This window comes from Rutidosis leptorrhynchoides, chromosome 1 (genome assembly GCF_046630445.1).
Source record: "Rutidosis leptorrhynchoides isolate AG116_Rl617_1_P2 chromosome 1, CSIRO_AGI_Rlap_v1, whole genome shotgun sequence".
In the NCBI taxonomy this organism is placed as follows: Eukaryota; Viridiplantae; Streptophyta; class Magnoliopsida; order Asterales; family Asteraceae; genus Rutidosis; species Rutidosis leptorrhynchoides.
The window spans coordinates 276,294,305-276,582,662 of NC_092333.1; the positions used below are offsets into that span (position 1 = coordinate 276,294,305).

Here is a 288,358-nt window from a genome sequence, read left to right on the forward strand (position 1 = left end):
CTCTAATTTCGGAGGTTCTTCTATCGATGATTTATATCGATATCTGTCTTCTTCTTTTAGCATTTGAATTTCTTCTGTTGTTGGTTCATATCCATTAGCTATAAGTGTAGCTAACATTTCAGCTTCATCAATTGGTTCATTACTTTCTCCTAAAGAACATTCTCCTGTTCCTTGTAATTCTGGAAATTCTTCTAATAATTCTGCATGTGCATCTATAGTTTGAATATAATAACATGTATCATCGGCAGATTGTGGTTGTTGCATTGCTCTATCAACTGAAAAGGTAACACTCTCATCCTCTATACTTAGGGTCAGTTTCTTACCGAACACGTCTATCATTGCTTTAGCCGTGTTTAAGAATGGTCTTCCTAATATGAGAGGAACTTGAGAATCTTCTTCCATGTCCAAAACAACAAAATCTACTGGAAATACTAAAGTACCAACTTTAACTAGCATGTTCTCCATTATCCCTCTAGGATATTTTATTGATCTATCGGCTAGTTGTATGCTTATTCTGGTTGGTTTTAATTCTCCAAGGTCTAGTTTAGCGTATAGTGAATACGGCATTAGATTTATACTAGCACCTAAATCTGCTAATGCTTCTATTGAACTAAGACTACCCAGAAAACATGGAATTGTGAAACTTCCTGGATCAGATAGTTTTTCTGGTATCTTATTCAACAGCACTGCTGAACAATTTGCATTCATAGTAACAGCCGAGAGTTCTTCCATTTTCTTTCTATTCGTGATTAGATCTTTCAAGAATTTAGCATACCTAGGCATTCCTGAAATCACATCAATGAAAGGAAGATTTACATTTATCTGTTTAAACATATCCAAGAATTTGGATTGCTCGGCTTCTAGTTTTTCTTTCTTCATTTTACTCGGATAAGGAAGAGGTGGTTGGTATGGTTTAACATAAGGTTTATCCTTAACTGTGTTATCTTCATTAACCTTTTCAACTACCGGTTCTTTTTCCTTATCTTGATCAGGTTGTGGTTCTTGTGGAGTAGGAATAGTTTCATCAGAAGTTACAGGTATTTCAGGTGGTTTAAGTGTTGTACCACTTCTTGTGGTAATAGCTTTAGCTGTTTCATTCCGGGGGTTAGCATTTGTATCACTAGGTAAACTTCCCGGTTTTCTTTCACCTATTAACCTTGCTAGGTTACTTACTTCTTGTTCCAGATTTTGAATAGAAGCTTGTTGATTTCTAAATGCTTGAGCATTTTGTTCATTTGTTTGTTTTTGAGATGTGAAAAACTGCGTTTGAGTTTCAACTAGCTTCGTCATCATATCTTCTAAATTCGGCTTTTTATCATCGGTTTGTTGTGGTGGTTTGTTTTGAAAATTCGGTCTTTGCTGATTGTAAGTATTGTTGGATACTTGTTGATTGCTAGGACCTTGTTGGTTGTTGTATGGGATATTTCGGTTATAATTCTGGTTTTGATTGTAAATCGGTCTTGGCGGTTGATAATTATTTTGATAATTATTTCCAGGCCTTTGGTTTATGTATGAAATATTCTCTCTTTGTTCCATTGTTAATTCAATGCTGAGACAATCTTTTGTCAAATGTGGTCCTCCACACTGCTCACAACTAATTCGTATTGAGTGAATATCCTTAGTCATCTTTTCCATTCGTCTCTCGAAAGCATCTATCTTTGCTGAAATGGAATCTAAGTCATGGCTAGAATCGGCTCTAGCTGCTTTAGATGATCTAATGATATCTTTTTCTTGGTGCCACTCATGTGTGTGGGAAGCAGTGTTATCAATAATTTTGTAAGCATCAGTTTCGGTTTTCTTCATAATCGAACCACCAGCTGCTATATCTATGTCTTTTCTTGTAGTGATGTCGCATCCTTGGTAAAATATTTGTACTATTTGACAGGTGTCTAAACCATGTTGCGGACATCCTCTTAGTAACTTTCCATATCTTGTCCACGCCTCATATAGAGTTTCATTTGGCTTCTGTATGAACGTAACAATTTCTGCTTGAAGTCTTACTGCTTTAGATGCAGGAAAAAATTGTTTAAGAAATTTATCAATTAAAACGTCCCATGTATCGATCGCCCCTTCAGGTAACGATTCCAACCAATCTTTGGCTTCTCCCTTTAAAGTCCAGGGAAATAACATGAGATATATCTGTTCATCCTCCACTTCTCGGATTTTAAATAGTGTGCAGATCCTATTAAAGGTACGTAGATGTTCATTTGGATCTTCCTTCGGCGCACCACTAAATTGGCATTGATTAGTCACCATGTGTAGAATTTGTCCTTTGATTTCATAATCTGGCGCATTAATGTCTGGATGAGTAATTGCGTGACCTTGGCCAGTGCGTTTAGCTCTCATTCGGTCTTCCATACTTAAAGGTTCCAGATTCTCCATAATTGAATTTGTTGACTCGGTATCACTAGATGATTCTGATTTAATAGTTCGTTCCTCAACAATCTCTGTTTGAATGATTGGTGGTTCCGGAGGAAAGTTTAATGGTTCAGGATCTACGAACCGTTCCTGAATATTTTCTGGATTCTCAATTGTGAGGTTTGTTTCAAAAACTGGATTATCGGAAATTTGAACTGAAGTACTTGGTCGACTGGATGACGATTCTAAAGAAAAATCAACGGCGGTTATATTTGTTAAACGATGTCTTGATCGAGTTACAGGTGGTGAACGTACAAAAGGTGATGAACGTCTTGCTCGGTGCATTCACTGAATATCCTATTAGTTTTAAAAAGGAAAGAAAAATTATAATAAGTTATCCAATCAATAGACTTTTCTGATTTTGCCCACGTTTCGAATAGCCAAAAGATGCAGCAGAGGGGCAGGATTCGTTTGGTCTCAATATAATTGAGGACTGTTTGGCTCCAATAACCCGGTCCACGTACAAATCCAACTATTACTACGAACCAGAAAATTTTGATGTCTATCAATTTAACCACTTAAAATAAATTTTCGTAATTTTAAGAAATTTAGATAAGAAGTAGAAAAAAAATTCTAAGTCCTAAAAACTAGAATGGCGAGAAATAAGAAAGACAAAGAGTTCGTCGCAAAATGTCGAAAAAGAAAAAAAAAAAAAATGGTTGAAAAATAAAAGGTGACGGAAAAATAAAAGAAACTTATAAAAACTTAAAAATACTTAACTAATTTAACCTTATTACTACAACTAACTTAAAATTATAATCGCAAATTGAAATTACTAATTGGAATGATAATTGGTACATAGTAAAAGGTCTCTAAAAATATTAAAGCTTACAGGAAAAACTAAATCCCAAATGGAAATAACTTAAAAAGAAACTAAAACTTAAAAAGGCGTCGCAAAATTCTAAAGCACCTAAATCTTAGTCTAAAGAAAAAGCACTTAAGGAATTCTACGGCAAAGCCTAAAAATATAGGAGTAAAAATAACTATAGCTAAAACTAAGTTTAAAATTAATTATGAGCAAAAAAAAATACAAATATTACGCTACAACGATTAAAAAGGGACAAAATATAAAAGTTATAAAAAGTGATAAAAAAAAATACAATTTTTATTAAAATATTATTTTTATATTAATTATATTAAAGTATTAAGTTTTAAATATAATAAAACTAATTAAAAGTAATTAATTAAACTAAAAACTTAATTAATAATAATAAATCAAATTAGGGTTTAATATAATAATAATATATTATACTCCGTAATTAATGCGTTTTTAGGGTTCAGATGTGGTCCTGTCAGACCCCTCATGCGAGTCGCATGATTTAAGGGGTTGGGTCATGCGAGTCGCATGACTAACTGGACCGGTTCAACTGGACAGGTTCAATTTGACAGGTCACGTATATTTAATATTTATTTTTTTTTTTTTTTTTTTTTTTTCTGTTTTTCTATTTAAATATAAATATATATATAATTAAAATAAAACTTAATCTTAAAACTAAAAATAAACTTAAAATACTTTATAATTTTGTAAAAATAAAAGAAAAACTTAAAAAATATATTTAAAATACTTTTTTTTTTTTTTTTTTTCGATTTTAAAAGCTCTCTTTTTTTTTTTTTATATATTTAAACAAAAATATAAATTTTACAAAAACTAATTATAACTTAAAAATTAAAAATATGGCGTTTCGCTTCGGTGGATGATTCCCCGGCAGCGGCGCCAAAAATACTTGATGTCGTGCGAGGTGTATATAAAATAGTTATTATTTTACTAGGAAAAACTATTAAATACGATACGATTTTACACAAGATATTTATTTATTTATAGAATGGATATACTTAAACCTTGCTACAACACTTATAGGCAGTGTACCTAATCGTACAGTAGTGTAGTTTTTAGTAAGTCCGGTTCGTTCCACAGGGAAATCTTTAAACAAAGCTCAACGCTATATTAATTTACTTTTATAAAAATACAAATATATATATATAAGTAATATTATTATTATAAAGGGGGGTTTTTACCGTTTAATGACCGGTTTGTCGATTTTAAAACTTTAGTCGCAGTTAAAACCTAATGTAAAATATAAAATAAATACAAGACTTTAAATTAAAGCGTAAAGTAAATAACGATAATGAAATTGCGAATAATAAAAATGCGATAAAATTAAATTGCGATAATTAAAAAGTACGATAATTAAAAGTGCGATAAAATAAAATAACAATAAATAAAAGTGCGATAATTAGAAGTGCAATTAAATATAAAATAAAGGAAATTAAATATGAAATAAAAGAATTATGCTTATTTAAACTTCCGTAATCATGATGTTTGACGTGTTGATTTTAGTTTTATGCCCATGGGTTAATTGTCCTTTGTCCTGGATTATTCAATATGTCCGTCTGGTTTTTGTCCATAACAGTCCATCAGTCATAAATATAAATTGCAAGTGTCCTTGTCAAATTATTATTATACCCGAAGATAAATATTCCAACTAATTGGGGATTCGAATTGTAACAAGGTTTTAATACTTTGTTTAATGAATACACCAGGTTATCGACTGCGTGTAAACCAAGGTTTTACTACTTTGTTAACAATTACACCAATTACCCTTGAATGTAATTTCACCCCTGTTTTAATTATTCTAGTGGCTATTAATCCATTCCCGTGTCCGGTTAAATGAACGATTATTCGTACATATAAATACCCCGCCCATCGTGTCCGATCGAGTGTATATGGTAATTTATAGGGACGCCCAATTGTAAATCTTTATATTAACATTAACAAACTTTCATTTAGTTAAACAAATATAAAGCCCATTAATAGCCCATAGCCTAGTTTCCACAAGTGTCGTTCTTTTATCCAAACCCCAATTATGGTACAAAGCCCAATTACCCAATTTTAGTAATTAGCCCAACATCATGATTACTTCGTTTTAAATAAGCATAATAATAACTTAGCTACGAGACATTAATATAAAAAGGTTGAACATAACTTACAATGATTAAAAATAGCGTAGCGTTACACGGACAGAATTTCGACTTACACCCTTACAACATTCGCTAACATACCCTTATTATTAGAATTATAATTAAAATTAAAATATAAATTATAAATATAAATATATTTACGTTGAAGAGGAAGAGAAAAAGGATGTTTAAAACTCGGCACAAAACTGGCTTTTTATAGGACCTGACCAGCAATCTCACACCATGCGACTCGCATGGTTTTGTGCCTCTGGCCATGCGAGTCGCATGGCCACCCTGGATTCAGCCAACTACTTTTGTTTTCTTCTTGCCGACGTAATATAATAATAATAATATATATAATATATAATTATATATAATTATATATATATTATATTATATTCTTGTGCATAGTAGACTAGATATTTTTGGTCCGTTGCGTCGGGCGTTTCTTCTTGGCTCAGGTCCCGGTTCCGGATTTTCGGACGTCCTCGCGTATTATTTTAAATCGCGTACTTTGCGTTCCGCAACTTGTACTCTTGTCATTTTGAGACGTTCCTCATCAATATTTTGAACCTTTTTAGTTGTATCTTGTACTTTATAGCTCTTTGGACCTTTTTGTCTACAATTTGTCGAATCTGCCTTTTGTCTTCACTTTTAATATTTAAACGAATATCTCTTGTAAATAGAACAATTGCAACTAAAAGCTTGTCTTTCTTGAGGAATAATGCTATGAAATATATGTTCGTTTTTAGCATTATCAATGATGCAAACACATCAACGAGTTTTACACTTGAAGCTATATGCATCAAGGATGAGAACCATGATAAGCATCGAGCACCAAGAACCACCGAAACCTACTGACCCTACTGTTCTACTGTTTCTGTGTCTGACCTGTATGACCTGGGCTACTGTAATTATGATTTTCAGATAGCTTTATTCGAGTAGATAACTTTTCATATAGGACTCGTCTTAATCCGAGTTACGGTTTAGGATTTATGGCCCTTCGATCGTCACTATGTCCATTTAACGTTGTGCTGAAAATTCTGACCTACTCGCACTTAGACCGTTGCCACGGTCAAACGAAGACGAGTTTGCTTCTGTAATTTTTTTCCACAAATAAAGGACTCATATATGGAGCCATGGACACTGGTCTCACCTTATTTTAGTAGGTATAGACGCCGTGGTGACTGACCGAACTCAGCCTTTCATGAACGAAACTTATTTTACACCTTTTGTTTGATGATGAATGATGATGACCCTTAAGACCTTATTTACATACTTTTAAACCTATTCTTATGATTTACTGACTTAGTACTATTTAACTTAGGTTGAGGACCCATTTGGACAACCTTCATTACTTGCTTACTTTCCGAGTCATACTTTACCGCTACTTTATCATTGTGAGTTATAGCATTCCCTTTTTACTTTAACTTATTTTGGGAACTGAGAATACATGCGGAATTTATGTTTTACATACTAGGCACGAGTACTTAAACTTATATATGTGTGGGTTATACAACGGCATAAACATTCCCTTTAGCTCGGTAACGTTTAATCATTGGTTTTTGAACCGTGAACGAGAATCTTAGATATGGATCCACTCGGGCTAGTCGTGCTAGGATTTAACGAGTGTTTAATACTTCGTAGACATACGCACTTGCCAAATGTACTTTCAGGGGGTATAAACGTTAAGTTAGTTACCAAGTGCCCACGGTTAACATATACTTTATCATACTGTTTTGAAACGCTCTTTGTAGCACTGAAATCTCGTGGCCTACCTTACATACTGTTATACTTAAACTATAGCTCACCAATCTTTGTGTTGACATTTTTAAGCATGTATTTCTCAGGTACTTAAGGTTGCTTCCGCTGTGTACTAGTCTTGCCGTAGACACCCGCTGCTCTAGTGTTATCACCGCATGAAATGTTTATCTTGCATTCAAACTTAATTACATTTGAAACTATGTTTTGTAACGACCTAAGGGTCATATACATTTATTCATGCTTGCTATTCGTAGAAGCATACTGTTGGTGTAAAACAATTGACGTCGGTTATGACGTCATCTTTCTATCGTGAATGCAACTTCTTTTATTACATCATATAGTACTTAACCTTGTAATGATTCTGTTGTTGATGATTCGTACACGATGGTTTTGTACAGGGCATCACAATTATAAAGGTGATTTATAAACTATTTCATGTTATACATTTTAGCTATAAAGCAATCAAAATCGAAAATCAAAATTCTTTTTTTTATGTGCTCGACGAACAGCACAGGATGTTTATTTTCTTGTATATTTTTTTTTTGTAATTCAATTCACTATCAAGGCACTTTTGTATCGTTTATAAATAATAAAATTAAATAAGAAACGTTTTTTTTTTATATTTGGTATCAACCCTTGGTCGATTTATGTTTGAGAGGAAGAAGATGAAGAACAACAGGAGCTGATTAAATAAAAATGGGTTATGGGTTATAACAGAAAAGTATAAGCAGCGTGATGGTTTGGGAACATGTTGGGGTAGCGGGAGGTCTCGGGTTCGATCCTTGCTTGGTGTAACTTTTTTTTAAAAGGGCTTCAAAGGTAGATTTAAATACCAAAAATTATTATTATTATTATTCTTATCATTTTCATTATTGTTATTAATAATATCATAATTAATGTTGTGAATATTATCATTGTTATTATTAGATATTATTAATACTACTAGTATTATAATTAGTATTGATAACATAGTTGAAATGTCCCGTTCTTATTGATTAAAAACGTTCCATATTAATTGATTTCGTTACGAGGTTTTGACCTCTATATGAGACGTTTTTCAAAGACTGCATTCATTTTTAAAACAAACCATAACCTTTATTTCATAAATAAAGGTTTAAAAAGCTTTACGTAGATTATCAAATAATGATAATCTAAAATATCCTGTTTACACATGACCATTACATAATGGTTTACAATACAAATATGTTACATCGAAATCAGTTTCTTGAATGCAGTTTTTACACAATATCATACAAACATGGACTCCAAATCTTGTCCTTATTTTAGTATTCAACATCGGAAGCTCTTAGTATTCACCTGAGAATAAACATGCTTTAAACGTCAACAAAAATGTTGGTGAGTTATAGGTTTAACCTATATATATCAAATCGTAACAATAGATCACAAGATTTCATATTTCAATACACATCCCATACATAGAGATAAAAATCATTCATATGGTGAACACCTGGTAACCGACATTAACAAGATGCATATATAAGAATATCCCCATCATTCCGGGACACCCTTAGGATATGATATAAATTTCGAAGTACTAAAGCATCCGGTACTTTGGATGGGGTTTGTTAGGCCCAATAGATCTATCTTTAGGATTCGCGTCAATTAGGGTGTATGTTCCCTAATTCTTAGATTACCAGACTTAATAAAAAGGGGCATATTCGATTTTGATAATTCAACCATAGAATGTAGTTTCACGTACTTGTGTCTATTTTGTAAATCATTTATAAAACCTGCATGTATTCTTATCCCAAAAATATTAGATTTTAAAAGTGGGACTATAACTCACTTTCAAAGATTTTTACTTCGTCGGGAAGTAAGACTTGGCCACTGGTTGATTCACGAACCTATAACAATATATACATATATATCAAAGTATGTTCAAAATATATTTACAACACTTTTAATATATTTTGATGTTTTAAGTTTATTAAGTCAGCTGTCCTCGTTAGTAACCTACAACTAGTTGTCCACAGTTAGATGTACATAAATAAATCGATAAATATTATCTTGAATCAATCCACGACCCAGTGTATACGTATCTCAGTATTGATCACAACTTAAACTATATATATTTTGAAATCAACCTCAACCCTGTATAGCTAACTCCAACATTCACATATAGAGTGTCTATGGTTGTTCCGAAATATATATAGATGTGTCAACATGATAGGTCGAAACATTGTATACGTGTCTATGGTATCTCAAGATTACATAATATACAATACAAGTTGATTAAGTTATGGTTGGAATAGATTTGTTACCAATTTTCACGTAGCTAAAATGAGAAAAATTATCCAATCTTGTTTTACCCATAACTTCTTCATTTTAAATCCGTTTTGAGTGAATCAAATTGCTATGGTTTTATATTGAACTCTATTTTATGAATATAAACAGAAAAAGTATAGGTTTATAGTCAGGAAAATAAGTTACAAGTCGTTTTTGTAAAGGTAGTAATTTCAGTCGAAAGAACGACGTCTAGATGACCATTTTAGAAAACATACTTCCACTTTGAGTTTAACCATAATTTTTGGATATAGTTTCATGTTCATAATAAAAATAATTTTCTCAGAATAACAACTTTTAAATCAAAGTTTATCATAGTTTTTAATTAACTAACCCAAAACAGCCCGCGGTGTTACTACGACGGCGTAAATCTGGTTTTACGGTGTTTTTCGTGTTTTCAGGTTTTAAATCATTAAGTTAGCATATCATATAGATATAGAAAATGTGTTTAGTTGATTTTAAAAGTCAAGTTAGAAGGATTAACTTTTGTTTGCGAACAAGTTTAGAATTAACTAAACTATGTTCTAGTGATTACAAGTTTAAACCTTCGAATAAGATAGCTTTATATGTATGAATCGAATGATGTTATGAACATCATTACTACCTCAAGTTCCTTGGATAAACCTACTGGAAATTAAAAAAATAGATCTAGCTTCAAAGGATCCTTGGATGGCTTGAAAGTTCTTGAAGCAGAATCATGACACGAAAACAATTTCAAGTAAGATCTCCACTCGAAATAAGATTGTTATAGTTATAGAAATTGAATTAAAGTTTCAATATGATTATTACCTTGTATTAGAAAGATAACCTACTGTAAGTAACAAAGGTTTCTTGATCTTGGATGATTACTTGGAATGGATTTAGAAAACTTGGAAGTAAACTTGCAATCTTGGAAGTATTCTTGATTTTATGAAACTAGAACTTTTGGAATTTATGAAGAACACTTAGAACTTGAAGATAGAACTTGAGAGAGATCAATTAGATGAAGAAAATTGAAGAATGAAAGTGTTTGTAGGTGTTTTTGGTCGTTGGTGTATGGATTAGATTTAAAGGATATGTAATTTTATTTTCATGTAAATAAGTCATGAATGATTACTCATATTTTTATAATTTTATGAGATATTTCATGCTAGTTTCCAAATGATGGTTCCCACATGTGTTAGGTGACTCACATGGGCTGCTAAGAGCTGATCATTGGAGTGTATATACCAATAGTACATACATCTAAAAGCTGTGTATTGTACGAGTACGAATACGGGTGCATACGAGTAGAATTGTTGATGAAACTGAACGAGGATGTAATTGTAAGCATTTTTGTTAAGTAGAAGTATTTTGATAAGTGTCTTGAAGTCTTTCAAAAGTGTATGAATACATATTAAAACACTACATGTATATACATTTTAACTGAGTCGTTAAGTCATCGTTAGTCGTTACATGTAAATGTTGTTTTGAAACCTTTAGGTTAACGATCTTGTTGAATGTTGTTAACCCATTGTTTATTATAACAAATGAGATGTTAAATTGTTATATTATCATGATATTATGATATATAATATATCTTAGTATGATATATATACAGTTAAATGTCGTTACAACGATAATCGTTACATATATGTCTCGTTTCGAAATCATTAAGTTAGTAGTCTTATTTTTACATATGTATTTCATTGTTAATACACTTAATAATATTTTTACTTATAATTTCACATAATTAACCAAGTGTATCAATATCTTAATATGATTCATATGTACCTAGTAAGACGTTGTTATAACGATAATCGTTATATATATCGTTTTCGAGTTTCTTAAATTAATAGTCTCATTTTTATGTATATAACTCATTGTTAAAATACCTAATGAGATACATACTTATAATAAAATCATGTTAACTATATATATAACCATATATATGTCATCGTATAGTTTTTACAAGTTTTAACGTTCGTGAATCACCGGTCAACTTGGGTGGTCAATTGTCTATATGAAACCTATTTCAATTAATCAAGTCTTAACAAGTTTGATTGCTTAACATGTTGGAAACACTTAATCATGTAAATAATAATTTCATTTAATATATATATAAACATGGAAAAGTTCGGGTCACTACAGTACCTACCCGTTAAATAAATTTCGTCCCGAAATTTTAAGCAGTTGGAGGTGTTGACGTATCTTCTGGAAATAAATGCGGGTATTTCTTCTTCATCTGATCTTCACGCTCCCAGGTGAACTCGGGTCCTCTACGAGCATTCCATCGAACCTTAACAATCGGTATCTTGTTTTGTTTAAGTCTCTTAACCTCACCATCCATTATTTCGACGGGTTCTTCAATGAATTGAAGTTTTTCATTGATTTGGATTTCGTCCAACGGAATAGTGAGATCTCCTTTAGCAAAACATTTCTTCAAATTTGAGACGTGGAAAGTGTTATGTACAGCCGCGAGTTGTTGAGGTAGCTCTAGTTGGTAAGCTACTGGTCCGACACGATCTATAATCTTGAATGGTCCAATGTACCTTGGATTTAGTTTCCCCCGTTTACCAAATCGAACAACGCCTTTCCAAGGTGAAACCTTAAGCATGACCATTTCTCCAATTTCAAACTCTATATCTTTTCTTTTACTGTCCGCGTAGCTCTTTTGTCGACTCTGTGCGGTTTTCAATCTTTGTTGAATTTGGATGATTTTCCCGGTAGTTTCTTGTATTATCTCCGGACCCGTAATCTGTCTATCCCCCACTTCACTCCAACAAATCGGAGACCTGTACTTTCTACCATAAAGTGCTTCAAACGGCGCCATCTCAATGCTTGAATGGTAGCTGTTGTTGTAGGAAAATTCTGCTAACGGTAGATTTCGATCCCAACTGTTTCCGAAATCAATAACACAAGCTCGTAGCATGTCTTCAAGCGTTTGTATCGTCCTTTCGCTCTGCCCATCAGTTTGTGGATGATAGGCAGTACTCATGTCTAGACGAGTTCCCAATGCTTGCTGTAATGTCTGCCAGAATCTTGAAATAAATCTGCCATCCCTATCAGAGATAATAGAGATTGGTATTCCATGTCTGGAGACGACTTCCTTCAAATACAGTCGTGCTAACTTCTCCATCTTGTCATCTTCTCTTATCGGCAGGAAGTGTGCTGATTTGGTGAGACGATCAACTATTACCCAAATAGTATCAAAACCACTTGCAGTCCTTGGCAATTTAGTAATGAAATCCATGGTAATGTTTTCCCATTTCCATTCCGGGATTTCAGGTTGTTGTAGTAGACCTGATGGTTTCTGATGTTCAGCTTTGACCTTAGAACACGTCAAACATTCTCCTACATATTTAGCAATATCGACTTTCATACCTGGCCACCAAAAATGTTTCTTAAGATCCTTGTACATCTTCCCCGTTCCAGGATGTATTGAGTATCTGGTTTTATGAGCTTCTCTAAGTACCATTTCTCTCATATCTCCAAATTTTGGTACCCAAATTCTTTCAGCCCTATACCGAGTTCCGTCTTCCCGAATATTAAGATGCTTCTCCGATCCTTTGGGTATTTCATCCTTTAAATTTCCCTCTTTTAAAACTCCTTGTTGCGCCTCCTTTATTTGAGTAGTAAGGTTAGTGTGAATCATTATATTCATAGATTTTACTCGAATGGGTTCTCTGTCCTTTCTGCTCAAGGCGTCGGCTACCATATTTGCCTTCCCCGGGTGGTAACGAATCTCAAAGTCGTAATCATTCAACAATTCAATCCACCTACGCTGCCTCATATTCAGTTGTTTCTGATTAAATATGTGTTGAAGACTTTTGTGGTCGGTATATATAATACTTTTGACCCCATATAAGTAGTGCCTCCAAGTCTTTAATGCAAAAACAATCGCGCCTAATTCCAAATCATGCGTCGTATAATTTTGCTTGTGAATCTTCAATTGTCTAGATGCATAAGCAATCACCTTCATCCATTGCACTAATACACAACCGAGACCTTGCTTTGATGCGTCACAATAAATCACAAAATCATCATTCCCTTCAGGCAATGACAATATAGGTGCCGTAGTTAGATTTTTCTTCAATAATTGAAACGCCTTCTCTTGTTCATCCTTCCATTCAAATTTCTTCCCTTTATGCGTTAATGCAGTCAAGGGTTTTGCTATTTTGGAGAAATCTTGGATGAATCTTCTGTAGTAACCAGCTAATCCTAAAAATTGACGTATATGCTTCGGAGTTTTTGGGGTTTCCCACTTTTCAACGGTTTCGATCTTTGCCGGGTCCACCTAGATACCTTTTTTGTTCACTATGTGACAGAGGAATTGAACTTCTTCCAACCAAAATGCACACTTTGAAAACTTAGCGTACAGTTTTTCTTTCCTCAATACTTCTAGCACTTTTGTTAAATGTTCTTCGTGCTCTTGATCATTCTTTGAGTAAATAAGTATGTCATCGATGAAAACAATGACAAACTTATCAAGATATGGCCCACACACTCGGTTCATAAGGTCCATGAACACAGCTGGTGCGTTAGTCAATTCAAACGGCATAACCATAAACTCGTAATGACCATAACGCGTCCTAAAAGCAGTTTTTGGAATATCATCCTCCTTTACTCGCATTTGATGATATCCAGAAAATAAATCGATCTTTGAATAAACCGACGAGCCTTGTAGTTGATCAAATAAGTCGTCAATTCTCGGCAGTGGATAACGGTTTTTGATGGTAAGTTTGTTCAACTCTCTGTAGTCAATACACAACCTAAATGTACCATCCTTCTTCTTGACAAACAAAACAGGAGCTCCCCATGGTGATGTGCTTGGTCGAATGAAACCACGTTCTAATAGTTCTTGTAGTTGGCTTTGCAGTTCTTTCATCTCGCTGGGTGCGAGTCTATAAGGAGCACGAGCTATTGGTGCAGCTCCTGGTACAAGATCTATTTGAAATTCAACAGATCGATGTGGAGGTAGTCCCGGTAATTCTTTCGGAAATACATCGGGAAATTCTTTTGCGACGGGAACATCATTGATGCTCTTTTCTTCAGTTTGTACTTTCTCGACGTGTGCTAGAACAGCATAGCAACCTTTTCTTATTAGTTTTTGTGCCTTTAAATTACTAATAAGATGTAGCTTCATGTTGCGCTTTTCTCCGTACACCATTAAGGGTTCTCCTTCTTCTCGTACAATGCGAATTGCATTTTTATAACATACGATCTCTGCTTTCACCTTCTTCAGCCAGTCCATGCCAACTATTACATCAAAACTCCCTAACTCTACTGGTATCAAATCAATCTTAAATATTTCGCTACCCAGTTTAATTTCTCGATTCCGGCATATATTATCTGCTGAAATTAATTTACCGTTTGCTAATTCGAGTAAAAATTTACTATCCAACGGCGTCAATGGACAACTTAATTTAGCACAAAATCTCTACTCATATAGCTTCTATCCGCACCCGAATCAAATAAAACGTAAGCAGATTTATTGTCAATAAGAAACGCACCCGTAACAAGCTCCGGGGCTTCCTGTGTTTCTGCCGCATTAATATTGAAAACTCTTCCGCGGCCTTGTCCATTCGTGTTCTCCTGGTTCGGGTAATTTCTAATAATGTGGCCCAGTTTTCCACATTTATAACAAACTACATTGGCATAACTTGCTCCGACACTACTTGCTCCGCCATTACTCGTTCCGACACCATTTATTCCTTTCGTTCTGTTAACCCCTGGTCCGTAGACCTCACACTTCACCGCGCTATGACCATTTCTTTTACACTTGTTGCAAAATTTGGTGCAGAACCCCGAGTGATACTTTTCACACCTTTGGCATAGCTGCTTCTGATTATTGTTGTTGTTGTGGTTGTTATTGTTGTTGGGATGATTGTTGTTGTTGTTGTTGTTGTTGTTGTTGTTGTTGTTGTTGTTGTTGTTGTTGTTGTTGTTGTTGTTGTTGTTGTTGTTGTTGTTGTTGTTGTTGTTGTTGTTGTTGTTGTTGTTGTTGTTGTTGTTGTTGTTGTTGTTGTTGTTGTTGTTGTTGTTGTTGTTGTTGTTGTTGTTGTTGTTGGGCCGTTTGTTATAGTTGCGATTGATGTTGCGATTGTTGAGATAATTGTTGCGATTATTATTGTAATTGCTGCTGTTGTTGTATTGGTGATTCTTATCACCGTTTTCCTCCCACTTTATTTTGACTTGCTTCACATTGGCCTATTCAGTCGCCTGTTCTTTAATTCTTTCCTCAATCTGGTTCAATAGTTTGTGAGCCATTCTACATGCCTGTTGTATGGAGGTGGGCTCGTGTGAACTTATATCTTCTTGGATTCTTTTCGGTAATCCTTTCACAAACGCGTCAATCTTCTCTTCCTCATCTTCGAACGCTCCCGGACACAATAGGCACAATTCTATGAATCGTCTTTCGTACGTGGTAATATCAAATCCTTGGGTTCGTAACCCTCTAAGTTCTGTCTTGAGCTTATTGACCTCGGTTCTGGGACGGTACTTCTCGTTCATCAAGTGCTTGAATGCTGACCACGGTAGTGCGTACGCATCATCTTGTCCCACTTGCTCTAGATAGGTATTCCACCATGTTAACGCAGAACCTGTGAAGGTATGCGTAGCGTACTTCACTTTGTCCTCTTCAGTACACTTACTTATGGCAAACACCGATTCGACCTTCTCGGTCCACCGTTTCAATCCGATCGGTCCTTCGGTTCCATCAAATTCCAAAGGTTTGCAGGCAGTGAATTCTTTGTAGGTGCATCCTACACGATTTCCTGTACTGCTAGATCCAAGGTTATTGTTGGTATGTAGCGCAGCCTGTACTGCGGCTATGTTTGAAGCTAGAAAAGTACGGAATTCCTCTTCATTCATATTCACGGTGTGTCGAGTAGTCGGTGCCATTTCCTTCAAAATAGTCAAATGGAACAAGTTAATCATACAGAATATTAAGAGTAGTTAATAGTATCTCGTAGCATAATATGAACTCATTTATAAAAGCTTTTTCTTCATATTAGCGTTTTATAAGTTTAAATTCGGGTAGTACCTACCCATTAAGTTCATACTTAGTAGCTAATATACAATTCAACTACTACAATTCTATATGAAAAACTGATTATAATAATATTTCGCGTTCAAACTTTTATCCAATATTTTACAAACTTACAATACCGCTTATTTTACATAAAGCATGAAATATAGCACACAATAACTTTGATACAAGATAGTTGTGAAGATAATTCTAGCCAGTACACAATTCGTTCAGCAAAGGCAATAAAGACACGTAATTCATACGTTCAGAAACAAGTCATGCATTCTGGTTTTACTAGGACTACTTCCCATCCTTGGTCTTGTGGAACATAACCGTTATGGCCGTTAATAAGACAGCGTGTTGTAACATCGTCAAAGGGAAGAGGGTTACTTAATGACCAACAGTCTCGTAATAACCTAAAAACCTCATTTCTTACCCCAATTACCGACTCCGTCACTTGTGGGAATGTTTTTTTTAATAGTTGTAGCCCGATGTTCTTTTTCTCACTTTGGTGAGAAGCGAACATTACTAACCCGTAAGCATAGCATGCTTCTTTATGTTGCATGTTAGCCGCTTTTTCTAAATCATGAAGTCCTATATTCGGATACATTGAGTCAAAATAATTTCTTAACCCGTTGCGTAAAATAGCATTTGGGTTCCCCGCAATATATGCGTCAAAGTAAACACAGCGTAACTTATGGGTTTCCCAATGTGATATCCCCCATCTTTCAAACGAAAGTCTCTTATAAACTAAGACATTCTTGGAACGTTCTTCGAATGTCTTACAAACTGATTTTGCCGTAAATAGTTGTGCCGAAGAATTCTGACCGACTCTAGACAAGATTTCATCAATCATGTCTCCGGGTAGGTCTCTTAAAATATTGGGTTGTCTATCCATTTTGTGTTTTTATACTGTAAAATAGACAAGAGTTAGATTCATAAAAAAAAATACTTATTAATACAAGCAATTTTTACATATATCATAAAGCATAAGCACACTATATTACATATATTACACCACACGAATACAACTATCTTATTCCGAATCGATCATTTCTTCTTCTTCGGTTTTTGTTCGTTTTGCCAAGTTTCTAGGGATATATGATGTTCCCCTAATACGAGCTGTCGTTTTTCACAACGGTTTAGAAAAATCTGGTGGTTTAGAGGTTCCCGGGTCATTGTTACAACTTAAGGGCTTCGGGGGTTGACGATACATATAAAGTTCTTCGGGGTTGGAATTAGATTTCTCTATTTTTATGCCCTTTCCCTTATTATTTTCTTTTGCCTTTTTAAATTCAGTTGGGGTAATTTCTATAACATCATCAGAATTCTCGTCGGAATCCGATTCATCGGAGAATTGGTAATCCTCCCAATATTTTTCTTCCTTGGCGGAAACACCATTGACCATAATTAACCTTGGTCGGTTGGTTGAGGATTTTCTTTTACTTAACCGTTTTATTATTTCCCCCACCGGTTCTATTTCCTCCTCCGGTTCCTCCTCTTCCGGTTCTGATTCTTCTTCCGGTTCTGATTCTTCTTCCGGTTCTTCTTCGGGAACTTGTGAATCAGTCCAATATATATTCGACTCTTCGTTATTATTAGGTGAGTCAATGGGATTTGTGCTAGAGGTAGACATCTATCACACAATATCAAACATGTTAAGAGATTAATATATCACATAATATATACATGTTAATAATATATAGTTTCCAACAAAAATGTTAAGCAATCATTTTAAAAGAAAACAGGTCGAAGTCCAGACTCACTAATGCATCCTAACAAACTCGATAAGACACATTAATGCAAATTTTCTGGTTCTCTAAGACCAACGCTCGGATACCAACTGAAATGTCCCGTTCTTATTGATTAAAAACGTTCCATATTAATTGATTTCGTTGCGAGGTTTTGACCTCTATATGAGACATTTTTCAAAGACTGCATTCATTTTTAAAACAAACCATAACCTTTATTTCATAAATAAAGGTTTAAAAAGCTTTACGTAGATTATCAAATAATGATAATCTAAAATATCCTGTTTACACACGACCATTACATAATGGTTTACAATACAAATATGTTACATCGAAATTAGTTTCTTGAATGCAGTTTTTACCCAATATCATACAAACATGGACTCCAAATCTTGTCCTTATTTTAGTATGCAACAGCGGAAGCTCTTAGTATTCACCTGAGAATAAACATGCTTTAAACGTCAACAAAAATGTTGGTGAGTTATAGGTTTAACCTATATATATCAAATCGTAACAATAGACCACAAGATTTCATATTTCAATACACATCCCATACATAGAGATAAAAATCATTCATATGGTGAACACCTGGTAACCGACATTAACAAGATGCATATATAAGAATATCCCCATCATTCCGGGACACCCTTCGGATATGATATAAATTTCGAAGTACTAAAGCATCTGGTACTTTGGATGGGGTTTGTTAGGCCCAATAGATCTTTCTTTAGGATTCGCGTTAATTAGGGTGTCTGTTCCCTAATTCTTAGATTACCAGACTTAATAAAAAGGGGCATATTCGATTTTGATAATTCAACCATAGAATGTAGTTTCACGTACTTGTGTCTATTTTGTAAATCATTTATAAAACCTGCATGTATTCTCATCCCAAAAATATTAGATTTTAAAAGTGGGACTATAACTCACTTTCGCAGATTTTTACTTCGTCGGGAAGTAAGACTTGACCACTGGTTGATTCACGAACCTATAATAATATATACATATATATCAAAGTATGTTCAAAATATATTTACAACACTTTTAATATATTTTGATGTTTTAAGTTTATTAAGTCAGCTGTCCTCGTTAGTAACCTACAACTAGTTGTCCACAGTTAGTTGCACAGAAATAAATCGATAAATATTATCTTAAATCAATCCACGACCCAGTGTATATGTATCTCAGTATTGATCACAACTCAAACTATATATATTTTGGAATCAACCTCAACCCTGTATAGCTAACTCCAACATTCACATATAGAGTGTCTATGGTTGTTCCGAAATATATATAGATGTGTCGACATGATAGGTCAAAACATTGTATACGTGTCTATGGTATCTCAAGATTACATAATATATAATACAAGTTGATTAAGTTATGGTTGGAATAGATTTGTTACCAATTTTCACGTAGCTAAAATGAGAAAAATTATCCAATCTTGTTTTACCCATAACTTCTTCATTTTAAATCCGTTTTGAGTGAATCAAATTGCTATGGTTTCATATTGAACTCTATTTTATGAATCTAAACAGAAAAAGTATAGGTTCATAGTCGGAAAAATAAGTTACAATTCGTTTTTGTAAAGGTAGTCATTTCAGTCGAAAGAACGACGTCTAGATGACCATTTTAGAAAACATACTTTCACTTTGAGTTTAACCATAATTTTTGGATATAGTTTCATGTTCATAATAAAAATCATTTTTCCAGAATAATAACTTTTAAATCAAAGTTTATCATAGTTTTTAATTAACTAACCCAAAACAGCCCGCGGTGTTACTACGACGGCGTAAATCCGATTTTACGGTGTTTTTCGTGTTTCCAGGGTTTAAATCATTAAGTTAGCATATTATATAGATATAGAATATGTGTTTAGTTGATTTTAAAAGTCAAGTTAGAAGGATTAACTTTTATTTGCGAACAAGTTTAGAATTAACTAAACTATGTTCTAGTGATTACAAGTTTAAACCTTCGAATAAGATAGCTTTATATGTATGAATCTAATGATGTTATGAACATCATTACTACCTCAAGTTCCTTGGATAAACCTACTGGAAATGAGAAAAATAATTCTAGCTTCAAAGGATCCTTGGATGGCTTGAAAGTTCTTGAAGCAGAATCATGACACAAAAACAATTTCAAGTAAGATTTTCACTCGAAATAAGATTGTTATAGTTATAGAAATTGAATTAAAGTTTGAATATGATTATTACCTTGTATTAGAAAGATAACCTACTGTAAGTAACAAAGGTTTCTTGATCTTGGATGATTACTTGGAATGGATTTAGAAAACTTGGAAGTAAACTTGCAATCTTGGAAGTATTCTTGATTTTATGAAACTAGAACTTTTGGAATTTATGAAGAACACTTAGAACTTGAAGATAGAACTTGAGAGAGATCAATTAGATGAAGAAAATTGAAGAATTAAAGTGTTTGTAGGTGTTTTTGGTCGTTGGTGTATGGATTAGATATAAAGGATATGTAATTTTGTTTTCATGTAAATAAGTCATGAATGATTACTCATATTTTTGTAATTTTATGAGATATTTCATGCTAGTTGCCAAATGATGGTTCCCACATATGTTACGTGACTCACATGGGCTGCTAAGAGCTGATCATTGGAGTGTATATACCAATAGTACATACATCTAAAAGCTGTGTATTGTACGAGTACGAATACGGGTGCATACGAGTAGAATTGTTGATGAAACTGAACGAGGATGTAATTGTAAGCATTTTTGTTAAGTAGAAGTATTTTGATAATTGTATTGAAGTATTTAAAAAGTGTATGAATACATATTAAAACACTACATGTATATACATTTTAACTGAGTCGTTAAGTCATCGTTAGTCGTTACATGTAAATGTTGTTTTGAAACCTTTAGGTTAACGATCTTGTTGAACGTTGTTAACCCATTGTTTATTATAACAAATGAGATGTTAAATTTTTATATTATCATGATATTATGATATATAATATATCTTAGTATGATATATATACAGTTAAATGTCGTTACAACGATAATCGTTACATATATGTCTCGTTTCGAAATCATTAAGTTAGTAGTCTTATTTTTACATATGTATTTCATTGTTAATACACTTAATAATATATTTACTTATCATTTAACATAATTAACCAAGTGTATCAATATCTTAATATGATTCATATGTACCTAGTAAGACGTTTTTATAACGATAATCGTTATATATATCGTTTTCGAGTTTCTTAAATTAATAGTCTCATTTTTATGTATATAACTCATTGTTAAAATACCTAATGAGATACATACTTATAATAAAATCATGTTAACTATATATATAACCATATATATGTCATTGTATAGTTTTTACAAGTTTTAACGTTCGTGAATCACCGGTCAACTTGGGTGGTCAATTGTCTATATGAAACCTTTTTCAATTAATCAAGTCTTAACAAGTTTGATTGCTTAACATATTGGAAACACTTAATCATGTAAATAACAATTTTATTTAATATATATATAAACATGGAAAAGTTCGGGTCACTACAATAGTTACAAGTATTAGAACTATTATTGCTAATATTACTACTAATATATGTATTATTATTAATAACATGTTTAGGATTATTAATATTATTAACATTATTAATGTATCTATTATTATGAATTTTGTCATTTAAGTATTAGTTATCATTATCATTATTATTATTATATTTATTAACAACTAATATAAGTATTATCATTATTGTTATGTAAACATAAATACTATGATTAACTATCATTTTGTTATTAAGTAACATCTTTATGTATTATTAATGTTATTATAGTATTATTAATGTTGATATAAGTATTATTACGATTAGGATTATTATTATTATTGTTATTACGAAAATAATACAAACTATTATTTATACTGTTAATATTAGTATTAGTATCATTTTAGACTTATTATTATTATTATTATTATTATTATTAACAAAAGTATTATTATTAAGATTATCATTATTAATAAGATTGTTATAATAATTATTATTATTAAGTATTATGTATTATTATCAAAATTATTATTTTCATTATCATTATTATTAAACTGACCAGTTTACTAAAAACTACTGATAATATCATTATTATGAGATTTATTATTAAGAATTATTATTAATATTATTATTAATAGAATTATAATTAATATCATCATATTTATTAATATTAGTATTATCACTAGTAATATTTCAAATATTATCTTAGTATTACTAAATTACTGTTTTAATAAACAAATAATATATATATAAAAATATATTTAGTACATATAATATAATAAAAATTTAATATTTTTATATACAAAACGAATATAAGAAACATATATATATTATGAATATAAAAATGATAAACTAATAAATTTATATATATATTTGTTCGATTACAACTATGTATATTAATAAATATACAAATGATATAGGTTCGTGAATCCAAGGACAACCCTGCATTGTTCAATGTCGTCATATGTATTTTTACTACAAAATACAGTATTGTGAGTTTCATTACTCCCTTTTTAAATGCTTTTGCAATATATATTTTTGGGACTGAGAATACATGCGCTTTTATAAATGTTTTACGAAATAGACACAAGCAATCGAAACAACCTTATATGGTTGAATGATCGAAGCCGAATATGCCCCTTTTTGCTTGGTAGCCTAAGAATTAGTAAACCAGTCTGCTAATTGACGCGAATCCTAAAGATAGATCTATTGGGCCCAACAAACCCCATCCGTTGTAGCGGATGATTTAGTACTTCGATGTAGTTTTTATCATGTCCGATGGATGTCTGATAGTGCTCCAAACGAACATATATTTAGTCGCAATATCATACCAATATGTAAAGTTTTTAGTTGTAATTATTCTATTTTTAAGTTGTAATCGTTTAAATAAATAAATGCGAAGACGAAGCACGAAGATTAAAGAATTGAAGAAAAAGTGCCACTAAAACTGGAAAAGGGTCCTTAAAGCCATAGTGCACTCAAAAGCGTCCTAAAACTGGAAAAGGGTCTTTAAAGACATAGTGCACTCAAAAGCGTCCCAAAAATTGAGTTAAAAGACTTGCGCGGATTTTGGGAGTTAAGGAAAAATAATTTTTTGTGCAAATTAAAAATTGCGAAACGCAAAGTACAAGATATTAAATAGTATGAAAGGACGTTCGAAAATTCGGAACCAGGACCTGAGCCAACTATCAACGCGCGACGCAACGGGCCGAAAATTATAAGTCAACTATGCACAAGAATGTAATATAATATATATATAATTATATAAAATTATATATATTATATTATATAATAAATAAATAAGATACGCCCACGTTTCAAATGAAGAATGTGTCCTGGACAGGCTGGCCATGCGATCGCATGGCCTGGCCTCTTTAATCCCATGCGATCGCATGGCAGGGAAAGGCTGGCCACATATATAAAAGGCGACGAATTTTGCAGTTTATGTACACCAATTCAATCTCTTTACTCCCTCTGTATAATAAATATATATATATATATATATATATATATATATATATATATATATATATATATATATATATATATATATATATATATATATATATATATATATATATATATATATATATAATATAGTGTAGTTTTATATTAGTTAGTTTTGGGTTATGCAAAGGTTAATTTACGGGTTCTAAAGTCGAAATTCTGTCCGTGTAACACTACGCGATAAATAATCAATGTAAGTTATGTTCTCCTTTTTAAATTAATGTCTCGTAACTAAGTTATTATTATGCTTATTTAAATTGAAGTAATCTTGATGTTGGGCTAAAAATATTAAAGATGGGGTAATTGGGCTTTGTACCATAATTGGGGTTTAGATAAAAGAATGACACTTGTGGAAATTAGACTATGGGCTATTAATGGGCTTTATATTAAATTAATGATACCTCGTTAATTTAATATAAAGGTTACAATTTGACGTATCTATATATAACCACATACGCTTAATCGGATACGATGGGCGGGATATTTATAAATACAAATTATTGTTCATTTGACCGGACACGGGGATGGATTAATAGTCACTGGACTCATTAAAGAATGGGTGGATTACATTCAAGGGTAATTGGTGTAATTGTTAACAAAGTATTAAAACCTTGGATTACACACAGTCGATAACCTGGTGTATTCATTAAATAAAGTATTAAGACCTTGTTACAGTTCGAATCCCCAATTAGTTGGAATATTTGACTTTGGGTATAAGGTTAAATTTTCCGAGCATTTTATAATTATTACCGATGAACTATTATGGGCAAAACCCAAATAGGTTTCAAATACTTTCAGGACAAAGGACAATTAACCCAGGATATTAAATTAAAATCAAAACGTCAAACATCATGGTTACGGAAGTTTAAATAAGCATAATTATTTTATTTTATATTTCATCACACTTAAATTATCGTCATTTATATTTTTCATTAGGTTTTAACTGTGACTTAAAATATAAAATCGACAAACCGGTCATTAAACGATAAACCCCCTTTTATATTATTATAATATATATAAATTTATATTTTGTACAAATATAGTTGTTTAAAAATATAGTGTAAAATAAGTCGTCTCCCTGTGGAACGAACCGGACTTACTAAAAACTATACTACTCTACGATTAGGTACACTGCCTATAATGTTGTAGCAAGGTTTAGGTATATCCCATCTATATAAATAAATAAAACTTGTGTAAACTTGTATCGTATTTAATAGTATTTCGTAGTAAAAATATAACTATTTCGTATACACCTCGCAACACATCAAGTTTTTGGCCCCGCTACTGGGGAGTCGGCAAAACGCAATATTTTTAATTTATTTTTGTATAAATATATTTATTATATATTTTTAGAAAAATAATAAAAAAAAACTGGACTTACAGGCCCATGCGATCTCATGAGCCAGAAGCCTCAACACCATGCGATCGCATGGCCTGCCCTGACAGGTCTGACTCGAGCATTAAATACGTTTAGGGTTTATAAATAATTATTATTATTAATTAGGGTTATTTATTTTAATATTTAGTTTTAGTTTTATTTAAAATTAGTAATATTAAGTTTTAATTAGTTTTATTAATATATAAAATTAATACTTTTATAAATAATTATATAAAAATAATATTTTTATAAAAATAGGTAATTTTATCATTTTTTGTTTCTTTTTATAATTTGTATATTTTAAATATTTGTATATTTATCGTTCGTAATTAGTTTTAAACTTAGTTTTTGCCGTAGAATTTTTATATTTCTATATTTTTAGGCATTGCCGTAAAATCCCTTAAGTGCTTTTTCTTTAGATTAAGATTTAGGAGCTTTAGAATTTTGCGCCGCCGTTTATAGATTTTAGTGCCAATTTAAGTAATTGTCGTTTTCCGAATAAAATTGCATTTACCTTTAGTCCTTTAGGCGCAACTTTTTAGATTTAGTTTTTAGACTTTTAAGTTTCGACGTTTTTCTTTCTTATTTTTATTTTTCGACGTTTTTCGACGCGCTCTTTTTCTTTCTTATTTCTCGACGCTCTAGTTTTTAGGACTTAGAATTTTTTCTATTTCTCCTCTAAAATTTCAAAACGAAAAATTATTTTAAGCGGTTAAAGTGATAGACATCCAAATTTTCTGCCTCGTAGTAATAGTTGGATTTGTTAGTGGCTGAGTTGTGAGCTTCCGATTTAAAGGGTTCTGGCTTCCTGCTGCATCTATTGGCTATTCGAAACGTGGGCAAAAGCAGAAAAGTCTATTAATTTGATAACTTATATAATTTTTATTTTTATAACTAATAGGATAATTAAGTAAATGCACCACATTGTAGCTAAAATTTGGAAATAAGCGCATTATGGAAAATCTCGAAAATATTTTGGAAACTCTTTATGACATATGAAATCAATACTCTCAAACGGGTGTTGATGAAAATTCGTTCGGTCAATCTTGGCTCACGAATGACGAAACAATAACTGGTTGTGAAATCTGTGGAGATTATCACTCAACATGAGAATGTTTTTATTACGTTCCTATGGAAAATTATGCACCCATAGAACCTGAATGGAATGATTATGAAGAATACAATTCAAATTGGGATTATTCCCAAGAATATATCCAAACTCAATAACCAGAAGACGAGGAACATTATGTGTCTGAAAATCTTTTAGACAATATGAAAATCAAACTCGAAGAACTCGATGCTCAAAATGAACAAATGAGAGAGTTTGTAAATAGGCAAGCTGAAACTCTATGAGACTACACACCTGTTAACCTAAGGAGTATTGTGCAAGAAAATCTCATATCATTGAATTTTGATGAATTCGAGAGCTCCGAAATCACCAACCGATGATACTTTGTATTCAGCTTTACCAATTTCACAACATATCGACACATTAGCCTCAACCGACAAAATCATCGATCCATCAATGGATGAAGAAAAAGTAAGGGTGACAAATTGGTACTCTTGGGAAAATGATAACGTTGAAAATTTTACCCCCGAGACCAAAATAGTGGGACCAATAAGTACCGTTAATGAAGAAGAATCTACTTCGATCCTGAAATTCACCATTCCACAACCTTCCAACCCAATATTCTTAATACACGAGTCATCTACCGAAGATGAACTACGAGCTGTAATAGATATTGACACCTCGAATTTCACCCAATTGGGTAATAGAGGTGAAAACTTTGATCCCAAGAATAAACGGAAGGACTTGTTAGGAATTGTCCACCCTATAGTATGTATGTCGGTGTATATTGATCCATTTGATCAAGAACCAGAAAAGAGACATATCCTTTTACTAAAAGCTACACATACAAAAGAATTAAGTAGTGATGATCGGGTGGGTCTAAACTTTAAACCCATTGATATATTATATACCACCCGAGATGTAAATAACTGGCTCACTATTCTAATTCATGGAACTTATTCTACCGACTTCACATGTCGTCAGCTAAGTGTGGGAAGTTTAACCCCACTTAACGTTAAATTAGGGGTTCGGGTTAGTGCATAACTCGTTAATAAACATGCATGATGAGTAACGGTAAAAGACGCATTTTCAAAAATTAGCAAACAGTTCAGAAAAGCAACAGTTTTTGAAGAAAAACATGTGTGATAAAACAAGAAGGAATGAACGATGAGGTGCACCATCTATCATTCGACGAGCTTTGTGATTACAAACTGAGTATTTTTTTTCACTTTTCTACACTAATCACCCTCATGAATTTATAATTAGAGTCTGATTTCATGCAAATGAGGGCATTGCATGATCTCAAGTGTGGGGAAGGGTTATAAATTCTCTCGGGTTTATACTTGGCTTATTTTCTAAATTTTATGAAAATTTGAAAAATTTTCAACTAAATGAATTCAAAATCATGTTTATACAAATTTATGAACGATAAAACTAGGTGTTAATGCCAAAATTATCGTTACCTCGGAAAGGACATAAATTGAGAAACAACTAAAATGATTGAATTTATTTATTAAGATAAAAAAGACGCATGAAAAAAAGCCAAGTGTGGGGAGAATGTACCAAGTTATTCAATTAAAAACTATCTATCACATGTTTCTGTAAAGTTTATTGCAGGTGCTTTTGTTTTGGACTAAATTAACTGTTTTACCCGATTTACTGTAATATATTTGAAAGAAAGATGGATCTACACGATGAATCAATTCCATCATTAAAAGGAAGTAAAGTCTTTCAAAAAGATACGCGCTTCTTGATTTAGGTCAAGAAGTTGTCGTCCAGACCAGCTGTAGGTTGATGAAAAATCTAAAAAAGTCATCTCTAAAATCAGCAGGAAATCCACGGACCTCAGCATTAAACAGGGTTGCCAAGTGGTCAGACTTATCCTAACCATGAGAGGATCTGTCTCGTAAAATGGGGAGGGTGCCGTGAAAATTAGCTTGATAAGACTAATGAATCAGACCCCCAGAAAGGATAATCTCCTTAAAGATTAAAAATCAGCTTTTAAGCCTGATATTACTCAATCCTTAAGATTGACCTTAAAGATTGAGAGTTACAAACTCATGGAATTCGATGATATCTAAATTCGAGCTTGAACGAGAAAATATTTTGATCAAATTACAAACTGATTTGTTTTCTAAAAACCCATTTTCAATGCGTTCATTACCATTGAACGTAAAATTCTGAGAATTCATTAGAAATTCATTAGGTCACCTGAACCAAATCGGGTGTCAACTGTAAGAACAGTGGTTGCATAACATGGTCGAAGACAGGACCTTGTGCCAGACCGAAAAATCATAGGGTGATCTTTACTATTGCTCCTACAAAGGATAGTAACTGCATCCGACACGTTTTAGACCATGAACAAATGCATGTCATTAGACATTGCCTTAACAGTTTCTTGTTCATCACTTTCCTTTACAACCGGACGGTAGTTTGCCGAAAGGTAATATACAGAACAAGTAAACTGGATGTGTGCTTTCCGATACAGGGATAGCAGTGGATTACACGAACCTAAAAGTTTTAGCCAAAATATTGATCCACAAATATATTTTGCAACACCGATGGTGGGTCAAATCAAAAAACTTATCTAGGGTAAAAACTAGATTGAATTTTCAAAAGATCAAATGTTTTCATAAAGATCCAATTTCCTAAAGGATCTAAATTTTCATAGTCATGTGGGACTGTAAACCACATTGTTACTATCATTGTTTATACCGCCGTATCAAAATAACTAATGTATAAAGTGTGAAGAATAAAGAATTGATTCGTGTGATTTAATTTCAAGTTCTGTATTGCTTGAGGACAAGCAACGCTCGAGTGTGGGGATATTTGACAGTGCTCCAAATGAACATATATTTAGTCGCAATATCATCCCAATATGTAAAGTTTTTAGTTGTAATTATTCTATTTTTAAGTTGTAATCGTTTAAATAAATAAATGCGAAGATGAAGCACGAAGATTAAAGAATTGAAGAAAAAGTGCCACTAAAACTGGAAAAGGGTCCTTAAAGCCATAGTGCACTCAAAAGCATCCTAAAACTAGAAAAGGGTCCTTAAAGCCATAGTGCACTCAAAAGCATCCTAAAACTAGAAAAGGGTCCTTAAAGCCATAGTGCACTCAAAAGCGTCCCAAAAATTGAGTTAGAAGACTTGCGCGGATTTTGGGAGTTAAGGAAAATAATTTTTTGTGCAAATTACAAATTACGAAATGCAAAGTACAAGATATTAAATAGTACGAAAGGACGTTCGAAAATTCAGAACCAGGACCTGAGCCAACTATCAACGCGCGACGCAACGGGCCGAAAATTATAAGTCAACTATGCACAAGAATATAATATAATATATATATAATTATATAAAATTATATATATTATATTATAGAATAAATAAATAAGAGCCGCCCACGTTTCAAATGAAGAATGTGTCCTGGACAGGCTGGCCATGCGATCGCATGGCCTGTCCTCCTTAATCCCATGCGATCGTATGGCAGGGAAAGGCTGGTCACATCTATAAAAGGCGACGAATTTTGCAGTTTATGTACACCAATTCAATCTCTTTACTCCCTCTATATAATAATATATATATATATATATATATATATATATATATATATATATATATATATATATATATATAATATATAATATATATAATATAGTGTAGTTTTATATTAGTTAGTTTTGGGTTATGCAAAGGTTAATTTACGGGTTCTAAAGTCGAAATTATGTCCGTGTAATACTACGCGATAAATAATCAATGTAAGTTATGTTCTCCTTTTTAAATTAATGTCTCGTAACTAAGTTATTATTATGATTATTTAAATTGAAGTAATCGTGATGTTGGGCTAAAAATATTAAAGATGGGGTAATTGGGCTTTGTACCATAATTGGGGTTTGGATAAAAGAACGACACTTGTGGAAATTAGACTATGGGCTATTAATGAGATTTATATTAAATTAATGATATCTCGTTAATTTAATATAAAGGTTACAATTTGACGTATCTATATATGACCACATACGCTTAATCGGATACGATGGGCGGGATATTTATAAATACAAATTATTGTTCATTTGACCGGACACGGGGATGGATTAATAGTCACTGGACTCATTAAAACAGGGGTGGATTACATTCAAGGGTAATTGGTGTAATTGTTAACAAAGTATTAAAACCTTGGATTACACACAGTCGATAACCTGGTGTATTCATTAAACAAAGTATTAAGACCTTGTTACAGTTCGAATCCCCAATTAGTTGGAATATTTGACTTTGGGTATAAGGTTAAATTTGCCGAGCATTTTATAATTATTACCGATGAACTATTATGGGCAAAACCCAAATAGGTTTCAAATACATTCAGGACAAAGGACAATTAACCCAGGATATTAAATTAAAATCAAAACGTCAAACATCATGGTTACGGAAGTTTAAATAAGCATAATTATTTTATTTTATATTTCATCACACTTAAATTATCGTTATTTATATTTTTCATTAGGTTTTAATTGTAACTTAAAATATAAAATCGACAAACCGGTCATTAAACGGTAAACCTCCTTTTATATTATTATAATATATATAAATATATATTTTGTACAAATATAGTTGTTTAAAAATATAGTGTAAAATAAGTCGTCTCCCTGTGAAACGAACCGGACTTACTAAAAACTATACTACTCTACGATTAGGTACATTGCCTATAGTGTTGTAGCAAGGTTTAGGTATATCCCATTTATATAAATAAATAAAACTTGTGTAAACTTGTATCGTATTTAATAGTATTTCGTAGTAAAAATATAACTATTTCGTATACACCTCGCAACATATCAATGTCCCGAAATGATAGGGGATATTCTTATATGCATCTTGTTAATGTCGGTTACCAGGTGTTCAATCCATATGAATGATTTTTGTCTCTATGCATGGGACGTATATTTATGAGAACTGGAAATGAAATTATTGTGGTCTATTAAAATGATGGAAATGATTATTTATGTTAAACTAATGAACTCACCAACCTTTTGGTTGACACTTTAAAGCATGTTTATTCTCAAGTATGATAGAAATCTTCCGCTGTGCATTTGCTCATTAGAGATATTACTTGGATTCACTCATGACATATTTCAAAAGACGTTGCATTCGAGTCGTCGAGTTCATCAAGATTATTATTAAGTCATTTATAGTTGAATATATTAGAAAATGGTATGCATGACGTCAACTTTCGATGTAATGAAAGTTGTCTTTTAAAAACGAATGCAATATTTGTAAAATATATCATATAGAGGTCAAGTACCTCACGATGTAACCAAATGTAATGTATTCGTCCGGATGGATTAGGACGGGTCCTTTCATGTAGGAATACGGGTCGGATTGAGATTTGTTAGTGCCTTATAGTAGGTGACTAACTAGGACCTGTGTCTGTCCAAAGTGTAATTATGTGGGGCCTTATTTCGTGTGTAAATTAGTGCCTTAGATAGATAGTGCCTAATGTAAGTAGGCGAACTTGAACGTTGTTTTAGTGATAGTCATCTAGGTTATAGGTTGACTTGTTGTTGCGGTGTACGTGTGTATACTTATTATTATATGGTATATAGGTGTATATACATGCATCTATTGGTGCGGTATCCTAGAGATGAATCTGAAGGTTTTTCGTATGCCCTAGAGACATATTTAATTAATGTGGCTAATATGTTATGATCTAAGTCGGGTCATACCCAATAACAAGCTTACCGACACTTTATATGTATTTAATCTCAACGGTTGGATCGTTAAGTAAATACGCGACACTTGGATTTTAGAAAATCGGTTTTCTAAAATGTTATCACTTGAGATAAATTATTTGGATAATTTATATATAATTGTTTATAAGTTTAAATGATTATATTGTGTTATATTTTATAAAAGGTTTATAAAATGTGAAAGTAACATAATAAATGCATGTTTTATATATATATATATAACAAGTTTATATATATGTTAATACATTGTTATAAAAATATATAGTGAGCAGTTTTTAGGACTCCAAGACACTCCCATGCTTGGATTTATTTGTTACTTTTAAGACTACACAAGTCCTAAGGTGCATGTACAACTCTTGGACCAAAGTTTGAATTATTCTCTCAAGTGAAACTAGATATTCCAAGCTTGTAAAAACTGCAGAATTTCAGCTACTGCTGCTGTCCAAAACCGTGGCCTTTTGGCACTCTAAAGGAGGTTCTAAATTTGTTTTGCAAGCTCAATTCAAGTGTCATTCAATTCCTAACTAAAGGCAAGGGTGTTGGGGTTATTGCTTGGGGTATTACTTGCTTGAGGCTTCAAGTTAGAGGCTTACTTTCCATCCTCTTTTTCCATCATCTTGCTCACTTGATAACAACCCTCAACTAGCTTGAGGAGGTATGAATCTTCTCTTCTTGTTATATGTAAGCATAATTTCAAGACTTGATATTAACATGGGATTCAATTTAAATGGTTAAACACATTAACTTGTTTTCTTAATAATCATGCTTCCGCTTTGTTTAACTATCATAAAATGGCTTTGTGATTATGTTGACATATAAACTTGTTGTTATGTTGAATTTCATCAATGGTATCTAGAGCCGAAGTCTATGAAATATGCTTCTTTAATATGGTCTTTAAACCCACTATATTTGCATTCCAAATACATGCATGAATATGGAATGCAAAAATTTTCGGGTTTGGGAGGGTCTATGGTTTTGGCCGAATTTGTAGGGGTTCCAAAAGTGGTTTTAGACTTGCCATTTGGTTCATATTTGTTGATAAATTAATGTTCACAATCATAGCCATTACCTTGTGTTTGAATGAATATTTGTTTGGTTGATTTTTTAATCTTTCAATTTGGTTGTAATATTCATTCAATTTGGTTTGTAATATTAATTATTCATTTGGTATGTAATATTCATTTTGGTTATGTAATTTATTTTATATTTGGTATGTAAAATAGATTAGGTTGTATTTTATTTTTTAGAAGAAATGTATTAGGATATATTTTTTGTAAAAGATGAAGATGCAAGATGAAGACAAGGAAGATACAAGATTAAGTGGGAGATTTTGAAATCTCCTACTTTGTGTTACAACCCCTTAACCGGTGGCATTTGTTTTCGGCTAAATAAATGTCTACCAAATTGGCTTGATTGTGAACATATTTGTTTTGCATGCATGGTTGTTTATTGTGTTTGTATGTTTGGTTGCTACAAGTAAATCACAAGTTAACAACAAGAAAAATGACAATTTAATTGGTTAAATTAGACATTATTAACGACATGCAAAACGACAATTTAAATGGTTAAATTGAAATGGCAAAAGGACATTAATAAACGGTTATTAAGAACATGAAAATAATCACATATATAAAATGGTTTATATCATGTAATTGGCTTAATTACAAGACATGACAATGGTTTTTCATATGTACCATACACTAAATGCATGTTGGTGTATGGCATAAAAGTTTTCTTAAACTAGAAATAATGAAAACTTAAAATCCCTTAATCAACAAGACAAACAAAATAAACGCCATCCTTTGGTGTGACACTTAAAAATATTAGGGAACTCATAATGGGATAGAGGTCACCTAACCGTTATGAGAAAACTAATATGATTAAGGTGAATTTCTCACACTTGTGGGATAAAGGTCACCTAACCACTTGTATGTTAAATTCACACGTTTACATAAGTAGGACAACTTGATTTGGGAATCATGAACTTAGGGTCACCGAAGCATGAGGAACAAATAGGCGTTGATGGGATAAATATGCCATGCAAAAGGATTGCAAGATCCCATAACTTAGAAGTTGCAAAAGGATTGCAATTGTCATATAATGACTACCTAGTTAAATCAAATGACGGGATAAAGGTCACCTAACCGAAATTTGGTTTACCGTTGGATTCTAAAATTTAATAAATATCAATTGGATTTAAAGGGTATTGATTGTTAAATTAAAATAGATACTTAAACAACTTTGTTAAATTTTGTAGATGGCTGCCAATAACAACACCATTCCAAACACACCAATCAACTTTAACAACCTATCGTTGAGGTCAATCCTCGAAAAGGAAAAACTCAACCATACGAACTTCATGGATTGGTTTCGCAATCTAAGAATTGTCCTCAAACTAGAGGATAGGGCGTATGTGTTGGAAGACCCCATTCCCGATCAATCGGATGAGGATGATACGGAAGGCATGGCTTATTGGGAGAAATATTGCACCGATTCGGTGCAAGTTTCTTGCCTCATGCTTGGGACTATGATACCCGAACTCCAAAAGGACTTTGAGCATCATAGTGCATATGACATGATCACATAGTTGAAGGAGATGTTCCTTCAACAAGCTCATGTCGAGCGCTTCAAAACGGTTCGAGCGCTTCATGCATGTCGGATGGACGACTCCTAATCCATTTCATCTTATGTCCTTAAGATAAAAAGCCTAATTGATCGAGTGAACCGTCTAAATTGCAACGTGTCTAATGAATTAGCCACGGACCTTATCCTTAATTCTTTGTCAAAGAGGTTTCACACATTCGTAATGAATTACAATATGAATGGTTGGGATAAGAGCATTGGCGAATTACATGCCATGCTTAAGACGGCCGAAGCAAGCATGGGTAAAAGAGCTTCACCCGTGCTTATGATCAATGAAATCGGGTCCAAAAACCATAACACTTCTAAGCCGAAGGCGGCTAAGAGGAAAGGACCCGCCTACCAAGGCAAGGGTAAGGGAAAGGGGAAGATGGTTACCCCAACCAACAATAACAATTGGTTGACACTAGCACTCAACATGAAAATGTTGAGAATGATCAAATGGATGATCAAAGTATACAAGACGTTCGCAGATCCGGTAGGAGTAGTAATCCTCATGAGAGATATGGGTTTCTCATGGATGGTTGCTATGTGGTTGATTTGGATGAACCAACAAACTACCAAGATGCTTTATCAAGGATTTATAAAGATAAATGGCAGGAAGCCATGAACGCTGAGATGCAATCCATGTATGACAACCAAGTTTGGGAACTTGTTGCACAACCTGCTGGCTCTAGGCTAGTTGATTGTAAATGGCTTTTCAAAATGAAAACCGACATACATGAAAACTTGGATACATATAAAGCTAGACTTGTAGCAAAAGGTTTCACTCAAACTCAAGGGGCTGACTATGATGAAACTTTTTCGCCTATGGCAATGCTAAAGTCTATTAGGATATTACTTGCCATTGCTGCTCATTATGATTATGAAATATGGCAAATGGATGTCAAGACCGCTTTCCTACATGGACATCTTGAGGAAGATGTCTATATGGTTCAGCCTGAAGGTTTTGTTGATCCAAAATATCCTAAAAAGATATGCAAGTTAAAGAAGTCAATCTACGGATTGAAACAAGCATCTAGAATGTGGAATCATTGTTTTAATGAGGAGGTCAAGAAATTTGGCTTCATTAAAAATGGTGATGAAGCTTGTGCATACAAGAAAGCTAGTGGGAGCACTATCATGTTCCTTGTACTATATGTGGATGATATATTATTATTTGGAAATGATATTCTGGCAATGCAAGGTGTTAAAACTTGGCTAAGTAAATGCTTCTCCATTAAGGATCTTGGAGAAGCACAATACATTTTGGGGTTTGGGATCTACAGGGATAGATCCAAGAAACTGATAGGTTTGAATCAAAGTGCATACATTGAAAAGATCTTGAAAAGGTTCAAGATGGAGAACTCTGAGAAAGGTTTGGTACCTATTCAAAGAGGAACGCTTCTTAGTTCATCTCAGTGCCCTACCACGAAAGATGAACAATAGAGAATGAAGAAAGTCCCGTACGCATATGCTATTGGGTCAATCATGTATGCAATGATATGTACTAGACCGGATGTGTCATGCGCTCTTAGCTTGACAAGTAGATACCAGAATAACCCAGGAAACAGTCATTGGATTGCTGTCAAAAGTATATTGAAATACCTTAGGAGGACTAAGGATATGTTTCTAATATATGGGTCTGGTGAGGAGGAACTCGCAGTAAAGGGTTACGTGGATGCGAGTTTCCAAACTGATCGAGATGATTCTCGATCACAATCCGGTTATGTCTTCACATTAAATGGAGGTGCGGTCTCTTGGAAGAGTTCAAAACAGGATGTTGTTGCCTTATCCACTACAGAGTCAGAGTACATTGCCGCTTCAGTGGCAGCTCAAGAAGCTGCATAGATGAAGAAATTCATTGACGACTTAGGAGTTGTCACTTCCATTCAGGACCCTCTTGAGATCTTTTGTGACAACGAGGGTGCGATTGCTCAAATCAAGGAACCTCGTGCTCACCAAAAGACCCGTCACATTGAGCGGAGATTCAACTACATAAGAGATGAAGTTGAAAAGGGAAAGATATGTATTTGTAAAGTTCACACAGATATTAATATAGCGGATCCACTCACGAAGCTCTTACATGGTGCAAAACATCAAGGGCATGTTAGTGCATTAGGGCTTCGATATTCTAGTGATTAGTTGTGATCTGTTTTATGTATTGTAACGGAACGAAGTGGTTCAAACTCATTAATATAATTATGGTATTAATTTATTAATCTTGAGTCAGGTTCCTATTTTGCATATTTTATCCATGAATAAGTAATTATTCTAAATTTCGTAGTCGATCACATTTGTGGGAGCAAGTGTGAGGTTTAGACTATTATGAACTTGGATTGGTATACATTCACGGGATGAATGTGGGGCAAGGTTGCAACCAAGGTTCATAGATATTTATGGGATACAAATATTGGAAGACCCACCCTCAAGACTTACTAAATGGAGCCTTTGTGGTTGATCACATGTAATCTTGAGTAAAGGCGAATATCATTGTATCCTCTGACCTGAGATACATATTGGGTTCGGATATTTACCAAGTATCATGCCTTGATTCTTTCCTTCGCTATTCTGAAATATGGTAGTTCATAAGGAAGAGCTCAGGTATAATGCAAGGTATATATTTAGGACGTATGTAATCAAGATGGAATTTGACCATCTTATTCGTTGAGAGTCAAATGTCTAAGGCCTGATAAAGTTAAATCTAGAAGAGAGTGATCACTCTGTGTCTCTTGGATTTAACATGACATATAGGACGAAAGGATATAATGAAAAGATACATGACATCTAGGACAAAAGGATATAATGAAAAGATTCACCTATTCATATTCGAGATGGGAACTCGAAAGGGATGATGTTATTGAATGGCACATAGTCACAACATATTGGAGGTGATGGACAGTCGTTAGGTGGTATCCGTCACTTGCATTAATTTTTTATGTTTCTCGTGCACGTGGGAGATTGAAGGTTTTTCGTATGCCCGAGAGACATATTTAATTAATGTGGCTAATATGTTATGATCCAAGTCGGGTCATACCCAATAACAAGCTTACCAATACTTTATATGTATTTAATCTCAACGGTTGGATCGTTAAGTAAATACGCGACACTTGGATTTTAGAAAATCGGTTTTCTAAAATGTTATCACTTGAGATAAATTATTTGGATAATTTATATATAATTGGTTATAAGTTTAAATGATTATATTGTGTTATATTTTATAAAAGGTTTATAAAATGTGAAAGTAACATAATAAATGCATGTTTTATATATATATATATATATAACAAGTTTATATATATGTTAATACATTGTTATAAAAATATATAGTGGGCAGTTTTTGGGACTCCAAGACACTCCCATGCTTGGATTTATTTGTTACTTTTAAGACTACACAAGTCCTAAGGTGCATGTACAACTCTTGGACCAAAGTTTGAATTATTCTCTCAAGTGAAACTAGATATTCCAAGCTTGTAAAAACTGTAGAATTTCAGCTACTGCTGCTGTCCAAAACCGTGGCCTTTTGGCACTCTAAAGGAGGTTCTAAATTTGTTTTGCAAGCTCAATTAAAGTGTCATTCAATTCCTAACTAAAGTCAAGGGTGTTGGGGTTATTGCTTGGGTTATTACTTTCTTGAGGCTTCAAGTTAGAGGCTTACTTTCCATCATCTTTTTCCATCATCTTGCTCACTTGATAACAACCCTCAACTAGCTTGAGGAGGTATGAATCTTCTCTTCTTGTTATATGTAAGCATAATTTCAAGACTTGATATTAACATGGGATTCAATTTAAATGGTTAAACACATTAACTTGTTTTCTTAATAATCATGGTTCCACTTTGTTTAACTATCATAAAATGACTTTGTGATTATGTTGACATATAAACTTGTTGTTATGTTGAATTCCATCAGAATCTATTGGAGGGATTCAGATGTTTAATGGTTTTGAGTGATCAAGTTCACCGTAAGGACTTTAGTCATTCGGGTACTAGGAGTTATCGCATGTTATTTTGTGTGAATGTTACATCAGTCCAGGTAAAGTTCTTTGAATGACCATGTGGAAATGGTAAGGTACACAATTGTAATTGTGACTGATCACCATTATTACAAAAGTGCATCTTGACACGAAGCATGACATGACGAGTACCGAACGGAGGAAACGTGGCATGGTTGGTATTTTTGGGACGAAATAGGATTCTTTTATTGGTTCCTAGGATATAGTGGTCTCGGGTGATGTGCTTGTTATCACATCGGATTCGTTATGAATCGGAAATTGTTACTGTGGTTCCGGTTAGTCAAGGTGAGTGAGCGAAACTCACGAGTTTGGTGAATGTTTAGTCACCCTATGTAGTGAGTGCACTATTGAGATTGTCATTGGTTGTAGTTACCCATCGTAACTAGGATGGCCGACTTATCTATGTGTGTGTGTGTCGAGGACTTGAATTCCAGAATGGGATGCAACAAGTCCAATGATTGTGGTATTGGGTTACCCTCGGTAGAGTGTGTGTGGTTAGGGAATCGTGTAAGGATTCTAGTTGTGAGTCGCCTTGGAATTGACAAATCGGGGAGTCTTCGGGTCATCAAACTCAGGGGAGTGGGACCCATATGTCAATGGTTGCATTAGTGTGTTGTGGATTATAGGGTAACATTCCTAACGGAATATCCCATGTAGTTGTGGTTACACCGATATGTAGAAGGGTGTAAGACTTGGTGTTTTCGAGCATCTCCTTAGTGTTAGATGAAGGACCTCATTAGGATAGATCGTTTGGCCTTGTGAAATTGTGGGTAGCGTGTGATCGCTAGGAGCTTTCGATAAGATAATAAACCGTAAGGTTTGTTGGGTAGGTATGACTTCGGGTCATTATTGTGGAGAGACGGGTGACATCGGGTGTATGGAACCCAAAGATCGAGTTTCTAAATCTTAGTAGATTGTGGTGGGAGTCTGCATGACACTACGTCAGGTGTCCCTTTATGCCTGCAAAGTGTGATGTTCAACTCCTGTGATGGTGTAATCACTTAGTGATTAGGGTGACCGTGAGATACCCTTAGAAGCAGCGGGGATTATAATAGTGATCGACATGTGATAGTAATTCGACAGTTGTAAAAGTCGAAGTTTAAGAGCATTGTGGTAAATAATTCTTATGAAGTGATGGATGAGCGAATCTTGTTGCTCTTAAGTGATAGACAGGTAAGGATGACCGGTGAGCTTGTGATGGACTTAATGGTCAATTAGGTCGAAGGTTATGATGAAGTGTTGATATTGTGGTCGATGAAATTACTGTGTCGTATTGGTCACTCTTCTCTATGAGAGTGAGCAATTGTTGATAAAGGTTCGTTGTGTGGAAGGTCGGGTGATCTCGACTGAGAAGCACGACTAATAAAGCGGAGTGGCATATGCCTAGGCTTAGAGGCATATGTAGGACTTTGGTGGAGTTCGCTTTGTGAACGATTAAGGTAGTTGATTGTGATTTATGGTATGAAGGTGCCGTGTCGTCGCGTATACGACATCTCAAGTGATTGTGTATGACGGTGCTGAGAGCCTAAGGTGAATTTGTGGTGATTTGGTGTGTATGACCAATGATGAGAATGGTCATGTGTGTCATGGAATGACAATTCCATGGGATGTTAACATCTTGGCGATGAGAATGTGAAGCTGAATCCTAAGTGGGGGAGTTTTTACTGCCACCCGAGGAATCTCCGGTGGTTGTAGATCAAGTGAAGCATAAGTCTTCTTGTGTAAGGTGGTCGTGCAATACCAAGTGCGGTATGAGACCAAGTGTGAAGTTTGAGATCACGGACGTGAGAGAATGTAACTGTCATTGCGGGTGCTCTCGTGATATAAACTTGGGTTGGTGCGAAACATGGATAGTACTGTTGAGTGGGTACGAGTTCGACATTGTGGTGGATACTGTATTTTCCCTGTCGGAAAACGTGATCGTGGAAATTGTCAGTGGATTATTCCACTTTATGGAGGATTGTGAGGCAGGGAGTGCCGGTTCTGATTGTCTCACATAGAGACACGCGTTTGTTGTTTGTTTGCGAGAGTGTGTTCCCTAGTGATGTAACCCGTTGGTTGCATTGAAATGTCGAGTTCATTCTTAACGGATGTTCGAGGCAAGAGGACTCACCAGGCATTGGTGGATATTTTGTGGGTCGCGTGACGAATTGCGAAATTTTGTGATGATAATTCGTTGTTGACGGGATTCTAGTGCATGAATAGTTTCCATGCTAGTACTAGGAAGCCGTAATTGTAAGGATGCGTCGGAGGGTTTAGGCGAGAAACCTTGTGTTGAGTAATATTTATTGTCTAGCTCGTGGTGTATTGTTGTCGTCCTGGATTAATCCAGAGACTGATGGTCTTATGCGGATCGATTGATGGGGAAGTTGTGTTCCCAGTGTGATTATTTGGAGATACCGAAATTTCTTCGTTGGAGGGAATAGCCCGATGGTGGTGACAAGGGGAAGTTGGTTCTTGATTCGGAGAACATTCGTGATTGACCGGTTGAGTGATGTGTTTATGAACCGTCAAAGTACGGAGTTTTAATGAGGCATGGATCCTTCTCGATTTGGATTAATGCAAGACTTGGTTCACGGCATAGTGGACCTAGTAGATCGCGTTGGGTGATATAGTTATGGATGTAGCTTGTTACGAGTTTTAGTCGAGAGAACTTAAAGGGATAATGGTGTTTTCTGTATTTTAACGTTGAGTGTATGAGATACTGCTGGTTGCAGTAATGCACGCTAGTGATTATTAGCGTGTGGTGAAATCTTCGGATTAATGGAAGATATTATGTGTGATGACCCGGAGATTTCCGACCAAATTTAAACTTAATCTTTATATAATTTCGACACGATAAGCGAAGTCTGTAATGTTGAGTCTCAAAAATTTTGAACTGTTTCAATTACCCTTCGACTGTTCTTGATGATTCACGAACCACTAATTGTAAATAGATACATATATATATATATATATATATATATATATATATATATATATATATATATATATATATATATATATATATATATATATATATATATATATAAGTAATTTATAAATATTACGAGCATATATTTAGAAATTGTAATATTTCATTTTGTGTAAATAATTATGTATCAATGTTAATTTGTTATATTTAATAACATTATTACTATCAATAATTAATATTAATATTAATATTATTATTATTATTAATTATTAATATTAAATATAATAAAATACGAATAAGTTGTTAACCATCAAATTCAACTTTTAATCTTTTTCCTGATTACTGTATTCTGGGATTCCATATCAAAACACTAGAAGTTAAATGGGAACAAGGACATGTCGGTTCCAATCATGGGTAATAAATCAAACAATTATCAAGTGTAATGCAATTGTATTCCTTATATGCATACAAATATGCAGAGAGATCAAATAACAACCTCACTTCCAAAAATATTCTACTATCTCATATCATCACTCCAAACCCGAATAATTCTTGCTATGGTTCGATGAAGCTGATTGACTGCCCGAATATCCAACCAACAAACCACTTCTTGATTGTCTTGTTGATTCTACTTCAAATGAAAATCCCCCAACAAAACTAACATATACGATTGTGTACTATTCGAGCACAATAAACCACCACTTAAAACACCCACCAACAAAAACCCATTTGCTAGATTACTACTACTGTTATTATTCGATGAACAATCATCAATCACCACCATTTAAATCTAACATTCTCATCAACCTATACTACTCAATCCACTACTATAATCTACTCGTCATTACTACTGTTGCCTTGTTAACTAAACGAGAGCCATCATCAACCATCATGTTCTCTCTCTCTCTAACTATCTCTCTTTCTTCTACCTTCTTTCTTGAACTCACCATAACAACCAACAAAGAGAACCTCCTGCAATCATCCACAACCACTACTAGGACGACCAAAACCAAAGCAAACAACCAACCTTTAGGTGCGTTATTGAACTGTTGCTATACCTACTGTATTTACAGCCTTAAAACACTCAAACCTGCCCCAATTACAGTTGATTACTACTGCTACTCGTTTATAATTTTCTTTTACGATAACATGAGTCTTCTTTGTTATTGCTACTCGCTAGTCTCACAAAACTTTGTACTATTCGATGAGTATCGTAACCACAACCATTGGACTGCATGATTAATTACTATTTTCTGTTGTTCTTGTTAAACATCCATCGAAGGACACCCTTATCAACCACCACCACCGAAACTCTAACACCATCATTAGACCACCATGTCACCACCTCAACCCACCATCACCATGGAAGGTGAAATAATTGAAAACCAACACTATCTTCCATCTTCTTCAATTTAACCATCACCATCAACAACAAACACCATTACATCCATTTTTTTGTTTCCATTTCTGTGTACCGAATATCATTCACCACCCATCAAAGCCGTCACCATCTATCTCTCCTTTCCTTTCCCTTTCACTCCAAACCAAAACCCATTTCATCTTTTGTTGCTTTCTGCTCTATTGCCGAGATCAAAGGCTATAGTAAAACCTCTATCAAAACTAATAAATATTATAGAATCAAGTAGGAACCGATGCAAGTGATGTTAATTCTATTATATATTCCCTTGTTGGCAGACAAAGACAACCCATGATCCACTTGATTTAATTAAAGTAGTAGGTAATGGTGAGGTAATGATGAAGACATCATGAGGCATGCATGTGTGTATATTTGCTTTAACAGACTGAAAATTCTACTAAATCATTTTACGGAATAGTAATGCTGGTCCACAAAAAAAAATCCGTTTTATACTTGGGTCGTGAATGTGTTTACATAGTTGGGCTTCTTGTAAATATAAATGAGTCGAAATCTTGATTGGGCCAAGAAGTGACGAGATCCATTTTAATTTTCTACATGGACCAAAAAGAATAAATTTGAAGAAAAGAAAAACAGAAAAATGGGTTAAAAGATAACATATGTCTATTAAAACGGAAAAGTAATAGCAGGTCAATGGTCTAGAAGGGTGTTTGTGGGTTAGCGAGAGGTCAGAGGTTCGAGCCCTATCTGAGGCACTCTTTTAGGGAAAAAGCTTTTGAAGGTAGTTTCAAGTATTACTATTTTTGTTGTTATTATTATTATTAATTGTTGTTGTTATTAAGTTAATTATTATTATTACTAATATTATCATTAAGTATTATTATTATTATTATTATTATTATTATTATTATTATTGTTATTATTATTATTATTATTATTATTATTATTATTATTATTATTATTATTATTATTATTATCATCAAAATTGTTATTTCCTTTATCACTATTAAGATTACTATTATTAATTTACTCAATGAATATTATATATATATATAAAAAAAATATATATATATTTATTACATATAATATAACTATACTGATAATTGTATAATAAATACTAATTATTTATCTAAAGTATAGATATAGTTAATTAAGTCATTAACGAAACATATAAGTTATTAAAATAACAATTAATATTAATATATTTGTTCGATTACAACTACGTGTGTTAATATATATATACAATTGATATAGGTTCGTGAATCCGAGGTCAACCCTGCATTGTTCAGTTTTGTAATATGTATTTTTACTACAAAATACAGTACGGTGAGTTCATTTGCTCCCTATTTACTCATTACGTTTTTGAGCTGAGAATACATGCAAATGCTTTATTAACTATTTTACAATATTTATATGCGTGAGTTTCATTTGCCCTTTTTCTCTCTTTACATTTTTGGGCTGAGAATACATGCAAATGCTTTATTAAATGTTTTACCATATTTACATGCGTGAGTTTCATTACTCTTTTTTTTTAAATGCTTTTACAATATATATATTTTTGGGACTGAGAATACATGCACTGCTTTTATAAATGCTTTACAAAATAGACACAAGTGATCGAAACTACATTCTATGGTTGGATTATCTAATCGAATATGCCCCTTTTTATTAAGTCTGGTAATCTAAGAATTAGGGAACAGACACCCTAATTGACGCGAATCCTAAAGATAGATCTATCGAGCCCAACAAGCTCCATCCAAAGTACCGGATGCTTTAGTACTTCGAAATTTATATCATGTCCGAAGGAGGATCCCGGAATGATGGGGATATTCTTATATATGCATATTGTTAATGTCGGTTACCAGGTGTTCAATCCATATGAATGATATTTTTGTCTCTATGCATGGGACGTATGTTTATGAGAAATGGAAATCTGAAATCTTGTGGTCTATTAAAATGATGGAAACGATTGTTTAAGTTAAACTAATGAACTCACCAACCTTTTGATTGACACTTTAAAGCATGTTTATTCTCAGGTACGAAAGAAATCTTCCGCTGTGTATTTGCTCATTTTATAGATATTACTTGGAGTCATTCATGGCATATTTCAAAAGACGTTGCATTCGAGTCGTCGAGTTCATCAAGATTATTATCAAGTCAATTATAGTTGGATATATTATGAAATGGTATGCATGCCTGTCAACTTTCGATGTAATGAAAGTTTGTCTTTTCAAAAACGAATGCAATGTTTGTAAAATGTATCATATAGAGGTCAAGTATCTCGCGATGTAATCAACTGTTGTGAATCGTTTATAATCGATATGGACTTCGTCCGGATGGATTAGGACGGGTCTCTACAGTTGGTATCAGAGCGGTGGTCTTAGTGAACCAGGTCTTGCATTAGCGTGCCTAACTGATAGTCGTTAGGATGCATTAGTGAGTCTGGACTTCGACCGTGTCTGCATGTCAAAAGTTTTGCTTATCATTTTTATCGGAAAACATCTGCTTATCATCCTTAGGAAATTACCTACTCATTATTCTTAGTCTAGACACATTCTACTGCATTGACGGCATGAATAGTGTATAGACAAAATTCATATCTTAGCGTATCTGACAATTCATATCTTAGTGTATCTGTTACTGTAGACCTTGCCTGATATCTCTCGTAAATTTCTCCTTAATTTAAGGGATCCTGGTACTATATATATCTATGCAAATTATGCATTGAGAATACCATCTAACTATCAATTGATGCCACTAAACTCTTCATACCAAAAATCTTTCCTGAGATCGTTTAAGATGGCCTCTACGAATCGACCAAGTTCCTCTGACTCAGAAGACAGCGTGACAGGAGCACACCAACCAATCAACTACCGTGATTACTGGAGAAAATGGGGATGGGTTCGTGACATACTCACCCTATGGAGAAAGGAAGAAGGTACTCCATATCATGAATCAAATCTACCACCTAACCTTGGAGTACTTGACCCGCTCACCGGCGAACCCGTTCGCAATACCGTTTATACCCTATTTGCAAGAATTTTTCGTCTTGAAACTACCATTAATGGAACTAGAGAAGATATCCAACCTCTACCTCACATTTATAAACAACTCGGGTTAGTAGAAGAAGTTAGAGAACTCCGAGCTCGAGTATTAACTTTAGAGAGCACGGTATACAATTTACAATCATCAACAATATCACCAACACCAGTAACATCACCAGCCTTAGCACCAATGGCACCAGTACCACCAACAACCCAAGTTTCAACAATCCATGCCTCAACATCTCATTCTGTACCTCGAGTATAATTATCGTTCCACAAATCATTCTACATCATTTATCTTCGTTCGACATGACGATTATGTAAACTCTAATGTTTTAGAGATTATGTATCATAGTTCTAATCGTAAATCTGATGAGTTTAATATCACATTGACTCATTAAATCCATAATTACATCTGAAGAAAATATATATGTAAATATATTTTCATAAAGATTATGATAAAAAAAAAAAAATCTTTCGTACAAACTGTTAATGGTAAAAATATTTTAACGGGTAGGTAGTACCCGAGAAATATTTAAGATTTCACATTAATAAGTTACATTGTACAGTCTTCGAATCTGATTCAACGGTCGATTACCATCCTACCTACATCTATCGATATACGAATCCGTTCACCACAGAATAACCATTTTCATTCAAATTCAATTTCATATTTGGATTTTTACTTACCAGAATCCAACAAGTGGCATAATGAAGAAATAATGGACACAATAAAAATTGATTAGAAACAGACTAATTAATAATATGGAATTTTGTTAAGAAACCATGCTAACTGTTCCAGCTAACTGTTCCTAGCTAACTGATTACATTCTATTTATCGCATTTTATTTATTGCAATTTAATTATCGCAATTTACATTCCCGCAATTTTATTTATTGTCATCTAATTTCTGTTATTTACTTTACGCACTTTAGTTATCGTTATTTAATTGCTGTTATTTATTTTACGCACTTTAAATATCGGGACACGTATACAAGGTTTTGACATATCATATCGATGCATCTATATATATTATTTGGAATCACCATAGACACTCTATATGCAGTAATGATCGAGTTCTCTATACAGGGTTGAGGTTGATTCTATAATAATATATATACTTTGAGTTGTGATCGAGTCTGAGACATGTACACGGGTCCCGATACGTATTAATTAATTCGGATATTATATATTAAGCTATATATGTATTATCGGACTGTTAATTGTGGACTATCAAATATGGACTGTTGACATTGGATAATTAAAATGAATTAAAATATTGATTATAACATATGAAACTAAACAATTCTTCAAGTTTGCCACTTGATTTCATCTTAAACGCCATTTGTATCGTGACAATTCTAATCTGCGTTCAAACCTTTCATAATTCTTGAAAACACCTCAATCGAGAGGATGAATCAACCGCACTTTATCTGCGGAAGGAAAGATTTATGCATACAGTTATGCACCTGAGAAACTCTCGACAACTGAGTAAAAGTTTAACACGTAGCCGCGTTAGATCCTTTGGCATTTATTAGCAAAAATAATTTTGCGATCCCTTTTCAAAGTAGCAAATTTTGTCACAACTCCAGCAAGTCAACTTCGACTTTTTGTTCTAAACAACCTTATTATAACCTTGATATATATGCGTGCTCTTTTATTGTTACCAGGGAATCTTTTATATTCCACTATATTACCAGCAGACATACTAGCAACCTCGTTGCTCTTTGACATAAAACTCTCCGACAAATCACTATACTTATCTAGCGAAGTCTTATCATGAACTCATCAGCACCTTGTGACGATAATTGCCATACCAATTACCGAGAATCAGCAACCAGTATTTCGAATCTCGTAGTATTTCTACATTAATAGTTATATGTATACATATAACAATTATCTCCTAGAAATACGACCTTCAATTCTGAAATTTTGAAAAGCACCCTGCCTACGAATCAATACATTGAACATTGAAAAAAAGCTGGATGAAGCAGCAGAAACTGTGGACAACCATAAACGCCCTTAATCATCGGAAGTTTGATGATACATAATAGTATGTTGGAAAAGCTCAGAAAAGTTAGAACTGGAAAACCGATTGAGCAAACTACGAAGGAGGCTTTGAACAAATCACAAGAACTAAGCTTGTACATTAAGAATCCCGATGATTCTGTTTCTGATGAAATCTTTAGCGAATACCTTGCTTATGACTCCAAACTCTTGCGGATAAATTTTCTACACCACCCTCCGATATTAGAAATTCCAAGATATCATCGTATCTTTCATTATAAATATCCTCTATATTTCTGAATATATTTTCATAACTATTCTTATCTGAAATCATTAATCTCTTCGTGCTATCAGTGTTACATCATATAGAAACTGTTAGTTTCTATATTCTGTAAACTTTCGAGCTTAAAATATGAATGTTATTGAAGTAGTGTTGGAAACTGATGCATGAACTAGTATAATATAATGACACTTGATCAACGTGATTATATTACAGTAGGTCATGCTGAGTTTCTAAATGGAATGTGATGATTCACAGGTCATAACGTCATCATGTGCCATGTTACACGACTCTTACGTTCTGTCTAATCTATAAACATATCAAGAACATATTTTTTCTTGATAGTCCTATCTTTCCTTGAATTCTGGTAATTTGACAAATCAAATTGTGCTATTATCGTTTCTTTCTTAGGACACTAACAATGTTCATTCTGAAACTTATATCTGCGAATTCTGGACCATTACAAGAGATGCACAATCACAAAAAGAAGAGGAAACGAAGGGACAAAGCTCCGAAATATAAATTGAAGTATAAATCGCAGCAAATAAGGGGGGAAGTATTAACTGGGGATGACAATGATTATAGAAAACAGATGCAAGGACTTCGAGGTATAAGGGAAGATATAAAGCCGATAACAACACATAAATTACAAACCGTGTATATCAATATTTATAGCAACATAAAGACACGGGAGGATTAAAAGCACTATCACCCCAAGGTAATAGTAGAAGTAAATAGATTCTTCTGGTGGAAGATTGAAAAGAAGGATGACAGAAATGATAATTAGGAAAATATCAAGGATTAGAACTAGACTAAACATTTTCACAATCTTTTGGATGTATGAACTAAGAAAGAAAGTATAGGAATGGTGAGAATAATGGAACGGAAGAGTTAAATTTAAAATGGAAATATCAGACGGAGTAATCAAAGCAGATCACCGTATTTAATTATAGAGATCTTAATGTCCTTATTCACCTAAGAATCAAATCTTTTAGATTTCGAAGATTTTTTTTTAAAATCCCTTGAATTCCGGAATTCAACCCTCTACGTCAAAAGTTAAGACGCACCTTATTTTCTAAATTCCACCGTGACTACGTCAAAAGTTAAATCTCTATCTCAATCTGTTGTGACAGCTTCATTCGTACGCTTCACCTAATTGAATCGTTTTATCTATATTAGTCAATGATGATAAAACTCAATTTATCAACTCATATTCATCATAAAAACATCTTTATTGTTAGCCATGACCACCTCACTCAAATTTCGGGACGAAATTTCTTTAACGGGTAGGTACTGTGATGACCCGGAGATTTCCGACCAAATTTAAACTTAATCTTTATATAATTTCGACACGATAAGCGAAGTCTGTAATGTTGAGTCTCAAAAATTTTGAACTGTTTCAATTACCCTTCGACTGTTCTTGATGATTCACGAACCACTAATTGTAAATAGATACATATATATATATATATATATATATATATATATATATATATATATATATATATATATATATATATATATATATATATATAAGTAATTTATAAATATTACGAGCATATATTTAGAAATTGTAATATTTCATTTTGTGTAAATAATTATGTATCAATGTTAATTTGTTATATTTAATAACATTATTACTATCAATAATTAATATTAATATTAATATTATTATTATTATTAATTATTAATATTAAATATAATAAAATACGAATAAGTTGTTAACCATCAAATTCAACTTTTAATCTTTTTCCTGATTACTGTATTCTGGGATTCCATATCAAAACACTAGAAGTTAAATGGGAACAAGGACATGTCGGTTCCAATCATGGGTAATAAATCAAACAATTATCAAGTGTAATGCAATTGTATTCCTTATATGCATACAAATATGCAGAGAGATCAAATAACAACCTCACTTCCAAAAATATTCTACTATCTCATATCATCACTCCAAACCCGAATAATTCTTGCTATGGTTCGATGAAGCTGATTGACTGCCCGAATATCCAACCAACAAACCACTTCTTGATTGTCTTGTTGATTCTACTTCAAATGAAAATCCCCCAACAAAACTAACATATACGATTGTGTACTATTCGAGCACAATAAACCACCACTTAAAACACCCACCAACAAAAACCCATTTGCTAGATTACTACTACTGTTATTATTCGATGAACAATCATCAATCACCACCATTTAAATCTAACATTCTCATCAACCTATACTACTCAATCCACTACTATAATCTACTCGTCATTACTACTGTTGCCTTGTTAACTAAACGAGAGCCATCATCAACCATCATGTTCTCTCTCTCTCTAACTATCTCTCTTTCTTCTACCTTCTTTCTTGAACTCACCATAACAACCAACAAAGAGAACCTCCTGCAATCATCCACAACCACTACTAGGACGACCAAAACCAAAGCAAACAACCAACCTTTAGGTGCGTTATTGAACTGTTGCTATACCTACTGTATTTACAGCCTTAAAACACTCAAACCTGCCCCAATTACAGTTGATTACTACTGCTACTCGTTTATAATTTTCTTTTACGATAACATGAGTCTTCTTTGTTATTGCTACTCGCTAGTCTCACAAAACTTTGTACTATTCGATGAGTATCGTAACCACAACCATTGGACTGCATGATTAATTACTATTTTCTGTTGTTCTTGTTAAACATCCATCGAAGGACACCCTTATCAACCACCACCACCGAAACTCTAACACCATCATTAGACCACCATGTCACCACCTCAACCCACCATCACCATGGAAGGTGAAATAATCGAAAACCAACACTATCTTCCATCTTCTTCAATTTAACCATCACCATCAACAACAAACACCATTACATCCATTTTTTTGTTTCCATTTCTGTGTACCGAATATCATTCACCACCCATCAAAGCCGTCACCATCTATCTCTCCTTTCCTTTCCCTTTCACTCCAAACCAAAACCCATTTCATCTTTTGTTGCTTTCTGCTCTATTGCCGAGATCAAAGGCTATAGTAAAACCTCTATCAAAACTAATAAATATTATAGAATCAAGTAGGAACCGATGCAAGTGATGTTAATTCTATTATATATTCCCTTGTTGGCAGACAAAGACAACCCATGATCCACTTGATTTAATTAAAGTAGTAGGTAATGGTGAGGTAATGATGAAGACATCATGAGGCATGCATGTGTGTATATTTGCTTTAACAGACTGAAAATTCTACTAAATCATTTTACGGAATAGTAATGCTGGTCCACAAAAAAAAATCCGTTTTATACTTGGGTCGTGAATGTGTTTACATAGTTGGGCTTCTTGTAAATATAAATGAGTCGAAATCTTGATTGGGCCAAGAAGTGACGAGATCCATTTTAATTTTCTACATGGACCAAAAAGAATAAATTTGAAGAAAAGAAAAACAGAAAAATGGGTTAAAAGATAACATATGTCTATTAAAACGGAAAAGTAATAGCAGGTCAATGGTCTAGAAGGGTGTTTGTGGGTTAGCGAGAGGTCAGAGGTTCGAGCCCTATCTGAGGCACTCTTTTAGGGAAAAAGCTTTTGAAGGTAGTTTCAAGTATTAATATTTTTGTTGTTATTATTATTATTAATTGTTGTTGTTATTAAGTTAATTATTATTATTACTAATATTATCATTAAGTATTATTATTATTATTATTATTATTATTATTATTATTGTTATTATTATTATTATTATTATTATTATTATTATTATTATTATTATTATTATCATCAAAATTGTTATTTCCTTTATCACTATTAAGATTACTATTATTAATTTACTCAATGAATATTATATATATATATAAAAAAAATATATATATATTTATTACATATAATATAACTATACTGATAATTGTATAATAAATACTAATTATTTATCTAAAGTATAGATATAGTTAATTAAGTCATTAACGAAACATATAAGTTATTAAAATAACAATTAATATTAATATATTTGTTCGATTACAACTACGTGTGTTAATATATATATACAATTGATATAGGTTCGTGAATCCGAGGTCAACCCTGCATTGTTCAGTTTTGTAATATGTATTTTTACTACAAAATACAGTACGGTGAGTTCATTTGCTCCCTATTTACTCATTACGTTTTTGAGCTGAGAATACATGCAAATGCTTTATTAACTATTTTACAATATTTATATGCGTGAGTTTCATTTGCCCTTTTTCTCTCTTTACATTTTTGGGCTGAGAATACATGCAAATGCTTTATTAAATGTTTTACCATATTTACATACGTGAGTTTCATTACTCTTTTTTTTTAAATGCTTTTACAATATATATATTTTTGGGACTGAGAATACATGCACTGCTTTTATAAATGCTTTACAAAATAGACACAAGTGATCGAAACTACATTCTATGGTTGGATTATCTAATCGAATATGCCCCTTTTTATTAAGTCTGGTAATCTAAGAATTAGGGAACAGACACCCTAATTGACGCGAATCCTAAAGATAGATCTATCGAGCCCAACAAGCTCCATCCAAAGTACCGGATGCTTTAGTACTTCGAAATTTATATCATGTCCGAAGGAGGATCCCGGAATGATGGGGATATTCTTATATATGCATATTGTTAATGTCGGTTACCAGGTGTTCAATCCATATGAATGATATTTTTGTCTCTATGCATGGGACGTATGTTTATGAGAAATGGAAATCTGAAATCTTGTGGTCTATTAAAATGATGGAAACGATTGTTTAAGTTAAACTAATGAACTCACCAACCTTTTGGTTGACACTTTAAAGCATGTTTATTCTCAGGTACGAAAGAAATCTTCCGCTGTGTATTTGCTCATTTTATAGATATTACTTGGAGTCATTCATGGCATATTTCAAAAGACGTTGCATTCGAGTCGTCGAGTTCATCAAGATTATTATCAAGTCAATTATAGTTGGATATATTATGAAATGGTATGCATGCCTGTCAACTTTCGATGTAATGAAAGTTTGTCTTTTCAAAAACGAATGCAATGTTTGTAAAATGTATCATATAGAGGTCAAGTATCTCGCGATGTAATCAACTGTTGTGAATCGTTTATAATCGATATGGACTTCGTCCGGATGGATTAGGACGGGTCTCTACATTATGGGTGTCGAGCTTGGCTGTGTTTCGTAGGATCGTAGGGCGTGGTCCCTATCGTATGTAAGGGTTAAGGCAATGTGGTACTTACCTTTGGAAAATGATGAGGATCACTGGGACATGATCCAATTTAAGTGGGGGAGAGTTATAACACCCTGAATTCTGTGCATCAGAAAATATTTCTGAAAGTGTCAGTAAATGTGTGCATCAGAAAGTGCCACTGAAAGTCAACCTAACACTTATGCATTTTCAGAATTTACATCAGAATCAGAATCTGTCAACCTCAGTCCCTGAACTTTTAAATTGAAGCTGGAAACTGAAATGCAGTTGAAGAGCTGCAGATATCGCGTTTAAACTTAGTTTATCGCATTTCAGTTCATCGCGTAACGCGATGGAGTGGTCCAAAATGCGACGGCTTGAAAATATTTGTCCTGGTCACTTTGTCGCGATTTGGTCTGATGTATCGCATTTGGGGTGTCGCGAAACGCGACATGTAGTCGCGAAACACGACAGATGTGCAGAATGACCATTTTAAACTCGTTTTTGGGGTTTAATTTGGGGGCATTTGAGTCTTTTCACTTGTGGACGGGTTTTAAGCCCCAAAACTGATCCAAACCTTATCTCTATCTCACTCTTCACATAGACAAACACTCCCATCTTATTTTAGAGAGAGAGAGAGGGTGACTTTTAGAGTGAGAAAGCTTGATTTGGAGAAGAAGAAGTGTAAATCTCACCAAAGTGCAAGTGTTAAAGTTGTTCATCTCGTTCCTAGCTACATTTTGGTAGTGGTGGTAAGTTCTAACTCCGATTTTCATTGTTTGATTCTTGTTTGGGTTAGGGTATGTGTTAGTGAAGAGTTGTAGAACCCACTTCTTGTGATTTTGGGGATTTTTGGGTAAGACTCATGTAAGTAAACCCAAATTGGTGACTTAGGTTTTGATTGATGAAATTGTAAGTTTGGGTCTTGCATGTGGTGGTTTAAACCTTAGAACACTTGTGTACCAGCGATTTTGGTGTTGTGTTGACTTGATTTTGGGTGTAAACTCTAATTTAGATCAAAATGGGTTTTGTGTTGAATTAGGTCAAGTGTTCTTGATTTTTAGTGAATCAAGTATGTAAATACTTGGTTTAGGTGTTAATTAGTGTTTTGGAAATATACTCACTAGTCGTTAGTGATTTTGGGCATTTTTGGGACTTATGTCAAAATGGGTTGATTTTGATTCGGTCAAATTTGGTAATGACACTAGTTTTGGCCAAATGGATGTTTAAACTTTTGTATTAAGCGTTAAATGATGTTTTGGGATGTAATTACTCGAGAGAAGTAATTTTGGGTTAAAATGATATTTTAACATAAGTCAAAGGTAGTCAAAAGCAATATGGGTCAATATTGCACGTGTTATGGTTTTGGTGTACATGGCATTTGAAATGATTACTACCTAAGTAGTAATTTAGTGTTAAGGCCTAGGTTGGTATAATTGGCGTAAAGTATAATTTGGGGTAAATTGTACTTTGTAGAATGGGTTTGAATTACCACCCAAAGAGGTAATTGGCTTGTGTCCATTAATGGACGGGTTTTGGCGTGCAAGGTGTGATCCCTCGGCTAAGGGATGTTTGTGTCGGGTTCTCTTTTAGAGAATTGCTATTTATGTGTATATTGTACCTATGTTGATATTGACCGAGAGACATATTAAAGTAATGTGGCTAGTATGTTATGATCCAAGTCGGGTCATACCCAATAACAAGCTTACTGACACCTTAAACGTATTTAATCTTATTGATTGGATCATTAAATGAATACGCGACACTTGGATTTTAGAAAATCGGTTTTCTAAAATATTATTACTTGAGATAAATTATTTGGATAATTTATATATATTAAGGATTTAATTATTTATTGGTTTAAATAATTATGTTGTGTTATGTTTTATAAATTGGTTTATAAAAATGCAAGTAACAAAAATATATGGCAAATACATGGTCTTTTATTACAAGTTTTTTTTAAAACAAATCTTGTTAAAACCATGTTGGGGGGGGGGGGGGGGGACGGTTTTGGCAGCCCCAAGGCCTCACCCCATGCCTTCTTTTGGTACTTTTAAGATCACAACTCCTAATGTATGCATGCTTAACACTTATACCAAGTATTGACTCAAGATACACATGTTACAAGTTTGAAAAACACTCTTATTTCCTTTGTTGTGCTGCTGGCCAAATTATACATGGGAGAAAGAGAGGTTCTTTGCTTGCTAATTAATTCCATCAAGTGTCCTAAAATCCTAACCAAATAATAGAAGGTGTTGGTGATTGAAAGCTTGGGGTATTACTTGCTTGAGGCTTCAAGTTAGAAGCTTATTTTCATATTTTTCCATCATCTTGCTCATCAAATTCAGCCCTCAATTTATCATTGAGGAGGTATAATCTTCTTTCTTTGTTGTTATATGTAAGCATATGTTCATGATTTGATATTTACATGGAATTCAATTTAAATGGTTAAACATATAAACTTGTTTTCTTGACATTCATGCTTCTGCTTTCTTTAATTATCATAAAATGGTTTTGTGATTATGTAAACATTAAAAACTTGTTGTTATGTTGAATTCCATCAATGGTATCTAGAGCCGAAGTCTATGAAATATGCTTCTTATATATGGTCTTTAAAACCCACCAACTTTGCATTCTATGTACATGCATGAAAGTAGAATGTAAAAATATTCGGGTTTGGGTGGGTTCATGAGTTTGGCCGAATTCAAAGGGGTACTAAAAGTGGTTTTGGGTTTGCCATTTGGTTCATATTTGTTCATATATTGATGTTCACAATCATAGGCAAGACCTTGTGTTTATATGAATGCTTGTTTGGTTGATTAATTATTCATTTGGTATGTAATATTAATTCATTCATTTGGTTTGTAATATTTATTCATTTGGTCATGTAATTTATGTAATTTATTTTATATTTGGTATGTAAAATAGATTAGGTTGTATTTCATTTTCTAGACAAAATGTATTAGGATATATTTTGTAACAAGATAAAGATACAAGAAGAAAAGGAAGAACACAAGAAGATTGTATTTGGATGCAAGATTTAGTGGGAGATGTAAAATCTCCTACTTTGTGATTTGACCCTTTCATCGGTAGCATTTTGTTTTCGGCTAAACAAAATGCCTACCAAAAGGCTTGATTGTGAACATATTGTTTTGCATGCTTGGTTGTTTATTGTATGATTGTGGATTGTATGTTCGTATGCTACAAGTTAATCATACAAGTCAACAACAAATCAAAACTTTAATTTAATTGGTTAAATTAGAAATTATTAACAACATGTAAAAGGCAAAATGAAAATTTAAATGGTTAAATTGAAATGGCAAAAGGACGTTAATAAATGGTTATTAAGAACAAAAGGATCACATATATAAAATGGTTTATATCAAGTAATTGGTTTAATTACAAGACATGAAAATGGTTTTCATAAGTACCATACACTAAATGCATGTTGGTGTATGGCATAAAAGTTTTCTTAAACTAGAAATAATGAAAACTTAAAATACCTTATTAACAAGGCAAACAAGTTAAACGCCATCCTTTTGTGTGACACTTAAGAATATTAGGGAACACATAATGGGATAAAGGTCACCTAACCGTTATGAGCAAACTAATGTGATTGAGGTGAATTTCGCACAATTGTGGGATAAAGGTCACCTAACCACTTGTATGTTAAATTTACACGTTTACACAAGTAGGACGACTTGATTTGGGAATCATGAACTTAGGGTCACCGAAGCATGAGGAACAAATAGGCGTTGATGGGATAAATATACCATGCAAAAGGATTGCATGATCCCATAACTTAGAAGTTGCAAGAGGATTGCAATTGTTATATAATGACTACCTAGATAAATCAAATGTCGGGATAAAGGTCACCTAACCGAAATTTGGTTTACCGTTGGATTCTAAAATTTAATAAATATCAATTGGATTTAAAGGGTATTGATTGTTAAATTAAAATTAATACTTAAACGACTTTGTTAAATTTTGTAGATGGCCGCCAATAACAACAACATTCCAAACGCACCAATCAACTTTTTCAACCTATCGTTGAGGTCAATCCTCGAAAAGGAAAAACTCAACCATACGAACTTCATGGATTGGTTTCGCAATCTAAGAATTGTCCTCAAACTAGAGGACAGGGCGTATGTGTTGGAAGACCCAATTCCCGATCAACCGGACGAGGATGATACGGAAGGCATGGCTTATTGGGAGAAATATTGCACCGATTCGGTGCAAGTTTCTTGCCTCATGCTTGGGACTATGATACCAGAACTCCAAAAGGATTTCGAGCATCATAGTACATATGACATGATCACACAATTGAAGGAGATGTTCCTTCAACAAGCTCATGTCGAGCGCTTCGAAACGGTTCGAGCGCTTCATGCATGTCAGATCGACGACTCCTAATCCGTTTCATCTTATGTCCTTAAGATGAAAAGCCTAATTGATCGAGCGAACCATCTAACTGCAACGTGTCTAATGAATTAGCCACGGACCTTATCCTTAATTGCTTGTCAAAGAGGTTTGACACATTTGTAATGAATTACAATATGAATGGATGGGATAAGAGCATTGGCGAATTACATGCCATGCTTAAGACGGCTGAAGCGAGCATGGGTAAAAGGGCTTCACCCATGTTTATGATCAATGAAGGCGGGTCCAAAAGCAATAACACTTCTAAGCCGAAGGCGACTAAGAGGAAAGGACCCGCTGTGATGACTCGGGAATTTTCGATCAAATTTAAACTTTATCTTTAAATGATTTTGATACGATAAGCAAAGTCTGTAGTGTTGAGTCTTAAAAATTTTGAATTGTATCACATATCCATTTGACCTTCGACTGTTGTAACAACCCAACCCGTATTAAAACCGGCCCATAAAAATTTTTCCTTTTAATACGCGTTAAATAATACTTTGGGCCCCAATTGTGTTTCCATAAACATCTTTAATACAATAGAAGGTTTAATAAACCTTAAAACATTTAACACATTGATTAATTGTCCAAACAGACATACACGACCCGACTAGTTTAGTTTCCAACCAAAACCGAGCATGGTGATTTGGGACTACGCTACCCAAATCCTAATCGAATACAAAAACAAGATCTTCTAAGCAACCTAGCCAAGATCTCTAATCCCCAAGCTTACCCGAGCCGCCAAGCATGCGAACCTATAAAAATATCAACAACGAGAGGGTAAGCTAACGTTTAGTGAATGATAATATACTACATACATATATATGCATAAGATGGCCACGCCACAAAAATAATCAAATACCGCATACCGAAACATCCAAGAGTAAAGGCAAGCTAGTCTAAGCATACCGTACGATCACTAAGCAACAAGCTAAATATGCATCAACAAACATAAGTTCACCAACGACGATGTGAACAACGCCAAGAAGCCACACCCGGAGGGTTAGCTACATCACGACAATACAAGAATATATATGTATATATATATATATATATATATATATATATATATATATATATATATATATATATATATATATAACAATATATATACGAATAAGGTTAACCCCTTAACCCAATACCGAAAACCAATTACCACAATGAAGATTGGCCGAACTACACGAGCCTAAGTAAATTCGCATCCACACGAGACTACTATCTTCAATAACACAACAACATCGAGGTTGGCCAAACTACACGAGCCTTAGTGAATCCGAACTACACGAGATCACTACCTCAACAAGATGACCGAACTACACGCGTCATCGTGAATCCGAACTACACGCGATTCACTTCTCAACATCAAAACCCACGGTCACGGGATTATAAAATCCACCACATCGGGGTCATTGTAGTGACCCGAACTTTTCCATGTTTATATATATTAATTGAGATTGATATTTACATGATTAAATGTTTCCAACATGTTAAGCAATCAAACTTGTTAAGACTTGATTAATTGAAATAGGTTTCATATAGACAATTGACCACCCAAGTTGACCGGTGATTCACGAACGTTAAAACTTGTAAAAAACTATATGATGACATATATATGGTTATATATATAGTTAACATGATATTATGATAAGTAAACATATCATTAATTATATTAACAATGAACTACATATGTAAAAACAAGACTACTAACTTAATGATTTTGAAACGAGACATATATGTAACGTTTATCGTTGTAACGACATTTAATGTATATATATCATATTAAGAGATATTCGTACATCATAATATCATGATAATATAATAATTTAAAATCTCTTTTGATATTATAAACATTGGGTTAACAACATTTAACAAGATCGTTAACCTAAAGGTTTCAAAACAACACTTACATGTAACGACTAACGATGACTTAACGACTCAGTTAAAATGTATATACATGTAGTGTTTTAATATGTATTTATACACTTTTGAAAGACTTCAATACACTTATCAAAATACTTCTACTTAACAAAAATGCTTACAATTACATTCTCGTTCAGTTTCATCAACAATTCTACTCGTATGCACCCGTATTCGTACTCGTACAATACACAGCTTTTAGATGTATGTACTATTGGTATATACACTCCAATGATTAGCTCTTAGCAGCCCATGTGAGTCACCTAACACATGTGGGAACCATCATTTGGCAACTAGCATGAAATATCTCATAAGATTACAAAAATATGAGTAATCATTCATGACTTATTTACATGAAAACAAAATTACATATCCTTTATATCTAATCCATACACCAACGACCAAAAACACCTACAAACACTTTCATTCTTCAATTTTCTTCATCTAATTGAACTCTCTCAAGTTCTATCTTCAAGTTCTAAGTGTTCTTCATAAATTCCAAAAGTTCTAGTTTCATAAAATCAAGAATACTTTCAAGTTTGCTAGCTCACTTCCAATCTTGTAAGGTGATCATCCAACCTCAAGAAATCTTTGTTTCTTACAGTAGGTTATCATTCTAATACAAGGTAATAATCATATTCAAACTTTGGTTCAATTTCTATAACTATAACAATCTTATTTCAAGTGATGATCTTACTTGAACTTGTTTTCGTGTCATGATTTTGCTTCAAGAACTTTGAGCCATCCAAGGATCCATTGAAGCTAGATCCATTTTTCTCTTTTCCAGTAGGTTCATCCAAGGAACTTAAGGTAGTAATGATGTTCATAACATCATTCGATTCATACATATAAAGCTATCTTATTCGAAGGTTTAAACTTGTAATCACTAGAACATAGTTTAGTTAATTCTAAACTTGTTCGCAAACAAAAGTTAATCCTTCTAACTTGACTTTTAAAATCAACTAAACACATGTTCTATATCTATATGATATGCTAACTTAATGATTTAAAACCTGGAAACACGAAAAACACCGTAAAACCGGATTTACGCCGTCGTAGTAACACCGCGGGCTGTTTTGGGTTAGTTAATTAAAAACTATGATAAACTTTGATTTAAAAGTTGTTATTCTGAGAAAATGATTTTTATTATGAACATGAAACTATATCCAAAAATTATGGTTAAACTCAAAGTGGAAGTATGTTTTCTAAAATGGTCATCTAGACGTCGTTATTTCGACTGAAATGACTACCTTTACAAAAATGACTTGTAACTTATTTTTCCGACTAGAAACCTATACTTTTTTTGTTTATATTCATAAAATAGAGTTCAATTTGAAACCATAGCAATTTGATTCACTCAAAACGGATTTAAAATGAAGAAGTTATGGGTAAAACAAGATTGGATAATTTTTCTCATTTTAGCTACGTGAAAATTGGTAACAAATCTATTCCAACCATAACTTAATCAACTTGTATTATATATTATGTAATCTTGAGATACCATAGACACGTATACAATGTTTCGACCTATCATGTCGACACATCTATATATATTTCGGAACAACCATAGACACTCTATATGTGAATGTTGAAGTTAGCTATACAGGGTTGAGGTTGATTCCAAAATATATATAGTTTGAGTTGTGATCAATACTGAGATACGTATACACTGGGTCATGGATTGATTCAAGATAATATTTATCGATTTATTTCTGTACATCTAACTGTGGACAACTAGTTGTAGGTTACTAACGAGGACAGCTGACTTAATAAACTTAAAACATCAAAATATATTAAAAGTGTTGTAAATATATTTTGAACATACTTTGATATATATGTATATATTGTTATAGGTTCGTGAATCAACCAGTGGCCAAGTCTTACTTCCCGACGAAGTAAAAATCTGTGAAAGTGAGTTATAGTCCCACTTTTAAAATCTAATATTTTTGGGATGAGAATACATGCAGGTTTTATAAATGATTTACAAAATAGACACAAGTACGTGAAACTACATTCTATGGTTGAATTATCGAAATCGAATATGCCCCTTTTTATTAAGTCTGGTAATCTAAGAATTAGGGAACAGACACCCTAATTGACGCGAATCCTAAAGATAGATCTATTGGGCCTAACAAACCCCATCCAAAGTACCGGATGCTTTAGTACTTCAAAATTTATATCATATCCGAAGGGTGTCCCGGAATGATGGGGATATTCTTATATATATGCATCTTGTTATTGTCGGTTACCAGGTGTTCACCATATGAATGATTTTTATCTCTATGTATGGGATGTGTATTGAAATATGAAATCTTGTGGTCTATTGTTACGATTTGATATATATAGGTTAAACCTATAACTCACCAACATTTTTGTTGACGTTTAAAGCATGTTTATTCTCAGGTGAATATTAAGAGCTTCCGCTGTTGCATACTAAAATAAGGACAAGATTTGGAGTCCATGTTTGTATGATATTGTGTAAAAACTGCATTCAAGAAACTGATTTCGATGTAACATATTTGTATTGTAAACCATTATGTAATGGTCGTGTGTAAACAGGATATTTTAGATTATCATTATTTGATAATCTACGTAAAGCTTTTTAAACCTTTATTTATGAAATAAAGGTTATGGTTTGTTTTAAAAATGAATTCAGTCTTTGAAAAACGTCTCATATAGAGGTCAAAACCTCGCAACGAAATCAATTAATATGGAACGTTTTTAATCAATAAGAACGGGACATTTCAGTCATCCGCTTCACAACAATATCAACCATTCGCCATTGGGGTTATAACATCCAAATCACAATCATATGTGATAACGTACACACAAGCGTGTACCTCGCCAAAGGTGGTCAACCAAAATGCACAAACGTGCCAATTGGATCTATACACAAGTTCCATCAATCCACCTATATGTGAAGTGAGCTCTATGACCGAGAACCACTTCACCCGACCCGCACCCATCCTATACATACATATGCATATAGGATATTAACACTCACCGTGTCTCCTTGAAGAAAAGCTTCCAAGTAATCCGCAACTCGTCAATGGAAAGTACCTATTCCATTATTACAAATTCAACAACACACTTAGATTGTATCTACAAACCAACCCAATTCGACACTTAGTGCAATTTCGACCCAAATGCACTTCCAAGGACACACCGCGCCCAAATTAACCAATAATCACTAACACAAGTGATAATGGTCCTAATATGCCAATTAAACCCGAACATAAGTGTTAAACACCTATCGTTCTCAAAATCGCCATTAAACCCTAATTTTGACCCATAAGGTCAAAATCTCACCATTTACAAGTTTTGACACCAAAACATGTTTAACTCGGTTTTATACTTCAACTTAATCTATTTTAAGTTTACAAACCTTATTAAATCAACAATCGGGTCATAATCCTCAACAAACCCTAATTTTGACTCTAGTCAAAATTAGTCAACCACGAAAACCCTAAAAGTCTCCAAAACACCAATAATCACTAACACTAGTGATTATACACCATTCTCAAGTCTTAAACATGGTTAAATCATTAACCAACCCAAAACCCGCCTTTAACACTTATAAACCCGAATCTTGGTGTTAATCTCCAATTAACAACTAAATGGGTTCCATCTATGAATCATACAATCAAAAGCCCCTAATTTGAATGATGAACACGAAAATGAAATTCGGAGTTAGAGCTTACCACTAGTATCACCGTGTAGCTAAGAACGAGGAGAACAAACTTGTCAACTACGCCAAAGATCAAATCCCGCTTCTTCCTTTCCAAAAACCCCGTTGAAATCAAATGGGTGTTTGAGTTTTGAGAGAAAAATGAAAAGAAAAGGAAAATGAAATTAGGAAAATGAATGAGTGGATGAGGTTAAAGCCTCAAATCTGGCTTAATTGTGAAATGACCAAATTGCCCTTGAACTTCATTTAATATTACAAGAATCTGGTGCCAGTTCGTGCAGTTTGTCGCGCCGCGGCCTTAAATGTCGCGCCGCGACATTTGACTAAGTCTGGGATCATCTTAAACCTAACTTCTGATCTTTGTTTCAGTAGAACGCCGCACCGCGGCCTCGTTTGTCACACCGCGACCCAAAGCTCGACCTGAGCCCTTCTCCCGCGTACAAGACTTTAATACCCGAACATGTCCCGAACCCTTCATACGCCTATCGTACGTACACAATACACTTATAAATCATGTACGGAGAAAAACGGGGTGTTACAACTCTCCCCCATTTAGATTCGATCACGTCCTCGTGATCCTTATCACTTAACCAAACGGACCACACTTCACTGTCCTCAAACATAAGTCCCAACCGACTTTCCTAAGCAATTCTTCCCACTGAATTGCCTTTAACAACTAAATCGTCACCCGTGATTTATCAAATCCACAATCCGAGCACTAAAACCATGCTCATTCCCTAACATCAGGAAAACTCAACCAATCTCGTACCGAGATATCAACCCCTTAGCGTACCCTTACCGAGTACAAACGCTAAAAGCAACCAAGTCTCAACCTAAGGTCAACAATCCGAGACGATGAAGACTGAACCAAACGAATCCTGACGGATAACACCAATCACTAAACATCCCTTGTAGTGTGCAATACGACCAATACGCAACTACCGTAAAATCATAATCCAACAGCTAAAACAGATAGCGCCCAAAACGACTATGGAAACGCAAATCTCAAGGTGTACCAAATCGACTATTGTCACACCCGTAACAACATGTGAGCGAAACACGGCTATCGTATCACTAATCAGACAACACGGTCCTCACGACCCCATCATTGGTGTATAAAACAACCAATAGATCACACAACCCAAAGGTTGGCCGAAAACACACGCGCCTTAGTGAATCCGAACTACACGCGACTCACTACCTTCACCACAACAACAATCGGGATTGGCCGAACTACACGCGCCTTAGTGAATTCGAACTACACGAGAGTCACTATCCCAGAGGAATGCCCGAACTACACGAGTCATTTGTGAGTCCGAACTACACGATACTCACTCCTCAATACAATGACCGAAACCACACAAGTCATTTGTGAATCCGAACTACACGCGACTCACTTCCACAATAAGATGACCGAAACCACACGCGTCATCGTGAATCTAAAACCACACGCGATCCACTACCATGATGAAGTCAGCGGACCCGAAGATCATGCTTCACCAATCTCAACACCGGATGAAGTCAGCAGACCCTGTCAATGGTCATGCTTCACCGATATAACACCTCGCTCATGATGAAGTCAGCGGACCCCGAAGGTCATGCTCCACCAATCGCATACTCCCATGATGAAGTCAGCGGACCCTAAAGGTCATGCTTCATCAATCACCAATACCATGATGAAGTCAGCGGACTCCGAAAGTCATGCTCCATCAATCAACGCCCTTTTGGCCTCGAACGACGAGTAGCGTAACATCGCGCTCTGCTACGCCATAGTGAATCCTAACGGATGCCACCAACCATTCACACACTTGAGCAAGAACCACCTATATCAAACATAGACACAAAACAATAATTCTCTAGAAGAGAATCCGACACACACCTCCCTTAACCGAAGGATTTCACCTTGCTCACCATACACGTCCATTATCTCTCAACGAGATTTATCGCATTACCACCTCGGTGATAATTCAAATCCAAACCATAGGTACAATTTATCCGAAATTGTAATCTACCACAAATCGACCAAAACCAGGTCTCTACAACATTTTCCGGATCTACCAAAAGCATCATCCGAAATCTCACACTAAAACTTCCTCGTGCGGGAGTGTAACTCCCCCACTTGGAACTACGTCCCATATCCACAACTCGTACAACCGTACAATGCTACCAAAGGTAGACTTTACAAACGATTGGGCTCACACGACCCATCACCATATCTTGCTCCAGCCTTGAGCACACGAAGGATTTCAACCAATCCCTAAACACTTCGAACGAAGAGTTCATCACCACTACGCAAACATTACTCTCGCAATCATCCAATTGCTATTGTTTGTCAAATTCCACCCGTTCACTCATGTACCTAGGGGTTTCACTTCGGTACTGTAGTGACCCGAACTTTTCCATGTTTATATATATTAATTGAGATTGATGTTTACATGATTAAATGTTTCCAACATGTTAAGCAATCAAACTTGTTAAGACTTGATTAATTGAAATAGGTTTCATATAGACAATTGACCACCCAAGTTGACCGGTGATTCACGAACGTTAAAACTTGTAAAAAAACTATATGATGACATATATATGGTTATATATATAGTTAACATGATATTATGATAAGTAAACATATCATTAATTATATTAACAATGAACTACATATGTAAAAACAAGACTACTAACTTAATGATTTTGAAACGAGACATATATGTAACGTTTATCGTTGTAACGACATTTAATGTATATATATCATATTAAGAGATATTCGTACATCATAATATCATGATAATATAATAATTTAAAATCTCTTTTGTTATTATAAACATTGGGTTAACAACATTTAACAAGATCGTTAACCTAAAGGTTTCAAAACAACATTTACATGTAACGACTAACGATGACTTAACGACTCAGTTAAAATGTATATACATGTAGTGTTTTAATATGTATTCATACACTTTTGAAAGATTTCAAGACACTTATCAAAATACTTCTACTTAACAAAAATGCTTACAATTACATTCTCGTTCAGTTTCATCAACAATTCTACTCGTATGCACCCGTAATCGTACTCGTACAATACACAGCTTTTAGATGTATGTACTATTGGTATATACACTCCAATGATCAGCTCTTAGCAGCCCATGTGAGTCACCTAACACATGTGGGAACCATCATTTGGCAACTAGCATGAAATATCTCATAAGATTACAAAAATATGAGTAATCATTCATGACTTATTTACATGAAAACAAAATTACATATCCTTTATATCTAATCCATACACCAACGACCAAAAACACCTACAAACACTTTCATTCTTCAATTTTCTTCATCTAATTGATCTCTCTCAAGTTCTATCTTCAAGTTCTAAGTGTTCTTCATAAATTCCAAAAGTTCTAGTTTCATAAAATCAAGAATACTTTCAAGTTTGCTAGCTCACTTCCAATCTTGTAAGGTGATCATCCAACCTCAAGAAATCTTTGTTTCTTACAGTAGGTTATCATTCTAATACAAGGTAATAATCATATTCAAACTTTGGTTCAATTTCTATAACTATAACAATCTTATTTCAAGTGATGATCTTACTTGAACTTGTTTTCGTGTCATGATTCTGCTTCAAGAACTTCGAGCCATCCAAGGATCCGTTGAAGCTAGATCCATTTTTCTCTTTTCCAGTAGGTTTATCCAAGGAACTTAAGGTAGTAATGATGTTCATAACATCATTCGATTCATACATATAAAGCTATCTTATTCGAAGGTTTAAACTTGTAATCACTAGAACATAGTTTAGTTAATTCTAAACTTGTTCGCAAACAAAAGTTAATCCTTCTAACTTGACTTTTAAAATCAACTAAACACATGTTCTATATCTATATGATATGCTAACTTAATGATTTAAAACCTGGAAACACGAAAAACACCATAAAACCGGATTTACGCCGTCGTAGTAACACCGCGGGCTGTTTTGGGTTAGTTAATTAAAAACTATGATAAACTTTGATTTAAAAGTTGTTATTCTGAGAAAATGATTTTTATTATGAACATGAAACTATATCCAAAAATTATGGTTAAACTCAAAGTGGAAGTATGTTTTCTAAAATGGTCATCTAGACGTCGTTCTTTCGACTGAAATGACTACCTTTACAAAAACGACTTGTAACTTATTTTTCCGACTAGAAACCTATACTTTTTTTGTTTAGATTCATAAAATAGAGTTCAATATGAAACCATAGCAATTTGATTCACTCAAAACGGATTTAAAATGAAGAAGTTATGGGTAAAACAAGATTGGATAATTTTTCTCATTTTAGCTACGTGAAAATTGGTAACAAATCTATTCCAACCATAACTTAATCAACTTGTATTATATATTATGTAATCTTGAGATACCATAGACACGTATACAATGTTTCGACCTATCATGTCGACACATCTATATATATTTCGGAACAACCATAGACACTCTATATGTGAATGTTGGAGTTAGCTATACAGGGTTGAGGTTGATTCCAAAATATATATAGTTTGAGTTGTGATCAATACTGAGATACGTATACACTGGGTCGTGGATTGATTCAAGATAATATTTATCGATTTATTTTTGTACATCTAACTGTGGACAACTAGTTGTAGGTTACTAACGAGGACAGCTGACTTAATAAACTTAAAACATCAAAATATATTAAAAGTGTTGTAAATATATTTTGAACATACTTTGATATATATGTATATATTGTTATAGGTTCGTGAATCAACCAGTGGCCAAGTCTTACTTCCCGACGAAGTAAATATCTGTGAAAGTGAGTTATAGTCCCACTTTTAAAATCTAATATTTTTGGGATGAGAATACATGCAGGTTTTATAAATGATTTACAAAATAGACACAAGTAAGTGAAACTACATTCTATGGTTGAATTATCGAAATCGAATATGCCCCTTTTTATTAAGTCTGGTAATCTAAGAATTAGGGAACAGACACCCTAATTGACGCGAATCCTAAAGATAGATCTATTGGGCCTAACAAACCCCATCCAAAGTACCGGATGCTTTAGTACTTCGAAATTTATGTCATATCCGAAGGGTGTCCCGGAATGATGGGGATATTCTTATATATGCATCTTGTTATTGTCGGTTACCAGGTGTTCACCATATGAATGATTTTTATCTCTATGTATGGGATGTGTATTGAAATATGAAATCTTGTGGTCTATTGTTACGATTTGATATATATAGGTTAAACCTATAACTCACCAACATTCTTGTTGACGTTTAAAGCATGTTTATTCTCAGGTGAATATTAAGAGATTCCGCTGTTGCGTACTAAAATAAGGACAAGATTTGGAGTCCATGTTTGTATGATATTGTGTAAAAACTGCATTCAAGAAACTGATTTCGATGTAACATATTTGTATTGTAAACCATTATGTAATGGTCGTGTGTAAACAGGATATTTTAGATTATCATTATTTGATAATCTACATAAAGCTTTTTAAACCTTTATTTATGAAATAAAGGTTATGGTTTGTTTTAAAATGAATGCAGTCTTTGAAAAACGTCTCATATAGAGGTCAAAACCTCGCAACGAAATCAATTAATATGGAACGTTTTTAATCAATAAGAACGGGACATTTCAGTTGGTATCCGAGCGTTGGTCTTAGAGAACCAGAAAATTTGCATTAGTGTGTCTTATCGAGTTTGTTAGGATGCATTAGTGAGTCTGGACTTCGACCGTGTTTTCTTTAAAAATGATTGCTTAACATTTTTGTTGGAAACTATATATTTTTAACATATGAATATTATGTGATATATTAATCTCTTAACGTGTTTGATATTATGTGATAGATGTCTACCTCTAGAACAAGTCCCATTGACTCACCTAATAATAATGAAGAGTCAAATGTAAATTGGAATGATTTGTGGACTGATTCACAAGTTCCCGAAGAGGAACCGGAAGAAGAGTCGGAACCGGAAGAAGAATCGGAACCAGAAGAAGAATCGGAACCGGATGAAGAAATAGAACCGGTGGGGGAAATAATAAAACGGTTAAGTAAAAGAAAATCCTCAACCAACCGACCAAAGTTAATTATGGTCAATGGTGTTTCCGCCAAGAAAGCAAAATATTGGGAGGATTACCAATTCTCCGATGAATCGGATTCCGACGAGAATTCCGATGATGTTATAGAAATTACCCCAACTGAATTTAAAAAGGCAAAAGAAAATAATAAGGGAAAGGGCATAAAAATAGAGAAATCTAATTCCAACCCCGATGAACTTTATATGTATCGTCAACCCCCGAAGTCCTTAAGTTGTAACAATGACCCAAGAGCCTCTAAACCACCAGGTTTTTCTAAACCAATGTGGATAACGACGGCTCATATTAGGGGAAAATCATATATCCCTAGAAACTTGGCAAAACGAACCAAAACCGAAGAAGAAGAAACAAGCGAGTCGGAATAAGATAGTTGTATTCATGTGGTGTAATATATGTAATATAGTGTGCTTATGCTTTATGATATATGTAAAAATTGCTTGTATTAATAAGTATTTTTTTTATGAATCTAACTCTTGTCTATTTTACAGTATAAAAACGCAAAATGGATAGACAACCCAATATTTTAAGAGACCTACCCGGAGACATGATTGATGAAATCTTGTCTAGAGTCGGTCAGAATTCCTCGGCACAACTATTTAAGGCGAGATCAGTTTGTAAGACATTCGAAGAACGTTCCAAGAATGTCTTGGTTTATAAGAGACTTTCGTTTGAAAGATGGGGGATATCACATTGGGAAACCCATAAGTTACGATGTGTTTACTTTGACGCATATATTGCGGGGAACCCAAATGCTATTTTACGCAACGGGTTAAGAAATTATTTTGACTCAATATATCCGAATATTGGACTTCGTGATTTAGAAAAAGCGGCTAACATGCAACATAAAGAAGCATGTTATGCTTACGGATTAGTAATGTTCGCTTCTCACCAAAGTGAGAACAAGAACATCGGGCTACAACTATTAAACAAAACGTTTCCACAAGTGACGGAGTCGGTAATTGGGGTAAGAAATGAGGTTTTTAGATTATTACGGGACTGTTGGACATTACGTAACCCTCGTCCCTTTGATGACGTTACAACACGCTGTCTTATCAACGGCCATAACGGTTATGTTGCACAAGACCAAGGATGGGAAGTAGTCCTAGTAAAACCAGAATGCATGACTTGTTTCTGGACGTATGAATTACGTGTCTTTATTGCCTTTGCTGAACGACTTGTGTACTAGCTAGAATTGTCTTCACAACTATCTTGTATCAAAGTTATTGTGTGCTATATTTCATGCTTTATGTAAAATAAGCGGTATTGTAAGTTTGTAAAATATTGTATAAAAGTTTGAACGCGAAATATTATTATAATCAGTTTTTCATATAGAATTGTAGTAGTTGAATTGTATATTAGCTACTAAGTATGAACTTAACGGGTAGGTACTACCCGAATTTAAACTTATAAAACGCTAATATGAAGAAAAAGCTTTTATAAATGAGTTCATATTATGCTACGAAATACTATTAACTACTCTTAATATTCTGTATGATTAACTTGTTCCATTTAACTATTTTGAAGGAAATGGCACCGACTACTCGACACACCGTGAATATGAATGAAGAGGAATTCCGTACTTTTCTAGCTTCAAACATAGCCGCAGTACAGGCTGCGCTACATACCAACAATAACCTTGGATCTAGCAGTACAGGAAATCGTGTAGGATGCACCTACAAAGAATTCACTGCCTGCAAACCTTTGGAATTTGATGGAACCGAAGGACCGATCGGATTGAAACGGTGGACCGAGAAGGTTGAATCGGTGTTTGCCATAAGTAAGTGTACTGAAGAGGACAAAGTGAAGTACGCTACGCATACCTTCACAGGTTCTGCGTTAACATGGTGGAATACCTATCTAGAGCAAGTGGGACAAGATGATGCGTACGCACTACCGTGGTCAGCATTCAAGCACTTGATGAACGAGAAGTACCGTCCCAGAACCGAGGTCAATAAGCTCAAGACAGAACTTAGAGGGTTACGAACCCAAGGATTTGATATTACCACGTACGAAAGACGATTCACAGAATTGTGCCTATTGTGTCCGGGAGCATTCGAAGATGAGGAAGAGAAGATCGACGCGTTTGTGAAAGGATTACCGGAAAGAATCCAAGAAGATATAAGTTCACACGAGCCCGCCTCCATACAACAGGCATGTAGAATGGCTCACAAACTAGTGAACCAGATTGAAGAAAGAATTAAAGAACAGACTGCTGAAGAGGCCAATGTGAAGCAAGTCAAAAGAAAGTGGGAGGAAAACGGTGATAAGAATCACCAATACAACAACAACAGCAATTACAACAATAATCGCAACAATTATCCCAACAATCGCAACATCAATCGCAACTACAACAAACGGCCCAACAACAACAACAACAACAACAACAACAGCAACTACAACAATCATCCCAACAACAATAATAACCGCAACAACAACAACAATCAGAAGCAACTATGCCAAAGGTGTGAAAAGAATCACTCGGGGTTCTGCACCAAATTTTGCAACAAGTGTAAAAGAAATGGTCATAGCGCGGCGAAGTGTGAGGTCTACGGACCAGGGGTTAATAGAACGAAAGGAACAAATAGTGTCGGAACGAGTAATGGCGGAGCAAGTAGTGTCGGAGCAAGTTATGCCAATGTAGTTTGTTATAAATGTGGAAAACCAGGCCACATTATTAGAAATTGCCCGAACCAGGAGAACACGAATGGACAAGGCCGTGGAAGAGTTTTCAATATTAATGCGGTAGAGGCACAGGAAGACCCGGAGCTTGTTACGGGTACGTTTCTTATTGACAATAAATCTGCTTACGTTTTATTTGATTCGGGTGCGGATAGAAGCTATATGAGTAGAGATTTTTGTGCTAAATTAAGTTGTCCATTGACGCCTTTGGATAGTAAATTTTTACTCGAATTAGCAAATGGTAAATTAATTTCAGCAGATAATATATGTCGGAATCGAGAAATTAAACTGGTTAGCGAAACATTTAAGATTGATTTGATACCAGTAGAGTTAGGGAGTTTTGATGTGATAATCGGTATGGACTGGTTGAAAGAAGTGAAAGCGGAGATCGTTTGTTACAAAAATGCAATTCGCATTATACGAGAAAAAGGAAAACCCTTAATGGTGTACGGAGAAAAGGGCAACACGAAGCTACATCTTATTAGTAATTTGAAGGCACAAAAACTAATAAGAAAAGGTTGCTATGCTGTTCTAGCACACGTCGAGAAAGTACAAACTGAAGAAAAGAGCATCAATGATGTTCCCATTGCAAAAGAATTTCCCGATGTATTTCCGAAAGAATTACCGGGATTACCCCCACATCGATCCGTTGAATTTCAAATAGATCTTGTACCAGGAGCTGCACCAATAGCTCGTGCTCCTTACAGACTCGCACCCAGCGAGATGAAAGAACTACAAAGCCAATTACAAGAACTTTTAGAGCGTGGTTTCATTCGACCGAGCACATCACCGTGGGGAGCTCCTGTTTTGTTTGTCAAGAAGAAAGATGGTACATTCAGGTTGTGTATCGACTACCGAGAGTTGAACAAACTTACCATCAAGAACCGCTACCCACTACCGAGAATCGACGACTTATTTGATCAACTACAAGGCTCGTCTGTTTATTCAAAGATTGACTTACGTTCCGGGTATCATCAAATGCGGGTGAAAGAAGATGATATTCCAAAGACTGCTTTCAGAACACGTTACGGTCATTACGAGTTTATGGTCATGCCGTTTGGTTTAACTAATGCACCAGCTGTGTTCATGGACCTTATGAACCGAGTGTGTGGACCATACCTTGACAAGTTTGTCATTGTTTTCATTGATGACATACTTATTTACTCAAAGAATGACCAAGAACACGGTGAACATTTGAGAAAGGTGTTAGAAGTATTGAGGAAGGAAGAATTGTACGCTAAGTTTTCAAAGTGTGCATTTTGGTTGGAAGAAGTTCAATTCCTCGGTCACATAGTGAACAAAGAAGGTATTAAGGTGGATCCGGCAAAGATAGAAACTGTTGAAAAGTGGGAAATCCCGAAAACTCCGAAACACATACGCCAGTTTTTAGGACTAGCTGGTTACTATAGAAGGTTCATCCAAGACTTTTCCAGAATAGCAAAACCCTTGACTGCATTAACGCATAAAGGGAAGAAATTTGAATGGAATGATGAACAAGAGAAAGCGTTTCAGTTATTGAAGAAAAAGCTAACTACGGCACCTATATTGTCATTGCCTGAAGGGAATGATGATTTTGTGATTTATTGTGACGCATCAAAGCAAGGTCTCGGTTGTGTATTAATGCAACGAACGAAGGTGATTGCTTATGCGTCTAGACAATTGAAGATTCACGAACAAAATTATACGACGCATGATTTGGAATTAGGCGCAGTTGTTTTTGCATTAAAGACTTGGAGGCACTACTTATATGGGGTCAAAAGTATTATATATACCGACCACAAAAGTCTTCAACACATATTTAATCAGAAACAACTGAATATGAGGCAGCGTAGGTGGATTGAATTGTTGAATGATTACGATTTTGAGATTCGTTACCACCCGGGGAAGGCAAATGTGGTAGCCGATGCCTTGAGCAGGAAGGATAGAGAACCCATTCGAGTAAAATCTATGAATATAATGATTCATAATAACATTACTACTCAAATAAAGGAGGCGCAACAAGGAGTTTTAAAAGAGGGAAATTTAAAGGATGAAATACCCAAAGGATCGGAGAAGCATCTTAATATTCGGGAAGACGGAACCCTGTATAGGGCTGAAAGGATTTGGGTACCAAAATTTGGAGATATGAGAGAAATGGTACTTAGAGAAGCTCATAAAACCAGATACTCAATACATCCTGGAACGGGGAAGATGTACAAGGATCTCAAGAAACATTTTTGGTGGCCGGGTATGAAAGCCGATGTTGCTAAATACGTAGGAGAATGTTTGACGTGTTCTAAGGTCAAAGCTGAGCATCAGAAACCATCAGGTCTACTTCAACAACCCGAAATCCCGGAATGGAAATGGGAAAACATTACCATGGATTTCATCACTAAATTGCCAAGGACTGCAAGTGGTTTTGATACTATTTGGGTAATAGTTGATCGTCTCACCAAATCAGCACACTTCCTACCAATAAGAGAAGATGACAAGATGGAGAAGTTAGCACGACTGTATTTGAAGGAAGTCGTCTCCAGACATGGAATACCAATCTCTATTATCTCTGATAGGGATGGCAGATTTATTTCAAGATTCTGGCAGACATTACAGCAAGCATTAGGAACTCGTCTAGACATGAGTACTGCCTATCATCCACAAACTGATGGGCAGAGCGAAAGGACGATACAAACGCTTGAAGACATGCTACGAGCATGTGTTATTGATTTCGGAAACAGTTGGGATCGACATCTACCGTTAGCAGAATTTTCCTACAACAACAGCTACCATTCAAGCATTGAGATGGCACCGTTTGAAGCACTTTATGGTAGAAAGTGCAGGTCTCCGATTTGTTGGAGTGAAGTGGGGGATAGACAGATTACGGGTCCGGAGATTATACAAGAAACTACCGAGAAGATCATCCAAATTCAACAACGGTTGAAAACTGCCCAAAGTCGACAAAAGAGCTACGCTGACATTAAAAGAAAAGATATAGAATTTGAAATTGGAGAGATGGTCATGCTTAAAGTTGCACCTTGGAAAGGCGTTGTTCGATTTGGTAAACGAGGGAAATTAAATCCAAGGTATATTGGACCATTCAAGATTATTGATCGTGTCGGACCAGTAGCTTACCGACTAGAGTTACCTCAACAACTCGCGGCTGTACATAACACTTTCCACGTCTCGAATTTGAAGAAATGTTTTGCTAAAGAAGATCTCACTATTCCGTTAGATGAAATCCAAATCAACGAAAAACTCCAATTCATCGAAGAACCCGTCGAAATAATGGATCGTGAGGTTAAAAGACTTAAGCAAAACAAGATACCAATTGTTAAGGTTCGATGGAATGCTCGTAGAGGACCCGAGTTCACCTGGGAGCGTGAAGATCAGATGAAGAAGAAATATCCGCATCTATTTCCAGAAGATTCGTCAACACCTTCAACAGCTTAAAATTTCGGGACGAAATTTATTTAACGGGTAGGTACTGTAGTGACCCGAACTTTTCCATGTTTATATATATTAATTGAGATTGATGTTTACATGATTAAATGTTTCCAACATGTTAAGCAATCAAACTTGTTAAGACTTGATTAATTGAAATAGGTTTCATATAGACAATTGACCACCCAAGTTGACCGGTGATTCACGAACGTTAAAACTTGTAAAAAAACTATATGATGACATATATATGGTTATATATATAGTTAACATGATATTATGATAAGTAAACATATCATTAATTATATTAACAATGAACTACATATGTAAAAACAAGACTACTAACTTAATGATTTTGAAACGAGACATATATGTAACGTTTATCGTTGTAACGACATTTAATGTATATATATCATATTAAGAGATATTCGTACATCATAATATCATGATAATATAATAATTTAAAATCTCTTTTGTTATTATAAACATTGGGTTAACAACATTTAACAAGATCGTTAACCTAAAGGTTTCAAAACAACATTTACATGTAACGACTAACGATGACTTAACGACTCAGTTAAAATGTATATACATGTAGTGTTTTAATATGTATTCATACACTTTTGAAAGATTTCAAGACACTTATCAAAATACTTCTACTTAACAAAAATGCTTACAATTACATTCTCGTTCAGTTTCATCAACAATTCTACTCGTATGCACCCGTAATCGTACTCGTACAATACACAGCTTTTAGATGTATGTACTATTGGTATATACACTCCAATGATCAGCTCTTAGCAGCCCATGTGAGTCACCTAACACATGTGGGAACCATCATTTGGCAACTAGCATGAAATATCTCATAAGATTACAAAAATATGAGTAATCATTCATGACTTATTTACATGAAAACAAAATTACATATCCTTTATATCTAATCCATACACCAACGACCAAAAACACCTACAAACACTTTCATTCTTCAATTTTCTTCATCTAATTGATCTCTCTCAAGTTCTATCTTCAAGTTCTAAGTGTTCTTCATAAATTCCAAAAGTTCTAGTTTCATAAAATCAAGAATACTTTCAAGTTTGCTAGCTCACTTCCAATCTTGTAAGGTGATCATCCAACCTCAAGAAATCTTTGTTTCTTACAGTAGGTTATCATTCTAATACAAGGTAATAATCATATTCAAACTTTGGTTCAATTTCTATAACTATAACAATCTTATTTCAAGTGATGATCTTACTTGAACTTGTTTTCGTGTCATGATTCTGCTTCAAGAACTTCGAGCCATCCAAGGATCCGTTGAAGCTAGATCCATTTTTCTCTTTTCCAGTAGGTTTATCCAAGGAACTTAAGGTAGTAATGATGTTCATAACATCATTCGATTCATACATATAAAGCTATCTTATTCGAAGGTTTAAACTTGTAATCACTAGAACATAGTTTAGTTAATTCTAAACTTGTTCGCAAACAAAAGTTAATCCTTCTAACTTGACTTTTAAAATCAACTAAACACATGTTCTATATCTATATGATATGCTAACTTAATGATTTAAAACCTGGAAACACGAAAAACACCATAAAACCGGATTTACGCCGTCGTAGTAACACCGCGGGCTGTTTTGGGTTAGTTAATTAAAAACTATGATAAACTTTGATTTAAAAGTTGTTATTCTGAGAAAATGATTTTTATTATGAACATGAAACTATATCCAAAAATTATGGTTAAACTCAAAGTGGAAGTATGTTTTCTAAAATGGTCATCTAGACGTCGTTCTTTCGACTGAAATGACTACCTTTACAAAAACGACTTGTAACTTATTTTTCCGACTAGAAACCTATACTTTTTTTGTTTAGATTCATAAAATAGAGTTCAATATGAAACCATAGCAATTTGATTCACTCAAAACGGATTTAAAATGAAGAAGTTATGGGTAAAACAAGATTGGATAATTTTTCTCATTTTAGCTACGTGAAAATTGGTAACAAATCTATTCCAACCATAACTTAATCAACTTGTATTATATATTATGTAATCTTGAGATACCATAGACACGTATACAATGTTTCGACCTATCATGTCGACACATCTATATATATTTCGGAACAACCATAGACACTCTATATGTGAATGTTGGAGTTAGCTATACAGGGTTGAGGTTGATTCCAAAATATATATAGTTTGAGTTGTGATCAATACTGAGATACGTATACACTGGGTCGTGGATTGATTCAAGATAATATTTATCGATTTATTTTTGTACATCTAACTGTGGACAACTAGTTGTAGGTTACTAACGAGGACAGCTGACTTAATAAACTTAAAACATCAAAATATATTAAAAGTGTTGTAAATATATTTTGAACATACTTTGATATATATGTATATATTGTTATAGGTTCGTGAATCAACCAGTGGCCAAGTCTTACTTCCCGACGAAGTAAATATCTGTGAAAGTGAGTTATAGTCCCACTTTTAAAATCTAATATTTTTGGGATGAGAATACATGCAGGTTTTATAAATGATTTACAAAATAGACACAAGTAAGTGAAACTACATTCTATGGTTGAATTATCGAAATCGAATATGCCCCTTTTTATTAAGTCTGGTAATCTAAGAATTAGGGAACAGACACCCTAATTGACGCGAATCCTAAAGATAGATCTATTGGGCCTAACAAACCCCATCCAAAGTACCGGATGCTTTAGTACTTCGAAATTTATGTCATATCCGAAGGGTGTCCCGGAATGATGGGGATATTCTTATATATGCATCTTGTTATTGTCGGTTACCAGGTGTTCACCATATGAATGATTTTTATCTCTATGTATGGGATGTGTATTGAAATATGAAATCTTGTGGTCTATTGTTACGATTTGATATATATAGGTTAAACCTATAACTCACCAACATTCTTGTTGACGTTTAAAGCATGTTTATTCTCAGGTGAATATTAAGAGATTCCGCTGTTGCGTACTAAAATAAGGACAAGATTTGGAGTCCATGTTTGTATGATATTGTGTAAAAACTGCATTCAAGAAACTGATTTCGATGTAACATATTTGTATTGTAAACCATTATGTAATGGTCGTGTGTAAACAGGATATTTTAGATTATCATTATTTGATAATCTACATAAAGCTTTTTAAACCTTTATTTATGAAATAAAGGTTATGGTTTGTTTTAAAATGAATGCAGTCTTTGAAAAACGTCTCATATAGAGGTCAAAACCTCGCAACGAAATCAATTAATATGGAACGTTTTTAATCAATAAGAACGGGACATTTCAGGTACCCCAAGTACAATGTAACCGCAACACAATCGGAGTAGAACATCACGTTAGTAGGTATAAAAGAGGCACCTAATGTTGCATCACGTAGACTCCTTTACCAACATACATCGAGATCAAACACTCGATCTTTTTCGGGTTTCAATCCACCCGACGAACCTCATGGTTCATCAACTTCAACACGAAAGCGAACACGCGCTTAACAATCGAACACCAAAACCCATTTCCATGGCTTGGTAGAAACATTTCCCAAATACTAAGGAATGCTTGGTTACTCCAAATCTTACGCCCTTCGCCCAACAATCAAAACGTCACCATAGGGTACTTCCATTAGGAACGTCACCCATGACGATAACATGCACAACACGATGCATTTAACATACTCCAATTCAAACGGCACTTAATAAATGATCAAATGGCATATTTACTAAAATGAAATGTACCTTAACATCTCCTTGCCGCACCCATCCCCGCTAACTTGGGACATTCCGACTTACGATGTCCTTCTTCTTGGCAATTGAAACACACCATACCATCACCCTTTGGTACCGAACATTCCCAAGACTTGTGACCCCTCACGCCACAATTGTAACATCTAGATGCACTAGAATCCGGTATACCCATCCACGTACCACCCGTGCTCACACTCGGTCCCTTAGTCCTCTTACTCGGAGCACCATACGAAACAACCCTTCTCTCACTTGAAGGTTCACCAATCTTTGATCACGTATACGACTCGAAACCTCTAGCCACTGCGAATAATTCCGCAAACGATTTCGAGTGACCCCGGCTAATCTTATTCTTCAAGTCATCATTCAAGGTTCGATAGAAATCTTGCATCAACAAATTATCATTCCCCAAATACTCCGGGTAAAAACGAGCCTTTGCCATAAAGGTCGTCTTGAGAGTATTCAAATCCATAGAACCCTGTTGCAAATTTCGCAACTCATTACACATTTCTGACAAATCGGCTGAAGTCCGGAACTCCTTGAAGAATTCGTTCTTAAACCCGTCCCACGATAACGCCATAAACGGTTCACCACCGACAAGATCAATCTTACCATCCAACCAATCCTTTGCCCTACCTCGCAACAAACTAGTAGCGAGTCTCGTCTTCTTCTCAGGAGGGCATTCAATAGTACGAAAACACCCTTCGACATCCGAGATCCAAGTTGTGCTTACCAAAGGATCCGGTTTCCCGTCATACATCAGGGGTTTAGTCCTCATAAAGCTCTTAAGGCAACGCTCAATTTCACTACTACCCCGAAATTCGGAATACTTCCTATCCATTTCTTTTTGAAACACACTCATTTGCTCCGCAACGGCGGCCGCAACTCTAGTGTTAAACTCAGCATTGTTCGTCTCGATCTCACTTCCCGTCATTAGATCATGAACGTATAAAACACACACTCTACACCGGTCCATCTTGCTAACACTCGTCGTACATCACTTGTTTGACACGATTTGCACCCGTAATAAGGTTTGCAAGTCCTTATTACGCATACATGCCGTATCAACTCGTTAGTACAACGACCGCCTTGCTCGATGATATAAACAAACACAAACAAAATTCTACGCGATATGCACATACGCGAGAATTATTATCACAACACAATTAATATATTAATAATATCCGCATTACTAATATAAACGTTAGTCCACCTACAAACAAGGTACTAACTATAACCTACTCTGACCCGTAATCCTACAAGTCCCGCAACAAATAAGCACACACAAAAGTTTAAGTCTAGGCACCTATCTCAAGTCACCTAAATCCCTTAGACCATGCTCTGATACCACTTGTAACAACCTAACCCGTATTAAAACCGGCCCATAAAATTTTTTCCTTTTAATACGCGTTAAATAATATTTAAGGCCCCAATTGTGTTTCCATAAACATCTTTAATACTATAGAAGGTTTAATAAACCTTAAAACATTTAACACATTGATTAATTGTCCAAACGGACATACACGACCCGACTAGTTTAGTTTCCAACTAAAACCGAGCATGGTGATTTGGGACTACGCTACCCAAATCCTAATCGAATACAAAAGCAAGATCTTCTAAGCAACCTAGCCAAGATCTCTAATCCCCAAGCTTACCCGAGCCGCCAAGCATGCGAACCTATAAAAATATCAACAACTAGAGGGTAAGCTAACGCTTAGTGAATGATAATATACTACATACATATATATGCATAAGATGGCCACGCCACAAAAATAATCAAATACCGCATACCGAAACATCCAAGAGTAAAGGCAAGCTAGTCTAAGCATACCGTACGATCACTAAGCAACAAGCTAAATATGCATCAACAAACATAAGTTCACAAACGACGATGTGAACAACGCCAAGAAGCCACACCCGGAGGGTTAGCTACATCACGACAATACAAGAATATATATGTATATATATATATATATAACAATATATATACGAATAAGGTTAACCCCTTAACCCAATACCGAAAACCAATTACCACAATGAAGATTGGCTGAACTACACGAGCCTTAGTAAATTCACATCCACACGAGACTACTATCTTCAATAACACAACAACATCGAGGTTGGCCGAACTACACGAGCCTTAGTGAATCCGAACTACACGAGATCACTACCTCAACAAGATGACCGAACTACACGCGTCATCGTGAATCCGAACTACACGCGATTCACTTCTCAACATCAAAACCCACGGTCACGAGATTATGAAATCCACCACATCGGGGTCATCCGCTTCACAACAATATCAACCCTTCGCCATTGGGGTAATAACATCCAAATCACAACCACGTGTGATAACGTACACACAAGCGTGTACCTCGCCAAAGGTGGTCAACCAAAATGCACAAACGTGCCAATTGGACCTATACACAAGTTCCATCAATCCACCTATATGTGAAGTGAGCTCTATGACCGAGAACCACTTCACCCGACCCGCACCCATCCTACACATACATATGCATATAGGATATTAACACTCACCGTGTCGCCTTGAAGAAAAGCTTCCAAGTAATCCGCAACTCATCAATGGAAAGTACCTATTCCATTATCACAAATTCAATAACACACTTAGATTGTATCTACAAACCAACTCAATTCGACACTTAGTGCAATTTTGACCCAAATGCACTTCCAAGGACAAACCGCGCCCAAACTAACCAATAATCACTAACACAAGTGATAATGGTCCTAATATGCCAATTAAACCCAAACACAAGTGTTAAACACCTATCGTTCTCAAAACCGCCATTAAACCCTAATTTTGACCCATAAGGTCAAAATCTCACCATTTACATGTTTTGTCACCAAAACATGTTTAACTCGGTTTTATACTTCAACTTAATCCATTTTAAGTTTACAAACCTTATTAAATCAACAATCGGGTCATAATCCTCAACAAACCCTAATGTGTTAGGTGACTCAACAAACACCAATAATCACTAACACTAGTGATTATACACCATTCTCAAGTCTTAAACATGGTTAAATCATTAACCAACCCAAAACCCACCTTTAACACTTATAAACCCGAATCTTGGTGTTAATATCCAATTAACAACTAAATGGGTTCCATCTATGAATCATACAATCAAAAGCCCCTAATTTGAATGATGAACACGAAAATGAAATTCGGAGTTAGAGCTTACCACTAGTATCACCGTGTAGCTAAGAACGAGGAGAACAAACTTGTCAACTACGCCAAAGATCAAATCCCGCTTCTTCCTTTCCAAAAATCCCTTTGAAATCAAATGGGTGTTTGAGTTTTGAGAGAAAAATGAAAAGAAAAGGAAAATGAAATTAGGAAAATGAATGAGTGGATGAGGTTAAAGCCTCAAATCTGGCTCAATCGTGAAATGACCAAATTGCCCTTGAACTTCATTTAATATTACAAGAATCTGGTGCCAGTTCGTGCAGTTTGCCGCGCCGCGGCCTTAAATGTCGCGCCGCGACATTTGACTAAGTCTGGGATCATTTTAAACCTAACTTCTGATCTTTGTTTCAGAAGAATGCCACGCCGCGACCCAAAGCTCGACCTGAGCCCTTCTTCCGCGTACAAGACTTTAACACCCGAACATGTCCCGAACCCTTCATACGCCTATCGTACGTACACAATACACTTATAAATCATGTACGGAGAAAAACGGGGTGTTACAACTGTTCTCGATGATTCACGAACAACTAATTGTAAATAGATACATATATATATTTAAATATATGCATATATATAATAATTTGAAATATTATTTAAAATAATATATGATTTAATTGTAGGAAATAGATATGTAAAATAATATGCGATATAATGAAAACTACTATTACAAATGTATATATATATATATATATATATATATATATATATATATATATATATATATATAATAAATATGAAATATTATATATTGTATTGTTAAAATTAATTATGCAAAACAACTCATGACATAATAAACTTTATTGTGTCAGTAAAACGTAATTGTATTTATATATTGTATTTAGAATATAAATAGCTTTAAAAACAAATATTGTACTTACAATATTGTATTATGAAACTTATTAGTTTCTAAAATAGTTATCGTTATAATAAGAAATTATTATTTGCTCAAACACCACGAGTAACACCTTGTCAAGAATCTGAGCACACACTTATGATTCGATTTTCATTCCTTAAGAGTAATAAATGTTATTGAGCAAATTGTTAATATTAATACTACATTTAAATGGAATCCTTAATATCATTCATACAAATATCCAATTCAAGAACTAGCTTTCATAAGGTAATATAAATGAGGATTCTCTATTAGACTCGTGAACCGTACTATTCCTGTTTGTGTTTAACAACACGTATTTTTTTTTTTACTTTACAAACAACCATTCATGCATCAAACATCTTTCCAAAATATCACCAACCATTGGCTTACTTTATTTTTACTAGACAACCACAACCTACCCACATATATTATTTTATCTTTTATATAACCTACATGATACAACTTGTTATATTTGTTACCAAGTGAGGCTGCTGATTCTTTTATATAATTGTACGAATTATCTTTCTGTTTCCTATCACAATCAGTATCATTCATGTAATTCACTTTAAGTAATAGAATGCTACTTTAAGTAATAGAATGCTACCATGTATTTGCCTAACTCAGACCTTATTTATATACATATTATAGAGTACAAAATAATATAAATATATATCCATCTTCTTATATCTTACTCTCTTTCTCTCCTAATCTTACTCAAGAGCAATCCCTTCAAACTTGCTGTATCTTGCCTTCTGTTTACATGATCAATACCAGCATTCTTTAAAACAACTCGAAACCATCGTGAACCAAACACTACACCATCACCATTTGACCACCACATCCTACACACAATTCAAATGACATCCTAAGAATTTTGGCCAAACTATTTTTTCATCTTAATTGATAATCACAACCACTACCACAAACCTATACCCATATAACTATGACTATGCTCTAATGTTACCTGCTGCTATACTTCAAAATTGTTTCTTCATCGGGAATACTCTACAAACCACCACTCCATGGCGAACCTCACCACCTACGTTTTCTTCTTACTTGCTTCATTCTGTTCTTTCTTCTTGAACCATAACCTGCCACCATCATTATATTAGAAAATCGAATCCTGGAACAATAAAAACAACATAACAGTCATCAATCATCAGAAATTATAAACAATAACAGATTTATAATTAAATGATTCATGATCATCTTTGTTTGAACATTCAGGATTATTTCGATCTTAGAAGTAAAACAATGAAGATAGTTATTTCTGTTTCGATTACCATTTAACCAAGACCCATGGTTCTTTGATTGATAAAACAACCATCATTGAAAACCTATCACCTAATGACATACTGCATACTACCCTAACTTGTTTTTTTTTTAAAGAAAAACCACACCTGCAACACCCATCTTGATCGACCCAACTCAAAATAACCCAAATTCACTTCCGATTTACAATCACACCATCACAACCAGGTTAATTATTAATAAGCACAATTAAGTTCATTAATTCCTAATTTATTCAATCAAACAAAAACCATCTTGAAATGTCCCGTTCTTATTGATTAAAAACGTTCCATATTAATTGATTTCGTTGCGAGGTTTTGACCTTTATACGAGACATTTTTCAAAGACTGCATTCTTTTGTAAAACAAACCATAACCTTTATTTCATAAATAATGGTTTAAAAAGCTTTACGTAGATTATCAAATAATGATAATCTAAAATATCCTGTTTACAGACGACCATTACATAATGGTTTACAATACAAATATGTTACATCGAAATCAGTTTCTTGAATGCAGTTTTTACACAATATCATACAAACATGGACTCCAAATCTTGTCCTTATTTTAGTATGCAACAGCGGAAGCTCTTAGTATTCACCTGAGAATAAACATGCTTTAAACGTCAACAAAAATGTTGGTGAGTTATAGGTTTAACCTATATATATCAAATCGTAACAATAGACCACAAGATTTCATATTTCAATACACATCCCATACATAGAGATAAAAATCATTCATATGGTGAACACCTGGTAACCGACATTAACAAGATGCATATATATAAGAATATCCCCATCATTCCGGGACACCCTTTGGATATGATATAAATTTCGAAGTACTAAAGCATCCGGTACTTTGGATGGGGTTTGTTAGGCCCAATAAATATATATATAGGATTCGCGTCAATTAGGGTGTCTATTCCCTAATTCTTAGATTACCAGACTTAATAAAAAGGGGCATATTCGATTTCGATAATTCAACCATAGAATGTAGTTTCACGTACTTGTGTCTATTTTGCAAATCATTTATAAAACCTGCATGTATTCTCATCCCAAAAATATTAGATTTTAAAAGTGGGACTATAACTCACTTTCACAGATTTTTACTTCGTCGGGAAGTAAGACTTGGCCACTGGTTGATTCACGAACCTATAACAATATATACATATATATCAAAGTATGTTCAAAATATATTTACAACACTTTTAATATATTTTGATGTTTTGAGTTTATTAAGTCAGCTGTCCAGTAACCTACAACTAGTTGTCCACAGTTAGATGTACAGAAATAAATCGATAAATATTATCTTGAATCAATCCACGACCCAGTGTATACGTATCTCAGTATTGATCACAACTCAAACTATATATATTTTGGAATCAACCTCAACCCTGTATAGCTAACTCCAACATTCACATATAGAGTGTCTATGGTTGTTCTGAAATATATATAGATGTGTCGACATGATAGGTCGAAACATTGTATACGTGTCTATGGTATCGCAAGATTACATAATATACAATACAAGTTGATTAAGTTATGGTTGGAATAGATTTGTTGCCAATTTTCACGTAGCTAAAATGAGAAAAATTATCCAATCTTGTTTTACCCATAACTTCTTCATTTTAAATCCGTTTTGGGTGAATCAAATTGCTATGGTTTCATATTGAACTCTATTTTATGAATCTAAACAGAAAAAGTATAGGTTTATAGTCAGAAAAATAAGTTACAAGTCGTTTTTGTAAAGGTAGTCATTTCAGTCGAAAGAACGACATCTAGATGACCATTTTAGAAATCATACTTCCACTTTGAGTTTAACCATAATTTTTAAATATAGTTTCATGTTCATAAAAAAAATCATTTTCCCAGAATAACAACTTTTAAATCAAAGTTTATCATAGTTTTTAATTAACTAACCCAAAACAGCCCGCGGTGTTACTACGACGGCGTAAATCCGGTTTTACGGTGTTTTTCGTGTTTCCAGGTTTTAAATCATTAAGTTAGCATATCATATAGATATAGAACATGTGTTTAGTTGATTTTAAAAGTCAAGTTAGAAGGATTAACTTTTATTTGCGAACAAGTTTAGAATTAACTAAACTATGTTCTAGTGATTACAAGTTTAAACCTTCGAATCAGATAGCTTTATATGTAAGAATCGAATAATGTTATGAACATCATTACTACCTCAAGTTCCTTGGATAAACCTACTGAAAATTAGAAAAATAGATTTAGCTTCAAAGGATCCTTGGATGGCTTGAAAGTTCTTGAAGCAGAATCATGACATGAAAACAATTTCAAGTAAGATTTCCACTCGAAATAAGATTGTTATAGTTATAGAAATTGAATTAAAGTTTGAATATAACTATTACCTTGTATTAGAAAGATAACCTACTGTAAGTAACAAAGGTTTCTTGATCTTGGATGATTACTTGGAATGGATTTAGAAAACTTGGAAGTAAACTTGCAATCCTGGAAGTATTCTTGATTTTATGAAACTAGAACTTTTGGAATTTATGAAGAACACTTAGAACTTGAAGATAGAACTTGAGAGATATCAATTAGATGAAGAAAATTGAAGAATGAAAGTGTTTGTAGGTATTTTTGGTCGTTGGTGTATGGATTAGATATAAAGGATATGTAATTTTGTTTTCATGTAAATAAGTCATGAATGATTACTCATATTTTTGTAATTTTATGAGATATTTCATGCTAGTTGCCAAATGATATTTCCCAAATGTGTTAGGTGACTCACATGGGCTGCTAAGAGCTGATCATTAGAGTGTATATACCAATAGTACATACATCTAAAAGCTGTGTATTGTACGAGTACGAATACGGGTGCATACGAGTAGAATTGTTGATGAAACTGAACGAGGATGTATTTGTAAGCATTTTTGTTAAGTAGAAGTATTTTGATAAGTGTCTTGAAGTCTTTAAAAAGTGTATGAATACATATTAAAACACTACATGTATATACATTTTAACTGAGTCGTTAAGTCATCGTTAGTCGTTACATGTAAATGTTGTTTTGAAACCTTTAGGTTAACGATCTTGTTGAATGTTGTTAACCCATTGTTTATTATAACAAATGAGATGTTAAATTGTTATATTATCATGATATTATGATATATAATATATCTTAGTATGATAAATATATACAGTTAAATGTCGTTACAACGATAATCGTTACATATATGTCTCGTTTCGAAATCATTAAGTTAGTAGTCTTATTTTTACATATGTATTTCATTGTTAATACACTTAATAATATATTTAATTATCATTTAACATAATTAACCAAGTGTATCAATATCTTAATATGATTCATATGTACCTAGTAAGACGTTGTTATAACGATAATCGTTATATATATCGTTTTCGAGTTTCTTAAATTAATAGTCTCATTTTTATGTATATAACTCATTGTTAAAATACCTAATGAGATATATACTTATAATAAAATCATGTTAACTATATATATAACCATATATATGTCATCGTATAGTTTTTACAAGTTTTAACGTTCGTGAATCACCGGTCAACTTGGGTGGTCAATTGTCTATATGAAACCTATTTCAATTAATCAAGTCTTAACAAGTTTGATTGCTTAACATGTTGGAAATATTTAATCATGTAAATATAGTTTTCATTAAACATATAATCATAGAAAGGTTCGGAAAAGTTCGAGTCACTACAGTACCTACCCGTTAAATAAATTTTGTCCCGAAATTTTAAGCGATTGGAGGTGTTGGCTCATCTTCTGGAAATAAGTGCCGGTACTTCTTCTTCATCTGATCTTCTCGTTCCCAGGTGAACTCGGGTCCTCTACGAGCATTCCATCGAACCTTAACAATCGGTATCTTATTTTGTTTAAGTCTCTTAACCTCACGATCCATTATTTCAACGGGTTCTTCAATGAATTGAAGTTTTTCATTGATTTGGATTTCGTCCAACGGAATAGTGAGATCTTCTTTAGCAAAACATTTCTTCAAATTTGAGACGTGGAAAGTGTTATGTACAGCCGCGAGTTGTTGAGGTAGCTCCAGTTGGTAAGCTACTGGTCCGACACGATCTATAATCTTGAAGGGTCCAATGTACCTTGGATTTAGTTTCCCCTGTTTACCAAATCGAACAACGCCTTTCCAAGGTGAAACCTTAAGCATGACCATTTCTCCAATTTCAAACTCTATATCTTTTCTTTTACTGTCCGCGTAGCTCTTTTGTCGACTCTGGGCGGGTTTCAATCTTTGTTGAATTTGGATGATTTTCTCGGTAGTTTCTTGTATTATCTCTGGACCCGTAATCTGTCTATCCCCCACTTCACTCCAACAAATCGGAGACCTGCACTTTCTACCATAAAGTGCTTCAAACGGAGCCATCTCAATGCTTGAATGGTAGCTATTGTGGTAGGAAAATTCTGCTAACGATAGATGTCGATCCCAACTGTTTCCGAAATCAATAACACATGCTCGTAGCATGTCTTCAAGCGTTTGTATCGTCCTTTCACTCTGCCCATCAGTTTGTGGATGATAGGCAGTACTCATGTCTAAACGAGTTCCTAATGCTTGCTGTAATGTCTGCCAGAATCTTGAAATAAATCTGCCATCCCTATCAGAGATAATAGAGATTGGTATTCCATGTCTTGAGACGACTTCCTTCAAATACAGTCGTGCTAACTTCTCCATCTTGTCATCTTCTCTTATCGGCAGGAAGTGTGCTGATTTGGTGAGACGATCAACTATTACCCAAATAGTATCAAAACCACTTGCAGTCCTTGGCAATTTAGTAATGAAATCCATGGTAATGTTTTCCCATTTCCATTCCGGGATTTCAGGTTGTTGTAGTAGACCTGATGGTTTCTGATGTTCAGCTTTGACCTTAGAACACGTCAAACATTCTCCTACATATTTAGCAATATCGGCTTTCATACCTGGCCACCAAAAATGTTTCTTAAGATCCTTGTACATCTTCCCCGTTCCAGGATGTATTGAGTATCTGGTTTTATGAGCTTCTCTAAGTACCATTTCTCTCATATCTCCAAATTTTGGTACCCAAATTCTTTCAGCCCTATACCGGGTTCCGTCTTCCCGAATATTAAGATGCTTCTCCGATCCTTTGGGTATTTCATCCTTTAAATTTTCCTCTTTTAAAAATCCTTGTTGCGCCTCCTTTATTTGAGTAGTAAGGTTAGTGTGAATCATTATATTCATAGATTTTACTCGATTGGGTTCTCTGTCCTTTCTGCTCAAGGCGTCGGCTACCACATTTGCCTTTCCCGGGTGGTAACGAATCACAAAGTCGTAATCATTCAACAATTCAATCCACCTACGCTGACTCATATTCAGTTGTTTCTGATTAAATATGTGTTGAAGACTTTTGTGGTCGGTATATATAATACTTTTGACCCCATATAAGTAGTGCCTCCAAGTCTTTAATGCAAAAACAACCGCGCCTAATTCTAAATCATGCGTCGTATAATTTTGCTCGTGAATCTTCAATTGACTAGACGCATAAGCAATCACCTTCGTCCGTTGCATTAATACACAACCAAGACCTTGCTTTGATGCGTCACAATAAATCACAAAATCATCATTCCCTTCAGGCAATGACAATATAGGCGCCGTAGTTAGCTTTTTCTTCAATAATTGAAATGCCTTCTCTTGTTCATCCTTCCATTCAAATTTCTTCCCTTTATGCGTTAATGCAGTCAAGAGTTTTGCTATTTTGGAGAAATCTTGGATGAATCTTCTGTAGTAACCAGCCAATCCTAAAAATTGACGTATATGCTTCGGAGTTTTTGGGGTTTCCCACTTTTCAACGGTTTCGATCTTTGTCGGGTCCACCTGGATACCTTCTTTGTTCACTATGTGATCGAGGAATTGAACTTCTTCCAACCAAAATGCACACTTTGAAAACTTAGCGTACAGTTTTTCTTTCCTCAATACTTCTAGCACTTTTCTCAAATGTTCTTCGTGCTCTTGATCATTCTTTGAGTAAATAAGTATGTCATCGACGAAAACAATGACAAACTTGTCAAGATATGGCCCACACACTCGGTTCATAAGGTCCATGAACACATCTGGTGCATTAGTCAATCCAAACGGCATAACCATAAACTCGTAATGACCATAACGCGTCCTAAAAGTAGTTTTTGAAATATCATCCTCCTTTACTCGCATTTGATGATATCCAGAACGTAAATCGATCTTCGAATAAACCGACGAGCCTTGTAGTTGATCAAATAAGTCGTCAATTCTCGGAAGTGGATAACGGTTTTTGATGGTAAGTTTGTTCAACTCTCTGTAGTCAATACACAACCTAAATGTACCATCCTTCTTCTTGACAAACAAAACAGGAGCTCCCCATGGTGATGTGCTTGGTCGAATGAAACCACGTTCTAATAGTTCTTACAGTTGGCTTTGCAGTTCTTTCATCTCGCTGGGTGCGAGTCTATAAGGAGGACGAGCTATTGGTGCAGCTCCTGGTACAAGATCTATTTGAAATTCAACAGATCGACGTGGAGGTAGTCCCGGTAATTCTTTCAGAAATACATCGGGAAATTCTTTTGCGACGGGAAAATCATTGATGCTCTTTTCTTCAGTTTGTACTTTCTCGACGTGTGCTAGAACAGCATAGCAACCTTTTCTTATTAGTTTTGTGCCTTCAAATTACTAATAAGATGTAGCTTCATGTTGCCCTTTTCTCCGTACACCATTAAGGGTTCTCCTTCTTCTCGTACAATGCAAATTGCATTTTTATAACATACGATCTCTCCTTTCACCTTCTTCAGTCAGTCCATGCCAACTATTACATCAAAACTCCCTAACTCTACTGGTATCAAATCAATCTTAAATATTTTGCTACCCAGTTTAATTTCTCGATTCCGGCATATATTATCTGCTGAAATTAATTTACCATTTGCTAATTCGAGTAAAAATTTACTTTCCAACAGCTTCAATGGATAACTTAATTTAGCACAAAAATCTCTACTCATATAGCTTCTATCCGCACCCGAATCAAATAAAACGTAAGCAGATTTATTGTCAATAAGAAACGTACCCGTAACAAGCTCCGGGTCTTCCTGTGCCTCTACCGCATTAATATTGAAAACTCTTCCGCGGCCTTGTCCATTCGTGTTCTCCTGGTTCGGGAAATTTCTAATAATGTGGCCCGGTTTTCCAAATTTATAACAAACTACATTGGCATAACTTGCTCCGACACTACTTGCTCCGCCATTACTCGTTTCGATACCATTTGTTCCTTTCGTTCTGTTAACCCCTGGTCCGTAGACCTCACACTTCACCGCGCTATGACCATTTCTTTTACACTTGTTGCAAAATTTGGTGCAGAACCCCGAGTGATACTTTTCACACCTTTGGCATAGCTGCTTCTGATTGTTATTGTTGTTGCAGTTGTTATTGTTGTTGGGATGATTGTTGTAGTTGCTGTTGTTGTTGTTGTTGTTGTTGTTGTTGTTGTTGTTGTTGTTGTTGTTGTTGTTGTTGTTGTTGTTGTTGGGCCGTTTGTTGTAGTTGCGATTGATGTTGCGATTGTTGGGATAATTGTTGCGATTATTATTGTAATTGCTGTTGTTGTTGTATTGGTGATTCTTATCACCGTTTTCCTCCCACTTTCTTTTGACTTGCTTCACATTGGCCTCTTCAGCCGTCTGTTCTTTAATTCTTTCCTCAATCTGGTTCACTAGTTTGTGAGCCATTCTACATGCCTGTTGTATGGAGGCGGGCTCTTGTGAACTTATATCTTCTTGGATTCTTTCCGGTAATCCTTTCATAAATGCGTCGATCTTCTCTTCCTCATCTTCGAACGCTCCCGGACACAATAGGCACAATTCTGTGAATCGTCTTTCGTACGTGGTAATATCAAATCCCTGGGTTCGTAACCCTCTAAGTTCTGTCTTGAGCTTATTGACCTCGATTCTGGGACGGTACTTCTCGTTCATCAAGTGCTTGAATGCTGACCACGGTAGTGCGTACGCATCATCTTGTCCCACTTGCTCTAGATAGGTATTCCACCTTGTTAACGCAGAACCTGTGAAGGTATGCGTAGCGTATTTCACTTTATCCTCTTCAGTACACTTACTTATGGCAAACACCGATTCGACCTTCTCGGTCCACCGTTTCAATCCGATCGGTCCTTCGGTTCCATCAAATTCCAAAGGTTTGTAGGCAGTGAATTCTTTGTAGGTGCATCCTACACGATTTCCTATACTACTAGATCCAAGGTTATTGTTGGTATGTAGCGCAGCCTGTACTGCAGCTATGTTTGAAGCTAGAAAAGTACGGAATTCCTCTTCATTCATATTCACGGTGTGTCGAGTAGTCGATGCCATTTCCTTCAAAATAGTCAAATGGAACAAGTTAATCATACAGAATATTAAGAGTAGTTAATAGTATTTCATAGCATAATATGAACTCATTTATAAAAGCTTTTTCTTCATATTAGCGTTTTATAAGTTTAAATTCGGGTAGTACCTACCCGTTAAGTTCATACTTAGTAGCTAATATACAATTCAACTACTACAATTCTATATGAAAAACTGATTATAATAATATTTCGCGTTCAAACTTTTATACAATATTTTACAAACTTACAATACCGCTTATTTTACATAAAGCATGAAATATAGCACACAATAACTTTGATACAAGATAGTTGTGAAGATAATTCTAGCTAGTACACAAGTCGTTCAGCAAAGGCAATAAAGACACGTAATTCATACGTCCAGAAACAAGTCATGCATTCTGGTTTTACTAGGACTACTTCCCATCCTTGGTCTTGTGGAACATAACCGTTATGGCCGTTGATAAAACAGCGTGTTGTAACGTCGTCAAAGGGATGAGGGTTACGTAATGACCAATAGTCTCGTAATAACCTAAAAACCTCATTTCTTACCCCAATTACCGACTCCGTCACTTGTGGGAACGTTTTGTTTAATAGTTGTAGCCCGATGTTCTTTTTCTCACTTTGGTGAGAAGCGAACATTACTAACCCGTAAGCATAGCATGCTTCTTTATGTTGCATGTTAGCCGCTTTTTCTAAATCATGAAGTCCTATATTCGGATACATTGAGTCAAAATAATTTCTTAACCCGTTGCGTAAAATAGCATTTGGGTTCCCTGCAATATATGCGTCAAAGTAAACACATCGTAACTTGTGGGTTTCCCAATGTGATATCCCCCATCTTTCAAACGAAAGTCTCTTATAAACCAAGACATTCTTGGAACGTTCTTCGAATGTCTTACAAACTGATTTCGCCGTAAATAGTTGTGCCGAAGAATTCTGACCGACTCTAGACAAGATTTCATCAATCATGTCTCCGGGTAGGTCTCTTAAAATATTGGGTTGTCTATCCATTTTGTGTTTTTATACTGTAAAATAGACAAGAGTTAGATTCATAAAAAAAAGTACTTATTAATACAATCAATTTTTACATATATCATAAAGCATAAGCACACTATATTACATATATTACACCAAACGAATACAACTATCTTATTCCGACTCGCTCGTTTCTTCTTCTTTGGTTTTGGTTCGTTTTGCCAAGTTTCTAGGGATATATGATGTTCCCCTAATACGAGCTGTCGTTTTCCACAACGGTTTAGAAAAACCTGGTGGTTTAGAGGTTCCCGGGTCATTGTTACAACTTAAGGGCTTCGGGGGTTGACGATACATATAAAGTTCATCGGGGTTGGAATTAGATTTCTCTATTTTTATGCCCTTTCCATTATTATTTTCTTTTGCCTTTTTAAATTCAGTTGGGGTAATTTCTATAACATCATCGGAATTCTCGTCGGAATCCGATTCATCGGAGAATTGGTAATCCTCCCAATATTTTGCTTCCTTGGCGGAAATACCATTGACCATAATTAACCTTGGTCGGTTGGTTGAAGATTTTCTTTTACTTAACCGTTTTATTATTTCCCCCACCGGTTCTATTTCCTCCTCTGGTTCCTCCTCTTCCGGTTCTGATTCTTCTTCCGGTTCTGATTCTTCTTCCGATTCGTCTTCGGGAACTTGTGAATCAGTCCAATATATATTCGACTCTTCGTTATTATTAGGTGAGTCAATAGGATTTGTGCTAGAGGTAGACATCTATCACACAATATCAAACATGTTAAGAGATTAATATATCACATAATATATACATGTTAATAATATATAGTTTCCAACAAAAATGTTAAGCAATCATTTTTAAAGAAAACACGGTCGAAGTCCAGACTCACTAATACATCCTAACAAACTCGATAAGACACACTAATGCAAATTTCTGGTTCTCTAAGACCAATGCTCGGATACCAACTGAAATGTCCCGTTCTTATTGATTTAAAACGTTCCATATTAATTGATTTTGTTGCGAGGTTTTGACCTCTATATGAGACATTTTTCAAAGACTGCATTCATTTTTAAAACAAACCATAACCTTTATTTCATAAATAAAGGTTTAAAAAGTTTTACGTAGATTATCAAATAATGATAATCTAAAATATCCTGTTTACAGACGACCATTACATAATGGTTTACAATACAAATATGTTACATCGAAATCAGTTTCTTGAATGCAGTTTTTACACAATATCATACAAACATGGACTCCAAATCTTGTCCTTATTTTAGTATGCAACAGCGGAAGCTCTTAGTATTCACCTGAGAATAAACATGCTTTAAACGTCAACAAAAATGTTGGTGAGTTATAGGTTTAACCTATATATATCAAATCGTAACAATAGACCACAAGATTTCATATTTCAATACACATCCCATACATAGAGATAAAAATCATTCATATGGTGAACACCTGGTAACCGACATTAACAAGATGCATATATATAAGAATATCCCCATCATTCTGGGACACCCTTCGGATATGATATAAATTTCGAAGTACTAAAGCACCCGGTACTTTGGATGGGGTATGTCAGGCCCAATAGATCTATCTTTAGGATTCGCGTCAATTAGGGTGTCTGTTCTCTAATTCTTAGATTACCAGACTTAATAAAAAGGGGCATATTCGATTTCGATAATTCAACCATAGAATGTAGTTTCACGTACTTGTGTCTATTTTATAAATCATTTATAAAACCTGCATGTATTCTCATCCCAAAAATATTAGATTTTAAAAGTGGGACTTTAACTCACTTTCACAGATTTTTACTTTGTCGGGAAGTAAGACTTGGCCACTGGTTGATTCACGAACCTATAACAATATATACATATATATCAAAGTATGTTCAAAATATATTTACAACACTTTTAATATATTTTGATGTTTTGAGTTTATTAAGTCAGCTATCCTCGTTAGTAACCTACAACTAGTTGTCTACAGTTAGATGTACAGAAATAAATCGATAAATATTATTTTGAATCAATCCACGACCCAGTGTATACGTATCTCAGTATTGATCACAACTCAAACTATATATATTTTGGAATCAACCTCAACCCTGTATAGCTAACTCCAACATTCACATATAGAGTGTCTATGGTTGTTCCGAAATATATATAGATGTGTCGACATGATAGGTCGAAACATTGTATACTTGTCTATCGTATCTCAAGATTACATAATATACAATACAAGTTGATTAAGTTATGGTTGGAATAGATTTGTTTCCAATTTTCACGTAGCAAAAATGAGAAAAATTATCCAATCTTGTTTTACCCATAACTTCTTCATTTTAAATCCGTTTTGAGTGAATCAAATTGCTATGGTTTCATATTGAACTCTATTTTATGAATCTAAACAGAAAAAGTATAGGTTTATAGTCAGAAAAATAAGTTACAAGTCGTTTTTGTAAAGGTAGTCATTTCAGTCGAAAGAACGACGTCTAGATGACCATTTTAGAAAACATACTTCCACTTTGAGTTTAACCATAATTTTTGGATATAGTTTCATGTTCATAATAAAAATCATTTTCCTAGAATAACAACTTTTAAATCAAAGTTTATCATAGTTTTTAATTAACTAACCCAAAACAGCCCGCGGTGTTACTACGACGACGTAAATCCGGTTTTACGGTGTTTTTCGTGTTTCCAGGTTTTAAATCATTAAGTTAGCATATCATATAGATATAGAACATGTGTTTAGTTGATTTTAAAAATCAAGTTAGAAGGATTAACTTTTATTTGCGAACAAGTTTAGAATTAACTAAACTATGTTCTAGTGATTACAAGTTTAAACCTTCGAATAAGATAGCTTTATATGTATGAATCGAATGATGTTATGAACATCATTACTACCTCAAGTTTCTTGGATAAACCTACTGGAAATGAGAAAAATAGATCTAGCTTCAAAGGATCCTTGGATGGCTTGAAAGTTCTTGAAGCAGAATCATGACACGAAAACAATTTCAAGTAAGATTTCCACTCGAAATAAGATTGTTATAGTTATAGAAATTGAATTAAAGTTTGAATATGATTATTACCTTGTATTATAAAGATAACCTACTGTAAGTAACAAAGGTTTCTTGATCTTGGATGATTACTTGGAATGGATTTAGAAAACTTGGAAGTAAACTTGCAATCTTGGAAGTATTCTTGATTTTATGAAACTAGAACTTTTGGAATTTATGAAGAACACTTAGAACTTGAAGATAGAACTTGAGAGAGATCAATTAGATGAAGAAAATTGAAGAATGAAAGTGTTTGTAGGTGTTTTTGGTCGTTGGTGTATGGATTAGATATAAAGGATAAGTAATTTTGTTTTCATGTAAATAAGTCATGAATGATTACTCATATTTTTGTAATTTTATGAGATATTTCATGCTAGTTGCCAAATGATGGTTCTCACATGTGTTAGGTGACTCACATGGGCTGCTAAGAGCTGATCATTGGAGTGTATATACCAATAGTACATACATCTAAAAGCTGTGTATTGTATGAGTACGAATACGGGTGCATACGAGTAGAATTGTTGATGAAACTGAACGAGGATGTAATTGTAAGCATTTTTGTTAAGTAGAAGTATTTTGATAAGTGTCTTGAAGTCTTTCAAAAGTGTATGAATACATATTAAAACACTACATGTATATACATTTTAACTGAGTAGTTAAGTCATCGTTAGTCGTTACATGTAAATGTTGTTTTGAAACCTTTAGGTTAATGATCTTGTTGAAAGTTGTTAACCCATTGTTTATTATCACAAATGAGATGTTAAATTGTTATATTATCATGATATTATGATATATAATATATCTTAGTATGATAAATATATACAGTTAAATGTCGTTACAACGATAATCGTTACATATATGTCTCGTTTCGAAATCATTAAGTTAGTAGTCTTATTTTTACATATGTATTTCATTGTTAATACACTTAATAATATATTTAATTATCATTTAACATAATTAACCAAGTGTATCAATATCTTAATATGATTCATATGTACCTAGTAAGACGTTGTTATAACGATAATCGTTATATATATCGTTTTCGAGTTTCTTAAATTAATAGTCTCATTTTTATGTATATAACTTATTGTTAAAATACCTAATGAGATACATACTTATAATAAAATCATGTTAACTATATATATAACCATATATATGTCATCGTATAGTTTTTACAAGTTTTAACGTTCGTGAATCACCGGTCAACTTGGGTGGTCAATTGTCTATATGAAACCTATTTCAATTAATCAAGTCTTAACAAATTTGATTGCTTAACATGTTGGAAACATTTAATCATGTAAATATAGTTTTCATTAAACATATAATCATAGAAAGGTTCAGAAAAGTTCGGGTCACTACACATCTAACCTTTGTAAATTGCTGCTGCGTTGTGTTAACTTTACAATCGAGCTTTTCCATCGATAAACCTGGAAAACTTTACAATCGATCATCAAAACCTGCTATTTATTCTCTGTTTCGAACGAACACCCCAAACACTGGAAACTAGGAACCCTTGATATTGCCATTCAAGAACCTGTAACTAATCTGTTATTGTGAGATGACGATGATGATTAATTTTTGATGAATTGATGATTATGATAACATGAAAAGGATACGGTGAAGATTGATGATGATTACCTGCTATTAGCTCGAACGATGATGATGATGAGTGGTGATCGATTTAACGATGATGACGAATTGAAGACTAGTTATACCTCAAGTTGTTGTGGGTGATCGATTAAAGAATCGAAGGTGCTGCTCATCGTGATTATATTTTTTTTCTCTGCGATCATGATTCTGACTTCTCGATATGTTGTAGCCGCCAACCAACCCCCCACGGACCCTTTTATTGGGTACGGAGTATTATAACAATTATTATAATGATAATAATAATAATTATTATTATTATTATTATTATTATTATTATTATTATTATTTTTAATGTTAATATTATTATTATCATCATGACTATAATTACTATTATTATTAAGTAATATCATTATTATTATTAAAAAAAATACAATTTTTTTATCATTAATATTATTTTACCAAATAAATATTAGTTACATAAAATCATATTTAATACAAATCACATAACAATATTAATATTTTCATAACAAATACTAATTATTTATCTAATGTATATAAAATAAAGTATAGCTAATTTGGTTATTAATGAAACATACAAGTTACTAACATAACAATTAGTAATATAACAAAAATTTGTTTTATTACAATTATATGTGTTAATATACATATAAATGATATATGTTCGTGAATCCGAGGCCAACCCTGCATTGTTCAATGTCGTCATATGTATTTTTTCTACAAAATACAGTACTGTGAGTTTCATTACTCCCTTTTTATATATATTTTTGGGACTGAGAATACATGCGCTGGTTTTATAAATGTTTTTACGAAATAGACACAAGTGATCAAAAACTACATTATATGGTTAGATTATTAAACCGAATATCGCCCTTCAAGTCTGGTAACCTAAGAATTTAGGGAAATGGCCCCTGATTGACGCGAATCCTAAAGATATATCTATGGACCTTGACAAGTCCCATTCGGGTTATGAATGGTTTAGTACTTCGAGATTATTATACAGACGAGAGGTTCTGTTTTGGGGATATTCTATGCATTAAGTTAACGTCGGTTACCAGGTGTTCAATCCATATGAATGATTTTTATCTCTATGCATTTTGCGAAATGCCTGATATGAGAATGATGTTTATGAAATATGAAAATCTTCTGGTCTATTAAAATGATGGAAATGATTATTTATGTTAAACTAATGAACTCACCAACCTTTTGGTTGACACTTTAAAGCATGTTTATTCTCAGGTATGAAAGAAATCTTCCGCTATGCATTTGCTCATTTTAGAGATATTACTTGGAGTCATTCATGACATATTTCAAAAGACGTTGCATTCAAGTCATTGAGTTCATCAAGATTATTATTAAGTCAATTATAGTTGGATATATTATGAAATGATATGCATGCCGTCAACTTTCGATGTAAAGAAAGTTTGTTTTTTAAAAATGAATACAATGTTTGTAAAATGTATCATATAGAGGTCATGTACCTCGCGATGTAATCAACTATTACGAATCGTCTATAATCAATATGGACTTCGTCCGAATGGATTAGGACGGGTCCCTTTAGTTGGTATCAGAGTGGTGATCTTAGCGAACCAAGTCTTGCATTAGTGTGTCTAACTGATAGTCGTTAGGATGCATTAGTAAGTCAGGACTTCGACCGTGTCTGCATGTCAAAAGTTTTGCTTATCATTCGTGTCGAAAATCATCTACTTATTATCCTTAGGAAATTACCTGCTTATCATTCTTAGTCTAGACACATATTACTGCAATGATTGCATGAATAGTGTATAGACAAAATTCGTATCTTAGCGTATCTGCTAATTCATATCTTAGCATATATGTTACTGTAGACTTTGTCTGACAGTTTCCGTAGATTCCTCCGTAACTTATGGAATTTTAGTATTATATATGCATATGTAAATTATGTATTGTAGGGTACTAATCTACATCCTATAATCTATTTTTTATTGAAAATCCTTCATCTGATCGTACGAGATGAATCCCTCAACTAGTTCGAGTCCCTCGGATTCTGACAACTATTCCGATAGTTATCCCGACAGTTATTCCGAATGGATAGTCATCTAAGCTCCGGAAGCAACGTCACCAGAATGAATCAACCAATCATCCATCCCCAATACATCTGATGGATTCGTAGTCAACTTAATCAATGGAGACGCGCAGAAGGCGATCCCTCACATTTCCCGAATTCACCTTTTGGCGAAGAACCTGAAGCACTTACCGGCGAACCTGTTAGTAACACCATTTTCACCCTCATTTCCCGAATATCTCGCCACAATTCATTCGCTCGTTCTGACCGACAATCATCCCGGAGTAATCGAAGAAGTCAACGAGCTTCACGCTCGAGTAATCAATTTGGAGAACATGGTGCAAAACTTACCAGCTTCAGCAACATCACCGACACCAATAGTACCATCAGTAACAGCACCTGTATCATCAACAATCCTTGCCTCAATATCACATTCTGTACCACGAGCATAATCATCGTTCTACGTATCGTTCTATCTATTTTATCTTCGTTCGACATGGCGATCATGTAATCTCTAATGTTTTATAGATTATGTATCTTAGTTCCGACGGTAAATCAAATGAGATTAATACTATATTAACTCATTAAATCTATAATTACATCTGAAGAAAATATATATTTAAGTATGTTTTCATAAAGACTGTAATTAAAAATTCTTTTGTACATACTGTTAATGGTGAAAATATTTTAACGGGTAGGTAATACTCGAGGAATATTTAGATTTCACATTAATAAGTTACACTGTATACTCTTCGAATCCGATTCAACGGTCATTTACTATTCTACTTACATCCACAGATATACGAATCTGTTCACCGCAGAATAACCATTTTCATTCAATTTCATACTTGAATTTTGACCTATCAGAATCCAACAAGTGGCATAATGAAGAAAACATTGGACAAATATAAAATTTGTTAGAAACAAACAAATTAACTATGAGAAAATTTTCTAAGAAACCACGATAACGAAATCCTAGCTAACTGTTCCTAGCTAACTGTTAATTCAGTATTACATTTTATTTATCGCAATTTAATTATCGCAAATTTAATTTTCGCAATTTTATTTATCGTCATTTAATTTCTGTTATTTATTTTTCGCACTTTATTTATCGTCATTTAATTTCTGTATTTATTTTACGCACTTTAAATATCGGGACACGTATACAAGGTTTTGACATATCATATCGACGCATATATATATATATATATATATATATATATATATATATATATATATATATATATATATATATATATATATATATATATATATATATATATTATTTGGAATAACCATAGACACTCTATATGCAGTAATGATCGAGTTCTCTATACAGGGTTGAGGTTGATTCTACAATAGTATATATACTTTGAGTTGTGATCGAGTCTGAGACATGTACACGGGTCACGATATGTATTAATTAATTCAAATATTATATATTAAACTATAAATGAATTATTAGACTGTGAACTGTGGACTATCGACTGAGGACTAATAATGTTGGACAATTAAAATGAATTAAAATATCGATTATAACATATGAAACTAAACAATTCTTCAAGTTGCCACTTGATTTCATTTTAAACCTCATTTGTATCTTGACGATTACAATCTACATTCAAACCTTTCATGATTCTTGAAAACACCTCAATCGAGAGGATGAACCAACCGCACTTCATCAACGAAAGAAAAGATTGATGCATATAGTTATGCACCTGAAAACACTCAGAACCTGAATAAACATTTAACACGTATCTGTGCTAGCTCCTTTGGCGTTGTTACTACAAAAAATAACTTTACAATTCCTTTCCCAATTAGCCAATTTTGTCATAGCTCCAGCAAATCAACTTTGGCTTTCGTTCGGATTAAACTTATTATAACTTGATTTATAAGCATGCCTTTCGTCATCGTTACCGGGGAACTGTTTATATTTCACCACATTAACAGAAACTTATCAGCAACTTCATTACTCATCGACTTAAGTTCTCCGAAGAATCATTATATTTGTTCGTTAAAACCCAATCATATACTCATCCGCATTGTGTAACAATAATTGTCGTACCAGTTACCGAGAATCTGCAATCAGTGTTTTGAAACCTCGCAGCACGTCTACATCAATAGTTATATGTATACATATAACAATTATCTCTTAGAATTATGATGTTTCATTCTGAAATTTTGAAAAGCACTCAGCCTACGAATCAACACATTGAACTTTGAAAAAGTTGAATGAAACAGCAGAAACTGTAGGCAACTGTAAACGACCTCAACAGCCAAAAGTTGATGATAAAGAATTGTATGTTGGCAAAGCTCAGAAAAAGTTTGAAACTAAAAAACTGATTGAGCAAACTACGAAGGACTCTCTGAACAAATCACAAGGACTAAATTGGTACATTAAGAATCCTGACGATTCTGTTTCTGATGAAATCATTAGCGAATACCTTGCTTCTGACTCCAAAATCTTGCGGACAAATTTTCTTCACCATCTTTCGATATTAGAAATTTCAAGATATCATCGTATGTTTCATTATAAATATCCTCCATATTTCTGAAGATATTTTTATAACTATTTTTATCTGAAATCATTAATCTCTTCGTGCTATCAGTGTTACATCATATAAAAACTGTTAGTTTCTATATTCTGTAAACTTTCGAGCTTAAAATATGAATGTTATTGAAGTAATGTTGGGAACTGATGCATGAGTTAGTATAATATAATGACACTTGATCAACGTGATTATATTACAGTAAGTCATGCTGAGTTTCTAAATGGAACATGATGATTCACAGATTATAATGTCATCATGTGTCAAGTTACATAACTTTTTCATTCTGATTAACTTCTGAACATATCAAGAAAATATATTCTTGATAGTTCTATTCTCAGTGATTCTCGTAATTTGAAAAATCAAATCGTGCTAATACATTCTTTCTTATTTAGAACATGATGTTTATCTGAAATTCCATACTTATGAATTCTGGACCGTTACTCGCTTTACTAGAGGTCGGGAGGATAATAAAAAGGCAAAGAGCTCCAAAATATAAGAGAAAATATTAAGCCCAATAACAAAACGGAGGTTACAAACCGTGGATATTAATAAGAATAGCAACATAAAGACACGGTAGAATTAAGAATAGTATCATCCAAAGGTAATAGTAGAAGTAACCAAATCTTTCTAGTAGAAGATTGAAAAGAAGGATGACAGAAATGATAATTAGAAAAATATCAAGGATTAGAATAGGATGAAGCATTTTTACGATCTTTTGGATGTATGAACTAAGAAAGAAAATATAGGAATGGTGAGAATAATGGAACGGAAGAGTTTAATTTATAATGGAAATATCAGACAGAGTAATCAAGGCAGATCATCGTATTTAATTATAGAGATCTTAATTTCCTTACTCTCCAAAGAATCAAATCTTTTAGATTTCGAAGATTTTCTTTAAATCATTTGAATTCCGAAATTCAACCCTAACTCTGTCAAAAGTTAAGACGAATCTTTACTTTTCCTATTTCAATCTTTTGCGATAGCTTCATTTATACTCTTCGCGTAATCAAATTTTTTTATCTATATTACCCAATAATGATAAAACTCTAACTCATATTCGTCATGAAAATATTTTTATTGTTAGCCATGACCACCTCACTCAAATTTCGGGACGAAATTTCTTTAACGGGTAGGTACTGTGATGACCCGGGAATTTTCGATCAAATTTAAACTTTATCTTTAAATGATTTTGATATGATAAGCAAAGTCTGTAATGTTAATTCTTAAAATTTTTGAACTGTATCACATATCCATTTGACTTTCGACTGTTCTCGATGATTCACGAACAACTAATTGTAAATAGATACATATATATATTTAAATATATGTATATATATATAATAATTTGAAATATTATTTGAAATAATATATGATTTAATTGTAGGAAATAGATATGTAAAATAATATGCGATATAATGAAAACTACTATTACAAATGTATATATATATATATATATATATATATATATATATATATATAATAAATATGAAATATTATATATTGTATTGTTAAAATTAATTATGCAAAACAACTCATGACATAATAAACTTTATTGTGTCAGTAAAACGTAATTGTATTTATATAATGTATTTAGAATATAAATAGCTTTAAAAACAAATATTGTACTTACAATATTGTATTACGAAACTTATTAGTTTCTAAAATAGTTATCGTTATAATAAGAAATAATTATTTACTCAAACACCACGAGTAACACCTTGTCAACAATCTGAGCACACACTTATGATTCGATTTTCATTCCTTAAGAGTAATAAATGTTATTGAGCAAATTGTTAATATTAATACTACATTTAAATGGAATCCTTAATATCATTCATACAAATATCCAATTCAAGAACTAGCTTTCATAAGGTAATATAAATGAGGATTCTCTATTAGACCCGTGAACCGTACTATTCCTGTTTATGTTTAACAACACGTAATTTTTTTTTACTTTACAAACACCCATTCATGCATCAAACATCTTTCCAAAATATCACCAACCATTGACTTACTTTATTTTTACTAGACAACCACAACCTACCGACATATATTATTTTATCTTTTATATGACCTACATGATACAACTTGTTATATTTGTTACCAAGTGAGGCTGCTGATTCTTTTATATAATTGTACGAATTATCTTTCTGTTTCCTATCACAATCAGTATCATTCATGTAATTCACTTTAAGTAATAGAATGCTACTTTAAGTAATAGAATGCTACCATGTATTTGCCTAACTCAGACCTTATTTATATACATATTATAGAGTACAAAATAATATAAATATATATCCATCTTATTATATCTTACTCTCTTTCTCTCCTAATCTTGCTCAAGAGCAATCCATTCAAACTTGCTGCATCTTGCCTTCTGTCTACATGATCAATACCAGCATTCTTTAAAACAACTCGAAACCATCGTGAACCAAACACTACACCATCACCATTTGACCACCACATCCTACACACAATTCAAATGACATCCTAAGATTTTTGGCCAAACTGTTTTTTCGTCTCAATTGATAATCACAACCACTACCACAAACCCATACCCATATAACTATGACTATGCTCGAATGTTACCTGCTGCTATACTTCAAAATTGTTTCTTCATCGGGAATACTCTACAAACCACCACTCCATGGTGAATCTCACCACCTGCGTTTTCTTCTTACCTGCTTCATTATGTTCTTTCTTCTTGAACCATAACCTGCCACCATCATTATATTAGGAAATCGAATCCTGGAACAATAACAACAACATAACAGTCATCAATCATCAGAAATTATAAACAATAACAGATTTATAATTAAATGATTCATGATCATCTTTGTTTGAACATTCAAGATTATTTCGATCTCAGAAGTAAAACAATGAAGATAGTTATTTCTGTTTCGATTACCATTTAACCAAAACCCATGGTTCTCTGATCGATAAAACAACCATCATTAAAAACCTATCACCTAATGACATACTGCATACTACCATAACTTTTTTTTTTAAAGAAAAACCACACCTGCAACACCCATCTTGATCGACCCAACTCAAAACAACCCAAATTCACTTTCGATTTACAATCACACCATCACAACCAGGTTAATTATTAATAAGCACAATTAAGTTCATTAATTCCTAATTTATTCAATCAAACAAAAACCATCTAACCTTTGTAAACTGCTGCTGCGTTGTGTTAACTTTACAATCGAGCTTTTCCATCGATAAACCTGCAACACTTTACAATCGATCATCAAAACCTGCTATTTATTCTCTGTTTCGAACGAACACCCCAAAAAACTGGAAACTACGAACCCTCGATATTGCCATTCAAGAACCTGCAACTAATTTGTTATTGTGAGATCACGATGATTAATTTATGATGAATTGATGATTATGATAACATGAAAAGGATACGGTGAAGATTGATGATGATTACCTGCTATTAGCTCGAACGATGATGATGATAAGTGGTGATCGATTTAACGATGATGACGAATTGAAGACTAGTTATACCTCAAGTTGTTGTGGGTGATCGATTGATCGATTAAAGAATCGAAGGTGCTGCTCATCGTGATTATATTTTTTTTCTCTGCGATCGTGATTCTGACTTCTCGATCTGTTGTAGCCGCCAACCAACCCCCCACAGACCCTTTTATTAGGTACGGAGTATTATAACAATAATAATAATAATAATAATAATAATAATAATAATAATAATAATAATAATAATAATAATAATTATTATTATTCTTATTATTATTATTATTATTATTATTATTATTATTATTATTATTATTATTATTATTTTTAATGTTAATATTATTATTATTATCATGACTATAATTACTATTATTATTAAGTAATATCATTATTATTATTATAAAAAAATACAATTTTTTTATCATTAATATTATTTTACCAAATAAATATTAGTTACATAAAAACATATTTAATACAAATCACATAACAATATTAATATTTTCATAACAAATACTAATTATTTATCTAATGTATATAAAATAAAGTATAGCTAATTTGGTTATTAATGAAACATACAAGTTACTAACATAACAGTTAGTAATATAACAAAAATTTGTTCGATTACAATTATATGTGTTAATATACATATAAATGATATAGGTTCGTGAATTCGAGGCCAACCCTGCATTGTTCAATGTCGTCATATGTATTTTTACTACAAAATACAGTACTGTGAGTTTCATTACTCCCTTTTTATATATGTTTTTGGGACTGAGAATACATGCGCTGCTTTTATAAATGTTTTTACGAAATAGACACAAGTGATCAAAAACTACATTATATGGTTGGATTATTAAACCGAATATCGCCCTTCAAGTCTGGTAACCTAAGAATTTAGGGAAATGGCCCCTGATTGACGCGAATCCTAAAGATAGATCTATGGACCTCGACAAGTCCCATTCGGGGTACGAATGCTTTAGTACTTCGAGATTATTATACAGACGAGAGGTTCTGTTTAGGGGATATTCTATGCATTAAGTTAACGTCGGTTACCAGGTGTTCAATCCATATGAATAATTTTTATCTCTATGCAGTTTGCGAAATGCCTGATATGAGAATGATGTTTATGAAATATGAAAATCTCGTGGTCTATTAAAATGTTGGAAATGATTATTTATGTTAAACTAATGAACTCACTAACCTTTTGGTTGACACTTTAAAGCATGTTTATTCTCAGGTATGAAAGAAATCTTCCGCTGTGCATTTGCTCAATTTAGAGATATTATTTGGAGTCATTCATGACATATTTCAAAAGACGTTGCATTCGAGCCATTGAGTTCATCAAGATTATTATTAAGTCAATTATAGTTGGATATATTATGAAATGATATGCATGCCGTCAACTTTCGATGTAAAGCAAGTTTGTTTTTTAAAAACGAATATAATGTTTGTAAAAGGTATCATATAGAAGTCAAGTACCTCGCGATGTAATCAACTATTACGAATCGCCTATAATCAATATGGACTTCGTCCGGATGGATTAGGACGGGTCCCTTCACCCGCCTACCAAGGCAAGTGCAAGGGAAAGGGGAAGATGGTTACCCCAACCAACAATAACAAGAAGCAAAAGGTTGCTGAAAAAGCAAACCCCAAGGAGGATCCGTGCTATGGTTGCGGTGAGATGGGTCACTGGAAACGCAACTGCCCGGCCTACCTAAAGGAGTTGAAAGAAAAGAGGGATGCAGGGCAAACCTCAGGTAATGTATATATGGTATACGTTGACCTTAGTATTACTTCTTCTAATACATGGGTATTAGACATAGGATGTGGAACTCATATTTGCATTTCTTTGCAGGGGTTCATAAGAAGTAATCAAGATGCAGGAACAACAAGTCTCTTCATGGGAAATGGTGCAAGGGTGCAAGTGAAAGCTCAAGGAGACTTTTTTTTAAAGCTTTCAAGTGGTTTGGAGCTTATTTTGAAAAATGTTTTGTATGCACCCGATTTATCTCGAAACATTATTTCTGTATCCTGTTTGAAACAATGTGGTTTTAATCTTAATTTCATTAATGATGATATCCATGTTTCTTTAAATAATGTGTTCTATTTCAAGGCTTCGCCTTCGAATGGTATTTATGAATTGGTTCATGATGACACATCATACAATAGCTCAATGTTCCATGCAAACACCGAGAAACTCAAAAGAGATTTGAGTGATTCCTACTTATGGCATTGTCGCCTTGGTCACATAAACAAGAATCGAATGCATACACTTCAAAAGAATGGACTTTTGAAATCAAATGAACTAGACTCGTTTGATGTATGTGAATCTTGTTTACAAGGCAAAATGACTAAAGCACCTTTCAAAGGAATTTATGAAAGGGCTAAGGACTTATTGGGATTAATACATTCAGATGTATGTGGACCTTTTAAGCCCATGACTAGCAAAGGTGAAAGATACTTCGTCACTTTCATTGATGACTTCAGTCGTTTCAGATATGTCTACTTGTTAAGATACAAGGACGAAACTTTTGAAGCATTCAAGGAATATCAAAACGAAGTACAAAATCAACTCAATAAGATAATCAAGGTACTTCGTACCGATAGAGGAAGTGAATACCTAAGCGATGCCTTCCAAGATCATCTTAAAAGTTGTGGGATTATCTCGCAACTCACTCCTCCTGGAACACCCCAACTTAATGGAGTTTCCGAAAGGAGGAACCGAACCCTAATGGATATGGTTCGATCTATGATGGCTAGAAGCTCGTTAACTCTATCATTTTGGGGTTATTTTCTATGCTCCATGGCTTGTATTCTAAATATGGCCCCAACCAAGAAAGTGAAACGAACTCCTCATGAGATGTGGTTTGAAAAACCTCCATCTCTGTCATACTTAAAGGTATGGGGATGTGAAGCTTATCCTAAGCATTACGTCCCTAATAAGTTGAATGTTTGATCCACGAAGTGTATCTTCATAGGATATCCCAAGGATGATATGGGATATTATTTCTATAAAGCTACACTTGTAGAAAAAGGTTTCACTCAAACTCAAGGGGTTGACTATGATGAAACTTTTTCGCCTGTGGCAATGCTAAAGTATATTAGGATACTACTTGCCATTGCTGCTCATTATGATTATGAAATATGGCAAATGGATGTCAAGACCGCTTTCCTAAATGGACATCTTGAGGAAGATGTCTATATGGTTCAGCCTGAAGGTTTTGTTGATACTAAATATCCTAAAAAGGTATGCAAGTTAAAGAAGTCAATCTACGGATTGAAACAAGCATCTAGAATGTGGAATCATCGTTTCAATGAAGAGGCCAAGAAATTTGGCTTCATTAAAAATGGTGATGAAGCTTGTGTATACAAGAAAGCTAGTGGGAGCACTATCATATTCCTTGTACTATATGTGGATGATATATTATTATTTGGAAATGATATTCCGGCAATGGAAGGTGTTAAAACTTGGCTAAGTAAATGCTTCTCCATTAAGGATCTCGGAGAAGCACAATACGTTTTGGGGATTGGGATCTACAGGGATAGATCCAAGAAACTGATAGGTTTGAATCAAAGTGCATACATTGAAAAGATCTTAAAAAGGTTCAAGATGGACAACCCTAAGAAAGGTTTGGTACCTATTCAAAGAGGAACGCTTCTCAGTTCATCTCAGTGTCCTACCACGAAAGATGAATAAGAGAGAATGAAGAAAGTCCCGTACACATCTGCTATTTGGTCAATCATGTATGCAATGATATGCACTAGACTGGATGTGTCATGCGCTCTTAGCCTGACAAGTAGATACCAGAATAACCCAGGGAACAGCCATTGGATTGCTGTCAAAAGTATATTGAAATACCTTAGGAGGACTAAGGATATGTTTCTAATATATGGGTCTGGTGAGGAGGAACTTGTAGTAAAGGGTTACGTGGATGCAAGTTTCCAAACTAATCGAGATGATTCTCGATCACAATCCGGTTATGTCTTCACGTTAAATGGAGGTGCGGTCTCTTGGAAGAGTTCAAAACAGGATGTTGTTGCTTTATCCACTACAGAGTCGGAGTACATCGCCGCCTCATTGGCAGCCCAGGAAGCTGCATGGATGAAGAAATTCATCGACAACTTAGGAGTTGTCCCTTCCATTCAGGACCCTCTTGAGATCTTTTCTGACAACGAAGGTGCGATTGCTCAAATCAAAGAACCTCGTGCTCACCAAAAGACCCGTCACATTGAGCGGAGATTCAACTACATAAGGGTTGAAGTTGAAATGGGAAAGATATGTATTCGCAAAGTTCACACAGATCTTAATATAGGGGATCCACTCACGAAACTCTTACATGGTGCAAAACATCAAGGGCATGTTAGTGCATTAGGGCTTCGATATTCTAGTGATTGGTTATGATCTGCTTTATGTATTGTAACGAAACGAAGTGGTTCAAACTCATTAATATAATTATGGTATTAAATTATTAATCTTGAGTCATGTTCCTATTTTGCATATTTTATCCATGAATAAGTAATTATTCTAAATTCCGTAGTCGATTACATTTGTGGGAACAAGTGTGAGGTTTAGACTATTATGAACTTGCATTGGTATACATTCACGGGATGAATATGGGGCAAGGTTGCAACCAAGGTTCATAGATATTTGTGGGATACAAATATTGGAAGACCCGCTCTCAAGATTTACTGAATGGAGCCTTCGTGGTTGATCACTTGTAATCTTGAGTAAAGGCGAATATCATTATATCCTCTGACCTGAGATACATATAGGTTTCAGGTATTTACCGAGTATCGTGCCTTGATTCTTTCCTTCGCTATTCTGAAATATGGTAGTTCACAAGAAAGAGCTCAGGCATAATGCAAAGTATATATCTAGGACGTATGTAGTCAAGATAGAATTTATCCCTCTTATTCGTTGAGAGTCAGATGTCTAAGGCCTGATAAAGTTAAATCTATAAGAGATTGATCACTCTGTATCTCTTGGATTTAACATGACATCTAGGATGAAAGGATAAAATGAAAAGATTCACCTATTCATATTCGAGATGGGAACTCGAAAGGGATGATGTTATTGAATGGCACATAGTCACAACATATTGGGGGTGATGGATGATCGTTAGGTGGTATCTGTCACTTGCATTAATTTCTTATGTTTCTCGTGCAAGTGGGAGATTGAAGGTATTTCGTATGCCCGAGAGACATATTAAATTAATGTGGCTAGTATGTTATGATCCAAGTCGGGTCATACCCAATAACAAGCTTACTGACACCTTAAACGTATTTAATCTTAATGATTGGATCATTAAATGAATACGCGACACTTGGATTTTAGAAAATCGGTTTTCTAAAATATTATTACTTGAGATAAATTATTTGGATAATTTATATATATTAAGGATTTAATTATTTATTGGTTTAAATAATTATGTTGTGTTATGTTTTATAAATTGGTTTATAAAAATGCAAGTAACAAAAATACATGACAAATACATGGTCTTTCATTACAAGTTTTTTTTTAAAACAAATCTTGTTAAAACCATGTGGGGGGGGGGACGGTTTTGGCAGCCCCAAGGCCTCACCCCATGCCTTCTTTTGGTACTTTTAAGATCACAACTCCTAATGTATGCATGCTTAACACTTATACCAAGTATTGACTCAAGATACACATGTTACAAGTTTGAAAAACACTCTTATTTCCTTTGTTGTGCTGCTGGCCGAATTATACAAGGGAGAAAGAGAGGTTCTTTGCTTGCTAATTAATTCCATCAAGTGTCCTAAAATCCTAACCAAATAATAGAAGGTGTTGGTGATTGAAAGCTTGGGGTATTACTTGCTTGAGGCTTCAAGTTAGAAGCTTATTTTCATCATCTTTTTCCATCATCTTGCTCATCAAATTCAGCCCTCAATTTATCATTGAGGAGGTATAATCTTCTTCCTTTGTTGTTATATGTAAGCATATGTTCATGACTTGATATTTACATGGAATTCAATTTAAATGGTTAAACATATAAACTTGTTTTCTTGACATTCATGCTTCCGCTTTCTTTAATTATTATAAAATGGTTTTGTGATTATGTAAACATTAAAAACTTGTTGTTGTGTTGAATTCCATCAGATATAGGTGGTTACTTGCTCGGATTTGAGGACGGAGGTCATGTTATACATGACTTGTGCGGGCATTCCAAGGTGAGTGGAATATTTATGTATGTATATATGTATATGATTTATTTGTTCGTATGAATTGTACACATAGCCATTTTGTGCACATGGTTGTGAGTAATAGCCGTTGTTAAGTGATACCATAGCCGTTTTGGGACACTTCGGGGTTAGCATACCATAGCGGTTTTTGGGTGCTAACCGAATAGCCGGTTCTTACTCACACGTTGATCAAGTAATGCCATAGCCGTTTTGGAAACACTTGGGGTGATACCATAGCCGTTTTAGGACACCTCGGGGTTAGCATACCATAGCCATTTTTGGGTGCTAACGGTTGTTATGAACACCGATGACTTATTCGCGAGGTCATTCCCTTGTGACTTTGGTTAACCATGGTTTATACTTGTTGATGTTTAGCATTTCATTATTATTATGATTATCCTGCTAATGATGTACTAGTTGTACGATTTGACGATACTAGCTTTTGTTATGAGATGATATGCGATTATATGCATTGTATGAGTTCGTAGATGCGAGTAGGTAAATTGTATATGCATGTACATATTTATTGCATTCACTAAGCTTTATGCTTACCCCTCTCGTTGTTTACCTTTTTACAGGTATTGTGATTCTGAAGCTTGCTAGTTGTTAGACTAGGTGCGTATGAGCGCTTGGGCTCGATGAGGTAGCTTTTGGATAATTGGACGAGGATTGGGGATTTGGTAGTCCCCGGGATTATGTTCTTGTTATCAGGTTGGGTTATTGAGTATTAACCCGTAATTTGTGTGATTGAGTCATTATTGCAAATACTTTTGTAATATGTCATTTGTGTACCAAGAGTCATATTAAAATGTTAATTGTGTCATTATGATAATGCGTATTCGGTTAAAACTATTTGGAATGGTTTATGTAAAGTAAATGTTTAATGGGACCTAACTTATAAAAAAAAATGTGGTTCATTTTTGGTAAACGGATTTAGGGTCGTTACAAGATGATCTTCCAGAAGTCTCGAAGACTGTAGTGTTCCCAAATCGACAATCTTGTTCAGCGTCCCCAAGGCCACCTCTCTACTCCGTTTCTCCACTAGTTCTGCTCCTTCTCCTTGATCCCATTCGAAAAAGTTCCCTCAATGATACAAGAAAGCTCAAGCATGCTAGGATTTCCGATACTTATCCTTCCACCTAGTCATTCATATGAAGAAATATTGACCATATACATGTTCTCGTCTTGCATCCGCGAGAAATAAAAGATTCCACTATCGATCACCAAACAAAACATGAAGCCGTTCATAATCTAACTGGCCTACAGAAATCAAACTTCTCATAAGCTTGGCAATAAAACTTACATTCTTCATGATCCACGTTGCACCTAGATATCTAATGGCAAGGTCACCGTATCCTATCATATGCTGGTTTAAACGTACCAGTATTATACATGATATTTGTCATCTTTTTCATGTACGGGGCAACATGAAACGAAGAACCCGAATCTAATACCCGGGAATCTCCAAGAATCTATTCATGGTCAACGCATCCTCGATCACCATAACCTCTGTGTTCCATGATACTTCTCATTAAGACTCTGCGACTTATAGTAACCAACCTGCTAATGATTATAAAATGACATGTGTCTAGTTTGTGACAGGTCTCTCCTCAATCTCTTCCTACTTCTCTTTCGACCCCAGCCTAAAATACTTATAGATGAATCTGAATTCCTTCTGTATACTTTCTCCCGATTTCGTCTATGAGAATTAAATCTCGAATTCCTTTCAAATATCAACTTAGTAATTCTAAATGAATCACTAATCGTTGTCATTGTGCCATACCAAAACTCTGGAAATGAAGACAAAAGAAACAATGCCTCGAGCTCATCCACAAATTTAGCCTCTACTGATTTTAACAAGGTCAAGATCGAGTTAACTTCACATGTTCTGCTTGTTAGGAATCTTTAAACTCCAATATGACCTAGTAACATTAAGTAATCAAATGTAGTGACCCGAACTTTTCCATGATTATATATATTAAATGAAAACTATATTTGCATGGTTGAATGTTTCTAACATGTTAAGCAATCAAACTTGTTAAGACTTGATTAATTGAAATAGGTTTCATGTAGACAATTGACCACCCAAATTGACCGGCAATTCACGAACGTTAAAACTTATAAAAACTATATAATGATATATATATATGGATATATATATAGTTAACATGATATTATGATAAGTAAGTTTCTCATTAGGTATATTAATAATGAGTCATATACATAAAAATGAGACTACTAAGTTAAGAAACTCGAAACGATATATATAACGATTATCGTTATAACCACGTCTTACTAAATACATATGTATCATATTAAGATATTGTTACATTATATTTATCATGATAAAATGATAATTACATATATCATTAAGCATGTTAACAATGAACTACATATGTAAAACAAGACTACTAACTTAAGAATTTCGAAACGAGACATATATGTAACGATTATCGTTGTAACGACATTTTAATGTATATAAATCATATTAAGATATATTCATACATCATAATATCATGATAATGTAATAATTTAACACCTTATTAGATATAATAAACAATGGGTTAACAACATTAAATGAGATCGTTAACTTAAAGGTTTCAAAACAACACTTATATGTAACGACTAACGATGACTTAATGACTCAGTTAAAATGTATATATATGTAGTGTATTAAGATGTATTAATATACTTTTAGAAGACTTCAAGACACATATCAAAATACTTGTACTTAACAAAATTGGTTACAATTGCATTCTCATACATTTTCATCAAGAATTCTACTCGTATTCGTTCGGTACTGGTACTCGTACAATACCCAGCTTCTAATTGTATATACTATTGGTATATACTATGTAGGAACCATTATTTAGCAACTAGCATGAAATATCTCACAAAATTACAAAAGTATTATAAATCATTCATGAATTATTTACAAGAAAACAAACTTACACATCCTTTATATCTAATCCATATACCAACGACCAAAAACACACACAAACACTTTCATTCTTCAATTTTCTTCATCTAATTAATCTCTCTCAAGTTCTATCTTCAAGTTCTAAGTGTTCTTTATAAATTCTATAAGTTCTATTTTCATAAAATCAAGAATACTTTCAAGTTTGCAAGTCTACTTCCAAGCTTTCAAATCCATTTCAAGTAAACCTTTGTTATCTATAGTAGGTTATCTTTCTTATTCAAGGTAATACTCATATTCAAACTTTGATTCAATTTCTATAACTATAAACTATCTTAATTTGAGTAAAAATCTTACTTGAACTTGTTTTCGTGTCATGATTCTACTTCAAGAACTTTCAAGACATCCAAGATCCTTTGAAGCTAGATCATTTCTTATCACTTCCAGTAGGTTTATCTACTAAACTTGAGGTAGTAATGATGTTCATAACATCATTCAATTCATATATACATAACTATCTTATTCCATGATTTAAACTTGTAATCACTAGAACATAGTTTAGTTAATTCTAAACTTATTTGCAAATAAAGTTAATCCTTCTAACTTGACTTTTAAAATTAACTAAACACATGTTCTATATCTATATGATATGCTAACTTAATGATTAAAAACCTGGAAACACGATGAACACCGTAAAAATGGACATACGCCGTCATAGTAAAACCGCGGGCTGTTTTGAGTTTAATAATTAAAAATTATGATAAACTTTGATTTAAAAGTTATTCTTCTGAGAAAATGATTTTTTATTATTAACATGAAACTATATCCAAAAATCATGGTTACTCTCAAAGTGGAAGTATGTTTTTCAAAATGGTCATCAAGACGTCGTTCTTTCGACTGAAATGACTACCTCTTACAATATTAACTTGTAACCTATATTTCGGACTATAAACTTATACTTTTTCTGCTTAGTTTCGTAAATTTCAGTTCAATATGAAACAATAGCAACTTGAATCACTCAAAACGGATTTAAAACGAAGAAGTTATGGGTAAAACAAGATTGGATAATTTTGCTTGTTGTAGCTACGTGAAATTTATAACAAATCTATACAAATCATAAATTAACTAACTTATATTGTATTATACATGTATTCTAACATATATTATGTAATTTTGGGATACCATAGACACGTATACAATGTTTTGACATATCATATCGACTCATCTATATATATTATTTGGGAACAACCATAGACACTCTATATGCAGTAATGCTTGAGTTAGCTATACAAGGTTGAGGTTAATTCCAAAATAATATATATACTTTGAGTTGTGATCTAGCCTGAGACTTGTATACACTGGGTCGTGGATTGATTCGAGGTAATTTATATTGATTTATTTCTGTACATCTAACCGTGAACAACTAGTTGTAGATTACTAATGTTGGACTGCTAACTTAACAAACCTAAACCATTAAAACGTAATAAAAATTGTTCTGAATATATTTCAATCATTCTTTGATATATATGTATATATTCGTTATAGGTTCGTGAATTGACCCGTGGCCAATTTTATTTTCTCGACGAATGAAAAATCTGTGAAAGTGAGTTATAATCCCATTTTTACTATCTAATATTTTTTGGATGAGAATACATGCAGTTTTGAAAATGAGTTACAAAATAGACACAAGTATTGAAACTACATTCTATGTTGAATCGTTATACCGGATATCGCCCTTGTTGAACTTGGTAGCCTAAGAATTGTTGTTTATTATAATTGCCACAAATTGACGCTAATCCTAAAGATAGATCTATGGGCTTTGACACGCCCCAGTCAGAGAATTTGAACTGCTTTAGTACTTCGATATTTATATATGGGGATATTCTAGATGCATTTTGTTAATGTCAGCTGCCAGGTGTTCAACCATAGGAATGATTTTTATGCAGATTGCATGTTATTGAAAGATGAAATCTTGTGGTCTATTATTACAATTTAATATATAGGTTAAACCTATAACTCACCAACATTTTTGTTAACGTTTAAATCATGTTTATTCTCAGGTGATTATTAAGAGCTTCCGCTATTGCATGCTAATTTATGGATAAGAGTTGGAGTCAGCATGCTTGTATAATATTGTTTAAAAACTGCATTCGAAGACATATATTGTTGTGTAATATGATTGTAAACCATTATGTAATGGTCGTGTGAAAACGCTATATTTTAGATTATCATTATTTGATAAGCATTGTAATATTTTAAAGGTTATGGTTTATTTTAAAAATCGAATGCAGTCTTTGAAAAACGTCTCATATAGAGGTCAAAAACCTCGCAAAGAAATCAATTAATATGAAACGTTTATAATCAATATGAACGGGACATTTCATCAAACACACCGTACAACAAACGAATATCGAAGTAAGCATTCAAAAAAAAAAAGAGCACAAGAATGTAACGTGATTATATTCAATTTATTTGACTGGTTTGATCCATGAGAAAATAGGTAGAATTCTATTAAATTTGATTTAGTTACAATTTATATGCATAAACGAAATCTTACCCAAAAATTAGCAAACTTGTAGCACTGTCTCAATCTCACGATCAAGGAGTCTAATTTTGTGATGTGGGATCTGCTCCTCGTGATCTACTCCCCCCACCGAGAGAAACCTAGGATGTCATCATGATAAATCTCTCGTTCCGCAAGGTACTCCTCCAATTCTGTGAGGCCATGGGCGGATTTACTATATATTCACTAGTAGCACATGCTTTTAGTGAAATAAGCAATGTAATGGAATTTTTTTTAAGGTTTTTGTGACAACCCAGAAATTTCCGACCAAATTTAAACTTAATCTTTATATGTTTCCGACACGATAAGCAAAGTCTGTAATGTTGAAATCTCAAAAACTTTGAACTGTATTCATGTAATCAATTACCCTTTGACTATGCTCGACGATTCACGAACATTTATGTGTATATAGATATGTATATATAATATAGTTATATTAAGTGAAAATGTTTACAAAGTATTAGATGTATAATACTTTACATAAACGTATTTGTTTCAATACATGTTTAATATATTTATCGACGGAATTAAAAGGTAATATCAAATGATTGAGTTATCAAGATTCATTATGATTACGGGTCTATGTTATGAGGTCCACTGTGATTTAAGAAATCTATTCTTTTTGACAACATTCGGAAAATGGTAAAGTGATTTATAAGTAAGAACAAATGTGTCAATTAACGGGAACTAGACAAGGATTAGTGGAAATAATGTTTAATTTCCAATTCATGTTTTATAATATTTTCCTCGTGACCTTGATAAGATAACTATGTTAACTTTCATTTTATTTAATATGAAAGTAAGAACGTGGAGTGTAAATAACTTAGATGTTGGATATCGACAAGTTAAGTAACTCGACATTTTTCATTAAGATGATTTCATACATTTATTTGACCATTACACTTTATCCCATGCTTCACCAACATACTGTAATTTAAAAACTTGAAACCTATTATGAATATATATAATTATACTTTTCTAAATCATTTTATAATATAACGATTTCCATTATTTTAACCTTTTAACAAAATGATTCTTAAATATATTTATTTTGGAAAACAAAATTATCATATTTATTTGATTTAGTTTCAAACGTACAAAAACGTTTTCAGTTTAAAAAGGACTTTATTATTAAAATGTATATAACTTTTATAAATATCTAGAACCACTTTTGGCAACTCATTACTTAACCTGTATGATAAAGATAACGATATTTATATTTTATTTTATTAAATATATATAACGATTTAAATTAATATTATATCTATTTATACGTGTATTATACGTACATAGTTTTATACTTTTACTATACTTTAACTTTACCTTTACTTTACTTTTACTTTACTTTAACTTTAATAATTCACTTTAATAATTCATACTTTGATAATTCACTTTAATAATTCATACTTTAATAATTCACTTTAATAATTCATACTTTAATAATTCACTTTAATAATTCATACTTTAATAATTCAAAAATCTATTATAAATAAAATTCAATAGGTTTCATTATTCCATAGAAACTTGAAAATATATTTCTCTAAACCCTCTCAATCGATATATATATATATATATATATATATATATATATATATATATATATATATATATATATATATATATATATATATATATATATATATATATATATATATATATATATATATATATACACTCAGTATTATTTCAAGATATTATTAGTATACATAAAATACTACAACGGAGTTATGTTCAGGCGATTTCAAAATAAGTTTTCAAACGGGATAGAGCTAAAGAAATTATGGGTTATAATTATTGAGGTTATGGGTATTGTTCGGGGGTATGTTCGTGAGGTCAATCTAGTGATTATCATTTTCATTGCGTCTACGTACTTTCCTGCAATATTGAATCTCAATATTGATACGTGAGCATTCATACTTTAACTTTTATATATTAATAGTGTATCCCTGACTAGTGCTCGAATAGATATGGTCATGCATGCTTATATATTTAGTTTCGTCGTTAAATAGTTTATGATTTAATACATATGCTACTAGGATAAGGTATATGATATGCATGTCGTTGGAAAGCTGGTGAGAAATTAATAACTTTTCATTTAGAAAGCTTATGGTTTTGATGGACGGATTAAAAGATATGGTCAACTGAATTATTATTAATTTTAGTATTATTATTATTAAAATAATTATTTTATTACTATCGTCGTTATCGTTATCGTTATCGTCGTTATTAGCGTCATTATTATTATTATCTAATAATCAATATTATTATTATTATTATTAAAATAATTAATATTTTTATCAAAACTATCATTTTTATTAAAATTATGATTTTAATAGAAATATCATTGTTATTATTAAATATCATTATTATTATCATTTTAGTATTATTATTATTAAAAATTATCACTTTGAATAGAATTATTATTATTATAAAATATTATTATTATTATAGTTAATAATAAAAAGTATCGTTATTATTAAAATTATCATGATTAGAATAATCATTTTATTATATTTAATATCATCATTGGTAAATATAAATATTGTTATTGTTATTATTAGTAGAATAATAATAATAATTATTATTATTATTACAAAATAATACAACTTTTACTCATTATTATTATTATCAATATTTTTTATCGAATAAATATGTGATACAAGGATATTTTTACCACACATAATATAATTACATTAAAAATACATACCACTATATTTTTATGATATTAAGTGAACTTAATAATTTTTATTACTTGAGATATATATATAAAAAATATTTTTATCATATATAAATTTTAATATAAATTTTTACTTATTAATAAATGACTTGTATTATTTACTTTAATAAAATCTAATAAATATATTTAAATATATAGAACGACTATATTTATGTTATATATAAACATGTATAGATTTTGGAAGTCATTTTGGGTCAAGTTGACTTTTGTTGACTTTTGCATGATAATCTCGAGCATTAGGATTGTGATACACTATGACTTGACCTAAATTGTTATACAAATATTGACCATTATATAAATATATATATACTTAATATAGATTCGTGAATCCAAGGCCAAACTTGCATTGTTCAATGTCGTCATATGTATTTTTACTACAAAATACAGTATCGTAAGTTTCATTTGCTCCCTTTTTAAATGCTTTTGCAATATATATTTTGCGACTGAGAATACATGCGCTGCTTTTATAACTGCTTTACGAAATAGACACAAGTACTTGAAACTACATTCTATGGTTGAATTATTATACCGGATATCACCCTTGTTAGCTTGGTAGCCTAAGAATTGGGGAACAGACCCCTAAATTGACGCGAATCCTGAAGATAGATCTATGGACTTTGACACGTCCTATCCGGGTTACGGATGCTTTAGTACTTCAATTTTATATACAGATGAGTGTACCTGTATATTTGGGAATATATTATAGATGCTTTCGTTAATGTCGGTTACCAGGTGTTCACCATATGAGTGATTTTTGTAAATGAGTGTTCCTGTAGTTAACTATGAAAATGAAATCTTGTGGTCTATTAAAATTATGGAAACGATTGATTATGAAAAAAAAATGAACTCACCAACCTTTTGATTGACACTTTTAAGCATGTTTATTCTCATGTATTAAAGAAACCTTCCGCTGTGCATTTGCTCATTTTAAAGATATTACTTGGAGTCATTCATGACATATTTCAAAAGACGTTACATTCGAGTCGTTGAAGTCATCAAAATTATTATTAAGTCATTTATAGTTTGGATATATTGGGAAATGGTATGCATATTGTTAACTATCGATATAATGAAAGTTGTCTTTTAAAAATGAATGCAATGTTTGTAAAATATATCATATAGAGGTCAAATACCTCGCAATGTACCATATGTTATTGTATTCGTCCTTATGGATTAGGACGGATCACTTCAGTTTTAACCGGTGACACTATTAGATAGTGTAAAACTTTTTTTGTAACACCCATTGGATATTGTAATTTTTTTAAAGTGTTTAACTAGTTACACTCGTAACTGCGATTTTCTAGATCCACGAATAGCCATATGTCACATGAATGTATTTGACTTCGATCAAGCTTTACACATCAACATCAACAATCCAAAATTGTTTAACTAGTAATTCAAAGTGTATATGGCTTTTTAAAAAACTTTAGTGAAGTAGATGACATTCTAAGACATCATGTATGTAAAACATCTATATTTCAAGATTTAAAAAATGGAAAAATCATTTAGACAGCATTGAAAGAATTTATAATATGGAAACCGGCCCATAAAGATTGGGTTAGGTTGGTTTGTGTGCATGGATACAAGTAGGCTTACCTTAATCCTCAACTCAATTAATTATATAATTTATTTAATTCAATTTCTATATTATCTATATATCTATCAGGGGTTTTTTCGTCATTTTACTTTTTTTGGGCTCCAACGATAAAAGAAGCAAATCTCATAAAAGAACTAACTCTTCAATGTTATCAAAAGATGTCGAAAAAATTCTTTTTCCCAAAAAAATAACTAACTTTTTTTTTCCTTTTCTTCCTCAACGATAAAGGAGGCAACTTACATAAAAGGAACAACCCTTCAATGCTAACAAAAGATGTCGAAAAATATTCTTTTTTACAAAATAGATCAACTAACTTTAAAATAAAACAGAAAAAGTAACTTTCACAAAAGGAACAACCCTTCAATGTTAGATGTCGATTTTTTTTTTTTTACAAAATAGATCAAGACTTTTTTTTAACTCGCATTCAAAACGGAGCCTCCGGCACGAAGCGAGGGCTCCACAACTAGTAAAACAAACAAAAGCGCTCAATATAATATCTCTACATACGCATTTATTTCGTTATAAATAAATAAATTCATATTAAACACGTATATTTCCATCTTTTATTGCATATCTCTATCTAAATCTCTACTTCTCTATCTCCATCTCTACTTTTATTTATTTTTATACTCGTATAAATTATTAATCGATAATGTTAGTATTGACACTTATTAAATGTATAATACAATTATAATAAAATAATTAATTATTACTGATAACATTTATATCAAAAATATTGGTATTGAATAATAACGCATAGATTATGAGCCCGTCCGTTGGAATCATTTTACCTTAATTGACAAATAATCGATAAAACATCAAAATGAGCCCTTAAAAGTTGTTTAAAACCGATCGTTAGAAATAATATTTTATGTAAATCTTTAATTGTATATGTATTTTAGTACAAACTCATTATATTACGATATTGACCATTGAGTATATATATATATATATATATATATATATATATATATATATATATATATATACACACTCATGAATCGAGAGAGCTCAATGGTGAGTTTGTACTAAAATACATATACAATTAAAGATGTACATAAAATATTATTTTTAATGATCGATTTTAAACAACTTTTAGGGGCTCATTTAAAATAATGAATCGTTTAAAATAATATTTTTTAAGACCATTTAAAACAATTTGATAATAATAATATAATATTTAATGTTATTAATATACTTATAACATCTATAGTTAATATTAATATATTATTATATGATAATATAATATTTTTGGTAATGAAATCTGTATATTAAATTAAATTAAAAAAATCTAATAATTCAATTAATATATGAAAATAACTGATAGACTGACACGTGGCAGGAGTAAAGGAGAAGTTGACACGTGACAGAAATTAACCAGAAGTTGACACGTAGAATTATTATCATGCGCTTTATATAATGTATGTAGTGACCCGAACTTTTCTATGTTTATATATATTAATTGAGATTGATATTTACATGTTTAATGTTTCCAACATGTTAAGCAATCAAACTTGTTAAGACTTGATTAATTGAAATATGTTTCATATAGACAATTGACCACCCAAGTTGACCGGTGATTCACGAACGTTAAAACTTGTAAAAACTATATGATGACATATATATGGATATATATATATATAGTTAACATGATACTATGATAAGTAAACATATCATTAAGTATATTAACAATGAACTACATATGTAAAAACAAGACTACTAACTTAATGATTTTTTAAACAAGACATATATGTAACGATTATCGTTGTAAAGACATTTAATGTATATATATCATATTAAGAGATATTCATACATGATAATATCAGGATAATATAATAATTTAAAATCTCATTTGATATTATAAACATTGGGTTAACAACATTTAACAAGATCGTTAACCTAAAGGTTTCAAAACAACACTTACATGTAACGACTAACGATAACTTAACGACTCAGTTAAAATGTATATACATGTAGTGTTTTAATATGTATTTATACACTTTTGAAAGACTTCAAGACACTTATCAAAATACTTCTACTTAACAAAAATTCTTACAATTACATCCTCGTTCAGTTTCATCAACAATTCTACTCGTATGCACCCGTATTCGTACTCGTACAATACACAGCTTTTAGATGTATGTACTATTGGTATATACACTCCAATGATCAGCTCTTAGCAGCCCATGTGAGTCACCTAACACATGTGGGAACCATCATTTGGCAACTAGCATGAAATATCTCATAAAATTACAAAAATATGAGTAATCATTCATGACTTATTTACATGAAAACAAAATTACATATCCTTTATATCTAATCCATACACCAACGACCAAAAACACCTACAAACACTTTTATTCTTCAATTTTATTCATCTAATTGATCTCTCTCAAGTTCTATCTTCAATTTCTGAGTGTTCTTCATAAATTTCAAAAGTTCTAGTTTCATAAAATCAAGAATACTTCCAAGATTGCAAGTTTACTTCCAAGTTTTCTAAATCCATTCCAAGTAATCATCCAAGATCAAGAAACTTTTGTTACTTACAGTAGGTTATCTTTCTAATACAAGGTAATAATCATATTCAAACTTTAATTCAATTTCTATAACTATAACAATCTTATTTCGAGTGGAAATCTTACTTGAACTTGTTTTCGTGTCATGATTCTGCTTCAAGAACTTTCAAGCCATCCAAGGATCCTTTGAAGCTAGATATATTTTTCTCATTTCGTGTCATGATTCTGTTCATAACATCATTCGATTCATGCATATAAAGCTATCTTATTCGAAGGTTTAAACTTGTAATCACTAGAACATAGTTTAGTTAATTCTAAACTTGTTCGCAAATAAAAGTTAATCCTTCTAACTTGACTTTTAAAATCAACTAAACACATGTTCTATATCTTTATTATATGCTAACTTAATGATTTAAAACCTGAAAACACGAAAAACACCGTAAAATCGGATTTACGCCGTCGTAGTAACACCGCGGGCTGTTTTGGGTTAGTTAATTAAAAACTATGATAAACTTTGATTTAAAAGTTGTTATTCTGAGAAAATGATTTTTATTATGAACATGAAACTATATCCAAAAATTATGGTTAAACTCAAAGTGGAAGTATGTTTTCTAAAATGGTCATCTAGACGTCGTTCTTTCGACTGAAATGACTACCTTTACAAAAAACGACTTGTAACTTATTTTTCCAACAATAAACCTATACTTTTTCTGTTTAGATTCATAAAATAGAGTTCAATATGAAACAATAGCAATTTGATTCACTCAAAACGGATTTAAAATGAAGAAGTTATGGGTAAAACAAGATTGGATAATTTTTCTCATTTCAGCTACGTGAAAATTGGTAACAAATCTATTCCAACCATAACTTAATCATCTTGTATTGTATATTATGTAATCTTGATATACCATAGACACGTATACAATGTTTCGACCTATCATGTCGACACATCTATATATATTTCGGAACAACCATAGACACTCTATATGTGAATGTTGGAGTTAGCTATACAGGGTTGAGGTTGATTCCAAAATATATATAGTTTGAGTTGTGATCAATACCGAGATACGTATACACTGGGTCGTGAATTGATTCAAGATAATATTTATCGATTTATTTCTGTACATCTAACTGTGGACAACTAGTTGTAGGTTACTAACGAGGACAGCTGACTTAATAAACTTAAAACATCAAAATATATTAAAAGTGTTGTAAATATATTTTGAACATACTTTGATATATATGTATATATTGTTATAGGTTCGTGAATCAACCAGTGGCCAAGTCTTACTTCCCGACGAAGTAAAAATCTGTGAAAGTGAGTTATAGTCTCACTTTTAAAATCTAATATTTTTGGGATGAGAATACATGCAGGTTTTATAAATGATTTACAAAATAGACACAAGTACGTGAAACTACATTCTATGGTTGAATTATCGAAATCGAATATGCCCCTTTTTATTAAGTCTGGTAATCTAAGAATTAGGGAACAGACACCCTAATTGACGCGAATCCTAAAGATAGATCTATCCGGCCCAACAAGCCCCATCTAAAGTACCGGATGCTTTAGTACTTCGAAATTTATATCATATCCGAAGGGTGTCCCGGAATGATGGGGATATTCTTATATATGCATCTTGTTAATGTCGGTTACCAGGTGTTCACTATATGAATGATTTTTATCTCTATGTATGGGATGTGTATTGAAATATGAAATCTTGTGGTCTATTATTATGATTTGATATATATAGGTTAAACCTATAACTCACCAACATTTTTGTTGACGTTTTAAGCATGTTTATTCTCAGGTGATTATTAAGAGCTTCCGCTGTCGCATACTTAAATAAGGACGAGATTTGGAGTCCATGCTTGTATGATATTGTGTAAAAACTGCATTCGAGAAACTTATTTTGTTGTAACATATTTGTATTGTAAACCATTATGTAATGGTCGTGTGTAAACAGGATATTTTAGATTATCATTATTTGATAATCTACGTAAAGCTTTTTAAACCTTTATTGATGAAATAAAGGTTATGGTTTGTTTTAAAATGAATGCAGTCTTTGAAAAACGTCTCATATAGAGGTCAAAACCTCGCAACGAAATCAATTAATATGGAACGTTTTTAATCAATAAGAACGGGACATTTCAGTTGGTATGGGAGCGTTGGTCTTAGAGAACCAGAATTTTGCATTAGTGTGTCTTATCGAGTTTGTTAGGATGCATTAGTGAGTCTGGACTTCGACCGTGTTTACTTGAAAAATGATTGCTTAACAAATTTTGTTGGAAACTATATATTTTTAACATGTGAATATTATGTGATATATTAATCTCTTAACGCGTTTGATATTATGTGATAGATCTCTACCTCTAGAACAAGTGCCATTGACTCACCTAATAATAATGAAGAGTCAAATGTAAATTGGAATGATTCATGAACTGATTCACAAGTTCCCGAAGAGGAACCGGAAGAAGAGTCGGAACCGGAAGAAGAATCGGAACCGGAAGAAGAATCGGAACCGGATGAAGAAATAGAACCGGTGGGGGAAATAATAAAACGGTTAAGTAAAAGAAAATCCTCAACCAACCGACCAAGGTTAATTATGGTCAATGGTGTTTCCGCCAAGGAAGCAAAATATTGGGAGGATTACCAATTCTCCGATGAATCGGATTCCGACGAGAATTCCGATGATGTTATAGAAATTACCCCAACTGAATTTAAAAAGGCAAAAGAAAATAATAAGGGAAAGGGCATAAAAATAGAGAAATCTAATTCCAACCCCGATGAACTTTATATGTATCGTCAACCCCCCGAAGTCCTTAAGTTGTAACAATGACCCGAGAACCTCTAAACCACCAGGTTTTTTCTAAACCAATGTGGAAAACGACGGCTCGTATTAGGGGAACATCATATATCTCTAGAAACTTGGCAAAACGAACCAAAACCGAAGAAGAAGAAACAAGCAAGTCGGAATAAGATAGTTGTATTCGTGTGGTGTAATATATGTAATATAGTGTGCTTATGCTTTATGATATATGTAAAAATTGCTTGTATTAATAAGTAATTTTTTTTTATGAATCTAACTCTTGTCTATTTTACAGTATAAAAACACAAAATGGATAGACAACCCAATATTTTAAGAGACCTACCCGGAGACATGATTGATGAAATCTTGTCTAGAGTCGGTCAGAATTCTTCGGCACAACTATTTAAGGCGAGATCAGTTTGTAAGACATTCGAAGAATGTTCTAAGAATGCCTTGGTTTATAAAAGGCTTTTGTTCGAAAGATGGGGGATATCACATTGGGAAATGCATAAGTTACGATGTGTTTACTTTGACGCATATATTGCAGGGAACCCAAATGCTATTTTACGCAATGGGTTAAGAAATTATTTTGACTCAATATATCTGAATATTGGACTTCGTGATTTAGAAAAAGCGGCTAACATGCAACATAAAGAAGCATGTTATGCTTACGGATTAGTAATGTTCGCTTCTCACCAAAGTGAGAACAAGAACATCGGGCTACAACTATCAAACAAAACGTTCCCACAAGTGACGGAGTCGGTAATTGGGGTAAGAAATGAGGTTTTTAGATTGTTACGGGACTGTTGGACATTACGTAACCCTCGTCCCTTTGACGACATTACAACACGCTGTCTTATCAACGGCCATAACGGTTATGTTCCACAAAACCAAGGATGGGAAGTAGTCCTAGTAAAACCAGAATGCATGACTTGTTTCTGGACGTATGAATTACGTGTCTTTATTGCCTTTGCTGAACGACTTGTGTACTAGCTAGAATTATCTTCACAACTATCTTGTATCAAAGTTATTGTGTGCTATATTTCATGCTTTATGTAAAATAAGTGTATTGTAAGTTTGTAAAATATTGTATAAAAGTTTGAACGCGAAATATTATTATAATAAGTTTTTCATATAGAATTGTAGTAGTTGAATTGTATATTAGCTACTAAGTATGAACTTAACGGGTAGGTACTACCCGAATTTAAACTTATAAAACGCTAATATGAAGAAAAAGATTTTATAAATGAGTTCATATTATGCTACGAAATACTATTAACTACTCTTAATATTCTGTATGATTAACTTGTTCCATTTGACTATTTTGAAGGAAATGGCACCGACTACTCGACACACCGTGAATATGAATGAAGAGGAATTCCGTACTTTTCTAGCTTTAAACATAGCCGCAGTACAGGCTACGGTACATACCAACAATAACCTTGGATCTAGCAGTACAGGAAATCGTGTAGGATGCACCTACAAAGAATTCACTGCCTGCAAACCTTTGGAATTTGATGGAACCGAAGGACCGATCGGATTGAAACGGTGGACCGAGAAGGTCGAATCGGTGTTTGCCATAAGTAAGTGTACTGAAGAGGACAAAGTGAAGTACGCTACGCATACCTTCACAGGTTCTGCGTTAACATGGTGGAATACCTATCTAGAGCAAGTGGGACAAGACGATGCGTACGCACTACCATGGTCAGCATTCAAGCACTTGATGAACGAGAAGTACCGTCCCAGAACCGAGGTCAATAAGCTCAAGACAGAACTTAGAGGGTTACGAACCCAAGGATTTGACATTACCACGTACGAAAGACGATTCACAGAATTGTGCCTATTGTGTCCGGGAGCATTCGAAGATGAGGAAGAAAAGATCGACGCGTTTGTGAAAGGATTACCGGAAAGAATCCAAGAAGATATAAGTTCACACGAGCCCGCCTCCATACAACAGGCATGTAGAATGGCTCACAAACTAGTGAACCAGATTGAAGAAAGAATTAAAGAACAGACTGCTGAAGAGGCCAATGTGAAGCAAGTCAAAAGAAAGTGGGAGGAAAACGGTGATAAGAATCACCAATACAACAACAACAGCAATTACAACAATAATCGCAACAATTATCCCAACAATCGCAACATCAATCGAAAGTACAACAAACGGCCCAACAACAACAACAACAACAATAGCAACTACAACAATCATCCCAACAACAATAATAACCGCAACAACAACAACAATCAGAAGCAGCTATGCCAAAGGTGTGAAAAGTATCACTCGGGGTTCTGCACCAAATTTTGCAACAAGTGTAAAAGAAATGGTCATAGCGCGGCGAAGTGTGAGGTCTACGGACCAGGGGTTAATAGAACGAAAGGAACAAATGGTGTCGGAACGAGTAATGGCGTAGCAAGTAGTTTCGGGGCAAGTTATGCCAATGTAGTTTGTTATAAATGTGGAAAACCGGGCCACATTATTAGAAATTGCCCGAACCAGGAGAACACGAATGGACAAGGTCGCGGAAGAGTTTTCAATATTAATGCGGCAGAGGCACAGGAAGACCCGGAGCTTGTTACGGGTACGTTTCTTATTGACAATAAATCTGCTTACGTTTTATTTGATTCGGGTGCGGATAGAAGCTATATGAGTAGAGATTTTTGTGCTAAATTAAGTTGTCCATTGACGCCTTTGGATAGTAAATTTTTACTCGAATTAGCAAATGGTAAATTAATTTCAGCAGATAATATATGTCGGAATCGAGAAATTAAACTGGTTAGCGAAACATTTAAGATTGATTTGATACCAGTAGAGTTAGGGAGTTTTGATGTGATAATCAGTATGGACTGCTTGAAAGAAGTGAAAGCAGAGATCGTTTGTTACAAAAATGCAATTCGCATTATACGAGAAAAAGGAAAACCCTTAATGGTGTACGGAGAAAAGGGCAACACGAAGCTACATCTTATTAGTAATTTGAAGGCACAAAAACTAATAAGAAAAGGTTGCTATGCAGTTCTAGCACACGTCGAGAAAGTACAAACTGAAGAAAAGAGCATCAATGATGTTCCCATTGCAAAAGAATTTCACGATGTATTTCCGAAAGAATTACCGGGATTACCCCCACATCGATCCGTTGAATTTCAAATAGATCTTATACCAGGAGCTGCACCAATAGCTCGTGCTCCTTACAAACTCGCACCCAGCGAGATGAAAGAACTGCAAAGCCAATTACAAGAACTTTTAGAGCGTGGTTTCATTCGACCAAGCACATCACCGTGGGGAGCTCCTGTTTTGTTTGTCAAGAAGAAAGATGGTACATTCAGGTTGTGTATTGACTACCGAGAGTTGAACAAACTTACCATCAAGAACCGTTACCCACTACCGAGAATCGACGACTTATTTGATCAACTACAAGGCTCGTCTGTTTATTCAAAGATTGACTTACGTTCCGGGTATCATCAAATGCGGGTGAAAGAAGATGATATTCCAAAGACTGTTTCAGAACACGTTACGGTCATTACGAGTTTATGGTCATGCCGTTTGGTTTAACTAATGCACCAGCTGTGTTCATGGACCTTATAAACCGAGTGTGTGGACCATACCTTGACAAGTTTGTCATTGTTTTCATTGATGACATACTTATTTACTCAAAGAATGACCAAGAACACGGTGAACATTTGAGAAAGGTGTTAGAAGTATTGAGGAAGGAAGAATTGTACGCTAAGTTTTCAAAGTGTGCATTTTGGTTGGAAGAAGTTCAATTCCTTGGTCACATAGTGAACAAAGAAGGTATTAAGGTGGATCCGGCAAAGATAGAAACTGTTGAAAAGTGGGAAACCCCGAAAACTCCGAAACACATACGCCAGTTTTTAGGACTAGCTGGTTACTACAGAAGGTTCATCCAAGACTTTTCCAGAATAGCAAAACCCTTGACTGCATTAACGCATAAAGGGAAGAAATTTGAATGGAATGATGAACAAGAGAAAGCGTTTCAGTTATTGAAGAAAAAGCTAACTACGGCACCTATATTGTCATTGCCTGAAGGGAATGATGATTTTGTGATTTATTGTGACGCATCAAAGCAAGGTCTCGGTTGTGTATTAATGCAATGAACGAAGGTGATTGCTTATGCGTCTAGACAATTGAAGATTCACGAGCAAAATTATACGACGCATGATTTGGAATTAGGCGCGGTTGTTTTTGCATTAAAGACTTGGAGGCACTACTTATATGGGGTCAAAAGTATTATATATACCGACCACAAAAGTCTTCAACACATATTTAATCAGAAACAACTGAATATGAGGCAGCGTAGGTGGATCAAATTATTGAATGATTACGACTTTGAGATTCGTTACCACCCGGGGAAGGCAAATGTGGTAGCCGATGCCTTGAGCAGGAAGGACAGAGAACCCATTCGAGTAAAATCTATGAATATAATGATTCATAATAACCTTACTACTCAAATAAAGGAGTCGCAACAAGGAGTTTTAAAAGAGGGAAATTTAAAGGATGAAATACTCAAAGGATCGGAGAAGCATCTTAATATTCGGGAAGACGGAACCCGGTATAGGGCTGAAAGGATTTGGGTACCAAAATTTGGAGATATGAGAGAAATGGTACTTAGAGAAGCTCATAAAACCAGATACTCAATACATCCTGGAACGGGGAAGATGTACAAGGATCTCAAGAAACATTTTTGGTGGCCGGGTATGAAAGTCGATGTTGCTAAATACGTAGGAGAATGTTTGACGTGTTCTAAGGTCAAAGCTGAGCATCAGAAACCATCAGGTCTACTTCAACAACCCGAAATCCCGGAATGGAAATGGGAAAACATTACCATGGATTTCATCACTAAATTGCCAAGGACTGCAAGTGGTTTTGATACTATTTGGGTAATAGTTGATCGTCTCACCAAATCAGCACACTTCCTTCTAATAAGAGAAGATGACAAGATGGAGAAGTTAGCACGACTGTATTTGAAGGAAGTCGTCTCCAGACATGGAATACCAATCTCTATTATCTCTGATAGGGATGGCAGATTTATTTCAAGATTCTGGCAGGCATTACAGCAAGCATTAGGAACTCGTCTAGACATGAGTACTGCCTATCATCCACAAACTGATGGGCAGAGTGAAAGGACAATACAAACGCTTGAAGACATGCTACGAGCATGTGTTATTGATTTCGGAAACAGTTGGGATCGACATCTACCGTTAGCAGAATTTTCCTACAACAACAGCTACCATTCAAGCATTGAGATGGCGCCGTTTGAAGCACTTTATGGTAGAAAGTGCAGGTCTCCGATTTGTTGGAGTGAAGTGGGGGATAGACAGATTACGGGTCCGGAGATTATACAAGAAACTACCGAGAAGATCATCCAAATTCAACAACGGTTGAAAACCGCCCAAAGTTGACAAAAGAGCTACGCTGACATTAAAAGAAAAGATATAGAATTTGAAATTGGAGAGATGGTCATGCTTAAAGTTGCACCTTGGAATGGCGTTGTTCGATTTGGTAAACGAGGGAAATTAAATCCAAGGTATATTGGACCATTCAAGATTATTGATCGTGTCGGACCAGTAGCTTACCGACTTGAGTTACCTCAACAACTCGCGGCTGTACATAACACTTTCCACGTCTCAAATTTGAAGAAATGTTTTGCTAAAGAAGATTTCACTATTCCGTTAGATGAAATCCAAATCAACGAAAAACTCCAATTCATCGAAGAACCCGTCGAAATAATGGATCGTGAGGTTAAAAGACTTAAGAAAAAAAAGATACCAATTGTTAGGGTTTGATGGAATGCTCGTAGAGGACCCGAGTTCACCTGGGAGCGTGAAGATCAGATGAAGAAGAAATACCCGCATCTATTTCCAGAAGATTCGTCAACACCTTCAACAGCTTAAAATTTCGGGACGAAATTTATTTAACGGGTAGGTACTGTAGTGACCCGAACTTTTCCATGTTTATATATGTTAATTGAGATTGATATTTACATGATTAAATATTTCCAACATGTTAAGCAATCAAACTTGTTAAGACTTGATTAATTGAAATATGTTTCATATAGACAATTGACCACCCAAGTTGACCGGTGATTCACGAACGTTAAAACTTGTAAAAACTATATGATGACATATATATGGATATATAAATATATATAGTTAACATGATACTATGATAAGTAAACATATCATTAAGTATATTAACAATGAACTACATATGTAAAAACAAGACTACTAACTTAATGACTTTTTAAACAAGACATATATGTAACGATTATCGTTGTAAAGACATTTAATGTATATATATCATATTAAGAGATATTCATACATGATAATATCATGATAATATAATAATTTAAAATCTCATTTGATATTATAAACATTGGGTTAACAACATTTAACAAGATCGTTAACCTAAAGGTTTCAAAACAACACTTACATGTACCGACTAACGATAACTTAACGACTCAGTTAAAATGTATATACATGTAGTGTTTTAATATGTATTTATACACTTTTGAAAGACTTCAAGACACTTATCAAAATACTTCTACTTAACAAAAATTCTTAAAATTACATCCTCGTTCAGTTTCATCAACAATTCTACTCGTATGCACCCGTATTCGTACTCGTACAATACACAGCTTTTAGATGTATGTACTATTGGTATATACACTCCAATGATCAGCTCTTAGCAGCCCATGTGAGTCACGTAACACATGTGGGAACCATTATTTGGCAACTAGCATGAAATATCTCATAAAATTACAAAAATATGAGTAATCATTCATGACTTATTTACATGAAAACAAAATTACATATCCTTTATATCTAATCCATACACCAACGACCAAAAACACCTACAAACACTTTCATTCTTCAATTTTATTCATCTAATTGATCTCTCTCAAGTTCTATCTTCAATTTCTAAGTGTTCTTCATAAATTCCAAAAGTTCTAGTTTCATAAAATCAAGAATACTTCCAAGATTGCAAGTTTACTTCCAAGTTTTCTAAATCCATTCCAAGTAATCATCCAAGATCAAGAAACTTTTGTTACTTATAGTAGGTTATCTTTCTAATACAAGGTAATAATCATATTCAAACTTTAATTCAATTTCTATAACTATAACAATCTTATTTCGAGTGGAAATCTTACTTGAACTTGTTTTCGTGTCATGATTCTGCTTCAAGAACTTTCAAGCCATCCAAGGATCCTTTGAAGTTAGATATATTTTTCTCATTTCCAGTAGGTTTATCCAAGGAACTTGAGGTAGTAATGATGTTCATAACATCATTCGATTCATACATATAAAGCTATCTTATTCGAAGGTTTAAACTTGTAATCACTAGAACATAGTTTAGTTGATTCTAAACTTGTTTGCAAATAAAAGTTAATCCTTCTAACTTGACTTTTAAAATCAACTAAACACATGTTCTATATCTGTATTATATGCTAACTTAATGATTTAAAACCTGGAAACACGAAAAATGCCGTAAAATCGGATTTACGCCGTCGTAGTAACACCGCGGGCTGTTTTGGGTTAGTTAATTAAAAACTATGATAAACTTTGATTTAAAAGTTGTTATTCTGAGAAAATGATTTTTATTATGAACATGAAACTATATCCAAAAATTATGGTTATACTCAAAGTGGAAGTATGTTTTCTAAAATGGTCATCTAGACGTCGTTCTTTCGACTGAAATGACTACCTTTACAAAAAACGACTTGTAACTTATTTTTCCAACAATAAACCTATACTTTTTCTGTTTATATTCTTAAAATAGAGTTCAATATGAAACCATAGCAATTTGATTCACTCAAAACGGATTTAAAATGAAGAAGTTATGGGTAAAACAAGATTGGATAATTTTTCTCATTTCAGCTACGTGAAAATTGGTAACAAATCTATTCCAACCATAACTTAATCAACTTGTATTGTATATTATGTAATCTTGAGATACCATAGACACGTATAAAATGTTTCGACCTATCATGTCGACACATCTATATATATTTCGGAACAACCATAGACACTCTATATGTGAATGTTGGAGTTAGCTATACAGGGTTGAGGTTGATTCCAAAATATATATAGTTTGAGTTGTGATCAATACTGAGATACTTATACATTGGGTCGTGGATTGATTCAAGATAATATTTATCAATTTATTTCTGTACATCTAACTGTGGACAACTAGTTGTAGGTTACTAACGAGGACAACTGACTTAATAAACTTAAAACATCAAAATATATTAAAAGTGTTGTAAATATATTTTGAACATACTTTGATATATATGTATATATTGTTATAGGTTCGTGAATCAACCAGTGACCAAGTCTTACTTCCCGACGAAGTAAAAATCTGTGAAAGTGAGTTATAGTCCCACTTTTAAAATCTAATATTTTTGGGATGAGAATACATGCAGGTTTTATAAATGATTTACAAAATAGACACAAGTACGTGAAACTACATTCTATGGTTGAATTATCGAAATCGAATATGCCCCTTTTTATTAAGTCTGGTAATCTAAGAATTAGGGAACAGACACCCTAATTGACGCGAATCCTAAAGATAGATCTATTGGGCCTAACAAACCCCATCCAAAGTACCGGATACTTTAGTACTTCGAAATTTATATCATATCCGAAGGGTGTCCCGGAATGATGGGGATATTCTTATATATGCATCTTGTTAATGTCGGTTACCAGGTGTTCACCATATGAATGATTTTTATCTCTATGTATGGGATGTGTATTGAAATATGAAATCTCGTGGTCTATTATTATGATTTGATATATATAGGTTAAACCTATAACTCACCAACATTTTTGTTGACGTTTTAAGCATGTTTATTCTCAGTTGATTATTAAGAGCTTCCGCTGTCGCATACTTAAATAAGGACGAGATTTGGAGTCCATGCTTGTATGATATTGTGTAAAAACTGCATTCAAGAAACTTATTTTGTTGTAACATATTTGTATTGTAAACCATTATGTAATGGTCGTGTGTAAACAGGATATTTTAGATTATCATTATTTGATAATCTACGTAAAGCTTTTTAAACCTTAATTGATGAAATAAAGGTTATGGTTTGTTTTAAAATGAATGCAGTCTTTGAAAAACGTCTCATATAGAGGTCAAAACCTCGCAACGAAATCAATTAATATGGAACATTTTTAATCAGTAAGAACGGGACATTTCAATGTATAGTTTAAATAAATTGCAATCAGTACCTCTATAATCTATCCATTCATTTAAAATTTTTGAACTTGACCATTCCCAATGGCATACGTTCTCAGCCGTCCTCAAGCTTTTTTAGTGATGGCGCCGTTGGCAATCACCCCGCCTTGGGCCACCCACGTTTCTCTCTTTTTGATTCACCCCGGGTTGAGTCACGATACAACATAGTTGAGTACGAAGGTTTGGTGGTTTGTATACATTCAAACAGCAATATAGCCATTAAAGGTATATTTTTTATTTGTTTTATCTTTACAAACCTTCACACTATATATATACTCATATACCATTTCAAATTATATCACACTTCTTCTATGAATATCATTTTAAAAACTCAACGTTTCTTTTTTTCACAATAATATATTATGTATGTCATTAAAATAAAAATATTTAGAAACAAATTGGATGCCATTACACAAAATGCAATTGGTATAACGATTTCGGATTTTAGTATTGTCGCACTCGATGATTTCAGTATTGTTGAACTCGATCTACTTGAAATGATCGATGAAGAAGAAGAAGAAGAAATTGTCCAATTGATTCCTAGAGCGCCTAGAAGATTATACCAAGATATCATGAGGGATCCGCTCTGCATTTATGGAATGATTATTTTTCTGAAAATCCGTCTTTTATGGGATATCATTTTCGTTGATGTTATACGATGAGTCGGCCATTGTTTATATGCATATGCCAAGGTATAATAAATTTCTCTCAAGAACCTATTCTGAATTATTTTTTTTATATTTTCGTCAAAGGCGGGGTGCTACCGAGTTGCTAGGTTTTAATGTTTTTCAAAAATTTACATCGGCGATACGACAATTAGCATACGGTATTGCCCATGATGTTTTTGATGAGTATTTACATATGGGCTAATAAACATCATACGATTGTTTGAATAATTTATGTAAAAGTGTGTTACATTGTATGCTTTTCAATATTTGAGAAAAGCGACTCCACAAGACGTACAACGTCTTGTAACATTACATGATTTTTCGGGAATGTTTGGTAGTCTAGATTGCATGCATTGGGCATGAAAAAATTGCCCATATAAATACAAATGCCATTATACCAGGTGCGATCATGATTGCCCAATCATGTTAGAAGCAGTGGCTTCTTATGATTTATGGATTTGACACGCTTACTTTGGACCCACTGGTTCAAACAACGACATCAATGTGTTTAATCAATCTGATATATTTAACGACTTACTTCAAGACACGGCACCACCGTATAATTTTTCGGTTTGTGGGTACAATTTTAAAAAAAGTTACTAGCTAACGGATGAGATATATCCTGGCTGATCGACGTTAGTTAAATCTTTCAAAAGTCCACCTGACCATCAATCAGCAAAATTCAAAAAGTTCCAAGAATCTTCTTATGAAAATATTTAATGGGCATTCGAAGTGCTTCAATGTCGTTGGCAAATAATTAAAAACCCTTGCCGACAATTCTATGTTGAAAGAATTCGAAGAATAATGCACATTTATGTTATATTACACAATATGATCACCGAAGACATAGATGTGCAATGTGTGACCTTGAGGAAAATTACAGGCCGGTTCGTCGTCCAAGAAGATTAGTTGAGGAAAGGGTTCAAGTGCACATTCGAGTTAATAAAGAATTGCGAGATCCGACCATTGATCAACTACTACTAAATAAGCTCTTCAAACACTTTTTGAATATTCCGGCTAATTTCCGTGTTCGTCACATGGTAGATGTGGAACCTTCCAACACAACCGAAAGTGATGAAGAAGACGAAAACGAAGAAGAAACCGAAGATGAGGACGAGCAATGTGATGAAGATGATGAGTAATTTTATAGTTTTTAATTTATGTTTAAGTTTATGTAATTTTTAATTATGTGTTATTATATAAAAAAATGTAATCGTATTCATGTTATTTAATAAAAGTGTTGTTTAAAAAAATTATTGCATTTGTAATAATAATTATTTATTTGTTTAGTTAATAATAAATAATAAAAATAATAAAATTTGAGGAAGTATGTCATGGTTGACAATGATGTGTGATGGGAATGTCATGGGAGGAAGTGAAGAGAAAAAACTGATGTGACGTTGATGTGGAAGTAATGAAGTTTGTCATGATTGGGAATGATCAAATCAAAAGTTTACAATTAATCTACCAAAAAAGCCCACAAATTTTGGATAAAGATTATATATGATTATATATACATATATATATATATATATATATATATATATATATATATATATATATATATATACATATACATATACATACATAGGTATATATATATATACATACATAGGTATATATATATATACATACATAGGTATATATATATATACATACATATGTATATATATATCTGTATATATGTATATGTATATATGTATATATATATATATGTATATGTATATATATATATATATATATATATATATATATATATATATATATATATATACATATACATACATAGGTATATATATATACATACATAGGTATATATATATATACATACATAGGTATATATATATATACATACATATGTATATATATATCTGTATATATGTATATGTATATATGTATATATATATATATGTATATGTATATATATATATATATATATATATATATATATATATATATATATATATATATATATATATATAAACAAATTTAGCAAAAATAAAGCAATTATCTAATGAATTCATATGATTAGAACAACATCGGTGATATTAATTTTTGATTATAAAACATACCAAATGAAAGGACCCGTTCATATACATTATAAATGATTCACGATAGTTGATTACATTGCGAGGTATTTGACCTCTATATGATACATTTTACAAACATTGCATTCGTTTTTAACAGACAAACTTTCTTTACATCAAAAATTGACAGGCATGCATACCATTTCATAATATCCACTATTCAACTATAAATTGATTTAATAATAATCTTTGATGAACTCAATGACTCGAATGCAACGTTCTTCGAAATATGCTATGAAAGACTCCAAGTAATATCTTTAAAATGAGCAAATGCACAGCGGAAGATTTCTTTAACACCTGAGAATAAACATGCTTTAAAGTGTCAACCAAAAGGTTGGTGAGTTCATTAGTTTATCATAATAATTTATTTCCATCATTTTAATAGACCACAAGAATTTCATTTCCAGTTCTCATAAATATACGTCCCATGCATAGAGACAAAAATAATCATTCATATGGTGAACACCTGGTAACCGACATTAACTATATACATATAAGAATATCCCCTATCATTCCGGGATCCTCCTTCGGACATGATATAAATTTCGAAGTACTAAAGCATCCGGTACTTTGGATGGGGATTGTTAGGCCCAATAGATCTATCTTTAGGATTCGCGTCAATTAGGATGTCTGTTCCCTAATTCTTAGATTACCAGACTTAATAAAAAGGGGCATATTCGATTTTGATAATTCAACCATATAATGTAGTTTCAATTACTTGTGTCTATTTCGTAAAACAGTTATAAAAATAGCGCATGTATTCTCAGTCCCAAAAATATATATTGCAAAAGCATTTAAAAAGGGAGCAAATAAAACTCACCATACTGTATTTCGTAGTAAAAATACATATAACGTCATTGAACAAGTGCAAGGTTGGCCTCGGATTCACGAACCTAAATTAATTATATATATTTATGTGTTGGTCAATATTTGTCTAACAAATTAGGTCAAGTCATAGTGTACCACAATCCTAATGCTCGAGACTAATATGCAAAAGTCAACAAAAGTAAATTTGACTCAAAATAATTTCCAAAAATCTATACATGATTAATATATAGTTTAAATATCGTCGTTTTATATTTTTAAATATTTTTAAAAGATTTATTAGAGTAAATAATATAATATATTTATTAATAAATAAAATTTTATATTAAATTTATATAATAAAATATACTTTTATATATATTAAGTAATAAAATTTATAGGGTTCATTTAATATCATAAAGATAATATGATAGGTATTATTAAAGTAAGTTATTACACATAGTAAAATATGTTTGTATCACCTATTTATTTGATAAAATAATATCTATAATGATAGTAAGTAAAAGTTGTATTATTTTGTAATAATAATTATTATTATAAAAATATCAATATTTATAATTACTAAGATGACATTATGATAAAACGATAATTCTAATTATGATAACTTTAATATTTACGATAATTTTTAATATTATCTTTAAAATAATAATTCTATTTAAAATAATAATAATAATAATATTTTATAGTAACAATGACATTTCTATTAAAATGATAATTTTTGCTAAAATGATAATTTTAATACTAACGATACTTTTAATAATAATAGTAATGATAAAAATAATAAGAACGATAATTTTATCTAAATCAATATCTTATAATATTTTAATTTTATCATGATACTCTTACTCATTATTTCCTAATCGTTTCGTTTAATAGCTTTTAATCGTCTTTTATATCGTGTTCATAATAATGATAATAATAGTATTCAAAATAATTAGGTGTTACAAATATTTGTTTTAATTACACTAATATTAATAATGATAGTTACTATAACATTATTAACGATAATACTAATAATTATCTTAATGATAATATAGTAATAATAATAATAACAATAATAATAACCATTTTTAAATAATGATATATATATATATATATATATATATATATATATATATATATATATTAATAATGATAATTATAATAATAATACTAATAATAATAATAATAATAATAATAATAATAATAATAATAATTGGATAATAATAATAATACTAACTATAACTTTAACGATAGTAATAATAAAAAAAATAGCAATTTTTAATGATAAATCCCTTTTATTGATAAAGATAATAATAATGATAATAATAAGATAAAACTAGAACGACGATAAAAACGACGATAATAATAATCATTTTTAATAAAAATATCGAAAATTCAATTGATTATAACTTCTAATCCGTTCATCGAAACCATTCAATATCTAAAGAAAAAGTTCTTAATTTTTCGCTAGCTTTCCAAGGACATGCATATCTTATACCTTATCTCAACCGCAAGTGTAACTAATTCAAGATTCAACCTAACCTGTCTAAGGGCAATATCAAAAGTACAAGCATGCATAATCCTAAATACTCGAGCACTAGTCAGGGATACACTATTAGTATGTAAAAGTTAAATTATGAGTACTCACATATCAATATTGAGATTCAATATTGCAGGAAAGGTACGTAGACGCAACGGAAATGATAAACACTATATTGACCTCACGAGCATACCCATGAACCATACTCAATCACCTCCATAGCTATAACCCATAATTTCCTTAATCCTATCCTACTCGAAAAACAATTTCTAAATCACTCGGACAGTACTCCGTCGTAATATTTTATGTATACTAATAATATCTTGAAATAATACGGAGTAAATATATATATGTAAATCAATTGAGAGAGTTTAGAGAAAAATATTTTCAAGTTTCTATGAAATAATGAAACCTATTGAATTCTATTTATAATAGATTTTTGAATTATTAAAGTGAATTATTAAAGTGAATTATTAAAGTATGAATTATTAAAGTGAATTATTAAAGTATGAATTATTAAGGTGAATTATTAAAGTATGAATTATTAAAGTGAATTATTAAATTTAAAGTAAAGTAAAAATAAAGTAAATGTAAAGTTTAAGTATAGTAAAAGTATAAAACTATGTACGTATAATACGCGTATAAATATATATAATATTAATTTAAATCGTTATATATATTTAATAAAATAAAATATAAATATCGTTATCTTTATCATACTAGTTAAGTAATGAGTTGTCAAAAGTGGTTCTAGATATTTATAAAAGTTATATACGTTTTAATAATAAAGTTCTTTTTAAACTGAAAACGTTTTTGTACGTTTGAAACTAAATAGATCAATCGAGTCTTTATGAGATTCAATCTTCCACTATCCTTTGTCTAGTTCTCAATGATTGACAATTTGTTCTTATTTATAAATCACTTTACTATTTTTCGAATATTGTTAAAATGGAAAGATTTCTCAAATCAATGTGGGCCTTTCAACAAAGACTTGTAATCATAATTCAATATATCTGATAATTCAATCATTTGATCTTATCTTCTAATTCCATTGATAAACATTTTGAAACAGATACAATCATATAAAGTATTTAATCTAATATTTTGTTTACGTTTCAAGTTATAATATATATACACATATACATATATAATCATATTCGTTTAATGGTTCGTGAATCGTTAGAACTTGGTCGAGGTTGAATGAATGTATGAACATAGTTTAAAATTCTTGAAATTTAACTTAACAAATATTGCTTATCGTGTCGGAAACATATAAAGATTAAAGTTTAAATTTGGTTGGAAATTTCCGGGTTGTCATAGTACCTACCCGTTAAAGAAATTTTGTCTCGAAATTTGAGTGGAAAGGTCGTGAATGATAATTAGTATGTTTTCATGATGCATACGGGCTGAAAATTAGAGTTTTATCATCAGCGAATAATTTGGATAAACAATCAATTTATATGAAGAGTATGAATGAAGCTAACATAGAAGAGTGAAATGAGTAAGTGTAGATTCATCTTATCATTTGACGTAGATATGATTGATTCCCAGATTTCAAGGGATTTGAAGAAAATCTTCTTAATAAGATTTGACTCTCCGGTAATCAAGGGAATTACGATCTGCTTTAAATTCGATCGTCCATTTTAATTGTTCTGTCAGAAATTTTCTTATAAATTCACCTCCTTCGTTTCCTTACAACTCACACCTTCTGTTGATGCATTTTATGCAAGTCCCTAGACATCTACCCACGTCCGTTGCAGGTACAACAGTTTACAGGCCACCATGATTGCTCGTTATTATCCTATCCGTGTTTGTGTGTGGTTACAGGAACTGCAAGAACGAGATTTAGATGTTTGACTATGTTAGACTTAGTCAGACGTATGAGTGAAGCCTTACTAGTACGGCTGACAGACTCATACGCACGGTTAATACTGAGCTAAGTCACAATTACAACCTAAATGAGAAGACACGAGTGAGTGATCATCCGTAGCTGATGAAGCCAACTCATACGTGTGATGAATGAATCGTATGGGTGAGTCAACAGCAGGGGTATATAAAGTCTTATGTTCTTCATTTTAGGTTAAGCCTCTCATTTGTTACACACACTCAGATCTAGTGAGCTCCTCCGATTCTCTCTCAGTCCAAATCACCCAGGTGGTGAATAATAGCTCTAGGTGTTGATCTAATCACACTTGATTTAGTTGTGGTTTGACTAAATTAATCAAAAAAAACTTAACCTATTCACTAAAGGGTTTGATTCACTTATTCCGCCATTGTGTGAGTTAAATCTGTTGATTTCTAAGTTCCTAGTCATGTTTCATCACCTTCTATTCTTTCCCCCTCAACTCATATTTTAAAGTATTTATCAATATGCTCCATCCAGTTCTGATTCTCGATATACTTCTAACTTTCATATCGGTCATTCTTCTTTTTCATCTACCGCCGGAAGAATCTATTTACTTCTACTATACTCTTGGGTTTATAGTGTTTCTAGTTCTCCCGTGTCTTTATATTGCTATATGCATCGATATATATGGTTTATAATTTCTGGTTTGTCGTTGGGATTTATATGTTCCCTTATATTTCAAAGTCTCTGCTTCTGTCTTCTATAATCATTATTATTCACAGTTAATGCTCTCTTTTATTTGCTGCAATTTATACTCCAATTTCTATTTTGGAGTTTGTCCTTTCGTTTCTTCTTCTTGTGATTAAGCACCGCTTGTAATGGTCCAGAATTCACAGATATGAATTTCGGAATGAACATTGTTAATGTTCTAGGAAGGAAATTGTGATGGCACGATCTTGACTTGTCAAATTACTAGAATACCTTAGAAAAGGCCGAATCATCAAGAAATATTTTCTTGATATTTTAGAGGTTAAATAGAATACAAGAGTCGTATAACATGGCACATGATGATGTTATGATCTGTGAATCATCACGTTCCATTTAGAAACTCAGCATGACTTACTGTAATATAATCACATTAATCAAGTGTCATTATATTATACTAATTCATGCTTCAGTTCCCAACACTACTTCAAAATATTCCTATTTTAAACTTGAATGTTTTAGAATTTTGAAATTAAAATAGTTTCTTTTATGATGTAATACAGATAGCGCGAAGAGGTAAATGATTTCAAATAAGAAAAATTAAGAAAATATCTTCAAAAATATGGAGGATATTTATAATGAAAGATATGATGATATTTTAAAATTTCTAATATCAGAGGATGATGAAAAATATTTTTCGCAGGGGTTTAGAGTCAGGAGCAAGGTATTCGTTAATGACTTCAGCAGGTACTGAATCATTTGGATCCTTTGAAGTCAGGTTCAGTCTTTGTAATTTGTCCACAGCCTCCTTCCTACTTTGCTCAATCCGTTTTCCAGTTCCAAAACTTCTCTTTTTCTGTGCTTTGCCATCACACTTCATCATTATCATCCAGCTTTTACCGTTTAAAGTCGTTTATAATTTTTGCTGCTTCATCAACATTTTTTCCATTTTCGGAGAACCAATTCGTAGTTCGGAGTGTTTTTCAGAAACTTCACATTCAAATTAAGTCCAGAAGATAGACGTTATATATACACATATAACTGTTAGCGTAGACATGCTGCGAGATTTCAAAATACTGATTGCTAATTCCCAAAGATTCGTATGGAAATTCTCATTACAAGATGCGAATGAGTAAATGATGGGGTTTCAATGAATAATTATAATGACTTTTTGGAGAGGCTAAAGTCAAAGGGTAATGAAGTTGTTGGTACATCTGCTAATAATGTGGTGGAATGTAAAAGGTTCCCTGATAACGATGGTGTATATCTCAAGGTTATAATAAGGTTAGTCTGACTGAAAAGTCGAAGTTGACTTGCTGGAGCTGTGACAAAACTGGCTACTTTGAATAGGAGTCGCAAAGTTATTTTCCTAATAAATGCCAAAGAATCTGATGCGGATATGTTGTTTAAACTTTTACTTTGGTTTCAAGAGTTTTTCGGGTACATAACTGTGGGTAACATGTGGTTGGATCATCATCTCGATTGCTCATCATTCGAAGTGTCTTCAAAAAATTTCGAAGGGTTTGAACACAGATTTTAATCGTTAACATACATTTGATGCTCTAACACAGTTTTGAAGTAAAAATATAGCTTGTGAAAGATGTAAGGATCTAAGAGTGATGATTTTGGTCATATCTCAAGTTGAATTTTGAGATTTCAAAATCAGAATATGTAATTAAATTTTGAATGAGTATGGTTGTTTTGATTTCTATAAAAGAATGTATATTGTTGTGAAAGTAGGGAGTATAATGGATGATTTGCTGAATCAGATTCGAAGAATGTAACATATTAATTGTGAATTTATATATCTCTCGGGTATTACCTACCCGTTAAAAAAAATTTCACAATTAATATTTTGTACAAAAGAATTTTATTACAGTCTTTATGAAAATATATATATGTATATTTTCTTCAGATGTAACATAGATTTAATGAGTTAATGTTAAATTAAACTCATTTGATTTACGGTTGAAACTAGAATTGAATAATCCCTAAAGGCTTTAAAAAAGTACATAACTTTTACGCAGTATTTCTTTAATGACATTGAAATTATGAATCAATACTTCGTTATTTGTTGATGTATGATGTTCGGTTCGTGGAATTCTTGTGAATTTCGCAAAGTACGAATGATGTTATCTGAAAAGTTTCGGGTACATCGATGATGAAAGTGTAAAATCAAATATATACTTGATTTATTATGAATTGGAATTTGTTGAATGCGACAGGGATTGTAGTTAACGCTGGTTAAGTTGCGGCCGAAGGACGTGCATTATTGCATATTTGTAATATGAATTAACCGAGTAGTTAAGATTCACACACAATAGCTTAGCACGGAAAGATTTATATATATATATATATATATATATATATATATATATATATATATATATATATATATATATATATATATATATATAATATACATATAATTTCTTCAGAGGGAATGAGTTAATTCTTCATAACTCGTTGATACAATATACACGTTATTGATTCGTAATGATGTCCACAGTGATTCTTAAACTGACGGAGTTTGTGATGTTATCGGTGTTGTTGATTCGGATGTTGACTGTACTGACGATGCTGGTAACGCTGACGGTACTGTTGATGCTGTTGGTAAAGCAAGTTTAGCTTGTTAATCACACACCATTTTTGTCAGGGTTTCTACTCTTCCTTCTATCATTTTGGTTCGCTTAACTGATTTATGGTTAGGGCTAGATTAGATAATCTCTAAGACTTTAGAGATTACATAATTGCCGCGGAATGTTTCTCCAATGAAGTTATGAATTAATACTTCGTCAGTTGTTGTTGTTGGTACTCCTTGGTATCTATGGTGCGTATGACGTTGATGCTCGTGGGACAGATTGCGAAGTTGAGGTTTACGACGCAGTTGTGGTAATGGTACTGTTGGCGTTGATGATGGTGGTACTGGTTATGCTGATGCTGCTGCTGCTGGTGTTTGTAATCTCTGCACCATATTCTCCAAAGCCACTACCCGAGCGCGAAGCTCGTTGACTTCTTCTATTACACCGGGGTGATTGTCGGTTCGGACGAGCGGATAAATAAAATCTAAAATTTGATGTAATATATAATCGTGACGAGATACTCTGGAAATGAGCGAGAAAATGGTGTTTCGGACAGGTTCGCCGGTAAGTGCTTCAGGTTCTTCGTCAAGAGGGCAATGTGGTGGATGGAAGGGATCACCTTCTTCTTGTCTCCAATGATTGAGGAGGCTACGAACCCATCCCCAATTCATCCAGAATAGGTGATGACTGATTGGTTGATCTATTCCGGTCACACTGCTTTCGGAGCTTGAATGGGATTCCATTTCAGAATCTGAGTGAGTTGAACTGATGACGAATTCCATTTCGTATGATTGGATAAAGGATTTTTTTTTTCGATATGAATTGATTTTGGCTAACGGATGGTATTCTAATTACATAGTATATATATATAGATCAAAAGATTTCGTAGATTACGGAGGACTTTGCAGAATATGTCTGGCAAAGTTTAAAGTAACAGATACGATAAGATATGATTTAGCAGATATGCTAAGATATGAATTTTTGTCTATACACTATTCATACAATCAATGCAGCAAGACGTGTCTTAGACTAAAAATGATAAGCAGGTAATTTCCTGAGGATGATAAGTAGTTAATTTTTGACACAAAATGATAAGCAAAACTTTTGACATGCAGACACGGTCGAAGTCCAGACTCACTAATGCATCCTATCGACTTATCAGTTAGACACACTAATGCAGACCTGGTTCGCTAAGATCACCGCTCTGATACCAACTGAAAGGACCCGTTCATATACATTATAAACGATTCACGATAGTTGATTACATTGCGAGGTATTTGACCTCTATATGATACATTTTACAAACATTGCATTCGTTTTTAACAGACAAACTTTCTTTACATCAAAAATTGACAGGCAAGCATACCATTTCATAATATCCACTATTCAACTATAAATTAATTTAATAATAATCTTTGATGAACTCAATGACTCGAATGCAACGTTCTTCGAAATATGCTATGAAAGACTCCAAGTAATATCTTTAAAATGAGCAAATACACAGCGGAAGATTTCTTTAACACCTGAGAATAAACATGCTTTAAAGTGTCAACCAAAAGGTTGGTGAGTTCATTAGTTTATCATAATCATTTATTTCCATCATTTTAATAGACCACAAGAATTTCATTTCCAGTTCTCATAAATATACGTCCCATGCATAGAGACAAAAATAATCATTCATATGGTGAACACCTGGTAACCGACATTAACTAGATACATATAAGAATATCCCATATCATTCCGGGATCCTCCTTCGGACATGATATAAATTTTGAAGTACTAAAGCATCCGGTACTTTGGATGGGGTTTGTTAGGCCCAATAGATCTATCTTTAGGATTCGCGTCAATTAGGGTGTCTATTCCCTAATTCTTAGATTACCAGACTTAATAAAAAGGGGCATATTCGATTTCGATAATTCAACCATATAATGTAGTTTCAATTACTTGTATCTATTTCGTAAAACAGTTATAAAAATAGCGCATGTATTCTCAGTCCCAAAAATATATATTGCAAAAGCATTTAAAAAGGGAGCAAATGAAACTCACCATACTGTATTTCGTAGTAAAAATACATATAACGTCATTGAACAAGTGCAAGGTTGGCCTCGGATTCACGAACCTAAATTAATTATATATATTTATGTGTTGGTCAATATTTGTCTAACAAATTAGGTCAAGTCATAGTGTACCACTATCCTAATGCTCGAGACTAATATGCAAAAGTCAACAAAAGTAAATTTGACTCAAAATAATTTCCAAAAATCTATACATGATTAATATATAGTTTAAATATCGTCGTTTTATATTTTTAAATATTTTTAAAAGATTTATAATGTAAATAATATAATATATTTATTAATAAATAAAATTTTATATTAAATTTATATAATAAAATATACTTTTATATATATTAAGTAATAAAATTTATAGGGTTCATTTAATATCATAAAGATAATATGATAGGTATTATTAAAGTAAGTTATTACACATAGTAAAATATGTTTGTATCACCTATTTATTTGATAAAATAATATCTATAATGATAGTAAGTAAAAGTTGTATTATTTTGTAATAATAATTATTATTATAAAAATATCAATATTTATAATTACTAAGATGACATTATGATAAAACGATAATTCTAATTATGATAACTTTAATATTTACGATAATTTTTAATATTATCTTTAAAATAATAATTCTATTTAAAATAATAATAATAATGATATTTTATAGTAACAATGACATTTCTATTAAAATGATAATTTTTGTTAAAATGATAATTTTAATACTAACAATACTTTTAATAATAATAGTAATGATAAAAATAATAAGAACGATAATTTTATCTAAATCAATATCTTATAATATTTTAATTTTATCATGATACTCTTACTCATTATTTCCTAATTGTTTCGTTTAATAGCTTTTAATCGTCTTTTATATTATGTTCATAATAATGATAATAATAGTAATCAAAATAATTAGGTGTTACAAATATTTGTTTTAATTAAACTAATATTAATAATGATAGTTACTATAACATTATTAACGATAATACTAATAATTATCTTAATGATAATATAGTAATAATAATAATAACAATAATAATAACCATTTTTAAATAATGATATATATATTAATAATGATAATAATAATAATACTAATAATAATAATAATAATAATAATAATAATAATAATAATAATAATAATAATAATAATAATAATAATAATAATTGGATAATAATAATAATACTAATTATAACTTTAACGATAATAATGATAGTAATAATAAAAAAAATAACAATTTTTAATGATAAATTCCTTTTATTGATAAAGATAATAATAATGATAATAATAAGATAAAACTAGAACGACGATAAAAACGACGATAATAATAATCATTTTTAATAAAAATATCGAAAATTCAATTGATTATAACTTCTAATCCGTTCATCGAAACCATTCGATATCTAAAGAAAAAGTTCTTAATTTTTAGCTAGCTTTCCAAGGACATGCATATCTTATACCTTATCTCAACCGCAAGTGTAACTAATTCAAGATTCAACCTAACCTGTCTAAGGGCAATATCAAAAGTACAAGCATGCATAATCCTAAATACTCGAGTACTAGTCAGGGATACACTATTAGTATGTAAAAGTTAAATTATGAGTACTCACATATCAATATTGAGATTCAATATTGCAGGAAAGGTACGTAGACGCAACGGAAATGATAAACACTATATTGACCTCACGAGCATACCCATGAACCATACTCAATAACCTCCATAGCTATAACCCATAATTTCCTTAATCCTATCCTACTCAAAAAACAATTTTGAAATCACTCGGACAGCACTCCGTCGTAATATTTTATGTATACTAATAATATCTTGAAATAATACGGAGTAAATATATATATGTAAATCGATTGAGAGAGTTTAGAGAAAAATATTTTCAAGTTTCTATGAAATAATGAAACCTATTGAATTCTATTTATAATAGATTTTTGAATTATTAAAGTGAATTATTAAAGTATGAATTATTAAAGTGAATTATTAAAGTATGAATTATTAAAGTGAATTATTAAAGTATGAATTATTAAGGTGAATTATTAAAGTATGAATTATTAAAGTGAATTATTAAAGTTAAAGTAAAGTAAAAATAAAGTAAAGGTAAAGTTTAAGTATAGTAAAAGTATAAAACTATGTACGTATAATACGTGTATAAATATATATAATATTAATTTAAATCGTTATATATATTTAATAAAATAAAATATAAATATCGTTATCTTTATCATACTAGTTAAGTAATGAGTTGTCGAAAGTGGTTCTAGATATTTATAAAAGTTATATACGTTTTAATAATAAAGTTCTTTTTAAACTGAAAACGTTTTTGTACGTTTGAAACTAAATAGATCAATCGAGTCTTTATGAGATTCAATCTTCCACTATCCTTTGTCTAGTTCTCAATGATTGACAATTTGTTCTTATTTATAAATCACTTTACTATTTTTCGAATATTGTTAAAATGGAAAGATTTCTCAAATCAATGTGGGCCTTTCAACAGAGACTTGTAATCATAATTCAATATATCTGATAATTCAATCATTTGATCTTATCTTCTAATTCCATTGATAAACATTTTGAAACAGATACAATCATATAAAGTATTTAATCTAATATTTTGTTTACGTTTCAAGTTATAATATATATACACATATACATATATAATCATATTCGTTTAATGGTTCGTGAATCGTTAGAACTTGGTCGAGGTTGAATGAATGTATGAACATAGTTTAAAATTCTTGAAATTTAACTTAACAAATATTGCTTATCGTGTCAGAAACATATAAAGATTAAAGTTTAAATTTGGTTGGAAATTTTCGGGTTGTCACACCAAATTTATAATGTCATATATCAAATATTTTATTAATTTATTTATCTATAAAATTTTGATAAATATTATATTGTCACTGACAGGAATCCAAACGCAATGTCAGAACTCACCCATCCGATCATTTCATGGGGCGAACCATTTATAGTCGTACCGTCCCTGATATTGCTCGGTTTACACATGTTTTACCTCGCAATGTCTCCGTCGTTTCACTCATTTTTATGCTTATTGAGTTCGAAAGATGGACATTTGTGCAATTACGTTGGTTCAAGGCTAAAAATTCATCTTGGTGCAAAATTGACCAAAATCTAGCCAAATTAGCGAACCAAAGTGCAAGACATGATTGAAACTGCAAGGCAAATGAAAATGTACAATTTCAAGTGAGAAAATAAAGTTTCAGAGTGTGTAGTGTAATGGTCCGGCACACCAAACTCTAGGTGTGGCGCACCACATCAAAGGAAATCAAGAAAATTACATCAGAACATGAGGTAGGATTTGCACGTTATAAGGTGCGGCGCACCACTTGCTTGATGCGGCACACTTAGCTAATGTACATTGGTACGGCGCACCCACGCTATTTTGGGTGCTGAAATTTGCACCTACAAAAGGAAAAAGATAGGGTTTCATGAAAAGAGCTGCAGTTTTCTACCTCGAATATTACCCTAAAAACCCTAATTTCATCAATGGCTAATTTGAAGGATCAAGCTCAAGCTCAAGCAAGTTTAATGTTAGATCTACATCATAATTTCAATTGAGTTGTAATGTCCACCTTTATCTTCATTAATTTCTTTTGAATACTTGTAATTGTTGGAACATGAAGCTTATTTATGATATTTTCTCTTTGATTAGTGCTAGTTTAGCCATGCTTGGCAAATTTGATTGTGTTTGCTTATCTATGAAACTCTAATGTAAGGATTTTCCCCAAATTAATTGAATAATTTTTTTTTGAATGAAGTACTTGAGTAATTGTTATTGAGTTAGCTAATGATTCATTGTTAGTTATTGTTTTGAACCTAACCTTGATTATATGAGTTGTTGATCATTATTAAGTAATTTATGTTTGCATGATCTAGAAAATCAAGGAAATGATTATAAGTGATTGTGTCATCTAATTGTATTGGTTTTCAAGGTGTTCTTAGTCAAAACTAGTGGTGCTTCACAAAAGAGCTCCAGTTTTCTACCTCGAATATTATCCTAAAAACCCTAATTTCATCATCTAGTAAGAGATTAAGGGCTAATTTGTAGGATCAAGATCAAGCACAAGCAATTTTAGTGTTAGATCTACATCATAATTTCAATTGGGTTGTAATCTCCACCTTTATCTTCATTAATTTCATTTGAATACTTGTAATTGTTGGAACATGAAGCTTATTTGTGATATTAATATCTTTGATTAGTGCTAGTTTAGCCATGCTTGGCTAATTTGATTGTGTTTGCTTATCAATGAAACTCTAATGTAAGGATTTGTCCCAAATTAATTGAATAATTATTTTTTGAATGAAGTACTTGAGTAATTGTTAATGAGTTAGCTAATGATCTATTGCTACTTATTATTTTGAACCTAACCTTGATTATACGAGCTATTGATCATTATTAAGTGATTTCTAATGAGATTCAATTTATACTTCAACATGTTTCCATGATCTAGACAATCAAGGAAATGATTATAAGTGATTTTGTCCTCCAATTGTATTGGTTTTCAAGGTGTTCTTAGTCAAAACTAGTGGTGTTTAGTTTTCTTAAGTAATTTAGATAACTAAGGGATTTTAAGTGATTTTAATCCAAGCATAATCTCAATGACTTCTCATGGTTCAACTTTATCTTGTAATTCGATGCTTATGTGAGTTCGCAAAGTGTAACTTGATTAAGGTTTAATAGTGATATTAAACATCTAATAGTTCAACAACGAATGCGATAGTAATTGGAATAAAACGGGGCAATCCAAGTATAAGGGTGGTTTAGATAAGTGGACACTACTTAGTTACTTGATTTATATTTCGATAATTAGTCATTTGCTTATTGTTGCAAGTTTTAGTTGTTAGTCGAAATCAATCAAAACCCCCAATCAAACTAGGACGATTATTAGTTTCAATATTCAATTGACCTACTTTCTTTGGAAGAACTAGACTTGAAAGCTTAAATGGAAAGTGTTATAATGACCGGGACCTAGTTGCTCGTTACTTGTGTGTGCTCGCTTTGTAGTATTTGAATCTTGTTATAATTAAGAGTATTTGGTGCACGCTATCAATCTTTTTGGCGCTGCTACCGGGGAGTGGTGTTTTTAATTGGATTTTTATACTTGCTAGTAGTTGTTCGATCCCTTTGTGAGAATTTATTCTTACAAAAGTTACTTTTCTTGTTTATTATATATTGTTGTGCGGAAAACGTTTTGTGGTTGTTTTGTGATCTAGGTTAGGTGGTGTACGAAATTGCGGTACAACAAGGATCAAATTTGTGAGAATCCACTATCCGAGCTTGAGAAAGCAATTCACGGTTATTATTGATCAAGGGACGAAAGGGTCATTAGATCAAATTTTGAAGCGTTGCCTTTGTATTTTGTCGATACGGAGGGAGAAAATCCATTTGGGGTAGGGCCTCAAGTTCCACCACCGATGGCGGATCTAAATGATGTTCCAATGTGGAATGCTAGACTTGTTGCTTGACCGACGGTTGCTATGAGGCCTCTAATCACGGCCGATATTTGGAAGATCGAGGGAAATTTCATGACATTGTTAAAAGATGTCCAATTCGGGGGAACAATGCAAGAAACCCAATATGATCATCTTGACGCTTTCAACGAGTTATGTGATTTGTACAAGTATAATGGGGTATCCGAGGAAGCTTTTAAGCTTAGAGCATTCCCTTTTCCGGTTACGGGAGATGCTAAAGATTGGCTTAAGAATCAACCACCGGGTTCAATTTCTACCTTCCAAGATCTAAGTGAAAAGTTTCTACATCGTTTCTATCCACCGAAAAAAGTGGAGCGCTTGAAAATGGAGATCAACACATTTGGTCAAAGAAGCGGGGAATCCTTACATGACGCATGGGGAGATTAAAGAAGTTGTTGAGAGCTTTTCCTCAACATGGGTTGAGCAAGAAAGAGAAAATTCATATATTCTACCGGGGTATCAATGAGCAAACAAGAGCTATCATTGACTCCTCCACGGGAGGTGTGTTCATGTACAAAACACCTAAAGAGGCGGAGAAAGTATTGAAGGACATGGTCATTCATACTTTTCAATGGACTTCACTGGAGAGAGAGTGCCCAAGACGAAGTGTTTTAAATGTCGATAGTGAGGAGTAGGAGGGAGTTACTCTAGCATCCTTGTCAAATCAATTCCAAACATTCAGTAAAGAGATCAAGAAATTGCAACAAATGGTTGTTGCAATGCAAGTGGGATGTGAAAGATGCAAGGGTCCTCACCTTACTAAAGATTGTCATCAAGTTACCCAAGTCAATGTCGATAATTTACCAATGATGACCGAGGCTCAAGTTAACTATATGGGGTATATGCGGAAAGGAGACTTGACTATCAGTAACATTTCGGGGAGCCAAGGTTATTAAGGAAACATGAGTTTCCAAAGGAGTAATTCATCGGGTTACAACAACAATTTCCAAAACCAAGGTTACCAAGGAGGTCAAAAGCAAGTATCTTTCAATCTTTAAGGAAACTGACCACCCGGATTCAACAACAACAACAACAACAACCGAAATATTAACTTTAATCAAAACCAAGGTTACAACCAACAACCTTACAACACCAACCAACAACCTTACCCGATTTCCAACTAACAACAATTATACCAAAACCAATACCAACAACCTATTCAACAACAAGTAGAGAAGAAGCCACCCATTGAGGATATACTAATGAGTTATATGAAAAAGGTGGAAACTAATGAAATTTTATTGAAGCAAGAAACTGAGTTAATCAAGCAACAAATGCGAAATCAACAAGCCTCAATTCAAAACTTGGAACGAGATTTAGGACGAGTTGAAAACCTTTTATCGGAGAGACCACCGGGTATTCTTCAAACCAACACACAAGTCAACCCAAACAATAACAATGGCCAAACACGAACCGAGCATGTCAATGCTATCTCAACCCGGAGTGGTTTGAAACTTAATGAACCAACTCCTAAACATAAACCACAAGAACCTATAACACCTACCAAAACACCTACCAATGAACCAACCAATGATCAAGAAGTTGAAGAAGAGGGGCCACAAGAGCCAAGGGTTGAAAAAGGAGATTCTTCGGGGGGAAAAGGGTACAAATTATGGAGGTTCATTAGAAAAGGTTCGCAAGGAAATGGTTCCATATCCAAAAGCATTGCAAGAAGGATAAACTCGCAAGCCAATATGAGAAATTATCCAACATGATCAAGAAAATAAATGTCAACATGCCACTTGTTCAAGTTCTCAAAGGGATGCCAAACTACGGAAGGTTTATAAAAGATCTTATCTCTTCTAAGGGAAAATATGAGGAGATATCGGCCACATTCCTCGTTGAGGAATGTTGGGCTATTTTGCAAAAGCACAAGCTACCTCCTAAGTTAGGCGACCCGGGGCGGTTTGTTATACCATGTAGTGTAGGGGATTCGAATGTATATGATGCATTAGCCAACTTGGGAACAAGTGTGAACTTGATGCCCTATTCCCTATACCTTAAACATAGACTTAGTGACCTTAAACCATCAAGGATGGGAATTAAATTGGCCATCCAAACATTTGATACCCCAATGGGTATAACCGAGGATATCTTGCTCAAAGTTGAGACTTTGGTATTTTCGATTAACTTTGTGATTTTGGATATGAAAGAAGACACCCAAGTCCCCATTATTCTTGGACAACCTTTCTTGAACACTGCAGATACTTTTATCCTTGTTCAAAGAAACTAACTTAACATTGGTGTGGGGGACGAATAGGCTATTATCAACATTCAGGAAGCCATGAAAAGGCGTAGTATAACCGATGATGAGGATTGCTATAGCTTTGATGTTATTGATAATTGTGTGAATGAGGAATTACAAGAGTTGCTCGATGTTGACACCACGAGTTTCAGCCCATTGGGTGAGAGCAATGACTTTAACATTGAAAGCGAATTTGATGAGTTAATGAAAGTTTCATTTGATGAAAATGAAGAGGATATCACAAAGGAGGATGAACCCTTTGAAGATCTTGACCAAGATCGGTTCCAGATCAAATCCTCTTTGGAAGACCCACCGTTTTGGAGTTAAAAGAACTCCCTCCTCATTTAGAGTATGCCTATCTTCATGAAGCATCAAAACTTCCGGTGATTATCTCTTCGAGACTCACCATTGATAAAAAAAACGAGGTTGATATCCCTTCTACGAAATCATAAGAAGGCAATCTCATGGAGGACTATCGATATCCCGGGGATACACCTTTCCTTTTGTACTAACAAAATCCTCCTAGAGGATGAGTACAACCTTTCCTTTTGTACTCACAAAATCCTCCTAGAGGATGAGTACAAGGCCGTCGTGCAAAAACAAAGGAGAGTAAATCCTAATATGAAGGAGTATGTAAAAAAGGAAGTGGTTAAGCTTTTAGATGCGGGGTTGATTTATCCGATTTCAAATAGTCCTTGGGTTAGCCCGGTGCAAGTGGTACCCAAGAAGGGTGGCACAACCGTTGTCCTAAATGATAGGAATGAACTTATTCCTACTCGAACGATGACCGGGTGGAGAATTTGTATTGACTATAGGCGTTTGAATGAAGGATCATTTTCCCCTGTCCTTTATCGACCAAATACTAAAAAGGCTAGCAGGTAAGGTGTTTTATTGCTTTTTATATGGGTTCTTGGGGTATTTTTTCAAATACATATCGACCCCGAGGACCAAGACAAGACGACCTTTACATGTCCATTTGGCACATTTGCCTATAGGAGAATGCCATTCGGGTTAATTAACGCACCCGCTACATTCCAAAGATGTATGACGGCCATTTTCCATGACATGATATAGAAGATCATGGAAGTATGTATGGATGACTTCTCCGTTTTTGGAGAATCATTCGACTTGTGTCTTGCAAACCTAGAGCAAATGCTCATTAGGTGCGAAAAGTCAAATCTTGTATTAAATTGGGAGAAGTGCCACTTAATGGTGAAGGAGGGCATTGATATTCCCGAATTGGACGGTTTATTTATGCGGTGTCGTTAGATCGCAAAACATCAATTCAGGATATCATCAGAAGAAGTTGATTGTTAAATTTATATATGCTGGGCCTAAATCTATTATTCCTTCCTATGGGTTAGTAAGGGCAAATATGACCTAGGGTCGTTCCTTGAGCGATCGAATTTGAAACGTAGCTTATTCAGATAATTTACTAATTAAGATTGGGTTTCTACACAATTTAGTATCCAAGACTAGTGGCCAGGTACACCTTGTGTGGAGAGAAAAGATCCTTTTGGTCCCAATAAATTGGCGACTGTTCGGAAAATCCAACAACCAAGTCCAACCGGTTTATTCTAGACACCACTTTATCTGGAATATCAAATTGTGTAAAGGCAATAGTTGAGTTGATTTGATTTATAATTGAATATAAAATATTAAAGCAATATAATTAAAATAAGCTAGCTAGCATGTAACAGCTAAGGACAGAGAAGACGTGGTTCACCATGATTTAAGATAACGTAGTATCGGGATGATTGCGAGACACTCAATGGTTAGATATACCTTGGTGTAAACACTAGATTCCCTACTAATTGATTTCTCGATTAGCATGTCATGAGGAACTAGGCTATCATGATTCTGATTGGATGGACTATGCTCGACTCCTGACGTTTTATCCGGTTTAAGGATATAAGCAGCCCATCTTGGATGCAATGCATACCTTGGGCGCACGAATAAAGTAGCATAGCCATATATATAGAATATCTAATCTTTCTTAACACCTTAGTGTATCACCCAAGTGAGTGGTTATGATTGTGTTTCGAATCCCTTTCTGTCAATGGTTTGGTAAAATCAAAGGGTTTGTAGACAAATTAGAACCCCTGATAGTTCTCAGTCATCCTTAAAGATTTATAAGCTTAGTTTGTATTGTAGTGCGTTAAATTCCCATTTATGACTTAAACTAGCCCTTACTTAAATCTACCCAATAAATCCATTAGTTATCCACCATGTACTAGACTTATAGTGGTTCCATAGCTTCTAACCTTGACCATGCCCAAGTGGTCCTATAGTACATCAACACTGTACTCTACTGTTATAACAGTATTTCCTCGAGTCTTATACTCTTGACCAATGTCTTGATCTGGTCCTACGGTAATTCCTCATGTACTTTATAGTATTTTCAATGGGTTCATACCTTGACCAATGTATAAACACAGATAATTAATTACCTTATAATTATCGACTTTATAAAAGGTTTTAATCACGTTTATTGGTGGAAGGACTATAATAACGAGGTTTAATATCATAGACAGAAAGCGAGTACGAAACGATAATCATCCCTAACTAACATTATTAAATCATGGCAAACAATCAAGCAATTACTCACACATCATGGCAACAAGCATTTCTAATATTAATAAATTACAAACATCAAACAAGAATATTATAATAAATTAATGAAAGAAAGGATAGATGTTATCGAATAATGTCAGCAGAATAACACTTGTATTTCTTCATAATATCCATAGCGTTACAATGCTTGAAAGCTTCTACTACTAACTACATACTATTCTCCTATTGATCACTAGAGAGCGACAATAGAGAGATAATTATTTTCCTAATCTCTGTACTTTTCTCTCTCTAGAATCTAGAGAGAGAAAGTAGAGAGAGAACTAATCTCCTATAGATCATTAGAGAGCGACTATAGAGAGATATTTGAGAGAGAAGTGAAGAATTGGTGTGTGTTGAAATGGTGGGATGAACCACCTATTTATAGGAAAGCTTAATGGCAAAGTTTTAAATAAATGGCCAAAAAACACCTGGCAAGTGGGATGACCGGTGGTATGCATAGGGGGTATGTCTAAACCCCTGAAAAGTAGGACAGCAGGTGGTACGGCAGGTAGGATTTTCGTTGAAAAATATGGCTGGCAAACGGCTGGCAGGCCGTTTGACAAGCCATTTGAAGGGCCCGTTTGACCAGTCATCCCGTTTACCATGCCCTTTGCCTTGGGCGTGTGGTAGGCTGTTTGCCATACTGGCTGGCCATTTGGCAGGCCGTTTGGCTTGCTGATTCGCTGGATCGTAACTTGATTTCTTGTCTTTCACCGTTTTTGCTCTAGAATCTTCGTTTTAGCTCTGATCCTGACGATTCTTGAGCCCACGAGTTCGTAATTAAATATACTAAAACATAAGATTAAGTAAATAAACTTTTCCAAAAATTATAAAATAAGTTATTTAAACGCGAGTTAATCGTCTTAGCCGGTTTTGCTCGTTTTTCCTCGTTTTTCATTCGTTTTTAGTGATTCTTGAAACATAGCCTTCGTAATGACATAATCTACCAAATGAAGCAAATAAATGCTTATTTATATGATAAATTTAATTACTTTATCATAAATGGGGCTAATATCGGGCGTAAAAATGTGACTTTTTAGCCAATATCAGGCATCATTTTGGGTCATAAGATATCATGTAATGCCATTGAGGTACATAAAGGTAAGATTGAGGTGATCAAAGATCTACCCAAGCCAAATAATGTCAAGGCCATAAGGAGTTTCTTAGGTCATGCGGGTTTCTATAAGAGATTCATTAAAGATTTCTCCAAAATTGCCCGACCTATGACAAAGCTTTTAGAAAAGGAACAACGCTTTGTCTTTCATGATGATTGTAAGAAATCATTTGCCTTTCTCAAGGCAAGGCTCATACAAGCTCCCATTCTTGTATCTTCCAATTGGGATGAACCTTTTGAGCTAATGTGTGATGCAAGTGATTATGCACTTGGAGCAGTTCTTGGCCAAAGAATTAACAATCATTTTCACCCAATATACTATGCTAGTAAGACTCTCACGGGTGCTCAAATTAATTTACACAACCACCGCAAAGAAATTTTTGTGGTTGTGTTTGCATTTGATAAATTTTGAGCTTACTTAGTATTGTCTAAAACTATAGTTTACAGCTACCATTCGGCTCTTAAGTACTTATTTCAAAAGCAAGATGCTAAATACGGACTCATTTGGTGAGTACTTCTACTTCAAAAGTTCGATATTGAGATTAGAGATGAGAAAGGGGCCGAAAACCTAGCGGCGAACCATCTCTCAAGACTCAAGAATCCTAACTTGGAAAAACTCGATAACTCGGTGGTTAAGGATACCTTCCTCGATGAGTCTTTGATGAGAATTGACCATGACCCCGAAGTCCCATATTTTGCGTACATTGATAATTACCTTGCCTCGGGTGTGCTCCAAAAACGGTACACTTACAAACAAAAGAAGTAATTCTTTTTGGATCTAAACTTTTATTATTGGGAGCACCCCGATCTTTTTAGAATTAGGGCGGATCAAGTCATTAGGAGATGTGTGTTTGGGCAAGAGGCCTGACAAATTCTTAAGGAATGTCATAAAGGGTCTACTGGAGGTCACTTTGGGCTGGGTCACACCGCCAAAAAGGTGTTTGACTAGGGATTTTCTTGGCCCACAATTTTTAAGGATTCCCATGAGTTGGTTAAGAAATGTGATGCATGTCAATGTTCGGGGTCCATCTCTAAAAGAGATGGGATTCCCTAAACGGGGATACAAATTTGTGAAGTGTTTGATGTGTGGGGGATAGAAATTATGGGGCCTTTCCCTAGCTCCAACCAAAACAAGTAAATACTTGTAGCAGTTGACTACGTGTCAAAGTGGGCCGAGGTAAACGCTTTACCTACTAATGATGCTAGGGTTTTGGTCAAGTTCTTAAAAGGATTATTTTCTAGGTTTGGAATCCCCAAGGCTTTGATTTTGGATAGATGTACACATTTTGCAAACAATCTTTTAGAGAAAGTGTTAGAGAAATATGGGTTAACACACCAGTTCTTAACTCCATACCACCCTCAAACGATTGGTCAAGTGGAGAACATGAACCGTATGCTTAAGAGGATTTTAGAGAAAAGGTCAATAATAACCCTAAGATTTGGTTAACTAAACTTGACAATGCCTTGTGGGCATATAGGACCACATTCAAGACCCCTATTGGCACAACTCCTTTTAGATTGGTTTATAGGAAAGCATGTCACCTCCCGATGGAGGTTGAGCATGGGGCCTATTGGGCATTAAAGCAAGTTAACCTAGATTTGGACCAAGTGGGTGAAAAGAGAACCATGCAATTGAATGTGTTAGATGAACTTATGCTTGTAGCTTATGAAAAATCCTTGACCTACAAGGAGAAGACTAAGAAGTGGCATGATGCCCGGCTTAAGGGAGTGAAGGATTTTCACCCCAATTGACAAAGTCCTAGTGTACAACTCTAGATTTAAGTTTTCACTCGGAAAGTTGAGGTCAAGATGGATGGGTCCTTACATAGTAAAAAAGGCTTACCCAATGGGTTATGTGGAATTTATGGGTAATGACAACCAAGGTGAATGACCATAGATTAAAGATTTATAATGATGAAGTCAATGCCCTTGTGGTTGATGAAATCATCCTTTACCCGAAATGACACCTTGTGCTTTTAACGAGTCATGTGATAGAACCTAGACCAAAAATCATCACAAACATGTTTATATATTTTTCATGAATAGTTGCATCGCATGTAGGTTTTTTGATATTGTTTTGCTAGTTGCATTGGCATATAGTTGCATTTCATTTCTAAATCGAAAACTAAAAAAGATTGTGTTTTGATTGTGTTTATGTTCATTGAGCTAAAAAATGGCTAAGTGTTAGGCTTGTTGTTGAAAAAGCTAAGGGTTGAAAGCCTTAGTGTAATGGTGATGCGCAATTGACCCCCAAACCACCGTGCCCATACACTAATTTTTGGAAAAACCAAATCAGTAGTTCACTAGTGTAATGGTGCGGTGCACCTTTTACTAGGTGCAGCGCGCCACCCTGTTATAAGGTGCGACACACTTAAGGGCAAAAGCAGTGCATCATTTGTCACATCAGAACTTCTAACCATATTATCCTCTGAAATGGTGCAGTGCACCTATAGTTAGGTGTGGCGCATTTGTGGTCTGTACAATTGAGCGGTGCTCCAGATACTAGGTGTGGTGCACCTAGCTGCTTTAATTTGAAAAATCTACAGGATTTTGGTCGGTGCACCGAATCATCCCAGCAAAAGCTCTTGAATGTCCCCAACATCGTCGCAAGTTACCTCTTTGATGCAAGTGGATACAAGTCCATACTCCTGAGTGTTGATGGTCACTTTGTGACTCGAATTGTCAAATTTTTGAAATCAATCTCAATGATTCGATTTAGTTTTTATGATTACAAGGAAGGACTGTAACAACCCTGGATTTTCCAATGTTTAATTATTAATAATTTATTATTAATGCTTGTGGTTTAATAAACGTGTTCGTATACGTGTTACTTGTTACCGTATTTAACTTTTCATGGCCCGAATTGTCTTTGTGACACACATGCTTTTCACGAATAATATTTCAAATATTATTTACATTCATGATTATTTATTATTAATCATTTTTAATTAACTAAGGTTACTAGTTAATTACTTGGGCTTTATTTGATTAATTGTTACATACTTGGAATTGGGCCTTTTATTAATGAACATGGACTTGGAAGCCCACCCTACACACTTAATGGACTAGTTAGCCCATCATTAAGCTAATGAATTATTAAGATTAAGAACAAGGATTAATTAGTCATGAGGAATCTAGTTACAAGTATACTTACACCATTTTCAAACACCATTTAACTTTATTACCACTCTAAGCTATCACCTTCTCCCCATATTAGAAAGTTGAGTCTTAACTTGCCCCATTTGGCCCTTTGGCCGTCGGCTTTTGTGGAGAGGGGAGAGGGTTCCATTTTCAAATTTTGATTACTTATTTACAAGTATTACTTCCTCATTTCTTCACACACACATACTTACACTTTCTCTCAACTTTTTCTCTCATTCTTCTTTCAAAACTTTGTAAGTATTAAGCTTTATGTTCTTTCTTTTTTCTTCCTAAAAACCGAATCCCATATCATCATCATTTTATTTGATTTGTTACTTGTTACTTGTTTATGTTAAAGATCAAGTTTTCTAACTTGTATCTTCATGTGATCTTGGTTACTTTCATCTTTTATTTGTAAAGAACCAAGAACAAGAACCTAAACTTTATAGTTTATGGTTCTACACTTAATGTTTTAAAAGATATAAAGTTCATGAGTTTAAAAATCATAATTGTGTTCATGTTAGGAAACTTGAGATTTACTTTCTTAAAGATCAAAGCCTTGGCTTGAATCTTTCTAAGTATGAACAACCATGAACTTATTACTTGTACATTTAGTTTATCTCTCCATTTTATGTACTTTAAAGTTGTGATGTTGTTAATTTGGTCAAGTATTACTAGTTAATCTTGATCTCATATTTCTTGAAAATAAAAGTTAACTTTATAAGTTCAAGAACATGGAAGTATAACTTTCTAGTTATAACATCATATACTTGGGTTAGATCTAAGCTTCTATAGCTTATGGTCTTCTAATTTTGTTGTAAATAAGAGCTTACAAGCTTACATACATTTTACTAGTTGAAAATATAAGTTTCATAACTTCTGGTTTCATTAATGTGAAGATCCAAGTTCTATAACTTAGGATCTAACTTAAGAACACTAGATCTAGACTTTCTAGTCTAAGATCTTTAAGATCTAGCTAAGATCTAAGTTCTACAACTTAAGATCTTGATTATTTAGTTTACTTTCAAGTTTGTAGCTTAATATTACTAGTAGAGCTCATGTATGTGTCGGATCTAAGATCTTGATGTAACTTTGGTTCATCAAACTACATACAACTCTTAAGTGAGTTATGCTACATATCTTAGACTTACACTAGTGTTATGATGGTCAAACCTTGGTTAAGATGATGCAAACCTATCAACGAGTTGTACACTTGAAGCTATACGCATCAAGGATGAGAACCGTGATGAGCATCAAGCACCAAGAACCCACCGGAACAACTTTCTTACTGTTTCTGGAACTGATCAGACTACCTGGGCTACTAGAAAGTTGATTTTCAGTTAGTTCGGTTCGAGTATATGATTTTCCGTTTAGACCTCGTCTTAATCCGAGTTAGGTTTAGGATCTATCGCCTCCTGAAAGTCACTACACCCTATTAACGTTGTGCTGAAATTTCTGACCTACTCGCCCTTAAACCATCACCACAGTCAAACATAGATGAGTTTGGTTCTGGAAACTGGTCAGCCTCTAGGGTACTCGTATACGGAGCCATGGCCGCTGGTCTCACCTCATTTTAGTTTGTATAGAGGTCGTGGCGACTGAACGAAGTCAGCCCGTGTTTCAAACCCTAGTCTTGACTTGAAACTTACTTTACACTTTTTGTTTAATGATGAATGATGATGGTACTTAAGACCTAATTTACATACATTTAAACCTTTGGGAAATATTTACTGACTTAGTAACTTTTGACTTAGGTTGAGGACCTTTCGGACCAACCACTTGCTTACTATTCCCGCGTATCGACTTTTACTACTTTCCACTGTGAGTTATAGCATCCCTTTTTACTTTAACTATTTTGGGAACTGAGAATACATGCGCATTTTATGTTTTACATATTAGGCACGAGTACTTAAACTTTATATATGTGTGGGTTATACAACGGCATAAACTTTCCCCTTAGCTCGGTAACGTTTAGTCATTAGTCTTTGAACCGGTGAACGCGAATCTTAGATATGGATCCATAGGGTTTGACATCCCCACTCGGGCTAGTAGCGCTAGCATTTAACGGGTGTTTAATACTTCGTAAACTTATGCACTCGCCAAGTGTACTTATAGGGGGTGTTACTTACGTTAAGTTAGTTACCAAGTGCCCACGGTTAAACATATACTTTTCATACTGTTTTGAAATGCTGTTTGAAGCACTGAAATCTCGTGGCCTACCTTACATTACTGTTATACTTAAACTATAGCTCACCAACCTTTGTGTTGATGTTTTTAATCATGTTTTTCTCAGGTGCTTAAGGTTTGCTTGCTTCCGCTGTACTAGTCATGCTTTGTAGACACCCACTGCGCTTATTAGAGATGTCACCGCGTGAAACGTTTATTTTGCATTCAGACTATATTACTTTTGAAACGATGCATTTGTAACGACCTATGGGTCATGTACTATTATTGCTTGCTATTCGTAGATGCATACTTTTGGTTGTTAAACATTAGACGTTGGTTAAAACGTCACCTTTTATCATGAATGCAAACTTATTTTGAAACAGCATATAGTATTTGACCTTGTAATGATCCTGTTGTTGATGATTCGTACACAATGGTTTTGTACGGGGCATCACATTTGGTATCAGAGCATTGGTTGTAAAAAATTTGGTTGCATTAGTGAGTCAAGACCCGATCAAGTAGGATTTACTAATAGGACTAATCTATAACTTGCTAGTTTACTTGTTTCTGCGGAACTTGCTGCATGCTGCTGCTTACTTTTACTGCTATATGCCGTATGCTACTACATGATTTCAATACTGCATGCTATTATCTGCTTCCGATTTCATGATACTTGTCGTTATTTCCATGCTACTTACTGCTATAGATGATCTAGACTGTCATAGTTACTTTGCCTAATACGTGCTTGCTTTATGACTTACTGACATGGAAAAAGTTATTTTTCCTTGTTCAGATGTCGGATATTCCACCTGTTATGATTTTGGAGAGCGACTCGGACTCATCCGCCACCTCACCTGCCATTGTTGCCGATTCTCAGATCCCGTCGTCGACACTTTCCAGTGACTCTGGCGCTTCATCCTCTGGAGCCAGTAGCCATGCACTCGACCCAGTGGTCACCTCTGATGGAGCCGGGGAGTAGGGATGGCAATGGATCAGATTTGGATCGGGTGAGGCCGTATCCATATCCATATCCATTTAGTTTTTGTTCATCCATATCCATATCCATATACATATCCAGTGGATTAAGCGGGTTAATGGATATCCATTGGATATTAAAAATTTTATAAAAACTTCCTAATATTTCATATAAATAAAAACGTAATATAACAAACATATATATAACGTGTAATATTTGTCGAAGATACAACGCAAATCGTTAAATATACTATTAAACATGGACAATGACAAATTAAATGTGTGGTTTGTATGTTTATTTGATCAGATATGTGTATTTTGTTGTAATATATCACAACTAATTCGTTATATGGTTGGAAAACAATGTATGGGTAATGATAAATGCATATATAATAGTAAATGTGTTTGCATATATCTATATTTAAGTATTTATGTATGTATTTCGGGTGTTAATAGATATATCCATGGATGATATTTTTCCATCCATATCCATATCCATCCATTTATGTTCATCCATATCCATATCTATATCCATTTAGGTTATCCATATCCATCACGAACCGGGTAGATCGGATGGATATCCATTGGATCGGGTGGCCATTTCCATCCCTACCGGGGACCTACAAGAGATTCCAGCTCCACTTGCCCCAGGACCCTCGGAGCCACAACACCATTCCGGTAGTGCTGTGATTCCCGCGGAACTTGGGGAAGGTCCGTTCTATAATGAGCATAACCATTGGTGCCAACTCCTTCCTGATGGACGTCTCGTGCCGATCCCACCTTTCAGATACCGACTGATGATGGCCGGCCGAGTAGAGCCACCCATGCAGCCACCCCCAGACGATTCCGACGAATCATCATCCGACAACTCATCCTCCGACGACTCTAGTGATGAGGATTCCGATGAGGACCCTGATGAGGCACCCATGCAACCACCCTCCACCCCGCCGAAGAAGCGGTACCATTTTGATGGTACCGTTATTCCAGGGATTAATAGAGGTCGACCATTCATTGACGCACATGGTCAGCTGGTTAGGATTACCGCCCATAAGCGGCTTGTGCCGTACCCTACTGATCCATTTGTGCGAAAGCCTTATCGTTATGCACCATCTACTTCTGGTGCTGGACCGTCTGCACCACCAGTACCACCCGTACCAACTGCACCTCCTACCCCACCATCTCCCTCTGTCGAGGAACTGACAAGGGAAGTGAAGATCCTCCGTGCTCGGGTAACTGAGCTCGAGGACCAGATGTCCCACATAATGGACATCCTTCACCCACCGTCACCGTAGGACATTTGTAGTAGATTTCATTATGTAATCTCATTTGTAGTTTCATGTATTACTTATGTATTGTACGAACCTATGCGGATGTATGCAACTTTTATTAATGAATGGAACTTTGGGTTGTTTAACTTTTGTACGGTGTTCTATTTACGTTACTGTATGATGATTTTATGGTATCTGAATCTATTTGTGTTACTTAAATAGCATGTGTTGTGCTGATTCCATGTTGGTTACCATATACTGTATCATTATTATTGAATACTGGATTTTGATTTGAGTCAAAATTTTTGTTTAGAACATCAATGGCCAACGGAAGATCAATGCCCACAGCAGCACAGATTGAAGAAATGATCACTGAACGAGTAACCGCAGCTTTAGCGGAAATGAACCCCCAAGCCCCACCAGTTAACCAGCCCATTCGTAATGGGTGTACTTATAAGGAATTCCAAAGCTGCAAGCCCCACAACTTTAGTGGAACTGCATGGCCAGTAGGATTGACTAGGTGGTTTGAGAAATTAGAATCTGTGTTCCGAGTTAGCAACTGCTCAGAGACGAACAAAACCAAGTATGCCTCGTGTACGCTGTCAGACGGCGCACTAACCCGGTGGAAAACACTGGCTCAAGCAAAGGGTGTTGATGAGGCGTATGCTACCCCAGGGGAGAAATTCAAAGGGCTATGATTGAAGAGTATTTCCCTAGGACAGAGATCCATAAAATGGAGACCGAGTTTTGGCAGTTGAAGTTTGTGGGAAACGATCTTGATGGTTACAACCGTAGGTATCTGGAATTAGCCCTGATGTGTCTTACCATGGTTACCCCAGAGTTTAAGCGTATGGAAAGGTACTTGTGGGGACTTCCTAAGACCATTAAGGGAAATGTCACCTCTTCAAAGCCAGCTGATGTCCCGGAAGCAATGCGCATTTCGCACACCCTAATGAACCAAATTATCAGCGATGAACCGGAAAAGGCAAAATCCGAATCGGGGGTTAGCAGTGAGAAGCATAAGTGGGATAACAACAAGGGGAGAGCCTATGATCAAACCCCCGCAAAGAGGCACAACGATGGGAGGAACCCCAACCCGAACACTGGCTCAAACCCCAACTATAAGGGTACTCTACCACAGTGCAAGAGGTGCTACAAGCACCATACCAGGTACTGTAATGTTGTCTGTGAAAAGTGCAAAAGGACCGGGCATATTGGCAAGAACTGCAAGATCACCACCATGACTGGAAAGCCGAACCCTACTGGACTGAGAAAGTGCTATAAATGCGGACAGATGGGCCACTTCAGAAATGAGTGTCCCAACAACCGAAAGGACGGTGGACCACCTCGTGGCAGAGCTTTCAACGTAAATGCAAGGGATGCCCGTGAGAACCCCGACTTGGTCACAGGTATATTCACTATCACCAATCTATTAGCTTCTGTTCTGTTTGATACTGGTGCCGATAGAAGTTATGTATGTAGACACTTTTGCTCTAAGATAAATTGGTCGTTAGGTCCTTTAAAGGAGAGTATGCTTGTAGAGGTACCAATGGAAAACTTGAGAAAGTTGTCCAAATTAGTCGAGGAGCTATTATCAACATAGCTGGTGTGGATTTCGAGATTGACTTGATACCCATTAAATTGGGAAGCTTTGATGTTATTGTCGGTATGGACTGGTTGACCAAGATAAGGGCCGACATTATCTGTGGAGATAAAGCTCTTCGTATACCACACGGAGATGGTGAGCCACTGATTATTTACGGAGAGAGATGTAGCTCGAGACTGAATCTCATTAGTTGCATGAAAGCGCAGAAGATCATGAAGAAAGGACGTCTTGCTGTTTTGGCACATGTGAAAACATTAGAAACTGAGGTGAAGAGTGTGGATGATGTACGAATTGTGAACGAATTTTTCGATGTCTTTCCAGAGGAATTACCTGGATTACCACCACCGAGATCAGTGGAGTTTCAGATCGATTTAGTGCTAGGGGCCGCACCTGTAGCTCGCGCACCTTATCGACTCGCGCCTTCCGAAATGCAAGAGTTGCAGAGCCAACTACAAGAACTGCTAGACCGCGGATTTATCCAACCAAGTTTCTCGCCTTGGGGTGCACCTGTTTTATTTATGAAGAAGAAGGACGAATCCTTCCGCATGTGTATCGACTACCGTGAACTCAACAAATTGACGATCAAGAATCGGTATCCTCTTCCCCGAATTGACGATCTTTTTGATTAACTACAAGGATCGAGCGTTTACTCTAAGATCGATTTGCGATCCAGTTATCACCAGTTGAGGGTGAAAGAGAGCGATGTGATGAAGACTGCATTCAGAACTCGTTATGGTCATTATGAGTTTCTCGTGATGCCATTCGGTTTAACCAACGCACCTGCTGTGTTTATGGATCTCATGAATCGTGTCTGCAAGTCATACCTGGATAAGTTCGTTATCTTCTTCTTAGATGATATCGTCATCTACTCCAAAAGCGAAGAAGAACATGAGCAACATCTTCCTCTAGTGTTGGAACTCTTGAGACAAGAGCAACTTTATGCAAAATTCTCCAAGTGTGAGTTTTGGTTGAAGGAAGTCAAATTTCTGGGTCATGTTGTGAGCGACCAGGGTATCAAAGTTGATTCCGCAAAGATCGAAGCTATCAGCTGAAACAACCCAACCCGTATTAAAACTGGCCCATAAATTTTTTTCCCTTTTAATACGCGTTAAATAATACTTTAGGTCCCAATTGTTTTTCCATAAACATCTTTAATTACAATAGAAGGTTTAATAACCTTAAAACATTTAATACATTAGTTAATTGTCCAAACGAACGTACACGACCCGACTAGTTTAGTTTCCAACCAAAACCGAGCATGGTGATTTGGGACTACGCTACCCAAATCCTAATCGAATCCAAAAGCAAGATCTTCTTAGCAACCTAGCCAAGATCTCTAATCCCCAAGCTTACCCGAGCCGCCAAGCATTCGATCCTATAAAAATAGCAACAACGAGAGGGTAAGCTAACGCTTAGTGAATGATAATATACTACATACATATATATGTATAAAATGGACACGCCACACAAATATCAAATACCGCATACCGAAGCATCCATGTATAAGGCAACTACACTAAGCATACCGTACGATCTCTAAGCAACAAGCTAAAGATATCAACAAAGTATAAGTTCACCAACGACGATGTGAACAACGCAAATAAGCTACACCCGGAGGGTTAGCTACAACACATAAATTACATTAACATATATAACAATATAAAACGAATAAGGTTAACCCCTTAACCCATTACCGAATACCAAACGCCACAATGAAGATTGGCCGAACTACATGAGCCTTAGTAATCCGAACCCACACGAGATTACTATCTTCGCAACATCGAGGTTGGCCGAACTACACGAGCCTTAGTAATCCGAAACTGAACGAGATTACTACCTCGATAAGATGACCGAACTACACGAGTCATCGTGAATCCAAACTACACGTGATTCACTTCTCAACATCAAAACCCACGGTCACGGGATTATAAAATCCACCACATCGGGGTCCTCCACTTCACAACAATATCAACCCTTCGCCATTGGGGTTATAACATCCAAATCACAACCACGTGTGATAACGTACACACAAGCGTGTACCTCGCCAAAGGTGGTCAACCAAAACGCACAAACATGCCAATTGGACTCATACAAAAGTCCATCAAATCCACCTATATGTGATGTGAGCTCTATAGCCAAGAATCACTTCACCCGACCCGCACCCATCCTACACATACATATGCATATAGGATATTAACACTCACCTTGTCGCCTTGAAGAATGCTTCCAAGTAATCTGCAACTCGTCAATGGAAAGTACCTATTCCATTATCACAAATTCAACAACACACTTAGATTGGATTTACAAACCAACCCAATTTGACACTTAGTGCAAATTCGACCCAAATGCACCTCCAAGTACAAACCGTGCCCAAACTAACCAATAATCACTAACACAAGTGATAATGGTCCTAATATGCCAATTAAACCCGAACACAAGGGTTAAACACTTTTCGTTCTCAAAATCGCCCATAAACCCTAATTTTGACCCATAAGGTCAAAATCTCACCATTTACAAGTTTTGACAGCAAAACATGTTTAACTCGGTTTTATACTTCAACTTAATCCATTTTAAATTTACAAACCTCATTGAATCGACATTCGGGTCATAATCCTCAACAAACCCTAATTTTGACTCTAGTCAAAATTAGTCAACCACGAAAACCCTAAAAGTCTCCAAAACACCAATAATCACTAATGCTAGTGATTGTACACAATTCTCAAGTCTTAAACATGGTTAAATCATTAACCAACCCAAAACCCGTCTTTAACAACAATAAACCCGAATATTGGTGTTAATCTCCAATTAACAACTAAATGGGTTTCACCTATGAATCATACAATCAAAAGCCCCAAATTTGAATGATGAACACGAAAATGAAATTCGGAGTTAGAGCTTACTAATAGTATCACCGTGTAGCTAAGAACGAGGAGAATAACCTAGTCAACTACGCCAAAGATCAAATCCCGCTTCTTCCTTTCCAAAAAACCCTTTGAAATCAAGTGGGTGTTTGAGGTTGAGAGGAAAAATGAAAAGAAAAGGAAAAATAAAATGAGAAATGAAATGAATGGATGAGGTTAAAGCCTCAAATCTGGCTCAAACGTGAAATGACCAAATTGCCCTTGAACCTTATTTAAAATTACAAGAATCTGGTACCAGTTTGCTCGTATCGCCGCGCCGCGGCCTTAAATGTCGCGCCGCGACCTTTGCCTAGGTCTGGGATCATTTTTTGTCAAGCTTCTGATCTGGATTCCAGTTAAATGCCGCGCCGCGGCCTCCTTTGTCGTGCCGTGACGTTCAACGTGGTCTGACACCTTTCCTTGCATACAAGACCTCAACACCCAAACATGTCCCGAACCCTTCATACACCTATCGTACATACACAATACACCTATAAATCATATACGGCGAAAATGGGATGTTACAACTCTCCCCCACTTAGACTGGATCACGTCCTCGTGATCTTCTCTACTTAACCAATCCGGACCTACTCAACGGTCCTCAATCATAAGTCCCAACCGACTTTCCTAAGCAATTCTTCTCAATGAATTGCCTTCGACAACTAAATCGTCACCCGCGATTTATCAATTCCACAATCCGAGCACTAAAACTTACTCAATCCCTCACATCGGGAAATTCAACCAATCTCGTACCAAGATATCGATCCATTAGCGGACCCTTACCGAGTACAACGCTAAAAGCAACCAGTCTAAACCTAAGGTCAACAACCCGAAACGAAGAAGACCGAACCAAACGAATCCTTACGGATAACACCAAATCACTAACCATCCATTGTAGTGCGCAACACAACCAATACGCAACTACCGTAACATCGTAATCCAACGGCTAAAACCGATAGCGCCCAAAACGACTATGGAAACGCAAATCTCAAGGTGTATAAAATCGACTATTGTCACACCCGTAACAACACGTGAGCGAAGCACGACTATCGCCTCACTAATCATACAACATGGTCCTCAAGACCCCACCATCGGCGTATAAAACAACCGATAGTTCCCACAACATGGTCCTTACGACCTCACCATTGGTAGATCAAACAACCAATAGATCACACAACCTGAAGGCTGGCCGAAAACACACGCGCCTTAGTGAATCCGAACTACACGCGACTCACTAGCTTCACCACAACAACAATCGGGATTGGCCGAACTACACGCGCCTTAGTGAATCCGAACTACACGAGAGTCACTATCCCGAAGGAATGACCGAACTACACGAGTCATTTGTGAATCCGAACTACACGAGACTCACTCCTCAATACAATGACCGAAACCACACGAGTCATTTGTGAATCCGAACTACACGCGACTCACTTCCACAATAAGATGATCGAAACCACACGCGTCATCGTGAATCCGAAACCACACGCGATCCACTCCCATGATGAAGTCAGCGGACCCGAAGATCATTCTTCACCAATCTCAACACCGGATGAAGTCAGCGGACCCCGTCAACGGTCATGCTTCACCGATATAACACCTCGCTCATGATGAAGTCAGCGGACCCCGAAGGTCATGCTCCACCAATCACATACTCCCATGATGAAGTTAGCGGACCCCGAAGGTCATGCTCCACCAATCACCAATACCATGATGAAGTCAGCGGACTTCAAAAGTCATGCTTCATCAGTCAACGCCCTTTTGGCCTCGAAAGACGAGTAGCGTAACATCGCGCTCTGCTACGCCATAGTGAATCCTAACGGATACCACTAACCATTCACACACTCGAGCAAGAACCACCTATATCAAACATAAGCACAAAACAATAATTCTCTAGAAGAGAATCTGACACACACCTCCCTTAGTCGAAGGATTTCACCTTGCTCACCAAACACGTCCATTATCTCCCAACGAGATTTACCACATTACCACCTCGGTGATAATTCAAATCCAAACCATAAGTACAATTTATCCGAAATTGTAATCTACCACAAATCGACCAAAACCAGGTCTCGACAACATTTTCCGGATCTACCAAAAACATCATCCGAAATCTCACACTAAAACTTCCTCGTACGTGAGTGTAACTCCCCCACTTGGAACTACGTCCCATATCCACAACTCGTACAACCGTACAATGCTACCAAAGGTAGACTTTACAACGCTCACATGACCCATCACCATATCTTGCTCCAGCCTTGAGCACACGAAGGATTTCAATCAATCCTTAAACACTTCGAACAAAAAGTGTACCACGACTACACAAACCACACCCACGCAATCATCCAATTGCTCTAGTTTGTCAATTTCCACCTAGTCACTCATGTACCTAATGGTTTCACTCCGGTACCCTAAGTACAATGTAACCACAACACAATCGGAGTCGAACACCACGCTAGTAGGTATAAAAGAGGCACCTAATGTCGCGTCTTATATACTCCATTACCAACATACATCGAGATTCAAAGCACTCGATCTCAAGGTTTTCAGCCCATCCGTCGAACCTCACGGTTCATCGACCTCCACACAAAAGCGAACACGCGCTTAACAACCGAACACCAAAACCCATTTCCATGGCTTGGTAGAAACATTTCCCAGATACTAAGGAATGCTTGGTAGCACCAAGTCTTACGCCCTTTGCCCGACAATCAACGTCACCATTGGGTACTTCCATTAGGAATGTCACCAATAACAACAATATGAACAACACAAGGCATTTAATCAACTCAAATTCAAACGGCACTTAATAAATAATCAAAGGGCATATTTATTAAAACGAAACGTACCTTAACATCTCCTTGCCGCACTCGTCCCCGCTAACTTGGGACATTCTGACTTACGATGTCCTTCTTCTTGGCAATTGAAACACACCATACCATCACCCTTTGGTACCGAACATTCCCAAGACTTGTGATCCCTCATGCCACAATTGTAACATCTAGATGCACTAGAATCTGGTATACCCGTCCGCGTACCACCCGTGCTCACACTCGGACCCTTAGTCCTCTTACTCGGAGCACCATACGAAACAACCCTTCTCTCACTTGAAGGTTCACCAATCTTTGATCGCGTATACGACTTGAAACCTCTAGCCACGGCGAATAATTCCACAAACGATTTCGCGTGACCCCGACTAATCTTATTCTTCAAGTCATCATTCAAGGTTCGATAGAAATCTTGCATCAACAAATTATCATTCCCCAAATACTCTGGGCAAAAACGAGCCTTCGCCATAAAGGTCGTCTTGAGAGTATTCAAATCCATAGAACTCTGTTGCAAATTTCGCAACTCATTACGCATTTTCGACAAATCGGCTGAAGTCCGAAACTCCTCGATGAATTCCTTCTTAAACCTGTCCCACGATAACGCCATAAACAGTTCACCACCGACAAGATCAATCTTACCATCCAACCAATCCTTTGCCCTACCCCGAAACAAACTAGTAGCGAGTCTCGTCTTCTTCTCAGGAGGGCATTCAATAGTATGAAAACACCCTTCGACATCCGAGATCCAAGTTTTGCTTACCAAAGGATCCGGTTTCCCGTCATACATCGGGGGTTTAGTCCTCATAAAGCTCTTAAGACAATGTTCCATTTCACTACTACCCCGAAATTTGGAATACTTCCTATCCATTTCTTCTCGAAACGCACTCATTTGCTCCGCAACGGTGGCCACAACTCTAGAGTTAAACTCCTCGTCATTCGTCTCGATCTCATTTTGCATCGTCATTCTAAAGAATGCAAAACGATTAGTCTACGAACGTATAAAACAACCCGCATAACACCGCCCCATCTTGCTCAACACTCGTCGTACATCACTTGTTAGACACGATTTGCACCCGTAATAAGGTTTGCAAGTCCTTATTACGCACACACGTCGTCTCAACTCGTTAGTACAACGACCGCCTCGCTCGATGATATAACCAACACAACGACGATTCCACGCGATATAAACACACGCAAGGGAATATCATCACAACACAAGCCAAAAATCCTAGTTAGTCCACCTACAAACAAGGCACTAACTATAACCCGTTTCGACCCGTTCACCTACAAGTCCCGCAACAAATAAGCACACACAAAAGTCGAAGTCTAGGCACCTATCTCAAGTCGCCTAAATCCCTTAGACCATGCTCTGATACCACTTAAAACAACCCAACCCGTATTAAAACCGGCCCATAATATTTTTTTTCCTTTTAATACGCGTTAAATAATACTTTAGGTCCCAATTGTTTTTCCATAAACATCTTTAATTACAATAGAAGGTTTAATAACCTTAAAACATTTAATACATTAGTTAATTGTCCAAACGGACATACACGACCCGACTAGTTTAGTTTCCAACTAAAACCGAGCTTGGTGATTTGGGACTACGCTACCCAAATCCTAATCGAATCCAAAAGCAAGATCTTCTTAGCAACCTTGCCAAGATCTCTAATCCCCAAGCTTACCCGAGCCGCCAAGCATGCGATCCTATAAAAATAGCAACAACGAGAGGGTAAGCTAACGCTTAGTGAATGATAATATACTACATACATATATATGTATAAAATGGACACGCCACACAAATATCAAATACCGCATACCGAAGCATCCATGTATAAGGCAACTACACTAAGCATACCGTACGATCTCTAAGCAACAAGCTAAAGATATCAACAAAGTATAAGTTCACCAATGACGATGTGAACAACGCCAATAAGCTACACCCGGAGGGTTAGCTACAACACATACATTACATTAATATATATAACAATATAAAACGAATAAGGTTAACCCCTTAACCCATTACCGAATACCAAACGCCACAATGAAGATTGGCCGAACTACACGAGCCTTAGTAATCCGAACCCAAACGTGATTACTATCTTCGCAACATCGAGGTTGGCCGAACTACACGAGCCTTAGTAATCCGAAACTACACGAGATTACTACCTCGATAAGATGGCCGAACTACACGAGTCATCGTGAATCCGAACTACACGCGATTCACTTCTCAACATCAAAACCCACGGTCACGGGATTATAAAATCCACCACATCGGGGTCATCCACTTCACAACAATATCAACCCTTCGCCATTGGGGTTATAACATCCAAATCATAACCACGTGTGATAACGTACACGCAAGCGTGTACCTCACCAAAGGTGGTTAACCAAAACGCACAAACATACCAATTGGACTCATACAAAAGTCCATCAAATCCACCTATATGTGAAGTGAGCTCTATAGCCAAGAATCACTTCATCCGACCCGCACCCATCCTACACATACATATGCATATAGAATATTAACACTCACCTTGTCGCCTTGAAGAATGCTTCCAAGTAATCCGCAACTCGTCAATGGAAAGTACCTATTCCATTATCACAAATTCAACAACACACTTAGATTAGATTTACAAACCAACCCAATTTGACACTTAGTGCAAATTCGACCCAAATGCACCTCCAAGTACAAACCGCGCCCAAACTAACCAATAATCACTAACACAAGTGATAATAGTCCTAATATGCCAATTAAACACGAACACACGTGTTAAACACTCATCGTTCTCAAAATCGCCCATAAACCCTAATTTTGACCCATAAGGTCAAAATCTCACCATTTACAAGTTTTGACACCAAAACATGTTTAACTCAGTTTTATACTTCAACTTAATCCATTTTAAGTTTACAAACCTCATCGAATCGACATTCGGGTCATAATCTTCAACAAACCCTAATTTTGACTCTAGTCAAAATTAGTCAACCACGAAAACCCTAAAAGTCTCCAAAACACCAATAATCACTAATGCTAGTGATTGTACACCAGTCTCAAGTCTTAAACATGGTTAAATCATTAACCAACCCAAAACCCGCCTTTAACAACAATAAACTCGAATATTGGTGTTAATCTCCAATTAACAACTAAATGGGTTTCACCTATGAATCATACAATCAAAAGCCCCAAATTTGAATGATGAACACGAAAATGAAATTCGGAGTTAGAGCTTACCAATAGTATCACCGTGTAGCAAAGAACGAGGAGAACAACCTAGTCAACTACGCCAAAGATCAAATTCCGCTTCTTCCTTTCCAAAAAACCCTTTGAAATCAAGTGGGTGTTTGAGGTTGAGAGGAAAAATGAAAAGAAAAGGAAAAATAAAATGAGAAATGAAATGAATGGATGAGGTTAAAGCCTCAAATCTGGTTCAAACGTGAAATGACCAAATTGCCCTTGAACCTTATTTAAAATTACAAGAATCTGGTACCAGTTTGCCCGTATCGCCGCGCCGCGGCCTTAAATGTCGCGTCGCGACCTTTGCCTAGGTCTGGGATCATTTTTTGTCAAGCTTCTGATCTGGATTCCAGTTAAATGCCGCGCCGCGGCCTCCTTTGTCACGCCGCGACGTTCAACGTGGTCTGACACCTTTCCTTGCATACAAGACCTCAACACCCAAACATGTCCCGAACCCTTCATACGCCTATCGTACATACACAATACACCTATAAATCATATACGGGGAAAACGGGGTGTTACATCAGCAATTGGGAAACCCCCACTACTCCGACTCATATCCGCCAATTTTTAGGCCTCGCCGGTTACTACCGAAGATTTATTGAAGGTTTCTCTCTGATTTCTTGTCCTTTAACCGCGCTGACTCACAAAGGGAAGAAGTTCATTTGGGAACCCGAACAGGAATCTGCATTTCAAACTTTGTAAAAGAAGTTAACCACCGCACCTATCTTATCACTTCCTGAAGGCAGTGACGATTTCGTCATTTATTGCGATGCTTCGAAAAGTGGTTTTGGTTGTGTACTGATGCAACGCATAAAGGTTATCGCTTACGCCTCTCGTCAACTGAAGATTCACGAGCGAAATTACACAACACACGATCTCGAGCTTGGAGCCGTTGTCTTTGCATTAAAACTGTGGAGACACTATCTTTATGGAACTAAGAGCACTATTTTCACCGATCATAAAAGCCTCCAACACATCTTTGATCAGAAGCAACTAAATATGAGACAGCGTTGATGGATCGAGACGCTGAATGACTATGATTGTGAACTTCATTATCACCCTGGCAAGGCCAATGTTGTAGCTGACGTTTTGAACCGAAAGGAGAGGATGGCACCTCTTCGTGTTCGGGCACTGAACATCACCATTCATTCGAACCTCAATAGTCAGATCCGAGTAGCCCAAGATGAGGCTCTCAAGGAGGAGAATATTATATCATGAACACTTGAACATTCTCGTCTCTCGATTCGAGGTTAAGGAGACAGGACTTCGGTACTTCGCCGGAAGGATTTGGGTACCTCGTTATGGAGATTTACGGAACCTTATACTAGATGAAGCCCACAAGTCGAGATATTCGATTCACCCAGGAGCCAGTAAAATGTACCACAATCTTAAGGAATAGTATTGGTGGCCTAATCTTAAGAAGGATGTTGCAACTTATGTTGGGAAGTGTTTGACTTGCTCAAAAGTTAAGGCTGAACATCAGAAGCCTTCTGGGTTACTTCAACAACCAAAAATCCCGCAATGGAAGTGGGAAAGGATAACAATGGATTTCATTACAAAACTACCAAAGATGGTGGGCAGATACAATACCATCTAGGGTATCGTTGACCGTCTTACCAAATCTGCACACTTTTTAGCCATGAAGGAAACGGATACGATGGAAAGACTCACTCAACTATACATAAAAGAGGTTGTATCTCGTCATGGTGTGCCCTTATCGATCATCTCAGATCGCGATCTCCGTTTTGCTTCCATATTTTGGTGTTCTTTGCAAGAAGCCTTGGGAACTTGTCTCGACATGAGCACTGCGTATCAACCACAGACTGACGAGCAAAGCGAACGCACGATTCAGACTTTGGAGGACATGTTGTGTGCATGTGTCATTGATTTTGGAAAGGCCTGGGAAAGGCATTTTCCGCTGGCCGAATTCTCTTACAACAACAGTTATCATTCGATTATTAATGCTGCACCTTTTGAAGCGTTGTATGGCCGCAAATGCTGATCTCCTATTTGTTGGGCCGAAGTAGGTGAAACGCAAATCACCGGACCCGAGATAGTCCATGAAACAACTGAGAAGATTGTCCAAATTCAAGCGAGACTCAAGACTACCCGTGATTGTCAAAAGAGTTATGCCGACCTTAAACGTAAAGACTTTGAATTCAATGTGGGTGACCATGTAATGTTGAAGGTCGCGCCTTGGAAAGGTGTGATCCGCTTTTGAAAATGTGGGAAGTTAAACCCGCGATACATTGGTCCTTTTAAAATCTTGGAGCGTGTTGGACCCGTTACTTACCGTTTAGATCTTCCAACTCAATTGAGCTCAGTTCATCCTACCTTTCATGTATCAAATTTGAAGAAGTGTCTTGCTGAACCGGAACATGTCATACCATTGGAGGAACTTACGATTGACGACAAACTCCACTTCGTGGAAGAGCCTGTCGAAATTATGGACCGTGAGGTCAAAATTTTGAAACGCAACAAGATTCCGATCATCTGAGTACGATGGAATGCCAAATGAGGACCTGAGTTTACTTGGGAACGAGAGGATCAAATGATGCAAAAGTATCCTCACCTTTTCCAGACTCCTCCATCTACCTCAGCTTAAAATTTCGGGACAAAATTTTCTTTAACAGGTGGGTAATGTAACGACCCTGGATTTTCCAACGTTTAATTATTAATAATTTATTATTAATGCTCGTGTTTTAATAAACGTGTTCATATACGTGTTACTTGTTACCGTATTTAACTTTTCATGGCCCGAATTGTCTTTGTGACACACATGCTTTTCACCAATAATATTTTGAATATTATTTACATTCATGATTATTTATTATTAATCATTTTTAATTAACTAACATTACTAGTTAATTACTTGGGTTTTATTTGATTAATTGTTACATACTTAGAATTGGGCCTTTTATTAATGAACATGGACTTGGAAGCCCACCCTACATACTTAATGGACTAGTTAGCCCATCATTATGCTAATGAATTATTAAGATTAAGAACAAGGATTAATTAGTCATGAGGAATCTAGTTACAAGTATACTTATACCATTTTCCAACACCATTTAACTTTATTACCACTCTAAGCTATCACCTTCTCCCCATGTTATAAAGTTGAGTCTTGACTTGCCCCATTTGGCCCTTTGGCCGTCGGCTTTTATGGAGAGGGGAAAGGGTTCCATTTTCAAATTTTGATTACTTATTTACAAGTATTACTTCCTCATTTCTTCACACATATATACTTACACTTTCTCTCAACCTTTTCTCTCATTCTTCTCTTAAAACTTTGTAAGTATTAAGCTTTATGTTCTTTCTTTTTTCTTCCTAAAAACTGAATCCCATATCATCATTATTTTATTTGATTTGTTACTTGTTACTTGTTTATGTTAAAGATCAAGTTTTCTAACTTTTATCTTCATGTAATCTTGGTTACTTTCATCTTTTATTTGTAAAGAACCAAGAACAAGAACCTAAACTTTCTAGTTTATGGTTCTACACTTAATGTTTTAAAAGATATAAAGTTCATGAGTTTAAAAATCATACTTGTGTTCATGTTAGTAAACTTGAGATTTACTTTCTTAAAGATCAAAGCCTTGGCTTGAATCTTTCTAAGTATGAACAACCATAAACTTATTACTTGTAGATTTAGTTTATCTCTCCATTTTATGTACTTTAAAGTTGTGATGTTGTTAATTTGGTCAAGTATTACTAGTTAATCTTGATCTCATATTTCTTGAAACTAAAAGTTAACTTTATAAGTTCAAGAACATGGAAGTATAACTTTCTAGTTATAACTTCATATACTTGTGTTGGATCTAAGCTTCTATAGCTTATGGTCTTCTAATTTTTTTGTAAATAAGAGCATACAAGCTTACATACATTTTACTAGTTGAAAATCTAAGTTTCATAACTTATGGTTTCATTAAAGTGAAGATCCAAGTTCTATAACTTAGGATCTAACTTAAGAACACTAGATCTAGACTTTCTAGTCCAGGATCTTTAAGATCTAGCTAATATCTAAGTTCTATAACTTAAGATCTTGATTATTTAGTTTACTTACAAGTTTGTAGCTTAATATTACTAGTAGAACTCATGTATGTGTCGGATCTAAGATCTTGATATAACTTTGGTTAATCAAACTACATACCACTCTTAAGTGAGTTGTGCTACATATCTTAGACTTACACTAGTGTTATGATGGTCAAACCTTGATTAAGATGATGCAAACCCATCAACAAGTTGTACACTTGAAGCTATACGCATCAAGGATGAGAACCGTGATGAGCATCAAGCACCAAGAACCCACCGGAACACCTTTCTTACTGTTTCTGGAACTGATCAGATTACCTGGGCTACTGGAAAGTTGATTTTCAGTTATTTCGGTTCGAGTAGATCATTATCCGTTTATCCCTCGTCTTAATCCGAGTTACGATTTAGGATCTATGGCCTCCCGAAAGTCACTACACCCTATTAACGTTGTGCTGAAATTTCTGACCTACTCACACTTAAACCGGCACCACGGTCAAACGAAGACAAGTTTGGTTCTGGAAATTGGTCAGCCTCTAGAGGACTCATATACGGAGCCATGGCCACTGGTCTCAACTCATTTCAGTTTGTATAGAGGTCATGGCGACTGAACGAAGTCAGCCCTTGTTTCAAACCCTAGTCTTGACTTGAAACTTACTTTACTCTTTTTGTTTAATGATGAATGATGATGGTACTTAAGACCTAATTTACATACATTTAAACTTTTGGGAACGATTTACTGACTTAGTAACTTTTGACTTATGAAATGTCCCGTTCATATTGATTATAAACGTTCCATATTAATTGATTTCGTTGCGAGGTTTTGACTTCTATATGAGACGTTTTTCAAAGACTGCATTCATTTTTAAAACAACCATAACCTTTATTTTATCAATAAAGGTTTTAAAAACATTACGTAGATTATCAAATAATGATAATCTAAAATATACTGTTTACACACGACCATTACATAATGGTTTATAATAGAAATATATTACATCGACATATGTTTCTTGAATGCAGTTTTTACACAATATCATACAAACATGGACTCCAAATCTTGTCCTTATTTTAGTATGCAACAGCGAAAGCTCTTAGTATTCACCTGAGAGTAAACATGCTTTAAACGTCAACAAAAATGTTGGTGAGTTATAGGTTTAACCTATATATATCAAATCGTAACAATAGACCACAAGATTTCATATTTCAATACACATCCCATGCATAGAGATAAAAATAATTCATATGGTGAACACCTGGTAATCGACATTAACAAGATCCATATATAAGAATATCCCCATCATTCCGGGACACCCTTCGGATATGATATAAATTTTGAAGTACTAAAGCATCCGGTACTTTGGATGGGGTTTGTTAGGCCCAATAGATCTATCTTTAGGATTCGTGTCAATTAGGGTATCTATTCCCTAATTCTTAGATTACCAGACTTAATAAAAAGGGGCATATTCGATTTCAATAATTCAACCACAGAATGTAGTTTCACGTACTTGTGTCTATTTTGTAAATCATTTATAAAACCTGCATGTATTCTCATCCCAAAAATATTAGATTTTAAAAGTGGGACTATACCTCACATTCACAGATATTTCCTTCCTCGAAAATAAGACTTGGCCACGGATCGATTCACAAACCTATACAAATATGTACATATATATCAAAGTATGATCAAAATATAATTACAACCATTTTAATTATGTTTTAAAGATTTGAGTGTATTAAGCATATATATTTTTGGAATCAACCTCAATCCTGTATAGCTAACTCCAACATTACTGCATATATAGTGTCTATGGTTGTTCCAAATAATATATATACATGGATCGATATGATATGTCAAAACATTTGCATACGTGTCTATGGTATCCCAAGATTACATAATGTATTAGAATACATGTATAATACAATATAAGTTAGCTAGGATATGATTTGTATAGATTTGTTAAACATTTCCCGTAGCTAAAAAGATCAAAAATATACAATCTTGTTTTACCCATAACTTCTTCATTTTAAATCCGTTATGAGTGAATCAAATTGCTATGGTTTCATATTGAACTCTAATTTAAGAATCCAAATAGAAAAAATATAGGTTTATAGTCGCAAAATTTATGTTACATGTCAATTACTAAAGATGTAGTCATTTCTGTCGAAAGAACGACATCTTGATGACCATTTTGAAAAACATACTTTCACTTTGAGTTTAACCAAGATTTTTGGATATAGTTTCATGTTCATATATGAAAAATCATTTTCCCACAAGAACAACTTTTAAATCAAAGTTTATCATAGTTTTTAATTATCCAAACCAAAACAGCCCCCGGTTTCACTACGACGGCGTATATCCGATTTAATAGTGTTCATCGTGTTTCCAGGTTTTAAATCATTAAGTTAGCATATCATATAGATATAGAAGATGTGTTTAGTTGATTTTAAAAGTCAAGTTATAAGGATTAACTTTTGTTTGCGAACAAGTTTAGAATTAACTAAACTATGTTCTAGTGATTACAAGTTTAAACCTTCGAATAAGATAGCTTTATATGTATGAATCGAATGATGTTATGAACATCATTACTACCTCAAGTTTTCTGGATAAAACTACTGGAAATGAGAAAAATGGATCTAGCTTAAAAGGATCTTTGGATGGCTTGAAAGTTCTTGAAGCAGAATCATGACACGAAAACAGTTCAAGTAAGATTTTCACTCGAAATAAGATTGTTATAGTTGTAGAAATTGAATCAAAGTTTGAATATGAATATTACCTTGAATTAGAAAGATAACCTACTGTAAATAACAAAGGTTCCTTGATCTTAGATGATTACTTGGAATGGATTAGAAAGCTTGGAAGTAGACTTGCAAACTTGGAAGTATTCTTGATTTTTATAAAACTATACTTATGGAATTTATGAAGAATACTTAGAACTTGAAGATGGAACTTGAGAGAGATCAATTAGATGAAGAAAATTAAAGAATGAAAGTGTTTGTAGGTGTTTTTGGACGTTGGTATATGGATTAGATATAAAGGATATGTAATTTTATTTTCATGTAAATAAGTCTTGAATCATTACTAATATTTTTGTAATTTTATGAGATATTTCATGCTAGTTGCCAAATGATGGTTCCCACATGTGTTAGATAACTCACATGGGCTGCTAAGAGCTCATCATTGGATTGTATATACCAATAGTATATACATCTAAAAGCTATGTATTGTACGAGTACGAATACGGGTGCATACGAGTAGAATTGTTGATGAAACTGAACGAGGATGTAATTGTAAGCATTTTTGTTAAGTAGAAGTACTTTGATATGTGTCTTGAAGTCTTTCAAAATTGTAAGAATACATATCAAAACACAACATGTATTTACATTTTAATGGAGTCGTTAAGTCTTCGTTAGTCGTTACATGTAAGTGTTGTTTTGAAACCTTTAAGTTAACGATCTCAATTAATGTTGTTAACCCAATGTTTATTATATCAAATGAGATGTTAAATTATTATGTTATCATGATATTATGATGTATGAATATCTATTAATATGATATATGCATTAAAATATCGTTACAACGATAATCGTTACATATAAGTCTCGTTTCGTAATTCTTGAGTTAGTAGTCTTGTTTTTACATATGTAGTTCATTGTTAACACACTTAATGATATATTTAAATATCATTTTATCATGTTAAATATAGTGTATCAATATCTTAATATGATACATATGTATTTAGTAGACGTTATCATAACGATAATCGTTATATATATCATTTCGAGTTTCTTAACTTAGTAATCTCATTTCTTATGTATATAACACATTGTTAATATAACACAACATGTAGTTTTTACAAATTTTTAACGTTCGTGAATCGCCGGTCAACTTGGGTGATCAATTGTCTATATGAAACTTATTTCATTTAATCAAGTCTTAACAAGTTTGATTGCTTAACAAGTTAGAAACATTTAGTCATGTAAATATCAATCTCAATTAATATATTTAAACATGGAAAAGTTCGGGTCACTACAGTACCTACCCGTTAAATAAATTTCGTCCCGAAATTTTAAGCTGTTGAAGGTGTTGACGAATCTTCTGGAAATAGATGCGGGTATTTCTTCTTCATCTAATCTTCACGCTCCCAGGTGAACTCAGGTCCTCTACGAGCATTCCATCGAACCTTAACAATCGGTATCTTGTTTTGCTTAAGTCTCTTAACCTCACGATCCATTATTTCGACGGGTTCTTCAATGAATTAAAGTTTTTCATTGATTTGGATTTCGTTCAACGGAATAGTGAGATCTTTTTTAGCAAAACATTTCTTCAAATTCGAGACGTGGAAAGTGTTAAGTATAGCCGCGAGTTGTTGAGGTATCTCCATTTGGTAAGCTACTGGTCCGACACGATCTATAATCTTGAATGTGAAATGTCCCGTTCTTATTGATTAAAAACGTTCCATATTAATTGATTTCGTTGCGAGGTTTTGACCTCTATATGAGACGTTTTTCAAAGACTGCATTCATTTTAAAACAAACCATAACCTTTATTTCATCAATAAAGGTTTAAAAAGCTTTACGTAGATTATCAAATAATGATAATCTAAAATATCCTGTTTACACACGACCATTACATAATGGTTTACAATACAAATATGTTACAACAAAATAAGTTTCTTGAATGCATTTTTTACACAATATCATACAAACATGGACTCCAAATCTCGTCCTTATTTAAGTATGCGATAGCGGAAGCTCTTAATAATCACCTGAGAATAAACATGCTTAAAACGTCAACAAAAATGTTGGTGAGTTATAGGTTTAACCTGTATATATCAAATCATAATAATAGACCACAAGATTTCATATTTCAATACACATCCCATACATAGAGAAAAAAATCATTCATATGGTGAACACCTGGTAACCGACATTAACAAGATGCATATATAAGAATATCCCCATCATTCCGGGACACCCTTCGGATATGATATAAATTTCGAAGTACTAAAGCATCCGGTACTTTGGATGGGGTTTGTTAAGCCCAATAGATCTATCTTTAGGATTCGCGTCAATTAGGGTGTCTGTTCCCTAATTCTTAGATTACCAGACTTAATAAAAAGGGGCATATTCGATTTCGATTATTCAACCATAGAATGTAGTTTCACGTACTTGTGTCTATTTTGTAAATCATTTAAAAAACCTGCACGTATTCTCATCCCAAAAATATTAGATTTTAAAAGTGGGACTATAACTCACTTTCACAGATTTTTACTTCGTCGGGAAGTAAGACTTGGCCACTGGTTGATTCACGAACCTATAACAATATATACATATATATCAAAGTATGTTTAAAATATATTTACAACACTTTTAATATATTTTGATGTTTTAAGTTTATTAAGTCAGCTGTCCTCGTTAGTAACCTACAACTAGTTGTCCACAGTTAGATGTACAGAAATAAATCGATAAATATTATCTTGAATCAATCCACGACCCAGTGTATACGTATCTCAGTATTGATCACAACTCAAACTATATATATTTTGGAATCAACCTCAACCCTGTATAGCTAACTCCAACATTCACATATAGAGTGTCTATGGTTGTTCCGAAATATATATAGATGTGTCGACATGATAGGTCGAAACATTGTATACGTGTCTATGGTATCTCAAGATTACATAATATACAATACAAGTTAATTAAGTTATGGTTGGAATAGATTTGTTACCAATTTTCACGTAGCTAAAATGAGAAAAATTATCCAATCTTGTTTTACCCATAACTTCTTCATTTTAAATCCGTTTTGAGTGAATCAAATTGCTATGGTTTCATATTTAACTCTATTTTATGAATCTAAACAGAAAAAGTATAGGTTTATAGTCGGAAAAATAAGTTACAAGTCGTTTTTGTAAAGGTAGTCATTTCAGTCTAAAGAACGACGTCTAGATGACCATTTTAGAAAACATACTTCCACTTTGAGTTTAACCATAATTTTTGGATATAGTTTCATGTTCATAATAAAAATCATTTTCCCAGAATAACAACTTTTAAATCAAAGTTTATCATAGTTTTTAATTAACTAACCCAAAACAGCCCGCGGTGTTACTACGACGGCGTAAATCCGGTTTTACGGTGTTTTTCGTGTTTCCAGGTTTTAAATCATTAAGTTAGCATATCATATAGATATAGAACATGTGTTTAGTTGATTTTAAAAGTCAAGTTAGAAGGATTAACTTTTATTTGCGAACAAGTTTAGAATTAACTAAACTATGTTCTAGTGATTACAAGTTTAAACCTTCGAATAAGATAGCTTTATATGTATGAATCGAATGATGTTATGAACATCATTACTACCTTAAGTTCCTTGGATACACCTACTGGAAAAGAGAAAAGTGGATCTAGCTTCAATGGATCCTTGGATGGCTCGAAGTTCTTGAAGCAGAATCATGACACGAAAACAAGTTCAAGTAAGATCATCACTTGAAATAAGATTGTTATAGTTATAGAAATTGAACCAAAGTTTGAATATGATTATTACCTTGTATTAGAATGATAACCTACTGTAAGAAACAAAGATTTCTTGAGGTTGGATGATCACCTTACAAGATTGGAAGTGAGCTAGCAAACTTGAAAGTATTCTTGATTTTATGAAACTAGAACTTTTGGAATTTATGAAGAACACTTAGAACTTGAAGATAGAACTTGAGAGAGATTAATTAGATGAAGAAAATTGAAGAATGAAAGTGTTTGTAGGTGTTTTTGGTCGTTGGTGTATGGATTAGATATAAAGGATATGTAATTTTGTTTTCATGTAAATAAGTCATGAATGATTACTCATATTTTTGTAATTTTATGAGATATTTCATGCTAGTTGCCAAATGATGGTTCCCACATGTGTTAGGTGACTCACATGGGCTGCTAAGAGCTGATCATTGGAGTGTATATACCAATAGTACATACATCTAAAAGCTGTGTATTGTACGAGTACGAATACGGGTGCATACGAGTAGAATTGTTGATGAAACTGAACGAGGATGTAATTGTAAGCATTTTTGTTAAGTAGAAGTATTTTGATAAGTGTCTTGAAGTCTTTCAAAAGTGTATAAATACATATTAAAACACTACATGTATATACATTTTAACTGATTCGTTAAGTCATCGTTAGTCGTTACATGTAAGTGTTGTTTTGAAACCTTTAGGTTAACGATCTTGTTAAATGTTGTTAACCCAATGTTTATAATATCAAATGAGATTTTAAATTATTATATTATCATGATATTATCATGTATGAATATCTCTTAATATGATATATATACATTAAACGTCTTTACAACGATAATCGTTACATATATGTCTCGTTTCGAAATCATTAAGTTAGTAGTCTTATTTTTACATATGTATTTCATTGTTAATACACTTAATAATATATTTACTTATCATAGTATCATGTTAACTATATATATCCATATATATGTCATCATATAGTTTTTACAAGTTTTAACGTTCGTGAATCACCGGTCAACTTGGGTGGTCAATTGTCTATATGAAACATATTTCAATTAATCAAGTCTTAACAAGTTTGATTGTTTAACATGTTGGAAACATTTAATCATGTAAATATCAATCTCAATTAATATATATAAACATGGAAAAGTTTGGGTCACTACAGTACCTACCCGTTAAATAAATTTCGTCCCGAAATTTTAAGCTGTTGAAGGTGTTGACGAATCTTCTAGAAATAGATGCGGGTATTTCTTCTTCATCTGATCTTCACACTCCCAGGTGAACTCGGGTCCTCTACGAGCATTCCAGCGAACCTTAACAATTGGTATCTTGTTTTGCTTAAGTCTTTTAACCTCACGATCCATTATTTCGACGGGTTCTTCGATGAATTAAAGTTTTTCATTGATTTGGATTTCATCTAACGGAATAGTGAGATCTTCTTTAGCAAAACATTTCTTCAAATTCGAGACGTGGAAAGTGTTATGTACAGCCGCGAGTTGTTGAGGTAACTCAAGTCGGTAAGCTACTGGTCCGACACGATCAATAATCTTGAATGGTCCAATATACCTTGGATTTAATTTCCCTCGTTTACCAAATCGAACAACGCCTTTCCAAGGTGCAACTTTAAGCATGACCATCTCTCCAATTTCAAATTCTATATCTTTTCTTTTAATGTCAGCGTAGCTCTTTTGTCGACTTTGGGAGGTTTTCAACCGTTGTTGAATTTGGATGATCTTCTCGGTAGTTTCTTGTATAATCTCCGGACCCGTAATCTGTCTATCCCACACTTCACTCCAACAAATCGGAGACCTGCACTTTCTACCATAAAGTGCTTCAAACGGCGCCATCTCAATGCTTGAATGGTAGCTGTTGTTGTAGGAAAATTCTGCTAACGGTAGATATCGATCCCAACTGTTTCCGAAATCAATAACACATGCTCGTAGCATGTCTTCAAGCGTTTGTATCGTCCTTTCGCTCTGCCCATCAGTTTGTGGATGATAGGCAGTACTCATGTCTAGACGAGTTCCTAATGCTTGCTGTAATGTGTGCCAGAATCTTGAAATAAATCTGCCATCCCTATCAGAGATAATAGAGATTGGTATTCCATGTCTGGAGACGACTTCCTTCAAATACAGTCGTGCTAACTTCTCCATCTTGTCATCTTCTCTTATTGGCAGGAAGTGTGCTGATTTGGTGAGACGATCAACTATTACCCAAATAGTATCAAAACCACTTGCAGTCCTTGGCAATTTAGTGATGAAATCCATGGTAATGTTTTCCCATTTCCATTCCGGGATTTCGGGTTGTTGAAGTAGACCTGATGGTTTCTGATGCTCAGCTTTGACCTTAGAACACGTCAAACATTCTCCTACATATTTAGCAACATCGGCTTTCATACCCGGCCACCAAAAATGTTTCTTGAGATCCTTGTACATCTTCCCCGTTCCAGGATGTATTGAGTATCTGGTTTTATGAGCTTCTCTAAGTACCATTTCTTTCATATCTCCAAATTTTGGTACCCAAATCCTTTCAGCCCTATACCGGGTTCCGTCTTCCCGAATATTAAGATGTTTCTCCGATCCTTTGGGTATTTCATCCTTTAAATTTCCCTCTTTTAAAACTCCTTGTTGCGCCTCCTTTATTTGAGTAGTAAGGTTATTATGAATCATTATATTCATAAATTTTACTCGAATGGGTTCTCTGTCCTTCCTACTCAAGGCATCGGCTACCACATTTGCCTTCCCCGGGTGGTAACGAATCTCAAAGTCGTAATCATTCAACAATTCAATCCACCTACGCTGCCTCATATTCAGTTGTTTCTGATTAAATATGTGTTGGAGACTTTTATGGTCGGTATATATAATACTTTTGACCCCATATAAGTAGTGCCTCCAAGTCTTTAATGCAAAAACAACCGCTCCTAATTCCAAATCATGCGTCGTATAATTTTGTTCGTGAATCTTCAATTGTCTAGACGAATAAGCAATCACCTTCGTTCGTTGCATTAATACACAACCGAGACCTTGCTTTGATGCATCACAATAAATCACAAAATCATCATTCCCTTCAGGCAATGACAATATAGGTGCCGTAGTTAGCTTTTTCTTCAATAACTGAAACGCTTTCTCTTGTTCATCCTTCCATTCAAATTTCTTCCCTTTATGCGTTAATGCAGTCAAGGGTTTTGCTATTTTGGAAAAGTCTGGGATGAACCTTCTGTAGTAACCAGCTAGTCCTAAAAACTGGCTTATGTGTTTCGGAGTTTTCGGGGTTTCCCACTTTTCAACAGTTTCTATCTTTGCCGGATCCACCTTAATACCTTCTTTGTTCACTATGTGACCGAGGAATTGAACTTCTTCCAACCAAAATGCACACTTTGAAAACTTAGCGTACAATTCTTCCTTCCTCAATACTTCTAACACCTTTCTCAAATGTTCACCGTGTTCTTGGTCGTTCTTTGAGTAAATAAGTATGTCATCAATGAAAACAATGACAAACTTGTCAAGATATGGTCCACACACTCGGTTCATAAGGTCCATGAACACAGCTGGTGCATTAGTTAAACCAAACGGCATGACCATAAACTCGTAATGACCGTAACGTGTTCTGAAAGCAGTCTTTGGAATATCATCTTCTTTCACCCGCAATTGATGATACCCGGAACGTAAGTCAATCTTTGAATAAACAGACGAGCCTTGTAGTTGATCAAATAAGTCGTCGATTCTCGGTAGTGGGTACCGGTTCTTGATGGTAAGTTTGTTCAACTCTCGGTAGTCGATACACAACCTGAATGTACCATCTTTCTTCTTGACAAACAAAACAGGAGCTCCCCACGGTGATGTGCTTGGTCGAATGAAACCACGCTCTAAAAGTTCTTGTAATTGGCTTTGCAGTTCTTTCATCTCGCTGGGTGCGAGTCTGTAAGGAGCACGAGCTATTGGTGCAGCTCCTGGTACAAGATCTATTTGAAATTCAACGGATCGATGTGGGGGTAATCCCGGTAATTCTTTCGGAAATACTTCGGGAAATTCTTTTGCAATGGGAACATCATTGATGCTCTTTTCTTCAGTTTGTACTTTCTCGACGTGTGCTAGAATAGCATAGCAACCTTTTCTTATTATTTTTTGTGCCTTCAAATTACTAATAAGATGTAGCTTCGTGTTGCCCTTTTCTCCATACACCATTAAGGGTTTTCCTTTTTCTCGTATAATGCAAATTGCATTTTTGTAACAGACGATCTCTGCTTTCACTTCTTTCAACCAGTCCATACCGATTATCACATCAAAACTCCCTAACTCTACTGGTATCAAATCAATCTTAAATGTTTCGCTAACCAGTTTAATTTCTCGATTCCGACATATATTATCTGCTGAAATTAATTTACCATTTGCTAATTCGAGTAAAAATTTACTATCCAAAGGCGTCAATGGACAACTTAATTTAGCACAAAAATCTCTACTCATATAGCTTCTATCCGCACCCGAATCAAATAAAACGTAAGCAGATTTATTGTCAATAAGAAACGTACCCGTAACAAGCTCCGGGTCTTCCTGTGCCTCTGCCGCATTAATATTGAAAACTCTTCCGCGGCCTTGTCCATTCGTATTCTCCTGGTTCGGGCAATTTCTAATAATGTGGCCCGGTTTTCCACATTTATAACAAACTACATTGGCATAACTTGCTCCAACACTACTTGCTCCGCCATTACTCGTTCCGACACCATTTGTTCCTTTCGTTCTGTTAACCCCTGGTCCGTAGACATCACACTTCGCCGCGCTATGACCATTTCTTTTACACTTGTTGCAAAATTTGGTGCAGAACCCCGAGTGATACTTTTCACACCTTTGGCATAGCTGCTTCTGATTGTTGTTGTTGTTGCGGTTATTATTGTTGTTGGGATGATTGTTGTAGTTGCTGTTGTTGTTGTTGTTGTTGTTGTTGGGCCGTTTTTTGTAGTTGCGATTGATGTTGCGATTGTTGGGATAATTGTTGCGATTATTGTTGTAATTGCTGTTGTTGTTGTATTGGTGATTCTTATCACCATTTTCCTCCCACTTTCTTTTGACTTGCTTCACATTGGCCTCTTCAGCAGTCTGTTCTTTAATTCTTTCTTCAATCTGGTTCACTAGTTTGTGAGCCATTCTACATGCCTGTTGTATAGAGGCGGGCTCGTGTGAACTTATATCTTCTTGGATTCTTTCCGGTAATCCTTTCACAAACGCGTCGATCTTCTCTTCCTCATCTTCGAATGCTCCCGGACACAATAGGCACAATTCTGTGAATCGTCTTTCGTATGTGGTAATATCAAATCCTTGGGTTCGTAACCCTCTAAGTTCTGTCTTGAGCTTATTGACCTCGGTTCTGGGACGGTACTTCTCGTTCATCAAGTGCTTGAATGCTGACCACAGTAGTGCGTACGCATCGTCTTGTCCCACTTGCTCTAGATAGGTATTCCACCATGTTAACGCAGAACCTGTGAAGGTATGCGTAGCATACTTCACTTTGTCCTCTTCAGTACACTTACTTATGGCAAACACCGATTCGACCTTCTCGGTCCACCGTTTAAATCCTATCGGTCCTTCGGTTCCATCAAATTCCAAAGGTTTGCAGGCAGTGAATTCTTTGTAGGTGCATCCTACACGATTTCCTGTACTGCTAGATCCAAAGTTATTGTTGGTATGTAGCGCAGCCTGTACTGCGGCTATGTTTGAAGCTAGAAAAGTACGAAATTCCTCTTCATTCATATTCACGGTGTGTCGAGTAGTCGGTGCCATTTCCTTCAAAATAGTTAAATGGAACAAGTTAATCATACAGAATATTAAGAGTAGTTAATAGTATTTCGTAGCATAATATGAACTCATTTATAAAAGCTTTTTCTTCATATTAGCATTTTATAAGTTTAAATTCGGGTAGTAGCTACCCGTTAAGTTCATACTTAGTAGCTAATATACAATTCAACTACTACAATTCTATATGAAAAACTGATTATAATAATATTTCGCGTTCAAACTTTTATACAATATTTTACAAACTTACAATACCGCTTATTTTACATAAAGCATGAAATATAGCACACAATAACTTTGATACAAGATAGTTGTGAAGATAATTCTAGCTAGTACACAAGTCGTTCAGCAAAGTCAATAAAGACACGTAATTCATACGTCCAGAAACAAGTCATGCATTCTGGTTTTACTAGGACTACTTCCCATCCTTGGTCTTGTGGAACATAACCGTTATGGCCGTTGATAAGACAGCGTGTTGTAACGTCGTCAAAGGGACGAGGGTTACGTAATGTCCAACAGTCCCGTAACAATCTAAAAACCTCATTTCTTACCCCAATTACCGACTCCGTCACTTGTGGAAACGTTTTGTTTAATAGTTGTAGCCCGATGTTCTTGTTCTCACTTTGGTGAGAAGCGAACATTACTAATCCGTAAGCATAACATGCTTCTTTATGTTGCATGTTAGCCGCTTTTTCTAAATCACGAAGTCCAATATTCAGATATATTGAGTCAAAATAATTTCTTAACCCGTTGCGTAAAATAGCATTTGGGTTCCCCGCAATATATGCGTCAAAGTAAACACATCGTAACTTATGGGTTTCCCAATGTGATATCCCCCATCTTTCAAACGAAAGTCTCTTATAAACCAAGACATTCTTGGAACGTTCTTCGAATGTCTTGCAAACTGATCTCGCCTTAAATAGTTGTGCCGAGGAATTCTGACCGACTCTAGACAAGATTTCATCAATCATGTCTCCGGGTATGTCTCTTAAAATATTGGGTTGTCTATCCATTTTGTGTTTTTATACTGTAAAATAGACAAGAGTTAGATTCATAAAAAAAAATACTTATTAATACAAGCAATTTTTACATATATCATAAAGCATAAGCATACTATATTACATATATTACACCACACGAATACAACTATCTTATTCCGACTCGCTCGTTTTTTCTTGTTCGGTTTTGGTTCATTTTGCCAAGTTTCTAGGGATATATGATGTTCCCCTAATACGAGCCGTCGTTGTCCACATTGGTTTAGAAAAACCTGGTGGTTTACAGGTTCCCGGGTCATTGTTACAACTTAAGGACTTCGGGGGTTGACGATACATATAAAGTTCATCGGGGTTGGAATTAGATTTCTCTATTTTTATGCCCTTTCCCTTATTATTTTCTTTTGCCTTTTTAAATTCAGTTGGGGTAATTTCTATAACATCATCGGAATTCTCGTCGGAATCCGATTCATCGGAGAATTGGTAATCCTCCCAATATTTTGCTTCCTTGGCGGAAACACCATTGACCATAATTAACCTTGGTCGGTTGGTTGAGGATTCTCTTTTACTTAACCGTTTTATTATTTCCCCCACCGGTTCTATTTCTTCATCCGGTTCCGATTCTTCTTCCGGTTCCGATTCTTCTTCCGGTTCCGACTCTTCTTCCGGTTCCTCTTCGGGAACTTGTGAATCAGTCCACGAATCATTCCAATTTACATTTGACTCTTCATTATTATTAGGTGAGTCAATGGAACTTGTTCTAGAGGTAGACATCTATCACATAATATCAAACACGTTAAGAGATTAATATATCAAATAATATTCATATGTTAAAAATATATAGTTTCCAACAAAAATGTTAAGCAATCATTTTTAAAGAAAACACGGTCGAAGTCCAGACTCACTAATGCATCCTAACAAACTCGATAAGACACACTAATGCAAATTTTCTGGTTCTCTAAGACCAACGCTCTGATACCAACTGAAATGTCCCGTTCTTATTGATTAAAAACGTTCCATATTAATTGATTTCGTTGCGAGGTTTTGACCTCTATATGAGACGTTTTTCAAAGACTGCATTCATTTTAAAACAAACCATAACCTTTATTTCATCAATAAAGGTTTAAAAAGCTTTACGTAGATTATCAAATAATGATAATCTAAAATATCCTGTTTACACACGATCATTACATAATGGTTTACAATACAAATATGTTACAACAAAATAAGTTTCTTGAATGCAATTTTTACACAATATCATACAAACATGGACTCCAAATCTCGTCCTTATTTAAGTATGCGATAGCGGAAGCTCTTAATAATCACCTGAGAATAAACATGCTTAAAACGTCAACAAAAATGTTGGTGAGTTATAGGTTTAACCTATATATATCAAATCATAATAATAGACCACAAGATTTCATATTTCAATACACATCTCATACATAGAGAAAAAAATCATTCATATGGTGAACACCTGGTAACCGACATTAACAAGATGCATATATAAGAATATCCCCATCATTCCGGGACACCCTTCGGATATGATATAAATTTCGAAGTACTAAAGCATCCGGTACTTTGGATGTGGTTTGTTAAGCCCAATAGATCTATCTTTAGGATTCGCGTCAATTAGGGTGTCTGTTCCCTAATTCTTAGATTACCAGACTTAATAAAAAGGGGCATATTCAATTTCGATAATTCAACCATAGAATGTAGTTTCACGTACTTGTGTCTATTTTGTAAATCATTTAAAAAACCTGCATGTATTCTCATCCCAAAAATATTAGATTTTAAAAGTGGGACTATAACTCACTTTCACAGATTTTTACTTCGTCGGGAAGTAAGACTTGGCCACTGGTTGATTCACGAACCTATAACAATATATACATATATATCAAAGTATGTTTAAAATATATTTACAACACTTTTAATATATTTTGATGTTTTAAGTTTATTAAGTCAGCTGTCCTCGTTAGTAACCTACAACTAGTTGTCCACAGTTAGATGTACAGAAATAAATCGATAAATATTATCTTGAATCAATCCACGACCCAGTGTATACGTATCTCAGTATTGATCACAACTCAAACTATATATATTTTGGAATCAACCTCAACCCTGTATAGCTAACTCCAACATTCACATATAGAGTGTCTATGGTTGTTCCGAAATATATATAGATGTGTCGACATGATAGGTCGAAACATTGTATACGTGTCTATGGTATCTCAAGATTACATAATATACAATACAAGTTAATTAAGTTATGGTTGGAATAGATTTGTTACCAATTTTCACGTAGCTAAAATGAGAAAAATTATCCAATCTTGTTTTACCCATAACTTCTTCATTTTAAATCCGTTTTGAGTGAATCAAATTGCTATGGTTTCATATTTAACTCTATTTTATGAATCTAAACAGAAAAAGTATAGGTTTATAGTCGGAAAAATAAGTTACAAGTCGTTTTTGTAAAGGTAGTCATTTCAGTCGAAAGAACGACGTCTAGATGACCATTTTAGAAAACATACTTCCACTTTGAGTTTAACCATAATTTTTGGATATAGTTTCATGTTCATAATAAAAATCATTTTCCCAGAATAACAACTTTTAAATCAAAGTTTATCATAGTTTTTAATTAACTAACCCAAAACAGCCCGCGGTGTTACTACGACGGCGTAAATCCGGTTTTACGGTGTTTTTCGTGTTTCCAGGTTTTAAATCATTAAGTTAGCATATCATATAGATATAGAACATGTGTTTAGTTGATTTTAAAAGTCAAGTTAGAAGGATTAACTTTTATTTGCGAACAAGTTTAGAATTAACTAAACTATGTTCTAGTGATTACAAGTTTAAACCTTCGAATAAGATAGCTTTATATGTATGAATCGAATGATGTTATGAACATCATTACTACCTTAAGTTCCTTGGATAAACCTACTGGAAAAGAGAAAAGTGGATCTAGCTTCAATGGATCCTTGGATGGCTCGAAGTTCTTGAAGCAGAATCATGACACGAAAACAAGTTCAAGTAAGATCATCACTTGAAATAAGATTGTTATAGTTATAGAAATTGAACCAAAGTTTGAATATGATTATTACCTTGTATTAGAATGATAACCTACTGTAAGAAACAAAGATTTCTTGAGGTTGGATGATCACCTTACAAGATTGGAAGTGAGCTAGCAAACTTGAAAGTATTCTTGATTTTATGAAACTAGAACTTTTGGAATTTATGAAGAACACTTAGAACTTGAAGATAGAACTTGAGAGAGATTAATTAGATGAAGATAATTGAAGAATGAAAGTGTTTGTAGGTGTTTTTGGTCGTTGGTGTATGGATTAGATATAAAGGATATGTAATTTTGTTTTCATGTAAATAAGTCATGAATGATTACTCATATTTTTGTAATTTTATGAGATATTTCATGCTAGTTGCCAAATGATGGTTCCCACATGTGTTAGGTGACTCACATGGGCTGCTAAGAGCTGATCATTGGAGTGTATATACCAATAGTACATACATCTAAAAGCTGTGTATTGTACGAGTACGAATACGGGTGCATACGAGTAGAATTGTTGATGAAACTGAACGAGGATGTAATTGTAAGCATTTTTGTTAAGTAGAAGTATTTTGATAAGTGTCTTGAAGTCTTTCAAAAGTGTATAAATACATATTAAAACACTACATGTATATACATTTTAACTGATTCGTTAAGTCATCGTTAGTCGTTACATGTAAGTGTTGTTTTGAAACCTTTAGGTTAACGATCTTGTTAAATGTTGTTAACCCAATGTTTATAATATCAAATGAGATTTTAAATTATTATATTATCATGATATTATCATGTATGAATATCTCTTAATATGATATATATACATTAAACGTCTTTACAACGATAATCGTTACATATATGTCTCGTTTCGAAATCATTAAGTTAGTAGTCTTATTTTTACATATGTATTTCATTGTTAATACACTTAATAATATATTTACTTATCATAGTATCATGTTAACTATATATATCCATATATATGTCATCATATAGTTTTTACAAGTTTTAACGTTCGTGAATCACCGGTCAACTTGGGTGGTCAATTGTCTATATGAAACATATTTCAATTAATCAAGTCTTAACAAGTTTGATTGTTTAACATGTTGGAAACATTTAATCATGTAAATATCAATCTCAATTAATATATATAAACATGGAAAAGTTCGGGTCACTACAGAATGGTCCAATGTACCTTGGATTTAGTTTCCCCCGTTTACCAAATCGAACAACGCCTTTCCAAGGTGAAACCTTAAGCATGACCATTTCTCCAATTTCAAACTCTATATCTTTTCTTTTACTGTCCACGTAGCTCTTTTGTCGACTCTGAGCAATTTTCAATCGTTGTTGAATTTGGATGATTTTCTCGGTAGTTTCTTATATTATCTCCGGACCCGTAATCTGTCTATCCCCCACTTCATTCCACCAAATCGGAGACCTGCACTTTCTACCATAAAGTGCCTCAAACGGCGCCATCTTAATACTAGAATGATAACTGTTGTTGTAGGAAAATTCTGCTAACGGTAGGTGTCGATCCCAACTGTTTTCGAAATCAATAATACATGCTCGTAGCATGTCTTCAAGCATTTGTATCGTCCTTTTGCTCTGTCCATCAGTTTGTGGATGATAGGCAGTACTTATATCTAGACGAGTCCCCAATGCTTGTTGCAACGTCTGCCAGAACCTTGAAACAAATCTACCATCCCTATCAGAGATAATACAGATGGGTATTCCATGTCTGGAGACAACCTCCTTCAAATACAATTGCGCCAACTTCTCCCTTTTGTCATCTTCTCTCATAGGCAGAAAGTGTGCTGACTTGGTGAGACGATCAACTATTACCAAAATAGTATCATAACCACTTGCAGTCCTTGTCAATTTAGTAATGAAATCCATGGTAATGTTTTCCCATTTCCATTCCGGGATTTCAGGTTGTTGTAGTAGACATGATGGTTTCTGATGTTCAGCTTTGACCTTAGAACACGTCAAACATTCTCCTACATATTTAGCAATATCGGCTTTCATACCCGGCCACCAAAAGTGTTTCTTGAGATCTTTATACATCTTCCCCGCTCCGGGATGTATTGAATATCTGGTTTTATGTGCTTCTTTAAATACCATTTCTCTCACATCTCCAAACCTTGGTACCCAAATTCTATCAGCCCTATATCGGGTTCCGTCTTCCCGAATATTAAGATGTTTCTCTGATCCTTTGGGTATCTCATTCTTTAACTTTCCTTCTTTTACAACACCATGTTACGCCTCCTTTATTTGAGTAGTAAGGTTAGTACGAATAATTATATTTATAGCTTTTACCCATATTGGTTCTCTGTCCTTTCTACTCAAAGCGTCGGCTACCACATTCGCCTTCCTCGGGTGGTATCGAATCTCAAAATCATAATCATTCAACAGCTCAATCCACCTGCGTTGTCTCATATTCAGTTGCTTCTGATTAAATATATGTTGAAGACTTTTGTGGTCGGTATATATAATACTTTTGACCCCATATAAATAATGCCTCCAAGTCTTTAATGTAAAAACAACAGCACCCAATTCCAAATCATGAGTTGTATAATTTTGCACGTGAATCTTCAATTGTCTAGACGCATAAGCAATCACCTTCGTTCGTTGCATTAATACACAACCGAGACCTTGCTTTGATGCGTCACAATAAATCATAAAATCATCATTCCCTTCAGGCAATGACAATATAGGTGCCGTAGTTAGCTTTTTCTTCAATAACTGAAACGTCTTCTCTTGTTCATCCTTCCATTCAAATTTCTTCCCTTTATGCGTTAATGCAGTCAAGGGTTTTGCTATTTTGGAGAAATCTTAGATGAATCTTCTGTAGTAACCAGCCAATCCTAAAAATTGACGTATATGCTTCGGAGTTTTTGGGGTTTCCCACTTTTCAACGATTTCGATCTTTGCCGAGTCCACCTGGATACCTTATTTGTTCACTATGTGACCGGGGAATTGAACTTCTTCCAACCAAAATGCACACTTTGAAAACTTAGCGTACAGTTTTTCTTTCCTCAATACTTCTAGCACTTTTCTCAAATGTTCTTCGTGCTCTTGATCATTCTTTGAATAAATAAGTATGTCATCGATGAAAACAATGACAACCTTGTCAAGATATAGCTCACACACTCGGTTCATAAGGTCCATGAACACAGCTGGTGCGTTAGTCAATCCAAACGGCATAACCATAAACTCGTAATGACCATAACGCGTCCTAAAAGTAGTTTTTGGAATATCATCCTCCTTTACTCGCATTTGATGATATCCAGAACGTAAATCGATTTTCGAATAAATTGACGAGCCTTGTAGTTGATCAAATAAGTCGTCAATTCTCGGCAGTGGATAACGATTTTTGATGGTAAGTTTATTCAACTTTCTGTAGTTAATACATAACCTAAATGTACGATCCTTCTTCTTGACAAACAAAACAGGAGCTCCCCATGGTGATGTGCTTGGTCGAATGAAACCACGTTCTAATAGTTCTTGCAGTTGACTTTGCAGTTCTTTCATCTCGCTGGGTGCGAGTCTGTAAGGAGCACGAGCTATTGGTGCAGCTCCTGGTACAAGATCTATTTGAAATTCAACAGATCGATGTGGAGGTAGTCCCGGTAATTCTTTCGAAAATACATCGGGAAATTCTTTTGCGACGGGAACATCATTGATGCTCTTTTCTTCAGTTTGTACTTTCTCGAAGTGTGCTAGAACAGCATAGCAACCTTTTCTTATTAGTTTTTGTGCCTTCAAATTACTAATAAGATGTAGCTTCGTGTTTGTGACGCCCCGTACAAAATCATCGTGTACGGTACATCAACAACAGGATCATTACAAGGTCAAACACTATATGCTGTTTGAAAACCAGTTTTGCATTCATGAACAGATAACGTTTTACAAAAGATGAATAGGAAACATTAACATGAGTACATGATACTAAGGTCATTACAAAGCTATTGTTTTGAAAATAACATAAGTTGGGAATGCAAAGTAAAATTTTCATGCTTGAGGCATCTCTAAGTAATGCAGCGAAAGTCTAACACAGCAAGTCTGTAATAGCAAGTCTATACACCAAGACTAGAACAGCAAGGCTAACAGCAGAAGCAACAACGTCTAAACACCTGAGAAATACATGCTTAAAAAGTCAACACGAATGTTGGTGAGCTATAGTTTGTTTGTATTCAGTAATGTAATGTAGGCCACGAGATTTCAGTGCTTCAAACAAGCATTTCAAATCAGTAATTCAAATTAGTATGATAAAGTATATGTATAGCTGTGGGCACCCGGTAACTAGACTTAACGTTTATAACCCCCTGAAAGTACACTTGGTGAGTGCATATGTTCACGAAGTATTAAACACTCGTTAAATGCTAGCGCGACTAGCCCGAGTGGGGATGTCAAACCCTATGGATCCATATCTAAGATTCGCGTTCACGGTTCAAAAACCAATGATTAAACGTTACCAAGCTAAAGGGAATGTTTATGCCGTTGTATAACCCACACATATATAAGTTTAAGTACTCGTGCCTAGTAATTAAAACATAAAATCCGCATGTATTCTCAGTTCCCAAAATAAGTTAAAGTAAAAAAGGGAATGCTATAACTCACAGTGATAAAAGCGGTAAAGTCGGTAATGAAAGTACGCAAGTAGTAAGTCGGTCTGAAAGGTCTTCAACCTAAATCAAGGGTTACTAGGTCAGTAGGTTGTTTTTATAAATTCTAATAGTGCATAAAATAAGTTTAAGTGTCATCATCATCATCATTCATCATCATAAAAGCTATGTAAGTTCGACAAGAATAGAGATCGAAACAATAGGCTGACTTCGGTCAGCTGCTGCGACCTCTACGTAAATCGAAAAGATGCATAGTCAGTGGCTATGGCTCCGTATGTGAGTCCCCTAACCGCTGACCAATTTTCAGAACCTAACTCGTCTACGTTTGACCGTGGCGACGGTTTAAGTGCGAGTAGGTCAGAAATTTCAGCACAACGTTAATAGGGTGTAGTGACTCTCGGAGGGCCATAAATCCTAAACCGTAACTCGGATTAAGACGAGGCCTAAACGGAAAATCATATACTCGAACCGAACTAACTGAACATCAACTTTCCAGTAGCCCAGGTGTTCTGATAAGATACAAAAATTAGTGGACAAGTGCTCCGGTGAGGTTCTTGGTGCTTGATGCTCATCATGGTTCTCATCCTTGATGCTTGTAGCTTCAAGTGTACAACTCGTTGATGGTTTAGCATCACTTTTGACCAAGATTCTACCATCAATACACAATATGTTAAGACCAAGTGGTAACACAACTCATTTAAGAGTCTTAGATGAATGATGAACCAAGGTTACATCATATCCTTAGTCTTAACACAATTACAAGTCCTATTTACAAACAAAGTTACAAACTTTACATCAATCAAACAAGTATGAACATGATCCAAGTCAAAAGAGGTGATGGAACCCTAAGCTAGAGAGCTTGGATCCCTTTCACACAATTTATAAGGTCACAAAGCTAGAAAGCTTGAACCTTTAGTGTTCTTGAAGATCTTGAAGCATAAAGCTTGGATCTTTAAGATATATGAAGATAACAAACAAAAGTTTGAATCTTTATCACAAAATAACAAGACTAAAGTAAAAGAAAGATGAATCTACAAAGTTGGTGAAGATTCAAAGCTAGAAAGCTTGAATCTTCCATGTTCTTGAAAGATTCATACTTGAATCAACAAGATATAAGCAAGATCAAAGCTAAAAGGAACTTTAATCTCCATAATATGATGATGATGGACACGAAAATGAAAGGAAAAGAAGAAGAAAAAGAAGACTTACAAGCAATACTAGAAAGGGAAGAAAGAAAGAACAAGTGTGTGTGAAAATCAAATGAGCAAGTGATTTGAATGAGAGGTAAATAGCTAGTATTTATAAGCAAGGAATTTGACAAGGATTGATGACATGGACAAGGGCTAATTAATTAGGTCACTAGCTAGAGTAGGGTGGGCTTGAGCCCAACAAGGTAGAAAGTCCAACAAGACTAACTATTGTGCATAATTAAATTACTACGCGTAATTAAGCATCCAAAAACCCAGGTAATTATTATTATAAAATAATAATTAATATTTTGCAGTCATAATATTCCGATTATGACAAAAGTTAAACGTGCGCGCAAGTTCGCGGTTTATTCGAAACGTCAAATAACACTAACGGTTATAAAGGCTTCCAATGATCAAGTTATGTATCCTACGTACTCTAAGGCACGTTTTAACATATAAATGGAAGTAAACCACGTAAATCAAGTTTCCAGAGTATAAAGTAACACAGTACGCACAAATACGCAGTTTTGCAAAAACACAAGGCACAAAAGCAAGTCGAAAAAGTTGGGTCGTTACATTACCCACATGTTAATGGAAATTTCGTCCCGAAATTTGAGGAGTGACAAAAAAAATGGTACCGTATTTAAATAAGAAGTAGCGTATCAAAGTTCCGAAAGATTCGTGGGCTAAAAAGTGAGCTATTTACCTTGAAAGGTACTCTGGCGTATAAAAGTAAGAATAGGTATATGCTATTAATTAAGTCTCTTAGGAGATCAACAAATTGATTTCGTTTCTGGTTAACATGAGTATGTTGTCTGAATATATCCACAAAAGAAAAGATGATGTTTTTAGTCTTACAGGCATCTTTAGTAAGCTGGATGCATGAAATACATCATGAATGTTACTAAACTCGTCTAAAACATTGAGCACTTATGTCACAATACAAAGCTGACAGGTTGGATGGAAAACATGGTGATCATAACCATGCGATTTGATGTCTGGATAGTGTTAGCCACGGATTTTACTAACCCCTTGATTTCAGAAAGAGACCATAGGCATAAAGAACTCGATATATAAGAACATTTCATTTGACTATATGAATTGAAACTTTTGATGAAAGTGAATAATCGGACTTATATGCAATGCAAGCCATAATTATCTATAGTGCCTTCAGGACGGTCTGAACGAACAATGAAGGATATCACCCAGTTTACCATACTGCAGGTGAACTTATCCTTGGATGGAATGAAAGAACAGTTCCATAATGTAACTTTATCCTTTCAGTTACATGTTGAAGTTAGGGTTAACATTAACTAGAACAACATATAGTTGCAACCAACGAAGAAAGGAATGTGTAGAGTAACCATATCCGTATTACAGATGTTTTAAGCAGTCCCTTCCAAGAGGATAACAAGATTCATAGATTCCTAAAGTATGTTAGTTTACATTTCTGAAAGAGAATCACACGAAAGGTGTGATCTTTGAACCAGGGTGAACTCTTCGAGCGGTTTATTCTGAATTTATCCTTATACTCAAGGAGATGCGTGGACAAGAAGATACGTGGACCCTTGGTCGTAAAGAACGGTTTACTCTAAGTGAAAAGAATCTCAAAATGATTCCTTGTACCTCAACCTACTAATTCATAGAGATGATTTTCACGAGGATGTTGCGATTAGCCGTGAAATATTGAGAATAGAAACCCACCTAGTGCCCTTCCTACAATGGGGTGACCATTGAGTGTACCTCAGAAAACTGATTTATCGGCCCGCGATTTTGCCATGTTTAACCTTAAAAGGAACATTTTTCGAGTACAAAAACTTCCTAACAAATTTTTTTTTATAAATCTGCCACCCAAAGTGGCTCAAGCGTTTTTAACAAGGATTTTAATAGTAAGCTTCATCCCTAACGGAGGGAGAGAAGAAGTGTGATCCCTACATGGTGTAGTCTAATACGGAAACCTTTAATAAAATCAACCGAGGAAGTTTTGAAAAACCTTTAAACGTTTGATGCGATAACATAAATGGAACGAAGTTCTTGGTAAATTTAGAAGTATGTATAACGAGTACCATTTGCACAAAATTATTTGACTTAAAACAACTCAATAAAGGAGCGATTTTTAATCATCTTGAAGGTATAACTTAGTATGTACTAACCCAAAATAAGTAAGGGTAAATTTATACATATATGCTTTTATAAATCGCGTAAGTGATAGAAAAGTTTTTAGTACTTTCATTTGTCCATAATCTCGTGAGGACCGCACAAATAAGCAACGTGTAAATCAACGTGTAAAAATTTTGATAAACATAGTTTTTCGTATTTCAGAGGTTACGAGTTGAAAAAGGTCGAGTGAAAAATCTTTGAATCATCGGTTGACATGTTACTAGGTAATGAAAACTAATGAATTAAATGTAGTTTTGATGATTATCCGAACTTAAGTCTTTGGCCCAAAAATGTTTACGTCCGAAGCCGTTGCTAAAAAGTGAGGTATGAAGGATAGAGCATGAGGATGAGAAGTTAATCGCTTCTTGACTTTGCAGAATGCCACACAGGTTATGGCTAATATTAAAGTCGGAATACTAATGATGTTAATATCGCTAGATGAGAATTTCCTTGGAATAGGTCAGGACTTTGAGTTATGTAAGATAGAGCATCGCTCCGACAGATGTGAAGAATAAGATCCCTGGGATAACGCAGTAATTTTGAATGGTTTAAGTGTTTGTGGATGCCTGAAGGCTCTGCATGACGTGGTAGTAAGTGCCTTCATCACATACACACACATGAATCTCTTAGTTTCGACAGTTGTCTGTCTTCAAGATGACTTGGATACGAATAAGCAACGAAAAATTTTATATTGACAAGCAACGAAAATTTTATAGAATTCATTTAAGGTGACGATGTAAGAAAAGAAATTAAGTTCTTAGCAAACTAGGGTTATGTACAACACGTACCATTCAAGGTAAAATATCCTTTGAATAAAAGATTTGATTTGTAAAAGTGAAAGTAAAATTTCATATGTATTTGTCAAAAAGAAGTAATTATTTACTTTATTTTATATAACGTATACGATTTCAAAAATTTTCACGAATGACAAATAAAATAAATTTATTTTTATTAAGTTTTGAGAGGATCGCACAGTAAAATAGTGTAAGTAAAATTTTGGCAAACAAAATTTTCATATTTCGTAGGTTACAAGTTGAAAAAAGATTGATGAGAATCGAGTAAAAGACTTTTGAAAATCTCGGGTGATATTTGAGCAAAAATTTTACGAGGTAATGAAAACTGTTGAATTTTAATGTGGTTGATGACTATTAGTAGGGCATAAGTCCTTCGACCAAAAACACTTAAGTATAAAGTTGTTGCTTATAAGTGAGAAACGTAAGGGAGAGTATGAGGACGGGGATTAACTACCCATTGATTTTGGAAATTCCGAACTGGTATGACTAATATCGAAGTAAGAAGGGTGATGGTGTGATTATCATTGATTAAGAATTCTCTCGGAATAAGTTAGGATTCAGTGTCGCATAAGAATGAGTATCAAATACGATTCTTGGGTAGTATAGTATTTGAATTGCTGAAGTGACGGGATACAATTTCCTTTATTTATCGTTGTCCATTGTATCGATTTCTTTCATGGCTAGAAAGTGAGCAGATTTGGTGAGGCGATCAGCGATAAACCCGATAGTGTCATAACTGCCGACTGTTTTCGGTAGTTTCAGAATGAAATCCGTCGTCATCCCTTCCCATTTCCATTGTGGGATCTCGGGTTGTTGAAGTAATCCGGATGGCTTTTGGCTCACCATTCTCGCGAGGTATACGAATAATCTTCTTACTATAAATAACTTTCGCTTTCGTCCTTGAAAGTCAGTCCGTTCCAACTATTTCCTCAAAGCTTTCTAACTCGATGAGTATTAGGTTAATTTTAAGGTCCATTCCAACCAAATCTTATTATACTGCCGTGAAAATTTTTATCAACCTTCTCAAATAACATCTGCTTGTGCGCAGGTAACTAATCCTTTCCAACTACTACTATAAAACTTCCAAGTTTTGTTGGCATGAGGTCATCTCCAAATGACCCACCTGTTAATTTTTAAGGTACTATATTAAATTACTCCTCTATCTCTGCCAACTTACCATTAGCTTGTCCTATAGAATACTTAACTCTCATGATTTTTAATGGCTTATTAGTTATCACACTAGGATTCTTAGGTATAAGGTTTCTATCACTCTAGTATTAAACAATTTCGAGACGATAAATCGTTGTGAAGAAACGTACCCTAACTAAAATCAGGATCCATGCGAGTCTCCATAGCTGAGATAACGATTGCTCTATCATATGTGAGTCCAAAGTTTTTTTTTCCTATTTGAGAACTTTTTCCTTAAGTATCCAGGGTGTCTATATCTATAACAAATTTTTGGGTTATCAATTCTGCAGTCCAGGCCCTTCTCGTACAGTATCTAGACTAAGTGGTTATTCCTGCCTTTATCAGACCATAATGCGTATACTCAAGTGGTTCCTACCAAAATTTCCTTTGAATCGCTTCATATTCCTTATGTAGTAACATTGGTACTTCTGCATAATTCACTTCAATATAATTACGCTGGCCTGGCGTCATTATATTGTACTAAATCGTACGTTCATTCCAATATCACTCCATATGGTCAATGTAACGTGATCACTTTCAGTTCTACTCAATTTCATCCCACGGTACTTTATCTATGCTATCTCAAAACAAAATCTACATAATTAATCTCACGGTTTCTCGGTGTGGGTGCGTAAGTTCCGTAGGTCATGCACCAATGCCTAAATGTCCTGAAATTTCTTCAAAAGGTTCAGGTTCAGGTAACATCGTTAGGTTCCTTTCTAGAAATTCAATCTGGGTCTCGCGTCGAGTTGTATGTGTAGCAAGTAGTAGTACGATATGTCTTGAGGTGACTCCCAAGTCTTTGGGTATGGTTGAGCATCAGTAGAAGGCACTCTGACCTTGTGAAAGGAGATGTCCTCCTGACTTCCCCAATGCCTAAGAGTGTTAGGGTACTAAATCCAGAAATGTCATCAGATCGTCGAGCAGTGGTGAAGAACGAAAGAGATAAGTGACGGTCATGAAAGCGTACGAGATACGAGCCATCTTGCAGGAACTGAACAACCTTCGAATGTTCACACGTCGTACGTGGCTATTTAGAGTGAGCTCGGGGTGCGGTTACTCCCACAAATCCTCCAATATCTCCTCCTCTGAGGATCGACTTTAGTGGGCGTGTAATCCGAGGGGTACTCCTCCTAGATTGCGTGAAGAATCGTTTCGATCTCTGGAACAGTGAAACAGTAGTAACAGGTGGATTTCAATACTAATCCTTAGGGTTAGACGTGTGGGAAATGGGTTCAGAAGAACATCTGAACTAGGAAAGGTAAGTTTTTCCAAGTTGGTGCAGCGAATAGCAGGCATGAAGCAAGCACGTAATCAGGCACTACAGCAAACTAGCTCGTTTACAGCAGTATATAGCATGGCAATATTAACAGTACTAAACAGAAGTAACATGCAATCGAAAGCAGATAGTAGCATGCAGTAGCTAGAATAAGCAAAAGCATGCAGCGAGTTTACATCGCAGTAAAAGGAAACGGTACAATGCAGCAAGTTCATACGGTAGTAAAAGTAAGCAGTGGCATGCAGTAGTAGTAAGCAGTAACATGTAGTAATATAACACAGTAGCATGCAGCAGGTTCCGCAGAAACAAGTAAACTAGCAAGTTGTAGATTAGTCCTATTAGTGAATCCTACTTGGGTCGGTCCTAGACTCACTAATGCAACCTAATTCCCTACAACCTGGCTCTGATACTAACTGTGATGCCCCGTACAAAATCATCGTGTACGGTACATCAACAACAGGATCATTACAAGGTCAAACACTATATGCTGTTTGAAAACCAGTTTTGCATTCATGAATAGATAACGTTTTACAAAAGATGAATAGGAAACATTAACATGAGTACATGATACTAAGGTCATTACAAAGCTATTGTTTTGAAAATAACATAAGTTGGGAATGTAAAGTAAAAGTTTCATGCTTGAGGCATCTCTAAGTAATGCAGCGGAAGTCTAACACAGAAAGTCTGTAATAACAAGTCTATACACTGAGACTAGAACAGCAAGGCTAACAGCAGAAGCAACAACGTCTAAACACCTGAGAAATACATGCTTAAAAAGTTAACACGAATGTTGGTGAGCTATAGTTTGTTTGTATTCAGTAATGTAATGTAGGCCACGAGATTTCAGTGCTTCAAACAAGCATTTCAAATCAGTATGATAAAGTATATGTATAGCCGTGGGCACCCGGTAACTAGACTTAACATTTATAACCCCCTGAAAGTACACTTGGCGAGTGCGTATGTTCACGAAGTATTAAACACCCGTTAAATGCTAGCGCGACTAGCCCGAGTGGGGATGTCAAACCCTATGGATCCATATCTAAGATTCGCGTTCACGGTTCAAAAACCAATGATTAAACGTTACCGAGCTAAAGGGAATGTTTATGCCGTTGTATAACCCACACATATATAAGTTTAAGTACTCGTGACTAGTATGCAAAACATAAAATCCGCATGTATTCTCAGTTCCCAAAATAATTTAAAGTAAAAAGGGAATGCTATAACTCACAGTGATAAAAGCGGTAAAGTCGGTAATGAAAGTACGCAAGTAGTAAGTCGGTCCGAAAGGTCGTCAACCTAAATCAAGGGTTACTAGGTCAGTAGGTTGTTTTTATAAATTCTAATAGTGCATAAAATAAGTTTAAGTGTCATCATCATCATCATTCATCATCATAAAAGCTAAGTAAGGTCGACAAGAATAGAGATCGAAACAATAGGCTAAAGTCGGTCAGCTGCTGCGACCTCTATGTAAATCGAAAAGATGCATAGTCAGTGGATATGGCTCCGTATGTGAGTCCCCTAACAGCTGACCAATTTTCAGAACCTAACTCGTCTTTGTTCGACCGTGGCGACGGTTTAAGTGCGAGTAGGTCAGAAATTTCAGCACAACGTTAATAGGGTGTAGTGACACTCGGAGGTCCATAAATCCTAAACTGTAACTCGGATTAAGACGAGGCCTAAACGGAAAATCATATACTCGAACCGAACTAACTGAAAATCAACTTTCCAGTAGCCCAGGTGGTCTGATAAGATACGAAAATCAGTGGACAAGTGCTCCGGTGAGGTTCTTGGTGCTTGATGCTCATCACGGTTCTCATCCTTGAAGCTTGTAGCTTCAAGTGTACAACTCGTTGATGGTTTAGCATCACTTTTGACCAAGATTCTACCATCAATACACAATATGTTAAGACCAAGTGGTAACACAACTCATTTAAGAGTCTTAGATGGATGATGAACCAAGGTTACATCATATCCTTAGTCTTAACACAATTACAAGTCCTATTTACAAACAAAGTTACAAACTTTATATCAATAAAACAAGTATGAACATGATCCAAGTCAAAAGAGGTGATGGAACCCTAAGCTAGAGAGCTTGGATCCCTTTCACATAATTTATAAGTTCACAAAGCTAGAAAGCATGAACCTTTAGTGTTCTTGAAGATCTTGAAGTATAAAGCTTGGATCTTTAAGATATATGAAGATAACAAACAAAAGTTTGAATCTTTATCACAAAATAACAAGATTAAAGTAAAATAAATATGAATCTACAAAGTTGGTGAAGATTCAAAGCTAGAAAGCTTGAATCTTCCATGTTCTTGAAAGATTCATGCTTGAATCAACAAGATATAAGCAAGATCAAAGCTAAAAGGAACTTTGATCTCCATAATATGATGATGATGGCCACGAAAATGAAAGGAAAAGAAGAAGAAAAAGAAGACTTACAAGCAATACTAGAAAGGGAAGAAAGAAAGAAAAAGTGTGTGTGAAAACCAAATGAGCAAGTGATTTGAATGAGAGGTAAATGGCTAGTATTTATAAGCAAGGAATTTGACAAGGATTGATGACATGGACAAGGGCTAATTAATTGGGTCACTAGCTAGAGTAGGGTGGGCTTGAGCCCAACAAGGTAGAAAGTCCAACAAGACTAACTATTGTGCATAATTAAATTACTACGCGTAATTAAGCATCCAAAAACCCAGGTAATTATTATTATAAAATAATAATTAATATTTTGCAGTCATAATATTCCGATTATGACAAAAGTTAAACGTGCGCGCAAGTTCGCGGTTTATTCGAAACGTCAAATAACACTAACGGTTATAAAGGCTTCCAATGATCAAGTTATGTATCCTACGTACTCTAAGGCACGTTTTAACATATAAATGGAAGTAAACCACGTAAATCAAGTTTCCAGAGTATAAAGTAACACAGTACGCACAAATACGCAGTTTCGCAAAAACACAAGGCACAAAAGCAAGTCGAAAAAGTCGGGTCGTTACAGTGTTGCCCTTTTCTCCGTACACCATTAAGGGTTCTCCTTCTTCTCGTACAATGCGAATTGCATTTTTGTAACATATGATCTCTGCTTTCTTCTCCTTCAGCCAGTCCATGCCAACTATTACATCAAAACTCCCTAAATCTACTGGTATCAAATCAATCTTAAATATTTCGCTACCCAGTTTAATTTCTCGATTCCGGCATATATAATCTGCTGAAATTAATTTACCGTTTGCTAATTCGAGTAAAAATTTACTATCCAACGGCGTCAATGGACAACTTAACTTAGCACAAAAATCTCTACTCATATAGCTTCTATCCGCACCCGAATTAAATAAAACGTAAGCAGATTTATTGTCAATAAGAAACGTACCCGTAACAAGCTCCGGGTCTTCCTGTGCCTCTGCCGCATTAATATTGAAAACTCTTCCGCGGCCTTGTCCATTCGTGTTCTCCTGGTTCGGGCAATTTCTAATACTGTGGCCCGGTTTTCCACATTTATAACAAACTACATTGGCATAACTTGCTCCGACACTACTTGCTCTGCCATTACTCGTTCTGACACCATTTGTTCCTTTTGTTCTGTTAACCCCTGGTTCGTAGACCTCACACTTCGCTGCGCTATAACCATTTCTTTGACACTTGTTGCAAAATTTGGTGCAGAACCCCGAGTGATACTTTTCACACCTTTGGCATAGCTGCTTCTGATTGTTGTTATTGTTGCGGTTGTTATTGTTGTTGGGATGATTGTTGTAGTTGTAGTTGTTGTTGTTGTTGTTGTGCCGTTTGTTGTAGTTGCGATTGATGTTGCAATTGTTGGGATAGTTGTTGTTGTTTTGGTGACTCTTATCACCGTTTTCCTCCCACTTTCTTTTGACTAGCTTCACGTTGACCTCTTCGACCGCCTGTTCTTTAATTCTTCCCTCAATCTGGTTCACTAGTTTGTGAGCCATTCTACATGCCTTTTGTATGGAGGCAGGCTCCTGTGAACTTATATCTTATTGGATTCTCTTCGGTAACCCTTTCACAAACGCGTCGATCTTCTCTTCCTCATCTTCGAATGCTCTCGGACACAATAGGCACAATTCTGTGAATCGTCTTTCGTACGAAGTAATATCGAATCCCTGTATTAGTAACCCTCTAAGTTCTGACTTGAGCTTATTGACCTCGGTTCTGGGACGGTACTTCTCGTTCATCAAGTGCTTGAATGCTGACCACGGTAGCGCGTAAGCAGCATCTTGTCCCACTTGCTCTAGATAGGTATTCCACCATGTTAACGCAATACCTGTGAAGGTATGCGTAGCGTACTTCACTTTTTCTTCTTCAGCACACTTATTTATGGCAAACACCGATTCAACTTTCTCGGTCCATCGTTTCAATCCGATTAGTCCTTCGGTCCCATCAAATTCTGAAGGTTTGCAGGTAGTGAATTCCTTGTAGGAGCATCCTACACGATTTCTTGCACCGTTAGCTGTATTACTAGATTCAGAGTTATTGTTGGTATGTAGCGTGGCCTGTACTTCTGCTATGTTTGAAGCAAGAAAGGCACGAAATTCCTCTTCGCTCATATTCAAGGTGTGTCGAGTAGTCGGTGCCATTTCCTTCAAAATAGTCAAATGAAACAAGTTAATCATACAGAATATTAAGAGTAGTCAATAGTATCTCGTAGCATAATATGAACTCATTTATAAAAGCTTTTTCTTCATATTAGCATTTTATAAGTTTAAATTCGGGTACTACCTACCCGTTAAGTTCATACTTAGTAGCTAATATACAATTCAACTACTACAATTCCATATGAAAAACTGATTATAATAATATATCACATACAAATATTCTTCAAACTTACAACTTCGCTATATTACATATAACATGAAATATAGTACACTATGATACAGGGCAGTTTTGAAGATAAATCTAGTTAATACGCAAGTTGTTCAGTAAAGGAAATAAAGACACGTAATTCATAAGTCCAGAAACAAGTCATGCATTCTGGTATTACTAAGACGAATTCCCATCCTTGGTCTTGTGGAAAATAACCGTTATGACCATTAGCTAGGCAGCATGTTGTAATGTCGTCAAAAGGACGAGGGTTTTGTAATGTCCAGCAGCCCCGTAATAATCTAAAAACCTTGTTTCTCACCCCAACTACTAAATCCGTCACTTGTGGGAAAGTTTTATTTAAAAGCTGCAATCCGATATTCTTTTTCTCACTTTGGTAAGAAGCGAACATCACTAACCCGTAAGCATAACATGCTTCTTTATGTTGCATGTTAGAAGCTCTTTCTAATTCACGAAATCCTATGTTGGGATATGTTGAGTCAAAATATGTTCTTAACCCGTAGCGTAAAATTGCATTTGGGTTCCCCGCATTTAATGCTTTAAAGAAAACACGGCGTAACTTACGGTCTCCCCAATGTGATATACCCCATCTATCAAAGGAAAGCCTTTTATAAACTAAGGTATTTCTGGAAAGTCTTTCAAATGTTTGACAAGTTAATTTCGCCATAACTAAATGTGCTGATGAATTCTGACAGACTCTAGAAAAGATTTCCTCAATCATATCCTCTCGTAGTTCTTCTAAAATATTCGGTTGTCTACCCTTAACGTCCATTTTGTTTTTATACTATAAAATAGACAAGGATTAGATTCATAATAATAAACAATACAAGCAATTTTTACATAGAACATAAAAGTACAAGCACACTACAATACATTTATTACACAACATGCTCATACCCCTCTAATCTGAATCACTGGTTTCTTCTTCTTCGGACTTGGTTCTTTTTCCTAATCTTCTAGGGATATATGATGTTCCTCTAATACGAGTCATCATTTTCCACATTGGTTTGGAAAAACCTGGTGGTTTAGAGGTTCCCGGGTTATTGTCACGATATTGAAAATATAGGTGTTGACGGTACATATAAAGTTCATCGGGGTCGGAATCAGATTTCTCTATTTTGATTCCTTTTCCCTTATTATTTTCTTTTGCCTCATTAAATTGGGTCGGGGTAATTTCTATAACATCATTGGAATCCTCATAAGGATCCGATTCATCGGAAAATTGGTAATTTTCCCAATATTTTGCTTCCTTAGCGGAAACACCATTGATCATTATTAACTTTGGTCCATTGGTTGAGGATTTTCTTTTATTTGACCGGTTTTCTTTGGTTCCTACTATTCCCCCCTCTGGAACCTCTTCTTCTTCCGGTTCCTCTTCTTTCGGTTCCTCTTCTTCCGGTTCTTCGGGAACTTGTGAATCTTGCCAATATATATTCGACTCTTCGTTATTATTAGGTGAGTTAATGAGATTTGTGCTAGAGGTAGACATCTATCACACAATATCAAACATGTTAAGAGATTAATATATCACATAATATTTACATGTTAATAATATATAGTTTCCAACAAAAATGTTAAGCAATCATTTTTAAAGAAAATACGGCCGAAGTCCAGACTCACTAATGCATCCTAACAAACTCGATAAGACATACTAATGCAAATTTTCTGGTTCTCTAAGACCAACGCTCGGATACCAACAGAAATGTCCCGTTCATATTGATTATAAACGTTCCATATTAATTGATTTTGTTGCGAGGTTTTGACCTCTATATGAGACATTTTTCAAAGACTGCATTCATTTTTAAAACAACCATAAACTTTATTTTATCAATAAAGGTTTTAAAAACATTACGTAGATTATTAAATAATGATAATCTAAAATATACTGTTTACACACGACCATTAAATAATGGTTTACAATAGAAATATATTACATCGACATATGTTTCTTGAATGCAGTTTTTACACAATATCATACAAACATGGACTCCAAATCTTATCCTTATTTTAGTATGCAATAACAGAAGCTCTTAGTATTCACCTAAGAATAAACATGCTTTAAACGTCAACAAAAATGTTGGTGAGTTATAGGTTTAACCTATATATATCAAATCGTAACAATAGACCACAAGATTTCATATTTCAATACACATCCCATACATAGAGATAAAAATTATTCATATGGTGAACACCTGGTAACCGACATTAACAAGATGCATATATAAGAATATCCCCATCATTCCGGGACACCCTTCGGATATGATATAAATTTTGAAGTACTAAAACATCCGATACTTTGGAAGGGGTTTGTTAGGCCCAATAGATCTATCTTTAGGATTCGCGTCAATTAGGGTGTCTGTTCCCTAATTCTTAGATTACAAGACTTAATAAAAAGGGGCATATTCGATTTCGACAATTCAACCACAGAATGTAGTTTCACGTACTTGTGTCTATTTTGTAAATCATTTATAAAACCTGCATGTATTCTCATCCCAAAAATATTAGATTTTAAAAGTGGGACTATAACTCACTTTCACAGATATTTCCTTCCTCGGAAATAAGACTTGGCCACGGATCGATTCACGAACCTTTACAAGTAGGTACCTATATATCAAAGTATGATCAAAATATAATTACAACCATTTTTATTATGTTTTAAAGATTTGAGTGTATTAAGTCAGCTGTCCTCGTTATTAGCCTACAACTAGTTGTCCACAGTTAGATGTACAGAAATAAATCGATATATATATTATCTTGAATAAATCCACGACCCAGTGTATACACGCCTCAGGCTAGATCACAACTCAAAGTATATATATTTTTGGAATCAACCTCAACCCTGTATAGCTAACTCCAACATTACTGCATATAGAGTGTCTATGGTTGTTCCAAATAATATATATACATGGGTCGATATGATATGTCAAAACATTTGCATACGTGTCTATGGTATCTCAAGATTACATAATGTATTAGAATACATGTATAATACAATATAAGTTAGCTAGGATATGATTTGTATAGATTTGTTAAACATTTCCCGTAGCTAAAAAGATCAAAAATATCCAATCTTGTTTTACCCATAACTTCTTCATTTTAAATCCATTTTGAGTGAATCAAATTGCTATGGTTTCATATTGAACTCTAATTTAAGAATCCAAACAGAAAGTGTAGGTTTATAGTCGAAAATTTATGTTACATGTCAATTACTAAAGAGGTAGTCATTTTTGTCGAAATAACGACATCTTGATGACCATTTTGAAAAACATACTTTCACTTTGAGTTTAACCAAGATTTTTGGATATAGTTTCATGTTCATATATGAAAAATCATTTTCCCAGAAGAACAACTTTTAAATCAAATTTTATCATAGTTTTTAATTATCCAAACCAAAACAGCCCCCGGTTTCACTACGACGGCGTATATCCGATTTTATAGTGTTCATCGTGTTTCCAGGTTTTAAATCATTAAGTTAGCATATCATATAGATATAGAAGATGTGTTTAGTTGATTTTAAAAGTCAAGTTATAAGGATTAACTTTTGTTTGCGAACAAGTTTAGAATTAACTAAACTATGTTCTAGTGATTACAAGTTTAAACCTTCGAATAAGATAGCTTTATATGTATGAATCGAATGATGTTATGAACATCATTACTACCTCAAGTTTTTTGGATAAAACTACTGGAAATGGGAAAAATGGATCTAGCTTCAAAGGATCCTTGGATGGCTTGAAAGTTCTTGAAGCAGAATCATGACACGAAAACAGTTCAAGTAAGATTTTCACTCGAAATAAGATTGTTATAGTTGTAGAAATTGAATCAAAGTTTGAATATGAATATTACCTTGAATTAGAAATATAACCTACTGTAAATAACAAAGGTTCCTTGATCTTAGATGATTACTTGGAATGGATTAGAAAGCTTGGAAGTAGACTTGCAATCTTGGAAGTATTCTTGATTTTTATGAAGCTATACTTATGGAATTTATGAAGAACACTTAGAACTTGAAGATGGAACTTGAGAGAGATCAATTAGATGAAGAAAATTTAATAATGAAAGTGTTTGTAGGTGTTTTTGGACGTTGGTATATGGATTAGATATAAAGGATATGTAATTTTGTTTTCATGTAAATAAGTCTTGAATCATTACTAATATTTTTGTAATTTTATGAGATATTTCATGCTAGTTGCCAAATGATGGTTCCCACATGTGTTAGGTAACTCACATGGGTTACTAAGAGCTGATAATTGGATTGTATATACCAATAGTACATACATCTAAAAGCTCTGTATTGTACGAGTACGAATACGGGTGCATACGAGTAGAATTGTTGATGAAACTGAACGAGGATGTAATTGTAAGCATTTTTGTTAAGTAGAAGTACTTTGATATGTGTCTTGAAGTCTTTCAAAAGTTTAAGAATACATATCAAAACACAACATGTATATACATTTTAATGGAGTCGTTAAGTCTTCGTTAGTCGTTACATGTAAGTGTTGTTTTGAAACCTTTAAGTTAACGATCTCAATTAATGTTGTTAACCCAATGTTTATTATATCAAATGAGATGTTAAATTATTATGTTATCATGATATTATGATGTATGAATATCTCTTAATATGATATATACATTAAAATATCGTTACAACAATAATCGTTACATATAAGTCTCGTTTCGTAATTCTTGAGTTAGTAGTCTTGTTTTTACATATGTAGTTCATTGTTAACACACTTAATGATATATTTAAATATCATTTTATCATGTTAAATAAAGTGTATCAATATCTTAATATGATACATATGTATTTAGTAGACGTTATCATAACGATAATCGTTATATATATCATTTCGAGTTTCTTAACTTAGTAATCTCATTTCTTATGTATATCACAGATTGTTAATATACTTATTGAGATAATTACTCATCATAATCTCATGTTAACCATATATACATGTCTATATATACCACAACATGTAGTTTTTACAAATTTGTAACGTTCGTGAATCGCCGGTCAACTTGGGTGATCAATTGTCTATATGAAACTTATTTCATTTAATCAAGTCTTAACAAGTTTGATTGCTTAACACGTTGGAAACATTTAGTCATGTAAATATCAATCTCAATTAATATATATAAACATGGAAAAGTTCGGGTCTCTACAACTTAGGTTGAGGACCTTTGAGACCAACCACTTGTTTACTATTCCCGCGTATCAACTTTTACTACTTTCCACTGTGAGTTATAGCATCCCTTTTTACTTTAACTATTTTGGGAACTGAGAATACATGTGCATTTTACGTTTTACATACTAGGCACGAGTACTTAAACTTTATATATGCGTGGGTTATACAACGGCATAAACTTTCCCCTTAGCTCGGTAACGTTTAGTCATTGGTCTTTGAACCGGTGAACGCGAATCTTAGATATGGATCCATAGGGTTTGACATCCCCACTCGGGCTAGTAGCGCTAGCATTTAACGAGTGTTTAATACTTCGTAAAAAAACTTACGCACTCGCCAAGTGTACTTTTAGGGGGGTGTTACTTACGTTAAGTTAGTTACCAAGTGCCCACGGTTAAGCATATACTTTTCATACTATTTTGAAACGCTGTTTGAAGCACTGAAATCTCGTGGCCTACCTTACATTACTGTTATGCTTAAAATATAGCTCACCAACCTTTGTGTTGACGTTTTTAAGCATGTTTTTCTCAGGTGCTTAAGGTTTGCTTGCTTCCGCTGTACTAGTCATGCTTTGTAGACACCTGCTGCGCTTATTAGAGATGTCACCGCATGAAACGTTTATTTTGCATTCAGACTATATTACTTTTGAAACTATGTATTTGTAACGACCTATGGGTCACGTACTATTATTGCTTGCTATTCATAGAAGCATACTTTTGGTTGTTAAACATTTGACGTTGGTTAAAACGTCACCTTTTATCATGAATGCAAACTTATTTTGAAACAGCATATAGTATTTGACCTTGTAATGATCCTGTTGTTGATGATTCGTACACGATGGTTTTGTACGGGGCATCACAAGGACGCATCTTGATTACAAATTCATACAATTTGGTGGTGCATTGGGAAGAACAAGGAACCCCGACACGTAACGGGTAAATGGTAATCCATCTTAATCATGCATGTGAAACAATTGGATAATTTGGCATGTAATTTGAGATATTTTTTATGATTGTGTGTGAAAAGCTTTGGATTGATAATTTGGTGCGAGGTAGTATGCTTGTGTTGCTACTCTCGTACACTGTTATACTTTGAATTGTAATACTTTGTGGTTGCTTGTGGATTATATTGTGGTTGTTTGTGGTATTTTGGCTTGTTTGTGGTTCTTAGTAGCAGGATATTTTTGATGATTGATCCACGCCTGGAATTAAGTCAGGCATTAAGCTCATCAAATTGCAATAATTGGCGACACATTTCGATTTATATGATAACGAAGACAATTGTTCTTCATAACCGGTCCCAATTCTCTTCTCTTCTCATTTCTTCTATTTGTCCCTTCAAATTATTTCCATTTTTGATGAATACATGTAATAGGGACATTACATGAATTTAAGTGAGTGTGTGTGTGTGGGTGGGGGGGGGGAGAAAATAACACAAATCATTAAGTATCTAAATGGTATAAAACTTGTATTTTGGGGATTAAAGTCTTCCCTTGTGTTTCATACTTAAGGAAGTAAACTCTTCCTTATTGTTGAAAGTCCAAGTGGAAGTAAAGTCTTCCACTTTAAAGAGATTCATGATATTAAAGTAAACAATTTTTCAAAAAGGGAATCAAATTGTGCATGGAAGTAAAGTCTTTCATGGTGTTTCAAAAACTAAGTGCCTAAAGTTTCAAACTTTAGGACTTCTAGATGAATCAAGTCCATCATATAAGGAAGTAAATGTCATAACCCGACCTTAACCATAAGGACGAATACAATAACATATGATTTCATCGCAAGGTATTGACCTCTATATGCGACGTTTTTCAAAAACTGCATTCGTTTTTACAATACAAACCATAACTTTTATTACAAATACAAGGTTTAAACAAGATAATAATGATTATCGTTTAGCGATAATCTTAGACTTACAAACTTTACATGTGATAATAACAATACGACTTCCAACATATTTTACATTACAAATCCTCCGATATGCAGTTTTATTTTTGACACAAATATGCATACTCAAGATCTTGCTTAAATTCAACATGTTGCAGCGGAAGCTTTTAGTTATCACCTGAGAATAAACATGCTTAAAACGTCAACATAAAGTTGGTGAGATATAGGTTTAATGCCGGCAGCGTTATGAATATAGACCACAAGATTTCATATATAAACGTTTTAATAAAAATATTCTAAGTTGTTGAGCACTTGATAACCATACTTAACATTTAATCAACGTCGCATATTCCCTTTATTATGAAATCTTACTACACCGTACCAAGTGTAGTCACCAAAACGAAGTACTGTGCAACCGTTGAATACTGGTCGTCCAGTCCGGTTGGGGTTGTCAGGCCCGATAGATCTATCAACAGGATTCGCGTTTACAATACCGCATGTAAATAGTAGTTAGCAAGTTACAGGGAGATATGCCAGTGGTACAACTCAACGTAGAATATATAATTTTAATCACTTGTGTCCATAACGTAAATCATAAAATGCATGTATTCTCATCCCGAAATATTTAGAGTTTAAAAGTGGGACTATATACTCACCTTTTCCTTGAAGGTATTTAACTCGACTTGGTCTCTGATAGATATCACGAACCTAACCATATATATAATATATCAATATATTTTCTTTTCAAGTAATCGTTACATATATATATATATATATATATATATATATATATATATATATATATATATATATATATATATATATATATATATATATATATATATATATATATATATATATATATATATATATATATATATATACTTATAATACTTTTAATATTTTCTTAGTCCGTAGTTAGCAGTCTGTTGTTAATGGTCCACAATTAGTTGCTCAATAAAATAAATAAAGACCCCATCGTATTCGTATTGATCAAAATTAATCTCGACCCATGGTACCATGTTGTCAAATGACGTGTTGCGTACATAAAGTACCGTGTTGTCAGATGACGTGTTGCGTACAATCATGAGGCCTTATGATTAATCTTCTCGTGTTGTTTACGGGTGGTCTTGAAATATATAAAATCAAATCATAAGTAAATATATATTAAATATTATGTTAATTAGCCAAGATATGGTTAATCCGATTTTGTCATAATATGATATATTACAGGTTTTGAAGTGTTTTAAAAATCAAATTAGAAAGATCTATTTAGTTTGCGAACAGGTTTGAAATCATTCAAACTATGTTCTTGTTGCTAAAAATTTTATAACACAAAATAAGATAGCTATATAAATATGAATCAAATAAGATTATGAATAAGGTTACTACCTCAAGTTACTTGGATAAAGCTACTGGAAAAGATAGAAAATAATCTTGATCAAACTTTCTTATGATGATTATAGGTTGTTCATGAAGCTAGTTCTTCATGAGTATTTGCTGAGATTGTGAAGAACACTTAGAGTTCCTAAGAGTGTGTTTTTGGTTAGAGAAAGATGGTTGTAAGAATGAAATGAAAAACCAAGGTGATGGTGATACTTATAGGACAGTCTGGTTGTTGAGGGAACAAGGATAAATTATTGTGTTGAATTTTTGAGTAATAATGTATGCTAGCTTACAAATAAGATTCCCTCTTATCTAGGGCAGATCTAAGGCTGATAAGGATATTGATTTGATGTGTATTTACCAATAGTAAATACGTATAGATGATAGGTATGATACGGTAAAAGAAGCTCAAAATCGGGCTTTTATTTTGGGTCCAACCGGGCCAAAAATAAAATTTTAAGACATTTTTAATAAAGCAATGTTAGCCCAAAAAAAATTTTCATAATAAAGGGAATATGCGACCCCAGCCAGGGGCTCTGCCCCTTGGACCTCGCCAGGGGTTGCCACCCCTTGGACCCCACTTATCGGGGGCGCTGCCCCCGAACCCCCGTCATAATCAAGATAAGTTCAAACAAGTGTGCACTCCACACTTCCCCAAACTTGTTCGATATTTATCAAGATTATTTTGGTTAAAAATTAATCCCATTACACTTAAATCATATTGGTGACATAAATCACAACACATTATAGATTGTAAGTATATATGTCAAAGAACGTTACATATAGTTATCGTTTTGAAAACTTAAGTTAGTGGTCTCAAAGTATACTTATAACTCATTGTTGTTAGTTCACAATGAAATGTTAAACCATCCTTAAATCATGTTAAATATGTATAGATATGTACATATACATAATCGTATAATTATCGTGTGTTATATAGTTCGTGATATCATCGGTCAAATTGGACGGTCAAACGTTGTGTAAAACTCTTTTCAAAAATATAAGTCTCAACAGTTTGGATTGCTTATCATGTTGGTAAGGTTTAATTTATGTAGATATTAATCTCATAAGTATAGAACGATCAGAAAATTCCGGGTCGTTACAGTACCTACCCGTTAAATAAATTTCGTCCCGAAATTTTAAAATTTTACCTATTTTGCGTTCTCGGGAAACAAATGTGGGTACTTTTGTTTCATCTGATCCTCTCATTCCTAAGTAAACTCGGGACCCCTTTAAGCATTCCAGTGAACCTTAACGATTGGTATGTTGCTCTGCTTGAGTTGTTTAACTTCACGGTCCATGATTTCGACTGGTTCTTCTATGAATTGTAGTTTCTCGTCGACTTGGATTTCTTCAAGAGGAATGGTGAGGTCTTCCTTTGCAAGACACTTCTTAAGTTTTGAAACGTGAAATGTATTATGTACTCCGGCGAGTTGTTATGGTAATTCGAGTCGATAAGCTACCGGTCCAATGCGTTCGATGATCTTGAACGGGCCTACATACCTTGGGTTCAGTTTACCTCTTTTTCCAAAACGTATTACACCTTTCTAAGGTGACACCTTTAACATAACCATGTCACCGATCTGAAACTCTAATCGTTTCCTTCGGACATCGGTGTAGCTCTTTTGGTGACTACGGGCTGTTTTCAATCTCTCCTTGATTTGCACTATCTTCTCAGTAGTTTCATGGATGATCTCGGGTCCAGTTAATTGTCGATCTCCTACTTCGTTCCAACAGATAGGGGATCTACACTTCCTTCCATACAGTGCTTCGAATAGTGCAGCTTTAATGCTCGCATGATAACTATTATTATACGAGAATTCTGCTAATGGTAGATATTTATCCCATCCGTTTCCAAAATCGATCACACATGCCCTAAGCATGTCTTCAAGAGTCTGAATTGTTCTTTGACTCTGCCCGTCAGTTTGCGGATGATATGCGGTACTCATATCCAAACGAGTTCCTAGGGCCTCCTGTAGTTATTGCCAGAACTTTGATGTAAATCTACTATCACGATCGGATATAATGGAAATAGGTATTCCATGTCTTGAAAAAATTTCCTTTATGTACAGTCGTAATAGTTTCTCCATTCTATCCGTTTCCTTTATAGGCAAGAAATGTGCAGATTTCGTGAGTCGATCAACTATTACCCAAATGGTTTCATAACCCCAGGCAGTCTTAGGTAACTTTGTGATGAAATCCATGGTAATAACATCCCATTTCCATTCTGGGATTTCTGGTTATTGAAGTAACCCTGACGGCTTCTGGTGTTCTGCTTTAACTTTAGAACAAGTTAAACATTCCCCAACATACGTTGCAACGTCTGTCTTTAAATTAGGCCAACAATAATGCGTCTTAAGATCTTGGTACATCTTTCCAACTCCAGGATGTATCGAGTATCTTGTCTTGTGCGCCTCATTCAATATCAACTTCCTTAATCCACCCAACTTCGGTACCCAAATACGGTTTGCAAAATATCGAATTCCGTCTTCCCGTATAACGAGTTGCTTCGCATACTTCTTCATTATTTCATTTACTATGTTTTCTTTAGTAAGAGCTTCTCGTTGAGCCTCTTTGATTTGTGAGTTGAGATTCATGCGAATTTTTATGTTCATCGCTCGTACTCGAATTGGTTCTCATTCCTTTCTGCTTAAAGCGTCGGCCACTACATTCGATTTCCTGGGATGATAGCGAATCTCACAATCGTAGTCGTTTATCAGCTCGACCCACCTACGTTGCCTCATGTTCAGCTGTTTCTGATCGAAAATATGTTGAAGGCTTTTATGATCAGTAAACACAGTGCATTTAACTCCATATAAATAGTGTCTCCATATCTTCAATGCAAACACTACTGCCCCCAATTCTAGATCATGCATCGTATAATTCCGCTCGTGAATCTTCAATTGTCGGGATGCGTATGCAATAACTTTCTTTCGTTGCATAAGGACGCAACCAAAACCTTATCGCGAAGCGTCACAATATATCTCAAAATCATCGTTCCCTTCAGGTAACGATAAAATAGGTGTCGTGGTCAACTTCTTCTTGAGTAATTGAAATGCACTCTCCTGCTCAAAGGTCCATTCGTACTTCTTCCCTTTTTGTGTTAACGCTGTCAATGGTTTAGCTATTTGGGAAAAATCTTGAATAAACCTTCTATAATAACCGGCTAAACCCAAAAATTGGCGTATCTGCGTTGGTGTCTTAGGAGTCTCCCATTTTTCAATGGCCTTAATTTTAGTTGGGTCAACTTGAATTCCTTTGCTACTAACAACATGACCAAGAAATTGCACTTCTTTTAACCAAAACGCACACTTAGAAAATTTGGCGTATAATTGTTCTTTTCTTAACAATTCTAATACCAATCTTAAATGTTGTTCATGCTCTTGCTCACTCTTGGAATAGATAAGAATATCGTCAATGAAAACGATAACAAACTTATCTAAATACGGACTACAAACTCGATTCATGAGGTCCATGAATACAGCTGGCGCATTCGTTAATCCAAACGGAATGACCAAAAATTCATAATGACCGTAGCGTGTCCGAAAAGCAGTTTTCGGAATATCTTCTTCTTTGACGCGTAGTTGATGATAGCCCGACCTTAGGTCGATTTTCGAGTAAACACATGATCCTTGCAATTGATCAAATAAATCATCAATTCTCAGTAGTGGATACCGATTCTTGATAGTTAACTTATTTAATTCACGATAATCTATACATATTCGAAAAGATCCATCTTTCTTCTTGACGAATAAAATCGGAGCTCCCCACGGTGAAGTGCTCGGTCGAATGAAACCACGGTCCAGTAATTCATGTAACTGGCTTTGTAACTCTTTCATCTCAGATGGTGCAAGTCTATATGGAGCACGAGCCACTGGTGCAGCTCCTGGTACTAGATCTATTTGAAATTCTACAGATCTAAATGGAGGTAATCCCGGCAACTCTTCCGGAAAGACTTCAGGAAAATCTCTTGCCACAGGCACGTCATTGATGCTCTTCACTTTCTCCTTCATTTCGACTTTATTAACATGTGCTAAGATAGCATAGCACCCTTTCTTCAAGCACTTTTGAGCTTTCAAACAACTAATGAGTTTTAGCTTTGAGTTACCCTTCTCTCCATAAATCATTACTGGCGTTTTATCCTTACGAGGAATGCGAATTGCCTTATTGGCACACACAACTTCAGCTCCTATTTTGGACATCCAGTCCATGCCGACTATTACATCAAAACTTCCTAATTCTACGGGTATCAAATCAATCTTAAATGTTTCTCCGGCTAAATTTATTTTACAATCACGGCAAATTTTATCGGCTTTAATTAGTTTACCATTAGCTAACTCGATCATGTACTTAGCATCTAGAGGTAATGATGAACAATTCAATTTAGCGTAAAAGTCTCTACACACGTAACTTCTATCGGCACCAGTATCAAATATAATAGATGCGGATAAGTTATTAATGGTAAACGTACCCGTAACAAGATCCGGGTCTTCACACGCCTCTCTCGCATTAATAACAAATGCTCTTCCACGTGCAGATCCATTATTCTTCTCTGGATTCGGACACTGGCTCTTATAATGACCCTGTTTCCCACACCCATAACAAATAACAGTGGCCAAGGCAGTTCTATTTGCATTGGTGGCAGGAGTCTTGGTACCGTTTGTATTTGTAGCGGGAACCCTACAATCTTCAGCAAGATGACCTTTTCGATTACAATTGTTGCACACCACATTACAATAACCAGAGTGATGTTTGTGGCATCTGTTACATAAAGGATTTCGTCCTTTGTAACCTGAGTTTGAACCACTACCCGCACCTTGCGTGGTTTCTTGTTTCTTGTTGGATTGTTGATGATTACCTTCCCACTTTCTTTTGTTTCCCGATGTCTTGACATCGGTGTTCTTATCCAGAATAATCTGGTCCATCAATTCGTTCGCCATGGTGATAGCTTCATGAATAGTCTTGGGTTTAGATGCTGTAACATTTGCCTTGACCTTTTTAGGCAAACCGTCTTTGTACAGTTCAATCTTCCGTTCTTCGGTTGGTACCAATTCGGGACATAGCAAAGCTAATTCCATGAATCGCTAATTGTAGTTGGTGAGTTCAGTACCAACAGCTTTCAGGCTTCGTAATTCAGCTTCCAACTTCCTAACCTCGTTCCTTGGACAATATTCGTTGATTAGCATTGTTTTGAATTCTTCCCAAGGAGTATCATAAGCTACATCTCCTCCTACGGCCTTCACATAGTTTTCCACCACGTGAGTGCACTATCTTGTAGGGTGCACGATGCATACTTGGTCATGTCCTTCTCAATACAACCACTGATTTTAAACACAGACTCAATCTTTTCGATCCACCGGGTTAAACCGACCGGTCCTTCTGTTCCACTGAATGATGAGGGCTTGCAACCTTGAAAAGTTTTGTAAGTGCACCCCACACGAGGATTTGGGTTAACTGCAGCACCTCTTGCAGCCTCGACCCATAACATTCTATCGTTCACTCGCTGATTGATGAGTTCCTGGATTTCTTGTTCCGTCATTCGGTTCAATCGCGCCATAATCTTCAATAAGAATGAAAAAATAATTATTCACATGGAATATTATAGTTGTAGTATGTATTTATAGTACATCGTAGCTTATTAATAATATGAACCAGTTATTATTATAAAAGCCTTTTCTTCTTATTAGCGTTTTATAATTATATCTAGGGTAGTACCTACCCGTTAAAGTTCATACTTAATAGCTTAGTACGAAAATCAATTACTACCACCCAAATAATACTTAACCATGGAAAATTATTGCATTTCACACTTCACTATTTTACATATGCATATCTTACATCAAACATTAATCAAACCACACTAGTAATATTATACAAAACATTATATGATCCCATGGTTTAAAACAACAGCGCATCATTTAACCCAAAGCGTTTGTGTTCAAAGAAATCGCTTAAAGGTTATCCTGGTTGTCTCCCTGCGTTTTGGCTGAGGAACCGAAGAACTGGATGTCGGGATAGAACTAATAGGAATAGCGGGAATAGGTGTGGAAGTATCTGGTGGAGTTGGTGCCACAACATCCTCTCTAGACTCGGGATTTAGATTTTCCATTTCAGTAGCCTTTCGTTTCTTTCCTCGTTCGAACTTGTCTTTTGTAATTTCCTGTATTTCTTCCTCCTCAGGATCACTTTTCGGTTCCTCTTCAATTGATTCATCCGGAACTTGTGAGTCTTCCCCAAAGGTGTCGTTTTCATCATCGGATAGATTAATGACTGGAACACCATCTGAAGAGTCTGGTTCGGAGTCGCTGAAGGTGATAATAAGTTCTAAGCCAGACATCTATCACATAACAACTAGCACGTTAATACCACATAATATTTACATATTAATTTTTAACCAACAAGGATAAGAAATAGTTTTCGAAATCAAACACGGTCAAAGTCCAGACTCACTAATGCATCCTAACAAACTCGATAAGACACACTAATGCGAATTCTCTGGTTCTCTAAGACCAACGCTCTGATACCACATGTCATAACCCGACTGATAGTGCTCCAAATGAACATATATTTAGTAGCAATATCCTCCCAATATGTAAATTATTTAGTTATAATTGTCCTATTTTAAGTTGTAATCGTTTATATTAAATAAGTGCGAAGACAAAAGGCGAAAACGACGATTTGAAGACGCAAATGACCAAAAAGCTCAAATGTACAAGATACAATCCAAGTGGTTCAAATTATTGATGAAGAACGTCTAAAAAAGATAAGAGTACAAGTTACAAAACGCAAAGTACAAGATATTAAATTGTACGCAAGGACGTTCGAAAATCCGGAACCAGGACATGAGTCAACTATTAACGCCCGACGCAACGGACTAAAAATTACAAGTCTACTATGCACAAGAATATAATATAATATATAAATAATTATATTAATTATTTATATTTTATATTTATATATATAAAACGTCGACAAAGAAGATCCAAAGGGATGTGAGCTGTATTCCATATCCCCGCGACTCGCGGAGTTCTCAGGCACAAAGTGCCGCGACTCGCGGAGCACAGAAATTTCATAATCCCTATAAAAGGTCGCGAATTCTGACGAGTTTTATAACATAATAATAATAATACTCCATAAGATAATAAATAAATAAATATATATATATAGTATAGATTAGTGTTATATTAGATTAGTTCGGGTTATGTAAAGGTTATTTTACGGGTTTTTGAAGTCGAAATTCTGTCCGTGTAACACTACGAGATAAATACTCAATGTAAGTTATGTTCTCCTTTTTAAATTAATGTCTCGTAACTAAGTTATTATTATGCTTATTCGAGCCGAAGTAATCATGATGTTGGGCTAATTACTAAAATTGGGTAATTAGACTTTGTACCATAATTGGGGTTTGGACAAAAGAACGACACTTGTGGAAATTAGACTATGAGCTATTAATGGGCTTTATATTTGTTTAACTAAATGATAGTTTGTTAATGTTAATATAAAGATTTACAATTGGGCGTCCCTATAAATTACCATATACACTCGATCGGACACGATGGGGGGGGGGGTATTTATATGTACGAATAATCGTTCATTTAACCGGACACGGGAATGGATTAATAGCCACTAGAATAATTAAAACAGGGGTGAAATTATGTACAAAGGACACTTGGTATAATTGATAACAAAATATTAAAACCTTGGGTTACACTCAGTCGACATCCTGGTGTAATTATTAAACAAAGTATTAAAATCTTGTTACAGTTTAAATCCCCAATTAGTTGGAATATTTAACTTCGGGTATAAGGATAATTTGACGAGGGCACTCGCATTTTATATTTATGACCGATGGACTGTTATGGACAAAAACCAGACGGACATATTAAATAATCCAGGACAAAGGACAATTAACCCATGGGCATAAAACTAAAATCAACACGTCAACCATCATGGTTACGGAAGTTTAATTAAGCATAATATATTTTATTTCATTTTTTCTCGTACTTTTATTTATTGTCATTTTAATTATTGTTATTTATTTTATTGTTATTTAAATATCATCATTTACTATACGCTTCGCTTAAAATATAAATCGACAAACCGGTCATTAAACGGTAAACCCCCTTTTATATATTATTATATATAATTATATATATTTTGTACAAATATAGTTGTTTAAAAATATAGTGTGCAATAAGCCCGCTCCCTGTGGAACGAACCGGACTTACTAAAAACTATACTACTCTACGATTAGGTACACTGCCTATAGTGTTGTAGCAAGGTTTAGGTATATCCCATCCGTAAATTAATAAAACTTGTGTCATATTTTGTAGTATTTTGTATTAAAAATAATATTATTTCGTACCCTCACGCTACATCATCAAGTTTTTGGCGCCGCTGCCGGGGAATCGGTGAAACGCTATATTTTTAATATATATTTGTATAAATATATTTTTAGAAAAACAATATAAAATTAAAAAAAAAAAAAAAAAAAAAAAAAACGTTTTACATCCTCCGCGACTTGCGGAGTTGTAAGGCAAGTGGAACCGCGACTCGCGGAGCCGCCCTGACGAGCTGACAGAAACCCTAAAATCGCATTAATTACGGATTATTATTTATTATTATTTAAACCTAATTAGTTTATTATTAATATAATTTAGTTTCAAGTTTTAATTAATTAGTTATAATTAATTATATTTAATTTTAATATATAAAAAATTAATACTTTTATAAAATATAAAAATAAAAATATAAAAATAATATTTTTATAAAAATTGTACTTTTTACAACTTTAAGTTTATTTTTATTTGTATAAAAAAATAATATTTTTTTTTTTGTGTAATATTTGTATCGTTATTGTTCGTAGCTAGTTTTAAGTTCTAGTATTTTGCCGTAGCTTATTTTTATTTTTAGATTTTTAGGCTTTGCCGTAAAATCCCTTAAGTGCTTTTTCTTTAGACTAAGATTTAGGTGCTTTAGAATTTTGCGACGCAGTTTTTAGATTTTAGTGCCTAATTAAGTTATTGCCGTTTTGGATATAGAATTCCTTTAAGCTTTAATACATTTAGGCGCAACTTTTTAGATTTAATTTTTAGACTTTTAAGTTTCGACGCGCTCTTTTCTTATTTTTATTTTTCGACATTTTTCGACGCGCAATCTTTTTCTTTCTTATTTCTCGACACGCTAGTTTTTAGGACTTAGAATTTTCTCTATTTCTTCTCTATAATTTCTTTAAAATTTCAACGAAAAATTATTTTAAGCGGTTAAATTGATAGACATCCAAATTTTCTGCTTCGTAGTAATAGTTGGATTTGTTAGTGGCTGAGTTGTGAGCTTCCGATTTAAAGGGTTCTGGCTCCCTGCTGCATCTTTTGGCTATTCGAAACGTGGGCAAAAGCAGAAAAGTCTATTAATTGGACAACTTATATAAGTTTTTCTATTTTTATAACTAATAGGATAATTAGTAAATGCACCACATTGTAGCTAAAATTTGACCATCGCAATAAAATGGAAAATTTTGAAAACAAGGCTATGGAAACTCTTTTTGTTATCCAAAATCAATTAAATCAATACTCTCAAACGGGTGTTGATGACAATTCGTTCGGTCAATCTTGGATCACGAATGACGAAACAATAACTGGTTGTGAAATCTGTGGAGATTATCACTCAACATGGGAATGTTATTATTACGTTCCTATGGAAAATTACGCACCCACGAAACCCGAATGGAATGATTATGAAGAATACAATTCAAATTGGGATTATTCCCAAGAATATTTCCAAACTCAACAACCAGTAGACGAGGAAAATTACGTGTCTGAAAATTTATTAGACAATATGAAAATCAAACTCGAAGAACTCAATGCTCAAAATGAACAAATGAGAGAGTTTGTAAACCGGCAAGCTGAAACTCTATCAGACTACACACCTGTTGATCTGAGGAGTCGTGTGCAAGAAAATCTCATATCATCGAATTTTGATGAATTCGAGAGCTCCAAAATCACCAACTATCCCGATGATACTTTTTATTCAGTCTTACCAATTTCACAACATATCGACACATTAGCCTCTACCGACGAAATCATCGATCCATCAATGGATAAAGAAGAAGTAAGGGTAATAAATTGGTACTCTTGGGAATACGATAACGTTGAAAATTTTACCCCCAAGGCCAAACCGAACTTCACCATTCCACAACCTTCCAACCCAATATTCTCAATAGACGAGTCATCAACCGGAAATGAACTACGAGCTGTAATAGATAATGACACCTCGAATTTCACCCAATTGGGTAATAGAGGTGAAAACTTTGATCACGAGAATAAAAGGAAGGAAATATTAGGAATTGTCCACCCTATAGAAATAAGTATGATGGTGTATATCGATCCATTTGACCAAGAACCAGAAAAGAGACATATCCATTTACTAAAAGCTACACTTAAAAAAGAATTAGGTAGTGACGATCGGGTGGGTCTAAACTTTAAACCCATTAATATATTTTATACCACCCGAGATGTAAATAACTGGCTCACTATTCTAATTCGTGGAACTTATTCTATTGACTTCACATGTCGTCAGCTAAGTGTAGGGAAGTCTAACCCCACTTAACGTTAAATTAGGGGTTCGGGTTAGTGCATAACTCGTTAATAAACATGCATAATAAATTAGGGTAAAAGACGCATTTTTAAAGATTAGTAAACAGTTCAGAAAAGCAGCCGTTTTTGAAAGGAAAAAAAAGCATGTGTGATAAAACAAAAAGGAATGACGATGAGGCGCGCCATCTATCATTCGACGAGCTTTGTAATTACAAACTGGGTATTTTCAATCATTTTTCTACACTAATCACCCTCATGAATTTATAATTAGAGTCTGATTTCATGCAAATGAGGGCATTGCATGATCTCAAGTGTGGGGAAGGGTTATAAATTCTCTCGGATTTGCACTTAGTTTATTTGCCAAATTTTGTGAAAATTTTAAAAAAAAAAAAATTTCAAATAAATGAATTCAAAATCATGTTTATACATATTTATGAACGATGAAAACTAGGTGTTAATACCGAAATTATCGTTACCTCGGAAATGACATAAATTGAGAAACACCCTAAAACGATTGAATTCATTTAAAATAGAATAAAGGAGAATAAAAAGGCAAAGAAAGAAACTAAGTGTGGGGAGAATGTACCAAGTTATTCAATTAAAAACTATCTATCACATGTTTCTGTAAAGTTTATTGCAAGTGCTTTTGTTTTGGACTAAATTAACTGTTTTACCCGATTTACTGTAATGAAAGATGGATCTACACGATGAATCAATTCCATCATTTAAAGGAAGTAAAGTCTTCCGAAAAAGAAACGCGCTTCTTGATTTAGGTCATGAAGTTGTCGTCCAGACCAGCTGTAGGTTGACGAAAAATCTAGAAAAGTCATCACTAAAATCAGCAGGAAATCCACGGACCTCAGCATAAAACAGGGTCGCCAGGTGGTCAGATTTATCCTAACCATGAGAAGGATTTATCTCGTACAATGGGGGGGCACCGTGCAAATTAGCTTGATAAGACTAATGAATCAGATCCCCAGAAAGGATAATCTCCTTAAAGATTAAAAATCAGCTCTTAAGCCTGATATTACTCAATCCTTGAGATTGACCTTAAAGATTGAGAATTACAAACTCATGGAATTCAATGATATCTAAACTCGAGCTTGAACGAGTAAATATTTTGATCAAATTATAAACCGATTTGTTTTCTGAAAACCCATTTTCAATGCGTTCATTACCATTGAACGTAAAATCCTAGGAATTCACCTGGAATTCATTAGGTCACCTGAACCAAATCGGGTGTCAACCGTAAGAACGGTGGTTGCATAGCATGATCGAAGACAGGACCTTGTGCCAGACCAAAAAAATTATAAGGGTGAGCTTTACTATTGCTCCTACAAAGGATAGTAATTGCGTCCGACACGTTATAGACCATAATCAAAAGCATGTCACGGGATATTGCCTTAACAGTTGCTTGTTCATCGCTTTCCTTTACAACCGGACGGTAGTTTACCGAACGGTAATATACGGAGCAAGTAAATTGGACGTGTTGCTTTCCTAATACAAGGTTAGCAAGTGGGTGACACAAAACCATAAGTTTTGAGCTAAAATTTTCAAATCTGAAACCCACAAAACCCACAAAAATATTTTGCAAACACCGGTGAAGGGTTATTCCGGAAAACTTATCTAGGGTAAAAGCTAGATTGAATTTTCAAAAGATCAAATGTTTTCATAAAGATCCAATTTCCTTAAGGATCTACATTTTCATAGTCATGTGGGACTGTAAACCGCCTTTCAAATGTGCACTTTGCTTTGGAAACCGAAAGTAAATCGGCTATTTGATTGCAAGTGTCGTTGACCTAAACCCGAGGCAACTGTGGATGACACACCCACCTTTTACCATGGTTCTATCGTTACTATCATTGTTTATACCACCATATCAAAATCACTAATGTACAAAGTGTGATGAATAAAAAAGTAATTCATGTATGTTTTTATTTCAAGTTCTGTATTGCTTGAGGACAAGCAACGTTCAAGTGTGGGGATATTTGATAGTGCTCCAAATGAACATATATTTAGTAGCAATATCCTCCCAATATGTAAATTATTTAGTTATAATTGTCCTATTTTAAGTTGTAATCGTTTATATTAAATAAGTGCGAAGACAAAAGGCGAAAACGACGATTTGAAGACGCAAATGACCAAAAAGCTCAAATGTACAAGATACAATCCAAGTGGTTCAAATTATTGATGAAGAACGTCTAAAAAAGATAAGAGTACAAGTTACAAAACGCAAAGTACAAGATATTAAATTGTACGCAAGGACGTTCGAAAATCCGGAACCAGGACATGAGTCAACTATTAACGCCCGACGCAACGGACTAAAAATTACAAGTCTACTATGCACAAGAATATAATATAATATATAAATAATTATATTAATTATTTATATTTTATATTTATATATATAAAACGTCGACAAAGAAGATCCAAAGGGATGTGAGCTGTATTCCATATCCCCGTGACTCGCGGAGTTCTCAGGCACAAAGTGCCGCGACTCGCGGAGCACAGAAATTTCAGAATCCCTATAAAAGGTCGCGAATTCTGACGAGTTTTATAACATAATAATAATAATACTCCATAAGATAATAAATAAATAAATATATATATATAGTATAGATTAGTGTTATATTAGATTAGTTCGGGTTATGTAAAGGTTATTTTACGGGTTTTTGAAGTCGAAATTCTGTCCGTGTAACACTACGCGATAAATACTCAATGTAAGTTATGTTCTCCTTTTTAAATTAATGTCTCGTAACTAAGTTATTATTATGCTTATTCGAGCCGAAGTAATCATGATGTTGGGCTAATTACTAAAATTGGGTAATTGGACTTTGTACCATAATTGGGGTTTGGACAAAAGAACGACACTTGTGGAAATTAGACTATGAGCTATTAATGGGCTTTATATTTGTTTAACTAAATGATAGTTTGTTAATGTTAATATAAAGATTTACAATTGGGCGTCCCTATAAATTACCATATACACTCGATCGGACACGATGGGGGGGGGGGGGTATTTATATGTACGAATAATCGTTCATTTAACCGGACACGGGAATGGATTAATAGCCACTAGAATAATTAAAACAGGGGTGAAATTATGTACAAAGGACACTTGGTATAATTGATAACAAAATATTAAAACCTTAGGTTACACTCAGTCGACATCCTGGTGTAATTATTAAACAAAGTATTAAAATCTTGTTACAGTTTAAATCCCCAATTAGTTGGAATATTTAACTTCGGGTATAAGGATAATTTGACGAGGGCACTCGCATTTTATATTTATGACCGATGGACTGTTATGGACAAAAACCAGACGGACATATTAAATAATCCAGGACAAAGGACAATTAACCCATGGGCATAAAACTAAAATCAACACGTCAACCATCATGGTTACGGAAGTTTAATTAAGCATAATATATTTTATTTCATTTTTTCTCGTACTTTTATTTATTGTCATTTTAATTATTGTTATTTATTTTATTGTTATTTAAATATCATCATTTACTATACGCTTCGCTTAAAATATAAATCGACAAACCGGTCATTAAACGGTAAACCCCCTTTTATATATTATTATATATAATTATATATATTTTGTACAAATATAGTTGTTTAAAAATATAGTGTGCAATAAGCCCGCTCCCTGTGGAACGAACCGGACTTACTAAAAACTATACTACTCTACGATTAGGTACACTGCCTATAGTGTTGTAGCAAGGTTTAGGTATATCCCATCCGTAAATTAATAAAACTTGTGTCATATTTTGTAGTATTTTGTATTAAAAATAATATTATTTCGTACCCTCACGCTACATCATCACCGACCTTAACCATAAGGACGAATACAATAACATATGATTTCATCGCGAGGTATTGACCTCTATATGCGGCGTTTTTCAAAAATTGCATTCGTTTTTACAATACAAACCATAACTTTTATTACAAATACAAGGTTTAAACAAGATAATAATGATTATCGTTTAGCGATAATCTTAGACTTACAAACTTTACATGTGATAATAACAATACGACTTCCAACATATTTTACATTACAAATCCTCCGATATGCAATTTTATTTTTGACACAAATATGCATACTCAAGATCTTGCTTAAATTCAACATGTTGCAGCGGAAGCTTTTAGTTATCACCTGAGAATAAACATGCTTAAAACGTCAACATAAAGTTGGTGAGATATAGGTTTAATGCCGGCAGCGTTATGAATATAGACCACAAGATTTCATATATAAACGTTTTAATAAAAATATTCTAAGTTGTTGAGCACTTGATAACCATACTTAACATTTAATCAACGTCGCATATTCCCTTTATTATGAAATCTTACTACACCGTACCAAGTGTAGTCACCAAAACGAAGTACTGTGCAACCGTTGAATACTGGTCGTCCAGTCCGGTTGGGGTTGTCAGGCCCGATAGATCTATCAACAGGATTCGCGTTTACAATACCGCATGTAAATAGTAGTTAGCAAGTTACAGGGAGATATGCCAGTGGTACAACTCAACGTAGAATATATAATTTTAATCACTTGTGTCCATAACGTAAATCATAAAATGCATGTATTCTCATCCCGAAATATTTAGAGTTTAAAAGTGGGACTATATACTCACCTTTTCCTTGAAGGTATTTAACTCGACTTGGTCTCTGATAGATATCACGAACCTAACATTTATATAATATATCAACATATTTTCTTTTCAAGTAATCGTTACATATATATATATACTTATAATACTTTTAATATTTTCTTAGTCCGTAGTTAGCAGTCTGTTGTTAATGGTCCACAATTAGTTGCTCAATAAAATAAATAAAGACCCCATCGTATTCGTATTGATCAGAATTAATCTCGACCCATGGTACCATGTTGTCAAATGAGGTGTTGCGTACATAAATTACCGTGTTGTCAGATGATGTGTTGCGTACAATCATGAGGTCTTATGATTAATCTTCTCGTGTTGTTTACGGGTGGTCCTGAAATATATAAAATCAAATCATAAGTAAATATATATTAAATATTATGTTAATTAGCCAAGATATGGTTAATCCGATTTTGTCATAATATGATATATTACAGGTTTTGAAGTGTTTTAAACATCAAATTAGAAGGATCTATTTAGTTTGCGAACAGGTTTGAAATCATTCAAACTATGTTCTTGTTGTTAAAAATTTTATAACACAAAATAAGATAGCTATATAAATATGAATCGAATAAGATTATGAATAAGGTTACTACCTCAAGTTACTTGGATAAAGCTACTGGAAAAGATAGAAAATAATCTTGATCAAACTTTCTTATGATGATTATAGGTTGTTCATGAAGCTAGTTCTTCATGAGTATTTGCTGAGATTGTGAAGAACACTTAGAGTTCCTAAGAGTGTGTTTTTAGTTAGAGAAAGATGGTTCTAAGAATGAAATGAAAAACCAAGGTGATGTGATACTTATAGGACAGTCTGGTTGTTGAGGGAACAAGGACAAATTATTGTGTTGAATTTTTGAGTAATAATGTATGCTAGCTTACAAATAAGATTCCATCTTATCTAGGGCAGATCTAAGGCTGATAATGTCAAACCCCGTCCAAGTCCCCCTGGACGGAATCATCAACATCTGGTTCCGTTGCGATGATCGACTCCAAGTAATGTCCTTAATATGAGCAAATGCACAGCGGAAGACTTAATTCGTACCTGAGAATAACATGCTTTAAAATGTCAACATAAAGTTGGTGAGATATATAGGTTTGATGCTAGCAGCGTAATAACAATGGACCACAAGATTTAAAGTTTATACATAATACACTCCTCGTGTATAGAAAAGACGTTGAGCACTTGGTAACCATACTTAACATTTAAATCACAGCAGCATACTCTTAAATAAACCCTACACCGTACCAAGTGTAGTAACGAAACGAAGTACTGTGCAACCGTTAAATGCTGGTCGTCCAGCCCGGTTGGGGTTGTTAGGCCCGATAGATCTATCAACAGGATTCGCGTTTACGCTCCTCACGTAAATATTAGCTACCAAGTATAAAGAGATATGTCATGGTACAACTCAACGTAAAGTTTATTTTTGATCATTTGTGTCCATATCGTAAATCATTTATAAAAAAAACAGCGCATGTATTCTCAGCCCAAAAATATTTAGAGTTTAAAAGGGAACTATATACTCACCATACTGTATTTTGTAGTAAAAATACATATAACATCATTGATCAAGTATAAGGTTGGCCTCGGATTCACGAACCTATATCATGTATATATATATTAACACCTAAAATGGTAATCGAATAAATTCATATATCATATCATAATTTATATGATATATAGTCTTAAGTTGTCTATTTATATTTAATGTAATTAATATTTATATAGTTTTGTTAATGTATATATATATATGATTAGTGTTGATAAAAATCCATAATTTGTTATATTATATAGATTATATAATTAGTATTTATTTGGTAAAATAATTTTAATATTTATAACTAAAATAAAATTTGTATCTTTTTATGATAATAATAATAATAATATTAAAATTACAAGTAATGTTATTACTAATAATAATAATAATAATAATGATAAAAATATTAACAATGATAATTTTAATAAAAATGTTAATTTTAATAATAATGATAATAAATAATATTAATGATAATTAAATTTTAATAGTAATGATAATGATAATGATAGTAATAATAATAATAATTATAAAACTACCTTTAAAGGCTTAAAAATAATAAACTACCTGAGCGGGGATTCGAACCCATGACCTTTAGTTTAGCACCCCACTCCCTAATCCACTTGTCTATATCTGTTTTTCCGAAATTTATTGCGTCCCATATACATATGACCCGTAAATCAAAACAGCAGTCCAATTCCAAAAGTCCAATAACAATTAAAGGTATCTCGGCCCAAATAAAAAAATAAGATCTCGGCCTAATCACTCAGTAACCCATCAAAGAATCATAGGATTCGGTTTTAACGAAAACAAAATAAAACACGGTAAGGGCAAGTTGTATACAACCACTCCCCTCATTCCCTTTTTAAATCCTCATCATTATTATTAAATCATTATCATAATTTGTCAACAGGAGCTTCAATCAGTGGAATACAGATGTCGGTTTTCATGTGTGATAAGGCTAAAAAGGAACATATATTTCATAGCAAAATCCCCCAAGAAAAACAAGATTTTAGTTGCAATTGTTCCATTTTTGAGTAATATTCGTTTATTTTAAATAAGTGCGAAGACAAAAGGCGAAAACGAAGATTTGAAGACGCAAAGGTCCAAAAAGCTCAAAAGTACAAGATACAATCAAAAAGGTTCAAATTATTGATGAAGAACGTCTAAAAATGACAAGAGTACAAGTTACAAAACGCAAAGTACACGATATAAAATTGTACGAAAGGACGTTCGAAAATCCGGAACCGGGGCATGAACCAACTTTCAGCGCTCGACGCAACGGTGTAAAAATTACGAGTCAACTATGCACAAGAATAAAATATAATATTTAAATAATTCATAATAAGAATAATATTAAATAATAAAAAGTTGTTAATTGAGCATAGTTCAGGGGTCGTAAATGAAAATTCAATTTCATATTTTGCCTATAAAAGGCGATGATTGTCGATGTATTTTAGGCATCCCTTTTTCTATCCTAAAAATCTATTATCAATATCAATATCTAAAAATCTCTATCATAATGTTAATGTAATAAGATATAACAATAATCTTAATTTTAATTTTAAATTATGATAATAATAAGATTTATGATAGAGATCGTTTGAGTGTGTAAGTCGAAATTCTGTCCGTGTAACGCTACGCTATTTTTAATCATTGTAAGTTATGTTCAACCTTTTTATATTAATGTCTCGTAGCTAAGTTATTATTATGCTTATTTAAAACGAAGTAATCATGATGTTGGGCTAATTACTAAAATTGGGTAATTGGGCTTTGTACCATAATTAAGGTTTGGGCAAAAGACCGACACTTGTGGAAATTGGACTATTGACTATTAATAGATGTGGGGTATTGTCTAATTGAGTGACAACTCATTGGAGTCTGTCGAACCTATCTTCAAATTAATTATCCTAATTATTAATAATGATTATGGTTGTCCTATTTAGTGACGTTCATATGGAATCTATTATAATCATTTAATTAATTATTCGGGTTGGGTAATTGATTATTCAAACTGATCAAGTGGGTAAATTAATATTCATATCTAATCAAAACAGGGGTAGATTACATACAGTGATAACTGGTGTAATTGTTGACAGAAGTGATAACTGCGTCACAGTTTAAATCCTTAATTAGTTGAAATATTTGACTTCGGGTATAAGGGTAATTTGACGAGGACACTCGCACTTTATATTATGACCGATGGACTATTATGGATAAAAACCAGATAGGTATCAAATAAACCATGACAAAGGACAATTAACCCGAGTAACAATTAATTAAAATCAAAACGTCAAACATCATGATTACGGAAGTTTAAATAAGCATAATCCTTTTATTTCATATTCTATCGCAATTTTATTTATTGTTATTTTATTTATCGTCATTTATTTATTTTACGCACTTTAATTATTGTCATTTATCTTTACGCTTAAAAATATAAAATCGACAAACCGGTCATTAAACGGTAAAAACCCCCCTTTTTATAATAATATTACTACTTATATATATATATATTTATATAAATATAGTTTTATAAAAATATAGTACGTAATCACTAGCTCCCTGTGGAACGAACATGACTTACTAAAAACTACACTACTCTACGATTAGGTACACTGCCTATAGTGTTGTAGCAAAGTTTAGGTATATCCCATCCGTAAATTAATAAAACTTGTGTCATATTTTGTAGTATTTCCTAGTAAAAATAATACTATTTCGTACCCTCACGCTACATCATCAAGTTTTTGGCGCCGCTGCCGGGGAGCACTAAAACACTATATTTTTAATTTATATTTGCAAAAAAAAAAAAAAAAAGCGTAAAAAAAAAAAAAAACGCAAAAAAAAAAACAAAAACGTAAAAAAAAAAAAACAAAAACGTAAAAAAAAAAAAAAAAAAAACGCAAAAAAAAAAAATAACGTAAAAAAAAAAAAAATAACGTAAAAAAAAAAATAACGTAAAAAAAAAAAAAATTATTTTAAGTTTTATTACCTTTAGATTTTTAGACTCAGTTACAATTTTTAGTATTAAGTTTAGTTTTGCCATAGTTATTTTTATTTCTAGAATTTTTAGGTTTGCCGTAAAATCCCTTAAGTGCTTATTCCTTATACTAAGATTTAGGTGCTTTAGAATTTTGCGACGCCGTTTTTCGCGCTACTTTCTTATTTTTATTTTTCGACGCCTATTTTTCGACCTTTTATTTTTCGACTTTTTTCGACGCGCAATCTTTTTCTTTCTTATTTCTCGCTATTCTAGTTTTAGGATAAGATTTTTATTCTACTTCTTATCTAAATTTCTTAAAATTACGAAAATTTATTTTAAGTGGTTAAATTGATAGACATCAAAATTTTCTGGTTCGTAGTAATAGTTGGATTTGTACGTGGACCGGGTTATTGGAGCCAAACAGTACTCAATTATATTGAGACCAAACGAATCCTGCCCCTCTGCTGCATCTTTTGGCTATTCGAAACGTGGGCAAAATCAGAAAAGTCTATTAATTGGATAACTTATATAATTTTTCTTTCCTTTTAAAAACTAATAGGATATTCAGTGAATGCACCGAGTAAAACGTTCACCACCTTTCATACGTTCACCACCTATAACTCGATCAAGACATCTAGCCAATATTGTCGCCGTTGATTTTTCTTTAGAATCATCATCTAGTCGACCAAGAACTCCAACTCAAATTTCCGATAATCCATCTTTTGAACCCGACCTCACAATTGAGAATCCGGAGAATATTCAGGGACAATTCCAAGATCCAGAACCACTAATCATTCCTCTTGAGCCACAAACCATTAAATCAGAATCCTCTAGTGATTCGTATTCAAAAAATTCAATTATGGAAGTAACGGAACCTCTAAGTATGGAAGATCGAATGAGAGCCACACGCACGGGCCAAGGTCACGCCATTATTAAACCAGAAGTTAATGCTCCAGATTATGAAATTAAAGGACAAATCCTACACATGGTAACTAACCAATGCCAATTCAATGGTGCACCGAATGAAGATCCTAACGAACACCTTCGTACGTTTAAAAGAATTTGTACACTATTCAAAATCCGAGAAGTGGAAGATGAGCAGATCTATCTCATGTTGTTTCCCTGGACTTTAAAGGGAGAAGCCAAAGATTGGTTAGAATCGTTACCTGAAGGGGCGATTGACACATGGGATGTTTTAGTTGAGAAATTTCTTAAAAGATTCTTTCCGGCATCTAAAGCCGTGAGACTTCAAGGAGAAATTGTTACGTTCACACAAAAGCCAAATGAAACATTATATGAGGCGTGGACAAGATTCGGAAGGATGTTGAGAGGATGTCCTCAACACGGTTTAGACACTTATCAAATAGTACAAATATTCTACCAAGGTGTCAACGTTGCTACAAGAAAAGACATCGACATAACAGCTGGTGGTTCCATTATGAAGAAAACCGCAACTGAAGCTTACAAAATTATTGATAACACTGCTTCCCACTCTCATGAGTGGCATCAAGAAAAAGATATCTTTCGATCATCTAAAGCGGCTAGAGCCGATTCTAGCCATGACTTTGATTCCGTTTCCGCAAAAATAGATGCTTTCGAGAGACGAATGGAAAAGATGAATAAAGATATTCACGCAATACGAATTAGTTGTGAGCAATGCGGTGGACCACACTTATTGAAAGATTGTCACATTGAACCAACATTGGAACAACGAGAGAATGTTTCTTATATGAACCAAAGGCCTGGAAATAATTATCAAAATAATTATCAACCGCCAAAGCTAAACTTCAATCGAAATCAAAACATTCTTTACAATCCAAAAGGACCCGAAAATAACTGGTATAACCAACAAGGTCCGAATAACCAACCAACTCAAAACAACACTTTCAATCAACAAAGACCTGGCTTATATAAACCACAACAACAAACCGAAGAGAAAAAGTCAAATATGGAAGACGTGGTATTCAAGCTAGTTGAATCTCAAACACAATTTATTGAAACTCAAACCCAAACGAATGAGAGATTTGATCAGTCATTAAGAACTCAACAAGCTTCCATTTTGAATCTAGAAAAATACGTAGGTACTCTTGCTAGCATGATGAGTGAGAGGGAACAAGGAAAGCTACCGAGTAATACTGAAGTAAATCCTCGGAAAGAGAATGTTAATATGGTGTCAACAAATTCTGAAAAACCAGCTCCAGAAGATGGGAAGGTTTTAGATGTGAGTAACAATGAAGAAGTTACATCACCACCACCAACCGAGTATGTAAAGCCAGTGGTGGCACCATACAAACCACCTATCCCGTTTCCAAGAAAAGGAGTTGAGTATGAGCAAGTGATAAGTAATAAAGTTTGTGATACCTCTGGAAAGAAGAAGAAGAAAAAGAATAAGAAAGTACAAGAAACAAAAGCCGTAGAAGTAAACCCGGTGAATACAGTTCCACCAAAACCTCCACCTAGGGTAGGTGATCCGGGTGAATTTATTGTTCCTTGTCTACTTAGTGATTGTGTTATGTATGATGCACTAGCAGATTAAGGTGCAAGTGTGAGTGTTATGCCTCTGTCCTTATATAAGAGATTAGGTGTAGGTAAGTTAAGTCCAACGGATATGAGTGTTCGACTCTTTGATCAAACCATTAAACACCCAGTTGGAATTGCTGACAACCTACCCATTCAAGTAGGTAATTTAACCTTTCTAGTCGAATTCATTGTCATTGACATAGAAGAGGACTCAAACATTCCTCTAATTTTAGGTCGACCATTCTTAGCGTCCACCGGGGCGTTATTTGATGTAGGAAATGGAAGAATGACACTTAAAAGTGGTAACAAATCAATCACCTTTATGATTCGAAAGTCTAAATCTCCACCAACTAAAACCGTTGAACCAGTAAAAACGATTGGTAATAACCATGTTGTTTTACCAACTCCAACGGTAGTGCTTAGCAATAATAAAACGCCTAAGTGTGGGGAAAATGAAGTAACACCTAATGATGACTTGATAATAAAGAACCCCGTTGTTGATACGAAATTAAATGACCCCGTTATTAACAGTTCAATGAAGAAACTTTTTAAACGGGCTATCGATGCTAGAAGTAAGGGGAACTTTAAGTTATGTAACCGGTTAGTATCCAATCTGTCGCCTAAAGAAAAGGCGAAACTAGTTGAATTTTGGGATATTACGGAAGAAGCCGGGCACTGGCTTAAAGAAAAAGTCACAGATAGGCAAGTTGATTATGGACCAAAAGAAATTGACGATGAAGTTAATCACAATTTCGACACCACAGCTACCTAAGTGTGGGGAGATTCAAATGTTCTAAGAAAATGTTATTTAGAATTAGTTGTTCTGTTCTCGTGTAGTTCCGAGAATGGAATCCGATTGGTCTTTTTCGCTAGCAGACACTAAAGAACTAGTTTTCTCCCTCCATTCTGAATTTTTGCTTTGTAGGTTTTATATGAAATTAATATGCTTTTTAAATTTAAGTTTTGTGTGTTTTTAAAAACAAAATTTACTTTATTTCATTAAGTTGAAAAAAAAAATGATTTATAAAATTCGTCGTAAGTTGAAGACTAGGTCATAGAGCCGAAATTGCTTTACCCGAGAACGGGGCGACAAATTTTGTTATCATTATTTTTAATTTTATTGATCTAAAGTATGCTAAAAAGATTTTAGATATTATAAATTTTTGAACGTGGGGTTATGTACCAAACTTCAAAAAATATGTATATATATGTTTGTATTTTATGTTATGTACACAACAGGGTAAAAACAGCGCACTTTCAAAGACTGTCATTAAGTTCAACAAAAAGCTACTAATTTTGATGACAAGGCGCAAAATATCAAATGTGATGTAAAATAATATGCTTACAAACTGGGTATTTTTAATCACTTTTCTACACTAATCACCCTCATGAATTTATAATTATAGTCTGATTTCATGCAAATGAGGGCATTGCATGATCTCAAGTGTGGGGAAGGGTTATAAATTCTCTCGGGTTTACACTTAGTTTATTTGCCAAATTTTGTGAAAATTTGAAAAATTTTCAATTAAATGAACTCAAAATCATGTTTATACATATTTATGAACGATGAAAACTATGTGATAATAACGAAATTATCGTTACCTCGGAAAGGACATAAATTGAGAAACACCCTAAAACGATTGAATTCATTTAAAATGGAATAAAGGAGAATAAAAAAAGCAAAGAAAGAAACTAAGTGTGGGGAGAATGTACCAAGTTATTCAATTAAAAACTATCTATCACATGTTTCTGTAAATTTATTGCAGGTACTTTTGTTTTGGACGATTTTAATCAGTTTTACCCGATTTACTGTAAGAAAGATGGATCTACACGATGAATCAATTCCATCATTAAAAGGAAGTAAAGTCTTCCGAAAAAGAAACGCGCTTCTTGATTTAGGTCATGAAGTTGTCGTCCAGACCAGCTGTAGGTTGACGAAAAATCTAGAAAAGTCATCACTAAAATCGGTTGGAAATCCACGGACCTCAGCATCAAACAGGGTCGCCATGTGGTCAGATTTATCCTAACCATGAGAAGGATTTATCTCGTACAATGGGGAGGCACCGTGCAAATTAGCTGGATAAGACTAATGAATCAGATCCCCAGAAAGGATAATCTCCTTAAAAGATCAAAAATCAGCTTTTAAGCCTGATATTACTCAATCCTTGAGATTGACTTTAAAGATTGAGAATTACAAACTCATGGAATTCAATGATATCTAAACTCGAGCTTGAACGAGAAAATATTTTGATCAAAAATACAAACCGATTTGTTTTCTGAAAACCCATTTTCAATGCGTTCATTACCATTGAACGTAAAATCCTAGGAATTCACCTGGAATTCATTAGGTCACCTGAACCAAATTGGGTGTCAACCGTAAGAACGGTGGTTGCATAGCATGGTCGGAGACAGGACCTTGTGCCAGACCGAAAAAAATTATAGGATGATCTTTACTATTGCTCCTACCAAGGATAGTTCTAGCATCCGACACGTTAATAAGACCATAATCATCTGCATGTCACGGGACAATGCCCTAACAGTTTCTTGTTCATCGCTTTCCTTTACAACCGGACGGTAGTTTACCGAAAGGTAATATACGGAACAAGTAAATTGGATGTGTGCTTTCCGATACCGGGATAGCAGTGGATTACACGAACCTAAATGTTTTTAGCCAAAATATTGATCCACAAATATATTTTGCAACACCGATGGTGGGTCAAATCAGAAAACTTGTCTAGGGTAAAATCTAGCTTGAATTTTTAAAAGATCAAATGTTTTCATAAAGATCCAATTTCCTAAAGGATCTACATTTTTATAGTCATGTGGGACTGTAAACCGCCTTTCAAATGTGCACTTTGCTTTGGAAACCGAAAGTAAATCGGCTATTTGATTGCAAGTGTCGTTGACCTAAACCCAAGGCAACTGTGGATGACACACCCACCTTTAACCATGGTTCTATTGTTAATATCATTGTTTATACCGCTCTATCAAAATCACTGATGTACAAAGTGTGAAGAATAAAGAAGTGATTCGTGTGATGTATTATATTATTTCAAGACTGTATTGCTTGAGGACAAGCAACGCTCAAGTGTGGGAATATTGATAAGGCTAAAAAGGAACATATATTTCATAGCAAAATCCCCCAAGAAAGACAAGATTTTAGTTGCAATTGTTCCATTTTCGAGTAATATTCGTTTATTTTAAATAAGTGCGGAGACAAAAGGCGAAAACAAAGATTTGAAGACGCAAAGGTCCAAAAAGTTCAAAAGTACAAGATACAATCAAAAAGGTTCAAATTATTAATGAAGAACGTCTAAAAATGACAAGAGTACAAGTTACAAAACGCAAAGTACACGATATAAAATTGTACGAAAGGACGTTCGAAAATCCGGAACCGGGGCATGAACCAACTTTCAGCGCTCGATGCAACGGTGTAAAAATTACGAGTCAACTATGCACAAGAATAAAATATAATATTTAAATAATTCATAATAAGAATAATATTAAATAATAAAAAGTTGTTAATTGAGCATAGTTCAGGGGTCGTAAATGAAAATTCAATTTCATATTTTGCCTATAAAAGGCGATGATTGTCGACGTATTTTAGGCATCCCTTTTTCTATCCTAAAAATCTATTATCAATATCAATATTTAAAAATCTCTATCATAATGTTAATGTAATAAGATATAACAATAATCTTAATTTTAATTTTAAATTATGATAATAATAAGATTTATGATAGAGATCGTTTGAGTGTGTAAGTCGAAATTCTGTCCGTGTAACGCTACGCTATTTTTAATCATTGTAAGTTATGTTCAACCTTTTTATATTAATGTCTCGTAGCTAAGTTATTATTATGCTTATTTAAAACGAAGTAATCATGATGTTGGGCTAATTACTAAAATTGGGTAATTGGGCTTTGTACCATAATTAAGGTTTGGGCAAAAGACCGACACTTGTGGAAATTGGACTATTGACTATTAATAGATGGGGGGTATTGTCTAATTGAGTGACAACTCATTGGAGTCTGTCGAACCTATCTTCAAATTAATTATCCTAATAATTAATAATGATTATGGTTGTCCTATTTAGTGACGTTCATATGGAATCTATTATAATCATTTAATTAATTATTCGGGTTGGGTAATTGATTATTCAAACTGATCAAGTGGGTAAATTAATATTCATATCTAATCAAAACAGGGGTAGATTACATACAGTGATAACTGGTGTAATTGTTGACAGAAGTGATAACTGCGTCACAGTTTAAATCCTTAATTAGTTGGAATATTTGACTTCGGGTATAAGGGTAATTTAACGAGGACACTCGCACTTTATATTATGACCGATGGACTATTATGGATAAAAACCAGATAGGTATCAAATAAACCATGACAAAGGACAATTAACCCGAGTAACAATTAATTAAAATCAAAACGTCAAACATCATGATTACGGAAGTTTAAATAAGCATAATCCTTTTATTTCATATTCTATCGCAATTTTATTTATTGTTATTTTATTTATCGTCATTTATTTATTTTACGCACTTTAATTATTGTCATTTATCTTTACGCTTAAAAATATAAAATCGACAAACCGGTCATTAAACGGTAAAAACCCCCTTTTTATAATAATATTACTACTTATATATATATATATATATATATATATATATATATATATATATATTTATATAAATATAGTTTTATAAAAATATAGTACGTAATCACTAGCTCCCTGTGGAACGAACCGGACTTACTAAAAACTACACTACTCTGCGATTAGGTACACTGCCTATAGTGTTGTAGCAAAGTTTAGGTATATCCCATCCGTAAATTAATAAAACTTGTGTCATATTTTGTAGTATTTCCTAGTAAAAATAATACTATTTCGTACCCTCACGCTACATCATCAATGTGCCTAAGTAATCGATACAGTAGAGTAATCTTTATCTTCTTCATTCGAAAAAAAAATTAAATAACAGAAGGTATTCGTTGGGTTTGGTTCTGGGTTTGTGGGTTTCAATCGAATCAAAAACATGCTGTAGCAACCATGGTGATCAAAGGTTGGTTGCAATTAGAAGAATAAATGAGGGTGTCGTGGTGATATTCATGGTTCTTCGGTTAAGAGAGAGATGGTGAAGGATATGGGGGATTCGAATTGGGTTGTTTCACAAAGGTGACCGATGATAATGATATGGGTGATTTTCGATAGTATGGTTGATCAAGGGTGATAGTTTGTGGAGTGGAGGTGGTGACTGGAGATCATGGTGATGACAATATAATGAAGGTGGTTGCGAGGGTTTTGAAGAGGGTGACGATGATGGGTTGAAGGTGGTGTGAGGTGATTGAGTGAGGTGGTTTTGTTGAATGAATTTCGGAGTAAAATTATATATAGCAACGTAACAATAACCAAAGTTCGAATGACTGTTCATCGTCTTCAAAAAAAATGGGTTTCGTGTTGAGAGAAAAATACCATAGCAGCTAATCCGATATGTTAATGAGGAATAGCTGAAACATAAAAGGAAATAAACGGAGCAATAAAAATGGCGTTGACTTTGGTTGTGGCGATTGAGGCAGTTTGCGAAATCAGGGAATACAAAGTGGCTCATGGTGATCGAGAGGTGATTTCGAAGGTGGAGATGATAAAGTGGTGGTGATGGGCTTTACGAATTCAAACAGATGATAGGAGCTCACGAAATAAAAAAAAAAATGGTTTCATGGTGGTGAGTGATAAGGTGGTGCTTTCTCGACTGGACAGGAACATGAAAACAGACGCAGCAGTACTTTGGTGATTTGTTGCGGTTTTGGTGATCATAGTGGTTGTTTTGAGTTCCACGATGAAGAAACAACAAGTGGTGATTGATGAGTTGTCGACAGTTGATGGTAGTCTTGTTCATGGTGGTGATATTCATGAAAGAAAAGAGAGGTTTGATGGTATGGTGTTGTTAATTTGATCCGTCAACAGGAAGTAATTAAAATCAATATAGATAATTGAAAACCAAAGAGTTATTTTCTTCTCCATACAGAAACTGATCGATTGGTATATATGGAGAATTGTTGACACAAAGTCACGGGCAAAACAGATAAAAATATAATAATAGAACTGATGTTGATATTATACTGACTACACTTTTTATCTGCTATTTGATATCATAGTCTTGCGTAATTCTGTATTTATGTTTGTAATCAGTCCTACTATTCGTATATATCATTATTTACCTGTATTTATATATTTTTATCTAAAATAACAGAATTTATTAATAAAAATTATGGTAATGTAATAGTAATACTAATAATAAGAATGATAATAATAATAATTTTATTAATGCTAACAATAATGATAAAAATAATAGTGGTCATATTTTTAAATAACATGATATTTAATAATAAGATTTATAATAATAGAAATAATAATAATATTAATGATAATTAAATAATAATAATAGTTTTATTAATGATAGTAACAATAATACTAATATTAATAAGAATAATTCTATAATAACTTATATATTAAATTGGTATCTATATACTTAAAATAATATTAATAATGTTTGTAGTGATTGTTAGAACATCTATATTTATATTTAAGTTTAATATAATGGTATTACATATTATTAGTTATGCAATATAACTATATATTATATAATAACTTATTTTGAGTATTAAATTTTTAGTTAAATTAACAAGTATAACAATATACATATAATTATAATTATGTATAGTTATCATATATGTTTATATATAAATTCTTTTTAATAATAACTTAATTGTTGTGTTTATTATTTTATATTTTTAAATTTCAAATTGATTAAAGTGTGTTTATTAATTCAAAATATTATATATACATATATTTACATATGTACTTACATATATGTTATACACAATTGTTCGTGAATCGTCAGGCATGGTCAAAGGGTAACTAATTATCCGAATATAAATTTCAAACTTTCTAGACTCAATATTAAGGTTTTTGCTTATCGTGTCGGAAACATATAGAGTTTAAGGTTTAAATTTGGTCGGAAATTTTCGGGTCGTTACAGTATCCACCCGTTAAAAAAATTTCGTCCCCGAAATTTGGTAGAGGTTGTCATAAATAACAATAGGAATGTTTTCATGACAAATATGAGGTAATAATAGAGTTTTATCATTATTGGAAGATATAGATAAAATAATTCGATCATGTGAAGCGCACGAGTGAAGCTATCACAAAAGAGTGAAATGAGTAAATATGGAATTGTTTTTAATCGATGACGTGATTAGAATTGATTTTCCGAAATTTATGGAATTAAAGAAAATCTTACGTAATAAGATTTGGTTCTTTGGCGATTTAGAAAACAGGATCTCCTTTGATTTAATGCGGTAATCTGTTTCGATTTCTTTGTAAATATTTCACTATAAATCTACCCCTTATACTTCGATGTTCTTGCTTCTGTTTTCTATAATCATTGTCATCCATAATTAATACTCTCCCCTTTTTGCTGCGATCTATATTCCAATTTCTATTTTGGGGATTTGTCCCTTCGTTTCTTCTTCCCGTCTTTAAGTCAAGCAATCAATGGTCCGGAGTTCATAGGTATGAGATTTGAATTGAACATAATTAATGCTCTTAGAAAGAAAGGGTAATGAAACGATTTTGATTTGTCAAATTACTAAAATATCTTGGAAAATACCGAATCATCAAGAGAATATTTTCTTGTTAGATTTAAAGATTGGATAGAATGTAAGAGCCGTGTAACATGGCATATGATGATGGTACTGTAGATCATCACATTCCATTAGAAACTCAACATGACTTACTGTAATATAATGAAGTTGATCAAGTTTCATTATATTATACTAATTCATGCATCAGTTTCCAACACTGCTTCAGAGCATTCCTATTTTAATCTCGAAGGTTTTAGAACTTAGAAACTAACACAGTTTCTTTTATGTTGTAACGCAGATGTAACGGTGTGATAAATGATTTCAGATAAGGATAGTTGTGAAAATATTTCCAGAAATATGGAGAACATGTATAACGGAAGATATGAAGATATCTTATAATATCTAAGATAAGATGATGATGAAGAATATCATCTGGAAAAGTTTAGAATAAGGAGTAGGGTCCTTACTAACTATTTCAGCAGACACTGAATCGTTTAGATTCTTTGAAGTCGGGTTTAGTTTTCATGAGTTGTCCATGGTCTCCTTCATACTTTGCTCAATCCGTTTTCCAGTTTCAACCCTTCTCTTTTTCTGGGCTTTTCCAACATACCATTCTTTATCATCAATCTTTTGATTGTTAAAGTCGTTTACAGTTTTTGCTGCTTCATCAGTATTTCAAGAACTACTTCATAGTCCAGGGTGTTTTTCAGAAACTTCACATTCGAAATATGTAATTCTTAGGGATAGACGTTTTCGGTATAACTGGGAGAATTTCTACGAGATTTTCAAAATACTGATTGCGGATTTCGCCAAAGAGATAACGAGTTGCTGGTACATCTGCTGATGCTGTTGTGAAATATAAAAGATTCTCCGATAACGACGGCGAAAGGACAAGGTATAAATATCGAGGTTATAGTAGGAGTAGTCTCACTGAGAAGTCGAAGTGGAGCTGTTTCTTGAAAAGGAATTGTAGGGTTGTTTTTGCTAATAAATGGCAAAGGATTCAACACAGGTATGTGTTAAACTAGGAATTTGGGTTCGAGAGTTTCTCAGGTGCATAAATTTATGCAAAGATCTTTCTTCCATAGTTGAGATGCGGTTAGTTCAACTTCTCGGTTGAGATGTTTTCAAGAATCATGAAAAGATTTGAACGCGGATTGTAATTGTCGAGGTTCAAATGAGGTTGAAGATGAAATCAAGTGGCAAACTTGAAGAATTGTTTAGTTTCATATGTTATAATCAATATTTTAATTCATTTACTTGTCCAAAGTTAGCAGTCTAATAGTCCGATTGTCCAATGGTCCAATAGTTCAACAGTTCAATATATTCATATATAATTTAATATACATAATTAATACGTATCGTGACCCGTGTACCGGTCTCGGTGTCGATCACAACTCAAAGTATATATATATTTTGGAATCAACTCCGACCCTGTATAGCCAACTCCCACCTTCACATATAGAGTGTCTACGGTTGTTCCGAAATATATATATATAGATGGGTCGATATGATAAGTCGAAACCTTGCATACGTGTCCCGTTATTTAAAGTGCATAAAATAAATAAATATATATCATGACCCATTATACAACGTGTTGTCTCAGAATTAATCCGACGTATTGTTGTACATGTGTCTCGATGATATGTAAAGTGCAGAAATAAAATTGCGAGAATGTAAATTGCGATAAATTAAATGTTAATCAGTTAGCTGGGAACAGTTAGCTGGAACAGTTAGCGTGGATTCCTAACAGAATTTCTCATAATTAATTTGTTTGTTTCTAACAAATTTTTATCATGTCCAATGTTTTCTTCATTATGCCACTTGTTGGATTCTGATAAATCAAAATCCAGATATGAAATTTGAATGAAAATGATTATTTTGTGGTGAACGGATACGTATATCGGTGATTGTAAATAAGATAATAGATGACCGTTGAATCATATTCAAAGAATGTACAGTGTAACTTATTAATGTGAAATCTACATATTCCTCTGGTATTACCTACCCGTTAAAATATTTTCATCATTAATAGTTTGTACGAAGGAAATTTTTAATTACAATCTTTATGAAAATATACTTGCATATACATTTTCTTCGAATGTAATTATGAATTTTAATGAGTCAATAGGATATTAAACTCATTTGATTTATTGTTAATACTAGATTACATAATCTCTAAACTTTAGAAATTACATAATCGTCATGTCGAATGGAGATAAATGAGATTGAACGATACGTAAAGCGAAGATAATCGATATAAAACGATATATTGAACGAAAATCATACTCGAAGTACAGATGATAATATTGAGGCGTGTGAGGTTGATATCCGAGGTACAGATTATAATGTTGAGATTTACGGCGCGGTTGTGATTGAGGGTGATACAGGTACTGTCGGCGTCGATGATGGTGGTACTGATTATGCTGCTGGTGCTGCTGCTGGTGTTCGTAACCTTCGCACCAGGTTCTCCAAAATCGTCACACGAGCGCGTAGTTCGTTAACTTCTTCTAGTACTACGGGATGATTGACGGTTGAAGCGAGCGAATGAATAGGATTTGAAATATGGGATAGTATGTAATCGTGATGAGATATTCAGGAACTGAAGATGAAAATGGTGTTTCGAACAGGTTTTCCGGTAAGTGTTTCAGGTTCATCGCCAATAGGGCAATTTGGTGGATGGAAGGGATCTTCGATGTGAAATGATTTTCGGATATCGGATGATATTCTAACTATATAGAATATCTATATATATAATCCTAGAGATTTTGAGGATTACAGAGGAATTTACGGCATAAGTCAGGAAAGTCTACGGATGCGCTAAGATATAGATTATCAGATACGCTAAGATATGAATTTGGTCTATACACTATCGATGCAGTAAATGCAGTAAGATGTGTCTAGACTTGTGAATAATAAGCAGGCAATTCCCTAAGGATGATAAGCAGATGGTTTCTGACTAGAAATGATAAGCAAACTTTTGACAGGCAGACACGGTCAAAGTCCAGACTCAGTAATGTATCCTAACAACTACTAGTCAGACACACTAATGCAAGGCCTGGTTCGCTAAGACCACCGCTCTGATACCATTCTGTCAAACCCCGTCCAAGTCCCCCTGGACGGAATCATCAACATCTGGTTCCGTTGCGATGATCGACTCCAAGTAATGTCCTTAATATGAGCAAATGCACAGCGGAAGACTTAATTCGTACCTGAGAATAACATGCTTTAAAATGTCAACATAAAGTTGGTGAGATATATAGGTTTGATGCTAGCAGCGTAATAACAATGGACCACAAGATTTAAAGTTTATACATAATACACTCCTCGTGTATAGAAAAGACGTTGAGCACTTGGTAACCATACTTAACATTTAAATCACAGCAGCATACTCTTAAATAAACCCTACACCGTACCAAGTGTAGTAACGAAACGAAGTACTGTGCAACCGTTAAATGCTGGTCGTCCAGCCCGGTTGGGGTTGTCAGGCCCGATAGATCTATCAACAGGATTCGCGTTTACGCTCCTCACGTAAATATTAGCTACCAAGTATAAAGAGATATGCCATGGTACAACTCAACGTAAAGTTTATTTTTGATCATTTGTGTCCATATCGTAAATCATTTATAAAAAAAACAGCGCATGTATTCTCAGCCCAAAAATATTTAGAGTTTAAAAGGGAACTATATACTCACCATACTGTATTTTGTAGTAAAAATACATATAACATCATTGATCAAGTATAAGGTTGGCCTCAGATTCACGAACCTATATCATGTATATATATATTAACACCTAAAATGGTAATCGAATAAATTCATATATCATATCATAATTTATATGATATATAGTCTTAAGTTGTCTATTTATATTTAATGTAATTAATATTTATATAGTTTTGTTAATGTATATATATATATATGATTAGTGTTGATAAAAATCCATAATTTGTTATATTATATAGATTATATAATTAGTATTTATTTGGTAAAAATAATTTTAATATTTATAACTAAAATAAAATTTGTATCTTTTTATGATAATAATAATAATAATATTAAAATTACAAGTAATGTTATTACTAATAATAATAATAATAATGATGATAAAAATATTAACAATGATAATTTTAATAAAAATGTTAATTTTAATAATAATGATAATAAATAATATTAATGATAATTAAATTTTAATAGTAATGATAATGATAATGATAGTAATAATAATAATTATAAAACTACCTTTAAAGGCTTAAAAATAATAAACTACCTGAGCTGGGATTCGAACCCATGACCTTTAGTTTAGCACCCCACTCCCTAATCCACTTGTCTATATCTGTTTTTCCGAAATTTATTGCGTCCCATATACATATGACCCGTAAATCAAAACAGCAGTCCAATTCCAAAAGTACAATAACAATTAAAGGTATCTCGGCCCAAATAAAAAAATAAGATCTCGGCCTAATCACTCAGTAACCCATCAAAGAATCATAGGATTCGGTTTTAACGAAAACAAAATAAAACACGGTAAGGGCAAGTTGTATATAACCACTCCCCTCATTCCCTTTTTAAATCCTCATCATTATTATTAAATCATTATCATAATTTGTCAACAGGAGCTTCAATCAGTGGAATACAGATGTCGGTTTTCATGTGCCTAAGTAATCGATACAGTAGAGTAATCTTTATCTTCTTCATTCGAAAAAAAAATTAAATAACAGAAGGTATTCGTTGGGTTTGGTTCTGGGTTTGTGGGTTTCAATCGAATCAAAAACATACTGTAGCAACCATGGTGATCAAAGGTTGGTTGCAATTAGAAGAATAAATGAGGGTGTCGTGGTGATATTCATGGTTCTTCGGTTAAGAGAGAGATGGTGAAGGATATGGGGGATTCGAATTGGGTTGTTTCACAAAGGTGACCGATGATAATGATATGGGTGATTTTCGATAGTATGGTTGATCAAGGGTGATAGTTTGTGGAGTGGAGGTGGTGACTGGAGATCATGGTGATGACAATATAATGAAGGTGGTTGCGAGGGTTTTGAAGAGGGTGACGATGATGGGTTGAAGGTGGTGTGAGGTGATTGAGTGAGGTGGTTTTGTTGAATGAATTTCGGAGTAAAATTATATATAGCAACGTAACAATAACCAAAGTTCGAATGACTGTTCATCGTCTTCAAAAAAAATGGGTTTCGTGTTGAGAGAAAAATACCATAGCAGCTAATCCGATATGTTAATGAGGAATAGCTGAAACATAAAAGGAAATAAACGGAGTAATAAAAATGGCGTTGACTTTGGTTGTGGCGATTGAGGCGGTTTGCGAAATCAGGGAATACAAAGTGGCTCATGGTGATCGAGAGGTGATTTCGAAGGTGGAGATGATAAAGTGGTGGTGATGGGTTTTACGAATTCAAACAGATGATAGGAGCTCACGAAATAATAAAAAAATGGTTTCATGGTGGTGAGTGATAAGGTGGTGCTTTCTCGACTGGACAGGAACATGAAAACAGACGCAGCAGTACTTTGGTGATTTGTTGCGGTTTTGGTGATCATAGTGGTTGTTTTGAGTTCTATGATGAAGAAACAACGAGTGGTGATTGATGAGTTGTCGACGGTTGATGGTAGTCTTGTTCATGGTGGTGATATTCATGAAAGAAAAGAGAGGTTTGATGGTCTGGTGTTGTTAATTTGATCCGTCAACAGGAAGTAATTAAAATCAATATAGATAATTGAAAACCAAAGAGTTATTTTCTTCTACATACAGAAACTGATCGATTGGTATATATGGAGAATTGTTGACACAAAGTCACGGGCAAAACAGATAAAAATATAATAATAGAACTGATGTTGATATTATACTGACTACACTTTTTATCTGCTATTTGATATCATAGTCTTGCGTAATTCTGTATTTATGTTTCTAATCAGTCCTACTATTCGTATATATCATTATTTACCTGTATTTATATATTTTTATCTAAAATAACAGAACTTATTAATAAAAATTATGGTAATGTAATAGTAATACTAATAATAAGAATGATAATAATAATAATTTTATTAATGCTAACAATAATGATAAAAATAATAGTGGTCATATTTTTAAATAACATGATATTTAATAATAAGATTTATAATAATAGAAATAATAATAATATTAATGATAATTAAATAATAATAATAGTTTTATTAATGATACTAACAATAATACTAATATTAATAAGAATAATTCTATAATAACTTATATATTAAATTCGTATCTATATACTTAAAATAATATTAATAATGTTTGTAGTGATTGTTAGAACATCTATATTTATATTTAAGTTTAATATAATGGTATTACATATTATTAGTTATGCAATATAACTATATATTATATAATAACTTATTTTGAGTATTAAATTTTTAGTTAAATTAACAAGTATAACAATATACATATAATTATAATTATGTATAGTTATCATATATGTTTATATATAAATTCTTTTTAATAATAACTTAATTGTTGTGTTTATTATTTTATATTTTTAAATTTCAAATTGATTAAAGTGTGTTTATTAATTCAAAATATTATATATACATATATTTACATATGTACTTACATATATGTTATACACAATTGTTCGTGAATCGTCAGGCATGGTCAAAGGGTAACTAATTATCCGAATATAAATTTCAAACTTTCTAGACTCAATATTAAGGTTTTTGCTTATCGTGTCGGAAACATATAGAGTTTAAGGTTTAAATTTGGTCGGAAATTTTCGGGTCGTTACAGATAAGGATATTGATTTGAGGTGTATTTAACAATAGTAAATACGTATAGATGATGGGTATGATACAGTAAAAGAAGCTCAAAATCGGGCTTTTATTTTGGGTCCAACCGGGCCAAAAATAAAATTTTAAGACATTTTTAATAAAGCAATGTTAGCCCAAAGAACCCCCGTCATACCCAGGGGTTGCCACCCCTTGGACCCCACTTATCAGGGGCGCTGCCCCCGAACCCCCGTCATAATCAAGATAAGTTCAAACATGTGTGCACTCCACACTTCCCCAAACTTTTTCGATATTTATCAAGATTATTTTGGTTACAAATTAATCCCATTACACTTAAATCATATTGGTGACATAAATCACAACACATTATAGATTGTAAGTATATATGTCAAAGAACGTTACATATAGTTATCGTTTTGAAAACTTAAGTTAGTGGTCTCAAAGTATACTAATAACTCATTGTTGTTAGTTCACGATGAAATGTTAAACCATCCTTAAATCATGTTAAATATGTATAGATATGTACATATACATAATCGTATAATTATCGTGTGTTATATAGTTCGTGATATCATCGGTCAAATTGGACGGTCAAACGTTGTGTAAAACTCTTTTCAAAAATATAAGTCTCAACAGTTTGGATTGCTTATCATGTTGGTAAGGTTTAATTTATGTAAATATTAATCTCATAAGTATAGAACGATCGAAAAATTCCGGGTCGTTACAGTAAAGTCTTCCGAATATCATTTTACTTGGCGTGGGAGACTTCCTAATCCATACCATTTCATATTGACATTGGTTGTTGCATCATTTCACGATGTGTCACGCCGATGTATCATATTATGAGAAGAGGAGCCCCGAGCTTCACAAAGTGCTATCTTCTTTATGAAGAGGAATGGCTTCGTGATAGTGTTGCTCAGACAACACACGCCATGTCCAAAAGACATGAATCCATTTTCTTTCAAAACGGAAAGGTAGTTTCTACTTCCTACCTTTTCTTAAAATAGGTATAAAAGCTTGATGTATGGGAAGTAGCCAAGTGATCAAAGTTTCAAACTTTGACACTTCCGGGTGAATCGGGTCCACCCATTTTTGGAAGTCAAGTCTTCCCGAGCACGTTCTACTTGGTACGGGATCTCTCTAATCCATGCCATTTCATACTAATCACTATTTCATGATGTGATGGTACCATTTAGAGAGAAAGTCATGAACTTTCCCTCGAATAGGATTGGTAGGGTAAATCCAATCCTTTTTGGCCTTCTCATTTAGCTCCTAAAACACCGGAGTCTAGTAAGGGTTGGTCACTTGCCACGTATCGTTGACTTTTACCAAGTTGACCGTAGAAGGCACCTTAAACACTCACCTAAGGTAGTTGCTTTCCCATCACTACCGAACTAGGTAGTTTGTCTACGGGATTATCAATTACCCGTGCGGTCGTCTCACTACCGAGATGGCTTGTATGCACATAGCCTTTTTAAGCCCAAGACAGTTATTATTCTATTACCTCTGAACCGGGAGGTAGTTTACTTATATGATATACCAGGACAATAGCTATCTGTGCGGTTGACCCAAAATAGGGATGGCTTCGGATGCACAAAGCTTTAAAAACCAAAATTTCTGAAAAAACTCCTCTTGTGTAAAAACTCGATTTGTTTTTTCCGTTCTAAAAATGAAAAAACTGTTTTCTAAGGCCTTGTTTTCCCTAAGGACAAACTTTTCTTTGGGTAACTCATGACATTGGTGCTACATACACCGAAGTGAAGTAATTGGGTAATCTTTGACATGTTGATGAGGAGAGTAGACGGTGTAGGTGAAGTTCGAATTTTGTGGTTTGAAGAATGCTCCTTGAAAGGTTTGCACTGAAAACTTCAATTCTTGATTTATTTAATCTCAAATGTGAAATCTTGCGGATATTGTTGATTTAGAACCTTTCTGGGAGCAAGTTTGTATTTGTGATTATATCAGTTAGTTGGAATGTGAAGATGGGTAGTTAGGCTTGAATTGAGATGATTTTGAGGATGTTTGTGAAGATTGAAGTTGTGCATTGTCATCATTCGTGAAAGCATCAAGTGGCTTGGCACACCACCCCTTGAGTTTCACCAGTTTAGCAAATTTGGGTAATTTGAGCCAAGTCTTTGGTTGATTGTGAGTAGTTGTGAATTTGAAGAAATGAAGTCTTGGTTAGGAGGAGTTGTGATTGTTTTGGAGGTTTCGATTTAAGAAATTGTCAAAGATTGCCACTAGTAGTCCATTGGAGCTGATGAAGATTGTTGAAGATCATTAAGCTTGAGTCTTGGAAGTATTGGAAGAAGGAGTAGAGGTTGATGCTTGATATTGGGTGAGTGCAAGTTTTTGGGGATCGTTTAAGCCTTCAAGGTTGCATAATCATGGAGGTAACTCTTTATGTTTGATTCTTGCACTTTGGATTTGAACATGGTACGCTATTATTCTCTAGAGGCGTTATCTCCATTACTTGTTTGTATTATGCTTCCTTGAGGACAATCAAGTCCTAAGTGTGGGGGGTTTGATATTTCTAATCTAGGTGCAAAATTGACGAAAATCTAGCCAAATTAGTGAACCAAAGTGTAGGACATGATTGAAAGTGCAACGCAAATGCAAATGTGCAATTTCAAGTGAGAAAATAAAGTTTCAGAGTGTGCAGTGCAATGGTTCGACGCACTAAACCGCAGGTACGGCGCACCACATCAAAGGAAATCAAGAAAATCACATCAGAACATGAGGAAGGATTTGCACGTTATAAGGTGCGGCGCATCTAGCTTCTGTACATTGGTGCGGCGCACCACTTAGTAGGTGCGGTGCACCTACGCTATTTTGGTTGCTGAAATTTGCACCTATAAAAGGAATGTAACAACCCAAACCAATAACCAACCGATTACGCGAAACAAATTATTATTATTTTTTTTCTAGAAGAGTGCGCCACGTGCACCACCTCAGGGTGCGCGGCGCACACAGGCCCATTTCAGTTCTGTCCGTTTTTGTCAATTTTCAAATAAAGATCTCCCACTTCCCGACATATTTAGACAAAACGCTTTTCACAACATGATATAATAGTTAAAACTAACACGATTCAATAATAAAATAAGTTTTACGAAACCGGGCCCACATATGCCGTAATACGAGTTTCATACAAAAGTTTGAGTTTCAACCACACTAGTTTAAATTCCAAATGACACTATGAGCATGGTGTTTGGGGTTAAACTACCTAAATCTCGGTCAAAATCCAAAAGCTATAACATCCCAAAAGCGTACCCTAACAAACAAGCGGGATCTCTAATCCATACGAATGCCCTTACACTTGTCTCCACTGGAGCCTATAAAAAGATAAACAACGAGAGGGTAAGCAAAGCTTAGTGAGTGCAAAAATTATACATACACATATATAACCCATCTATTTGCATTCGCACCCACCAAATACCTCATACGAGAATATAACTCAAATAGCATGCCGTCTTACTCATAATGCTAACAACTCGTACACTATCACAACATCACATTAGCATATACTCAACACAATATAAATATAGCATGCTTGTATAACGTTGAACAACATAATATGGTTAACCATAATGCTATGGTGCTACCGGCACGTGGTTCACACCATACGCATTTGAGTCTCACTCTTTTATAGTGCTACCGGCACGTGGTTCACACTTTGGCGCTACCGGCACGTGGTTCACGCCTCGTTTTATAGTGCTACTGGCTCATGGTTCACACTTGATGCTACCGGCTCGTGGTTCACATCTCATTTTATAGTGCTACCGGCTCGTGGTTCACACTTTATTTTATAGTGCTACCGGCTCGTGGTTCACACTTTATTTTATAGTGCTACCAGCTCGTGGTTCACACTTGATGCTACTAGCTCGTGGTTCTCATCTCATTTTATAGTGCTACTGGCTCGTGGTTCACACTTAATACTCGTCACATACATGCTATGGCACTACCGGCTCGTGGTTCATACCATAACATTCACAAATAAATACGCCATATACACGTACGCATAATTATTCCACTCACCTTACCGATTCGGTGAATGTTTTATACTTCCGCAAGCTTCAAGCAAAGTACCTAATATAATAAGTACTTCAATCAACACACAAACTAGTTGGACTAAATACCAACAATTCACTTATGTGCATTTAATGACTTAAAATGCATTAAATGCCCCATTTACTCCAAAACCGTCCATTTAAGGTAAAGACCTTCTTAAATCACTCAAAGCTAGTGATTAAGGTCCAACAACACTAACTAATACATAATTAGGGTATTTCATACCCACCTTTCCCAACTAGGTCAATCATTACCCATTTGACCATTTCAAGGTCAACACACCCATTCACTTTAATAGCTAGGTGTGCTAACAATTAACTAACCAATTATGACTCTCAAACACCAAATAACCCTTTGAAACCCTAGGTTAGTCATTCTTGAGTCCTCATGACTCAATCTTACCCAAGAACACCCAAAATCACCTAATATAGATTTTATGTTCTTCTTTTAACCAAACCCTAACCCATATATAAATCAAAGTAAGGAAATCAAAGTTAGAACATACCACTACAACCAAAACGTAGCTAGTGGCTAAATGAACAACTTTAATGCACGCGCTTTGACCCGTAATCAACTTCTTCCTCCTTGATTTGAGCTTTCTCTCTCTCAAATGGGTTTCTCACTCTAGAACTTTTATTTGGAGAGATGAAGTGGTTGGTAATAATGTTAAGTGTGTTTCAACCACCAAAAAACTGGCCACTAAAGCCCTAAACTCGTCCTCATGTGATTTTACCAAAAAGCCCTTCCAAATATCCAATTAAATGAAACAAAATCTGCCAGCTGGAAAGGGTGCGCGGCGCGCTCCCTTACATGTGCGCGGCGCGCACTGTGGTCTGAACAGGCTCTGTTCACAGTTTCATGACACACAGCTTCCCACACTTCAAGTACCTTATTTACACTTATGTACAATAAATATTAGAGTCTTACAACTCTCCCCCACTTAGATTGGATCACGTCCTCGTGATCCGCACCAAATACTAGAAGTTGAGCACTTCTACCTTGAACATTTCCGTCTCCAATACGGAATCACCTATGTAGTAATCACACATCCAGGTTCTCACTTCGTACACTAACACATCATATTACAACGAGCAAGGGTAATCATCCCTCGAGACAAAACAACCGCAACCGCTCGCTCGTACACCTAGTATTTAACTCATACCATACATTCACAATAAATCTAAAGGTGGAATAATCCCCTGACGACCTCTGTCATCACGCCTTCCCACCATAGATTACTCGGGAATCATCCCGACACCTTCCTAAAATCTCCCGCAAAGATCATCGGAAAACTCGCGACTTTGACTCGTGTCACTAAATACCTTCACAATTCATTCCAAAGTTCAACTTGGGACTTTTTCGAGGACCACCAAAGTCTTTCTTTCCTATATAAGCGACACCCGTTCGCTCATCACATCTACTAGTTAGGGACTTTTTCCTCATTCTCCGGTACTTAACTCCCCCATTTAGGGTTTTAACCCCTTACTTTCACCGTCAAGATGATAACGCCCCGCGGAATTCCTACATTCCACAACGCCCATTACATTTTCCGGCGTTGGTCATACTCAATAGTCCTTCCAAGGACTCACTATAAGATATTCGAACCTCAATCTTTCAAATCAGTTAAGTGTTAACGCTCGCTAAACACCACAATATACCACAGTTGTAATTTCGGGTTTCTCGCCGGTACCCAAATCTAAAGTAATCATGCCATCGGAGTTAAAAGTTACACTAGCAGGTATAAGGAGGCACCTGACGTTGTGTTATCCAACTATAATTTCTAACACTGAGTCTCCAAAGACTCGACCCTTACGGGGTCTACTCCCGGCTTCACACGTCACCTGACTACACGCGGTCACACAAATCTAACGAACCTTAAGACTCAACGCCCATGACTTTCTAGCGACACCCGTTAGCCACTACCCACCTAGGCCGCATAGCTAGCCTATTTATCTTTCAAATCAACACTAAGGAGCCGCTTGGAACACCAAGGCTTACACCTTTCTAACTTCGTCATAACCATTAACCAGATTACCTACATACATAAGAATAGTTAACCACCATGACTCTACCCGCACACGAACGTGGTTAACGGAAATGCCTCACGAACGGCATACCGCGTACAACCACAAAATATAAAATAAAAGAGTGGCCGTCAAGAGCGTACAACACTCGCCACACAATCACAAAACCGCCATCGAAATCGAACCGCCAATTAACATGTGTATATACATCATAGTATGTTATTATCGTCAAGCGTACTACTACACTCTGGTTACGGCCTAATTGGTTTTACCATAAGTTCAACACAACAATTGGGACTACGCCCTACACGGTCTCATCACTATACGCTCGGTTAAGCTCTCGCGGCTACACCAAATCAAAACACAACACTCTCGATAAGATGATTACACGTCACGTACTCTCACATGGTGATATAACACCCGGTGCATACTAACCCAATAACACGCGCACACAAGCAATTAGTTGTTAAAATCATATATGAGCAACAATACACACACAATCTTCAAAGCCTACGGGTCTCACTCGAACGAGCTTAACGACCCAAAACCATAACCATTTCGTAAAAGAGAGACGAGGTTCACCCGTCTTGCATCTCATAACACACATATCACCAAACTTTGCTCCACCCTTGAGCATACGAAGGATTTCGGATTATCCTTTGTACTTAACCGAAGCACTTACCTAACCGTATGAGTATTACTCTAGCAATCATCGAGTTGCTATCGCTTGTAACTTCCACACCGCCACTAGAATACCTAAGGGTTTCTTGCCGATACCCTATGTTTTGATGTAACCGTAACACCATCGGAGTCGAATACCACACTAGTAGGTATGAAAGAGACACCTAACGTTGGGTCCCATAGACTCCATTACCAACATTCGTCTAGATCAAACACTTCGTCTTAACGGTTTCATCAACTTCCACACGAAAGCGAACACGCTCAACATCCGAAAACCAAATCCCATCTCCATGGCTTGGTAGAAACATTTTCCCAAACACTAAGGAATGCTTGGTTGCACCAAGTATTATGCCCTGCAATCGTCATTCCAACTCCAACGTAGGGTAATTCCATTCGGAATGCTACTCGTAATAATACCACGTATTTACACTAATGCATTCGCCCCCAAGTTGCATTCTCATGAGTCAATGACTCAAGAGCTACCCTAGTGCACCGTCATCGTAATTACTAACAAATCAAATCGTCACCGAGTTCCCTAACCCGGGGCCCTCATGGGTACTAATTACATACACGTTCCCTCGAGACTAGTTAGATCTCGAAACGAGGATTAAGTTTTCTAACACATACCCGAATCCATCGATACTCGACAATTAATCAGAAGGAATATTTGTATCGAAAACGAAAGTACCTGAGACAGCATCGTTGGACTTCCGTGCTTCAGTATCCATCGAATACTCGCGCTCTAACCTCTTAACCCGATCGGCAAATGATTCAGAACACTCTGAATTTCGGTGTCCCTCCTTCTGGCAAATAAAGCACTTGATCGTGCTCAAAGGTATACTCTCACAATCCTGTGCCAAATGACCTCGTTGTAGACAATTATAACACGTAGGCGCGAAATCTCCCAACATACAAATCTGTCTAACAACCAATTCGTGACATTCTGACTTCCTGTGCCCTTCCTCCCGACCGTAAAAACATACTGTCTTGCCCGATGGACACTCGCGAGACTTATGTCCCCTTTGCCCACAATTGTAACATCTTGACACACTGGATCCCGACACTCCCTTCACCACACTAACCGTGCTCTCCACTACACTTTTACCTTGATCATTAAACAACTCGGGACACTCCGCCTTCCAGTGTCCCTCTTTTGGACACTTAAAACATGTCTCGTTGTTAGAAGGTGCATTTGGGCATTCACGCGACAAATGACCCCGTTGCGCACAATTATAGCACGAAGGTACGTAACCTCTCTTAGTCCTCTTTTTCACGTTTCCGACGCCTTCCGGTGCACTTCTCGTCCACTTATCAGGAGCACTTGACTATAACCTTGCAAGTACTTCTTCATCACCACTACCTCAAGGTTCGAAAAACCTCTTCTCAAACTCTTCCCTTACAATCTTAGTCACTTGGTCTCGGACCAATTCGGTTACTCGTCCTTCGATTGACTCCTTAACTACTTGTCTAACCTCGTTGGCCAAACCCAAGACATATTGTCCGAGCACAGCCTCAACCCTCACCGTTAACTCATCCTTCCTTTCATGAGTAGGTGCGTCAGTTCCGATTCCATCTTCCATCTTCATTCTAAAGAATGCACACCGATTAAACAACGAAACGTAAAGGAAATGACATACATATACCACACCGTCCCATCTTACTTGACATTCATCGTACCTCGCTCGTTTGACACGATTTGATCCCGTAACAATGGTAGCTAATCATTGTTACGCGAGCATGTCGCATTAACTTGCCAGTACAACGTCTATCTCGCTTGATGATTGAAACCACAACACAAAACAATTAGCACAAGGTTAGTTCACATAAACCTAGACGCTAACCACTCCCGGTCCGACCCGAAATCCTACAAGTTGAAATGTCCCGATCTTATTGATTAAAAACGTTCCATATTAATTGATTTCGTTGCGAGGTTTTGACCTCTATATGAGACGTTTTTCAAAGACTGCATTCATTTTTAAAACAAACCATAACCTTTATTTCATAAATAAAGGTTTAAAACGCTTTACGTAGATTATCAAATAATGATAATCTAAAATATCCTGTTTACACACGACCATTACATAATGGTTTACAATACAAATATGTTACATCGAAATCAGTTTCTTGAATGCAGTTTTTACACAATATCATACAAACATGGACTCCAAATCTTGTCCTTATTTTAGTATGCAACAGCGGAAGCTCTTAGTATTCACCTGAGAATAAACATGCTTTAAACATCAACAAAAATGTTGGTGAGTTATAGGTTTAACCTATATATATCAAATCGTAACAATAGACCATAAGATTTCATATTTCAATACACATCCCATACATAGAGATAAAAATCATTCATATGGTGAACACACCTGGTAACCGACATTAACAAGATGCATATATAAGAATATCCCCATCATTTCGGGACACCCTTCGGATATGATATAAATTTCGAAGTACTAAAGCATCCGGTACTTTGGATGGGGTTTGTTAAGCCCAATAGATCTATCTTTAGGATTCGCGTCAATTAGGGTGTCTGTTCCCTAATTCTTAGATTACCAGACTTAATAAAAAGGGGCATATTCGATTTCGATAATTCAACCATAGAATGTAGTTTCACGTACTTGTGTCTATTTTGTAAATCATTTATAAAACCTGCATGTATTCTCATCCCAAAAATATTTGATTTTAAAAGTGGGACAATAACTCACTTTCACAGATTTTTATTCGTCGGGAAGTAAGACTTGGCCACTGGTTGATTCACGAACCTATAACAATATATACATATATATCAAAGTATGTTCAAAATATATTTACAACACTTTTAATATATTTTGATGTTTTAAGTTTATTAAGATAGTTGTCCTCGTTAGTAACCTACAACTAGTTGTCCACAGTTAGATGTACAGAAATAAATCGATAAATATTATCTTGAATCAATCCACGACCCAGTGTATACATATCTCCGTATTGATCACAACTCAAACTATATATTTTTTGGAATCAACCTCAACCCTGTATTGCTAACTCCAACATTCACATATAGAGTGTCTATGGTTGTTCCGAAATATATATAGATGTGTCAACATGATAGGTCAAAACATTGTATACGTGTCTATGGTATCTCAAGATTATATAATACAAGTTGATTAAGTTATGGTTGGAATAGATTTGTTACCAATTTTCACGTAGCTAAAATGAGAAAAATTATCCAATCTTGTTTTACCCATAACTTCTTCATTTTAAATCCGTTTTGAGTGAATCAAATTGCTATGGTTTCATATTGAACTTTATTTTATGAATCTAAACAGAAAAAGTATAGGTTTATATTCGGAAAAATAAGTTACAAGTCGTTTTTATAAAGGTAGTCATTTCAGTCGAAAGAACGACGTCTAGATAACCATTTTAGAAAACATACTTCCACTTTGAGTTTAACCATAATTTTTGGATATAGTTTCATGTTCATAATAAAAATAATTTTTCCAGAATAACAACTTTTAAATCAAAGTTTATCATAGTTTTTAATTAACTAACCCAAAACAGCCCGCGGTGTTACTATGACGGCGTAAATCCGGTTTTACGGTGTTTTTCGTGTTTCCAGGTTTTAAATCATTAAGTTAGCATATCATATAGATATATAACATGTGTTTAGTTGATTTTAAAAGTCAAGTTAGAAGGATTAACTTTTATTTGAGAACAAGTTTAGAATTAACTAAACTATGTTCTAGTGATTACAAGTTTAAACCTTCGAATAAGATAGCTTTATATGTATGAATCGAATGATGTTATGAACATCATTACTACCTAAAGTTCCTTGGATAAACCTACTGGAAATGAGAAAAATAGATCCAGCTTCAAAGGATCCTTGGATGGCTTGAAAGTTCTTGAAGCAGAATCATGACACGAAAACAATTTCAAGTAAGATTTCCACTCGAAATAAGATTGTTATAGTTATAGAAATTGAATTAAAGTTTGAATATGATTATTACCTTGTATTAGAAAGATATCCTACTGTAAGTAACAAAGGTTTCTTGATCTTGGATGATTACTTGGAATGGATTTAGAAAACTTGGAAGTAAACTTGCAATCTTGGAAGTATTCTTGATTTTATGAAACTGGAACTTTTGGAATTTATGGCAAAAGGTTTAATCTGGTGGGGAAACCCTGACCCCGTGTGCCTTTGGCACCTATACCGCCCACCCAATAAGGGCTAAGTATACCGTGTAAGATACCTCCCCCCAATACCCAACGAGAACTTGCAGGCCGAATATCGCCCCCGGAGGGATTCGAACCTGCACCCCATATTTGGCAAAGGGTATATTCTCGTGGGTACAGGGTTCATAGGTGACTGGTACCACTGAAGCACTGCTTCGTTATGAAGAACACTTAGAACTTGAAGATAGAACTTGAGAGAGATCAATTAGATGAAGAAAATTGAAGAATGAAAGTGTTTGTAGGTGTTTTTGGTCGTTGGTGTATGGATTAGATATAAAGGATATGTAATTTTGTTTTCATGTAAATAAGTCATGAATGATTACTCATATTTTTGTAATTTTATGAGATATTTCTTGCTAGTTTCCAAATGATGGTTCCCACATGTGTTAGGTGACTCACATGGGCTGCTAAGAGCTGATCATTGGAGTGTATATACCAATAGTACATACATCTAAAAGCTGTATATTGTACGAGTACGAATACGGGTGCATACGAGTAGAATTGTTGATGAAACTGAACGAGGATGTAATTGTAAGCATTTTTGTTAAGTAGAAGTATTTTGATAAGTGTCTTGAAGTCTTTCAAAAGTGTATGAATACATATTAAAAAACTACATGTATATACATTTTAACTGAGTCGTTAAGTCATCGTTAGTCGTTACATGTAAATGTTGTTTTGAAACCTTTAGGTTAACGATCTTGTTGAATGTTGTTAACCCATTGTTTATTATAACAAATGAGATGTTAAATTGTTATATTATCATGATATTATGATATATAATATATCTTAGTATGATATATATACAGTTAAATATCGTTACAACGATAATCGTTACATATATGTCTCGTTTCGAAATCATTAAGTTAGTAGTCTTATTTTTACATATGTATTTCATTGTTAATACACTTAATAATATATTTACTTATCATTTAACATAATTAACCAAGTGTATCAATATTTTAATATGATTCATATGTACCTAGTAAGACGTTGTTATAACGATAATCGTTATATATATCGTTTTCGAGTTTCTTAAATTAATAGTCTCATTTTTATGTATATAACTCATTGTTAAAATACCTAATGAGATACATACTTATAATAAAATCATGTTAACTATATATATAACCATATATATGTCATCGTATAGTTTTTACAAGTTTTAACGTTCGTGAATCGCCGGTCAACATGGGTGGTCAATTGTCTATATGAAACCTATTTCAATTAATAAAGTCTTAACAAGTTTGATTGCTTAACATGTTGGAAACACTTAATCATGTAAATAACAATTTCATTTAATATATATATAAACATGGAAAAGTTCGGGTCACTACAGTACCTACCCGTTAAATAAATTTCGTCCCCAAATTTTAAGTAGTTGGAGGTGTTGACGTATCTTCTGGAAATAAATGCGGGTATTTCTTCTTCATCTGATCTTCACGCTCCCAGGTGAACTCCGGTCCTCTACGAGCATTCCATCGAACCTTAACAATCGGTATCTTGTTTTGTTTAAGTCTCTTAACCTCACGATCCATTATTTCGACGGGTTCTTCAATGAATTAAAGTTTTTCATTGATTTGGATTTCATCCAACGGAATAGTGAGATCTTCTTTAGCAAAACATTTCTTCAAATTTGAGACGTGGAAAGTGTTATGTACAGCCGCGAGTTGTTGAGGTAGCTCCAGTTAGTAAGCTACTGGTCCGACACGATCTATAATCTTGAATGGTCCAATGTACCTTGGATTTAGTTTCCCCCGTTTACCAAATCGAACAACGTCTTTCCAAGGTGAAACCTTAAGCATGACCATTTCTCCAATTTCAAACTCTATATCTTTTCTTTTACTGTCCGCGTAGCTCTTTTGTCGACTCTGTGCGGTTTTCAATCTTTGTTGAATTTGGATGATTTTCTCGATAGTTTCTTGTATTATCTCCGAACCCGTAATCTATCTATCCCCCACTTCACTCCAACAAATCGGAGACCTGCACTTTCTACCATAAAGTGCTTCAAACGGCGCCATCTCAATGCTTGAATGGTAGCTGTTGTTGTAGGAAAATTCTGCTAACGGTAGATGTTGATCCCAACTGTTTACGAAATCAATAACACAAGCTCGTAGCATGTCTTCAAGCGTTTGTATCATCCTTTCGCTCTGCCCATCAGTTTGTGGATGATAGGCAGTACTCATGTCTAGACGAGTTCCCAATACTTGTTGTAATGTCTGCCAGAATCTTGAAATAAATCTTCCATCCCTATCAGAGATAATAGAGATTGGTATTCCATGTCTGGAGACGACTTCCTTCAAATACAGTCATGCTAACTTCTCCATCTTGTCATCTTCTCTTATTGGCAGGAAGTGTGCTGACTTGGTGAGACGATCAACTATTACCCAAATAGTATCATAACCACTTGCAGTCCTTGGCAATTTAGTAATGAAATCCATGGTAATTTTCTCCCATTTCCATTCCGGGATTTCAGGTTGTTGTAGTAGACCTGATGGTTTCTGATGTTCAGCTTTGATCTTAGAACACGTCAAACATTCTCCTACATATTTAGCAATATCGGCTTTCCTACCTGGCCTCCAAAAATGTTTCTTAAGATCCTTGTACATCTTCCCCGTTCCAGGATGTATTGAGTATCTGGTTTTATGAGCTTCTCTAAGTACCATTTCTCTCATATCTCCAAATTTTGGTACCCAAATTCTTTCAGCCCTATACCGGGTTCCGTCTTCCCGAATATTAAGATGCTTCTCCGATCCTTTGGGTATTTCATCCTTTAAATTTCATTCTTTTAAAACTCCTTGTTGCGCCTCCTTTATTTGAGTAGTAAGGTTAGTGTGAATCATTATATTCATAGATTTTACTCGAATGGGTTCTCTGTCCTTTCTGCTCAAGGCGTCGGCTATCACATTTGCCTTCCCCGGGTGGTAATGAATCTCAAAGTCGTAATCATTCAACAATTCAATCCACCTACGCTGCCTCATATTCAGTTGTTTCTGATTAAATATGTGTTGAAGACTTTTGTGGTCGGTATATATAATACTTTTGACCCCATATAAGTAGTGCCTCCAAGTCTTTAATGCAAAAACAACCGCGCCTAATTCCAAATCATGCGTCGTATAATTTTGCTCGTGAATCTTCAATTGTCTAGACGCATAAGCAATCACCTTCGTCCGTTGCATTAATACACAACCGAGACCTTGCTTTGATGCGTCACAATAAATCACAAAATCATCATTCCCTTCAGGCAATGACAATATAGGTGCCGTAGTTAGCTTTTTCTTCAATAATTGAAACGCCTTCTCTTGTTCATCCTTCCATTCAAATTTCTTCCCTTTATGCGTTAATGCAGTCAAGGGTTTTGCTATTTTGGAGAAATCTTGGATGAATCTTCTGTAGTAGCCAGCCAATCCTAAAAATTGACGTATATGCTTCTGAGTTTTTGGGGTTTCCCACTTTTCAATGATTTCGATCTTTGCCGGGTCCACCTGGATACCTTCTTTGTTCACTATGTGACCGAGGAATTGAACTTCTTCCAACCAAAATGCAAACTTTGAAAACTTAGCATACAGTTTTTCTTTCCTCAATACTTCTAGCACTTTTCTCAAATGTTCTTCGTTCTCTTGATCATTCTTCGAGTAAATAAGTATGTCATCGATGAAAACAATGACAAACTTGTCAAGATATGGCCCACACACTCGGTTCATAAGGTTCATGAACACAGCTGGTGCGTTAGTCAATCCGAACGTCATAACCATAAACTCGTAATGACCATAACGCGTCCTAAAAGCAGTTTTTGGAATATCATCCTCCTTTACTCACATTTGATGATATCCAGAACGTAAATTGATCTTCGAATAAACCGACGAGCCTTGTAGTTGATCAAATAAGTCGTCAATTCTCGGCAGTGGATAACGGTTTTTGATGGTAAGTTTGTTCAACTCTCTGTAGTCAATACACAACCTAAATGTACCATCCTTCTTCTTAACAAACAAAACCGGAGCTCCCCATGGTGATGTGCTTGGTCGAATGAAAGCACGTTCTAATAGTTCTTGCAGTTGGCTTTGCAGTTCTTTCATCTCGCTGGGTGCGAGTCTATAAGGAGCACGAGCTATTCGTGCAGCTCCTGGTACAAGATCTATTTGAAATTCAACAGATCAATGTGGAGGTAGTCCCGGTAATTCTTTCGGAAATACATCAGGAAATTCTTTTGCGACGGGAACATCATTGATGCTCTTTTCTTCAGTTTGTACTTTCTCGACGTGTGCTAGAACAGCATAGCAACCTTTTCTTATTAGTTTTTGTGCCTTCAAATTACTAATAAGATGTAGCTTCATGTTGCCCTTTTCTCCTTACACCATTAAGGGTTCTCCTTCTTCTCGTACAATGCGAATTGCATTTTTATAACATACGATATCTGCTTTCACCTTCTTCAGCCAGTCCATGCCAACTATTACATCAAAACTCCCTAACTCTACTGGTATCAAATCAATCTTAAATATTTCGCTACCCAGTTTAATTTCTCGATTCCGGCATATATTATCTGCTGAAATTAATTTACCGTTTGCTAATTCGAGTAAAAATTTACTATCCAACGGCGTCAATGGACAACTTAATTTAGCACAAAAATCTCTACTCATATAGCTTCTATCCGCACCCGAATCAAATAAAACGTAAGCAGATTTATTGTCAATAAGAAACGTACCCGTAACAAGCTCCGGGTCTTCCTGTGCCTCTGCCGCATTAATATTGAAAACTCTTCCGCTGCCTTGTCCATTCATGTTCTCCTGGTTTGGGCAATTTCTAATAATGTGGCCCGGTTTTCCACATTTATAACAAACTACATTAGCATAACTTGCTCTGACACTACTTGCTCTGCCATTACTCGTTCCGACACCATTTGTTCCTTTCATTCTGTTAACCCCTGGTCCATAGACCTCACACTTCACCGCGCTATGACCATTTCTTTTACACTTGTTGCAAAATTTGGTGCAGAACCCCGAGTGATACTTTTCACACCTTTGGCATAGCTGCTTCTGATTGTTGTTGTTGTTGCGGTTGTTATTGTTGTTGGGATGATTGTTGTAGTTGCTGTTGTTGTTGTTGTTGTTGTTGTTGTTGGGCCATTTGTTGTAGTTGCGATTGATGTTGCGATTGTTGGAATAATTTTTGCGATTATTATTGTAATTGCGGTTGTTGTTGTATTGGTGATTCTTATCACCGTTTTCCTCCCACTTTCTTTTGACTTGCTTCACATTGGCCTCTTCAGCCGCCTGTTCTTTAATTCTTTCCTCAATCTGGTTCACTAGTTTGTGAGCCATTCTACATGCCTGTTGTATGGAGCCGAGCTCGTGTGAACTTATATCTTCTTGGATTCTTTCCGGTAATCCTTTCACAAATGCGTCGATCTTCTCTTCCTCATCTTCGAATGCTCCCGGACACAATAGGCACAATTCTGTGAATCGTCTTTCGTACGTGGTAATATCAAATCCTTGGGTTCGAAACCCTCTAAGTTCTGTCTTGAGCTTATTGACCTCGGTTCTTGGACGGTACTTCTCGTTCATCAAGTGCTTGAATGCTGACCACGGTAGTGCGTACGCATCATCTTATCCCACTTGCTCTAGATAGGTATTCTATCATGTTAACGCAGAACCTGTGAAGGTATGCGTAGCGTACTTCACTTTGTCCTCTTCAGTACACTTACTTATGGAAAACACCGATTCAACCTTCTCGGTCCACCGTTTCAATTCGATCGGTCCTTCGGTTCCATCAAATTCCAAAGGTTTGCAGGCAGTGAATTCTTTGTAGGTGCATCCTACACGATTTCCTGTACTGCTAGATCCAAGGTTATTATTGGTATGTAGCACAGCCTGTACTGCGGCTATGTTTGAAGCTAGAAAAGTACGGAATTCCTCTTCATTCATATTCACGGTGTGTCGAGTAGTCGGTGCCATTTCCTTCAAAATAGTCAAATGGAACAAGTTAATCATACAGAATATTAAGAGTAGTTAATAGTATTTCGTAGCATAATATGAACTCATTTATAAAAGCTTTTTCTTCATATTAGCATTTTATAAGTTTAAATTCAGGTAGTACCTACCCGTTAAGTTCATACTTAGTAGCTAATATACAATTCAACTACTACAATTCTATATGAAAAACTGATTATAATAATATTTCGCGTTCAAACTTTTATACAATATTTTATAAACTTACAATACCGCTTATTTTACATAAAGCATGAAATATAGCACACAATAACTTTGATACAAGATAGTTGTGAAGATAATTCTAGCAAGTACGCAAGTCGTTCAGCAAAGGCAATAAAGACACGTAATTCATACGTCCAGAAACAAGTCATGCATTCTGGTTTTACTAGGACTACTTCCCATCCTTGGTCTTGTGGAACATAACTGTTATGGTCGTTGATAAGACAGTGTGTTGTATCGTCGTCAAAGGGACGAGGGTTACGTAATGACCAACAGTCTCGTAATAACCTAAAAACCTCATTTCTTACCCCAATTACCGACTACGTCACTTGTGGGAATGTTTTGTTTAATAGTTGTAGCCCGATGTTCTTTTTCTCACTTTGGTGAGAAGCGAACATTACTAGCCCGTAAGCATAGCATGCTTCTTTATGTTGCATGTTAGCCGCTTTTTCTAAATCATGAAGTCCTATATTCGGATACATTGAGTCAAAATAATTTCTTAACCCGTTGCGTAAAATAGCATTTGGGTTCCCCGCAATATATGCGTCAAAGTAAACACATCGTAACTTATGGGTTTCACAATGTGATATCCCCCATCTTTCAAACGAAAGTCTCTTATAAACCAAGACATTCTTGGAACGTTCTTCGAATGTCTTACAAAATGATTTTGCCGTAAATAGTTGTGCCGAAGAATTCTGACCGACTCTAGACAAGATTTCATCAATCATGTCTCCGGGTATGTCTCTTAAAATATTGGGTTGTCTATCCATTTTTGTGTTTTTATACTGTAAAATAGACAAGAGTTAGATTCATAAAAAAAATACTTATTAATACAAGCAATTTTTACATATATCATAAAGCATAAGCACACTATATTACATATATTACACCACACGAATACAACTATCTTATTCCGACTCGCTTGTTTCTTCTTCTTCAGTTTTGGTTCGTTTTGCCAAGTTTCTAGGGATATATGATGTTCCCCTAATACGAGCTGTCGTTTTCCACAACGGTTTAGAAAAACCTGGTGGTTTAGAGGTTCCTGGGTTATTGTTACAACTTAAGGTCTTCGGGGGTTGACGATACATATAAAGTTCATCGGGGTTGGAATTAGATTTCTCTATTTTTATGCCCTTTCCCTTATTATTTTTCTTTGCCTTTTTAAATTCAGTTGGGGTAATTTCTATAACATCATCGGAATTCTCGTCGGAATCCGATTCATCGGAGAATTGGTAATCCTCCCAATATTTTGCTTCCTTGGCGGAACCACCATTGACCATAATTAACCTTGGTCGGTTGGTTGAGGATTTTCTTTTACTTAACCGTTTTATTATTTCCCCCACCGGTTCTATTTCCTCCTCCGGTTCCTCCTCTTCCGGTTCTGATTCTTCTTCCGGTTCTGATTCTTCTTCCGGTTCTTCTTCGGGAACTTGTGAATCAGTCCAATATATATTCGACTCTTCATTATTATTAGGTGAGTCAATGGGATTTGTGCTAGAGGTAGACATCTATCACACAATATCAAACATGTTAAGAGATTAATATATCACATAATATATACATGTTAATAATATATAGTTTCCAACAAAAATGTTAAGCAATCATTTTTAAAGAAAACACGGTCGAAGTCCAGACTCACTAATGCATTCTAACAAACTCGATAAGACACACTAACGCAAATTTTCTGGTTCTTTAAGACCAACGCTCGGATACCAACTGAAATGTCCCGTTCTTATTGATTAAAAACGTTCCATATTAATTGATTTCGTTGCGAGGTTTTGACCTCTATATGAGACGTTTTTCAAAGACTGCATTCATTTTTAAAACAAACCATAACCTTTATTTCATAAATAAAGGTTTAAAAAGCTTTACGTAGATTATCAAATAATGATAATCTAAAATATCCTGTTTACACACGACCATTACATAATGGTTTACAATACAAATATGTTACATCGAAATCAGTTTCTTGAATGCAGTTTTTACACAATATCATACAAACATGGACTCCAAATCTTGTCTTTATTTTAGTATGCAACAGCGGAAGCTCTTAGTATTCACCTGAGAATAAACATGCTTTAAACGTCAACAAAAATGTTGGTGAGTTATAGGTTTAACCTATATATATCAAATCGTAACAATAGACCACAATATTTCATATTTCAATACACATCCCATACATAGAGATAAAAATCATTCATATGGTGAACACCTGGTAACCGACATTAACAAGATGCATATATAAGAATATCCCCATCATTCCGGGACACCCTTCGGATATGATATAAATTTCGAAGTACTAAAGCATCCGGTACTTTGGATGGGGTTTGTTAGGCCCAATAGATCTATCTTTAGGATTCGCGTCAATTAGGGTGTCTGTTCCCTAATTCTTAGATTACCAGACTTAATAAAAAGGGGCATATTCGATTTCGATAATTCAACCATAGAATGTAGTTTCACGCACTTGTGTCTATTTTGTAAATCATTTATAAAACCTGCATGTATTCTCATCCCAAAAATATTAGATTTTAAAAGTGGGACTATAACTCACTTTCACAGATTTTTACTTCGTCGGAAAGTAAGACTTGGCCACTGGTTGATTCATGAACCTATAACAATATATACATATATATCAAAGTATGTTCAAAATATATTTACAACACTTTTAATATATTTTGATGTTTTAAGTTTATTAAGTCAGCTGTCCTCGTTAGTAACCTACAACTAGTTGTCCACAGTTAGATGTACAGAAATAAATCGATAAATATTATCTTGAATCAATCCACAACCCAGTGTATACGTATCTCAGTATTGATCACAACTCAAACTATATATATTTTGGAATCAACCTCAACCCTGTATAGCTAACTCCAACATTCACATATAGAGTGTCTATGGTTGTTCCGAAATATATATAGATGTGTCGACATGATAGTCGAAACATTGTATACGTGTCTATGGTATCTCAAGATTATACAATACAAGTTGATTAAGTTATGGTTGGAATAGATTTGTTACCAATTTTCACGTAGCTAAAATGAGAAAAATTATCCAATCTTGTTTTACCCATAACCTCTTCATTTTAAATCCGTTTTGAGTGAATCAAATTGCAATGGTTTCATATTGAACTCTATTTTATGAATCTAAACAGAAAAAGTATAAATTTATAGTCGGAAAAATAAGTTACAAATCATTTTTGTAAAGGTAGTCATTTCAGTCGAAAGAACGACGTCTAGATAACCATTTTAGAAAACATACTTCCACTTTGAGTTTAACCATAATTTTTGGATATAGTTTCATATTCATAATAAAAATCATTTTCCCAGAATAACAACTTTTAAATCAAAGTTTATCATAGTTTTTAATTAACTAACCCAAAACAGCCCGCGGTGTTACTACGACGGCGTAAATCCGATTTTACGGTGTTTTTCGTGTTTCCAGGTTTTAAATCATTAAGTTAGCATATCATATAGATATAGAACATATGTTTATTTGATTTTAAAAGTCAAGTGAGAAGGATTAACTTTTATTTGCGAACAAGTTTAGAATTAACTAAACTATGTTCTAGTGATTACAAGTTTAAACCTTCGAATAAGATAGCTTTATATGTATGAATCGAATGATGTTATGAACATCATTACTACCTCAAGTTCCTTGGATAAACCTAATGGAAATGAGAAAAATAGATCTAGCTTTAAAGGATCCTTGGATGGCTTGAAAGTTCTTGAAGCAGAATCATGACACGAAAACAATTTCAAGTAAGATTTCCACTCGAAATAGATTGTTATAGTTATAGAAATTGAATTAAAGTTTGACTATGATTATTACCTTGTATTAGAAAGATAACCTACTGTAAGTAACAAAGGTTTCTTGATCTTGGATGATTACTTGGAATGGATTTAGAAAACTTGGAAGTAAACTTGCAATCTTGGAAGTATTTTTGATTTTATGAAACTAGAACTTTTGGAATTTATGTAGAACACTTAGAACTTGAAGATAGAACTTGAGAGATATCAATTAGATGAATAAAATTAAAGAATGAAAGTGTTTGTAGGTGTTTTTGGTCATTGGTGTATGGATTAGATATAAAGGATATGTAATTTTGTTTTCATGTAAATAAGTCATGAATGATTACTCATATTTTTGTAATTTTATGAGATATTTCATGCTAGTTGCCAAATGATGGTTCCCACATGTGTTAGGTGAATCAAATGGGCTGCTAAGAGCTGATCATTGGAGTGTAAATACCAATAGTACATACATCTAAAAGCTGTGTATTGTACGAGTACAAATACGGGTGCATACGAGTAGAATTATTGATGAAACTGAACGAGGATGTAATTGTAAGCATTTTTGTTAAGTAGAAGTATTTTGATAAGTGTCTTGAAGTCTTTCAAAAGTGTATGAATACATATTAAAACACTACATTTTAACTGAGTCGTTAAGTCATCGTTAGTCGTTACATGTAAATGTTGTTTTGAAACCTTTAGGTTAACGATCTTGTTGAATGTTGTTAACCCATTTTTTATTATAACAAATGAGATGTTAAATTGTTATATTATCTTGATATTATAATATATAATATATCTTAGTATGATATATATATAGTTAAATATCGTTACAACGATAATCGTTACATATATGTCTCGTTTCGAAATCATTAATTTAGTAGTCTTATTTTTACATATGTATTTCATTGAAATACACTTAATAATATATTTAATTATCATTTAACATAATTAACCAAGTGTATCAATATCTTAATATGATTCATATGTACCTAGTAAGACGTTGTTATAACGATAATCATTATATATATCGTTTTCGAGTTTCTTAAATTAATAGTCTCATTTTTATGTATATAACTCATTGTTAAAATACCTAATGAGATACATACTTATAATAAAATCATGTTAACTATATATATAACCATATATATGTCATCGTATAGTTTTTACAAGTTTTAACGTTCGTGAATCACCGGTCAACATGGGTGGTCAATTGTCTATATGAAACCTATTTCAATTAATCAAGTCTTAACAAGTTTGATTGCTTAACATGTTGGAAACACTTAATCATGTAAATAACAATTTCATTTAATATATATATAAACATGGAAAAGTTCGGGTCACTACACAAGTCCCGCATAAAGCGCACACACAATTAAGTCTAAGTCTAGGAACCTATCTCAAGTCTCCTAAATCCCTTAGACCATGCTCTGATACCACGTGTAATAACCCAAACCAATAACCAACCGATTACGCGAAACAAATTACTTTTTTTTCAGAAGAGTGTGCCACACGGACCACCTCATGGTGCACGGCGCGCACAAGCCCTTTCAGTTCTGTCCGTTTTTGTCAATTTTCAAAATAAAGATCTCCCACTTCCTGACATATTTAGATGAAACACTTTTCACAACATGATATAATAGTTAAAACTCACATGATTCAATAATAAAATAAGTTTTACGAAACCGGGCCCACATATGCCGTAATACGAGTTTCGTACAAAAGTTTGAGTTTCGACCACACTAGTTTAAATTCCAAACGACACTATGAGCATGGTGTTTAGGGTTAAACTACCCAAATCTCGATCAAACTCCAAAAGCTATAACATCTCAAAAGCGTCCCCTAACGAACAAGCGGGATCTCTAATCCATACGAATGCCCTTACCCTTGTCTCCACCGGAGCCTATAAAAAGATAAACAACGAGAGGGTAAGCAAAGTTTAGTGAGTGCAACAATTATACATACACATATATAACCCATCTATTTTCATTCGCACCCACCAAATACCTCATAAGAGAATATAACTCAAATATCATGCCGTCTTACTCATAATGCTAACAACTCGTACACTATCAGAACATCACATTAGCATATACTCAACATAATATAAATATAGCATGCTTGTATAACGTTCAACAACATAATATGGTTAACCATAACGCTATGGTGCTACCAGCACGTGGTTCACACCAAACGCATTTGAGTGTCACTCTTTTATTGTGCTACCGGCACGTGGTTCACGCCTCATTTTATAGTGCTACCGGCTCGTGGTTCACACTTGATGCTACCGGCTCGTGGTTCACAGCTCATTTTATAGTGCTACCGGCTCATGGTTCACACTTTATTTTATAGTGCTACCGGCTCGTGGTTCACACTTTATTTTATAGTGGTACCGGCTCATGGTTCACACTTTATTTTATAGTGCTACCAGCTCGTGGTTCACACTTGATGCTACCGGCTCGTGGTTCACATCTCATTTTATAGTGCTACCGGCTCGTGGTTCACACTTAATACTCGTCACATACATGCTATGGCACTACCGGCTCGTGGTTCATACCATAACATTCACAAATAAATACGCCATATATACGTACGCATAATTATTCCACTCACCTTAACGATTCGGTGAATGTTTTATACTTCTGCAAGCTTTAAGAAAATTACCTAATATAATAAGTACTTCAATCAATACACAAACTAGTTGGACTAAATACCAACAATTCACTTATGTGCATTTAATGACTTAAAATGCATTAAATGCCCCATTTACTCCAAAACCGTCCATTTAAGGTCAAGACCCTCTTAAATCACTCAAAGCTAGTGATTAAGGTCCAACAACACTAACTAATACATAATTAGAGTATTTCATACCCACCTTTCCTAACTAGGGCAATCAATACCCATTTCAAGGTCAACACACCCATTCACTTTAATAGCTAGGTGTGCTAGCAATTAACTAACCAATTATGACTCTCAAACACCAAATAACCCTTTGAAACCCTAGATTAGTCATTTCTTGAGTCCTCATGACTCAATCTTACCCAAGAACACCCAAAATCACCTAATATAGATTTTATGTTCTTCTTTTAACCAAACCCTAACACATATATAAATCAAAGCAAGAAAATCAAAGTTAGAACATACCACTACAACCAAAACGTAGCTAGTGGCTAGATGAACAACTTTAATGCACGCGCTTTGACCCGTAATCAACTTCTTCCTCCTTGATTTGAGCTTTCTCTCTCCCAAATGGGTTTCTCACTCTAGAACTTTTATTTGGAGAGATGAAGTGGTTGGTGATAATCTTAAGTGTGTTTCAACCACCAAACAACTGGCCACTAAAGACCCAAACTCGTCCTCATGTGATTTTACCAAAAAGCCCTTCCAAATATCCAATTAAATGAAACAGAATATGCCAGCTAGAAAGGGTGCGCGACGCGCTCCCTTACATGTGCGCGGCGCGCACATTGGTCTGAACAGGCTCCGGTCACAGTTTCATGACACACAGCTTCCCACACTTCAAGTACCTTATTTACACTTATGTACAATAAATATTAGGGTCTTACAAGGAAAAAGATAGGGTTTCAAGAAAAGAGCTGCAGTTTTCTATCTCGAATATTACCCTAAAAACCCTAATTTCATCATCGAGTAGGAGATTAAGGGCTAATTTGGAGGATCAAGCTCAAGCTCAAGTAAGTTTAGTGTCAGATATACATCATAATTTCAATTGGGTTGTAATCTCCATCTTTATCTTCATTAATTTCATTTGAATACTTGTAATTGTTGTAACATGAAGCTTATTTGTGATATTCTGTCTTTGATTAGTGCTAGTTTAGCCATGCTTGGCTAATTTGTTTGTGTTTGCTTATATATGAAACTCTAATGTAAGGATTTTCCCCAAATTAATTGAATACTTGTTGTATAAATGAAGAACTTGAGTAATTGTTATTGAGTTAGCTAATGATCCATTGCTAGTTATTGTTTTGAACCTAACCTTGATTATATGAGTTGTTGATCATTATTAAGTGATTTCTAATGAGATTCAATTTGTACTTCAACATGTTTGCATGATCTAGACAATCATGGAAAGGATTATAAGTGATTGTGTTCTCTAATTGTATTCGTTTTAAAGGTGTTCTTAGTCAAAACTAGTGGTGCTTAATTTTCTTAAGTAATTTCGATTACTAAGGGATTTTAAGTGATTTTAATCCAAGCATAATCTCAATGACTTCTCATGGTTTAACTTGATCTTGTAATTCAATGATTATGTGAGTTTGCAAAGTGTAACTTGATTATAGTTTAATAGTGATATTAAACATCTAATAGTTTAACAATGAATGCGATAGCAATCAGGATAAAACGGGGCAATGCAAGTATAAAGGTGATTTAGATAAGTGAACAATACTTAGTTACTTGATTTATATTTTGATAATTAGTCATTTGCTTATTGTTGCAATTTTTAGTTGTTATTCAAAATTAATCAAAACCCTCAATCAAACTAGGACGACTATTAGTTTCAATAATCAATTGACCTACTCTCTTGGGACGAGCTTGACTTGAATTCTTAAATGGAAAGTGCTACAATGATCGGGACCTAGTTGCTCGTTAGTTCTGTGTGCTTTCTTTCTAGTATTTGAATCTTTTTATAATTAAGAGTATTTGGTGAACGCCATCACTCCCTCAGAAGGAAACCACCATGACGAACACATACGGGCATCATGTGTGGTGAAACCCCATATGTAAGGCTTGGACACAATATGTCCAAGACCTCTAAGGCCCATGAAATGAGAGAATAACTTCAAAGGGGAAAATATTTTGTAGCTTATAGGAATCAAACCCCTAATATCCCTTATAAGAAGTCGGGTCATCACCAATTCACAATTACCTTAAAGTTAGGTTTTGTTCTGTTAGCTTTTTGTGATTATGGGTGCTCATATGATAGACCAAAAAAGTTTGCAGGTCCTGAAATTGTTCATATGACAGCCCAAAAAGTTGCTATTGCACGAGAAAAGCTGAATGCCACTAGAGATAGAAAGAAAATGTATGCTGATCAGTGTAGATGTCCAGTAACCTTTAATGTGGGTGGTCGTGTATATCTGAAAGTTTCACTGTAGAAAGGGGTTATCGGATTCGGTAAACGTGTTAAATTAGTACCGATGTTTATTGGGCAATTTTTGATCAGTGAGATTTTGAATGATCAGACAGTGGTTTTAGATCTTCTGCCAGAATTAGCCTGCCTTCATAATACTTTTAATGTGTGTTACTTACCTAAGTGTAAGGTAGATGATGAATCGCAACTTTTACCTTTAAAAGATCTAAAGGTTGATTTTAATAAGAAGTTGGTGGAAGAGCTAATTCGTATAGTATACCAAAAAGTAACCAAGTTGAGAAAGAAACATATTTCGATTATGTTAATTGAGTGGAAACACAGTTTGGGATCTAACCTTACGTGGGAGACAGAAGAGTTGATGAAGACTCGTTACCTACAATTGTTTGACCTACACCAGATTTCGAGGACGGAATCTCTTTAAAGGGGTGGATTGTAATAGACAGAAACCTGGGCTAGATGTAAGATGATGATTTTGCCCTTAGGGTTTTATTATATGCCTTTATGTGCTTTTATTTTAATTAAGTTTTTAGAGTTATCTGATTATTTGGTTAGGACCGGTTTGTGAGAAGGGTCACAGAATATGTTTTTTTTATTTAATTTAGACTTCGTTAAGGCCGCCTAATGAAGTACGAAAGATATCAGATAACTGGTAAATACCTGTGTGATATGGGTTATGGGTTTTAAACCCTTATTAGTGTATCTATCTTCTTCATTTATTGGTTTTCCAGAAAATTCCCCAACTCTCCCTTACCTAACACTCTCAAGCACTTGAAACCCTAAATTTCTTGATATCAATTTGGTCCGTGATTTGTGTTAGAAATTTGTTCCTTTTGAATCTAACAAGGTAAGAATCTGACAATTTCATGTCCAAATCAGTGAGTTTTTATGGTTTTAGTTAGGTTTTGGTTAAAAATGGGTTTTGGTATCAATTGTCCAAATCTTGTGTTGTTTTGGTTCAAAACTTGTGGGTTTATGTTCCTAAATGTTTTGTAAACAAGTTGTGGTTGGTTTTAAGATCAAAAATGACTCTAGGATCGAGATTTGGTGATTTTAGCTTGAAACCTGTGAGTTAGCAGCTGCTGCTGTAGCTGAAGAACACAGTCGACTGACTGTCTAGACAGTCGAACATTAGAGTGTGTCAGTCGACCGTCAGACTATGACAGTCGACCATTCGTGTTTATAGTGACAATCTACTGTCATACTAGATAGTTGACCGTCAGACTAGAGACAGTCGATTGAGTGTCTAGTACAGATTACCGACAATGTTTTTTTGGGAAATTTATGCTAAGTATCAGTTTTTAGCCATTATGCTACCCGTGTGTCGAATTTTGATTAGAGCACTATACTAACTTGGTTTATATTGTTCTTAGGTGATAAGAACAAGGAAGAAGCTCATGAGTTAGATAACTAAGTTG

The 288,358-nt window shown here is 34.4% G+C and overlaps 1 protein-coding gene and 1 non-coding gene across 2 annotated transcripts; one reads left to right on the plus strand and one right to left on the minus strand.

The window, feature by feature from the left end:
* The first annotated feature begins 160,531 nt into the window (after window positions 1–160,531).
* Window positions 160,532–162,868, plus strand: LOC139897919 (uncharacterized). The gene is made up of 5 exons (XM_071880633.1): window positions 160,532–160,667; window positions 161,053–161,501; window positions 161,646–161,857; window positions 162,421–162,507; window positions 162,595–162,868. The coding sequence occupies exons 1-5, from the start codon at window positions 160,532–160,534 to the stop codon at window positions 162,866–162,868; spliced, it is 1,158 nt and encodes a 385-aa protein (XP_071736734.1).
* Window positions 162,869–245,154: 82,286 nt separating this feature from the next.
* Window positions 245,155–245,261, minus strand: LOC139887306 (small nucleolar RNA R71). The gene has a single exon (XR_011773142.1). It is a non-coding gene; the product is annotated as a small nucleolar RNA R71 (small nucleolar RNA).
* Window positions 245,262–288,358: the final 43,097 nt, after the last annotated feature.

What these genes read in the sequence shown, in the direction of transcription:
- LOC139897919 (XM_071880633.1), top strand. Translation starts at nt 160,532, where the DNA reads ATGGCTGGCAAACGGCTGGCAGGCCGTTTGACAAGCCATTTGAAGGGC. An exon ending in GGCTGGCCATTTGGCAGGCC is followed by an intron (nt 160,668 to 161,052) that starts GTTTGGCTTGCT and finishes AGCCAATATCAG; the next exon opens with GCATCATTTTGGGTCATAAG. An exon ending in TCGGGTGTGCTCCAAAAACG is followed by an intron (nt 161,858 to 162,420) that starts GTACACTTACAA and finishes ACAATCTTTTAG; the next exon opens with AGAAAGTGTTAGAGAAATAT.